The sequence below is a fragment of the Cupressus sempervirens genome, chromosome 1 (genome assembly GCF_028749045.1).
Source record: "Cupressus sempervirens isolate cs-2001-9-10 chromosome 1, ASM2874904v1, whole genome shotgun sequence".
Classification (NCBI taxonomy): Eukaryota; Viridiplantae; Streptophyta; class Pinopsida; order Cupressales; family Cupressaceae; genus Cupressus; species Cupressus sempervirens.
In genome coordinates, this window is record NC_143118.1 from 858,569,106 (window position 1) to 858,812,898 (window position 243,793).

General features: G+C 35.0%; 1 protein-coding gene across 3 annotated transcripts; it reads left to right on the forward strand.

Annotated features, from left to right (window-relative positions):
- Window positions 1-116,816: 116,816 nt before the first annotated feature.
- Window positions 116,817-241,795, forward strand: LOC149580545 (uridine kinase-like protein 3). Of its 3 annotated transcripts, none has more exons than XM_089791796.1 (15): window positions 116,817-117,487; window positions 122,746-122,894; window positions 132,627-132,718; window positions 133,301-133,370; window positions 168,234-168,349; window positions 169,256-169,352; window positions 185,998-186,077; window positions 186,347-186,541; window positions 186,811-186,894; window positions 187,012-187,072; window positions 222,103-222,163; window positions 239,502-239,595; window positions 239,711-239,783; window positions 240,352-240,434; window positions 241,198-241,795. In XM_089791796.1, exons 2-15 carry the CDS (start codon window positions 122,780-122,782, stop codon window positions 241,396-241,398), a joined length of 1,422 nt encoding a protein of 473 aa, XP_089647922.1. In that variant the 5' UTR covers window positions 116,817-117,487; window positions 122,746-122,779; the 3' UTR covers window positions 241,399-241,795. The 3 variants fall into 3 exon arrangements, with proteins under 3 accessions (XP_089647922.1, XP_089647937.1, XP_089647930.1); XM_089791811.1 differs by lacking the exon at window positions 116,817-117,487 and adding an exon at window positions 124,037-124,129 and having other exon boundaries at window positions 122,756-122,894; XM_089791804.1 differs by lacking the exon at window positions 116,817-117,487 and adding an exon at window positions 124,037-124,125 and having other exon boundaries at window positions 122,756-122,894.
- The last annotated feature ends 1,998 nt before the right edge of the window (window positions 241,796-243,793 follow it).

Genomic DNA, 243,793 nt, shown 5'->3' on the forward strand with positions numbered 1-243,793 from the left:
TAAACTTCAATTTTATAAACTTACAAAGAGAACAATAGAATTATAAGAAACTATTGCAGTTTGTACTATTTGAAAATTATAGTTAGAAGTGATAAAGTTATATACCTTTGATTCAAAGAGCACAAATAATGGAAATGAAGTATTGCAGAAGGTGCAAGCTTAACTATCCCCCCCCCCCATGTGGATGGCACTGTTAAGTAGAGAATAGTTACATACATACATACATACATGGTTAAGTTCTACCTAACTATTTCCAAGGCTACCTAACTATGTCCAAGGCATCTGCACACTGGAGGCATACGTTGCCTACCAAGCTGCCTACATACCCATATACACAGGATCAAGAACCTTGAGCTACTCACTCTAATGAATATGTAGTTATGTTTTCTAATTGTTTTGATGTAGTTGTATTCCTATAACCACTGGTGAGATTTACTCACCTAATATAACTCTTCACCATCATACACCCACTCAGGTGAATCAAGCAGTTTTCTATAATTACAATCTTGTAATACTAATGCAGGAGCATCTCACATCACGAAAAAGGAGGTGTGATTAAAAATAAAAATAAAAAACCTAGAGGAGAGAGAAATGACAAAAATTAGAGGAAAAATACATTAAAAATAAAAAATAAAAAAAGACGAGGAAAAGAAAATTCTATTTTCAAGGTGCATATGTGGTGTAAATAGAAAAATAAGAAAATGGTTGTCATTTCATTTATTGAGGTGTGTAGGTGGCATTTCAAAATTTTGTGGAATGTTCCTTAAATCATGCATTTAATATTTGTTGTGATCCACAAAGGAAATGTAATTTTCTAATTGGACACATGGTGGTCCTTATTTGTATTTGGGTGGGAATTTAATTTTTTTTTTAAGGTAGTTGTATTTACCTTTTATCCTACATTGGTTGTGTTTGTAACATCTTTTATGGTAAATGCCTATTTAAGCAAGGCATATGAGCATTTGTAAGCAATTTCTTCAAGTGTAATCTCTTGTAGTGAAACTCTCAAGGTGTGATCTCTTCTTAGTAGAAGCTTTGAAGGTGAAGGATCTTAGTATATAAGATCTTGGGTTGGAGGCTCTTCTTGGTGAAGCTCGTCTTGTAGAAGCTCTTGATGTGCAAGCTAGTTGGAAGCTCTTAGTTTGGAAGCTTTCTTTTTGGAATCTCTCTCATATTGTAAGAATTTGGAGTTCTCTCATTTGGACAATATTGTAATGAATTTCAAGTATCAATGGATGCATTATGAAGCATTTTATCTTCTCTTTGTCTCCATGTTGTATTTTTGGTTGTGAGTTGGTAAGGGTGGTGTGGCCCTTCGTCAAATACCCTAGTGCAACCTTTGTGTTGTAGTTTACAGTTAATGTAAGGTTAACCTATATACATCCTAACTCACTCCTTATATAGTTATGTTTAAAAGCTTGTGATAATAATCAATGGGTCTAAATAGACCTATCAAGTTAATGCTAGTTGGGAGCAGTTGATTATTCATTTTATTGTACCTAATCTAATGACAGTTCTACATGAATTTGTAATCAACCCAGCTAATCAACAACTAGACCAATTGAACTGGGTTATGTCTTGTCACTTAGCATGGGTTGAGTGAGTTTTATTGTTTTATTATTTGGAACCACTTCAACATCCTTTGCATGTTTTAAAGGTAATGTCATTGTTTTATTATTTGGAACCACTTTAAACACCTATGCCAAAGTTACAACACAATGTGAAGTTGATTCTAGATATAAATAAATAAAAGAAAACACAACATAAATCATTCCCAATTTTATGTTCATAACTCAAATGCTCTACCATGGCTTGATTGCTTTGTTGTGTCTAGATCTCTCTATTTATATACATACATACATATACACATATATAAACATATATGCATATGTATATAAATGTGTATACATACATACATACATATACAACAATCACAAGTGCATGGAAATGAAATCCTAGATCTCCACTAATCTCCACAATCCACAAGATCTCTCTCTATATATACATACATACATACATGCATATGCATATGCAATTTTATCACGTTAGAAGGAATTTGATTAGAAATATGGAAAAGTTGCAAAAATTGACAAAAAATTGTCATGCAACAAATATTGTTGTTGAGCAACTTTTTTTGCAAATTTGGAAGGTCAACAGTTAGAGTTTTGTTTTGATCGAACAAGTAGGAATGAATATGTAAGGTCTAGAGATATAGCCTATAACTAAATGTTCTTCAACCTAGGAAAGGGTTGGAGTTGATATGTATAGATTTGAATAAATAAGAAAGCAATTTTGGTGGGAAAATATGTGCAGACAACAAATACAATTTTAAAATCTCCTTGCAGTTTTACAGTAGGTACATGCTTATATTATGAAAAGTTGTGTTATTGCTTCCTAGAAAAGGTGCTAATTAGTTTGAGGCATTTAAGTTAAGCTTGAAGTAATTTTGATTTATTTTGTGTCTGTTGGTTACCCTAATCTGTTCTTAGGGTTTTAATTGAAATGGAGTCTCCTTCGTAATCCCCACCATGGAAAACCCTTTTTTTTTGTGTAGAAGGGGTATAGGATAGAGATGAATATTTACTTTTTATTTTTAGAACACCCACCTATTTAGAGTACCTAGTTTGAGGGCAAGTAAGTAGATATAGTGCAAGAGATGAAGCCAACTAAGATGTTTTAAGATGCCACCTTGCACAGACATATAGCTCCCTGTAGTCAAAATTCTTATGAAATGATGAAATGCAAAACCAATTAGTTACAATGATAGATTCTTTATATAAAAATCAAAAATGAAAACATGTAAAATTATCCTTTTTAGATCTCTTGTAAGTATTTTCTTGCTTGGGAAATAAACAGTTTGGCCTTCTCAACTTTTTGTGACCACCCATACACATATCTTGTGTCCTTTTAACATCTTTGATAGTGTGATGAACAAAATCATGACCTTTATGCCTTGAGTCCACAATATATATCTCATGTGCACCACTATCAACTTGAGTATGAACATAGGAAGACTCAACCATGTTATTGAGTTCGTGTGAAATGGATGCTACCTCATTATCAAAACTATTTTTACAAAAATCAGAATAAATGTCATATATTGGTTACATTTTTTCAACATCTATGATGGGCTAGGCCATGATTTTAGTTTGATCCATTTTGTGATCAATATGAAATCTCAATGGTGTACTATGTGCCTCCTCTTGCTCCAAGGTTTTTTTTCTTCTTTAGGGATACTGCATGATGATTGATTTTTAAATTGATTTTGATGAATTGTAGTTCACAATTTGCAAACAAGGGACCATTTCCTTTCCTTGTTCTTGCATAATTAATTCTTCACTTCTCCCAATGATTTGTTACTATATTTATATTTTTGTTTACTTTTTACATTTGATTTGATACCCAAAAATTGTGTGAATGAAAGCATGTCTTGTATCTTGTGAGGAAGGGAGTGATACTTATCATAACTAGCCATAATTTCTTTATTTGTTGGTAAGGCGATGAGGATTATCTATTTTTGTAGATGGAGATGAAGCATCAGTGTGACTAATTTTCCTTTATTATCCTATTGTCTATTATCCTATATTTACTAGAAGATATAACTTTATAAACCATTTTAATTTTTGTGCTCATAGCATTAAATTGTCATCCTTCAGTACTATTTTATGGTTGAATTTTTTTATTTAGTGCATACTTTGATTAATTTTGTTTACATGGCTAGAATCTTTATAAATATTTGTATAGCCATGACCAAGTCCAATGGAACATGGGACAAAACCATTAGTGAACCACCATACCATATCCCTACACATGTAACCAAACCCATATCAGGACTAACATCTTAGCTAGAAGGTCTTCCATTCATAATTTAGTTGGTGGGTATTCTGACACAACATACACTAAACTTGTTTAGAGAAACCTTTGTCTTCTAAAATAACTCCAAATTTGGATAATTCCATAAAATCATGTGCCATTCCTAATTGCCAATTTTCTAGCCACCTATTGATCTAGTAGACCATATTCGATTAGTAAGATGGAGTTATGGCATGTCAGCAAGCCCCAGACAAATAGCTAAAGAGCTTCATGGCCTTAACAATGTTTTAAGCTTGCTATTGCACTTCCATTGGTTTGAGCTTTAGCAATATATTAAATTTTATTGTTTAAATTTTTGAGAATGGAAAGGTTTACTTAATACTAATTTAATAGTGTGTGCTTGTTGTGACTAACTATTAAAAAATTATGGTTGAAAACATTTATCAGCTTAATAGTTAGTTGTGAAAGTCAAGATTAATTGACTTGCCGATTCATTAAGGGTGTGCAATTTTATCAACTTACTAAGTAAAAGATATTCATGGGTGTGATAGTCTACCAACTAATTGAATGAAAGGAAATAATTAATCATGGGGGTTGTCAAGAAACTATTTTAAAAAAATTGTAGTTATGAATGATTATCAATTTATGGATATATTATTAACTCTTATACATTATAGGAGATAGAAGCATAGAAATCTCAAAAATACCTTATTATCCAGTAACTGTCCCACTAAGAAACTTCTCTAAAGTGTGAGCTAGGGATAATGAGAGCCTCTGGTAATGGTAGAAGGGTATGGACATCAAGCTCATTGCCCACACTTTTATTAACTTTTCTACTCAGTACATTCCAAAGGTTTTTAACACTCATTAAAAATCTATCTGGCTCTGTGAAAAAATATGGTGGAGAATAAACACCAACATCATCTCCTACCTATCCAAAATACTTGCCAAGAAAATTAGAGAGGATTTTTTTCAGTATGGGTTGAGGCAAGGTTAAGAAAGCTTGTGTAGTGACAGACAAAGTATAGTGGAGAGGTAAATCGACATAGAGCTTTGGATCAAAACCTGAGGAGCCTAATGTTTGCAATGTAAATTGGTGCAATTGTTGTAAAAAAGACAAAATAGTAGAGGATTTTTCCACCAAGCCATTTTTTCTCGAGAAACTATCCTTTCCTCCTATCAAGCTAAAAGAAAATGCCAAAATAATGATTATGGTATGGAAAAAATGAAAGTTAATCTAGGAACCCTTACCTTGAAAGAAAGTTCCAAACAAAAGAGGATGAGAATGAAAGTTAATCCATGAATTTCATGTCCCCTTTTCAAATAATTAAAAATAATAATCTTTTCTAAGGCAGGCAGGCCCAAAAAGGTGAAGTTTTGAAAAAAGGGGATAATCTTTGGAAGCTAATGGACTAATAAATGAAAATTATTATTAAAATATGTTTTATTAACCCCTCTTGGATGTGATTTAAGGTTATGCTCTCTTTTAAGGAGTTTGGAGGCATTTTGGGCTGATTCCATAACTTGATTTTTGCGCATTGCTTTGTTGTTCTTCAGAGGCTACCAAACCTGTGAAGAAGGAGACCCAAGAATGGGAGTTTTCAGGTTTCTAGGAAGGCTAAGGATGGGATTTTGAATCCATTCCATGTGCATGCTCATGCAGAGTTTTCCTTTGTGCTGAACAGTGCAGATTTGTGGGTTTTCAAGTGTATTTTTTGTAAGAGTTTGTTGTTTCCGGTTGAGTATTTCATATCAGTTTGGGTTGCTGCTGTATATAAGACTTTTAAATGTTAAATTAGATCTGAAAATATTTATTTGATATGATTATACTTCTGTGATAGATTATTAAGTTTTTGTGGTGATTCTGGGCTATTTTGTGCTATTTTTCGGGAGCCCGATGAGCATTGTTTTTGTCCTCCATTTGGGAGCTATTGTGTGCATGTTATATAGATCTGAAAATTTCATTTTATAGGCTTCTATGCTGCTGAAATTTCTTTAAAAATATCCACTTTCAGATTTATTAATAATAGGTGAAGTTGTGAAGCTTTTGGCACTATTTCTAGCATACCCGATTTGGGGTTTATTGAGAAATTGGTGGATCTTTGAAATATTGGTAGTTTTATTTTAAAGATCTAATTTGACGATTGAAATATCATATAAAATTAGAGAAAGAGACATTTTAGTGGTATCAGAGCTATGATCTTTCCAACCTGAGGGTTTGTAGAAGTTTGCATGTCAGTTTTGACAACTACCCAAATCTTGCATGTCATAATTTATGGTTGCATGTTGCTTCTAATTAGTTGCATGTCAAAATTTATGGTTGCATGCTACTTCTAATCATTGTTATGTTAGTTCTTGGTGAATTTGGTGGTTGCATGTTGCTTCTAATCAGCTGCATGTCAAAATCTATGGTTGCATGCTACTTCTAATCATTTGCATGTTAGTTCTTGGTGTTTGAAGAAGTTATAACCTATTGGGGTTACACTCTACTTTATCCAGAATGGAAAGGTATAGTACAAAGTCTCAGAGGACACGATCTTAGACAATTGATATCCAGAGTTAGAACAGTAGAAAGGATGGTTATTTAGACATTCGAGATAAACTAGGGAAAATAAGCCATGACATGTCTAAACAGTTGGTTGAGCACCACCATATGATGAATGACATGTTGTCCGACCTAGCTAAGGTGGATAAGTTGACCAGATTTCTATTTGGCAGATTTTCTCACAAGGCAGGTGACACATTTACCAAGAACTTGCATGAGGAGTTTGAGAAACTAGCTTATAGCTAGGCAGAGGTCTCAGATTCTACTCTGCCACAGGAGGTAGTGAGAAAGGATATTATGCAGATTGATAGTAATGGTCAACTTGATACTCAAATTGAGACAATTGTATACAGGTCATTAAAGGGTGATATCATAAGTATTTAGGATGGTATAGTTACAATAGGTAGTGACTACAGTGTAGTGGGTTCAGATGATGATTATGAGGATGTTGTTGTGCATGATGGTGAGATACCTAGTAGAGATGAGCAGACATTGAGAATTCATGACTTTGCTGAGAAAGAGTACCAGGCATAGTTAGATGCTTCGTCAAATGAGGTTGAGGCTGGTAGTACTTCACACGATTTTTCTAGCTAGCTGAAAGTGAACAAACACAGTATTGTGACTTCATTATCTCATCATGACAGGTATGTGGAGTTAGTTGATATTGGTCATATTACTCAAGTGAGGATTTTGCTTGAGTTACCAGCTGATTCTAGTTTACAGATATGGACTCGAGATTGTTATATTGGCATTTGGGATTCAGTTGACTAGAGATCTTTAACAATTTTTGGTAGCAGTATTTGTTTGGGTGCTATCATGGATTTGATTAGCAGATTGCACGATGTTGTCTTTTCTTGTGCTAGCAACTTGTCTGATGTTGGTATTAGTTTTTATACACCGGTGTTGGGCTTTGTTCATATATCCATTCGACCATACTTGCTAGAATGTGTTGATGATCTTTCATATTTGGCAATGTGTACAGATGAGTCCCAGGATCATATTGGCATTGATGACATCCAGGAGGATGCAGTGGGCAGTTTTGAAGACTTAGTTTCCTTGGGTACAAAGGAGTTGGACAGCAGTGCTATAGTTTTTGATACTCTGTATGTTGATATGACTTTTAGAGTTGATTCACAGGATATGGATGGTAACACTCTAGAGACTAGTAACTTTGAGGATACTCCTTTAGACAGTGCATCAGAGGAGGTTTTTAGGAAATAGTCAAGCCAGTGCCATCATGTGTCTAATCAATTGAGAGTTAGTGAGAGAGACATTGCTATTGCTTGCCAACATTTCGATGTTGCTCATCAATTGTTAGCAGTTTTTGGATGGGGTTCTCCTACTAGTGATGAGCAGGGAGGCAGTTATCTTTCCTTGAAAGAGTTCCACTCTTTATGGGAGGCTATCCAGATTCTGAGACAGGATTATATGTAGTTGGTAGCCGACAGAGATTATCTTATGGAGTGGGGCAGTATAGCATATGATGCATTGTTGGCCAAGGAAGATGAGGTGAGTGAGCTTACTGAGCAGCTTGAGGTGACTTCTGAGATTCTTGAGAGTACACAGTTGGCTTTCAAGGAGTCATAGTTTCATTTGGCTAAGGTGACCATGGAGTTTGAGCAACTACAGTCTTTACTAGATTCTGTACAGTCACAAGCTGTGGTGTCTGATGATCCGAGGATGTCCATGGTTGAGATTGTCAAAGATAGTGGAGATGGGGATGCATGCATCCTTGATACTAACATTGGCATATCGGGTTCATTCCCACTAGAGTTAGGTTCAGTTGAGTTGGGTGCTGTAGCAGATTGTTGTGGTATGCCTGACATGGTGGTGACCTCTAGCACTAATGGCACAAAGACTAGAGATGTTGTATCAAAGACCATGTGTGATGTTGGTGAGCCGATAGTTGGCATGGTTCCTGCTAGTAATACTACTCCCTTGGCGATGTCTTTAGAGGTAGTAGTCAGTTCCAACTTGGTTAGTGATCGATTGTAGTTAGTTACATCTGGATTGCGGTCTGAGCCACTGACTAAGATTGGCACATTCTATCAGCATTATATTGTGAAGTATGCTCATCAATTTACCTTTGATGACCATGTTGATGAGATGATGATACAGAGATGTACTTTGGTTCCTAGTGCTTATCATCAGTTATGGGACAGTTTGATGCCTCGGGATGAGAGTTGTGATGGGCACGACATGGTGATAGGTTCTGTAGTTGACAGCTTGATAATACATGACTTAGAGCAAGAGTTTCGGAGTGATGCTTCAGTGGGTGTTGTTATTGATTCTACTCCTTTGGCTATGACATCTCCTGACTTAGCTGGTGATCAGTCACAGTGGGTTGTATCACTTGTTCATGGTGAGTTGTTGACTAAGGTTGGTTTTTTTTATCAACATTATATTGCAAGGTATGTACATCAGTTAGAATTTGATCCTTGTGTTGAGGAGTTGATGGCAGGAAAATTTGGTTTGGGTTCCAATTCTTGTTGTTTATCTTGTGATGGCTTTTCACCATTAGGGTGTTGAGATAATGGGTGTTGCACACATTGCATAATATTGTTATTTTATTTTATTATGTAATGTTGTACCTAGATGGACGTGCAACATGTAAAGATTCTCATGGAATATTCTTGACGAGTTGTATTGTAACATTGTGAAAATATTTCATGTAATTATTTAATATTGGGGAAAAGAATTAAATGCCCAATATTAAATGTGGGGTCAGTGGGTTAGGTAGCACATGGTTTTAGCACATGGTTTATGTAATACCACTTGGTGGTTTTGTGGGACTTGCTACTATATAAGCAGCCACAAGGGTAGTTGTTGTAAGAGAGAGAAAAAAAAGTGACAAGGAGAAGACAAAAGGCAAGAGTCGAGCGGGACAAGGCTTGACAGGTTAGCCAAGGGAGCATTTGTGAAGGTTGAAAGCATGGCATGGGATGTGTGGATTCATGCTTGTTCACATAGTTTGCTTGGTTGTGGCTATGGCCATGAAGGCTTCCATGGTTGTATGGAAATGGTATTTTTGCTGAATAATACATGATGATGGATGCTTTTGGAGGCTGGATTTTTCCCTCAATGAGGGTTTCCCAGGGTATATCTTGTGTCACATTTTGTGGGTATGTTGTCTATTCTCTTGCATGTGGATTTTAATTCTGTGTTCAATTTTAGATCTATTATGGGTTATGTGGAAATGGTTATATTCTTTATTGCCAAGTTTCCTTACAAGTGGTATCAGAGCTATGGGTTTATTATTGTAACCCTAGATTGAATCCATGGGAATGCATGAGAGGTTAAAAGAAAAGGGCAAGATATATATGAATGATTTGTTGTAGATCTAAGGGCTTTGGATTTGCTGTTATGATGGGATGTTAAAAGATTTGGGCATGTGAAATTGTTGGACAAAAAGATTTTTTTGGATGTTTCATTTAAATGAGGGTTTTGGCGGGTAGCATGCATAAATGACCTCCTGGGTAAAACCAGACCTCACCATTGGATCCGGGTCAACATTTCCATAAATTTTGATATATAATATGCCCTAGTTTGGCCATGTTCAGAGGAAATGAAAGATTTTTTTGGTTTCAGCCCATAATGGCCGTCAAATTTAATCCCGTCGAAATTTTCGTCACTGAAAAAATAAAAAATAAAAAATCGTACTGAAAATGGTAAAAAGACTATCTTAGTAAAATAGCCATAACTTTCTCTCAGAATATCATATTTCAGAGTTCTTATAGGCATTGGAAAGCTAATTCAGAGCACTACAAGATGGTGTAGGTTTGGTTCTATGATTTTGAAATATTGTTAGGTTTTAAGAGCCCTAAAGTTAGATGTTTTTTTATTTTGAGCACGGATTAGGGCATAACTTGGGCATACGGAGTCGGATTTTGGACTTCGAGTAGTCAACGGAAAGCTCTTGGAGAGCTCTACACATTGGTTCAGATTTGGTGTAGGTTTGGCATGATTTATTTGTTGATATATTGATCTAAAAAATTTATAGGTATATTTTGACTATGGTAATATTGTGAGTTTATGGCATTGGAGATTTAAGTTTTGATGTCATTGTATACTCAGTTCATATTTCAGTTTGGTCTCATGATGATATGGTTATCAGTTTTTGGTTTGGATATGTATGATGACTTGTTGGGTCTACAAGTTGTGCAGTGTTGTAAGTGGTCTATACTTACAGGTTGCATTTATAGCTTGGTTATGGGTTGTCTTTGCCCATTGATCTTTCATTATTGATGCATATTCAGATTGGTGGCTTGGATTTGGGTTGTCTATGCCCTAAGTCACATGATTTTATCTTCATGTAGAAGGGATGAGATGTTGTTACCAGGTACAATCATGGTGGAGGATTGTGGTTGACTATTTTATGCTGACAAGTTGGACATATTGAGAGCCAGATGCTCGGTTCATGGATGTGATCATGGTGTCATGCATTTTGGCATGACATGATTGGATATACAAGTACATCATTGATGTTCATTAGCTTGGATTTTCTGATTTGGTTATGGTGGTATATCTTCTTGGTTGAGGATCATGGTTATTTGGTTTTCTTTTGAGGAGCTCATGATGTGCACTTTGAGTTCTTTGATGGTTTGATGCCTTGGTTGATTCTCATGGTTAGAAGATGGGTTTTCATCATGATGTCATGGATAGCTTGGACACAGTTTAGTGGGAGGTTGTGACAGTGATGGGGTGACAGTGCAGGATTAGTTCCTGGTTTGATTTGGATCTTCATATAGGAGATGGATTTTATGATGCCATAGGTGACTTGGTACCATGGTTGAGTGGGAGTTTTTGGCATTGATTTATTTATTGAGTGTTTGCAGATGTTAGAGGTTTGTCTTAGATCCTGTTGCTGCAAAAGCATCTTTGACATTTGCATGGTGCACTTGTTATCTTCATGGTGTATGAAGATGGTTAGATCTTGAGGACTCATGGATTTATTGGTTATCTTCATTGTTTATGGAGATGGTTCTTCATGGTATGTGGAGATGGTTTTCTTCATGGTGTGTGGAGATGGTTGCATATTGAGGACTCACAGGGTTCTTGGCAAAGGTGTGATTTATATTGTTATTTGGCATGTTATCCTTGGTATGAGGATGGTTTCATTATTATGTCATGGTATACTCTTGATACGTGTTTAGAGTTGTGACATGTTATGGTGTGTTCATATGGAGCATGTTATCTCTTTAGTTGAGATGGTAAGATCATGTTGTCATGTTTATGTTCGTGAGGCCATGGTTGGAACTTTGACATTGATCTTGGATTAGTTTCTTGGTATTGAGTACACTAATCATAAGTTGGATACTTCATGATATTTTTATGTTGCATTTGGAGTTGGCATGGATTGATTGGTTACAGGTGCTCATGGATACTTAGAGATGGTGGTGACGCTGATTTCTCTTGGATTAGAGAAGTATTTGTTGGGACAGTTGATGGTTTCAGCAGGAAGTCCGAGGGGCAGTCACCTGATATGGACTTGAGAGGAGATTGTTCTTAGATGAGTCTTGGTTGGAGACTTGGGTATCTTGATGAGCATTCACATTCCCCACTCTTGGTCTACTCGGCAATTTGCTACTTGAGAGGTATAGCCCATTGTTTCTCTCAGTTGCATTATATTTATGCTTGTCTTTCATGGATATGGATCTTGAGCTATGGTACATGAGTTAGTTCTGGAGGGTTCATTTGAGAGATGGTTTACCATTGGTTATCTCCATGTGCATATGTTGTTATGCTGGTTGAGTTTAGGAGATGGTTTTATATTGGGCATATTCCTTGGATTAGGAATAGTTATTCCTTGGTTTAGGAATGGGTTTATTGAGTTTGATCTTCTTGTGAGAGGCTTACATCCATGATGAGTTATATGGTATGGTTTGGGTGTTGTTGAGGCTTCTTGTTGGGGTTTAATGGAGGGGATCATACTTGCACAGTTTACATCTAGAGGTGTGTGTAGAAGGACATGATACAGGTTATGATTTTCATGATTTCTCTGGTCTTGGTTATCTTCCTGGATGTTCAGTTTTGCTTACATTGGATTTGAGATTGGTTGGAGATTGTGATCACTGGTTTGTGCTCATGTTTGTCATGTGAGAGGTGACATGGTTATTTCTTTCTCTTTCCTTTGTTGGTTGTGGTGAACTTGGGAGAGCATTGGAGACTTGTTAAGAGAGTTGTTCTTGCAGGATATTAGTTTATGTATTGTAGATGTCCTTGATACTACATGGATTCACTTCTTTGAGATGTTGTGAGTGGATTGGTTATAGATTTAACATTATCTTTTGCAGTGGGAGCTTCTTGTTATATATGTGGTAGGTATTGCTCTTGAGGCTTGTGATTGCAGGTTATAGATTGGATATGTCGGTGATATAAGATTCACTTGTTATACCTTAGAGGTATGGATAGTTGGATGGGTTTGGCACTTTGCTGTGGGTGCTATTTCAGCTATGGATATTTTGACAACTACGTATACATGTGATTACCTTTGGATCAAGTTTTTGTACTTGGAATTTCAGTTGGTACAGGATTTTATGATCTTCTAATGCAATAGGTTGGGTGGTTTTCTCTTTGAATGGCTTCTATGTATGTCCAGTGGGAGTGGCATAATAGGAGGTGAGATCATTCATGTTCGAGATGCTGGATACTTTGATTTTGTTGCGGGTACCAGGATGGAGCACTCAGTGTATTTTGATCCATGATGGTGGATGTGCTGGGAGGGATTGTTCCCTTGTTCATTTATGTGGCTATGGATTGACCCTATGCAATGTATACAACAAGTGGGAGATTGTTGAGATAATGGGTGTTGCACACATTGCATAATATTGTTATTTTATTTTATTATGTAATGTTGTACCTAGATGGACATGCAACATGTAAAGATTCTCATGGAATATTCTTGATGAGTTGTATTGTAACATTGTGAAAATATTTCATGTAATTATTTAATATTGGAGAAAAGAATTAAATGCCCAATATTAAATGTGGGTTCAGTGGGTTAGGTAGCACATGGTTTTAGCACATGGTTTATGTAATACCACTTGGTGGTTTTGTGGGACTTGCTACTATATAAGCAGCCACAAGGGTAGTTGTTGTAAGAGAGAGAAAAAAGAGTGACAAGGAGAAGACAAAAGGCAAGAGTCGAGTGGGACAAGGCTTGACAGGTTAGCCAAGGGAGCATTTGTGAAGGTTGAAAGCATGGCATGGGATGTGTGGATTCATGCTTGTTCACATAGTTTGCTCGGTTGTGGCTATGGCCATGAAGGCTTCCATGGTTGTATGGCAATGGTATTTTTTCTGAATAATACATGATGATGGATGCTTTTGGAGGCTAGGTTTTTCCCTCAATGAGGGTTTCCCAGGGTATATCTTGTGTCACATTTTGTGGGTATGTTGTCTATTCTCTTGCATGTGGATTTTAATTCTGTGTTCAATTTTAGATCTATTATGGGTTATGTGGAAACGGTTATATTCTTTATTGCCAAGTTTCCTTACATAGGCGTGCATGGGAGTTATGGTTATGAGATACTGGTCGGTGATCTACAAAGTTGTGTTGACTATAGGAGTTGTATAGTGTGTGGTTTCTCCATACTTGGTACAGTTTCATTCGGGAGCATTCACCATTGTTGCAGAGTTGGATTGTACATTTCGTATAGGCCAGTGGAATGCGTTGATGGTATTTACTGTGTTGGTAGTTTGATTTTTCCACTTTACTTGGATTTTGATTTTCTAAGAGTTTGTGTCTCATGGGTTTCTAACTATGGAAGTTGTGACTTTGGAGTTTGGTTGAGCAGTAATTGTCAGTTTGATTATGGATTCCTCTTGGTTATATTGTAGAGGATATTGCAGGAGCCTGTGTTAATTGACAATAGTATAGTTCATGACTACATTTGGGATCCAGGTGAATTGATTGGTTTATTGTTTATCCATTGCTTGAGGAAAAGCAATATTTGGAAGGGGAGGACTTGTCATTTCCCCTTTTCAAATAATTAAAAATAATAATCTTTTCTAAGGCAAGCAAGCCCAAAAAGGTGAAGTTTCGAAAAAAGGGGATAATCTTTGGAAGCTAATGGACTAATAAATGAAAATTATTATTAAAATATATTTTATTAACCCCTCTTGGACGTGAGTTAGGGTTATGCCCTCTTTTAAGGAGTTTGGAGGCATTTTGGGCTGATTCCAGAACTTGATTTTTGCGCATTGCTTTGTTGTTCTTCAGAGGCTGCCAAACCTGTGAAGAAGGAGACCCAAGAATGGGATTTTGTGGGTTTCTAGGAAGGCTAAGGATTTTATTTTGAAGCCATTCCATGTGCATGCTCATGCAGAGTTTGTCTTTGTGCTAAACAGTGCAGATTTGTGAGTTTTCGGGTGTATTTTTTGTAAGAGTTTGTTGTTTCCGGTTGAGTATTTCATATCAGTTTGGGTTGCTGCTGTATATCAGACTTTTAAATGTTAAAATAGAGTTGAAAATATTTATTTTGATATGATTATACTTCTGTGATAGATTATTAAGTTTTTGTGGTGATTTTGGGCTATTTTGTGCTATTTTCGGGAGCCCAATGAGCATTGTTTTTGTCCTCCGTTTGGGAGCTATTGTGTGCATGTTATACAGATATGGAAATGTCATTTTATAGGCTTTTATGCTGCTCAAATTTTTGTAAAAATTTCCACTTTCAGATTTATTAATAATAGGTGAAGTTGTGAAGCTTTTGGCACTATTTCTGGGTTTATTGAGAAATTGGTGGATCTTTGAAATATTGGTTGTTTGATTTTAAAGATCTTATTTGAGGCTTGAAATATCATATAAAATCAGAGAAAGGGACATTTCAATGAACCCTTACATTGAAAGCAAGTTCCAAATAGAAGATAATGAGAATGAAAGTTAATCCATAAACTCTTACCTTGAATAGCGTTGAAAAGATCTTTGTCACGCTTCTAAAGCCTCCCGCCTGCACTTTGTTGTGTGAATAAATAAAGTTTCACTTTTCTTTTTTTGTTTATTATTGGGATCATTTTTTTTTTTAAATGAATTTGACAAGCCAAATTGGTTTGCCGTCAAAAATTTAGGTTGAAAATGACCCCCAAATGTACTAGTGGGCATTGCCCCTTGAGCCCACACTATATTGTGATAGGGAGGACACCTAGAGCACTATGCAAGGACCCTCCAAGGGGAATTTCCCCTTGACCCCATCTTAGGGGTGCTACCCCCAAACCCTCGTACAAATAATCTGGGGAGAAATTGTGTTGAATAAACCTCCAAGTCTAATTAAACTTCACATCACAACAATCTCCCACTTGGAGCCTGATCAGACTACATAATAATAACCTCCTACTTGGAGATTAATCATAACACCACTAAACCTGTAGCTCCCACTAGAATATCATGTTAGAAATGCTTTAGGATAACTAAGAGGGGGAGTGAATCAGTTATTCAAGGTCCAAATGTCCAATTAAAACTTTTTCATCAAGTAAAGTGGGCCTATAAAACTGTTCATGCATCCAAGCTTAAACTTTCCTACTTAGTAAGTTACTGCAAAATCAGCATGCAAACATAACATATGATAGTTCAACACATAACATAGTAATTTATGTGGAAATCCAATTTGGGAAAAACCACTAGTAACATATTACTCAATTTTCACTCTTCTGAAGTGATGCCCTGTGAAGGGTCTGCCCTATTAAAGGCTACAACACACTATTAGATGTGACCTGGTTAAAGGATTTAAGCACCCTATTAGAAGTGGGCCTGGTTAGAGGACTTTAGAACATTCACTTGGAATGCCACCTTGTTAAAAGATTTACAAATGGTTGTTAAACCAACCTAAGTCCATAGGATTTTACCCTAGCTGACACAATTGTTAGAGAGTAACAACAAGGGCTTTTGACCTAATACAACTCACAAATTAACTTGCAATTTTCAGATCATTGTTCAGCTCATAAAAATTTTCCTGGCTTTTAGTCTCTATAGCTTTGACAACTTGTTCTCCTTTCAATCATTGTCTCCTTGAGTCTTCATGCTTGAAATATTAGTGCAATCTACTATATGGACACTTATCGAAGCAGAGTCTCTATGCTCTATTCTTCCTTCTTAATACCTTCTCCTTGATATCCTTTAGCAACTTTGTATTTTGGCACCCTAGCAACTCTAACTTCTTGGTCTATGACTCCTTAAATAGAAGTCTAGAAAAATGTTTTTCCTGCTCAATTCTTCCCTCCTTTAATTTTAGTTTGAATGGCTTAGGTAGGATTCATTCAATCTAACCCATATCTTGTTTCTTCTAGAAACATCATGAAGAATCCTCTTGAATTTGCCTAAAAATGGTTTACCTAAAATTATGTGCCTCCAGCTCATCATCCTTATCCTCCATTTGGTTCATAAAATTCAAGGTAACAAACTTGTCAGCTCAGATTTGGCAAATCTTTGACTTTTCGCATAATGCAACAGCTCGGCACTATTGAAATTCTGGTGGTTGGCACATATTGTGTTATTCAGCAGCAACTATGTTTTACTGATGCTTGACACCTACTATGGATTCACTGGACATCCACTAAGTTTTTTCTAATGCTAGGCACCTGTTACTTTGCTCGGCACCTAAACACACTCGGCTCCTTCTATATTACTCAGCATACACTAGATTTTGCATTTGCTCAGCACTTACTAATGAACTTAGTTAAGATTTGCAAAAAACCTTGTTATAACTTATTCTTCTAGTGTTTCTAAGTGTGACCAACCTCTATATTTTCAAGTATATTATCAATGCATTATTTTATCATTGTCTTAACTGATCTTTGCACTTCATTACAAAACCATAACTCAACCTTTCCCTTAGGTACTTTTGTTACATCTTGTTGATTAAATCCTCTTCATCAATCAACTAAGTGACAGTGCTTGGATCTTATAAGCAATTGTCACTCCAGCAAATAGCAGGTTTGACATCAGTGACAACATAATGATTGAAAAAATTCTTCATCAACAATCTCTTTCTTTCCAATCAATCTTCTTCATTTTTCAACAATGATCTTTTCAATCAAATTTCCAACAATCTCCCTCTTTGGCATTGATGGAAAACCAAACTAAAACCAAACTGATCAACCAAGTTATCAAAATGCTAACTAGGTTAAAATAGTAAATCAAGTGCCAAAAAAGAAGACTTTATTCAAAACTATTCATTTTATCAGCAACATAAACTAGCTTATGACTCCCTCTGAATTCTTTTGTTGATAAATTTTCTTCTCCATTTTTGTTCTGCTATTCCACCAAGTGATTCTTGTCTGCACTATTTTCTCCCTCTGAGCTACTATTTTCTTTTTGTTTGTTTTTTTCTATTCTCCCTTTACATATTTGAACATTCTTTTTCTTTCTCTTTGTCCTTGTGCTACTTCTGACTCCCTCTTACATTATTTCTCCCTTTGTTCATTTGATCTTGTAGATTTGATCAATTTTTGCTCTTTCTCCCTCTTTGACAACAATGCCAAAGAAACATTGTCTTAGCATCTTAACATGCAAGTAGAGCATTTTCTAGTACTCCAATTTCTCCCTCTATCACCTTGCTTGTGACTTATTTGGAATTTCAATACTTTGATTACTTTAGGAAAAAATTTTAAGTAAGTATCATCTACATCAATTTGCAATATTTCAACAATCAACTCATTTGATGCAGGGAAGTTTTGCTTTTTCTCAAGTAGCCTTGGATAGGGGTATCACCCCTAACTTACCTCTAAGATACTCAAAAGCATCTTTAGGTAGTGCTTTTGTAAAGATGTCAACAATCTGTTCCTTTCAGCTGACATATTCCATCCTTACTTGCTTATCTTCCACCAATTCTCTTACATAGTGATACTTAATTGCAATGTGCTTTGTTTTAGCATGCATCACAGGATTCTTTGATATGTTGATGGCACTTGTGTTGTCACAATAGAGTATCACGGGTTTAGTTACCTCTTCCTTCATACCTTGTAGCAGGTGTTTGATCCATACAATATTAGTGTAGTTGATGGTAGCAGCAACATATTTAGCTTCTACTATGGATTGTGAGGTACAAATTTTCTTTTTTCTGGTCCAAGTGACCAATCTTTTACCTAAAAAAGGTGCTCCTCCACTAGTGCTCTTTTTTGTCATCAATATTTCCTCCCCAGTCTGCATCAATGTAGTCTTTCAACTCAAAATTTTCACTCCTTTTGTATTATAGGCCAAAGTCATTTGTTCCTTTTAGGTACTTCAATATTATTTTTACTACCATCAGATGATTTTCTCTTGGGTTAGTGGAAAATCTTACCACTATTCCAACAGAAAATGCAATGTCTGGTCTAGTATGCACAACATATTGTAACTTTCCAATCATTGATCTATACATTATCTGATTCACTTCAGTTGACTCGTCATTCTTGGATAACTTATGTCCTGTTACCATTGGTGTACTGACTGGTTTTGAATCTTCTAATCCAAATGACTTTAGTATCTTCTTGATGTATTTTGATTGGGTCACAAATATGTTATGCTTCAATTGATGTACTTACAATACAACAACGAACTTAATTTCTCCAAACATTTACATCTCCAACTCATGTTTCATTTGGTCAGAAAAATATTTACATAGGGCATCCTTTCCTCCAAATATTATATCATCAACAAAGATTTCAGATATTAGAATATATTTACCTTTTTTTGCCTTGATATACAAGTTGTTGTTGTCATCTGTTCTCTCAAATCCTATCTTCACAAGATATTTGTGCAGTCTCTCATACCATGCTCTAGGTGCTTACTTTAGACCATAGAGTGCTTTATACAATTTGCAAACCATATCCTTGATGTTGTAATCAACAAATCCCTCTAGTTGTTCTATGTAGACTTCCTCTTCTAGTATACCATTTAGAAAAGTAGACTTTACATCCATTTGGTAGACTTTGAAACTTTTGTAAGTAGCATATGCAAGTAGTGTTCTCACTCCTTCTATTCTTGCAACAAGGGAAAATGTTTTCCCATAATCCAATCCTTCTTCTTGTGCATAGTCTTTGTAGACTAGTCTGGCCTTGTTTCTTATTATCTTACCATTCTCATCAAGTTTATTCCTAAAGACCCATTTGGTACCAATTACATTTTTATCAACTGGTCTAGGAACTAGAGTCCAGGTTTTATTCTTCTCAATTTGATTTATGTCCTCTTCCATAGCTTTATGCCAATTATCATCTTGTAGTGCATCTTTCACTATTTTGGGTTCAATCTTGCTCAGCAGACATGATTCATTCCTTAGTCTATTCCTTGTCATTGGTCTTGCTTCCTTGTATCCATTGATTTTTTCTATAGGGTGATGTCTTCTCACATACTTGGATAGTCTTGGTTCTGTCCTTCTTTCCATGTTTGATTCTCCAGCTTCAGAGTCACTTTGCACATCACTATCTGGTATTTCATAATCTCTTCCATGTGTACTATTTTAGAATTAGAATCTACATTATCTTCATTCTGCAACTCGGCTTCTGAATGCAGCTTAGCATTCACTAGCTGTGACTCGGATAATATTGAAACTTGTTGTTGATTCCCAACTTGATTAGTAGCATCATCTTCAGTAGGCGTTCCTTCATAGAAGTATACAAAAGATCTATAATCTTCTAGTTTCTTGGATTCATCAACTTGGACTTCTACATGCTCATCAAAATTTATATTTGCACTTTCCACAATCTTGTTAGTGTTAGTACTCAAACACTTATATTCTTTACTTCTAGTGGAGTATCCAAGGAATATGTCTTCATCACTCTTTGCATCAAACTTGCCATTTCTAGTATCTTTAAGAATATAGCATTTACAACCAAATATTTTGAAATGTTTTACATTGGGTGAGTGACCATACCATAATTCAAAAGGTGTTGCATTTGTACCTTTCTTGACTTGGACTCGATTCAGGTGTAAACAACAGTACTTATAGCTTCTCCCCAGTACTTCAAAGAAATATTTTTCTCCATCATCAAGGTTCTGGCACAATCTATTATTGATCTATTCCTTCTCTCTGCAATGTCATTATGTGGGGGAGTTCTTGGTGCTAATGTTTGTCTCTTGATTCCTTTATCATTGCAAAATATCTCAAATTCTTTTGATGTAAACTCTCCTCCTCTATCTAATCTTAGGCACTTCAAACTCTTTCCTGTTTCCTTCTCAACCCTGGCCAAATACCACTTAAACATTTGAAATGCATCGTATTTTTGCTTTAAGAACATGGCAGTCATCATCCTAGAATATTCATCCACATCCTAGAATAGTCATCCACAAATAGCATTATGTATCTATCTCCTTGGTAGCTTTGCACTTCTGTTGGGCCACATAATTTTGTATGGACTAGCTCTAATACTTCTTTGGAAGTGTAGACTTTTCTTTTGAAACCTGACATGGTCATCTTGCCTAGTTGACATTGTTTGCACATTGTGTTTTTAGGCTTCTTCAGCTTAGGCAAGCTTCTGACTTTCTTCTTTTTGTTGATGCTAATCAGATTATCAAAGTTAACATGACATAACCTTTTATGTCATAGCCACACATCATCCATTTTTACAATAAGACAGGTTACATCTTCCATATCTAGGTAAAACAGATAACTCCTAGTTTGTTCACCTTTTCCTCTCAGATGTCCATCACTGTCATAGATTTTGGTAGTTTTATTTCCAAATTCTACTTTGCAACCTATATTTCCTAACTATGGTACAATTCAATTCAATTCTTCAACATAGTATGCATTATCACATGAAATTTTCTCTATAATTTTAATAGAATATTTTCCTTTGATTTGACATGGAGCATCATTACCAAATCTAACACTATTTCCATCATACTGAGTAAAGGTAATAAACTTACTTTTGTCTCCTATCATGTGATGTGAGCATCCACTGTCTATAATCCACTTGTCATTTTTGTTCACACAGGTTACTAGTGTTGTTGCCTTGCCTTCATCTGACTCATCCTTCATGGCTACATAGACTACCTCATCATCATTTTCATCAAAATCTTCTTCTTCAACAATGTAGCACTTTTTGCCTTTCTCTTTGTAATCTCTTCCGTCATCTTCTTTTCTATTCTTGTTCTTGTTGCCTTCTCTGTAGTTCTTTTTCTATGTGCATCTTGCAGCATTATGGCCTACTTCATTGCAATTGAAACAAATGATAGGAAGCTTACCTTTGAATTTACCTTTGCCTCTGTGAAATCTTTTGGCTAGTAGTGCTTCCAATTGTTCCATATCTTCTTCATCTGTGCTACTATCACTAGATGCATGTTTTACCTTTTTCTTCTTCTTCTTTGATTTTACCTCCTTAGTGTCTTTCAATGATAGCTTAGCCTTGAAAGCAGATTCAAGGTTCTCAGGTCTGTAGTTATCAAAATTGGGCAACTCAAATGCAGTGACTCTTCCTACTATTCCCTCAAAAGTTAACTGATTTCCTGGGACACACCTTAGTTCTTGGATGGCTAAAACTCTAATAGCATAGATAGGGAGTAGGGTTCTTAAGTATTTTCTATTAATAGTGTCATCTTCCAAATGACCACCCAAACTTCTTAGTGCACTTACCACTTATTTCATCATGGAGGCATATTGAGCAACATTCTCACCTTCCTCCATTTTCATGTCATCAAAATTTCCTCTGAGGCTTTCTCTTTTTTCTCTTTGAACATTCTATTCTCCTCCATAGATATCAGTCAAGGCTCTCCACATCTTGAATACAGAGTCACATCCCTTGATGTCATCAAATTTAGCATAGTTGAGGGCAGAGGCAATCTCCAGCATTGCCTAATTGTGCTCCTTCTTTTTCTTCATATCTTCTGCAGTAGGTATAGCTAGATCAACATGTTCTACTTCAATTGAGGTTTGAGCATGGTCACTTATTGATCCCAGATGTTGTTTCATCAACCTTTGCCATGCAGTGAAGTTGTCTCTATTAAGCTTGGGAACTTCTCTCTTGGACCTCTTGATCTTCTTGCTTCTAGTACCTTTAAACTAAATCAATAGATGGCTCTAATACCAATTGTTAGAAATGCTTTAAAATAATTGAGAGCGGGAGTGAATCAATTATTCAAGGTCCAAATGTCCAATTAAAAAATTTTCATCAAGTAAAGTGGGCCTATAAAATTGTTCATACATCCAAGCTTAAACTTCCTACTTAGTAAGTTACTGCAAAATTAGCATGCAAACATAACACATGAAAGTTCAACACATAACACAATGATTTATGTGGAAACCCAATTAGGGAAAAACTATCAGTAACATGCTACTCAATTTTCACTCTTCTAAAGTAATGCCTTATGAAAGGCATACCCTATTAAAGACTACAACACACTGTTAAATGTGACCTGGTTAAAGGATTTAACAACCCTATTAGAAGTGGGCCTGGTTAGAGGACTTTAGAACATTCACTTGGAATGCCACCCTGTTAAAGGATTTACAAAATGGCTATTAAACCAACCTAAGTCCATAGGATTTTACCCTAGCTAACACAATTATTAGAGAGTAACAACTAGGGCTTTTGACATGATACAACTCACAACTTAACTTGCAGTTTTGAGATCACTATCAGCTCATAACAATTTTCCTAGCTTTCAATCTCTATAGCTCTGACAGCTTGTTCTCCTTTCAAGCATTGTCTCCTTGAGTCTTCATGCTTGATATACTAGTTCAATCTACTATATGGCCACTTATCAAAGTAGAGTCTCTATGCTCTATTCTTCCTTCTTAATACCTTCTCCTTGATATCCTTTAGCAACTTCGCATTTTGGCACCCCAACAACTCTAACTTCTTGGCCTGTGACTCCTTAAATGGAAGTCTAGAAAAAAAAAATTCTCGCTCGATTTTTCCCTCTTTTAATTTTAGTTCAAATGGATTAGGTAGGATTCATTGAATCTAACCCATATCTTGTTTCTTCTAGAAACATCATGAAGAATCCTTCTGAATTTGCCTAAAAATGGTTTACCTAAAATTATGTGCCTCTAGCTCATCATCCTTATCCTCCATCTAGTTCACAAAATTCAAGGTAACAAACTTGTCAGCTCAAATCTGGCAAATCTTTGACTTTTCACATAATGTAGCAACTCGACACTATTGAAATTTTGGTGCTCGGCGCATACTGTGTTATTTGGCACCAACTATGTTTTACTGATGCTCAGCACCTACTGTGGATTCACTTGGCATCCACTAAGTTTTTTTTTATGCTCGGCACCTAAACATGCTTGGCTTCTTCTATATCACTCGGCACACACTAGATTTTGCATTTTCTCAGCACTAACTGAAAATTTGCTTGGCTCGAACTAGCCTACTCGGCACTCACTAATGAACTTAGTTAAGCTTTGCAGACAACCTTGTTATAACTTTTTCTTCTAGTGTTTCTAATTGTGACCAACCTTTGTATCTTCAAGTATATTATCAATACATTATTTTACCATTGTCTTAACTGATCTTTGCAGTTCATTACAAAACCATAACTCAACCTTTCCCTTAGGTACTTTTGTTACATCTTGTTGACTAAATTCTCTTCATCAATCAACTAAGTGATAGTGCTTGGATCTTATAAGCAATTGTCACTCCAAAAAATAGCAAGTTTGACATCAGTGACAAAATAATGATTGAAAACACTCTTCATCAACAATCTCCTTCTTTGCAATCAATATTCTTCATTTTTCAACAATGATCTTTTCAATCAGATTTTCAACATATCAAACCACCCTAGACTCTAATGTTCTTTTATTATATTGTGTCTAGAAGACAAACCAAAGTTGAAGAGGAGTTCAACTTCTCCCTTGTTACTACCTTGGTAAACATATAAGTTGGATTATCATATGTATGTATGTTCTCTAGCTGCAACTGTCCATCATCCAAAATTGACTGAATGAAATAGTACCTCAATTATATGTGTTATTTCTTTGAATGTAGAGCATAATTCTTTGTAAGAAGAATAACACTCTGGCTCTTTGTAAACAAATAATTGTCCCTTTGTGGGTGTCCTAATTCTTTCATGAAGAACTGAAGTCATAGATCATCTCTGTGGCTGCCTCTGTAGTAGTAAGATACTCTTCTTCTATAGTGGATAAAGCATTAACCTTCTATAACCAAGAAACCCAACTCACTATTACCCCACCAATAGTAAATACATAACATGTAGTACTCCATCTGGTATCAATACCCCCTACTAAATCTGAGTCAACATAGCCCTATAAATTAGTAGTAGAGACCCCAAAATGTAAACACTTACTAGATGTTCCTCTTAAATATCTAAGAATCCATTTAACTACATTCCAATGTTCAAGCCCTAGATGACTCATATACCTGCTAACAACTCCCACTACATGTGCAAAATCTAGCCTCGTACATACCATAGCATGCATCAAGCTTCCTACAACTAAATCATAAGGTACCATGGACATTTTATCCTCCTCTTCTAGTTTCCTTTGACACATCTTCTTAGTTAACTTCAAATGACCAAGTAAAGGTGTGTTGACAGCTTTAGCATTCTCCATAAAAAATAATTGCAACACTTTTGCAATATAATCAGCCTCAGATAAAGTCAATTTTTTGTGCTTCCTATCTCTTTAAATTTTCATACCAAGGATTTTTTTTTCTTCCCCCAAATCCTTCATAAAAAATGAATGTGCTAACTTTTCTTTTAACCCCTTAATGTGATCCATGGTAGACCTAGCTACAAGCATATCATCAACATATAAACATAAAATAATGTAGTTGTCATCATCTAACCTCTTAAAATAAATATAATGGTCAGAATGACACTAACTGTAACCATGCTCATGCATAAAATTGTCAAATTTAAGATACCATTGCAGAGGTGCTTGCTTCAAGCCATGTAAACTTTTCTTCAATCTACACACTAAGTTTTCTTTACCTTTGACCTCAAATCCCTATGGTTATGCCTTATATATCTCTTCATCCAAATCACCATGAAGAAATTTTTTTTTAACAACAAGCTACTCCAAATGCAAATCTTCAGTAGCCACAACACTTAAAACAATGCGAATAGAAGTCATTTTAACAATAGGAGAAAATATCTCATCAAAATCAATGCCCTTTTTTTGTGTAAATTCTTTTATGACTAACCTAGCTTTAAATTTTTTCTTACCTCCATCTTTTTCTTTCGACCTTTAAACTCATTTATTTTGCAAAGCCCTTTTACCTACAGGCAACTTGCATAAATTCCAAGTCTTGTTTTTTAGCAAAGAGTCCATTTATTCTTTCATTGTAGACTCTCACTAAATATTTGTATCCACTTACATAGTTTCATCATAACATGTAGGTTCACCAGCATCAGTAAGTAAAATAGAGTGCAAAGAGGGAGAAAATCTTTCTAGAAGTCTACTTAGCCTTGTTGACCATCTAAAATTCACTCGAGTATGTAGTATTTTTTATTGTGCTTGTTTTAGAGTATGAGGAACTATTGAAAAATCTTCCTTTTGAGTATCATCCAACACTATATAATCATTTTCTTTCTTCTTATGCTTCTGCAACAGATCTTTGTACAACACTTTCTCATTGAATATGACATCCATGCTTCTTACAATTTTACAATTTTCAAAATCCCAAAGCCTATAACCAAATTCATCAATTTCATATCTAAAAAATACACATTTCTTTGACTTATCTTCTAGCTTGGTTCGATTTTCATAATCAATATGTGCAAATTCTTCACAACCAAAGGTTTTGAGAAAAGAATAACTCACCTTCTTACTAATCCATGCTTCCTCTAGAATACCACAACCCAAAAGAGTAGAGAGACCTCTATTAATTAAAAAAATAGTATTATTGATAGCCTCTACCCACATGTTTCAGGACAGACTAGCATGCAACCTCATGCTCCTTGCATGCTCTATTATTGTCTTGTTCATACGTTCAACCACTCCATTTTCCTGTGGAGTCCTTGGAATAGTTTTCTAAATACAAATACCATTATAAGAACAATAATCCTCAAATTATTTTTTGAAATACTCACCACCATTATCAGATCTGAGATGTTTTAGCTTTTTACCAGTCTCATTCTCAACCAAGCATTTCCATTTCTTAAAAGTTAAAAATACATCAGATTTCTATCTAAGGAAATAAACCCATATTTTTCTAGTTGCATCATCAATAAATTTAACATAATAATGAGAGACACCAAGAGAAGATATTTGAGTTTCTCCCCATAAATCTATATGCACAAGCTCTATTTTTAATTTTTCTTTTCCTTCCCACTCTTCCCAAAACTCACTCTCTTTTGTTTTCTATATACACAGCTTTCACAAAAATCCATATTGACACATTTTAGACCTGGTAAATCTTTCTTTAGATGAAGTATTTTCATACCTTTCTCATCGATGTGCCCAAGTTTGTAGTGTCATAGCATTGTATTGAAATCTATAACATCTATTTTTTCTCCCTACTCAACTAGAGCAACTATTCCTGAACATTCATTTTTCTCTTAAACAATTAAAGTAGAAGGAAAGGTATGACTTGTACAAAGATATAAGGTGCTTACTTTCACACCTTTTCAAACCTTCCAATTTTTATTATTAAAAGTAACTACGCAACCCTCCCACTAATTTTCCCTACTAAAATTAAATTCATATTCAGCCTTGGAACATGTCTTACCTCGTGTAGTAACCAATGATTCCCATTCTACAACTCAATCTTAATTTTTTCCTTTTCAAAAATCTGACAGGGTTCATTATCCCCCAAATAAACAAGCCCAAAATCTCCTTGGACATAATCAATAAAGTAACCTGTATGGGGTGTAATATGAAATGAAGCCCCAAAATCTAAAACCCAAAAATCATCAAGACTTTCTAAGGAAAGAACCAAAGCATCCTCTTCGGATTTGTTACTTACCACATTTGCCTCCTCGTTTCCATCTTGTTTTTCTCCTTCATTAATCTTTCTAGTACAATAATCTTTCTTCTTATGCCCTGATTTTCCACTGTTTTAACAATCTCTTAGTCCTCTAGATTTATACCTCTTCACCCTTTTATTTTCCTCTTGATTTCTCATGATTTCCATAATTGTTTCCTCTCTCAGTCGTTCTTCCTCTACTTTGTGCATTCAAAGCACTTCCTAATGTAGATCCACCTGAGGTTTTTCTACAAGTTTCCTCACTCAAAATAACACCAATCACATCATCAAATTTTAGGGTATCAGATCTAGAAATAGAATTACTCACAGTCATTACCAAGCCATTCCAGCTTTTAGGAAAAGAGCAGAAAATCAAGAGAGACCTAATTTCTTCATCAAAATTGACATTCACAGAAGATAACTGACTAGTAATTGTATTAAACTCATTTAAATGATGTGAATCAAATCCACCTTCTACCATCTTCATATTAAATAAACACTTCATGAGAAATACCTTGTTTGAAGTGGAGGGTTTTCATACAGTTTTGCTAGAGTTTGGATCAACTCTTATGTCGTCTTCACTTTTGTAATATTAAATTTCACTGATGGCACCAAGCATAATCGAATAGTTCCAAGTGCATTTCTATCTAAAATCTCCCAGTCCTCATCCATCATAGTTCCTTGTTTCTTGGCTTTTCCTTCCAATGGCTTCCATAAATTCTTCTGATAAAGATAGTCCTCCATTTGCATTTTTCATAATTGAAAGTTATGCCCATTAAACTTCTCAATCTTCAACTTACCCTCGTCTACCATCGCTCTCACTCAACTATGAGACTCCCACTCAATCATGAGACCTTCCTCTATAGGATGGCTAAAAAAAATGACAACGGTCTAGGCTAAAAAAAATGATGACAATCTGGCTCTGAAACCACTTGATAGGATTAACCACAAATGGAAATAATAGTTACATGCAAATATAACCAATATTAGAAAATAATAAATCACACAAAAGAGAAGACAAGACACAAGGATTTAATGTGGTTCACCCAATCCTTGGACTAAATCCACTAACAATAATTTGAATAGTATTATTATCCAATGATTATAATTCGTAATCCCTTACAACTCAATACCTTTGCAAGAATCTACAATATCACCATACATTATGAAATCCCTAATCCTAAGCCATTTTATACAAGCTTTTTACCACTTACAAGATTAGGACTAGAATAAGTCATCCAATAGAAAAATAGTAGTCAACACCCTTTACAATAGTAGGGTCATTTTTGGCTTCAAGGACACTGCACATGAACCCCTGTAGAAATAATTTGGGGGAAAACCACACCGAATAAACCTCCAAGCCTGATTAGGCTCCACATCATAACACTATCAAGCTCTCTTGAAATATATCTCCACTATAATTAAGGATGAAAGTCCTTAAAATTATATGGAAATTTCTAATGAGAGCCAAAAATATATATATAAAAACAAAAAATAAACAAATAGCCTCCAAATTTATCCCCCAAAAAATAGTGAATGGTTATTAGTTTTGGGATCATGGTTTAAGTTGTTTGGCTCACAATTATCAAAGCCAAAAGGAGGTTATTTATAGAGTGGAGATTATAATGTAAACCCAAAATTATAAGTGCCATTGTTTTTAAGGATAGTGGTAAATTTGGGATATTTGGGGATATTTTGTTATTTTAAAATGGAAAAATGGTTATTTGATTTTAAGCCATATTAGGCATATTTTATGTATAAAAGGGGGATTATTTTCCCTTAGAAGGGGAATCGGTCCTTAGGAGGAAATTAGACTTAAGAGAATTAGAGAATTTTGAATTCTCTTGGGAAAATAATTCTAAGTGAGTCTTGGAGAGAAAAAATTGTGAGAATTTACAAGGTGCTATTCTACTCCAAAAATTGTAAGGAGAGAGACTATGAATGAGTTCAAAGCTTGGGTGTTGTAAAAAGGTATATTTTGCCTCATGACATTAATAAAGTGTTCCCCCAAATTGAGAAGCAGACCCAGAGACATAGTCCTAATAGGGAAAAGACCATATCAAATTGTTTCTCTTTTATCTCTTTATTATTCTCCTAGTTACTTAAATTTATCTATTTTTCTATTTTATGTATATTAAACACATTATTAAATTAAGAATTTAAGCATGAGTCTTCTTGTAATTTTAATGGTTTTAAAATACATACCACACCTACTTCCTGGATCAAGGAATTGAATTTGTAAGTTGGTGTCATGCCCTAAATTTACACGGCAAAACTCAACCATTGTTTTTTTTTTGTCCTAAGTATTTTTCGATCTTACATTAGGTAACCCTACTCGTTACATTCTATGTTTGGGTATAGTTAATGCTACTTTAAATGGAATGGAATACTGACATCTTCTCCCTTATCAGTTTTTTATTTAATTCAGTTGTCTACCTCCTACGTATTTTAGATCGATCCTTAATTTCTCATCCTCCACCTTACCTTTTTAGTGATACTTTCTAGCACTCATTTTACCCATAATTGACTGCTACCCCCTTTTCCTCTATTTATTTTATTATTATTCTTATATTTTTGTTTTATTTTATATTTTTCATAAATTTATTTAATTTTATTTCAATTATTTATCTATTTATTTATCATTATTAAGATTATCCTTCTAAGCTACAAATCGCCCCCTACAATTCCACTATTCCTTTAATAAGAATTCCATAGATACCCTAATAGTACTAGCTAATGAAATACATTCCCAATCATCCTAATAATTCTATTTAGCAACATATATATAGTTAGTCTAATTAGAATTAATGTAACATGACACAAACAACAAAAGACCTAAAGCCTATCATTACTAACTTGAACATGTATGCATACTTATTTACCTGAGATTTTTATTTCTAGATATTCCCACAAAATACGTGAAGTATAGCTTCTCTAAAAAAAATTCCCAATCCAACCTCCAGTATACAAATGAAGTTTACATTATCCTATACTGATGATTCAAAATGTTTGTTACAACTCATCTTAGGATAGATGTAATTACATTGTCCTAATAACATCAATGTTTAAAGCTTCTAAGAAGGAATTGTTACCTTAAATTAATTAATTTTATTTATTTTGATTTTCCTATTACATAGCTACTTTATAATTTATTTAATTCATCCTAGGAATCCCAATTTATAGCAAACATTCACATTTATTCTTTTTTTTAAAGGCATTCATTATTGTTTAGCAATCCCTTGGTCATAAGATAATCAATCTCCTAAAAATAAAGTAACTTACTTTAAAAATTTACTACCCATCCACTCCTAACACTTATAATCATCTTAAATTGCATTTTTCACTTTCCTAGGAAAATTTTAACATTCAATTTCCTAGACTCACGTGCCCTTATTTCTCCCACCAAGCAATGATGTGTTTGACCTTCCCTGCAAAGAACCTACCTAAAAGGACAATCCACATGGATCCCAAGGTGTACTCAAAATGACATGACCATACTCCTTATACTTTATTTCTTTCCCCATTTTGTTTCCAACGCCTAATTCTCTATTTTTCTTAGGCATGGAGTGGTGGGAGGAGTCAAAATTGCCTTTTTACACACTTTCAAATGGTACCGGCTACAGTGTAACTTATTTGCACCATGTCATTTGTATTTTCGTCAGTCTCCTCACTCCTCTAACGGCTCCTCTGACATGCACATTGCCATCTCTCTCATACGCTATACAAACACAAGATGCAAAAAACTTATTTGGCATGTGGAATCCCAATGATTAACCCCGTGACAACTAATTAACACATTATTGAAAATCAAAATCTAATTTTTACGCAAAGGTCAAAAATAAAATGCTTTGGAAAAAAGTAAAGAAAATCCTCTAATTAAAATTAATGTTAAAAAGCCTCAAGTCAAGTCCAAAATGCATTTCTACCTGGCAATCTGTGTATTCACTCCTATTTCATTAAAATTTATAAACCAATTTAAAGTAATTGTTAAGTAATTTATTCTTGAAGTTTAAATTATCTAGTTAGATTTTTGTTGTTAAATCTATGATTTATATATATATAGAATTTTTATTTTAATAAAGTTATGATTTTTTTATAGCCTATAAGATTGATGCGGGATGTTTTAATTGGAGAGATTAAAATGTAGTAATGAAAAGAAGGCTAAAAGCTTAAAAGACTAAAAGCACAAGGATTAACTGAATTATATTTTCCTATCACAGACCATGGAATGTGGTTCTTAAATTTTATCAAAAAAATCTATATAGACCAATCTCTATATTTTTGGGACCATTTTTCTCTATTTGGTACTCCATTGTCATTTGTATTGCTACAACAACTTTGTAACATCCATTTTTCCAATAAATAATCATTTTTGAGAATATCATAGAGTGTGGTTCTTAAATTTTATGAAATAACCTACATTGACCAATCTTGAGATATACTAAGACTATTTTAATAATAATAATAAATATATAATTTAGAAATTTTAGAATTGTTTAAAAAATTGAACTCATATATTTATAGGAAACTTTATTGAGTCTTGTTTTATTAATAATTCAAAATTGAATACTGTAAAAGATTAATTATTCAAATAAATTATATGTATGTTTCTTATTTCTTTTTCTAGGAAGAGTTTAAGAGTAGACAATTGCATTAAATAAAATTTGTACTATTTTAATAGTGTTGGCTATTAGTATACCAGTTATAGAAACTTGTAGCAATGTCTTACATATAAAATTTCACTCTATAGAAACTTCACTCTATTATCAGTGGGAATATTATTCTTGGAAAAATAATTTCTATATGGTTAGTGAAATTAAATTTACTTTCGTAATTAATTAATTAGATTTAAATAAAGCTTCTTACTCATTTTATATTTCAATATTAATTTTATCTAATTTCTTCAGTCCACCTTTTTCATACTACAACTTGACCACTAAGACAATGATGGAGTCAATAATAAAGAAATCCATAATTTCCTATGTGAAGAGTGGCTCAAAAAAATAAATAGTCTAAGGAATGATCCAAGGGTGTAGTATTAGGGCTCCTTCGTTCTCCTATTTGTTTGAAATATAAGAGGAGTAACTAAGAGGGGGGTGAATCAATTACCACTAAAATAAATCCTAGATCCCTCAGATGTCAACTAAAAAAATTCAGACTGATAAAGCTGGTTACTGCTAATACTTGGTAAACACACACAAAATTATTGTAACTCAGTAAATGCAGAGTGTGAATTACTTTACTAAATCTTAAGATGTTATCAGTAATTACTTGCAAGAATGAAAGAAATAACATGGACACATGAGACACCAGGATTTAACGTGGAAACCCAATTTGGGAAAAAACACCAATGTAACTAGTTATTGTTTTTCACTCTTCTGAAGTGAGCCCTGTTAGGAGCCAACCTTGTTAAAGGTTACAAAACATATTGTTAGGTGTAACTCTATTAAAGGATTTAATCACCTTGTCAGGAGTGGCCTTGCAAAAGGTCTTGAAACAATTCAATGGAATTGCCACCTTGTTAGAGTATTTACAAATGGTTGTTAAACCAACTCTGTTAAGAGATTTTAGATCACTACTATAATGGTTAGAGAGTAACAATGAAATGACTTGATTGTGATACAACTGAATTTCTGATTACAGATCTCTATTCTAGTTTATACTTGATCCTTCCTAATCGAGTAATACTTTTTTGCACCACAAGGATATCTCCTTATCCTTCAAGTTCACTTTCTCTTCTTATCTCTTTCAACTTATTCAACTTACATCTCACACACACCTTGAAATCACAACTTGACCTTTTACTTATACCTTTTAGATTGTCAAGTTGACTCAAATACAAATTATAATAACCAATATTCATCACCTAAATCAGCTAGAATCAATAGGTAAATTAATTGAGCTTTACATGCCAAAACAAGAGAATCCTTTGGTAATCGACCCAACTCAGTGGAAACTAATTCTGAAGCGATTTCCTGTGTTAACCAATAGAAGCTCAGTTAACACTATGAACTTATAGAATTCCTTTGGTAACCAAGTGAACTCAGTTAACACTAACTTTTCTCAACTTTCCCTTGTTAACTGAGTGAGCTTGGTTAACACTCTTTTTTGCTTAACTTCCTTTGATGCCCGAGTGAGCTCGGTAGAAACTGCCTTCTGCACAGAGTAAACTCAGGAATGCTTGGTAGACTAGGAAAACTGACTTCACTGACCAAGTGAGCTCGGCATGCATTGACTATCAACTGATATGACATTTGTGTAACATCAAAGACAACAGACAATTAATCAGTTACATCCAACAATCTCCCTCTTTGGCATTGATGGCAACACAACATGTTATAGCACAATGAAATTTTGAGAAAAAGTTTTTTTTTTCCTTCAATTTATGCAAAAAACTTTTCTAAAAGTGTTCTCCCTCTATGAAGGAACTACTTAACTTCTCCCTCTACAAAATTTTAGAAAGATATGGCAGTAAACTTCTCCCTCTTTGATAACACATGCCAAAGACAATTCTGATTAGTATCAATGTACCTTGAGTACAGATTCATCTGTAATATGTCCTTGTCAATACTGCATCAATTGATTGATCTTCAACTCAGTTCATGTTGATGCATCACTAAAATTTATTTAGTGAGCTTCAGATAGGGGAATGACCTCTAGCTTACCTCTTAGATACAAAAATGCATCCTTAGGTAATGGCTTGGTGTATATATCTGCAATTTGTTCTTTTGTATGCACATATTCTAATCTGATTTCTTTGTCCTGAACTAATTCTCTTACAAAGTGATATTTGATAGCAATGTTCTTTGTTTGGGAATGCATCACTAGATTCTTTGATATATTGATTGCACTGGTGTTTTCAAATACATCACTATTGGTTCTTTGATTTCAACCTTCATTCCATCCAACAACTATTTGAACCAAACAATGTTAGAGAAATTTACTGCTACTACTACATATTTTTCTTTTGCTGTAGATTGAGATGTGCAATTTTGCTTCTTGCTTGTCCAAGATACCAGCCTTTTACCAAGAAAGAATGCTCCACCATTGGTGCTCTTTCTTTCATCAAGATTTCCTACCCAATTAGCATCAGTAAATACTTTTAGGTCAAGGTTGCCTCCAAGTTTGTACCATAGGTCATAGTCTCTAGTGCCTTTCAGATATCTCAAGATTCTTTTTATTGCCATCATGTGGCTTTCTCTAGGTTTAGCTAAGAATCTTGCCACTATCCCAACTGCTAAGGCAATGTCAGGCCTTGTATGTACCACATACTCTAGTTTTCCAATCATGGATCTGTATAAGGTCTGATCTACTTCTTTAGAGTCATCATCTTTGGTAAGTTTAGGTCTAGTACACATGGGGGTTCCAACTAGTTTTGAATCCTCCATTCTAAATTTCTTGAGTATCTCTTTGATATACTTAGATTGAGTGATATAGATACCATTTATGTTGTGTTTTATCTGCAACTCAACAAAGAATTTTATTTCACCAAACATTGACATTTCAAATTCTTTATTCATTTGTTCTAAAATGCTTTGCATAAGTCATCATTTCCTGTCAATAGAGTATCATCAACAAATATTTTTGCCAACACAATCTTCTTATATGGTCCTTCCTTGATGTATAGGTTGTTGTTATCATTTGTTCTTTAAAAACCAATCTGTATCAAATAGTTATGTAGTCTTTCATACCATGCTCTAGGAGCTTGTTTAAGACCATATAGAGCTTTGTGTAATTTGCAAACCATGTCCCTTTTGTCTGGATCAAAAAAACCTTCTAGCTATTCAATGTAGACTTCCTCATCAAGAATTCCATTTAAGAATGCAAATTTAATATCCATCTAATATACTTTGAATCCTTTGTGAGTTGCATAAGCAAGTAAAGTCCTAACACCTTCTAATTTTGTAGCAAGGGCAAAAGTTTCATCGTAATCAATACCTTCTTCTTGAGAATAGCCTTTACATACCAACCTTGCTTTGTTTCTTGACACTTTTCCATCTTCATTCAGCTTATTTCTAAATACCCATTTTGTACCAATTATATTTTTATCTTTGGGCCTAGGTACAAGAGTCCAAGTTTTATTCTTTTCTATATGTTCTATTTCTTCATTCATAGCCTCAATCCAGCTTTCATTTTCCAATGCATCTTTAACACTTCTAGGTTCAAATTCAGCAAGTAAATATGTACCTTTTAGTTTGCTTCTTGTCATTGTTCCATCTAATTTGTCTCCAATAATCTAATCAGGTGCATGATGCCTTCTGACATATCTAGCCAATATAGGTTCTTTGACTTTTGAATGAACTAAATTGTCTTCATTTTGAATTTCAACTTCTAGCTCAGGTCCTTCTATCTATGGCTCGGGTTCTTTAGACTCGGTATGCACTAACTTAGTAGTCTTTGAATGTCACTCGGGTCCCTGTGACTCAGTTCGAACTTCCTGCAACTTGGTAGTTGATGGAGATTTGGAGAGCTCAAGAGATGAAGTCTCTTTTTTGTCAGATTTGTTTGGCAATGTATCAGGTTCATAGTAGATAAATCTTTTATAATCTTCTGGTTCCTTTTTGCTTTCTTCTTCAGTCTTTTCTGCAAACTCGTCAATTCTCACATGTGTACTTTCTATGATTTTGTGATAGACAAATTTAGACATTTGTATGCTTTACTCCTACAAGAATATCCTAGAAATATACCTTCATCACCTTTTACATAAAATTTTCCTTTTCTTGATTCTTTCAAGATATAACATTTATTGTCAAATACTTTCAAGTAACTTACAATGGGTTTATAGCCATACCATAGTTCATAGGGAGTTTTGTTTGAGTCCTTTTTCAACTGAACTCAGTTCAAAGTATGAACTACAGTGCTGATAGCTTCCCTCTAGTATTTGATAGCAACATTCTTCTCAATCATTAGTGTCCTTACACAATCCATGATGGATCTATTTCTTCTTTTAGCTATTCCATTCTGCTTAGGAGTACTAGGGGTTGATACTTGTCTTTTGATTCCTCTTTCAATGTAGAAATTGTTGAATTCATTTGAGATGAATTCACCTCCTCTATTTGATCTTAAACATTTCAATCTTTTTCCAGTTTCTTTTTCTACTCTAGCTAAATACGATTTGCATTTCTCAAAACCTTTTGATTTTTCTCTTAAATACATAATAGTCATCATTCTAGAATAATCATCAGCAAAAAGAATGAAACATTCCTCTCCATTATAAGTTTTATTCCAATGGGTCTACACAAATCAGTATGCACAATTTCCAAGACATCTTCTGACTGATAGTTTTTGCTTTTAAAACTAGTCTTTCCCATTTTATCAATTTGGTAGTTTTTGCATAATCCAACATCAAGTTTCTTCAAATTAGGAAGACCTCTTACTCTTCTGAGTTTGTTGATCTTCACCATATTATCAAAGTTTACATGACATAGTCTTTTGTGCCATAACCAACTTTCTTCTACTTGAGCAATAAAACATAAACAATTACCAAGATCAATATAAAATAGGTTACCTTTTGTTTGCCTACCTGATCCAATCAAATTTCCTCGGTTATCCAATAATCTTGCCTTGCCATTCATGAATTCTACCTTGAATCTAATTTTTTCAGCTATGCCACACTCTGGTAAATTATGTTTTAGTCCTTTAACCCAGTAGGCATTGTCACATACAAGTTCATTGGTTAATGAGATTCGGCCTTTCCCTTTTATGCAACAAGGTTCATTATTTCCAAACCTTACACTACCTCCATCATAGTGTTCAAAATGTTCAAACTTAGTTTTGTCTCTAGTCATATGGTTAGAACATCCATTATCTATGATCCATGTGTCATTCTTGCTAACATGGAAGACAGGTGCCATCTTATCTCCTTCATCATCAGATTCATCTTTTACAACAATATACACTATTTCATCTTCACTGTTATCAGAATCTTTAGCCATAAAATAAGTTTTCTTACCTTTATCTTTGTAGTATTTGTGGCCTTTGAATTCCTTCTTGCCTTTGTACTTGTCACTTTTCTTCTCTTCCTTGCCTTCTTTGTTTGGGCACCTAGTAGTAATATGACCAATTTTTTCACAAGAAAAACATATTAGAGGGATTTTACTTTTGTACTTTCCTTTGCTCCTAGAATATTTCTTTACAAGTAAAGCTTCAACAATTTCAAGATCACTGTCTGAACTTTCTTCAGTTTCTTCCTCACTTTCTAATTGATTGTCTTTTATTTTCTTGCCTTTTTCTTTGAGTGAGAGTTTAGCTTCAAATGCAGATTCAATATTCTTGGAAGTAGGAACATAGTTGTCAAAGTTGTCAATCTTCCTACTAGGGCATCCAAACTTAACTTATGATTTGGATCACGTCTCTTTTCTTGAATAGCAGATACTCTAATTGCATAGATAGGAAGCAAATTTTTGAGTACTTTACTTACAACAATTTCTTCTTTGATTCCTCCTCCAAATGCTCTAATTACACTAACACTAGCCTTGATTCTTTCCATATATTTTGCAACATTTTCATCTTCTCTCATTCTCATTTGATCAAATTATCCTCTAAGGCTTTCTACTTTGGCTCTTCTTACATTGTCATCACCTCCATAGATTTCTTTCAGCTTGTTTGACATATCAAAAGTAGTTTTATAGTCTTTGACTTCATCAAATTCAACATAACTGAGAGTAGATGCAATATCAATCATCATGATCTTATGGTTCTTCTTCTTAGCAATATCATCAACTGATAATGTTCCAGTGGGAGTTTTATATTCTTCATCAAGATATTTTCATCCTAAATCACTAATGGTAGCTAGATGAAGCCTCATAAGTCCTTGCCATGTTGCAAAGTTATCTCTATTTAGCTTTGGAATCTCTCTCTTGTAAGACATCCTGATCTTTAGCTTAGGTCCTTAAAACCTTCTCTGCAAGCACCAAAAGCTCTTATACCAATTGTTGGAAATATAAGAGGAGTAACTGAGAGGCAGGGTGAATCAGTTACCACTTAAATAAATCCCAAATCCCTTACATGTCAACTATAAAAATTTAGAAAAATAAAGTTGGTTCCTATTGATACTCGATAAACAAACAAAAAATTGTTGTAACTCAATAAATGTAGAGTGTGAATTACTTTAATAAATAGATTAAGATGTTATCAGTAATTACTTGCAAGCATGAAAGAAATAACATGAACACATGAGACACCAAGATTTAACGTGGAAACCCAATTCGGGAAAAACCACCAATGTAACTAGTTATTGTTTTTTACTCTTTTGAAGTGAGCCCTATTAGGAGCCAACCTTGTTAAAGGTTACAAAACACACTATTAGGTGTGACTTGTTAAAGGATTTAATCACCTTGCAAGGAGTGGCCTTGCAAAAGGTCTTGAAACAATTCAATGGAATTGCCACCTTGTTAGAGGATTTACAAATGGCTATTAAACCAACTCTATTAAGAGATTTTAGATCATTGCTACAACGGTTAGAGAGTAACAATGAAATGACCTGATTGTGATGCAACTAAATTGTTGATTACAGATCTCTATTCTGGTTTATACTTGATCCTTCCTAATCAAGTAATACATTTTTGCACCACAAGGTTATCTCCTTATCCTTCAAGTTCACTTTCTCTTCTTATCTGTTTCAACTTATTCAACTTGCATCTCACACACACCTTGAAATCACAACTTGACCTTTTACTTATACCTTTTAGATTGTCAACTTGACTCAAATACAAATTAGAATAACCAATATTCATCAGCTAAGTCAGCAAGAATTAGTAGGTAAATTAATTAAGTTTTACATGCCAAAACAAGAGAATCCTTTGGTAGCTGACCCAACTCAATAGAAACTGATTTTGAAGCAATTTCCTTTGTTAACCAACAGAAGCTCGGTTAACACAGTAAACTTACAAAATTCCTTTGGTAACTAAGTGAACTCAGTTAACACTGACTCTACTCAACTTTCCCTTCATTAACTAAGTGAGCTTAGTTAACACTCTTTTTTTCTTAACTTCCTTCGACGCTCGAGTTAGCTCGGTAGAAACTACCTTCTACATAGAGTAAACTCAAGAACACTCGGTAGACTAGGAAAATTGACTTCACTAACCAAGTGAGCTCGGCATGCACTGACTGACAACTGATATGACATTTGTGTGACGTCAAAGACAACACACAATTAATCAATTATATCCAACACTATTGTCTCTCTTTTTTTTTTGTTAGTCCTAACTTCAATGTCTATTTAGTGGTCTTTCTTAGTTTATTTATCTCACTAGGCTACCCAGTTGCACAATTGTTCATATATTGTTTATAAGGGACATCACCCTTACTTTGTAGTTTTCTTTTATTGAAAAACTAAAGAAGCAACTTTTTTTAAGAGATAAGAACTACTATAAATATGGGAATTCACATATTAAAATTATTATTTTTCAGATGAAATTACCATTGTAGAAAACAAAATTCAAAGGAATGGTGTAAACATGAAATTAATCAAAGAAGGACATTCAAATGCAAATCATCAAGTGTGGGTTAAACGAATGAATGGGAACTTTTAATGATGTCCATGTGGCTATGATTTCTATTGGACCTAAATTTGAGAACAACACAATGAGTGATAACTAAATGACCAATCTTGAACTCAAACCAAGAGCAACCACTAGTCCTTGTTGATCAAGATTTTTGTGTTGTAAATTTAGACTATATAATCTATTTTCCTTGCAATTATTGATGGAGGTTCAAAATTCTAAATTTTTTTCATAACCTAAGGAATGCTTCATTATAATCTCTAAAAAGTTTACTTTTAACCTTTTTTTTAAAATAATGCATGGTCATATTTTATAGAAGAGTATAAATATAGAATAATGTTTGACTATTGTTTTGCCATCGCCATTTTTTAATGGAAGAATTCTCCAGACTAGGTTATTTTTAGTCCATCCCCATAGCTTATACTTATTAAATGCTTTTTGTGACATCTATTTATGATCTAGATTTGGTTATTTTAAATTATTTAGTGATTATGTAAGTTAAGGGATAGTGATAATAATTTAAGTTTTTAGTTAAGCTAACAATCTTATGTGTCAAATTAGAATTTTTTGACAAGATAACATAAATTAAGCTAGCATATTATCTAACTAGTCATAACCAGAGTTAACTTTTTGTTAGTGTGCTTCATTTATTTTCATGCATATATTTTACATAGTATAAGCAAGTTTATTTTTCATTTATATCACAAATGATAATTGATGCAAGAGAATCTAGGGAGTAAGAGCAATCTCACATCACCCAAAATATTATCTAGATTTTCAATGAGGCTTTTCTTTGGGAAGAGTTAATATTTTTTGAAATTTTACTATTTTTACAAAACTTTTCATTTGAGAACATATTATTCTAGTTACTTCCCTAGAGGTTCATTTTGGATATACAAGTTTTTTGGTAAAATTTATGTTAGGATTGAGGAACACTAAGAGAGGGAGTGAATCAATGTCATGAACTTTTCAAATTCTTTAAATTGATTACATTACCATAAAATAATAAAAATAAGAAATAAACTACCAAACCACAACGTAAACATCAAAGAACTGATGGCATCATGATTTCAACATACAAACCCAGTCAAGAAAAAAACACAGTGGGGATGAAACCCACAAATATTACTCTACAAAAGAAATTAGTTGTATTAAAAGTTTTAGTACAAAAGAGGTAAATGCATAAGCATTCAAGCATATATCATAAAGCACACTACACAAATATAAAATGAGTGGGATATAACCCAACTGATTATAGAGATAGGAATACAACCCTAGACGGACAACAATCCAAAATCTAAACTAATCAAGACACAATTCCTTATAGAAAAATAATGTCACATAATAAAAAAATTCCATTGTACTAAGGACAGTCAATCATTAGAAAAAGAGAGATAAATAGTGTACAATAAACAATTTCCCCCAAGCAGGAGACAAGAAAAAAATATGGTGGATTATATAACCAAATCTTGAAAGATATAAAGATGAATCATAAGAAACAACCAATAATAATGCACAAAACGTAAACACCCCATATCAGCAAGAATTGTTATATAATAATGCCACACCATAGAGAAATAAAGAAAGCAACATCATAGGATACCCAACTCTAAACAACATTAGATGCTAAAAGAGATATCATGTATGAAGTGAACTATAGATGATTATTAAATGATGAACATTAGAATCTTGTTGTGGTTTCACAACACACACCCCATTTCACCTAGAAATGGGGACCCCCTACTTTATTTTTAGCTTTTCAGATCCCTAGTCTGGGGTCTGAGTCTTTTTTAGGATTTTTCCTAGTGTCTTTAGCTAATCTAGGTCTCTGCCTAAAAACCCAAATTCCTAAAATCATGTTGCTGAGAGAGAAAGTCATTTTTTCATATAAAGATGTGCACTAGCGTACCTAGCACACCTCACCAAGTGCGTTAGTGCGCTAAGTTACCTAAGGAAAGAGCACACCCCTTGGAAATGTGCACCTGCATAGTTGCACACCTGCGCACCTCCAAGGGGTGTGCTAAGCCCTGGGCCAATAAAGCCTAGGACCCCACCACCTTTATTCATCATTTTTTCTTCTTACTTCCTGGCTACTACACTGCCAAGCTTTCGAGGTGCACCACTGTGCCACTCCACTCTCACACCTGCACACAACACTACAAAAACAAATTAAAGCACATCTAAAACAAGGTGTGCACCTTGTACACCTCACAACGTGTGCTAGGTGCACACCTTACCTTTTTTTGCATTCACAAAACAATAAAAAACTTAAAAAGAAAACCTAAACTTTCACCCTTCACCTAGTGAAAGGTGCATAGTTGCACACCTTCACTAAGGCCAAGTATGTTCGTGTAAACAAGGCTGCATACTTAGTGCACCCAACAAGGTGCACTAAGTGTACTTCCCTATTTACACTTCACCTTCTCTTAGCACCATAAGGGTGCACAAGGGTGTGCTAGGTGTGCACCTGCAATATTAAGAGTCTAAGTGTAGGAAAGCACACCTAAAACACCTCTAAGGTGCACTATTTTGTTTTTTAGAGGGTTTTTTTATAAGTTTTAGGTGTTTTTTATCAGTTTGTTTAAAATTAGGGTTTTTGGGTTGTGTTTTTGTCATCATTAGGGTTTATGTAGGTTTAGTTTTTTCTGCTTCCAAACTAATGGATGTTAATTTTGTGCAGATTCAATGGCTTCCTCCTCATCCTCCTACACTGCAAAGATGGTCCTAAAACTAGTAGTTTTCAAGTTTCAAGGTGTTCCAGAAAAATCACACTTCTAGGATGAATATTTAGAGATCTGGAACACTGAGCTCGGCCATATCGACTGGAACACGTTCCTAGTTCTATGCAACAAACCTACTGAGAGGTCTCTAATGATATTTTCTCTTATAAAATCAGGGCTAGTCAATGCACCATCGCATCTGGTATTAGTACAGTCTTCAAAATTGATCATGGTATTGGCAAAAAACTATGTCTCAAAAGAAAGGGTTGTGAAAAGCATAACTGGAGAGATCATGTTAGATCTGAGACCTAAGAAAATAGAGAAGGTATTTCATCTTTTAATAGCATATCAGTGTATCAAATTGACATATCATTAGGTAGAAATATGGCACACAGAACATGAAGAGGAAGCATCTAAAATCATCCAATCCTCATATCTTATTGAGAAGACTCTTCTTGGATGTAAAGCAGGAAAAGCTGACATGACAAGGGGTTATATGAAAGATGATATCAGATATTCTATAATACTTTTGATTAGAGTCATGGGATTACCAGCATGAGGACACCTGAACATATCGATGGTACACTTCATTGAGACCATCATAACAACAAAGATGTCAATTGTTTGGGCTCTGATTCTTAGTGAGAATTTGGATGAGCAACTAGTGGTAGTCAAGAATGATCAAAAGTTCTATATGACATCCTATTTGGTGTACCTATTAGCTGCAAGAGAAATAGACTCTATGGGGTTGTTCAAAATGGGTAGCATGCAAGATGCAAACACATGGCCTTATATAGTATACCCCCAGTTAGTGAAGAAAAATCTTTTAGAGCATAGCAAGGAATACAGAATAGTGAATGATGCCTTTATTTTCACAATTATCTAGTTTATTAAAGGGGATTATGTGAAAAGGATGTTAGATGAGGCAATGACAAAGATTATAGAAATTGACACCTACTACATCCAATTTAAGGTATTCACTTATTTGAGGGTGGCAAGTATAAATATCAATCCAAAGAAGCTCCCTAAGTATTCATCTGACAGGCTTATATTGTTGGAGATCGCATGCCAATTCTTGTCTGCATGTGAGAGAGTAAGAAACAAACACTAGAAAACTTAGGTCTGGCCCATTACTATAGGACCATTTAGTGTGGTCCAGAAATAGGATATTCTGACTTTTGAGTCTAAGTGGGATTAGTATCCCTTGGATTAATATAACTCTTCTTGTCCTTTCTTTGATAACATTAGTAGAATCCAGTACTTGGTAGGCAGACAATTCCAACATGAAGATGTTACTAAGGATCATTGGGTGAGCGTAGTGGACAACTACAAAATCTTTATAAGGGAATATTGTAGGATGACTCTCTATCTGGCAAGCAGTGCCTTGAAGATAAAGGTCCCTTTAAAGATAGTACAACAAGATACTGAAGAGGTCCTAGATCCATTGTATAATAGAGATAAGATTTTTGATTGACCTATCATGAATGCAGAGATTGATAAGGAGGAAAATTTAGATATTAATCAAAGGGCCAGGCATGTCATCCAATTGACCAAATATTGGATCAAAAGACCTTTCAAGCTCGATCCAATTCCTCAAACGTAGTTTTTCAAGGTGCACCCTGCCCAATCAAAGGTAGAGGAGTAAAAGTGATAGTGCCCACTTTCATAGCTCAGTCTCCTGTAAGGCCAAAAATAGTGCACCAACTTGATAGAGAAGTTGGATACTCTAGGGATCAAAAAGGTAAAGGAAAGAGGAAAATATCTTTGCCTCAACAAGCTGAGCTAGAAGAAGGAACAACTCAAGCACTAGAACAACATGAGGTAGAAAATGTACAAGGAGCAGAGAATATAGAAGTCACACATATTGTAGTGCCTTCCCTCATTCACATTTTTCTGGACACATTGTTTCTATTATTATCAGACTATGTTAGACTAGTTTTATGTTGATGGATTATTGGTATTGTTTTGAGACTATCAGACATTATATTATGGATTCAGTTGATATATGATGAGATCATTTAGACTTTACATTTCATGTATGCATGATGATCATTACATTGCTTTCAGTTATTGATGATGATTAGTTAGATGGTTTATTATCTCATGTGTTTTATTATGGATACTTACCCCATACTTGCATGTGTATGGTGTGTGTGTTTGTTCTTATTGTATGGTATTCCTGATGTGGTTAAGGAAGGGAGTCGTAGTCACCTGCTAGTCGGGATCTACACAATGCACCACTTCCTGCCATTGCCTATTTAGCTTAGTATTATATATATTGTATGTACATGCATGGTTTTTATGCAAGTTACAGGTATCGGGTATTGACTTCCCTGAATTGCCAGGATGAGCGTACCCTATTACATTATCTCAATGATAAGAAAAGGGAGATAAATTCTCAAGTCCAAATCCAAAACCCTTAAACCATTTGTCCTAGTGAGGTAGGACAAGTATCTGGATATTTTACCTTATGAATGTGTCAGATGACATATTTCATGATTTTTAACCCTTTGGACTAATTTTGTATGAATTGTTCTATGATGGGTTTTCATATTTTATCTTGGAGGTCTATGGTGAATTTTCTATTTATTAAGTCTTAATTAATAGATTTAATTAATAAATTAATTATTTAGAGAAAATTAATATAATATCATGATCTTTAATATTTTGACTAAAATTAATTAAATGAGAATTAGTTGAGAAAAAGAATAAAATAAAAGAAATTAGAAATTAAAATTAATAATAATTATAAAATAATAATAAAGTAATAAATAAATAATAATAATAAAAGTTATAAAAATTAAAATGAAAGTTATAAAAATTTAAAGTAAAAGTTATAAGCTTGCCTAGGAGTAAATGCACCTTTTTGAATTCTTATATGTCAACAACACAGGAGTTAGTGCACCAATTAAGCATATGGTGTCTACAACCTTATGACTCATCTAGAAGGTTGGAATAGACTCATGCTTAGTTGCCAACACCTTCTAGTTGTTTCTAGAGACATTCTAGGTGCTTCCTGAGAGTTCTTTATATTTAGGCACTCCTAGAGGCCTAGGGAGAGCGTTTGGAGAGCGTTTTGGAGCATTGGAGGACTCGAGAACGTGGGAGAAGGAAGGAGCTTGCTTTCCAATTTTTGAGGAGAAGCGAATTAGCATCAGAATCCGGGTAGACTCTTGTGATTTTACCTATGTTATTTCCACTTCTCGCACTTTCTGTCTTCTTCGTGTCTTCTGAATACTTTCTGAAGATTCTATGTGTGAATGTTCCAATTGTTTTCATGGATATTTAAATTTCTTATGTGAGAAACCCCACAAGCGTAGATCTAAGAATTCTATGGACTAGGGTTGAAAATTCATAGTCAAGTCTATTAGAAGAATTAATGGATAAATTTAGAGAATAAATGTGTTATAAGAAGCCTTTAAAAGATTGTGTGCATGTTTTTATATTTTTCAGATCTGCATATCATGTATATATACATATATATATATACATGTATATATACATACATGTATACATATATATACATGTATACACACACACACACACACACACACATATATATATACATGTATATATATATGTATGTATATATATATATATACATACATATATATATATACATGTATATATATATGTGTGTGTGTGTGTGTGTATACATGTATATATATATATATATGTATACATGTATGTATATATACATGTATATATACATATACATGTATATATATATACATGTATATATATATATACATGTATATATACATACATGTATACATATATTTGTATATATATATACATGTATATATATATGTGTGTGTGTGTGTATATGTGTATATATATATATATATGTGTGTGTATATATATATGTGTGTGTGTGTATATATATATATATGTGTGTGTATATATATATATATATGTGTGTGTATATATATATGTGTGTGTATATATATACACATATATACACACATATATATACACACACATATATACATATATATATATATATACATACATATGTATATATTTATTTATATAATTGAAAGTATGAATGATATATTGCTGTGAGAATTTATAAAATCGCATCGCGATTTGTATTGAAATAGCATTTGAAAAATGTTTTTAAAAAATAACATTATAAATCAAATGTTGGGCGGGGGGGGGTTTACCCACCCCGTCCCTTTCTTATGAATGTGTTGGCAGCCATGCCTGTTGCCGCAGGTACTGCGACTACCGTCGCAAGCCCTGTGACAGTGGCAGGCCGCATGGCTTCCCTTTAAAAGAGGGAGCCGATATTTATAAGGATGTGTAACGATTTAAAATCGTATTAATTTTTTTTTAAACAGTAATGATATGTTATATGGTTCGGATTCATAATTCGATTTTATGAGATAATTTGATATATTATATATTATATTTGTATATATATATGTATATTTATATGTGTATATATTATATTAATAAAAATTTTCATTTTCAAGTTATTTTAAAATTATTAAATAAATAATATAGTTTTAAATTAAATAATTTACTTAATTAGAACTTAATCTAATTAAGGTTAATTGAAAGATATAAGATTTAAGTTATCAAATATTAAGTCCTTTTCAAAATTGTAAATTGAGTTTTTTTGAAAAAATGATAATTCATTATCAAATAAGAATAACGTATAACTCTTAGAACACTTAGAAAATTAAACTCTAAGGGTTAGAGGGAAAAGTTTTAATTCATTAACCTCCATTCAATATCTAAAATTGGAAACAGAAACTGATACCTCCACACTTAATTCAATGATGCAATTTTAGCAAAACCAAAACATGTGCTTGCATTGTGTTTTCTCCATGCTATTTTTTTTGGGTTTTGGGTTGACTAGTGTTGACTAGTTATAGGACGTCTACCAAAGGCTCGGGGGTTATGATTTTGATGTCATGATGATGTCATATTTTATATCTTTATAAACCCAACCATGGTTATGTGATGGAATGCTCTATGAAATGTTTGTAGTTACAAATTGTTATTGTTTTCTAGTCTTCTTGTGAGAAGCAGAGATTCTTATGTATGACACACTTGACCTAATCATTTTTGAGTCATCGATCAGTTATCCTTGGTTTATTTTCTAGTCGCCATGATGGGGCTGAAATATTATTTTATGATGTCATGTTTGACTCGACCATTTTGGAGTCTTTGATCAGTATGATTTTGAGATATATTGTGGTTATTGAGAACCAATGGATACTTTTGATTATCAGTGATACCTTTAGTTTCCAATAGAGAATTGTTGAGGTCATGATTTTCTATGGATGCTTTTCAGTTGCTCATGGAGATTTGATGCTTTTATTATGGATATTTGATGTTCTTATCTCTTGATATTTCTTTCCGATCACTTGTATAGGACTGGGATGATTTATGATTCCATGAGCTTAGGGTAGGTTATCTGCTTGTAGTGTCGGGAAGTGGCTTGCAATGGGGGTCGGGGCCCTAAGAGGCTGCCAGGGTAACTCATTGTAAGTTGTTTTAATAAGTGAAAAAATTCTCACCTAATACTGACTTAATGAACCTAAAAAGATAATTGTTTTGTTCTTCCCCATGCCTTGAGTGCTTGTACAGACTAGGATGGGAGTAGAGAGAATGCTTGGTTGTGAGCTTGCATTCCATAGTATGCCTTGTCAGTATGAGAGGATACTAGTGGCCGCAAGAGGATCGGTAGGGACCCATGGAGTTGTAAGTTATCTGCCAGGGTAACTTCTACATGATATATGTGATGACACTTTCCCGCTTGCATAGTAGGCTTCCTGCATGTCTTTGTGTGCCTTTGGGATTAGATGTCGATTTATGTGTTAGAACCTTTGAGTTAGTATACTTTTACGATTCTTGGATTTATAGAGATTTATGCTATGTGATTTGGATAGCCTTTTTGGAACTTGAGATTATCTCCTCAACGCAGTGGGAGTGGACCACTTAGGTTCCACACAGTCGGGTGGTAGTGCTTTATCACTCTTATCATTTGAGAGCTGTTTGGGACACCATAGTTGATGCATTCATGGATTATGATGGTGGACATGTATCCTTATATTGATGATTTGTATATGTTAGATGATGTTATCTTATGCTTTACTTTGCATGTTAGATTACTTTCTGTATATGATGTAGTATGTATAGGTGTGACATTCCTACTATGTTATTACTGATGATCTCCTCAGTGATTTGGAATGTTACACATGGAGGGATGGCTAGGACCCACGATGGTCTAATGATGCTATTAACGGTTGGGAGGAACCGTGCACTTAGATATTTATGTTGATTACTTATGGATTTATCATGAATGATGATGTATCTTATTTCACATATGTATATTCTTTTAAGCCTTTCATACCCTGTGACATGTACAGTGGATGATTAAGCATTTAGAAATGTAATGTATAAACATTGGACTTATCATTATCATTTCATGCGGTTGATGTATTAGATGGATTCAATAATGTTAGTTGATTTAGATGTAATTCAATGTTAAGGGATCCATGAAGAATGTAACTTGTTATGTATGTTATGTTTACTTTTAAATGGTTATTGTTATTGCTTTCGTTATTGTGTATAAGTTATATGTGGTATTTACTTTCATGTATATAAAAAAAAAATTGCTACCAAACTTAGTGAAATTTTAGGTTAATTCTTTGGATCCCTTGGCGAGGCATTACACATATTCAAGATAATCCTCAACTACCACCACCAAAACAAGAGCAAGGAGAAGCTAAAATAGAAATGCAAGAAGTGTCTCTACCTACGCAAGAGGTAGAAGCATCCCCATCGGCTCCTAAGAGAATAAAGATCAAAACTCTAGTTAAAAGAAGACAAAAGGTAATAAGAAAGTTTATTCCTTTTCCATTAGTTCCAAAAGTTATTCCAAAAGAGGAAGAAGAGGATGATGAAGATGAAGAAGATAACCTTCCCTTGAGTTAGAGGACTCATCTTGCTAGGGCTATGGAGTTAGAATGGAGAAGAAGCTCCACTATTATACTACCATCTATTCTTACATAGCCTATTCAATCTACAACTTCAGAGGATGAGTTGCAATAATGGATTGATGAGCAAGAGGATAAAGGTGCTAATTTTTTTTAGATGTCATATTTTGATTTCATGCCAGTGCGCACTAAGTTGGTAGGGGATAAGATAAGGGATACTCTGACTAATCAACCTCTACAAGAGGATTGGAGTCAATTTCCACCTCAACCACAAGGACCCGAAATAGCTCCACCATCACCAAATCAAGATTCATTTTGCATGGATAAAGGTCCAGCCACTCCTCTCCCTCCAAGTAAAAAAGAATAGGTGCAACCTAAATAAGAAGAAGAACCACAAAAAATACCCACTGATGAAGTGTCAGAGGAAGGACAAATATGTGAGCAACCTCAATAGACTTTCTCATGTTACAGAGGTGAGGACCATATATTCGACAAACATAGAGACTCCTAATGTGGATCTCTCACAAATGGAGAAGACTCTAGAGAGGAGTGATAAAGGAAAAGGCTTAGTAGAAAAAACTCCTTCCTCTTCTAAAGGTAAACCTCTGATGGTAAATACTCTGAGATGGTTGAGGAAAAAAGTGATGATTAGAAACAAAAGGCAGCAATATTCCACTGAGGAAGAAGGAATGAGAGAATTAATTGAAGCTCTTAAGAAGCCTAAATTACCTGTAGGAGATACACAAACACGGGTCTTTCTAATGAGTGATCATAATCGGGACTTGTTCACCCATGTTGCTATCTCTCCTTCGCATGCAAATATTGAAGACTTGACTCCAAAAGATTATCAAATCAAGGAGGTCATGCTTGGAAAACCCACTATGGATACTGCCAAATTAATAGTTACAATAGGAATAAAAGAAGTGTTTAGGCACTTAGAACAAGATGAGATAGAATTGATAACACTTTGAAAGCAGAATGAGATCCTAAGGGGATATCTAAATGAAGAAGTTGGTTCGTTGGATCCCAAAAATCTCAAGGAAACTCTAAATGTGGCACTTGAGAAAAGGGATAATGAGACAATGCAACTAGATCCATTTTTGAAAGCTTGTCAGCAATGGCGAGAATGTTTTGAAGAGAAAGGTGTGCAAATTATAAAAGGAAATATTAAACTACTATACCATATGCAGAATAATGTAGATAAGTTGGTGGCTATATTGAACCATCATTTTGGGTTAATGGACGAAGTGCATACCTAGGGTAAAGACCTACAAGCATTACAATCAATCAAGGATCAAAGGTATCAGATGTTAATGGATGTATATATAGTGGATGAGTTAGATAAAGTGATGATTGGATAGACAAGATTGTGGATGGCAATAAAGTAATGGAAACATTACATTTCGATATTCATAAGCTTAGAGATCAAACCCAAGATCAAATTTTAGAGGCAGAGAGGCATTACAATGATGCTTTCTTAGATATTTTTGAAGATGATTCAAGGGGTAAATTAATGACTATAGAAGTAGTTGTTTAAAAATTTCAAAATACTTTTGAAGAATCTTCCACTGATGAGGATATCAGACAAGCATTTAAGACTGAAGAGGCATTTCTAGATTTGGGTGTGAAATTGGGAGATTTTGTAGAGACTCGCATCACGGTGGGCAACTATAGGCATAAAGTGAAGGAAAAATATGAAGCTTTAGATTTTCTATATGTAACCCAAGTCACAGAGATTATTGAGAAATTCAAGAGCAAATACCCAGACATAGCTTTGGTATAAAGGGGAACAAAACCCAGAAGCTAGCATTTCAGTTTTGACACTTGGTAAAATTTTGCATTTTTTGGACCTACTTCCTAGGTGTGCTAGCTCTGATGTGTGTAGGTATGCCAGGTACGCTGGGTGTACTTCTTCCAAGGTGTACCAAATTTTTTTTTGGGGAATTCAAAGGTGTGCTAACAGTTAACTGCCAATTCTAAATTTAGAGCTTTCCATGCATTGAAAATGCATTCTGATGATAGTTTAACTCCTACAAACATCCAGTGAAGTTTGAGCTTCTATTTTTGGCACCTCCAGAGACTCCCACATTATATAATGACTTTCTTCTTCTTATTTTCTCATGATTTTTTTGTTGTAAGACATGTAAAGGCTCATGCATCCATTAAATAATATAAATAAGGATGGAGTTCTACTTAGCACTAGTTAGAGAGTTAGTTTGTCCATAAATAGATTTGTTTTATTAGTTTAGAAGCATATTTTTGCACAAAGAGATCTCTCACTCTCGACATAAATTAAAGAGAATATTTCTTATAAATTTAGGAATGTAATATGTATTTTGGGCCATTATTTTGATGCAATAATATATGCTTTTGGTGCTCTCATTCAGAGTGTATTATTCTTGACTGAGTGTGTTATATTTTGTGAATGTATGTTCATGGAGTGTAATGGAGCCAATATTTTTATTATATTATTTTGATTGAGTGATCTTTTAATTCTGGTGTTTGCTATGGTTTTAAAAAAAAAATTGACATACTTAGTTGGAGAAGAGATCACCCTATTGTTCCTGCATAGCTTTTTGTCTCGCATAAGCACACTTTTTGTGGCCTTGAGATCTGATGAAAAGTGAAACATCTTATAGTTATTCAATTCCCATCGATGATTGTGTCAATGGAATTAAGAAAGTGTTGCTCCTATTTTCATTGGTTACACTACTGATCTTTTTGAAGGCTTAACTTATAGACATGTTATTTCCATATCTTATTTCTGTTAGGAATTTGTTTTTCAAGTCATTTTCTTAAACTTCTTGTTACCCTATCTTCATTATTTTCTTTTCTAGCCTTTGGTTGAATTAGGAATTCTTATAGTTGTATTATTAGATTTCATTCATTAAAAAAAGAAAATACAAAGATATATTTCTTTTTGTGTGTTTAATTTTGAAATAGCAAGTAGATTCAAAATCTTGTCTAAAATTAGTCAAAACCAGAAAAGGCCTCCTCATGAACACTCACATTTATCTTCTACTGAACGGATTCTAGTAGGTTGCAAGATCACCCAAAACCTTGGAGTTGATCCCAAATAGCTTTTCAAGAGAGGAGTTCAAAAGGATTCCTATCGTTAAGCATCATGCAAAATAATAGCTCAAAAAATCCAAGGTATGAAAAGACATTTGCTAGGCATAGACACATGATCCTACATGTAACAAAGCTTTACATATCCATAGATAATAATGTTCCATAAACATATACAAATCTATAGAGAACTAAAAGAGGAAGATGAAAGGATACCACATTATGGCCCCTTAGTTATCATGAAAGGAACAACAAAGTGATAAGGGATTCTTGAGAGAAGAGAGGAATAAAATCCAATATATTCCCTGAATGAGAGATTCTTTATAATAAAGATGCATTTAAAAGCATAAGATTGCACTCAAGATGCTAATCCCTATGTAACACAATAAATGCATACAAGAGAAAACATCAAATTATAAGAGAATGAAAGTTCATAAAGGATATTGGATGCATTGAAAAAGACAAGAAGAGAAAAAGAAAACATTACACCTCCCTAAGTGGTTTTGATTTATACTAAACATGTTATTTCAAGAAAACATAATATTTCACTTGGGATGTTATTTTGTAAGTAATCAAAATAAATGAGCACTAAAAATATATATAATTATATAAAAGGAAAACAAGTCATCAAAGGGAGAAATTGGATCCTATGATATAAATAGAAAGAGGAAAATAGGGCCCTTGCCCCCCAACTAAGGAGAAAAGAAAAATGACTATTATGTTACTCATAACGTAGGAAAATGAGCCCCTAAAATATAGGCTAACAATTTCACAATATTAGGAGCAACATAATAGAGATGTATATGTATCAAGTAAAATTATCATGAAAAAGATACCATTCAACATTGCAATTCATATTAAACATAACATAAGAAATGAATTGAAAATAAGGATAAAACAAAGAAGAAGATATAATGATATGGAAATGTAAAGAGAAAATATAAATATAAATATATTCATCAAATAAAGGTGTTTGATTCACAAATTCAATAATGTATATTGGTGTGAAATTGAAGGGTGTGGAATCTTCAAGAGTTGAGAAACCACCCATAGGATCAATGTGATTAAGGTCCTTAGAATTTAATTCTAGATTTGTTAAAATAAGGCTATAATGATCATCATTTTCAACAATATAAGAAGAAGCTTCAAGGGTGTGGTCCTCTAAGATTAATTAAGGTACTCTTAGGAGAAGGAGAAACATAAGTTATCAAAGCCTCATATATAGAAGGAACATCAATGAAATTCATAGAAAGTGGTTGATAATTAGGAGAAATAATACTATCATCAAAGTGTGTAAAAGTTTCCTCATAAGGAAAGGAATAATCCATGTCCTTAGCTAAGGGCTTACCCCAAATAGTAGCATTATCATCCATATTGAAGCATCATCATATGCATAAGTGGGATATCTTGAAGATTGTCTAGATAAGTTGAAAATAAAGGTAACAATCCGATTGAAAGGAAATGCAATGAACTAAATGCAATTTGTTTTTTGTATTTTCAAAATGAAAATATATATGCAATGAAATCTCTATGAAAAGAATACAAAAGGATATCTAAGTAGCAGTAATGCAAACAAAGTAGATATAGATACACCAAGAAAAAATCTAAATTTTAAAAGAAGTAAATAAGGGAGATCAAATTATCTAACTCCAAAATCCAAAAGAAGTGGGAAAGATGTAAATAGGCAATGTAAACAATCTAACTCCAATAAGAAAGGGGCATGAGGTCAGGTTCACTAAAATGTTTAGGTGAAACTGATGCCAAATAAGAGAGATCACAAGAGAGAAATACCTAACTCCAAGAAAGAGGGTAAGATGTTGGGTTCACCAAAAGAAGGTAAACACCCAATGTAAATGATCTAACTCCAATAAGAAATGGGGTATGAGGTAAAGTTCACCAAAATGTTTAGGTGTAAAATGGAAATCATTTATTATGATGTAGACCTCCAATTTACACACTAAAGAATTCAAATGTATATATGTATATATCTGTAGTGAAAGGGAAATCTCCAAATATGATTCCTCTTTGAATCCAAATTAGATTAGCAAGGCCCAAAAGGAAGGGATTCCAATACTTAATTTAAATTGTGAAAAGGAATGAAATATAATGAAATACACTCTTTGGTATGTGTATGATAATGTGTATGAAAAATAGAACTAATTTATTAAGTAATGTAGACCTAGATGTCAAGTGTATACAATCATCCCAATTAAGATATAGATTTATGCTAAAATTATGAATAGAAATGAAATATAGAAGACTTGCCTTGAAATGTGTAGTGGAAGTTTTGTTTTAGCTCTAAAAAGTGTGTATCTAAACCTCTAACTATAGATCCTTGAATAGAATGAAAAACCAAGAAGCTAATTTTCCAACCAAGGAGCAGAAAATAGGTTGACTTGATGGTAATTATTTTGGAATGATTCCCATGATCGTGATCACCATGTTCCCAGGGAACTAAAAGAATATTGACCCAGATACATTGAAAAGCTTTCAAGGAGTAATTTCTAGATCTATGATCACAATTTTTCTACTATGCTCCTACAAAAATAAAATTGAGGTTTTTGTTGTTGAGTGGATGAGGATTTTCCTTGGTCAAGTCCTAGATTAAGGAACCAACATTGAACTAAGATATAATGAAAGAGGAAATGCTAATATGTAGTAGGACTTAATAATATCAAATGAAAGATATAAGTACCTTCATAGATGCAACTGAATTTGATATGTGATCAAGTATGTAAATGTAAAGCCTTGACTCAAAGAAACCAAAAGGGAAATCAAAGAAGCCAAAACCTTATGAATAGGAATGTATGTGACATTCCATGATGAATTATAGAATAATTTTAATGGATTGGAGTGATATATCTCATCCTTTAAAGCCAAACTCCACTACCAACTTGAAGGAAGAAGCTTTATGTAAAGAGGAGAATGCTTAGATTTGATAAATTCTTGAAGATGCTTGCTTGCTTTCTTGAAATTCTTTCCTTGATTTCTTGATATCTTTTAGAATTATTGTAGATGTGTAATGCAAAAATGAATCCCCCAAGCCTCCTTATATACTAGTTTTCAAATGGGAAAATAATACAAGTTGACTAGAAGTGGAGAATTAATAATTAGAAATCTAAGGCACTTCAGGACCCGAGCCCCATAATTACTAGGGAAAAGGTTGACATAGTTTGACCTCTTCTAGACTAGGGTGACCTGTGTTTAACTTGACCTTAGAGGGGTAGAAATAGGGCCTCCAGAAGGCTTGGAGGGAATGTAGATGGAATGTAAAGATACATGGTATGCTAGAAGATATGACCAAAAAGGTAGCACAACAACACTTAAAGGAACATATCAAAAGAAAATAGATTATAAGAAGCATGAGATGGATTGAGGAGGAAAAAAGAGAGACCAATACCACACTAAGGAGGGCTAAAAGGTCTCAAAATGAAGTGTATCTATTTTAAGATGGTACATAAGGTATCTCTCATGAAGTATTTATTTAATACAAATATGATAGAAGGTGGCTTTATTGTTGATCATTTAAATGAGATTAATACAATTACCAATCAATTGTCTTCTGTAAATGCCAATTTAGATGTAGAAATAAAGGTCTTTCAATTTTGTGTTCTTTGCCTAAAATTTGAAATCACTTGGTAATGGATATTAGTAACTTTTTTTATGGTTTGAATACCCTAAACTTTAATGAAATTTTTGGTTTTATTTTGAGTGATAAAATTCATAGCAAACACTCAGGTGGATCTACACTAGGCAGTGTTTTGAATGCATAAAGTAGGGGCAGTTTAACATAGAGGGAATAATTCTAGAAATTATTGGAAACCAAGAGGAAAATCAAAGGGAAATAGAAATAAATCCAAAGGACCAAGAGATTGTTGGTAGTGTGAGAAACCATGTCATAAGAAGAAATATTGTTTGTCTTGAAAGAGTAATGAAGGAGATAAATAAGAAGGAAATAAGGAGGCAAATGTGGTAAAACATAAATATGAAGAGGATGTTTTTCTTATTTTATTAGAAAATGCAGATGATTCATGGGTTTTAGATTTAGGGGCTTCATTTCATGTTACACCCTATAGAAGTTATGTTATTAATTATGTCCAATGGGATATTGGGCTAGTCTATTTCAGAGATAATGAACCCTGTCAAATTGTTAGAATAGGAAAAATTAAGATTAAGTTGCAGAATCATAATCATTGGCTACTACAAGAGGTAAGGCATGTTCCAAGGTTGAGTAGTAATTTAATCTTAGCATGGCAACTAGGTGATGAAGGTTGCAAAGTTACTTTTTGTACCATCTAGAAATGGACACACTTCATTTTGAGACCTTTTAGCCCTCCTTAGCATGGTTTGAGTCTCTTTTTATTTTCTCCCCTTCCATATCATTTTTCTTCATCATCTCATGCTTTCTAACATGGTCTTATAGGTGTCACTTTGCTACCCTTTTGATCATATCTCCAAATCAACTTGTTATCTCTCAGTTTCACCCACCCCTCCTTCTAGGCCTTTTTGAGGCCTTCATATCCCCTTCCCCAGGACTATTTCAACCAAGTTGACCTATTTTGGGAATAGGTCAACCTATTTAGGACTAGGTTGACCCAGGTTGACCTAGTCCCTGGTGGTTACGGAGTTCAGGGCCCAAAAGACCATGAGTTTACCAATTAATTTAATTTACTCCTTGCTCATCCTGAGTTGTTTTCCCACCCACAAAATAGTATAAAAGGAGGCTTGGGAGCTTAATTTTCATAACTCATATTCTCAAGTTATCTCATCTTCACAAGCTAAGACATCCACAAGCAAGCAATCAAGACGTTCTTCTTTAAGCATCTTCAAGCATTCAAGTCTTTGAAGCATCTCCTTTGCATCAAGCTTTTTCCTTCAAGTTTTTGGCTACTTTGATTCCCCTTTGGTTTCTTTGAGTCAAGGATATTACATTTGCATACTTGATCACATATCAAACACAATTGCATTTGTGGAGGTAATTGTATCTTTATTTGATATTATTCAGATCTACTACATGCAATAATTTTCCTTATCAATTATATTTCAATTTATGGTTAATTCATTAACCTAGAGCTTGACCAAGGAAAGCCTTCATCCAACCCAAACATAAAAACCCTTCATTTTCTATGTGTAGGAGAAAGATAGTAGAATGTCACATGCAAGATTTGTAAATAAATCCTTGGAAGCTTTCTTGAGAAGTTGGTTTGATTTTGTCACACTACCATCAAACTATGTCAACTTGTGGGAATCATTCCTTCCAAGTTGACCCAAGCCTCTTCCAGGTAGGCCTAGTCCTTCCTACTTTTTTAGATAAACAATTTATGGGTTTTATTCCTTTCATCATTTCATTTGGGAATTCATAGTTGGATATTCAAAAATATGCTCAGATCTAGGACTTTTAGAGATAAAATACATCTTCCTTTACATATTTCAAGGTGAGTCTTTCATATTTTATTTCCTTTCTGATCCATTTCTTATATCTCTATCTTAATTTTACTATTTTTATACACATGGCATCTATACCTACATTATTCAAGAAATGGTTCAATTTGGCATACATATTATTCTATAAGGACCAAAGAGTGTATTTCCTTGTATTGCATTCCTTTTTATAATTAAAATTTGATATTGGCACCCTTCTTCCTTTGGGTTCTAACTAATCTAATTTGGATTATAAAAGGAATCATATTTGGACATTTCTCTCTTTCACTTACATGAATGGCTTAGTGGCCCAAAATAGCAAAGATCTACAATCCTATTAAAGTATCTCCCTTTATCCCCTAAACATTTTGGTGAACCTCACATCTATTAAATAATTGAGAGGAAGGGTGAATCAGTTATGTCTAGTTATCCTATAGCTCGTTTAAACAATTTTAATACCAATAAATAATCATAAACATCATAAGAAATTACTTGGTATACTCATTCAACTTCGTATCTAACTCACTTAATTACTTTACTCCAAAATTATATATCATTGTTCTATTATAATCAACTGACAATAATAAAACTTCGTGGTTACAGATCATTAACGTAGTTGTTATCGAGTTGCAATAAAATGAAAATAACATGAAAATTAACTTCCAAGATAACAACATCCACACATTTGACACCAAGACTTTTAATGTGGAAATATTGTAAAGGGAAAAACCACCTGGGAGTGATAACCCAAATTTTTATTCTTCTGAAGTAAGTTCTGCTAAGATCCAACCTTATTACATGTTATAAACTCATTGTTAATGTGACATTTTTAGAGGATTTACACTAAAAGATCATCTAGATATTGTTACTCCTTGATCTTGAATAAGGAATGACCTACTCTAAAGGACTTATAAACACCACTAATTGATGTTATCTTATAGGATTTCATTGACTTGTTAGGTCCACTTGGTTTATGATATTTTTTTTTACAACGATTAGAAAGTAACAATGTAAATGATCTATTTAGGTATAACACTACCTTTCTTGTTTAGATCTCCTTTTATCTCAACCTCTTTCTAATCTCTCACTAGATGATTCACACTTACACTTTCACCAACTCTACTTCTATCTTTCCTCTAATTTTCTTGGTTCACCTTTCTCTATTCTTCTTTTCAAAGTCCTTCAATAAATTTCATTCACAAAAACTTTATTAGTATTCAACAACTAACCAAAAACTATCTTGCATATCTCCTTAAATAATAGTCTATGTGCTTCCAGATTCTTCCAATTATTGTTGCGCAATCACAATCATTGATCTTAGATTCATTGTATTTAACCACATATAAAATAGAATTTTCATGGAAATTTGTGCTAATCCTCTTCAATATCCATCATTAGATATTCATTGAATTTTCCCACTCGTTGATCTTGTAACAAACTTTGACTCGTGCCTTTCAACTTCTCGAACATTCCATATTTTCATCAAAATTCAACCTCAAATTCCATCTTTACAATCTAGTTCTTCTTGTTATTACTTGGTGAACATAAATTTCACTCAGGTAATATAGCACTCGGTCAATACTAGACTTTCTTGGATAATACTAAACTTCCAACTTAACTTTACCAATTGCTTGATGAGCACTACAGTCACTCGGCAAATATTGTCTTCCTTCTTTAACTTTGTCACCTGGTATAGCTTATGTAGCTCAATACATTACAATATTATATGATTGTAAAACAATAAAACCAACATTACATTATCATTGTCCAACTCATTCAAGTGTCCATTGAATACCATACCTATCAACTCTATCTTCAACATACTTTCTTCAAATCCTCTTCATCAATCAAATGACATGGTACTCTACTAAATTGGCATAATTTTTAGCCAAACTTGACATGAATGAAAACATAACAACTAATATAACTCTATTACTTACATTCATAGCATTATCAATTGGGGCTAACAACATCTTACCGTCTATCTTGGAGTTAGATATTTCTCTCTTGAATATCTCTCTTATTTTGTATTATATCTCTTTGTATGTTAAATTTTGGTGTATCTAGATCTACTTTATATACTATTGTTTTCATTATTTATATTTAGATATCCTTTTGCATTTTCTTCATATAGATTGAATTTCATATACTTGCATTTTGAAAATGCAAAAAAAATTGCATCAGTTCACTCCTAGATTACATTTTCTTTATAGTCATTGCATTTCCTTTAAATAGGGTTGTTATCTTCATGATCTTCAAGATATTCCATTTTATGCATATGATGATGCTTTGATAAGTTCTTTTATTTAGGATCTTTTTTTTTAAAGATAATGTTGATCAACCTTTAGTGATTGATGATGTTTCTAACCTTGATAGTGCTACTATTTGTGATGATCCCTTGGATAGGAATATTGACTACCAAAAAAATCTTCCTCTAATATTTTTTTTCCTCCATCCTTGGATTATTTTTCCTATTTGGGATGATCCATTGGATAAGGACATGTATTATTCCCTTCCTCATGAGATATACTTAGTTGATGACATGGGTATTACTTATTATCAATCTCTTGTATGCGTCCTATTCATATTCCTTCTATAGATGAGGGTTTGATGAGTTTCATTTGTCCTTCTCCTAAAATTACCTTAGTAATAGAGGACCACACATTTGATACTCCTTCTTCTTCTTACAACATGTATCACTTCAATCTAGGCCTTGTTGGAAAAGTTGATGATTCTTATGACCTTATTTTCACCAATTTGAACTTACATCCTAAGGATCCTACTCACATTAACTCCATAAGTGGCTTCTCACCTCTTCAAGATTGGGAAACCTTGTATTTCACACCAACATTATCCATTATTGAATTTGTGATATTAAGACCTTTATTCAATAAGCATATGCATATTGAATGTTTCTCTTTACATTTCCATCTAATTAAACCTAAGAGATATTCTTTATCTATGATTCATCCTTCTTTTTTATTCATTTCTTATGATATGTTTCATATAAGATGAAATTTTGAATGGTTTCTTTTCCATGATCCATTTACTTGATACATCTACATCCCTATTACATTTCTCCTAGTTATGAGACATTGTTAGCATATCTTTTGGGGGTTCTTTGTCCTACATTGTGAGTAAACATAATAGTCATTTCCCTTGTCTCCTCGCTTGGAGGTAAAGGCCCTATTTCCTCCTTTCTATCTATATCATATGAATCATTTTCTCCCTTTGATGATTTGTTTTCCTTATACATGATGACATATTTTCTCAAATTCATTTATTGTGTTTACTTGCAGACTAACATCCCAAGTACAATATTATGTTTGGTTGAAATCACATGTCTAGTATAAATTGAAATCACTTATGGGGGTTATAATGTCATTCTTCTATTCTTCTCTTTTCCAATATCATTTATGAACTTTTAATCTCTTATAATATGATGTTTTCTCTTTCATATAGTTATTGTGTTACATAAGGATTAACATCCTGAATGCAATCTTATGTTTGTAAGTACATATTTATTATAAAAGAATCTCTCATTAAGGATATATTGGATTTTCCTTTTCTTTTTTCTCAAGGATTTTTTATCCCTTTATTATCTCTTTCATGATAACTAAGTGAGAATAATGTGGTATCCTTCATCTCTTTATTTCATTTCTCTATAGATTGCATTAATTTATGGTACATTCTTATATTTGGGTATGAAAAACTTTGTTACATATAGGATCATATATCTATTGCCTAGCAGATATCTTTTTATACCTTTGATAGTAATGTTTATCATTTAAATAATCATTTATAGTTTACTTCATAAGTGATATATTTTCTAACATTTTACGTAGTTTAGAGTTGGGTATATCCTATGATGTTTCTTTCTTTCTTTAATCATCTATGGTGTTGCATTATTATATAATACTTCTTGTTCAATATGGAATGTTTTAATTTTTGCTTCATCTTTATATCTTATGATATGTTGTTATATAATCCTACCATATATTTTCTTCTTGTCTCATGCTTGGGGAGAAAGGTTCCTTCATACATTCTTTATCTTCGTCTTTGTCTAAGGATTAAATTTCCTTAGTATAGTTATATTTGTTTAGTATGTGACATTCTTTTCCTATAAGGAATTGTGTCTTGATCATGACTATCTCTTATCCAAGAGGTTAATGTCCTTGATCATCACTTCTTGTTTATTTAGAAAGTTATGTTCATTATAAACATTTTCCCTTACTATGTTATTTAAAATTTATCATTCTTCTTCCAAGGATCCCTATTTCACCTACACAGGGGACTTAATAGGTGTATTATTGTTCTTCTTCCCCTTTTTTCTTGAAGTTGTATCTTTGTCAATGACACTTCTCTTGAAGGTAGATGTCTTGTACACAATATCTCTTTCTTTCAAGGGTCTGTTCTCATAAGTAACACATTGTTTCATAATTTATCTATTACCTTAGCTTATAAGAGTTGCTTCTCTTTTCTAATTTTTTTGTATTTTTTCTTGATACAAGATATCTCTTTGTTGTTAGAAGTAGTTATCCTTGATTCTCTTCCTTATGGTGTCTATGGCTACATAGTCATCATAAAAAGAGGGGCATATATATGTCCACCTTAGTTTTTGTTGACAACCATGGCATATCAAATACAAATTCTGAGTATGGCCTTGAGTAATTGAGCCTTGAGTGCTTGGTATGATTTCTAGGTCATCCTCATATCTATGCATTGATGCTTCATCTCTTTTCCATACACAATCACATATGCTAACACTCATATACATGGGTAACATGTGGATATTTTCTAAATCCTCAATAGGTATTAGTGATACTTCTCCATCCTGAGGAAACACACCTTTTTTATTTTTTTCCAAATCCCTCCTAGAGTAATGCACACACATTTACACTCCATGGTGGTACAAGGAAATTGATCTACGGGTGGACACAAATACATACACATATATGCATAAGCTACCAACAAGCACATATGGTTGATTACTGGGAACACAAACCCATTAGATCATTTGATCCTTATTTTTTATTTTTTATTTTGGGATCAACTATTAGGCACAGAAACCTATTAGACCATTCAATTCTTCCTTTCTGTAATTCACAGTAAGGCACACAAACCTTATTGGGCTAGATAATCACTCTCTATTTCTCTCTCAGTGCTTCCATGTTGGTGGGATTGAATCATGTAGCATGTAGTCCTTTGTGATGTTCTTTCTTTTCCTATGTGGTCTCTTATTATTTTTAATAGCCTTTTAAATATGATATTAGTGGATGAGGCATTTCTTTAGCTAAGGTCTCTTTCAATAGTTGATTGGGTTTTAGTCTTTTGTTTTATTTTATCTTTCTGTACCATCATAAATTGGAAGTACTCCAATTTAATTAAGGTTTAGCACCTATTTAATGTGAGATAATCAATCTCCTTCTCTCTTTCATCTCTTTTTTCTTTTTTTTGTCCTTTCTCCTAGGGTAAAACCTAATAGATCCTCTTCAGATCTCTTATTTTCATGGTGTTAAGCTCAAGGTAAGATCTATTTTCCCTAGGATTTAATTCATTTATCCACTTGCAAACTACTCCTTGCACCCAAATGGGATTTTCTCATAATTTGGACTTGATTTATGGATCTTGAGACCTGTTTTCGAGCCTCGAGATAGCCCCAAGGTTTGTGCACCTAATCATCAAAGGCATTTTGTGCCCCTCCCAAATAATAGAAATATTCCACCCTTGATGACCAATTAGGAGTGTAGTAAACCCTTTATGAAGACCTATTTTGGCTCCCCTCATTGTCTCCCATGTTTCGGGATGCTTGGGTGTTAACTTCTAGGTTAGTCGGCCTGCAAGAGTTAGTTAATTTTGAGCTCTATATAGACCCTTCAATTTTCTCCATTTTTCATATCCAAGCTTCACAACATCTATAATCCAAGTTCTCAAGGTCTCAAGGTCTCAAGTGTTCTTCAAGCATTCAAGGCATTAAATCTTTCCTCCATTGAAGATCAAGGATTTATGCATTCAAGCCATTGAAGGAGTTTATGCTAGATCTTTTATTACATTTTCAACATTCAAGATCTCCCTTTATACATTCAAGATCCTTCATTGCAACTTCTACATCTACAAAGATGGATTTCAAGCACATAAATTCAAGAAGGTTTTGGTTTTACTTTGATTTCCTTTTTAGGGTTTTTGAAGTTGAGTGAAAGTTATTACATCTACATACTTGATTACATTCCAAACTCGAGAGCACATTCATAGATTTACATTTCTTCATGCTAGATCTATCACTACTACTTTCTAGCATTCCATTTCAATTATTGTAATTAAAGGTCCTAAACTAGGGTTTGATGGAGGCAACACCCCCCCCCCAACAAAATAATAATAATTCCTTTATATTATAGGTTTCAAATCTTGCATTGGAGAAAAAGTTACAAATATAGACCCCCTTTTCAACTTTTTACATAACTGCAAAATCAAAATCAATGTCACAAACCATCATTAGGCATTTCACCCTTGAAGATTCCATTTCACCCTGGAAGATCTAGTTCCCCCTTGATAGATCTCCAAAAGCTTTATGGGTTTTGTCCATCTCTCAAATTTCATCCTAGATCTCAAGTTACAATAACTTTTTACATCATCTAATAGTATATTTTAAGGTTTGTATTCTATAAAGTATTATCTTCTCTTTCTACTTCCATACTTTCTATTTCAACATTGCTTTATCGACATATTTTTACCTAAATCCTCTTAGGATGGGGGTGAGAGGGAGGTAAATATGAGTTATTCATTCCTTTGTCCATTAGGCTTCACATTGGTACTCCTTCTTGTATCAATAAAATCTAATCAAAAGGGATGGATCTTAGTATTTCCCCCTTTTATTTATATAAGGTTGCTTTACTTCTATTTTCCTACCCCAAATTTTGTTTCCCCTTTTTTTTTCCTCTATTTTTATTTTTGCTTTATTTTCATGCTTTTATGCATAGGAATGGATTTAGGATCCTAGATTTAATTGCTTATGTCCTTAAGCTTAGTGATGTTCTACCTTGGTGTGATATTTTCTTTCTTCTCTCCTTCCTTTATTGAGAGTATCGCTTGCCTCATACTGTAGCTAAAGTGGGGGCTAAATGTATAAATCTTAAAATGGACGAACTTCATTTTGAGACCTTTTAGCCCTCCTTAGCATGGTTTTGATATATTTTCTCCTCTTCCCTTCTATCTCATGCTTCTTTATCATCTCTCACTTTTTGACATGGTCTTCTAGGTATCGCTTTGCTACTCTTTTGACTATATTTCCTGATTAACTTGTTATCTCTCAGTTTCACCGACACCTCCTTCTAGGCCTTTCTGATGCATAGTTATCCCCTTCCTTGGAACTATGTTGAATAGGTCAACCTAGTACCTCATGGTTGTGGACCTAGTACCTCATGGTTGTGAAAGGCCTCAATTTTTTTAATTAATTTAATTTACTCCCTGATTGGCCTGAGTTCTTTTCCCACCCAAAAACTAGTGTAAAGGAGGCTTGGGGGCTTCATTTTCATATATCATATTCTCAAAATATCTCCTCTTCACAAGATAAGACATCCACAAACAATAAATTGAGGAATTATTCTTCAAGTATCTTCAAGCATTCAATTCTAAGCATCTCCTTCTTGCATGAAGCTTTTTCCTTCAACGTAAAAGTAGAGTTTGGCTCTAAGAAGAAGATCTATCATTCCAATTCATTCAAATTATTCTATTATTCAACCATGGCTATCACATACATTTCCTATTCATGAGGTTTTGGCTTCTTTGATTTCCCTTTGGTTTCTTTGATTACATACTTGATCACATATCAAACACAATTGCATCTATGGAGGTAATTGTACCTTTCATTTGGTATTATTCAGATCTACTACATGCAACCATTTCCTTTATAAATTATGCTTCAATTTACAATTAATTCCTTAACCTAGGGCTTGACAAAGGTAAGCTCTCATCCAAACAAAACACATAAACCCTTCATTTTCTATGTGTAGGAGAAGGATAGTAGTATTTCGCATGCAAAACTAGAAATAACTCCTTGGAAGGTTTCTGGAGAAGTTGGTACAATTTTTTACATTGCCACCGGACTATGTCAACTTGTAGGAATTAGTCCTTCCAAGTTGACCTAGTCCTTCATACTTTTTTGGACGAACATTTTTTTGGGTTTTATTCCTTTCGTTGTTTTATTCAAGAATATGCAATCATATATTTAGAAATAGGTTCAAATCTATGACTTTTGGAGCTAAAATACATATTCCTTTACATATTTCAATGTGATTCTTTCATATTTTATTTCTATTCATATCCATATCATAGATCTACATCTTAATTGGACTTATTATATACAAAGAGCATCTAGATCTACATTATTTAAGCAATCGGTTCAATTTGGCATACACATTATCCTATAAGGGCCAAAGAGTGTATTTCCTTGTATTGCATTCCCCTTTATAATTTTAATTTAGTATTGGTGCCCTTGTTCCTTTAGGTTCTAGCTAATCTAATTTGGATTATAAGAGGAATCATATTTGGATATTTCTCTCTTTCCCTCACATACATATTTGAATGGTTTAGTGGCTCAAAAAAGTAGAGATCTACAATCTTATTAAAGTGTCTCCCTTTCCCCCCGCAAACACATTTAATAATAAAACTTGGAAGTTCTAAAAAGGTTTCATAGTAGTAGAAAAATGTGTGATATATCTTTGTACATGTCAAATTATTCCTTCTACTTTGATTATTTTATCTAGAAAAATCAATGTTTAAGAACAATTGTTGTAGTTGAGTAGGAAGAACATATAGCAGTTATTGTAGATTATGAAACAACACTATGGCACAAAAGACTTGGGCACATGAGTGAAAAAGTATGAAATTAGTTCACAAGGAAAACTTTACCCTGTATAAAATATGTGTGTGGAAAAAAAATGTGAATTTTCTAGAGAGGGTGAAGGAAATCAAAAATGAGAAATAAGAGCTTGTACATACAAATTTATGAGGACCAACTCAAGTCTCTTCCCTCAGTGGTTCTATGTATTATGTTGTTTACATTTCAATCAAGTTTGTTTATTAGTAACACACACACTTATTCAGATGGTTAGTTCTATCAAGCTTATTGTACAGTTAACAGTGTTAAGAAAGTAATTCAAGCTCTACCAAGTTCTACGGTTGCTACCAAGTTTTAGGAACAATATTCAATTTGTGTCTAGCAGTTTCTACCAGGTTGGTGATTATCAGTGTAAATTGAGCTTCATAGTGTTTACCAAGTTTCTTAGTGCAAATTGAATTCTTCAATGCTTAATGAGTTCGCAGATTCAACAATGTGAATCTAGTGTTGACCGAGCTATGCAGTGTCAACCAAGTGATTCAATTTATATTGAGCTCATAGTGATAGCATTGATCGAGCTATGCAGTGTGAATCAAGTGATTCAATTTATGTCAAGTTTTGCAGTATTCACTAAGTCACTAGTGCAGACCGAGTTCAGACTACTTGGAAGTGATCAGTATGAATTGTGCTTCTACATCTACTGAGTGCATGATGATGTCGAGCATTGACAATGGATGTCGAGTGTCAGAACTTCACTGAGTTTTTCTTTAGAACCTGAGTACCTATAATTGGGCTAACTTTGTGTATTTTGGTGAAACTTGTATCATAGCCAACTTTGATGAATTTTAATTTGGGTTGGTATATATGTAATGTATTGTATCACATCCAAAGGTAAGGAATAAGATTATCAAATGCAACATGTAAAGAGAAAAAGTGAAAAGTAAAAAGGCTACGAAAATAGAAGGAGCAGCAAAGATTTATCTATCATAGCAAGGTGATCATTGCACTCAAAGTAATCTCATTTAGCAAATCAAGTTGTAGATCAGAGATCAGCCACTGGTTCATCCTAACAGGTGGAATAGTTAAATCCTTTCACAAGGTAGACTTAACAGTCTTTTGCAAATCTCTTTATTGAGTACATACTTCATTGTATGTATATAAATCCTTGTGCAAGGTGAACCTAGTAGTCCTTATTGCTCCTAACAGGATAGATCATCAGAAGTGATCATTGTAAGCCTTAATAGTCCAACTTTATACTGCAATACTAAAGCTTGTGCATATCATGCCCACCGTAGTTTTACTTTCTATTTGGAACATTTTTGGGTCACCATATTGTGTGTCAAAGTGTTATGAATGTTTTAATGCGTTCATCTTTCCATGCATGCAATTAGATCAGAATACACATGAAGGATTAATTGGTGAATTAAGATTAAGTTTTATTAGTTACTGATTCACCCCTCCTCTCTTAGTAACTTAGCCTATCATATATTTCCAACAATTGATATCAAAGCTTTGTGGTTCTCAAAAGAAGTTTAATAGCTTGAGCAAAGATCAGAGGTAATGGAGGTATTTAGACTTGATAAGCCTATTGACAATGAAAAGCTAGATTTGGAATTGGCTATCAGGCAACTCAAGAAAGCAAAGGAGCAACTCTCTCAATCCTTGAAAAGAAGAAAAGATCTTGCAATTTAGATGAATGACAAACTCTACATTGAAGAAAGAATTGAAGACATCCATTCAGGAATAAATTTAGATGAAGTTAATGAAGCAATCAAAGAACTATTAGAAATGAATGGTACACTTCAAGAAGAAGTAAGAAAGCTAAAAAGAGAACAAGAAATTTAGTCAGTAAGATTGTGTAAAGTCATTGAAGAGAAAAACAAGATAAAATAAGAGTTAGAAGAAAAGAACAATGAAATTTAGCATCTATCCCTTCAATAGGTAGACTGCATTAATTAGCTTACCAATGCAAATGAAGAAATCATGAATCTAAGATCAGAGAATGAAAGATTTCAGAATGATCTAAACACTGAAAAGTGAACCAATGAAAGGATGATGAAATCTCAAGTAGACATGAATCAATTGAATGATAAAAGCCAATACAAACAGAAATGAAAAGTAGGAATTGGATAGACAGAAGAAGATGAATCATCCAAGCAAGGAGCTCAAAAGAATCAAAGACCTACTTGCAATCACTGTGGTAAGATAGGTCATACATCCAATAAATTTTGAAGCAATGGAAAAGCTAAATTCAATGGAAAATGCTACAATTGTAATCAGCATGGTCATAGAGCTAATGAATGCAAGAGAAACCTAAATTTGAAAGCAAATGTTACAAATGAAAGAAGCATGGGCACAAATCTTCTTAATGTGAAAATAAGATATTGTATCCATTAGAATAGATTGTAAAAGCTATATTTGGTTGGGACTACAACACTTGGTGCAGATTTCACTATTATGGAGAATTTGGACACATTGGAATGAATTGTATAGAACATCACATGGGGACAAGAGACACCACTAAAAGATGTCTTATTTGTATAAAACTTGGACCCCTTGCCAAGAACTATATGAACACTAAAAGAATTCAAGATGAAAAGAAAGCCAAGGCTAACAACAATAGAAAGTAGATGAGACAACAATGGATTCCAAAATCTTCAAAGAATGCAAATCTGAGTGATGAAGCACATGTCACTCAAGAATTGGGTGACTCAAGCATTTCTACTTGATCTCCCACAAGGATAACTGGAACTAGGATTCTAAAGCAGACATCTTACATCAGTTCCAGTCAACTAGAAGGAAATATCCATATCAACATTCAAGATGCAAAGGGATCACTAAGTATCTAAAGAAATTATAGACATTACTAAGCTATGGTGGGTTGTAAGACCCTACCGAGCAAGTTCAGGAGTAACTAAGTCTCTATGTGGATATCGAGTCATGAATGTTCTTAGTGGGAAATTAATTCAAGCCAAGTGGAAGATAGTTTGTCATTGAGAAAGTGATTGTACCAGGCATTTATGGTGATTGGAAAGTGGAATTTGTTAAAAAGGGAAAAATTGAATTCATTTGTCGCCAAGAATTTATAGAGCAAAGTGATTTTACTGCATCTAAGCGATCTATGCAAATTAGTGTTAAAGATTTTTGTATTTTTAGAAACCCTACTAAGCGATAGCAACCTCTAGTAGCAAGAAAAAGAAAGGGTCTGAGATGTTAATTCGTGGAGTTGAATGGAAAGCACCAAATTTCAAGTTGAGTCTGGCTATTGCAAAAACCCTTGATCCAACTGGAGCTCAGTCTCAAATTCCATCCAAGGTACTTCTAGTAAAAGATATTCGCTCACATTTTTTATGTTTGATTGAAGCTATAGGAACCCTAGAAATGGATGAAACTTTAGAGAAATTGTGTGTGAATGGTGTGTTAAAATTGGAGCATCAACACCTAGAAGTGAAGGGTTTGACCCACATTCCACACATGCCCCGAGATTTTCAAACAAAGTGGATAATATATATCCTCATCATGTGCATAACATGAAATTATGGTTAGAGAAACCTATTTTGATAACAAAGAAAATGATTCATCGAATCACAGGGCTTCCAATGTTGGCAAAGGCAAAAAAACACCAAAACCCTAAGTCGAGTGGAATTAGAGAAGAAAAACCTTGTCGAATGGGGTAGAAGGGGTATGAAGATCAGTTGTGTTACTGATACGGAGTTGAATTTTGGAATACATGTAATTGCACACAAGATATATAGCTCTAGCTGTCTCAATAGTGTATCATGTGAAGTTGTGGATCTTGCTTTCAAAGTGGTCAAGAACAATATGCCCTTTGACCTTGCTGAGTTGTTGTTGAACCAATTCAACAAAAATATGGAAAGCATCAGAAATTCAAAGAATAATCCAGATAAGTTCATATCACTCTTAACTTGTTTAGTTTTTCTTTGTGCAAATTTTTTTCCCTCAAAAGGAATAGTTGTATGGAGAAAAGATGTGCTTGTTCTTTATCAAATCAATGAGTATATAGTAGAAATGGGATGAAAATTATGTCAGTATAATGGATAACTATTTTGATGCATTCAAGGAGAGGATGAACAACATATTTAGGATACCTAAGAAACTTGTAGAAGACAACAAAGATGATATTTGTTTTGTGGTTGATTGTGATAAAGTGTATATACAAGCAGTCAGACCGAGAATTGTATGAGTCAAGAAACTAGATTATGAGGTTAATATTGATGAAACCAAGGATATTATTGAAGCATACATACTTTGGAACATATGATGAAGCCAAGACCAGAATAGAACTAGAGATAAAACTCCCTCAGGCGGTTATCAAAGGGAAGAAAAGAAAAGCAAAATTAAAACAAACTAGTTCTACTCTCTTATTAATAGAAAGTAAAGGAGATGATAGAAGAAGATGATGCAAAAGATGAAGAAAAATCAAAAGAAGAAGAGCCAGTCAAGAAGAAAGGTAAGGTCATTATAACCAAACCTACAAATTCATCTCCTGTAGTGTTTACAAGAAGAACATCCAGAAAGAAATAGAAATTGGGTGAAGAAGCAGAGGATGTAATTTTCAAACGACCTCCACCCACATTTTAAGAAAGATAGAAAGAAATTGATTCTAGAGCTGGCATAACAAATTTTAGATCATTAAATTATGAAATCAAAAATGAAAAGGAGAAGCAGCAAGTTGAAGACATGGTTATGTCTAAACTAGGTAAATGGAAATACTCTCCAGACCAACTTGCACAACAGATTCCCAATGAATTAATGGAGAAAATTAAGCTAAGATGGGAACAGGCAAAGAAAATTGCAAAAGATATTTATGAGTAGACTTTGAGGAACCTCATGCTGAGATTAAGTGATAAAGAAGTGAAAGAATCCATCAATAAGAATGAAGAAAAACTTACGTTGAAATTCAACACTTGTCTGATATTGATCAATGACATTGAACATGTGGTGAGGAATGCAACAAATACATGGAAAAATATCTATAATCTTCATAAGAAAAGTGATTTTGTTGTTAATGTTAGTAATAAGGATGATGATGGTGAAAATGACAAGGAAGAGGAAATTGATGATGAAGAAGTAACAAATTATGACAATATAGATGATGAGGAACAAGAACAAGAAGCCACTGAGGAGAATCTCCCTGAGATTTAGAGCATTGAGGAGACTGACCTTGAAAATATTGTAGAAGTGGCTATAGCCTCACTTCCTCACTCTCTAAGTGAAGCATTAAAGACATCAATCTTAGAGAAAGATATTGCCAAGTTGATTGTGTCAAACATTGCAAATCTAAGCACTCAACCAATCTTTGCACTTGTTCAGCTCAGTACTTCATTGACTGGAGTGACCATCACTTCATCTACCAAGTAGTTAGTACTTCCTCCTCCATCAATTTTGATCACTCAACAATAAGGTATTTCTTTAATAAATATCTACTTTTACAGCCAGTCCTTCTATTTCTAGTATTGTTACTATTTCGAGTATGCAAATAATAAGTACAAGGACAATTCAGAGCAAGCCTCAACCGAGTACAAAAATGTCTAGCAAAGGCAAGAATAAGGAAGAAGACATTGATCTTGATGAGGATATAGTTACCCCAAATTGGGATATCTCTAATCTAAGTCTTAATCAAATGCATATAATAGGAGAGCTACTATAGAAGAAAGCTAAGAAACAAAATCTTAGAGAAGAAAGGAATAGAGAATTTCAAGTGCTTAAAGATGCAAAGAATATTCTTGAAGATTCACTAAGCACTAAGGTTGATACTTCTCAACCTATTTTGTCTTAGTTATTAGAATTGGTCCATATATTCAATTAAGACTTGAATGGACAAGAGAAATTGTTGAAAAGAGCATAGCAGAAATTTGAAAACAAAGTATTGTAGCTAGTTGCACAAAAGATTGCAATATACCAAGTAGACTTGTCTACTATTCTAGGGTCGTTGGAAACCTCTACCAAAAATTTCACTTCTCTATTTGGTAAACTCTATGACACATCCATTTTCACACAGGAAATCAAAGATAAACTCTCCAAAACTAATGAAGATATGGAGGCAAGTGCACACTAGTTGTCACTTGATCTGAACTACAATTCTGCTCACTACACAAAGATTAGATTTCTGACTAATATGCAAGAAAAATTACTAAGGGAAGAAGCTAGAGTAAGGGCTACACTTTAGATATACAAGGCATAATTCTTCCTAACATGGATGCATTACAGAAACATATTGCACATGTAAAAACTCTCATCCATGATAACAACTTCTCCATTGCTGATCACATGATAGAATTATCAGTAGAAGTGTAGATTGCATTACATACAAGCAAAATGTTGCAAGAAAACTAGGACAAGATAATGTCACTAATTCTAAAGGTACATTCTGATTTCTTGTCACAATTTGGCATAACTGTATAGAATACACCTTTGGCATTTATGTCAAAAAGGGGAAGAAGATGTAATATAAGATGCAATAAAAATGAGAAGATGAGAAGATATATATATAATGTGTAAAGTATATTGAATATATATGTATGGGGGAGCATCATCATATTATATACACATATAGATATTTAGATAAATATCTCTTACAAAAGAAAATTTGAAAATCTTTAAAACAAAGTATGTCACCGAGTTGAAGACACAAGATGAAGACTTAAGATTGTTTGAAACTTTTTAAGAATTTAGTTTTGATTGATAAGTGTTTTTGTCACTAATGCCAAAGGGGGGGATTGTTGACATTTTAGTCAAGTTTGTTTATTAGTGACACACACACTTATTCAGATGGTTAGTATCTATCAAGCTTATTGTATAGTTAATAGTGTTAACCAAGTAATTTAGGCTCTACTGAGTTCTACAGTTGCTACTGAGCTTCATAATGTTTACTGAGTTTCTTAGTACAAACCAAGTTCTTTAGTGCTTACTGAGTTCATAGATTCAACAATGTGAATCTAGTGTTGATCGAGCTATACAATGTCAACCAAGTGATTCAATTTATACCGAGGTCATAGTGATAGCATTGACTGAGCTATGCAGTGTGAATCAAGTGATTCAATTTATATGCCAAGTTTTGTAGTATTCACCAAGTCATCAGTGTAGACTAAGTTCAGACTACTTGGAAGTGATCACTATGAATCGAGCTTCTACATCTACTGAGTGCATGATGATGCCGAGCATTGATAATGGATGTCGAGTGTTAGAACTTCATTGAGTTTGTCTTTAGAACCTGAGTACCTACAGTTGGGTCAACTTTGTGTATTGTGGTGAAACTTGTATTATAGCTTGCTTTGATGAATTGCAATTTAGATTGGTATATATGTAATGTATTGTATCACATCCAAAGGTAAGGAATAAGATTATCAGATGTGACATACAAAGAGTAAAGTGTGAAGTAAAAAGGCTACAACAATATAAAGAGCAACAAAGATTTATCTATCATAGCAAGGTGATCATTACACTCAAAGGAATCTCATTCAGCAAATCAAGTTGTAGATTAGAGATCAACCACTAGTTCATCCTAATAGGTGGAACACTTAAATCCTTTCACAAGGTAGACTTAATAGTATTTTATAAATCTCTTTACTGAGTGAATACTTCATTGTATGTTTATAAATCCTTTTGCAAGGTGGACCTCTTGGCACTATTGAGGATCTAAAAGAAAATTTAAGAGAATCACTATCAAAAATAAAGAAACTCAGTGTGAGTCATGAAATCACTGAGAAAATGGAAGAATATAGTGGAATGGATGGATATGGAGAAACTATTATATATCTCATGACAATATTTGAGAATCTAAGAGAATCTCTCTCATGAATGAAGAAAGAACTAGAAGATACCTTGGAAAAGCTAAGTCAAGCACAGAAGGAGAAACATAATGTTGCACAAGCAGTAGAAAAAGATGATAATGCATTGAGAGAAGCACTAGGGGAAAAGAGAATGCCTAAGGAGGATGTTGAACAAAAGGATGAATAAATCCACAAATTAGCCGAGGAACTAAATAACACTAATGAAAGAAATGAGAAGTTGAAAAAGTTCAACAACTCTAAGAAGATAAATGAGAAACTCAAGGCTCAAAGAAAGACCAAAAGTACAATCGATCTTGGCTACAAAGGTGGCAACAATACTAAAGGAGGCAAATCTTTTGGAAGCAAGCACCAAAACTAACAAAGATTAGCTAAAACATTGTCTAGAGGTAAAAAGCTTAAGAAACCAACCTATCATTTTTGTGCTAAAATAGGTCACACCTCTAATGTATGTTAGCATAGAAAGGTTTTGTTTGTGACTCAAAATACCTACAATGGGTATTGTAACACATGTCACCGATATGGTCACTCTATTCACAACATAGATCTCATCCAAATGAGAAACAATTTGATGGTTACAAATCTACTTTTTTAATAATTATGGACACGAGGTTAAGGTTTGTATATCCAAGGCAAGGTTAGACCAATCATCCCAAAGAACATCAACTCTTGGATAGAAAAAAAATCAATAAATCAGTATGTTCAACCTGTGGAAATGATATACATGTTGTAGAACACTACAAATTAAAGACAAGTCAGAGGAATCACTCAAGACCATAGAGGGGAACATGAATGACCTGTTACTACTATGAAAAGATAGGCCACCTTGCTAGAAAATAAAGATCACAGAGGAAATCCAAGATGTAGAACCCGAAAAAGAAGGGAAATAATAAGATAGTGGACAAAGAGAAAGCCAAAAAGGAATTCTACAAAATCTTGACAAAGAATACTGAGGGAGTAAAGTTCAAGCCTATTGAAGCTATGAGCTCACTAGTTGAAGGTGAGACTTTAGAAGGAAATTAAGCTAATCCAAGCTTAAAGGGGTTGTCTGGGAAGGCAAATAATCTTAAACTAGTCCCCTAGTCAAAACTGGTAAGTCATGCTCCAACAAAGCCACAATTTTTTTTAATAAATCATAGAATATATGTGACAAGAAAGGAGTATGAAGAAATTATGACCATTATCACACAAGTCATTGGCATTAATTGTAGGTTAATGGTAGGTAAGCATTGTGTTGATCATTGTAGAATAGCATTAACCTAACATTATTTAATGCAACCTCTCAATAGGCCTTAAAGGAGTCATTTACCACTTTTAAAATTTGAACTCTAAAGTTGTGTATTTGCAAAAACCTAGCTTATCATATATGTGTGCCATTTTACAATAAAGGGTGTTGTAACCTTAAAGTGAAGAGGTAAGTGGTGAAGAAAGGTAGCCAACAACTATTGGTACTGATGGCACCCATAATTTTAGAGTCATTTTGTGCTCATGAGTTGTATGTTCATATATATCCAAAACAGATTGAACTAATGATAGCAGTTCCATATTTTATAAGAGGAGTTCCAGCATACAGCATATACCACAAATGTATACTTGACTTTTGGATCCTTATCAAAACAATTCCTACAAGGAAAAATGGTAAAAAAGTAGTACAATGAAGATTGCAAAGGAAACTTTTGAGGTTGATGAGGGTTCTTGTGATTGAGGCTCCTTCTGAAGCTGAGGCAGAGTGTGCATCATTATGTAAATGTGGTAAAAAGGTTTCCATTTTAGCAGGGACCTTGGCTTATCTAGATCATGATGCCCTTCACTACAAGAAGGATGGATTTAATGATTTCAACATATTTTACGTACAGGCAGCTTTTGGGACAAAAGGAGGTTCTAGTAGATCATCAGTAATTGATTGTCAGGGACATACCATTGCATTAAATGCTGGAAGCAAATCATCAAGTTCATCTGCATTTTTCCTTCCACTGGAAAGCACGATAAAATACTAGATCAACATCCAAGCCATAAGGGTATCAGTATTTGGTATTGAAGTGCTTCTCAATGCAGCATACACATTATGAATTGATAAACATCCTTTATGGAGAAAACATTTTAAAGCTTAAGGGCATTGTCAAGATACCAAGCTACATATGGATTAGTTGTTCAACTATAAAAGATAGTTAGCATTTTCCATACTCAGTATCGTTTAGCTAATACATCTTGGTCTCTTCATATGTGATCTTGAAATTTTGTTTAGACTTCACAAAATTGATGTGGAAAGGATGGAAATATCACCATTTAGGTTTCAAGTGGGGACATGACAATCAAATTGGAAATTCAGTTAAATAGATTCAACATTTAAGAAAACATCCCATTCAGTAGTTTGAAGATGCTCATATGTCTTTTATAGGATGAGAGGGTTATGTTAATGGCTTGAGAGTAAGAAACAAACTACTATTATGTTAATTGAGCATGAGCAACAGCTTAAAAATGAGGAATACTTATAGAAAAATAAAGTACATCACTGATTGTAGAAGCAAGAAATTATTTTGAACATTTTCGAGAAGGTACTAGGGAGCTTGTAGAGGATCATGGAGAATTATATTCTCAGAGTAAACCCCAATTGTGTCTTTAAAGTAAATAGAGTAAATGCAACTGTGAGTCTATGATTATTAAAGGTAGAAAAGATTTAGATCTGAAATTGTTTTTGGCTTGGACTGGCTGTGCTATTCAGGGCGTTGTGAATGAATTTCGTATTTCAAAGAGGAGTGTGTGAATTGTGTGAAGTCTGTATGAGTATTGAAGATTTTCGTCAGAACATTTTTGATAGGAGAAAAATAAAGAGTGATCAAATGGATATCAAGTCACAACAATAGTGAAGCCCGAATAGGTAGATGTGCACATATTTCTGTGATTGCAATAATATGTCTGAGGAAATACGGTACCCAGATTTCAAATAGAATTCACGTTATGAGGATGGAACAACCAGACACGGTGCTAAAAAGGTTCACATGTTTATTTAAATATTCCTGATATGAAACAAATTTCATATCCCAATAACCATTATACAAATTTAATATGGCAAATGTATATATAGATATTGAATATATCACAAGGCTTTGTTGGCTGTTCTGCAACATGTGATTGCTTATCTACACGGTGATACGAAGGAACCTAAAATTTGCTTGCCACGTCTTTATAAAGAATCAGTATGGAACAAAAAGGGGATGTCTATTTGCTGTTGCATCCTCATGCTAGCAAAATTAATCTAAAGCCAACACTACAAGCTGTAGATTATCATATTATATATATCTTTGTGCGTGGATAGTAGAATAACATTATATACCTTCATGAATGGATGCACTCAGTCTATGTGGAGTTAAAGATGATTCTAAAGAGCCTCTTGAGCAGGGAATCTCCATCTAATACTTAGGAGTTTGATAAATGTTTTGCACGCTCATTGGTGTTTTGTTTGATTGCAAGTCTGTGCGTTATGTATTGACAGCAGAGAGCTTGCGTGGATTTGAAGAATCAAAAAGCCCAGTACAACATACATGCTAAAATAGAAAGGATGGATGGGCTTGCTGGAAAAGAGCAGTCTCCTGGAGCCCGAATGGGATGGTGTGCGTAGGTATAGAAAAATCCACAATCTCCATCAATTATGTTTGAGTTGGGCAGAAGAGGAAACTCAGATGCATATCACCTTCGTGAGGAAGAGGGAAATTGGCATTAACAGAGAGATGCAAGAAAAAATTAATTTTATCTGACTACAGTCTTGATGGAGTTTGAGAGAAAATTATTTAACCACCGGTTATTTTAGTCAGAATTTTAATTTTTGGTGGTTATTTGTTATGAATGGGTGTGATGTTTTATAAACACCCTTTCAAAACTTATAAATATACGATGTAGAAAACGAGAGATATTATTAAGATTTTCTCTCATATGTTGAGCACACACATTCTTCAAACTCTTCAATAAGAAAGGGTTGAAATATTGAGCAAAGCGGATAAAGGCTGAGACTTATTTGAACTTAATTTTTTAAGATTGGTTGTGGTTGGTTTTTATTGGATAGTACTCCGACAAGTTCTGAGAGTCTTCAATACGAATAACTACTGCATCATATCAGTAAGAAATTTATTTTTCTTTAGAGTTGGAGAGTATGTGATTTGTCCTTTATGATTTTGATGATTGCATATGTCTAATTTGATATTTCAATTAGTGCATTGAATTGTTTGGCTATTCAGATTTGATCAATACAAATATTGTGGGTTATGTAATCTTTCCTCTATTTGTAGTTGTTTTATCCAATTAAGGTGAAATTATTACAGACTAATATGAATATACATGAGTGAATCAATTCATGGCATTGCAATAAACAAGTTATCAACATATATAGTATCATTAATATCATTAAGTTGTATGTAAAGCATGTACATTTGACTCTATTACCCATTAAGATTTGGCACTGATCATTAATCTGTTCTTGAGTTCTTAGACTTATACGCTGGCAATATTTTAACTCTTTTCTTTTGAAGAAAATTAGATCATATTCATAGTAGTAACTTGTTTTAAATCTTTTTCTTTTCAGTAACATATAACATTTTAAGTAAAGTAATTGCAGTTTGAAGATATATAATTCGAAACATTTCCTTAATACTTGCCAATTGAGGAATTCATTTGATTGCCATAGTCTACTACAAATCATCTTGGAATTAAGTTTTGCCATCTAGGATTTAGGTAAATAGGCCTTGGTTTAGCAGAACCTAAAGCACAGAGGATTTAATCCTGTCACGTTGGCCAAAATCAGTTAGATACCTAGCATCGAGCAGGCAAGGCTCGTAGGTTTCTAACCTGTGATTTTGATAACCAACAGATTGGTGACTCCACTAGGGAACGTCGCAAGTAAGGTTTACTTACTTCGGGACCAGTTTAGAGTTTCATTTAGGCAAAAGCTTAGAGGTGAGATTTCTGATTTCGTTTTCTTTCAGTTAGAGATAGATACATTAGTAAGTTTTCTTTTGTTTCCATTTTCAGATTCCAACATTCAGGTTTTTAATCATCATTGTGATAAAATTTACAAATCTTTTTTAAAAATTTCAAAACTGTGCTCAAAAGTCTTAAAGTTTTGGCTTAAATTTTCATTTTATTTAATTCACATAAAATCAGCAACTAAATCGAGATTTATTTTCTTATTTTCATTTAGGCATAAGAAAATTGTTTTTCAAGTTATTGGCATAAAACTCTGTTGGATAAGGAACCCAAATTTTCATTTCTTTTTGTTTAAAGGAAATTGGCAACTCTATTGTATATTTGGATCAGCATTTGTTTAATTTTGCAAGTGTATGTGGGGTAGAAGATCGGTAAACCCCCAGCCTAAAAGACTTGCACAAATCACTTTTGAAAAAAAGCCAAAGAATAAGAAAGGTAAAAATCAAAAAGCAAAGATGCTTTATACAGGACATAGAAATTTTCAGGAAAGAGCTAATAAACAACCTGAAGTTTGTGAATCAAGCCATAATAGTCCAAAAAATAAGAAGAAAACCCATTCTTTCACATTCTTAGAATTGATGAAGAGCCTCAATGTGAAATAACTCGTATAGAAGATGATGATGAACAAGAACAAATAATGCAGTGGGGCATGATAATAAGGAAAATGGCTGAAACTACGAATGAAAATAGCGCAATATTGGAAAAAGCATTAAAAATGCAACCAGATGATATCCTTGCGAAAATAGGAATGTCAAAAGACCTTATTACCTCCCCGCCTAAACCTTCTAATGAACAAAGATCAGATAGGTGGAGGGAAGAAAAATCAGATCAAAATACTTCGCCTAGGTATAACCAACTTCACAGAAAGAATTTGGAGGCACAATATGCTACTAATCATGATAATCCGCTCTATGAGAATAGAAGAGAGAGAAATCAAGATAACAATTTTAATCGATATAATAATCAACGAGCATGGAACAATGGAGAAAATAATAGAGGAATTCAGCAAAATAGTGGGAATACTAGACAGCCTTATGGGGCAAATCAGAATAACAATAATCAAAACATAAAAGGATATGTGGCTCAAAATCAGGGCAATAGAAATCAAGTGATGCGGAAACCAATGGCAATTGAACGCTATAGGCAACTTGATTTCAATGGGATTCAAGGGTATCTGAATCCTATTTCAAATTATTTGAGGAATGCCATCCCAAAATTTTTAGGAAATGGAACTGAATCAGCTGAAAGACATGTTATCAACCTTAAAAATGTGATGAAGATTTTGAAGAAGAACATGAAGATGTGTTCATGAAATTGTTTGTTCAATCCTTAATTGATGACGTTATGGAGTGGTATAGAAGTTTGCCAGATAGATCAATTTCTGGCTGGTGTAATTTCACAAATCAATTTATTGAGCAATTCGGGGATCACACTGATACATCTTTTGCATCACATGAATTGACTAACATTAAGAAGAACTCAAATGAATTAGTGTCAAAGTTCAACAAAAGGTTTAATAAAGTCCTCAACAAAATTCCAAGAGAAACTAGGCCTATAGATTCATTCTTGATTTATTTTTATTTAAGTGCCTTTGATAGCAAAACTCACTATGAAATAAGATTTCATAGACCTTCTTCGCTGCCCCAAGCTTTCAAAGTTGCCATGACCATTGAAAATGATAGGATGGCAGCAGGAAGAGTTAATAAGAGGGATGATCCAAAACTGTATAATCCAAAAAATCCTAAGAAGGACGAACTGAAAGAAATAATGGACATGTTAAAGGAGATAAAAGTCAAACAAAGTAGAAATGAGAGGCCACCCTTTAATAGAAATGACAGAATAAGATTACATGATATGCCTTATAACACAAACTGGAAGGATGGAAAACCAGAGAGACCAACTCATGCTAAAGATACACCTGATCCTTTGAAGAAAGTGAATATTGTTGATGATGGCCCATGGTGTGATGCGTGCAGGTTGCCCCACGATCCCAATCATTGTATTGTTGCACAAGCTATTTTTGAAGAAAGAAATCAGAAAAGTGAGGAACAACCCATAGTCAACACAATATCATCTAAACCAATATGGGGAAGAGATGAAGATGACTCTGGGGATGAAGATTGAAATGCTGACTATTATTACAGCGGCTCTAACCAACAGCAATGTACTCAACAAGTCTTTTAAGATGAAGAGGATAATCCTACTTTTTGTAGATTAACACCAGAAGAAAGAAGAGCTTATACTATTGCAGCAGTTGAGCACACTAAACATACATATCAAAGAAGGAATAAAGAAAATAATGCTGATCAAGGGACTCCTACTGGTATATTTGTTAGGAATCAGTAGCAGATTGAAGCATCTAAGAAGCCTAAAAATCAAGCTCAAACCAAAAAAAAGGAAGGTAATCAAACTTATAAAATTACCAAGAACTAGTTGTGCAAATTAATGGTAAGAAAATATCTGATTGTCATAGTTTTATGAGTCATGCTTTATCTCAATTAAAGATTACTGTGCCTCTAATGGATATGATGAAAATTTTTTATTACAAGCATGAAACTGTGAAGATATTGTCTAGTGTGCAAGATATTAACAATAACGATGATGTTAAAAATAATGAAGAAATGCCTATTGTATATCTAGGAACAACATTAAGTAAGAGGACAAATCAAGTAGATCCATTCTATTTAACATTGTTGATAAACAATAAATTGGTAAAAAATTGTATGATTGATTCTGGCGCAACAGTCAATATTATGTCTGCTGATGTAATGAAGGAAATAGGACTTAAAGTTGATACTCCTTTTGGAAAATGTTATGCCATGGATAACAGATATGTCCCTATTGTAGGAATAATTAAAAATGTAGAATTTTGGTTTCCATCATTTCCACATATATCATACAGAACTGACATTACAGTAGTTGAAATATCAGCAAGTTATGGTATGTTGTTATCTAGGCAATGGTCAAATTTAGTTGGAGGTCATGTGCAGTTAGATATGTCTTATGCTACTATTCCTGTGGGAGGCAAGGAAATACGAACCGAAAGGGAACCTCAGTCATACTATTTGGTTGAAGATTACATTTCGGATCCTGAAGTAAATTTTTGCCATTTGGACATGGACAACTTCCAAGTAAGCATAACCAAACCTACTTCTAAGATTGTTGATCCAATTTCAATTTATGTAAAAGAAAATTGTAATGATATTTGAAAAAAAAATTTTGATGGTGCATGTAGTAAGGAAGGAAATGGGGCTGGCATTATTTTTGTTTCACTGTCAGGTAAAAATTTTAAATTTTCTTTCTTACTAAATTTTGAATGCACTAATAAAATTGCTGAATATGAGGCATTAATCATTGGTCTTGATATTGCAAAAGCATATAGGATTAAAATGCTCACTGTTTTAGGAGATTCAGATCTAATTGTCTCACAAATTAGGCATAAATTTTCAACTAGGAACCTGAGATTAAAACAATATCGGAACTATGTATGGGATTTGATAGAATTCTTTGATGCCTTTTCAATCAAATGGGTTGATAGATCAAATAATTACCTAGCTGATATAATGGCTAATCTAGCTATTAGGCAAATGAATATCCCATTTGATGAAGTTATTCAGGTTGAAGTGAAAAATAGGCCTTCTATACCAGACAATGTTCAAAACTGGCAAGTTTTTGAGGATGATAATGATATCATTAAATTTTTGACTTGCCAAGAAATTTATGAAAATAAATTCATAGATTGGAATGGGTACATAGAAGAGGAAGACGGTAAGGAAACATTGTTTGGAAAGGAAATAATGCAATTAAAAACCAATAAAATACCAAAAGGTCTAGTTGCTTTAGAGAAAATCTTTGACGAAAAGGAAAGTCCAAAAAATAGAAAATCTACCAAGATCCAAAATGAAATTGAGGAAATAAATTTGGGAAGTGAAAGTTCTCCCAAAAAGGTTTACATAGGGAGGAAATTGTCATAAAAAATAAGGGCTGACCTAGTTGCTTTATTAAGAAAATACAGACACGTTTTTGCTTGGAGTTATGATGAGCTTAAAGCATATAGGGAAGATTTGTTTCAGCATGAAATACCTTTGAAACCCAATGCCAAACCATTTAGACAAAGACAACGTCCGATAAATCCAACATTAGCTCCAAAAATGAAAGATGAACTCATCAAATTAAGAGACGCCAGAATTATAAAGCCTATAAGGCATTCTACATGGGTTTCGAATTCAGTCCCAGTTAGAAAGAAGAATGGAGATATACGGTTATGTATAGATTTTAGAAATTTGAATATATCTTCCCTTAAGGACAATTATGCATTACCTAACATGGATATTTTATTACAAAAGGTAATCAGTAATAAATTACTATCTATGATGGATGGATTCTCAGGTTATAATCAAGTCAAAGTGAAAGAATCCGAACAATATAAGACTACTTTTACCACACCTTGGGGTACCTATGTCTATGCTAGGATGCCTTTTGGGTTAACAAATGCAGGGGCTACCTTTCAAAGGGCAATGGATGTTGCTTTCGATGGATTGATTGACTTGATCATGGTTGTCTACCAAGATGACCTTACTACTTATTCAAAGAAAGTAGAAGACCATTGTAAGCATTTAGAAAAGATCTTCATAAGGGCCCTTGAATTTGGAATCTCTTTGAACCCTAAAAAATGTCAATTCGGGGTAACTAAAGGAAAAATTTTAGGTCATATCATCTCCAAGGAAGGGGTTAGAATTGATCCTGAATGGGTAGCAGCCATTGATAACATTCAGATACCTAAAACGACTAAGGGAATCCAATCTTTCTTTGGAAAAATAAATTTTGTGAGAAGGTTCATCTCTAATTTTGCTGAAATTGTTAAACCTATTGCTAAGATGCTTAAGAAGGATGCTAAAATTGCTTGGGATAGTGAGGTTGTAGGGGCATTCTCTAAGATAAAGCAAGCTATAAAAGAAGCCCTGGTTCTAAAATCTCCTGATTTTAAGAAGTCGTTCCAGTTATTTTCATTTGCCTCTTACCATACCATAGCCGCAGTCATGCTACAAAAGAACAATGAAGGCTATGAACAACCAATTGCATTCTTTAGCAAGAGTTTACAAGCCGCTGAATTGAATTATGATATAAATGAGAAACAGGCGTATGCTTTGGTTAAAGCAATTAAATCTTTTCGACCTTACTTAGTAGGGGCTGAAGTTATTGCCTATGTGCCAAATGCTGCCATTAAAGACATATTTAGACAATCTGAAACCACTGGAAGACGATGTCATTGGATAAATCAAATCCAAGAGTTCAAAATAGATATTCAGATTGCTAAATTAGTTAGAGGGTAGGGTCTAGCTAAGCTTAGGGCAGAGTCAAATTTAGAGGTTGTGCAAGTCAACCAAATTAGTGATGAACATGCTAAAGTTAGTATTGGGAGATGCCCTTGGTATGATATAGTGTATTATTTGTAGCATACTAAATGTAGAGATAATTTAAATGAGAATCAGAAAAGGACCATAAAGTTACAAGTCGCAAAATATGTTTTAATTCAAGGTGATTTATATTCGAAAAATCAAGATGGGATTCTATTGTTCTATTTAGATATTGCACAATCAGAAGTTATTCTCAAGGAAATGCATGAAGGGGTTTGTGGGGGTCATTTTTTGGCAAGGACTACAGCACATAAGATATTGCGAGCAGGGTACTATTGGCCTCAACTCTTCAAGGATTGTCATGCCTATATTCAAAAATGCGAAGCTTGTTAGAAATTCTTCGGTAAATTAAAATATGATGGTGCTCTCCCATTAAGGACAATGCAGGCGGAGGAACCATTCCAAATGTGGGGAATTGATTTTATAGTAGAAATCAGTGAAAAGTCAAGTGGCAGACATAGCTGGATTTTAGTAGCCACCGATTACTTTACCAAATGGGTGGCAGATATACCTACTCGATAGTCAACAAGTAAAGTGGTTATTAAATTTCTTATGGAGAATATCTTGACTAAATTTGGAGTCCCGAAAAAATAATAGCAGATAATGGTATGTGCTTTAGGTCTAACGAATTTGTTGAGTTTTCCAAGAAATATGGTATTGCAGTTTCATATTCATCTCCATATCACCCCCAGGGTAATGGACAAGTGGAATCCAGCAACAAAAACATTTTGAAGATCATCAGAAGAATGCTAGATAATAACAAACGCACCTTGGATTCAAAGCTAAATTTGGCATTATGGGCGAACAGAATCACGGTAAAGAAATCAACAAGTTTCTCTCCTTTTAACTTAGTGTATGGAAAAGAGGCCAAGCTTCCCTTAAATAACTTGTTACCTTTTTACAAATTTGTTACCGAAGAGCAATTAGAAGATGTCAATTTTATGGAAAATAGGTTAAATGCTTTGATTGAGCTGGATGAGGTAAGAAGGGTAGCACAAGAGCAAAATATAAATAAGCAACATCAGGTCAAATTTCTCCATGATTAAAAATATTCTAACCGATCTTTTAAGGTAGGAAATTGGGTTTTAAAATGGAATGCTAGGGATCGGGACAAAGGTAAGCATGGCAAGTTTGAAGCCTTATGGCTCGGACCATTTGTTATTTCTGATAAAGCAAGTGAACAATCGTACTTTTTGCAGGATACGGAGGGTCGTATACAAGATTTTCTGGTTCATGGACAATATCTCAAACCATTTTTTCAGTAAGCTTGAAAGGGAAGTTTCTCTACCTTTTCCTTTTTATTATTCCTTCGTTCTTTTATTTTATTTCATTTTCTTGATTTTTATGTACAAATCCACAAACTAGTTTCCTTTAATTTGTCACTAGGTCTACTCTTCCAGAGATAGCTGAGATCTCGCTATGCTCACAAGGAGCATACGTCCCCGGCAAGAGCCACTGATGGCACCCATAATTTTAGAGTCAGTTTGTGCTCATGAGTTGTATGTTCATATATATCCGAAACAGATTGAACTAATGATAGCAGTTCCATATTTTATAAGAGGAGTTCCAGCATACAACATATACCACAAATGTATACCTGACTTTTGGATCCTTATCAAAACAATTCCTGCAAGGAAAAATGGTAACAAAGTAGTACAATGAAGATTTCAAAGGAAACTTTTGAGGTTGATGAGGGTTCCTATGATTGAGGCTCCTTCTGAAGCTGAGGCAGAGTGTACATCATTATGTAAATGTGGCAAAAAGGTTTCCATTTTAGTAGGGACCTTGGCCTGTCTAGATCGTGATGCTTTTCACTATACGAAGGATGGATTTAATGATTTCAACACATTTTATATACAGGTAGCTTCTGGGACAAAAGGAGGTTCTAGTAGAACACCAGTAATTGATTGTCAGGGACAGACCATTGCATTAAATGCTGGAAGCAAATCATCAAGTTCATCTACATTTTTCCTTCCACTGGAAAGCACGATAAAATACTGGATCAACATCCAAGCCATAAGGGTATCAGTATTTGGTATTGAAGTGCTTCTCAATGTAGCATACACATTATGACTTGATAAACATCCTTTATGGAGAAAACATTTTAAAGCTTAAGGGCATCGTCAAGATACCAAGCTACATATGGATTAGTTGTTCAACTATAAAAGATAGTTAGCATTTTCCATACTCAGTATCGTTTAGCTAATACATCTTGGTCTCTTCATATGTGATCTTGCAATTTTGTTTAGACTTCACAAAATTGATGTGGAAAGGATGGAAATATCACCATTCAGGTTTCAAGTGGGGACATGACAATCAAGTTGGAAATTCAGTTAAACAGATTCAACATTTAAGAAAACATCCCATTCAGTAGTTTGAAGATGCTCAGATGTCTTTTATAGGATGAGAGGGTTATGTTAATGGCTTGAGAGTAAGAAACAAACTACTATTATGTTAATTGAGCATGAGCAGCAGCTTAAAAATGAGGAATACTTACAGAAAAATAAAGTACATCACTAATTGCAGAAGCAAGAAATTATTTTGAACATTTCCCAGAAGGTACTAGGGAGCTTGTAGAGGATCATGGAGAATTATATTCTTAGAGTAAACCCCAATTGTGTCTTTAAAGTAAATAGAGTAAATGCAACTGCGAGTCTATGATTATTAAAGGCAGAAAAGATTTAGATCCGAAATTGTTTTTGGCTTGGACTAGCTGCGCTATTCAGGGAGTTGTGAATGAATTCCGTATTTCAAAGAGGAGTGCGTGAACTGCGTGAAGTCTATATGAGTATTGAAGATTTCCATCAGAACATTTTTGACAGGAGAAAAATAAAGAGTGATCAAATGGATATCAAGTCACAGCAATAGTGAAGCCCGAATAGGTGGATGTGCACATATTTCTATGATTGCAATAATATGTCTGAGGAAATACGGCACCCAGATTTCAAATAGAATTCACGTTATGAGGATGGAACAACCAGACACGGTGCTAAAAAGGTTCACATGTTTATTTAAACATTCCTGATATGAAACAAATGTCATATCCCAATAACCATTATACAAATTTAATACGAAAAATGTATATATAGATATTGAATATATCACAAGGCTTTGTTGGCTTTTCTACAACATGTGATTGCTTATCTACATGGTGATACGAAGGAACCTAAAATTTGCTTGCCATGTCTTTATAAAGAATCAGTATGGAACGAAAAGGGGATGTCTATTTTCTGTTGCGTCCTCATGCTAGCGAAATTAATCTGAAGCCAACACTACAAGCTGTAGATTATCATATTATATATATCTTTGTGCGTGGACAGTAGAATAACGTTATATACCTTCATGAATGGATGCACTCAGTCTATGTGGAGTTAAAAATGATTCTAAAGAGCCGCTTGAGCAGGGAATCTCCATCTAATACTTAGGAGTTTGATAAATGTTTTGCATGCTCATTGGTGTTTTGTTTGATTGCAGGTTTGTGCGTTACGTATTGACAACGGAGAGCTTGCCTGGATTTGAAGAATCAAAAAGCATAGTACAACATACACGCTAAAGACAAAAGGATGGATGGGCTTGCTAGAAAAGAGCAGTCTCCTAGAGCCCGGATGGGATGGTGTGCGTAGGTATAGAAAAATCCACAATCTCCGTCAATTATGTTTGAGTTGGGCAGAAGAGGAAACTCAAATGCATATCACCTTTGTGAGGAAGAGGGAAATTGGCATTAACAAAGAGATGCAAGAAAAATTTAATTTTATCTGACTACAGTCTTGAATGGAGTTTGAGAGAAAATTATTTAACCACTGGTTATTTTAGTCAAAATTTTAATTTTTGGTGGTTATTTGTTATGAACGTGTGATGTTTTATAAACACCCTTTCAAAACTTATAAATATATGATGTAGAACACGGGAGATATTATTAAGATTTTCTCTCATACGTTGAGCACACACATTCTTCAAACTCTTCAATAAGAAAAGGTTGAAATATTGAGCAAAGTGGATAAAGGCTAAGACTTATTTGAACTTAATTTTTTAAGATTGGCTGTGGTTGGTTTTTATTGGATAGTAATCCGACAAGTTCTGAGAGTCTTCAATACGAATAACTACTGCATCATATCAGTAAGAAATTTATTTTGCTTTAGAGTTGGAGAGTATATGATTTGTCCTTTATGATTTTGATGATTTCATATGTCTAATTTGATATTTCAATTAGTGCATTGAATTGTTCGGCTATTCAAATTTGATCTATACAAATATTGTGGGTTATGTAACCTTTCCTCTATTTGTAGTTGTTTTATCCAATTAAGGTGAAATTATTACAGACTAATATGAATATACATGAGTGAATCAATTCATGGCATTGCAATAAACAAGTTATCGACATATATAGTATCATTAATATCATTAAGTTGTATGTAAAGCATGTACTTTTGACTCTATTACCCATTAAGATTTGGCATTGATCATTAATTTGTTCTTGAGTTCTTAGACTTATACGCTGGCAATCTTTTAACTCTTTTCTTTTGAAGAAAATTAGATCATATTCATAGTAGTAACTTGTTTTAAATCTTTTTCTTTTCAGTAACATATAACATTTTAAGTAAAGTAATTGCAGTTTGAAGATATATAATTCGAAACATTTCCTTAATACTTGCCAATTGAGGAATTCATTTGATTGTCGTAGTCTACTACAAATCATCTTGGAATTAAGTTTTTCCATCCGAGATTTAGGTAAACAGGCCTTGGTCCAACAAAACCTAAAGCGCAAAGGATTTAATCCTGTCACGTTGGCCAAAATCAGTTAGATACCCAGCATCAAGCAAGTAGGGCTCGTAGGTTTCTAACCTGTGATCTTGATAACCAATAGGTACAACATAAGCTATGACTCACCAATTTAGATAACGTCATGACACAAGAACTTTGGAAGGATGAATTGGTTAGTACCAAAGAGTTTTAGCAACCATACTATATGATCACTCCACTAAAGAGAGATGTAACAAACTAGACTGGAGCACTATCATCGCTACCAACAAACATATTGCTTACAGAAGATGTGAGTGCATACTTAAAGGTAAAATTTATGGAACTGGGAGTCAAGAAAATTAGAGAGGCATTTGAAACATTCCTTGAGAATGGGTGTTTAAAACTAGAATGGAGACATCTAGAAGATACCACCATGCACCATGCATCATGCACCATGTACTAGAAATTCTTGACTTCTTTTAGGGTGATTGGGTGATATTTGTACTGAGTAGGGTACACGACAATTATATGTGGCATGACAAGACTTATAAGATGACCAATGAAGTTATATGAAGGGCATCTATATTTAGCATATTTGGAGCGAAGATGACAATAGGGATGATTTCAATAAGTTTGTCAAAGTTACTAGAGTAAGGAAGGATGGATGAGCATCTGTTATCAAAAACATTCTTTATCTAGAAATAAAGTTTGTTCCAATGGTGATAACATGCAAAATCTATTACTTTAGTATGAAAAATAGTCATCCACAACCATGCCCCACTTGACGTAAGTAGATGGCTACATGAGTAGTTAATGATAAACCTACACAAGACCAAGGAGAACTATAAGATACATCCATTTAGGTATGAAGCTACTACTGTATGTATATATATTTTATTTTAAGAGAGTATTTCTAGGATGCTCGTCGATCAATTGGTCAAAGGAAGTACCTATCACTAAACAAGTCTGAAAAAAGTATATGCAACTAGGAGATATAATAAATGACCTATTTGGGTCATATTTCAACAAATTTTAGAGACATGTGCATCAAAGGGAAAGGATGCATTTTACCCTAGTTGAGGAGTACAAGAATGAGTTATTTATTCTAGCATGCACAGATGAATGCATGGTATAGGTTGTTGATCCAAGAACACACTAGTTAACATTATTTTAGAATGAGATGACATAAGAAGAAGTAAGACCTTCGATTGGATTGTTTTTGTCAATGCCTATAGACCCAAAGTTGCCAAAGCACACAACAAGCATGATGAGAAGAAGTTCCCTCATAAGAATGAATAAATACAAAGAATATGCAAAGAAAAAATGCAAGAAAGACAACAAGAAGAAAGGAAAAAAACAAGTTCAAACTAGTACAAGCAACAAGATCAATAAGGTAGAAGAGTTGGGACTCACCAATGAAGGGTTACCAAGTTTGTGAAGACATGAAAATGTTGAAGTTAACATTGATTTAGGATGAGATTCATCCTCACTTGAACTATAAAGAATTTCAAAGGACACTAACAAGAAAGAAACTTAGACTTCTCAAAAAACAAAGAAGAAAACAATGTCATTTACTGGAGAATTGTCAATGAGGATACCAAAACCTGTAAAGAAAGGTAAGAACCTACCTCCACTTTCAATTGAAGATTTTGTGAATGATATTGTGCACATTGGAAATTATAATAAAATAAGGTATAAATTTTCACTCATGAATGAAAAAGATCAAAACAATGTTATTAGTCTTGTTCTACTTAGCCTAAGAACATATGGTAGAACCCCAACAAAAGTAAATGATCAATTTCCAAAAGAATCAACGCTTATCATTCTAAAAAAATGGTAAGCTAGGTTTACAAAAATCATATTTTTTTTGGAAGATGCACTAATTAAGATTACACCAAATTATGCTCCATCAAAAAGGAAGACATGTGGAAGCTTACATTGACAAATCTTCCACTCAGGAAAAGATTGCACTAGCTATCAGTAGTAGAGATAAAGGTGCATTTGAATGGGCAATAATTTAATTGAAATCCATAGTAGAATAAATGGACGTACTTTTTGCACAAAAAAAGGGAGAGAAATCCAAATATTGAATCTAGATTGATCCAAAAGGAAAGGCCACTCAACAACAAGAAAAGAAAAAGAAAATCAAGCCCATTGGATATAGCAGAATAGTTGAAGAGGAGGGATATATGAAAGAACTACTAGAGACACCTATCAACTACAATCTTCTCACATAACCAAGGAGAACAACACATACTACCACCCATAATGTGGATGCATCTGAAAAGGAGAAATCCCCTAAGATAATTAATCCACAAACAAATTTAGTAGTAGCTGAACAAATAGAGAATATAATAGAAAAAAAGTTGACTAAAAGGGACTGCACTTGAATTGGGGAATAAGAACCTACAAGTATAGAAGAGACAATAGTACCCTCACGAGCTCATTGAAAAAGGATGTTGAAATACCATAGGTAGAAAATTGTGATGAGGTAAATGTAGGATGACTAGTAGTTTCAACCCCTACAAAACAAGTTAAGAAGAATGCACCAAATGTGTTGACATCTCATGGAGACAATTTCTTTATAGATGAGAAAAGTATAGAGAGGGGCATAACCAAAATAAGAGAACATGAACCTATACAAGAAATAACATAATAGGAAGTTGACAATGACCCACCAATCATACATGTCATACAAGACAAGTCTAAAATGACTTTGAATACCACCTAAGGATCCCACAACACAATGCAATCCAAATCCACAAAGAGGAAACTCAGATTAGATAAGGATGATGCAAAACAAGGGAAGAAGAAAAGGAGGAAATGATCAAGATTTCCATCCAGATCCTTTTCATCTTCAAGATCTGAAGATAAAGGAGCATTATTTGAAAGAGACACAAAAGAAGTAGAAGACCTTATGAAGGTCCAAGAAGAAATAGACAAGAGTGCTAGAAGATTAAAGGAAATGAGTGACAAGGAACTCAAATACTACTACAAGTTGGTTCATAGATTCACAGTACTAAGATAATTCAACAAGAGGAAAAAATAAGGTCAAACATTGATAAAATCAAGAGATGATCAAAGGAATAACTACTGACACTCAATATGATGTAGATATAGATCTCACAAGTCAACTAGAATAACTCATTAAGACTATAGATATTGATGAGGCCATCGGTGAAATTGGAATTGGGAAACAAAAGAAGAAGCTCAAACAACTAATAGATCAATGCAGAAAAGAGCTTACATAAGATAAGGACACTACGGTGGAGCTACTAAAGGGTATTTGACCAATTTTGCAGAGAGTGTCAGATCCCAAAAGCTACATGGTATATTTGGAAAGCACCTTGAAGAAATCTCATGAGCAGCTAAAGGTGACATAGAAATCTTTTGACATTATGATGATTTTTGCATTTTTGTATATCGACTAGATACAACAGAAGCTACATTTGATCAACAAGATCAAGGTAGAATAAAACAAGTGCACCTCTACACTCTTGAACTATATTGCTTCATATCCCCACTACTAGAAATTATTCAAGCATACATAAAAGAAGTAGACACACTACTTACCATCGGCGTCATGGATACATGAGATGAAATATAAACTAGGCTTGCATAGATAACATGCATTATCCTAGTTCTTAGAAAAATATATGTCTCGTCGTAGACACAACTAGATAAAGTTAAGGCTCAGTACCCAAACAAGCTATGATCTTTTGTTATTGATGACAAAAAGTGAGAGATGCACAATAAAGGGAGAGATGTATAAGAATAGAAAAGGGGGAGAACATAAAAAACATCCACAGAACAAGAACAACGAAGATGGAATGTGAAGGTGAAGGTAAAGGTAAAAATAAAGGGGGAGCAGATAATCAATGAGAAGAATGAAGGAGAACAAAATAGATACAAGGATGAAATAAAGAGGAGATGAATAGAAAAGTAGAGACCCACCGAAAAAGAGGAGATGAGGAGATGAAAATAATACAAGAAGAGAAGAACAAAGATAGCGGGAGGCTAAGTCTATACATTGGTGAAGATTCTACCATTATCAGCATAGGGAAGGTCAAACAAGGAATATGAACGAATCAAGAATTATCATTAGTTTTTTCCATCAATAAAGGGCAAGATTATTAACCTTACAAGTCAATGACATTAAGAAAGGTAATTGGTGATACTAATACTTTGCACACCAAAGTGTTGTCATTGATTGGCAACTGGTCAGGTAGAAAGTATACCATCTCACAATCACTGATAGACATCTACATTGGTTGGATCAAGTATGGAGATGATGACAATACAAGGTAGTGAGTTACAATTAGAAAAATGAGTCACTGTCGTTATGACATGATAGAGAAAACATGGTCTACATTACAATGTGATTAATGCTTTGAAAAAATGATAAAAAGAACAAAAGATAGATAGGCTATGCCTAGGACTAGAATAGACTGACAAGGCTACTAGTCTAGACCCTATGATGTACATGTCACAACTTCTCCATGAATAGATCAAACTTGCAATTCAAATTTGGAATGCATTATATTTGGGCAAGATGTTTTTAGGGCTTTAAAACCTAGAGAATAAAGGTCACATATATAGTTTGAAAGCTTCATTATTGAAGAGTGTGTGTGTGGACATAAAATGATATGCAAAATGATAGAATAAAACTCCAGAGAAGAGTTCAATAGAAGAAAAGAAATTAGAGGAAACAACAAGTAAACATAGACTATTACATTATAAATAGGGTTAAGCAGAAAAGGAATGTGGTGATACAAAAGATATCACAGTTAACACTAACTCAACAAGAGAATATCAAGACATATTCTTGTTATACAATGGATATAATTAAGGAAGGATGTGCCATATACGTTAGATCAATATTTGATTGCTTTCTAATCATTGTAATCATCTTATAAGCTCTTAATCAGGCATGCTCTAGTAACAAGCATATTATAAATCTTGTAACAAGGTACCTCACAGAAGGACTATTCAAATCCTTTAACAAGGTAGCTTTGAAAATATCGTGTAATCTTTACAGGTTGCACACATTCATAACTAGATGTATTCTCAAAAGGAACAATTTGTAGCTCTTAACTGGGCAATTTTTTTTATCTAGAGTAAAAGGCAATTGGGTATATTATCCCCACCATTGTTTTCATCCTCTCATTGAGGGTTTTAACATTTAAATATCCATGTCACTTGATGTATTCTCTTGTGTGTGAATTTATATGCTTTTATCTTATGATATTTATCATTATCATATCATTCAAGTTGTTACTGTGTAATTTTGTAAGAATAATAGCTCAAAAAACTACTTGGAGTGCACGTACTGATTCACCCCCCTCTCAATACCAATTGGGATGAACATGACTCCCACAATATGTGCAATATTTGGTTTGGTGTATACCATGACACACAATAAACTACCTATATCTGAAGCATAAGGTACCTTGCACATTTTATCCTCCTCTTCTTGTGTCTTTGGACATATATCCTTAGTCAATGTCAAATGACTAGGCAAAGGTGTGCTGACAACTTTGAAATTCTTCATGTAAAGTCTCTACAACAGCTTTTCAACATTATCAACCTAAGATATAGTCACTTTCCTATTCATCCCATATCTACAAATATTCATACCAAGGATTTTTTTTCCTTCTCCCAAATCTTTCACTGCAAAATTATTTTTTAAACTATTGTTTCAATCCCTTAGTGTGATCCATGTTAGATCTCGTGACAAGAAAATCATCAACATATAAACATAAAGTAATATATCTATCATCATACAACCTCTTAAGATAAACACAATGGTCTTAATGACACTGACTGTATCCATGCTTATTCATAAAACTATTAAATTTAATATAGCATTGTCAAGGTTCTTGCTTCTAGCCATATAAGCTTTTCTTCAATTTGCTCACTAAATTCTCCTTACCTTTGACCTCAAATCCTTGTGGTTTTTACATATATATTTATTCTTCTAGATCACCCTAGAGACAATTTAAATCAAGTTCTTTGAGATACAAATCTTCAATGGCCATAATACTTAAAACAATGCAAATAAAAGTCATTTTAACAACTAGAGGAAATATCTTATCAAAATCAATTCCCTTTTCAATGAAAATCATTTTGCAGCTAAGCTGGTTTTAAATATTTTTTTACCTCCATTCTCCTCTTTCATCTCATAAACCCATTTATTTTGTAAAAGCCTTTTACTTGCATCCAACTTACATTATACCTGAGTCTAATTTTTCAACAAGGAGTCATTCTTCTATCATTGTAGACTCCCATTAAATATTTTTATCCACATGCATAACTTTATCGTATCCTTTTGGTTCACTATCATTTTTTATTATAAAATAGAGTACAAAGAGGGAGAGAATATTTCACAAGGTCTATTTATTCTTGATGATTGTATGACTGTATAACATTCATTGAAGTTTGTGGTATTTATTTTTGTTGTTGTTCTTGTTGTTGTTGTGGAGCATGATGGACCAATGAAACATTTTCCTTTGGAGTATCATCTTGCACTACATAATCATTTTCTTTCTTCTCATGCTACTTCAAAACATCTTTGTACAATACTTTCTCATTGAATATGACATCCTCGCTTCTTACAATTTTATGATTTTCAAAATCTTAAAGTCTATATACAAATTCATCAATGCCATATAACAAATATACATTTCTTTGACTTAGATTCTAGCTTGGTCCTATCCTTAGAATCTACATGTGCAAAATCTTCATAACCAAACCTTCTTGCATGTCCATGCTCCCTATGGAATACCATAACCCAAATGAGTAGAGGGTCATCTATTAATTAAATAAGCAGTAGTGCTTACAACCTCTTTCTACATGTTTAAGGGTGTCCTGAGAAGCAACCACATACTTCTAGCATGATCCATTATTGTTCTATTCATGTATTCAACCACTCCATTTTATTGTGGAGTCCTTGGAACAATTTTTGTCATATGAATACCATTAGTGAAAGAATAATATTCAAAATATTTTCTAAAATACTCACCACTATTATCAAATCTAAGATATTTTAGTCTTTTAACGACTTCATTCTCAACCAAGCTTTTCCATTTTGTAAAAGTCTCAAATACATTAGTTTTTTGTCTAAGAAAATAAATCCATACTTTTTTGGTTGTATTATCAATGAATCCATCATATGTTGGAAATATATGATAGGCTATGTTACTAAGAGGGGAGAGGGTGAACTAGTAACCAATAAAACTTAATATTAATCCACCAATTAATCCTTCATGTGTATTCCGATCTAATTGCATGCATGAAAACCTAAAAGCATTAAAGCATTCATAACACTTTGACACACAATATGGTGACCTAGAAACCTTCCAAATAGAAAGGAAAACTAGGGTGGGGATGATACCCAAAAGCTTTAGTATTTCAGTATAAAGTTGGCATGTTAAGGCTTACAATGATCACTTTTGATGATCTACCCTATTAGGAGCAATAAGGACTGCTAGGTCCACCTTGCAAAAGGATTTATAAACATACAATGAAGTATGCACTCAGTAAAGAGATTTAAAAAATACTGTTAAGTGTACCTTGTGAAAGGATTTAAGTGTTCCACCTGTTAGGATAAACTAGTGGTTGATCTCTAATCTACAACTTGATTTGCTAAATGAGATTCCTTTGAGTGTAATGATCACCTTGCTGTGATAGATAAATCTTTGTTGCTCCTTATATTGTTGTAGCTCATTCTATTTATGCTCAACTCTTCTCTTGAGTTTTATTCTATCACTTCTTCTTTTACATATCGCTTTCTGTCCACACACAAAGACACTTCAATAATGAAGCTTTCAAACTATATATGTGTCCTTTCTTCTCTGGGTTTCAAAACTCTACAAACATCCTACACAAATAAAATGCATTCAAAATATAAATCTAATGTCTAATTTATTCTTGAAGAAAATATGACACCTATGTCATAGGGTCTAGATTGCTAACCCTGCCAGTCTATGCTAGGCCTAGGTGTAGCATATCTATCTTTTACTCTTTCCATCATTTCGTCAAATCATCAATCATGTTGTGGTGTAAACCATGTCTTCTTGAATGTGTCACAACCGTGGTGACTCATCATGATGATTGTAACTCGTTGTCTTGCCTTGTCCTCATCTCCATAATTGATATTACTCATGTAGATTTTTATGAGTGATCATGAGATGGTATACCCTCTAATTGATTGGTTTTCAATCAATGACAACACTTTCGTATGCAAAGTATTAGCATTGCCAATTACCTTCTTAATGTTATTGACTTGTAGGGTCAATAAGTCATACGTAGGTATATGAATTATCCTAGAACTAAGATTTTGAATGTATTCAAATAGATTCTCAGGTACCTAAGAGGTACATCCAATAAATGTTTATAATTTTGGGGCTCCACTTATGATTTACAAGGCTATGTTGACTTAGATTTGGCAGGGAATTTATATACTAGACATAGTACTGTATATATTTATTGTTGGTGGGATAATGGAAATTTGGATTTCTTGATTACAAAAAGTGAATGTTTTATATACTATAGAGGTGGAGCATGTTATTTCTGTAGAGAAAGCCAATGAAATGATATGACTACAACCTTTCATGGAAGATTTGGGCCTCTAATAGACTAGGAATTATCAATGTATAGATAACTAGAGTATCATTCATCTTGCCAAGAATTTTGATTTACATTCAAAGAAAAAACATATGCAATTGTGCTACCATTTCATTTGGTCAATTTTGGATGATGGAAATTTAAAGGTAGAAAAGATACATACATATGAAAATCTAGCTTATATGTTTACAAAGATGATGTCAAGGGAGAGGTTGAACCCCTCCTTAGATTTGGTTGGTCTTCTAGACTAAATATAATAAAAGATCAACAAAGTCCAGGGTGCCTCAATCCAATGGGAGCTTTGGGGGTAGTGGTATGACTACATGATTAGTCTCCAAGTGGGAGGTGGCTTAGTGTAGAGCTCAATCACTCCCCAAGTGAGAGGATTTTGACTTGTGGTGGCTAATTAGGCGATTACTATACATTTTTCATGAGGTGTGGGGTTCAAGGGAATGACCCCAAAAAAAATTTAAATTTTTTTTAGAGGGGGTGGGGGTGGGGGTTAAGCCATCAAGCATTTTTGAATTGACTCATCAAACATTAGATAATAATATTGGTATCTCTATTTGGTGGATGTAGCACAAGATTGGGTCAACCATGATAAATCTTTGTTTCTTTTGTCCATTTATGTGTGTTTTGTTTCTTTGTGTTATTGGTTATGTTTCGATGTAACTATTATTTTTTTATCTAAATAATCCTAACAAATGGATAATAAAACTAGACTCCATATTTGGTGGATGTAGCCCATGATTGGATGAACCATGTTAAATACTTGTGTTTTATGTTATACTTATGTGTGCTTTATTCATTTGCATTATTGGTTACATTTCCATGTAACTGTTATATTTTTGTTTTCTAATCCTACCAATAGTTGAAAATGGATTTTATCAACAACACATGGATCAAAGTTTTTAGTATAAAACAAAGAGGTAAAATCTATTTTTTGTAAAAGTAAATGTTGTTTATAAGTAGAGAAGAATTATTGAGGTGAAGGCATAGACACACATCTTCATATCACATAGTCAACATCATATGTATCAAACAATGATTGTACTTAAAATTAACATCTCTACTCCTCGGTATCCCAAACAAGACCACTAAACTAAGTAATTAAACTAACCCAACAATCTACAAACACATCAACAATGAAAAGGTTTATGAGTACAAACATACTCATCCAAGCCATGTATGAAATATGTAAAGTGTAGATTATCTACAAAATTGTATAACTTGTAGACCCAACAATGTAATGTAAAATTCAAACCAAATACTAAAACCTATCAAAATGAGAGCAATATAAGATGCATGATTGATTATACAATGGCATAAGGCCCAAATCACCAAAATGTAACTTTTTATAAACTTATAGAATCACCATAATCACAAGAAATCATAAATATATCAAACAATCTTAACAACAACAAAAAGTCATGTCAAAATAACTCCAAATCTAATCCACCATGTCATGCTATAAATAAGCTTTATGTCAACTATTTGAAGTAAAATATCTAACGATATTTGCACAAGTTATGACCTCTCAAATTTATAAGCAAACATATGACTTCCCAAAAGAATTTCATTATCAAGTCTGGAGTTATGTATGCTACCATAAATTAATTTATATTCCTATGGTGTACCCAATAACATTAATATGACACTTTGAACACACATCACAATGCAAAATTTCATGCAAAATTCTTTTTAGGTTACTTCATGAACTATGTCTTTATCTCTATAATCTTTTTTCAGGATGACTTTCCTAGAACAACACAACTTGCTAGACTCTTGTCTCTCTTTGTACCAATTCTCTACATAATTCATGTAAGAATAACCTTACCATGATAACACAATCATGTTCTTTGTTTCCTATTTCTGCTGTTCATTTTATCTTGATATAAGATAAATAATATCATAAACCCTTGGGACCTTGGTATTTTTTGCCTCTTTAATAAGTTGATGAAAAATATTCAATACTACTTTTTAGTTTACAAGAGTTGTACAAATGTAGGCTCATACTCCCACTAAAGTGGGGGATAAATGTAGCATCATAAATTGTATCCTTATACAATTTCATGCTCACCTAGGCCTCATTTAGCATTCTAGGGCTCCCATCCTTGATCATATTTTATTTTTCTTGCACTTGATCAACTCTAGAAATTTCATCACCTTCTTGGGCTTTGGTCCTTAACACAACCTTGATTGGATGGACAAGGGTGCCTAGGGTTCCTTTGTCCTAAAAAAATAGGCCCAATTTTGGACCTTCTAATGGTTGAATTGGGGGGATAACATTATCCTTCATGTCAACCTAACTTGAAAATTCAAATATGTTTTGTGAAGAGAAGTATAAAATCAAGCCTATACACATCATTTTTAAGATGTCATGATAAACAACTATCAAGTCTCCTATGCAATTCAATTAATCAAGCAAGCAAGCATTGCCAAGACATTGAAGAAAGAAGTAAATTTTTAAATCTCACGCATTGATGATGACATCCATGATCAACCTTTAATGAAATCAACTCTACAAGTCAACATAAATATCTTCACAAAGACTTTGAAACGAGGGAGACTTACAAAGGTATACTATTTTATTCAAGAAATTTAATTTTAGATCTAGCATTAACTCTATTATAACACACTTTCCATTCAATTATACTTCACTTGAATTTCATGGTTACTTCCACAAGTAATATTTGGCCTAAGAAAAGGCCTACATCAACCAAACAATTTCTTTCCCTTATGTGTGTAGGAGGTGAGATTAGAAGACACACATTTAGAGACATGCTAAGTAGACAAAGACCTACAAATTAAGATTTAGTAGATCTTAATAAAAAATCATGGTTGGCACCACTTCACCTAACATTGACCCAAGCACTTTTTGAAAAAAGTTTTTGGGAAGAATTTGAATTGTATTGTGGTCCTAGAAATGCAGTTTTTATCTACATTCGACATACTAGAACAAGAGTGCTTCAAGTGACATTAACCTCCCACTATTAGCTCAAATTCTAGATATAGGTTCATTTAAGTCTCTTCTTTCCATATCTATAACTATTGTTTGCATATATACTCTATGGTTTCATGTGTGTGTGCCAAAAACCATCAAATTCTAACCTTTGGTCATAAATCCAACATTAAGATTAGATATCTTGCATAGTCATTTTTAAATCTAACAAGAGGGAGCTTGAGTCCCGCCTTATGTCATAAAGAAGAAAGATAAATATGAACAATATTCCAATTTATAAACATAAAAAGTATATAGGAGATAAAATGCAAAAATAAAACAAAATTAAATTTATCTTAGAAAATTAAAAAGATTTAGATTTAAATCTAATTAAAAAAAGAAAGAAAGAAAAAATTAAAACAAGAATATTGATATTTTATTAGAGATGGAAAGAGGGAAAAACTTAGAAAGGTAAAATATTATGAGGAAAAAGATTGTTGATGCTCCTAAGGTTCTTGTCTCTGCCACAATTTGATATTATCCAGACTACTGCAGAAGCTAGCAAGGAGGTGGAGAAGAGCATCAAGGAACTGTTGTAGGTGTTGGTCGTTGTCACTGGTATGTTGGTTGTTGGTCTGAGTGGTGTTGTTGGTTCTGTTTTTTATTTTCTAGCTTTCTGTTTAAAACTTTAGGTTCTAGGTCCTTGTAAAACTTGGGTCTGTTTGATTTAAACTTGCAGTTTTAGGTTCTTGTAAAAACTGGTTTTTTGTGTTTTTGCTTTACTCCAGGTTTCAGGTCCTTGTAAAACCTAACTAGTTCTTAATGTTGATTTTTTGCTTTTGTTAAAGGGTTTCAGGTCCCTTCAAAACCTGTTTTTACCTTAATTTAAAACTTAGAAAGATAAAATTAATATTTACGTTAATATTTTAATTTCAAACTATTTTTTGTTTTAAGGAGGTTGTATTTGATATTTTTAAATTTTGAATTTTGATATTTATATAGTTTTGATGTAATTTTTTTGCATTTAATTCTTCGCAAATAAAGTCAAAATTATATTAAAAAGTAACAAAATCTAATTTTACTTCATTAATTATATCTTCCAATATACTAAGTAATTCTTTCAATGAAATGTGTTATATATAAAATTAAAATTAAAATTTAAAGTTAAAAATTTAACAATATTTTTATTATATAATGCATTATAGTATTATATTATAAAAAATAAATATCTACATTTTAATATATAAATTTATTATTTTATAATATGTAAGAAGACTTTGAAAAAGAATAACAATTTTTTTTATTTATAGGTAGTCGATTGAAGCCTACATTATGTATCATTCATTTTTATTATTATTGTTAGATTAATTATTATTATGTGTTAATCTTGAGTAGATTTGAACCTAGGACCTCCCAATGAGAGGCTCGCAATTTACCGATGCATTGTAGGCTCTTGCCTAAAAAGAATAATATTATTATTATAATATATTTAAAATATTTAAATATAATCAATTTCTATTATATATTTTTTTCTTATACAATTAAATTATTATTAAAAAAAATCATACTAAAAACTTTTATCATAATAAAAAAAATTATTACATAAAAATAATATATATTTATATTTTAAAAATGTAACATATAATAAATATAAGGAAAATAATAAAAAAGCGATAACAATAAATAGATGTTAGACATTTTAAATAGATAAATTTTGTAACTAATAAAAATTTACAAATTTAAAATATGTTTGATTGTGTAAAGTCTTAAAACAAATAGAGATTAAAATTGAAACATTGATATTAGATATTCTCTGTTTAAAAATATTTAACTTACAACAATAGGCGCCAACATCTATGCACTAATAGTATTAATGTTGAAATGATGTGTTTGCACTTAGTGACATATTAAAAAGAAACCATATCATTTTGTTAATGTGACCACCATTTGACGTAATTCATTGCACACTCTTATTGGAGGAGAATTAGAACAAAATTGCCTTCCAATACAATCCGAAATTTTGTGTAATGATATTTTTTGTTTCTTTGTAATGATTTTATTGGACCAATTACCCATGCCAAAATCTATTCAAATTGAAGCTGAAAAATTCCTCATAAATTTGTTCAACAACTTCATTAGGGGTGGTGGAAGTTTCCAGATTGAGTTGATTTTTTTGGTAATTTTAGAGTGAGAAAAATAATTAAAACCCCAGTAAAATTGGGATCCACCAATAAGAAAATATAAATACATTTTTAGAAATACATTTTAAAGATAAAGCATTTTAAATCTTTGTATTGTTGAATTATTTTTATTGGAAAAATTAATTGAAGTTGAAAACTGGCAACATTAGTTCCCTGCAGGGACAAACAAGGACTAGTGGATCCACCTTGTGCTCAATCCTTTTTTTATCATATTTGAGTTTGAGATGAGTAGATTCATTCTTCTTTAATGTAAATTTGAAGCCCGGGAAATAGGAATAGTTACTAGTTTTCAATTAGAAGCTAGTAAACACCTCATGTCCTTCTTCACCACTATCTTACACGATATATAAAGCTAACTACACATTTCTAACATACAAATATATATTTGATTTGTTGTGAACTAAATGTGCATGTATCAATTGATAGTTTAAATATTTGAGGATGTATTAATGTAACAAACTATAATGTGCATGTAACAAGTAGGGTTCAGTAAAGATAATGTGAATATCATAAAAACTATGGTGGAAACCACTCAGTTTGAGGTGATGCTTAACAGGACCCCCTAGGGCGACTTTGATACTAGAAGAGGTCTGAGACAAGGTGACCCTTTATCCCCTTACCTTTTCATTTATGGTGGTTGAAGTGTTAGGAAGGTCAGTTACCAGATTGGTTGTTTCAGGCGACTTGAAAGATATCCAATTAGCTACTACATTGACGCCTAAGGTTATTTAGCAATTTGTGGATGACACTCTTCTTTTTGGAGATTCCTCTATCTAGGAAGCTAGAGCTTGGAGGACCCTCCTTGCCAATTATGAGAATTGTTCAAGTCAGCAAATTAACATGTTTAAAAGTAAGATATAATTTTTAATACACCTAAGGTTTTGTAGGTTAAGGTTAAAAATATTCTCGGATGGCAATTGGAGAACCTCTTGGACACCTACCTTGGTCTTCTCCTAACTATCAAGGAGGTCTCTACTGCCTTTTGGAATACTATCCTAGAGAGAATGCAAGAAAAGCTTGTTGGGTGGAAGGATAAATTACTTAGTAATATAGGTAAACTACAACTCCTAATGGTGGCTCTATAGGGAATACCAATCTTCTTCCTCTCAATATTCAAGATTAACAACAATATGACAGACAAACTTGAAAATTTGCAAATGAATTTCCTTTGGTCTGGCACGAAGGAGAGAAACAAATGGAGCCTCATCAATTGGGAGACTGTGCAAACCCAAAGATAAAGGGGGTTGGGAATAAGAAGAATTGTTGATATGAATAAGGAACTGCTCACCAAGGTGGGGTGGAGACTAGTTGAAAATAAGATTGGTTAGGGAAGAATCACAAGGGCTAAATATCTAACCAACACTCACTTTAGATATAACCTCCTTAATAGTGATCTCCCCAGTGGCTCTAAGATCTAGAAAATCATCCTCAAAAGCAAGCCCCTTCTATGAAAGGGTTTGAATTGACTGATTGGGAAAGGTAAAAGGATAAGATTCTGGGAGGACAACTGGATAGGGGGGAAACCACTCATCTACAAAAAAATTCAATGGCCTCTAGGAGCCCTTGAAAAGAAGGGTGGGAACAAAGGTGGAGGACTATATTGATGATCAAAGGAAATGGAAGCGTTTATCCACTTTGGATATTCCTAATAGAGAGGATCCTCTGATTGAAGAATTGGAGGATATGATTTGCCACCACACTCTTCCTATGCATACCCAGTTGGATGAAGTGATTTGGGATAGGACTAATGTTCGGTTCTCAATTAGTTCTACCTACCAACTTATTTTTTAGAAAGATCAAATGTTGATCAGTTGGTGTAAGATATGGAATAGTCAGTTAATACCAAAAATCAATTTCTTCTAGTGGATAGTCATGCACAACAAGATCCATGCCACTAACAACCTCTGAAGGAGAGTTATATCGATTACCAACTGATGCTACCTCTACCAAGAGAGAGAGGAAAGTATTGTTCACCTCTTTTTGGAGTGCCCCTATACCTTAAAGGTCTAGTCCTAAATATGGAATAAATTCCCATTGGTTTGAGTCATAAACAAAGGTATTGAACAATTTGTGGAGAACTAGAGCTACCCCTTCTTCTATCCATGCCTCAGAGTCTTATGGAATCTCCTCCCCCCAAATGTTTGTTGGGGTATTTGGAAGGAGATAAATAACCAGATCTTTTGGGAGGAGGAAAGGGGTGAGGAGGTGGTGGGAGATATATTGGGAAAGCTCATCATGGAGAATGTTATGGTGGCTAAATTCAGAGTGCTATAGGAACCCCCGAGCAGGAAGGAGGTGGATATTGCTGGGAAATGGAATATTCTCCCTGACTTCCAAAATTTTGTAAATTCTAGAATGGTAGCTAGAAAAAATACCTATTGGATTCTCCCCACTGGGGTCCATTGTCAAACTCAACTTTGATGGTGTTTTGTAGGGGGGCAAGCAGTAGCTAGAGGTATGCTGAGAAATGAAACAAGTGATGTGTCAGTTGCCTACTCGAGAAGCTTGGGCCAGGGAACCAATAATGTGGTAGAGGCCACTACTTTACTTTGGGGGCTAAAATTTGATATGGAAATAAAGGTGAGAAGACTAACCATAAATGAGACTCTAAACTCATCATCAACTATGTTCAAGGGTGTACTCAACCAGGTTGGGCCTCACGCCACATATTGGGTGACATATGGCATTACCTCATTACTCTTGATCATAATGACTTACATCACACTTATAGGGAAGACAATGCAGTGGTTGACGCCTTGGTAGGATTGGGGTTTGATTTTGAGAACATAAAAAGCTGGAAGCATGTTGAAATGTTGCCTAACTATATAAATTCCCTCATTAGTAGGGAAAAGACTCCTTTAAATCAAGTTTGATGACATTCCAATTTTGGAGAATGGGTGATTTTGGCAGAATTGCTATCCTTATGATAGTTAAGATCGTCTTGATTTTGACAAGATGTTTTGCAAGGATTAATTATGTGGCTTGCTTCACAAAAGGGCATGGAGAAGGGTATGCAATAAATAATGTTGGCTTTAAAATTAGCGCCATCATTGTTTGACGTTATGGAAGGATTACAGAAAAAATTCACATTATTATTAAGGCTAGATCATTAAGGTGTTACGTGCAGATTTTTTGCACTCCTTGTAATGATATTTTAAACTGGTTAGTACATTTTGGAAGTCACAGTCTCATGAAGCATAAGAAATAAAGCATCTCAACTGCTAGTTACTTCATTTTTAGCCCTACCTTGGTGATTTTGTGGGTGCAAATGAGAATTACTGAGATTGAAGAAGGAGATATTGTTGACGAATTTATTTACATGGGTGGGGACCTTAATATATTGGAGCCTACAAAGATGGAGGATTTCTCCCAAAGGCAGCCACTTGGATTCTGTTGAAGGAAGGAGGGTTAGTCCCCTACATGCAGGCCATGGTGGACTACAACGAGAACTGTTCACAACAATTTGTTGCTAGTTGTAAGGATAGACGGGTGAGTATCAATGACATTATGTTTCAGTTGAATGAGGATTCCATCGCCATGGCAACGGGGCTGGACATTATGGGTAAGAAATGGCAGAAGATCACGAAGGTGGCAGATGAAGCTAGTTTGGCTATTTTCTTCAAAGGTAATGAGGCATCAAACTGGTATCGCGGTAGTTTTAGAAGGGATAAGCTTTCATAGCCCTGGGATGATGTATGTTGATAATTTTGAAATATTTGACGTTGGAAGGCAGACATGGTGTGTATTACTTTTACCATTTCCCTCTACTTAACCATTTTCATAATAGGGAGTTAACCTGGATTCCATTCTTCTTGAGACACGCCCTTGAAGATACTATGATGGACGTTAGAGAGAAAAGGAAGAAAGGGACCAACTTCACTATCCTTCACCAAGGGCTCATGTTTCATTTTTTTTAGTTTCACTTGGCCCTTTCCTCCCCATGTGATTGTCATTGACAATTTCCTCCCCTTTGGCCCCCCCTATGTTTGGAGTTTGCAAGCGACAGCTATGCCCCTATCCCTTAGCGCTCTCCTAGCCAAACTCCTGTTAAGGGCAGGAAGAACAAGACTCCAAACCTAGAGCTGACTACTAATAAAATAATTAAATTAGATAGGAGGGTGGAGGTGGAAATTGGGGATTTAGATGAGGAAATTGGTGGGAGAAGAAGGTTGGGAAGAATTGCTAAGACCTGTGGTAGATATAAACAAATGGCCAATCTCTCTCAGAAGGAGGAGAATGAAGAAGACACTAACTTTAAGGAGAGTGGCAAGATCTTAGGGGATGAACAGGAGAAGGGGAAAGATGAAACAGATAAAGATGTGGAGAAATGGGATGATACTCTAGATGGCACTTGGGACTTTGAGGCAGACAATCCTACCAAGGACCCCTCCCTTGACCCCACCCATGTCTCTTCCACCATCACCCTACTTTCTATTGACAATTAGGAGAACCCCAAAACTGTTAATGACTCCTCTAAAACTATATCCTCCTTGATTAAGAAAGACAGTTTGGAAAATCTAAAGGCCCCCACTAACAATCTCGTGGTGTAGGACAACAATAATTCTTTGGCGAACAACAAGGCTCTTAAGTTGGGAACTGACGAAAAAGGGGTTGTTACTCGCAAGATCTCTAGGAGTTGAAAGACATGTGCAATGTTGTGGAGGAGGGCTTCACCCTCTTCTCAAAGTTCACCCTTAAGGTGACTTATGTGGCTACCATCACTCTCCAACTGCTAGCTAATGCATCGGAGGAGGAGAGCCTGGGGAAGGAGGACTTGCATCTTCTCTATAGCTTCCTTGCTAAAGACTGGGCCAAGGTGCTCCTGGCTGGGAAAGGAAAGAAAAAAGATGCCAATTAGTGGCCTCCTGGTGTCTAGTGTGTTTTGGTACTTTGCTAGTTTTTACTATTCATCCTTTGGTGATGGTTTTGTTTTTTATGTTGAACTTAGTTTTGGGTTATAGGTGGCACAATGCGATGACCACCTACATGCATTTTGATAAACTGTTAAACTTTATTGGTTATAAAGGTAGGATCTCTAATACTTTTAATTACAGTTATTTTGTTACTTATGTTTTTTAATGTAAATCTTTAGGGGAGGTGTGTGTGGTTGTCTGTTAGTTGTTGGCTAGCTTTTTGTTGGTTGTGCTACCACTGTTGTAAAGGGTTGGCCCCTAGTTTTGGTTGCTTTTATATAAAAAACAAACTACTTGATAAACCACTCTTAATTGTGGTTAGGTTTTTCTATTTCGTAGGCTTGCTTGGGACCTAGATGATATCTACCTTATTACATTTTTTGGGGTCACTTATGTTGGTTGACACTTGAGAAACCTACACAAGAATATTTGTACTTTTCCCTATTTTTCATTTATGTAGAATAGAGGATAATGAATATGTAAAACTATACAAGAAGCACGATGGATATCTATATATAATGCTAATCACTCATTCAAAAAATGCAAATACACAATTAATTCATTGTGCTTTCTTGGGACATAGATGATATCCACTTATTGTCACTTATGTTGGACGACACTTGAGAAAGTGATTGTTGAAAAACATAGAAAGACAAGGAATTAATTTCACCATAATTTTGTGTATTTAAAGCATGATCAACCTTTGAATATTTACCTCTTTTCCATTTAAAAAATATGTAGAATAGAAGACAATAAATATGAAAACGTACACACACGACCAAATGAGTACCTCTATACAAAGGTGACCACACATTTTAAAGACACAATTGCATAATTAATTTGTTATTGATTATACTATGTGTGTAATAACTAAGATTTTGAATAAACCACATGTCTTTATGCATAACAATTAACTATTAGATATAACAAGTTACCATGAGGGTATACTTTATTTACTTTTATAACAAATAGTATTGATAAATGATTGTTGAGATTATTACAAATCTTATATGTGTGTATATGCAAATAATTTTTGCTCCATACTTACATTTCTATATACATAATACATTATTACATGTTTCCTTGTGATTTCATGGATTAGTATGTTGACAGAGGATTATATTGAGCTTATATTTCAATTTATCTTTCTATGGTTTCTTACATATAAATATACGAAACTTTCAACACTTTATGTTTTAATTTTGTAGTAATTCTTATTAGAAATGTTTAGATATAAATATAAGAAAATTTCAATGTCTTATATTTTGTTTATTTAACAATCTTAATCTTTAATAGAAAATCATATTTTAAATGTCACTTTTTGATATTAATTAATATAAAAACATAAATTAATTATAAGTCACTCTTTAATATTTTGTTATTACAAAATTTAAGAAATTATTTTTCCTTATTTTATTTTACATCATGACAATGCCAATGTATATAAAGAAAGAAAAATTGATTATCCTAATGAAATTATTCAAAACAATAATACAAACAAAATAAAGATATTTCATTTTTTATATTTTTAAAGCTTCTTTGTTATATTAACATCATTGCTTTAATAAACTCAAATAATTTTTTAATTTATTAATCTAATTCAAAATGACTTTTCTTCTTTTAAAATTCATTATACAATTTTTTTTCCCTTAAAACTTTCCAATCACACTCTCCACATAAGCATGTGCTGTCCAAAACTACTTTAATTACAATATTGCCAAAACATCATCTCACACCAACTTTACTTACACCTATTTATACTACATTTTGGGTATGTCTATATCACATCTTCGAGTACAATTATTTATTCATTTTCAAAAATTCCACATTAAAATTATACCTTAAATAATAAAATAATAAAATCAACCTAATTGAAATATGATTCAACCTTTTATAAACAAACAAACTAGTCCAATTCTAGAGTTGTGTATTAATAAAATATTACATTTATATGACCATATGATACAACTTCTTGTATGGATAAGAAATTGAGGTGGAAAGCTTCAATTTAAGATCGAGTGAGGGACCATGTTGGCCCACTATGATATTAATGCTTATTTGACACCTACCAATTATTTATATGACGTTGGAATTTAACTGTACAATATATAAATGGAGAGGTAAAATTTTAAAAAGTTATGTTTTTAGGTGACGATAATTATTTAACTAATGATATATTCATTTTATATTAATAATATATCAAATGATTTTAATTGTTATTAATTAAATATTGTTTGTTAAGCTCACTATAAATTAATTGCAAAACTTAATAAATAAAAAATATCAAAATTATTAATAAAATAAATATTTTAAATTTGATTCATTAAATATTCATTAATTTTATATTCAATAAATGTTGAATCATATAATATATAAATAAGTCTATTATATATTGGTTATATAATAATTTGTAATTAATTGGTAGTAAAGAGAAAAATATAGTACACAAAAGATATTTATAATATATAAATAAGTCTATTATATATTGGTTATATAATAATTTATAATTAATTGGTAGTACAGAGAAAAATATAGTACACAAAAGATATTTATGTAGATGTTGCTTTTATATATTATTATGTAAGTGTTTTTTTAATCAAGATTCCACATCTCATTCTTGATCTCTTGTCTATCATCAAGATAATAGAAAATAAATTATAATACTAAAAAAAACACGTATTTTACATTTTAAAGAATTTGATCCATCTAACATATTACATTTTAAGGAATTTGGTCCATCTAACATATCAAAATTCAATTCATTAACATATTATAATTGTAACGCACTTGCTTCAACTATGATATTTAATGCATTAGATCATCCACTTATATATATATATATATATATATATATATATATATATATATATATATATATATATATATATATATATATATATATAATGTTGTATCTAATAAACGCAAAGGACATTAACAAATCAAGTCAAACATTGATATTATGTGTTTATTGGAACAAAAAAGTCATTGGTGCCATAAGGGATCAAAATATATATTAACATTTATTTATATTCATTGTTACTCCAAAGAGTCCATTATTGGTCCAAATGGTCTAGTGATTCCAAGAGAGCAATAGAAGATATGTGAAATAAAATTTCTACATCATTTTTATTATTATTGGTAATAAGAAGTGTTTTATTAATCTACATAAGTAAGAACCTAACTTAAACCAAGGAAAGCTACATCCAAGAGAGACAACTCTCGAAAAAATAGGCAATATGTAAAAGACCCATAAACAAATACAAAATAGAAAGCTCAATGAATATAGATAATTATACTTGTCACAATTTTTTCTTGTCTCCACCCTTCACCTAAGATCGAAGAATCATGTCAAAGGATTTCTTTGTTTTTCCCCCTATCTTCCCTTTCATAGTTTCCCACCCTCCTTCCACCTTGGCCTACTCATCTTTTCATGCCAAAAGATTTTCCTTGAGTCTACCACCATCATCCAAGTTGGTATTACCTTGTTGATATAGATTTCCACCTAAAATTTCATCCTCCTTATCTTGGGACCCTCAAGTCTTTTCTTTTATCTTTCTTTTTGCATAGCTACAATCTAATTATGACCAGTCTCAACTATGTCCACCTTAACATTGCACATCAAAAAAGGAGAAACACAACCTATTTGTCCATAATTTTGTTGTGTTACCTTGCCATGCATTGCTTGCGAATAACTCTTATATTGCTTGCCTTTCTTCTCAACTACATAATGATGGTGTGAAACATCTTTCCACCAAGAACCAACCTTGCCCAATCTCTTTTTTGAACATTGTGCTTCAATATATGCTTTGTTAAAAAGTACCTACTACACATGAAAGGAACCCCTTCATATTCCAATAGTTGTCTCCGACAAACCCTTCATAGTTTTGAGTGATGTTTCTTCAAGAAGGCCTTATGAAATATCCATCTCCACCAATATTCGAGTGCAGATAGAGTACAAAAGGTTTGAGGAACCTTCATCAACCATTAAAATGTGTCCTTGAGAGTCTACTATAACTTCAAGGAACAAATCAAACTAGTAATGTAAAGGTAAATTCAATAGTCTTACCCATATTGGGAACACATAAAAAGTTTTAGTGGCAGGGCAAAAATTAAGGTGCCAAGGTTCCAACATCAATGGATTATTTTTTCCCAACTCCAAATGCTTTCACATAAAATCTTTGTTTCATCTTGAGCATTTTCAAATACTACAATAAAAAACCCTCTAGCACATGGATAAATATGAACATAGCGTTCCAAAAGAGGCTCCTATTGCTCTAAAATATATTTGTAGAGCTAACTAAGACTTGATAAAAAATTCCTAAAGTGTCCTATCAAACCTATCGTAGAGAAAATGTTTGCATTGTAATTTATTTCCTCTTCCACTTCATCAGCTATTTCCATTGCAATGGACCTAGTTATACAGGAATTGACTAGACCCATGACTCCAACCCTTTTTTGACAAATTGATCATTTCTATTTGAAATCCCCATCTCCCTTCGAGAACTCACCACTCTACTCGACCTAGTATTTGCCACTCCTATAATGCCCACCTTTCCCCATTTTTGCATTTGGATTCCATTCATTGATCAAGTGTCCTGTTAGGATTAACTATTGATAGAAATAAATTACATGCAAATATAACCAATATCATAAAATAATAAATTTCACAAAAGAGAACACAAGACACAAGGATTTAACATGGTTCACCCAATCCCTAGGCTACGTCCACCAATAGCAAGTCCAATATAATTATTATCCCATGATTACAATCCACAATCCCTTATAGTTCAATACTACTACAAGAAGCTACAATCTCATCATACATTATGAAATCCCTAACCCCAAGTCATTTTATACAAGCTTCTTGCCGCTTACAAAATTAGGGCTAGAACAAGTCATCCAATATAAAATAGTAGTCAATGCCTTTTACAATGATCAAGTAATTTTTGGCTTCGCACGGACCCGTCTTGAGGGCACTACCCCCAAACTCCCATAATAATAATCTAGGGGAAAATTATGCCAGATAAAGAGATAAATTAACCTATGAGTCTGATTAGGCTCCACATCACAACATGTTCTCCTTACCACACCCATCACTAAAGACTCCCTTCAACTTCAAACTAAATGTTAAAAACATCTTCCTCTACCCTAAGTTGGCAACATCACCACCTAGTTGACCGTTATGCTCTCCCATAGTGCATAAAGGTTTTTTTACTAGAGAGGATCCATCCACCATGTCACTATGTAATCATCTTCAAAATATTCTAGAGGCATTTGGATAGGCCCAACATTGACTTGCACCTAATAAACCTTTCAAACAACATCACAATATGAGTCTACTTTCCCTTTATGCCCTCTTAGATCCAATCATCCCGCAACTCTTTCAAAGAAACCAAACATCCATCCTACACCCCTTTCCTTTGTTAAGAGCTCTTGCCACCATGATCTAACCACAAGGATGAAACCCTAGATACCACACCAAAATAAATTGGGAGCAAGTCCATCTACCAATTGTTTGTCCTAAAGAAAACATCAAGCTAAGGATGTGCTCCTTAAGTGGAATGTTCTACATAATTTTTTATGAACAGATATTTTGTATATACAAACCTTAAAGTTTAATGGAATCTAAGATAATTATTGCAACTATAAAACTAAATTTAGATTAAAGTGCTTTGAAATTTCTTCTCATTGTAAAGGAGAATAGAGAGATCAACTATTTAAATTATATAAAATTTCTTGAACATATTTTAAAATAAACCATTTTTTGTTTTCTAAATTTTCCTATATGGTATACATATTGTTTTACTAACTTATGTTTGACTTCATGGTTAATTTTTAATATAATAAACATTAGTATAGATTATACAATATTTAAGCCCTAACCTTAAAAGCCAACCCCCATAATTCCATGACGTAAAACCTGACCCTAACCATAATCCCATTCCTAAACCCTAAACTAAAATTAGATCCTTACTTATAAATTGTAACCCTAATAAAAACCATAATTCTAATGATAATACTAAAGTTGTTGTAAATCACAACCCTAATAAAAATCCTATTTCTAACCCTTATACTAAAATTAATGCGAACCATAACTCTAACAATAATCCTAATCCCAAACCATAAACCTTGATCAAAATTTTATCCATACAAACCCTAACCCTAAGCATAATACTAACCATGATGTAGACCCTAAACCTAACCATAATTATAACCCCAATCCTAGAATGCAACCCTAATGAAAAATCTAATCCAATTGCTAACCCATGTAGAAAATATATCATATAAGACTACATTATTAATCTTGGGTTGTAACCATAACCCTAATTTGATAATTCTAATGTCATACCTTCAAACCTTACCCTAACCATTGCTTATTAAAACCATAATTAGAGCTCTAATCCCAAATCCTAGTTCAAATATTAAATCCTTAAATCATAGTCTTAGTCCTTTAAATTAGATAATAACCCAAACCTTAAACCCAATAGTAACACTGACTGTGACTTAAATCTCAACCCTTTTTCTAATCCTTACCCCAACCTTTTTCAAAACCCTAAACCTAATCATAATTCCAACCTTGATCTAAACCCTATGCCTAAACATATCATTGACCATCCTAATCCTTAACTCTAGACCATGTTCCTAACCCTAAACCCTATTCTAAATCTTAAAAACTAAACCCTCATCCTAACCCTAATCCTTGCAACAATGTTAATTGCAATGTAAAAACTAATCTTAATCATAGCCCTAACTATAATCCTAATCTGAAACATATCCGTAGCACTAATCATAATCCTTACTCTAACCTTAACCTAAATGCCAAACCATGTTCTTTATCAAAATCCTAGCCCAAATGATAATACTAATCGTGATATAACCTTTACCATACCCATAGTCATAACTTTAAACTTTAATTCTAACCCTAACCCTGAACCTTGACTCACACATTTAACTATAACCCTACACATAATCCTTACCCTTACTAAAATACTATCCCTAATCCTAATTCTAATTATATACCCTAATCCTAACTCTTAACCTCAATCCCAACTGTAACCCTATCCCTAAACCCCAATCCTAATCAAAATCACAACTCCAACCATAATACTAACTATGATGAAAACCCTAACCGTAATATTAATCTTATCCTCAACCCTAAGCCCTAGTCCTAATTGACCATACTAAATCCTAACTATAATTGATCTTGTATTAAAAATGATGCAAACCCTTAAACTACCATAATCCTAGCCCTCATCCTAATCCTAACCATAATTTTAAACACCAACCCTAAACCTTAACCCTAATTAGAATCCTAACACTAATAATAATACTAACCATGATGTAAATTTGAACCCTAACCATGACATTAACCTAAACCCTTTTCCTAACCCTAACCTTGGCTCTATTCAAAAACCCAAACCTAACTATAATTCTAACCACAATACTAACCCTAAGCCTAACCATAGCCCTAGTTGTAATTTTAATCGAAAACCTTAAAATCCAACCCTCATCCTATGTCAAAACTATAATGTCAATCCTAAACCCTAATCCAAACATGAAACACTAACCCTAATAATATCCTAATCGTAAGAAATATCATAAGTCATATCCTAAATCCAACCCTAACCCTAAATATGACATAACCTAAACCATTTCCTAACCTCAAGGACTAGTCCTAATTTTAAACCCAAACCTTGACAATAATCCTAATCCTAAATCTTAACCATAATACAAAACCCTAAACCTAATCATAATATTAACCATGATGTAAATTCATACGCTAACAAAAAGTAGAATTGCATCCTAACCATAAAACTAACCATGATATAAGTCCCAACCCTAACCATATTCATAATACATTATAATTATATAATAATTTACTTAATGTCTTTTATGTTGCACCAAGACAGTAGTAGCTTATATATATTATAATCTTAAGAAAGATCTCTCTTAACACACACACACACACAAACAAACACACTCACACACTCACATACACCCATATACACATATAAGCTAGTTTGCTAGTTTATAATTAATTGATAGTAAAGAGAAAAATATTTTATAAAAAAAATAATTATCTAGATGTTACTTTTGAATTTGATTGTATAAATGAATATTTTTAACTAAAAATACACATAATGAAACAAAATAATTACTAATTAAATTCAAACCAATTATATATATATCTATAATATTGAAAAATACAACCTTAGAATAAAATTAAATAGATACTAGATGTTTTAATACATGACAATTTAAATAATCTTATAATTAAATAAAAACATTTCTCAAAATTTGTAGATCACTAGAACTCCACCCTATTTAGAATAGTTATAAAGAATTAATTAATATTTTTGCCAAAATTAAGAGGAAAACTAATAGGTTGAAATACAATTAAAATAATCTATAATAAGATAAAAAAGTTAATTTTATATTTTGCAGACCATTACAACCCCACCGTATTAAAGATAATTTAAAAAAATTAATTTCGAAATCCAGAAGAAAAACTAAAAAGTTGAAATTCAAATTCTTATGTACTTTGGTAGAATCCATGCCCAGAAATCTAGATGTAACACAAATTTCCATTACAACCCTAAAACTCAAAATTTCTTCATTCATTCAGAAGTAACCCATACCGTTGTCAGGTGAAAAAATTTGTCAGCCTAAAACGAAGAACAAATTAGTTGTACAAGACCATCGGCCACCTTGCACCATATGATATCTCTGTTCCGACTAATTTCCTTTACCATACATTTTCAAACTGTACCTCCTAATTGTCAGTAACCAACTTGACGATCACGATAAGTTTTACAGCAATAAAATATAATCTCCCAAACCCAAGGTTTTAATAAGTAAATTTGTTGTCTGCCATCAAAAAATACATCGTCCTGTCTGTACAAAATATTCAAATCTATTCACAATTTCTAGTGCACTTGATTGCCACCAAGGCTTGCTTCCGATTGGCTTATGTGGAATTGAGATAATTCTATAAATTAGTTAGATCCATACCAACTTCAGCCTCTTTCCCCCTACCAATTTTATGTTCCTTCGATTGATTCGTGAGGCATACCAGGGAGAATATTGAAGCAGAGCCTTGTAGCGCATTATCAAAAAAGGATTTTTTTCTTCATAAGTCCCCTTGCAATTTCAGGAATTTCGAGGTATGTTGTTAGTCACAGTTTGATTGATAAATCTTATATTGTTCAAACTTATACGTGTTAAATCCCTTAGGAATTGCAGTTGGTATTTTGTAGGGCATGCTTTGAATCTCGCATCTATGTGTCTGCTGCTCTTAATTAGAGTTGGGTATGGTCTGGATCGAATAAGTGATTGTTTTCTATCTTTTTTTCATTTAAGTAATTACGCTGATACGGGAATCCTTTGGATCTAATATTTGAATTCATGCTTTCCTTGAATCTAGTTGGTTGTGCCCAATGCAGCTAAATAATTTGTGCATGCAGGGATCAGAGGCCTCTATATATCTCTGTACATGCGAATATGTTTGTATATGTATATATTATTTATGCATGAATTACTGATGTATCTATTTCTCTTTATATATGTGGACGCATACACATTTTTGTGTTTAGAGATCTATATGTATATGTATGCATGCATTTTTTTATGTCCATAGAATTTTATAGAAGTGTTTCTATACTCATATTTGATGTATTATATACAAAAACATATCTACAGTGTCTGTTCTCTGTAAATTACTTTATATATGAGTGCCTGTCTGTCTGTATTTGCATGTACATATGCATATTTATATACCAGCTTTGATCCCGTGATACCCAAATAAATTGAAGTACAATCTCATATCTGCACTTTTTCAGAGCATTCTTATGTAGAGCATAGTTTGTATGTTTGCGTCCACATTATTATTTAAGGATTATGTTAAAATTGCTAATTCGAGTATCATTATGCAGTGATGGGACTTGGTCATCAATGGATGACTTAAACATAAATCCCATAAAAATCACTCTGGCATTGTATGTTAAGCAAGTCTCATCATTATCTTTGTGTTGATTTTGGGGTATTTTCATGAATCAATCAGAGGGTTATGGGTAATTGATCTGCAGTACAAGCCCAAATCAAATTAGTTGCAGCAAGTGTTAACATTTTGATATAGCATATTATCCCATTTATAAAAAATCTTTGCGAGGATATGAATTCATGTAGCTCTTTAATATTTGTTGAGTTATGTACAAGGTTTTCTCATGTACATTGGTAATAATCACAAGGGGACTTACAAAACACACACACCGAGCTAATAGATTTTAGTACCATAAAGATAGTGAAAACATTGGATAGACAAAACTTGGTGCACACTATGTCTTATAATCCTAATCTGTCTCAAATTTACTTTTGTTGTCGATAACTATGCACCTAAGATTCATCATGCTTTTTTAGGGACTAGAATTTTCACCATGCAACATTTAAATATTTTCTCACTAATTGTGGTTGAATGTATTTCGCAGATAAGTGCAAAGTATTTTGCCATTTAGAAGTTTATTATTTTAATGAGATTTTTAATCAGGCGCAGCATACTTAATATTAGTACTCGAGTCATCATTTGTTGAGGTATTTCTCATAAGTGGGCATTTCTTCTATAACCGCTCTCTCATGTGGTACAGTTCCATATTTGTGTGTGTTACATAGAGCACTATACAAATCATTCAGATGGTGGTAGGCATTTATTTGCATTGCATGTATTACCTTATATATGAGAACTAAACAGAATGCCCCGACTCAAGTTCACTTATTCAAATTTAACAAGATCTGCACTAATAAAATTACCAGTGTCACTGCATTTGTGACAATGTAGAATGTTTCGCCTTTCCATCTCAATTCATTAGGAATTTACAGAAGAAAGTTTCCAAGTAAGCTTCATTTTTTCTCTGTTCCCACAAGCAGGTCACTTGATTTTCTCCTTTCATCAGGTGTGGCTACCGACATCTTTCTCATAACTAAATGGTGTAACACACATATGAATGCATGTAAATGCTTAACGCTTGTACGTTTAACTACAATCACTTATCTGCATACGTGCAAGTACAAATACATGTATGGCTGTTTACTGTATATGAATTCTAACAACCTTGTGATTGATTTGGGCATCCTCTGAGTACAGCATATTGATACACATAGAATGAGGTAACGATTTAAATGTACACTTTACAAAGCCTCCTGCAGTTAGTTTGAGTTAAGCAGTATAGATGAATACATAAGATCCTTTCTTTGATTTTCCCATGCCTTGAATGTGGCTATACTCAAGTTGATTTGGGCATGCTCTGGACTAAATACATCAATGCCTACTGAGGCTGGTTTGATTTGAGGGAGAAATGCTCTGAATCCAGAAAGTTATGGTTACAATATTAAAAAATGAACACATCTTCTCTACGCTGTTATTCCAAGATCAATGTATAGTGCAATTTTAGAGGGAAAAGACGATTGTCTTTGGCAACTATTAGCATTGAAATGTAGATCATGACAATTGATATCTTAGAATATAGAGCTTATAGGAGGTTTCTTGTATATTATCATGTTTGTCTTGTTTATGAAGTTACTTATACTTTCCCAGGTTCCCTGGTAGAACTTTACACAAGCTCTCACTTTTTCCTATCTCTACTTCTCTTTCTCTTATGTACTCTTCTGCCCTGTGCTTTTTTGTCATAGTCACTTTTTCCTTTTTTAGTGGAAAGTAACTGGAGTCCAGAAACTAGTTGTGTTGGCCTTATATCATTTGTCGCTCAGGTGATTCTGGAAATGCTTGTACTTCTCGTATAGTTTCTCTTATGAACTATGATTCTATTTTACTTTTATGCTATATATACTTGTGTGTAATTACTTTATCTGTGCTAGTTTGATTATTAAGTAATACAAGCCATAAAGTTTTCCATGTATTACAGTTTCTTGTTATAAAACTTGATTGTTTGATATTAACAATGGAGATGAAATCTTTAAAAAAAAAAAAAGTACGAGACAATATTTCTAAATGAAAAAATCATAATTTGAATATAAAAACAGATGCTAACTAGTAAAACTAAACTCACTAAAGATGACCATTATAAACATTGCACCATTATTTTAATACCCTCCCTTAGTGGTCATCTTACTAATTACCTTACAGAAGACAATCTGCAAGTCTTTTGATCATGGATGCTTAGAAAGCTGTCCCTGTCTCATCAGAACACTTGTGACATGAGCCTACTGCTAAGACCCTCCCTGAATCTTACAAAATTTTCAGGAAATGACCATGATAATCTCAAACCATCCAACCTATTGTTGGGAAACAAAAATATCACTCCCTGTAGCCAGAGACACAGAGATGAAACTGAAGCCATGAATTTGAGGAAAAACTGGCAAACCTTTGTGTGCAGAACATCGCCCTAACAAGTCTAGGTGTGATCCAGAACAATTGCACCTTTTTTCCAGACCTATCTTTACTTTTGAACTTGTTCCCACTTTGTCTATTCTTGGAAAACATGGTTGTACATCTTTGTGTTTTTTTATTTGTGAATAAATGAACGAATGCATCAATATTCATTCTTTTCGTCTAGTTGAATGGATCAATATTTATTTTGCATCTTTTCCTTGAGTTCAATCCATTCCTTTAGGATTTTTTAGATTAGTCATCAATAATGGGAAAGCAAATGCAAAGAGTACACCAAAAGGGAAAATCAACACAAAATGCGACACAAAAAATGGGGTGTCAACAGTACGTACACTATTCTTCCCATTTGTTGTGACTAAGCTCTGTATTCTGTAATCCTGCGCATATTCCCCTAGAGTTCGCAACCATTATCCACCCTAAATCATATTGGTATCTCCTAAAGCAACCACATAGATTTCACGCACACCTTATGGCCTCCTAGAGCTATCGAGTTCCTTGGTTTTTCTTGTACATGGAATGGTGAATCTGTTAGCTGCAGTGACATTGAAACATACAAATTCATCTGTCTTCAATCCTTGCTTCATCATGAAACCTTCATCAATGAAGTTTTTGATAGCCCCACTGTCAATAAGAATAGTTGTCCTCTTTCTTGTTAACACTCCATGAACTCTAAAAGGCAAATATTTCGAAGCTCCTGAAAAAGCAACAAGCGTACTCTCTTTTATGATTTCATTCTCTACCTCTTTGGCCATACATTCAACTGAATTCTCAAATGCTTCAGGTTCATCCTCTGACTCTGAATCTTAATCTAACACCACTTCAATGTAATGTATTTGCCTTTCACCTAAGCATCTATGTCCAGGCTTCCTTGACTTTCTACAAGAGAAACATAACTTCTTTCTTCTGAGATTGTTCTTTGTCTCCTCCTCCATCTTCGTTGTCACTTCTGGTGGTATGAACTTCTAATTTGGGATGTGAAAATCTTTCCTTTGGAATCCTCTCTTCTTCTTCCATTAGGTAGATGCCTTGGAATGATGAGAAAAAGTATTCTTCCATATAAGATGGCTTCGAGAAGAAAGCCCTCCTAGTGGCTTCTTGAAATGTTGTAGGGGAAAGGCTTTCATGGTTCTCTTGAAAGGTTCAAAGAAACCCTCAACAAAAAAGTAATGTGATTTTTTTTCGAACATTATTTATGATAAGCACAGCACACTGAAATTCAGATACACATGCTTCCACCATGTCATGTTGTTTAATTGCTGCAATCTCTCTAAAATACAATATGTACTTAGGAAGGACTTAATGTTCTTGGACTCCTATAATAAGCCTATGTGAAATGTAATAAATATTTAACAATTTGTCCAAAAAAGTTAATATAGGAATATATGATACATTTTGATAGCATCAATTAAGTATGTTAAGGACAGTCATGGGAGAAATTGCACAAAATAAGAGGAAGGTTTCTTAGATCAAAGGGAATGAAATGTGATGGAGGCAGTATCATTTCCACCAAGTGGAGTGAAACCACCTAGGAAAAGGGGATTGTTGAATGAAGGATCTATTCATTTCTTTCAAAAATTGATACATTGATGGCTTTATCAAATTTGTTGCAGTGCAGTTGCATCAACGTGCCAAATTTTTTAAAAAAGTTGCTATTATAAATGCCATAATTATTCTTTAGTCCTTGTCCCAACACAATCCAATATCCACAACCATGAAATTCAAAGATTGGTTAGACCTTTGATATTCAAAAAGTAAACTGACCTTTTCATTGTGTGTCCAATAACCAGTCTCAAACTAGTTTGTTGCATTTTCATGTATTATGTTATTGATGTTCATAGACATGGAAGAGGTTTTCTTCTCTTAATGTGTGAATGTTTTTTACATATGCATAATCTAAAGGTAAGATAGGTTGTTTCAGCCTTGTTAAGTATCTGATCACTCTCATCTAATCTATTATGCTTCTAAATTTTTTTAAGTTATTTAAAAAGATTAATGATTTTAATACTGCCTTTTGGTCTTTAGGTATTCCTAAGAGTTACATTATTGGAAAGTTGCAATGGAGGACTTGATGGAGTCAACTACAGTTGCTCATTTTTCAGGCCTGCTTTTAGATGTCCTGCGACCTGCTACTAAAACAGTTAAAGATGCGCAGAAACAACCATTTGTTATAGGTAATGTATCAAACTGCTGTTTCACTCTTGTTAAGCTAGATCTTATATTTATGTAGATTCTTGGAAGTGCAGTTTTAACTAATTAGTGAAGATCTTCCTTCACTTTCTTGCATTCAACTACTTCTTTGGTGGGAATGAAAGAATTGTTAGTGTAAATAGGTAAAAATAGGAAAATTAATTGATAATAGGTGGCGATGACTTCAAATCTCATAGTTATGGTTGTTTTATAATGTTACCTATGGAAAATTTTGGTATGACTTTTATTATTATAATCTGTGTATAGGGCAGGCTTACCAAATTGTTCCAAGAATCGATGGGATGCCATTCAGCTATTTCTAGGAGCAAATAATGGTAAAAACACCTAAGGAACAAACAGTTGTAAAAATAATGGTTAAAATGACTTAGTCATGTTTCATGAACTTCTGTAAAGGGAGTTTCTGTGATGCAGTATTGCATTGGGATGTGCTCCCTGCACTTCTCTAACTCTTCCTGCCTATGGCTAGGACATGTCCTTGGGGGATCTCTGGACATCAAAATGTTCAGGGATGGTATGGAAATGCCAAAAAATGCTAGGGGATGGATGGTTATCCTTCGGACCCTTGGAAAGGCTGGCCATCTCCTACAGTCTCTCCAAGAAAAAAAGAGAATTTGAAAAAATGGAAAAAAAGTAAGAAGCAACAGCATCATAATTTTGTACTGACATTGGCTGTTTTATATTTGGCAAATCAGATATAAAAATGAGCTCAATGTTTCTACAAATACCTGTTATTTTGGTACTCAGTTCTGTCTTCCAGTTCACTATCAGTATAACATTGTTAAGATTATTAGTAATTTGAAACTCTAGATAGTCAATAATCAATTTTAGGTCTGACAAAGATCATTCTAAGTGGGTCCACGAGAGTGCTAATTGAAGAATGACATTCTATTTCTGGCCTTGAATGGAGTGTGTCAAAATGTCTTGAATATCTAAGATTGTCTGATATTTGTTATGCCAGGAAACTGATATTTTTAATATATATATATATATATATATATATATATATATATATATATATATATATATGTTGAAAAAAACCTGAAAGAACAAGGCTGTGACTGATGATAGTGAAATTCTGTCTTTGGCCTTTGAATGGATAGTTCAGATGCAAGTGAAGACATGGTTTGATGGGACATACTTGCTGGAAACATACATCTTGTACTTAATTGAGAAATCCTATGGCAGCACCATGAAGTAGGTCTGATCTATAACTAAATCACTTTCATAGTTATCTTTATGGAAAACCAGATCAAAGTGTAAAACATTAAATCTACTGAGGTTATGCATTTACCTTATAATAGTTGCAACTTTTAGCTTGTTACCTATAGACATTTTGTTGTTGTAGAGATTATAAGCACATTGACAATGAAATCAATGGAATTTTGTTATATTGTGTCCACTTCCATACTGAATTTTTAATTCAGCTTTAGTGTTACTTAATATGGCTCTATCATTTTGTATATGATGAATGTTCTGTTGGTGAATAATTGTAATTTTCAACATTTTAAAAATTTCTGGATATCTTTGTCCTTTATAAATGCCTCCTGTCCCTACAGCCCCATAAATACATTTTTCTGTCTCCTGCTGCTCCCATTCTGGAAATACTGTAGAATGTGCGAGTGAAGATACCTATGTTATCTAGAGTGTAGGCGCATGTGCCATTTTTGAGCTATTCTCTGTTCTGTGAACCATTTTTCAAAAAATTATGTAGTGATGGAACTTTCAAATTCTGACAGAAAAGTGGTGAGCCATATGAGTTGTATTGATCCTATTGCAGTCTCTGGCAACTTTAAAGAGATTAATATGATGACATCAGTGGCAGCTCTAGATTCCTTAGTTGCAGCAGCATTTCAACTCTAATCTGTTAATTTTTTTGAATAGCTTCAAGCATAGATTTTTCTTATGATCTTGGGAAATTCTTGATCTCTAATGCAAAAAAAAAAAGTATGAAGCTATCTATGTCAAGAGACACTCACATTACCTACAATGGTAAGAAGGGCTGGAGTTTAATGGCATGACTGCTAACAAAAAATTTTAAAATCACACAGCTGACAAAAATAGTATTATAAAAAGTTAAAACCTTAGAGAGCTCAACAAATGTGTAGTGAATAAGTTGCAGAGTTATAAAATTTCTTTCTAAATAAAATAAAATAAAATAGTATTTTCTAAAATTGTAATAGACATTATAAATAATATAATAATTAATACTTTTTAAAATAACTTTGTACTTAAATGTATATTTATTTTAGCAATATAAAATGTATTTTGAAAAAGTTAATATTAGGGAAGAAAATGTTTTCAAGGTATTTAGATGAAATGGCATTTAAAACCTCATAATTTTTTTTTATTTAGTAAATAAAACATAGTAAAACTTATGTTGAAGTGCAATAAAATAAAATAGCAATTAAAACTTTAGATGTCTCAAATATATTTTAATACACAGTATAAGTAGACTTTATGTACTTCATAAATAAAATAGGAAGTTACATGCAAATATATAATACTTTGTGCACTTTTCACAATTAAATGAACTTGTCTATATCAAGTACTCATAGTTACTTACAGTTAATTATATTTTTTTGGTATGTAACTACATTCTATTTTTAGCATATGATCAATACCATAATGTGATATTCTCAAACTTAGCAAGTGCGCCATTTTTGCTCATTCTCATTCATAAGTTTTAACTTTTTACCAACATTGGTATCGTTGTGCCTCACATACATACCCTATTTCGCTTTTGTTAAAATGTGGACTGCTCCATTTTTTTTGTTTTCATATTTTTTTTGGCCTTGTTCCCCTCGTAATTATTTTTCCTCCCCTTGGTTGTGGAGAGTGTTCTTTAATGCCAAAATGATGGTTAAGGTTTCATATTGTTTAGGTTGTATGTCTGTAATCAAACGAAGTTTCCCCTCTTTCCCTTTAATGGTATTTGAATTCCCTGTCATTTTGGACACTTAGTGAGATTCTTTGCATCAAATGGCCAGCTTGTAAACAGGCTGTAAAATTTTAACTTTTGGATTGAACTGTTTGTTTTTTATTTGATGTTTCATTTTGGATAAATTGTTGAATGGATTACAATCACAGTTCAATCTAAAAGTTCATAATACATATGGACAGGAAGGCTTAGCAAGATCATAGCTTTTGTACAACTAAAACGTCCCAAACATTGTTTTTCTTTTTTCGAATTTACGGTATTTTGAGAAATGCATAAATGATCGCTTCAGATCACAAAGATTTTGATGTAGGAAAGGTGAGAGCAGAGGATGATTTGGGACAATCATCTTTTGGTAACAAGCTGCACAGATCTAAATGATTGCAATGTTGGAAATGAAAGTGAGTGTTAATGTTGTGCTGGCCATAGACCTATAATAAATAAATCATTAATAGGTCTTATGATATTTCTGACAGTAGGCCGCACAAAAAATTACAAAGAAAGTGGTACTCTAATGAACTAGATGACTGAATGTTAGTAATGGGAATATAATATCAGAATCTGAAAAAAAAAACTCATTTTTAGCCATCATATATCTTGCATGACGAGGCTGATCATATATTTGAAGATCAGCAACAAGGGCTGTAGAAACCTTTGTTATCAACCAAATAACAACATATACTTGGCACCCTTTAGGGAGTAGAATAGCCGTAAGAAATAAGTAAATATCTTTATTTGGGAGTTTTGTTTCTTAAATTCCAATAAGACCTCAAGGATTTTTGTCTTTGGATCTTTCAACCTGAAGGGGTATCACTCTTGGATTGGTTTCTAAGCATGAGTCCACTGAAAATGAGAAAGTTGATGATATCAATTTTATTGAAGAAAGTTGATGATATGAATTTTGCTGACCTCCATTGGAAATTTTCCCTTATTTGACGGATTCATTGACCAGTAATTAGATTTTAATTCTTTCCTCTCTATTAATGCCTTTCTACTACTTTGTATAAATCTCCCCTCTTAATTTTAGATTGTAGCACCCGTGCCAGACGATAGGGAAACAGTAAAGTCTTTCTAGGACACATATGGCCTCATTGTGCCCCATTTAGGAGGCTCATAAAAATAAAATATTTAAATTGGTTCTTTACAATAAATTTTAAATAGGACTAACAAAATTTTAGGAATGCCCCTAGTTCCACTTACCCAATAACACATTGTTAAAACTTAAAACAACTTATAATTAGTCCTAAAAAATATTATAAGGGAACTAGGTCAAGCGTACAGTATTATTAAAATAATTTTTTTCCATCTTACCCATAATCCCACAGTAGCTAAATTAATAGTCTTGGGAGCATTTGATTAACTTGGGTTTGATAAGGGGACATGACACAATTTTAGGAATATTCCAAGATCGAATAACAATTTACTCTAATCATAACATTCTACTTCAATTTAGTTGGAAAGATTGTATTGTTTGTCATGCAAAAGGAGATACAGTGATTGATCAATACATTAAACTCTAGTGCAGGTAGTCTGTACAATGGCTTGTACAAGTTTGGTAACTCTGTTTTGCATGCTACATTGAAGGAACTGTGGTTTGATAGTAAATTCAAGGAGATCAAGGCAAAAGATATTACTATAATTACTATTGATAGATGTACTTTACTGTTCATGGGTTGTTCTGATGCATTAGCCTTTTGGTGGCTCTTTGTGTATCAATGACGCTGAACAATAGTTGTCTCTATTTTGGTTGCGGTTTAGCCCATTAAGAGCTTATCTGCAGTTGTAGTTTTTTCTTTGTAGCATTGCTTTTTATGCCCCAGGGCCTTAGTGGTGCTTTGAAGGTGAGCCTGGTGATATTTTTACCAAATTAAATGTGTCACTTGTAAAAACAAGATAACTGGTTGCTGATCCATGGCAGAGCATGGTCATTTGTTTCCTTCTGCTTATTTTCTCTATTGCTCGTCATCCTGAAGATTACTCATACATAGATTTCAAAAGAGTTACGTGCATGGAAAGAAAGTTTAAGGTGGTGAACATGAGTTACAACCTTGAAATAAAATACAGGGCCAAAATAATGAGTAAAATGAATATGGCCGATGGACTCTAAATAATAATTCATTGACATAAGATGGAAATAATAAAATACTTGTCATGTTTTACTTTAATGATACTTATTTTATTTACATATATTTGTATGTGTTACACACACATACACGTAATATTCCAAATATACGTATTTTTATGCGTATGTTGTATTTTACTCTAAATAATAATTCATTGACATAAGATGGAAATAATAAAATACTTGTCATGTTTTACTCTAATGATACTTATTTTATTTACGTATATTTGTATGTGTTACACACACATACACGTAATATTCCAAATCTACGTATTTTTATGCGTACGCTGTATTTTAAGTATATATATACATACACTTATTTGAATATACACATACATACATATTTCAGTATGTAACATGTACAGATGTATGTAAGTACTATGAGTACCATTATTCTAGAATATGTCTGACATTACAAGAAGGATTTGAGATCGACTCATTTCTCAATGGTAACAATTGTTTTTAATTCACTTTAATGCTCAAGTGGATATTTATGTATCTTATTAAGCTTGTTGACCTAGTTAGCTCATGATGGACACTTGGTGTATGTCTAGTTTGTCCTAGCCCACGTTCCCTGACCATGGTGGTTTAGATTCATACCTGTTACCTTTGGTAGCAGGATGGTGCTCTTGTACCCAATTCTCTCTCTACCAATGTTTCCCCCTGTTGCCGCGCTAGTTGTAAGAAGAATTAGCATGTTGAAAGCATACTTTCACATCGTTCAACTGAAATTAGTTATCATAACTAATAACCAAATTAACTGTAATAGTAGGTAATTTAACTAATGTCTTCCTTTTCATATGAAACATTATGATCAACAAATGTTTCCAGTCATATGAACTTCAAAGTGAGCAATTAATATAACTAACCACTTGAAATATCAATGGTTAAATGAAATTTCCATAATCAACAAAATAGGGGATGTAACACATACTCTTTTCTGCAGACTTTCCTTGTACATGTATCCACGGTGGATGGCATTGCAACATACTTTGAAATCTAAAAGTGTATCCTTTGCCCTTATGGTCTTCTTGATAACTGAGAATGGTCTTTAGACAATGGCTTTGTTCTTTCAATTGTTGTTTGTAGGGTGTGATTCAGAGAATGCATTGTAAGGATGGCAATCTATGTTCCACAACTAGGTGTTGTGATAGGATAGGTCGTTTTCTTCCCATAGGAGCCTGCCGATATGCTCATCGTTGATTAGTGCCTCACATCTGTATTTTCTTGCAATCGTTTTGGCATGAAGCGCGGTGATGGATTATTTCCCCTTTGTTTTATTGTCATAGTTCAGAAGACATGCTATGAGTGCATAGAAGCCCCCCCATGGAGTTTTAGACACTTCAGAAGCTTCCTCATTGTGCTTAGAAATGTGTTGGAAGTTCATACGGGGTCCATGGAAGAATGTTTTTTAGCACAGATCCTTCCTATTACGATATTAGATAGTTTCCATTTTCTCTCTCTTCTGTCATTTTCTAATGGTGACTCTTTTTGTAATGTTTCCATAAACTCCTTCTGTCGTTATGGAAACTTCCTTTTTCATTGTACCAGAATGTTTCTATTTCCTCTCTCTTGTTCATTATAGAAACATTCTCTTGTATCTTATATATATAGATCATTCATGATCTTTGTTTAATAACACATTCATTATTTTACCACAATATGGTATCAGAGCAAATTCCTAGCCTCAATGAATTTTTTTAATTTCATTTTGAAATTATTAGTTCAATTTTTTTGAAATATTTTTGCGAATGTGTTCAAAATTTGCTTCTTTTTTTTCCTCCAAACCCTAATAGGGATTCAATGTCCAATTTTTTTTGCGATTTTCTTTGTGCTACATGTGGTTTAAAATCTGTCTTTTTTTTCAAATCTGCTCTCTGTTCAAGAACTTTGCAAAATTTTTCAAGTTTTTTAATCCGACTACGGTTTTTTTTGAAGTCCCTTGATTCTTGTGTCGGATTAACAATTGTTTTGCATATGTGGGTTTTTGCAGATATCAACTAGGTTAGTCTCACTTTTTTCTGGGTGCATTGTTTTTCGTGCCTTAGTTTTTAAGCTAGCGGATTCAAAATCTAATTTTAGATTCTTTGTGCGTTTCTCGAGCTCTTATCCGGGTGTCTTCAAATTTTTAGGCTCTTCCGTCAATCTATCTCAAAGTTCATGCCATGATAGATTTTTCATGTTTTTTCATTGAAAAAGGTGCAATGGCATTTCTCACCTGTCTCATGCTAGAATGTAGTCAACGTTTCAAGAAATACAACACCTGGAAGTAGAGAATGATGACGACATTTGAGTACCATTGCCTTGAGGTGCTTGTTCTGGGTACCGAGACTCGTCCTACCATAGTTGTTGCTACTCAAGAGAAGTTTGTTGAGTGTAATCGTTTAGCAGTTATGCTTATCAAGCTTTCAGTTACTGATGATCAGCTGCCTCAAGTGCCATTTGGCAAGATAGTTGCAGAGATTTGGATGACACATCTCCATGAGACATCAGATAAAAGTAGAGCCTTCTTTCTGAAGAATCAACTATTCTCTATTATTATGGATGAGCACATGTCCATACAAGAACATCTTGTAAAGATTAAGGACCTCAAAGATCAACTTGAGGCCATTGGCCGTACTATGGAGGAAGAGGATGTGGTGCTCATTACTCTGAAAAGCCTACCACCATCCTATGAGCACTTTATTGAGACACTCAACATTATTGCAACTAATGATGACCTGGAGTTTTCAGATCTGTGCACCAAATCTCTGTAGCAAGATCATTGGAAACAACAGTTTGGTAGTAGTGCTCATTCGTCGTGCTCTGAACAAGCGTTTTTGGTCCAATCCTTTAACAAGGATTAAGGTCCATCTTAGTCATTTGCCCAGTCTCAAAATAGCTCCGAGAAGAAGCAAATCCGGTGCAAGTATTGCCACAAATTTGGTTATGTGATTCAAGATTGTAGGACTCACATTGCTTTTGACCAGCGGAAGCAGTGAGGGTCTCAGCCACAAGCCAACATTGCAGAACATGCAAACCTCTTTGATCAACCCAAGTATGCCTTTTATGCTCTTTGATCACATGCAAATTTCTGTTTTTTGAAGATAGATTGACCATTAAGGGAGGCTAATACGATATTAGATAGTTTCTGTTTCTCTTCCGTCTTTTTCTAATGAACACACTTTTTGTAATGTTTCCATAAACTCCTTCTGTTCAATATGGAAACTTTCTTTTTCACTCTACAAGAATGTTTCTATTTCCTCTCTCTGGTTCGTTATAGAAACATTCTCTTGTATCTTGTATATATAGATCATTCATGATCTTTGTTTAATAACACATTCATTATTGTACCATAATACTTCCAATGGGCTTTTCATTTGCATCTGTCCTTGGTCAATGATAATATGCAACCTGTGCTTGAAGGAGAGTATTTATTGTTTGCAATATGCTAACCTATTTTCATCTGCTTTATTTGAATTCTGTTTCATGCGTTCGTGCACCTGAACAAAAAGCTCTAGAAGAGGGCTTTGAAACTTCAAGCAATTCCATGCAATCTGCAATTTAGAGATCATGGGTGCATGATGAGTACCAGACAGATTTCCAAGAGGCTTGATAAGTTTCTGCATATAGTGACGTTTTTGGGAACTTGCATTTAGATCAGGCTGTATTCATGATCTTTCTGAAATTCCCTTGGTTCTGTCATCTGATCTTGGCTGTGTGTATACTCAACAAAGGTTCTTCACTTTAAAATCAACTGCATTCGAATTTCATGCTTGATTTGGTGCTCTGCAATTTAAAGGCTTAGTAACCTTAGTGAAATTCCCTGGCCAATGGGAATGAGTATTGTTGGATATACTGATTTTTTGGTAGAAAACTCCAACTTTGACATATATCAATGCTCGCTGTCTTTTGTCGTAGTCAAACCTGTGCTGTTCATTTAGATTGGATGTTTTTCCAGACTGCTTCTGTAAGTGTTCACCTGGGTTGCTCAAAACCTGCCTTTCAAAGGATTTAAAATTCAACAATTCACTTAATTTTACTAATTTCAAATAGAAAACACTTTAAAATTGGAATCACGAATGATTGGGAACTAATGTTGACTCGAAACTCAGTCCAATTCATCTCCTTTCAGCTAAAATGGAAGTAATCTGTGGAAAATGGAACTAGAGCTACCAAACAATGGAAAATGAAAAGACCAAGTGTGTGACACAATAGGAGGTCCCACCTTTGATGGACGATGTGTGAATAGGTTACAACAAGACTCCATAGCATATGTTAGGCATGTAATTGCGAAGCTATTTTCATTTGGAAATGCATTCCAACATATTACATGCATGTACACTAACCTTTCAGTTAAATGCCTAATTTTCAAGAGTCTAATTCATGAATCGATATTTACTAATGGCAATGGCAATGGCACAAGATGCATCTGTCAAGTCTGTTGCTTTCGCTTTCGCATACCTTCTAAAGACTATATGTGGTTACCACTTTTAGTTGATTGTTTGAATTCATTTTCAGCAAATTTATAATTATTTCTTTTGGTCTAAAATCTAAACTCTTAAATCATGCATTCAAGTTATATGCTGTATCTGATTTGGATTACTTGGCTTTGACCTCTTTTTTCTGGGACTTAAAGATCATTGTTGAATTTTGCAGGAGTTGCTGGCGGTACAGCTTCCGGAAAGACTACAGTTTGTAACATGATCATTTCACAGCTTCGGGATCAACGTGTTGCTCTTGTGAATCAAGTACTATTCATTATGCATCCCATCATTCTTTGTCACAATTTTGACTATTCAACCTTTGAACATTAGCTTTGAGATTGTTTCCATTTATAAGCTTGTCAAGATTGCCTGTACGGTTATTCTACATACATCTTGAAACCCAAGGCATAAAATTTGGCTTTTTGCTGGTATTTCTAAGATCTTAACTTATTTATTATACTTACATTGGAATTGGGGATATGCATCATATAACTGTTTCAACTTTCAAGCCAAATGTGACACCAGATATGAGGAATTATTTTTGAACAAATGCAAAATTATTCACTTTATTCCCTTGTGAACCTCATTTAATGGATGCAATATTTAGTTTCATCTTTGCATAAAGCCAATTTAGAAAGGCAAAATAGAAAGGTCAGTAGAAATGATTCCTGATCAAGAATTTATAGATGTGGGTGATAATTATTCATATAAATTTTTTCTTGAGGAAGTCATTTTTGTGTGACATTTTCTAAAGGAAAGTTACTTTACATGTTCTGTGGTATATAGAAGTTTAATTTCATTTAGTTGAATTAAATAAGTTTTGATAGTTATTTTATATTTTCACAGGATTCATTTTATCGTGTTTTGAGTGAAGATGATTTGAAGCACGTTTCTGATTATAATTTTGACCACCCAGGTAATAATTTAATTTTTGTTGGCGGCTTGATTGGCTCTAAGAGGATTTTTTTTTTTTCACATTGCAAATTGCATTTCTTTCCCGAGGTTTTGGGTTGGGGCACAAGGGTTTAACTCTGAGTGAAATGCCAACTTTCACAAGGTATGCACCATGCATGCTCATACATTCTGGGAGAATTTGGCCATGGACAAATTTTTTATATGCAGACAGACTGTTATCATCCTTGCTACAACTGAAAGTTGCATGATGGGTTTCACAAAATCCATTGGTACTGATTATTGTAATAATTGTAAATAATTATGTGTGCATTAGTAAATGGCATTTTTTTTTATTGTTACTGATTTCTTCCCCCGATCCCTTGTTTAAAGTACACAATCTTTTGATGGGATATGTCTTTAAACGCATTCACCATTTTACCTTTAGTAAAATAAGTTGAGATTAAGATTATTTATTCTATATTATAAACACTCATACAAATTACTGTATTTCTAAAGTTAAAATATTTAATGTAGTTTAAATTGAATCAACGATTATTTATAATTATCAATGTAACAATGACAAAATAAAGTTCTTGAGAAAAGTGGACTCTGATTAAGAAATAGAGGAAAGACTTAAGCATTGGCTTCGGAAACTGATTGGCACAATGAATGGAACACTGCTTCAAGAATGAGAGTGTCTTATCATGTTAGGCTGATCCAAAGGAGTGTGGGTAACCATAGTGCTGGGAATAGATCATATACACAGACCCAGAATGCCCAAACCCAATTACTAAAACTAGCTCCTTAAATGATAACAAGGAAGTTCAATAGAAGCTAGCTTAGCTTAAGGTATTTGATTTTAAATAACTATAATTTTGGAAACACAAAACCTAGATTTTACCGTTTTATCTCAGAGATTAATTACGTGGAGACAATTGATTGTCATTGGCAGTGGCTTTGACATACACATTTCTTGGAGACATTTTATTTCCATTAGAAATGTGTGATAATTGACAACTTGGACATTGTGATTTCAATTGTTGATAATTGAAGGACGAGCTTGCAATATCTAATAAATTTAACAATGGAGTGAGAGCTTCAACATCATCATCCATCGAAGGCCTGGCTTTAGGGTTTGACTCATGCAATAGTGAACTAGTTGTGCAATCTTCAAGGCACATTTGGTGCAATAGTGACCATGGAAATAAGGATCTACAAGGCACTAAAGATTTCTTTTCTCTGTAAGATAAGTTCGAGCCCATTCGACAAGATTCTGCTCCCAGTTCCCACTTGGCCTATTTTTATCATTAGATCTTCGACCAATAAGTATTTCAAGGAGAACAACACCGAAGTTGTAGATGTCACTCTGTGATGTCAAATGCCCTTTGGATGGTACGTTGGACAAGCATCAATGCATGGAAAATAAATTGATACAAATAAGGAAATTGACTTCGAAACTGTATGGACAGGATCGTAGGCCTCCCCAAGTTCTAAAATGACATCAGTGAATAGGTGCTCCAATTCCATCAGATGTCCCTGAAGAGATATGGAGCATTATATGAAAGGTCTCAACCTTTCTAAATGGGGCGCGTATTTCTTTGGCAGAAGGAGCTAAAGACTATTTACAATTGCTCACAACATAGATATCAAGCATTATGACTCGAACTTAAAGTTCACAATGACTTGGAAAGACATTGAATCTATGTTTAATGTGGAAGTGGTTGGGAAGGTTTTAAAAATTAAAACACAAAAATATTATAAAAGTATATTATAGATCATTGTTATTAAAGAATAGTTCAATATAAGATACCCTTTATGGAACATATGAGTTAATCAGTGCACAATAAGTAATAATAATAATATGCTATTGCTCATTTATAAATTTGAGTATATAAATAAAATTTAATTTATAGTATAGTTTAAATACATTTTATTAAAAGAGATAAGAAAAATTAGAATGTGAGGTTGATATAAGATTTTAAAATGTCAAAAGATTTTTAACATAGGAAGGCTTGATCATTAGGCTTTGATACCAAATGTAATTCACCATTTTACCCCAAGTAAAATAAGTTGAGATAAAGACTATTTATCTTATATTATAAACACTTACACAAATTAATGTATTTCGAAAAGTAAATTGTCTAATGTAGTTAAAGTTGAATATTCCTTCAGGCTTCGGGCTCTCCGAGCTAAGAGGAAGCTTTTTTCTCTACCTTCCAAGATTTTCTTAGATGAAGATCTCACGAAGGCTCAGGTTATAGAGCTGAAACACGTTCGTGGGATAGTCGTGGATGCGAGGAAAGTCGGTAAATGGGCAGTTATCAGGAATCTGAAAGCAGTGATTATAGATTCCCCTCCCAGTGGTTGGGAAGAGAGGTAGGCCCCCAAGGCCAAATGACGGTCCCACCAGTAGTCGGACAAGAGGGAGACCCCCACTTGCTCCCTTCTTGTTAACTGCTGGAATGGCAATGGGTCTCTTTGGTCTATGCGTGGCCTTTAATGTGATGTTGTGGGATCCACAGATATTGTTAAAATTTTGAAGGATCCGCTGCAAATGTACTTGCACTGCCTATGTTGAGGTATGTGTTTTCCATATGCAACATCCTCTTATATTTACATTGAGCATAAGTTATTTAATAGACATGTCTATTCAATTATCAAATAATTAGTTTATATGAACTCAATTATTGTTATATATATATATATATATATATATATATATTTTCCTCACATATAATAAGTTTATATTTCACATAGAATTATATCTCATATATAATTACAGGTATATCCATAGAGTTATCCGACAGAAGCTACCAAACATTAACACTCCCTCTTAGCAAGGGAGGATAAACACAAGACAAATATTACACCATTGGTAATATTAGGAATTGAAGGATATCTCAGAAGTTTTCCACAATTTAATATTGCATACGATATCAGGAGTATTGATCACCAGAATATCAACATATGATATTGATCAATTACTCAAACTAGGGTATGATATCACATTTGATATCAAGAGTCTTGATCTCCTAGAATATTGACATCTGATATTCATCAAGTACTCAAACAAGGTTTAGATATCACATTTGATATCAAGAGTATTGGCCTCCCAAAATATTAATGATATTCACCACTTACTCAAAACGTTTAGATATCACATTTGATATCAAGAGTATTGGCCTCCCAGAATATCAAAGATATTCACCACTTACTCAAAACGTTTGGATATCACATTTGATATCAAGAGTATTGGCCTCCCAAAATATTAATGATATTCACCAAGTACTCTAAGAGTAATGGCCTCCCAGAATGTTGAGATGCAAGACATTCACCATTTACTCAATTTATTAGATCTCATACTACAAGTTGATTGTAAGATTGTCACCTTACAACTACTTCTCTCAAATGCAAGTGATGATCATTTGAAAGTCATCACTTCCTCATGATGTACACAGGGGGTAGGCCCATACATAGTCACAGTCCTCTTGATTGTGACAACTTATTGAACTTTAGAGAAACTATCTCAACATGGTTTACACCCTCTTAATCAATAAGATCGGGTTCACTGAAGGTTAACCAAATAGCATCCTCAGTCTTCTCCCCCTGAATCTTAATCTCCCTCTTTTCCTTTATTAGTTTGGTACTCGGTGAGCCCTCTTTACTCGTGGTTTTTGGACATGAAGAATAGTTGTTTATGTCAATTATTGATTTCCACTAATCCACGGGGGATATCCTTTGATACAAGGTGGAAGTTCATACATATCTCTTGCCCTTGTGGTAGAACTACTTCCCATTTTGATGTATCCACACTGCAGTTTTCCCAATCTCCTCTTTGCGTCTTTCCCAATAATCATCTTTTTGTTATCATTATTGATTCGTTCTCATTTTAGTATTATTTCGGACTATGCATATACTCTTGAAGTTACACTTTGTAATCCCAATCTGAACAATATTATTGTTGCTGGGGAGTTTAATTCTTTACGCTGACCTTTATATGTTTTTGATCTGTACATTTGTATTCACAGTCTCTTTTAATTAACAATCACTATCTTTAAAATCAAACCCATCTATGTAATTCTTCACCAACATATTAATAGACTGTTTGAACACACGTATATGGTTGAATCTCTCTCTCTCTCTCTCTCTCTCTCTCTCTCTCTCTATATATATATATATATATATATATATATATATATATATATATATATATATATATATATATATATATATCACTAACAGGGCTCATATTAATTTTGCACCTCTGCTATCAAATACATTGATCTGATTTTGGTTCTTCGATTCCTCATCTCACCATGTTGGACCATAAATAAGAATACAAATAGTCGTGCTATCTATTATACCTTCTTGTTGTTGCTGCTAAATACGCATAGAATATTCATTTGCCACAAATCACATGGTCTCTTTGCCACATATCGAATACTATATGTATTTACTGTATCTCATAATTCAAAACCGGGCAAGAAAGTAATAATAACAGGTGAACGTCTCTCTGCATTGTATTATAGATTTTACCAGTTTTGGGACTGTCTATCTAGTAATTGAATGTCATCGGATTAGCTTGTTGAACGGGACCGTCAACCTCTAGTTCTTCCTCCTCCTCATGCTGATAATAATGTTCCTTAGATGCCTTAAAACTCAACTCAATGCCTTGCATAGTGGTAATCCACCAAGTTTTTGAAGCTTATACCTAGCGTTGAAGTATATGCCTCCTCTGGACCGCCTTAATAAAACTTGATTGCATCCAACTCTAATTTCCAACATTTGCACAGGCTTTAACATGATATCTTCTTGCAACATACACATCTGATACAATAAAAAGGTGACGGTGAAGAGCTCTCTGGCGGTTCCATTTGTTTACATGTGCACAATGATAAATTGTGAATATAATTCAAAATGGAGTGTCCAAACTCTGGTTACAACCATGATACAGTCAATGCACAATATTCTGGAGCCTCCTCGGTATGCAACGTAGGACTTAATATTTCTTTATTTGTAGATTGACAATATCAAATTGTGCATTTACAACATGGCTTTGATACCATGTTAAAATTTTGAAGGATCCGCTGCAAATGTACTTGCACTGCCTGTGTTGAGGTATGTGTTTTCCATATGCAACATCCTCTTATATTTATATTGAGCATAAGTTATTTAATAGACATGTCTATTCAATTATCAAATAATTAGTTTATATAAACTCAATTATTGTTATATATATATATATATATTTTTCTCACATATAATAAGTTTATATTTCACATAGAATTATATCTCATATATAATTATAGGCATATCCATAGAGTTATCCGACAGAAGCTACAAAACATTAACAGATATCCTTGTCATTATTGAGACTCATGAGAGTCCCGTACGTCCTCTTCCAGGTGTTATTGGCTATTAGTGGTTATCTATATGTAGAGAGGAGGTTCGTGCTTCTGGTGTTGTACGTGGCTTGGGTGGCGTGGCTTGTTTGATCAAGGAGGATATTTTCAGCAGCACTTCTATTGTACACTCGGATACGTTTGCCAGATTTGTGTGGGTCCACATTGACCGTAAGTGTCACCGCCAGAGAGATATTTTTTTGCCTGCTTGCTATTTCCTGCTAGCTTCCTCCCACTATGCTATTCATGGTACCGAGGACGGAGACCCATTTGTCGGTCTTCACGAGACTATTTCTTAGTTTGCTGCTCTTGGTGACATTATTATTCTCGGGGATTTTAATGCAAGAACCAGGGAACTCCAGACTCCGCTTTATGATTGTAGCTCGGACCCCATTTGCTCCACTGAGATTGATCCGACTTCCCTTGGGCTTTAGCGACACTTTGAGGATGCTCTTGGGCTGTTATCTATGTATGGTAGACATTTGTTGCGGCTTTGTGAGTCTTTAGGTCTGGTGATCTTGAATGGCCTTTCCTGTTTCCCTGGTTCAGAGTCCTTCACTTGTTGGCTTCATGGTGGGGGTGCTAGCGTTGTTGATTATGTCCTCGCCTGTCCCTCTTTCGTTTCTTGCATTCGTAGTGTCACCATTATGCGCCTTCCTCTTGTGGACCATGCTCTCCTTAGTATTCACCTTTGCCTCTCCCCTTGTCTCTCGTCCACTCTCTTGGTCTCTCATCTTTCCTCTGTCACTACTCGCTCACCCATTCGCTTCCGTTTTCTCGAAGGTGATTGTGAGCTCATTTTTGCTCATCTTTTGAGGCTCCTCAACCTTTCGTGCTTTTTAGATTCGTGTGAGACCTTTTCCATGCTTGACCTACTTGCAATGACTATTTAGGAGTCTGCCATTCTTTCCATTCCTCATCACCCTCCTTTACCCCTTCGCAGCAAATGTGGTAATACTTGCCCTATGAACCAGTGGTTCGATACAGACTACAAATCTTTCCATTGTTATATGTGATTTGCTTTTGAGGCCCACTCCACTGACTTTGTCCACATTCACTCTTCTTATCTTCGCTTTCTTCGCAGTAAGAAGCATTCCTTTGCCGCTTCCAAGTGCAAATCCCTCTGCTTCACGCTGATTTACAATCCCCAACTTTTCTGGCACACTCTCTTCCCTCGCAGTTCTCCTCCACCCTTCGCCCTCAACTTTCGCTGCCTTACCTTACACACCACAACTCTTTATGACATTCAGGGGCAGCCTTCTATCCATCCCATTTTGCCTCCTTTCGACCGCTTGTTTACCCCTTCCCACATTTTTGAGGCCATCAAATCCATGAAGTGTAGTAGAGCTGTTGATGAGGAAGGCTTTTAGGCTGAGCTTTTTAAGTTCGGTGCTTTAGTTCTAGGCCCCTATCTCTCTATTCTTTTTAGTAGAGTGATTCACATTGGTTTTCCGACTTCTTGGTCCAAGCATCTGATTTATCCTATTCATAAGACTGGTCTAGTCTCTGATCCGAGGAACTACAAAACCATCATGATTGGGCACACATTTGCCAAATTGTATGCGACAACCCGTAATACTATGTTATCGGGTGAGCTGGACATGATAGGTTGCAAGGCCAAAGGGCAGGCTGGTTTCCGAGTAGATTATCAAATTGTGGATCACATCTTCACTCTACTAGCTATTATTGAAGAGGCTAGACACAGATCGAAGAAGGTTTATTGTTGCTTTGTCGATTTTCGCAAAGCTTTTGATTCTGTTCCTAGGGTGGCTTTGTTTGAGAGGCTTAGGGAGATTGGCATCTCTGAGATGTTATGTACCACTATTATGAGATTGTGGTTGGCAGATTCAGGATGTCCTTTTATGCGAAACACTTTTTGGAGATGTCTGATGGTATTATTGTTCATCCTAGCTACCTTTCCTGGAGGTGGTCTCATGCCTTGCATATCTCTTTGGGATCTTTCAGAGTTGGGTCTCACTGTCTTCGGGTCCAGATTGACCATCATATTGATAGTGGAGAGCGGATCTGCAGGCTTTATACTTCGGGTGAGGTGGAGACTAAGACACACTTCATTTTCCGTTGCCCCATTTATTATGAGATCAGAGGGAGTTTTTTCTGTTTGTTTCGAGATTGCTTCTCTCTCTATGATTTTTTTAGCCACTACGATTAGCACTATCTTGCACTTTATCTTCGAGAGACCACCATGCTCCGTGATAACATGATCTAGTCATTGCTTCCGCATTGGCACTCGTCTACTCAGCTCATTACTGCCTTTTTCACACCATTATCTCCTTTGCATGCGGTGAAAAGGCCTTCGAGCTCCACTAGATCTACCAGGCATTCCAAATGCGTCAGGTCTTAGACCGGCTATTTGCAGTAGCGACAATCCTCTATAAGTGGCCACAGACAGAGTAGGGCCTTTACTCATCGACATACATATCATTCAGTGACTGACTTCTTTTCACCTAGAAAGGACTCCTAGTCTCTCTCTTGGCCTCCTTTCTGGTTCTTTGTTTGCTTTCTCTTGTTACTATTTGTATTTATTTTCGAACACCTTTGTGTGCTCCTGCTGCTGTTAGCCTCATTGATGTAATCCTCCAGTCCCATAGACCTTTTGTTGGTCTTTTGTTGGACATTAATATCATTATCTTATCTTATCTTATCAGAACAACATTTAAGCCACGAACATATTAATCAGTGATTATTTATAATTATTAATGTACCAATAACAAAATGAAAGAACCTTTGTAATATTAATCACTACAATATAAAAATGCATTTATACGTATTTGTGAATCACGAAGAAGTTATTGTCCATCGAAGAAGATTGACAGGCAGAGGATCAGTTACAAGTCTTGGTGTCTTTGTTGGCAAGAAGCATTCTCAGGAGGGCATAGTTTTTACTTAGAACCCCACATACCTTAACGGTATGAAAAATAACACAGCCTTGGCCAGGACACTCCTAGGTGTATGTTGTACCCCGAGTTTAACACACGCCGTGTGCCCCTTCCCCAATGCCTAATGCCCAGGCAAAGAACTTAACTATTTTCTCTTGCATGCCCTTTCTAATTATTCATCTTCCTTGTTCTATTCTTCAAATTTCTCTTTTTTTTTCTCCCATGAGTGATTCCCCTTCCAAGCCTTACATAAATGACTTATAAAACTTTAAAAGGAGTGGTTTCCAAACCATCACATCCTTTTGAAAATGTCATCTTTATCTCCATAAATAGGATTATATCTCTATTTAAGAGAGTAACTTTATTTTCTCTGGGAGAAAAAGTCACATAACAAAATCAGGTGATTAGATCTTGGCGAAACTTAATTACAGTTAACGAATTACACGACTCCTTTTCTCCTCAGCAATTGTCTGTACATAGTGATCTGTATAAACTGACAGCTGACGGGGAGCATTGAGAACCTGGGGAGTCAGGCTAGCTGCATGTCTTATCCAACTGACAATCTGTGTAAAATTTTATTATTGAAAATAATGTGCAAAACTGTTGACATTTTAAGATTTCAGAAATATTCTCTTCATCTTAGTAGGGATCAGGTAGCCCAAGCTCTTTACTTTGTTATAGTGAACTGATGGAAAATAGGCAAATGTATATTTAGGAATTTTGTAGCTAGTGTTCATGGAACAATCACAGTGCTTTCTAGTTATAATTGGATTTTTTTAATGTTTTTGTTAAATCTAAAGAAAATAAATAGAAGAAAGGATATTAATGTACAAGCACAAAGTGAACTGAGCCTCAGTCTATAACACCCTGAAACAAAGGGATTAGATTATTTACTCCGTTTCAATGTTGAAAGTAGCAATGGAGATGTTGCATATTTGGTTAAACACATTGTTGCATTTAATTGTCAAGGTTTTATTGGTATTAATCTTTTTCATGAACAAGTTGTAGGAATAAGTTCATATTTTAGTTTTAGAATAGAGAAAAGGAGGCACACATCACATACGTTTTGGGAACAATGTAAGTTTCCATGAGGAAGCTGAAGAAAAGATAACTTACATTTGGGAGAATATATTTCTTGATATCAATGTGTAACTAGTTCAAATATCTTCAAACTAATCTGTTAATTTTGTGAGGTGTCAACCTCAATATACTGATCTTAAATTTGAAATTAATTTGTAGGCTATGCACCCTAAAAATGTCTGCAAGCTATCCTAATTATAAAATAAAATAATTAAGTGAACCTATCTTAAACCATGGGATAGTTATTGGTGGACTATGCAACTTAAATTAAATATATTTTGATTAAATTGACAAATGAAATCTAGAAAGATCTATTTATTGTTTTTGAAGTTTAAAGAGAAGGTCAATAATAAATATTTTAAGTACCAGCTTGTAAGGGCTAAACAATCCCCAATAATGCGGTAAACACATAATACTACAAGATGATGATAGAAATTATTAACAGGAAATGTATTAGACAAGTTCTGACATAAACAGATAAGCCAACAACCAAAAAGTGACCAAGACAAAAGGAGTCTTTTCTTCAGTTGTTTTTGTTGGTAGAGTTGTGGAACAGATTTGTTGTGAGGCTTTGATACCATCGCCAAATTGCAAATGGGGACTCCCTCTTTTTACTTTAGCAGGATTAGTTGTCTTAGGTGCTTCTAGTTGGCAACATTTTAAGTCTCCAAGCCTGACTGCGAGTTTGAGAAACCAGCTGGGAAGTCAAGTCCATCTAGGATGTAAGTGAAATTTGGGCTAAGCTAGTTGTGGAGACGGAGTTGATTTGAAACCAAGAGATTTGCACTACCAGGCCTTTTTCCACTTGAACCAGCAGCACCAGTAGCATCAGAGTTAGAATCATTGGAAAATCCTTTGTCCCGCTTCAATTTGACCTTAGAAAGCTAAGATATGTTGTGAGAGGTTAGAATGCTGAAGGCGTGCTGAATCCTAAATTTGGCTATCTGGATTTTTTTGAAAAGCCCTAAAATCTAGAATCTCTATATAACTCCAATGAAGCTGAAACTTATTTAACATCTTGGCAGTAATTATATAAATATAACTTAAAGTATAATAAATTATGCTTAAAATTTTATATTTATATAAATACTCTAGCCTCTTGAGCTGAATTTTTTTTAATATATATTCTCTCATCTCCTAAGCTGAAAAAATGACTAAGTGTTGATCCTTGCCTACTCCAATATCCTCCTATCTCCAAGGATTCAAAATCCTTGCCTACCCTTAAATTCTGCCCTAGCGAAATTGGAGCGAGCATAGGCACAACCCACTCAAACATGCATTGCCAAGAGAAAACAAGCAAAAAATATGGAGTTTTTTTATGAGTTTTAAGGTGGAACATATTCACAATCCACAGACAGGGGTGGAAACCTCCCACTATCTAGGATCTTTTTCCTCTCAACAAGGAATTTTTTGTCCCTCCAGTATAAAACAACAACATTTCATGGATGTGAGGCAAATTGAGTGATCAAGGGATGAAGCTAGAGGTCACTGTTGGAATCATCGTTGCCGTTGCACCTAAAGCTTGAGCTATCAATGAACGGCACAACAGCCAGAGACAAGGATCCACGGGAGGTGGTTAAGCACATGTCAGAAATCCATTAGTCTATGTAGAACGATACTTTCACCTCAAGGGGATGGAGGCACCAACCTGCCAACAATCCTCCCCTCAGCATGACCCGAGGGATTTGAACTCGTAACCCAACGCTCTAATACCACTTTTTGGAATCATCATTGCCGTTGCACCAAAAGCTTGAGCTATCAATGAACATCACAACAACCAGAGACAAGGATCCACGGGAGGTGGTTAAGCACATGTCACAAATCCATCGGTTTGTGCTGAACTGTACCTTCACCTAGAGGGGACGGAGGCACCAACCTCCCAATAGTCACATGGCAAAGTAATGATGTTTTGATGTGAAGTTTGATTAGGTGAAAATGTAGAACCCAAATCCATGGGTTGGTACCCATGATTTTTATCCTCCAAACATCACAATTTACAATTCAACCTCCTTTTAGTGGTATGATGCGAGCTAAAGATTTAAGAGAATTTTTTTGAAGTGTGATAGTGAATTGAGGGAAAGTAGTGAAATTTGATCATGTGACAATGTTGGAATCCTCGGGTAGAGGTGAAATTCGCCCCCTACCTAGAATTTTATCCTGCTCAATTGAGATTTCCGCCCCTTTGAGTATGACAACTCAACACTTTCTAAGGGGATACAATACAGAACGAGTGATTAGGGGGTGAAATTATAAGTTTGGTAATGAAGCGACATGGGTAAGTAAGTAAAGTAAAATGATAGAATCCTCAAGGATCGTAGATTTCCATCCAGCTTTGTAGTGATTCCTCAAGTACTCACAATCTCTACCACCTTGTAAAGGTTAATACAAGTTTGGACTCCAAGGCAAGGGGGTAGAGGGACTAAAGCGAAGGTGAAATCCTCAAGTAATCTCCAAATACGAAGAAGGAAGAAAGGATGATGAGGGGAGTTGAAATGCTGAAAATACTCTTCACTCATCAATCTCTGCCTTGTCTTGGTGAGGAAGAAAAGATAAATTTGCATAAAGGAGTGATATTAGATTGCAATTGAAATCAAAAGGTGGGCAATTGAAAAAAGGTTTGAACTCAAGGGGGAGCTAGGTGAAAATCAAATGAAGGTAGGATTCCTTGAGGAGTGGCAGATTTTGCCATCCCCCAAGGACAAAATTCTTGAGTATGGTAAAATTCCACCCTCATATTAGAGGCTCAGCTAAACAATAAGGGGTAGCAAAATTTGAAACCATTACTACCCCTCATTAGGTTGGCCTAAAGGCTTGAAAAAAATGAATTAAAACATTTTTGGCCAGGTAAAGCTAAGTCAGCCTACTTGGAATATTGTGCCTTTTCAAAGGCCATATTGCCTGTATAAGGAGGGAATGGAGATTCTTTTTTAAACCTAGCAGATTTATCTTTTCTGTGGCAGCAAAATATTCTCTATTTGGCAATGAACTCCTTCTGAGTCAGTGATCTTTCTATCAGACATAGGGGAGCAAATTCGTCTACATATGGCAGCGAATTGTTTTGTAAGGTAATGGATTGATTGGAGAGGTAGCAGATCAACATAGGAGAAGGATCAAGATCATTTGGAAGGCAGTAATACTGGGCAAAATTGAGCTGATTGCTTTCAAAATCTAAGATGAAAGGGGGAAGAAAGGTCGAATCCAGGTATGATTTATGTTGAAAACTAGTTTTATCTTCCAGATTTCAACAAAAGTCATATCAGGTTGCAAAATCAAAACCACCTTATCAATAAAAATCAAAATTTGGAGAGATTGCAAAGAGATGTGAAGTTTTGATAGCAATTAAAGAGAGTAGGATCTAAAGGAAATTTCACTTCATGAAAACTTTAATATCTCTTTCATTTTGTTCATTTCTTCTCATTAATACTCTTTTTCTCTCTTGTTTTGCAAGGTGATCATTGATGGAGGAGAAGCTGAAGAGAAATACTCTCAAAAAGTGGATGTAACACGGAGATAGCTCAAGCTCGAGGACTCCAAAGGAAAAGGAAGGTTCAAATCAAGTTGCCAAAGTTAAATTGGAGATGAAGATGCAAGTGCTAGTCTAAGTCATAGCAATGAGAAAATAATAAGGATAGAACAGATTTGAGAAGATGAAGCAATTTGGGACTGTTGTTACAATTGAAAGGCTTGGCAATGTTAAGTATCTAGAGATATTTTCCCATCACCAAATTATTGATCAAGTATACAAAATAAAGATGCTGAGGTGGTGCCTAGATGTCGTCTACCAAATAGAAAATTTCAGTTAAGCACATTCAATCAAAACATGGCCAAGTGTACAATTTTCATTGGCTTTCAAAAGCTTTGTAATTTTCTTATTGGCCTACAACGTGGTGCCTTTATGTAACGGGTTGAGGATTTGACAACCCTAATTAGGGTTTGTAGGAATAAATCTTGGCCCTTGATCTTGAATCGATCTTGGCCCTTCATTTAAATTGAACAGCTATAAAAGGCCAAGGCCTCCTCATTTGTGAGGGGTTTAGATTGTATAAGCTTATGAGATTAGACTAAAGAGAGATAAGTAGTAGGTTATCTAAGATAGAGACTTGCTCAAATTGTTGCCATAATGCCTATCAAAGTGATTGATGATAAGTTTTTGCTCTTCATTGTGAATTACTTAATGTTGCTATAAAGTGTTGCATGGTTTCTTCAATCCCTCACTTGGAGTAGATGTCATTTCATGCTGTTAAAATTAATTTAGTTGGATGAAATAAAATCTGGATGTTTACTTGCTTGATTAGACATAAACTAGTCCACTAGCCTCTTGTTGATTGTATGTGTCCCTTGTGTGGTTAACGTTGACACAAAAGTTTGCACCCATGCTTGACGTATTACCTCAGGCAATGTTGTGTAACATGGAAAAAACCTCCAAGTGTGGGACTTGCGCTTTGAGGTTGAATTTTTGGAGAATGTTGGTTTCGTTACAATCAAGATGCACCTAAACTAAAACTTCTGAGGAAAAGGGAGAAGGATTGCATGATAATAAATTGGTGAAATAAAAGGGGATTGATGCACCAAATTGAAACATGGTTACTACCTCTGCCTATATCTGCATTATACATCAATGAAACACCCAAAATACACTAGTCTCAACTCTAATCTACTTTCCAAGAACTTGCGTGCAGGTTATAACTAATCAGATGCCGAAAGGAGATGGATTTTCACTAAGTAGCAACTACCAATAGATTAAATGCAACATACAAATATAGGAAAATGGAAAAAAAAAAATTCAAAATTGATGCAAAGCATTATTTAAAACGAACAAATCAATATGATCCATTCTGATCCCTTCAACATCCATTCAATAATTTCATTATTTAGAGGCATCTCATGAACTAAAACAAAACATGTTTCAGCACAAGTTTATCAATATTTCTCCATTCATACAGTTTGATTTCTATACCAAATTGTGTTATTCACAACTTCTAATCCCAACAACCTTTTGTAAACTCTTCGGTGGATGTTTTCCAAACTAGGCCTTTTAAAACATATCCAAAGCTGAGATCAATCCAACTGTTCATTTACAAGTTATGGTCTCTTCATTGAGACCCATTTTCACTATCATAAACTAGAAAGGATACATGCAACTTTGCATAGGGAATCCAATATCTTTTACAAAAAAAAAACCAAATAATCCCAAACCAATTTCATAGTAAACCCTTATAGTCTAGTTTCCAAATATGTAAGCCATTCAATTTTTCAATCCATAAATCATTATATGAATACAAATCTTTTCTTGTAACTCCATTGAAGATATTGAAAAACCAATTTTCACTAAAAGATCCATAACTTTCAGAAATCTACATAAAAATGATTCAAACCAAAAAGGAAATGAAATATTATTCGCATATGTGTCAGTACCGAACACTGCAACATGATTGTTGTCAGGGAACCTCAAATCTGCAAACAAACACTTTCACTAAAATACTCATAACTTCCTCAAAACTGAATGAAATTAATCCAAATCAAAAAGAGAAGGAAGATAAGTCATCCTACTATCCAAATATATAAAATATATAGGGTTTCTAGGCCGTAAATATCTATACAATGTAATGTCCCCAAACAAAATAGGCCTCTAAACCTTTGATTATTTTTACAAACACTTGACAAACAAACATATATGCAGCTGAAACAACTCGGAAATAACAAAATACTGAATATTGGAAATAACTTGTTAATTCTCAAATATGGAATATTACAAAATTTCATAAACTCGCAGACAGAGATAGCAAATGCAAAAACTAAGTCCTTTGCCAATGCAAATTGAATATTTCTCAACAACTATCTCAATGTTTCAACACTCAAACTTAACTAGTTTAGGGTTTGTCACATGCGTAGGATAATACTGAAAATTTATAACCAACTGGACAAGTAATCATTAAGGAACACAAGACAATAAAGAACCTGAATTTTTGATTCAAACTCCAAACTGTAAGTGGTCTACTCTATCAACCCTTGGATGGAAATTCTGAAGCATGAATTTTGTCTGGAAGAAATGCCTATGAAAACTGGGTGTGTCTGCTGGGCCGTACAGGTCAGCAAAGGCTCTACACTTTTTAAATTTTTTTCCTCCACTGAAAGGTGACAAATTTCATCCAAACTGTGTCGCCCAAAATCCTAAATACCTGCGACTAGGTTGCAGGGTTTTTTTTTTTGAATTTATTTGCTGACGAAAATGCCAGAAAATTGTGGCGCAACACCTGAGATTTTTATTGAATATTTTCTCCCCTGCAAAAGTGACGAAACTGCCCTAGATTGGAGCGCCCAGACTTCAGGGATGCAGCAAACTAACCCTTGCTAAGTTTCAACCTGCTATGGATTAATTTCGAAATAAATACTGCTCCCAGGTTTTGCAATATTTTTGCTTGATGTCTCTGCAAATGCCGAATTTTCTGAAACCCCCCTGCCCGAAAAATACAAAGGAAATCACCTGCGATTTCCAGTCAATAATTGCAGATAGGATACTCCTGCAAGACTGTGCCCTTTGGCCAATACAACTCAAACTATGGCCTGCGAAATTGTTTACCAAAAACCCCTGTGATTTTTGGTAAAATCTTCCTGTACAAATCCAAATCTCTACATAGTACAGGCGTCTTCCAAATACCTGCAATTATATTCTGCTAAGGTGCGATATGAATGTTTATTTAGTGTGCACAAAGAAGCTTCCGATATCTTGCTCAGAATAGGACGAACTCAGTCAACAAATGCACCATAATTAGCTGGGTAGCTACGACTTCTTATATCAAGTTTCTTGAACAACTACAAACTCTCTTCAACTGAAATACTCCTAATAAATGCTGAGTCAAACAAGGACTTCAGAATTTGTAATTAACTCCTTGCAAAACAAATCTTCCTGAAAATCAAATGCTCAAAAAGCTGGCCCTTGGCCATAGTTGATGCTTAGCTTGAGATAGCTGAATACTATCTCCAAAGTGCAACCCTTCAGAGGATATCTCACCCCCTTAGTTATGCGAATCCAAGGGAGACTCCGTTCCCAAAGATCTAGTGACTATCTGAAACCACTTGGCTCCATAATAGACTGTGACTGAATCACAATCTGATGTCAAGGGAGAAAATACAAACTGGATGATCAAATGCAAGACCCATAGGGTCTATTTATTCACTTTTTAGTAGCTTCCTCTAGAAGTCACTTAAACATTCTAGAAGCATCCAAATATTCTTATGAAATAAAGTGCACTTTTATAAAATATTACTTTATAATAAAAAGTGCATCTCAACATCAAATTATAAAACTAGGCCCGAATAAAGTAACTTTACTTTATAACAAACGTAGGCCCAAATCACTAATCAACTGTAAGGACAAAATACTGCCAAATAGTTGCTGGTCAACTCTCTCCACATCACCACCAGTCTACGAGAGCCTATGATAGACTGATCCGGCACGCTAAACGATGTCAGCCAAAATGGGGACATGACATACAAGGCCTGTAAACAGCATTAAAATAGTTAACATCAATCAAAATAGATAGAAATGAATGGAAAAACTTGTACCAAAATGTTCGCCTTCTTCTCATTATCCTTTGGAATGACCAATACATGTTATTTATACAATTTGAGGCATTTAGAAGCCATCCAACTATCCTTATGACCTTTCATCTTCGAATTTGCAATGTTACAACTTTGTAATTTTGCACTTTCTTGACAACTTTTAGGACAATTCTACAACATGACCTCAAACTTAGTAAATACCCTATAGATATGTTCAAATAACCATTTTAGGATATTTTAAATGCTTTCTATCCTTTTCATGGCTTTGTATGCAATTTTGACCCTTTGAGCACTTTAGGTCCTGAATGGACAATATTTACAATTTTGGCTTTCAACCTTAGCTTATTTTTCCAATTGACTCAAATTACTAATACATCATGAATGACAAATGAAATTATATTTATCATATTATAACCTTTGATCTCCTGGTATTCTTGTCTTCATAGGTGCTCCTGCACCAAAAACAAGGCAATAAACATGCACAAATTAATGAATGGCAACAACAGGTAAGAACAAAGATATTTAATTAATGAAATATATTTGCATAGCATACTGCTGTTGTGAAAATTCAAACAGAGAAGAACCTAGAAATTATGTACAAAATTGCTTTTTAAAGAGTTCAAGCATAACTCAAATGAAACTTGAAGTTCAAACCGCAACTATGGTGGAGTTAAAGTTATAGAGAAACAATAAATGAAAAATCAGAAAGAAATCTGATCCTGTATGCAACTTGCCCATGGAAGTGATAGGAAAAACCCAAATAAATGTATCCAACAAATGAAAGAATAAATCCAGAGGATTTGATCCTTATGAGCAATAAAGAGGCATGGAAATATTAAGATAATATCTTATACTTTCTATAATAGTCAACTACTTGTCTGTAGTCCGTCTTTCAGTCTAGATATTAAGATAATATCTTATACTTTCTATAATAGTCAACTACTTGTCTGTAGTCCGTCTTTTAGTCTAGATAGGAATGTTTCCTATCCCATCTTTTTTTTCTTCAGTCCAGATAGGAATGTTTCCTATCCTGTCTCTAGTTTTGTTTCTAATTCCGTCTTCAATCTACGTTGTTTCTAAAAAGAAACAACGTCCTTGTAATTCTTTATAAGGAACACATTTGTTCCTCTGTTAATCAATAAATCATCCGGAAATCCGTTAATCTGCCAACTCTTCTTGAATCTTGTAACATGGTATGAGAGCTATTACTTAAATTTTTTCGAAAAAATTTATAATTTCTTCATGAAATTATTTGTTTAAATTTTTTCAAAATTTTTTCTGTTAAATTTCTCTAAAACCTGCTTAGGGTTTTCGGCCTAGAGAAATTCCCGAACTCGGGTCTGCCTGTGTTTGTTCAGCACACTCTAGCCCCATTCGTCTATGCACATCGATCCTTGAAGAAAAATCTGCCATTTTTTATCAAGAAATCTGAAGTTTTTTCAAGCTTTTTTCAGCTAGGGTCGTTTTTTTCGAAACCCTAATTTTTGGGGTCGAAAAAATATTTTGTTTGCAAATTTTTGATGGGTTTTTTGAGAGCTCAACTGGGTTGTCGTCCGTTTTTTCTGGGTGCCTCGATTTTTGTGCCTTGATTTTCAAGCCAGCGGATCCAGAAAACGACAGCAGATAACTTTTGGGTTTTCCGAGCTCTCTTCTAGGTCATTCTCTGATTCTTCTAGGTCTTTCGTATTTTTCCCTCGAAGAACGTGCCTACACGGATTTTCACAATTTTTCATTGAAAAATGTGCCATGGCATCTCTGACAAATATTCTACTCGAACATAATTCCAAATTCAATGGTCGCAATTATGGAACCTGGAAGCAGCGCATCATTGCAATCTTCGAATATCGAAACACCGATCAACTTGTTTTGGGTGTTACGCAGCGTCCGACTTCTCCGGGTCCTGATCAAGATACATGGGATCTGAATAATCGAGAGGCAGTAATGCTTCTCAAACTATCCGTAGCTGATGACCAGCTTTCTCAGATTCCATCCGACAAGACAGCTGCCGAAATCTGGACACATCTAAAAGGTCTTCATGAGACTTCCGACAAGAGCAGAGCCTTCTTTCTGAAAAACACTCTGTTTTCTATTGTCATGGATGAGCACACTTCGCTCCAGGCACACCTGAATCAGATTCAGGAAATTCGTGATCAGTTACTTGCCATCGGTCGCAAGGTGGAGAAAGAGGATATTGTGGTAATCACTCTTCGGAGTTTACCAAAATCCTATGAGCATTTTATCGAGACTCTCAACATCACATCTATTGGTGTTGATCTAAAGTTCACTGACCTCTGCACCCTGCTGCTTCAGCAAGATCGGTGGAAACAACAGTTTGGTAGCAGCTCCAGTTCCACCTCCACTGAGCAAGCCTTTGCTGCAAAATCTTTTCAACAGAACATTGGCAACCATCAGTCTTCTCAGCCTTCCCAGCATCAACCTTTTTCTCAATCCTTGGATGGCTCTACGAAGCAAAATGTACAGTATAATTACTGTCACAAGTTCGGCCTTATGAAATTCGAGTGTCGAAAACGTTTGGCTGCCCAAGCAAGGCAAAATGCTTCCCAGCCAACAACACAAGTTGTCGAGCTTCCTGATCAAGGCAAAGCTGCATTTTTCGCCTTCTGAATTTGTTTCTGAGATTTTGGGTTTGTTGATTTTCTCCTCAAAAATCATTTCAAGTTGTCTGTAATACGCAAGGTTGCGTGAGATTCTGGGTTTTACCGTTTTTTCTAAAAAAACGAAGTTTTGTAATTGCAACTTATTTTGATTCATAGCACTCTTCTGGCAAAGCTTCTTGGTTTCAACATTCTGTAGATCCAGGGAGGGTCTCAGTTATCACAGAATGTTCCAACATCCGTACGTTGACCATTAAGGGAGGGTATTAAGATAATATCTTATACTTTCTATAATAGTCAACTACTTGTCTGTAGTCCGTATTTCAGTCTAGATAGGAATGTTTCCTATCCCGTCTTTTTTTTCTTCAATCCAGATAGGAATGTTTCCTATCCTGTCTCTAGTTTTGTTTCTAATTCCGTCTTCAATCTACGTTGTTTCTAAAAAGAAACAACGTCCTTGTAATTCTTTATAAGGAACACATTTGTTCCTCTGTTAATCAATAAATCATCCAGAAATCCGTTAATCTGCCAACTCTTCTTGAATCTTGTAACAGGAAATACATTGGCGTCGTCAAACAAGGCCCCAAAGAGTTGCCCAACAATAACAAATTGGCCTTGGAAACGTGTGGTGGCCGCAATAGATCAAATCACGTCACTGTCATAAAATGCGGGAAGAGATAACACAAAGTGAACCCACTTGCGTACACCTGTAGAGTTGATCCACGTGGAAAAGATGATCTTGCACCAAAAAGGGGAACTGTCGATGAAGATCTTTTGATTTAAACTAGACGGCCTAAATGCTGCAAAATATCTTACAATGAATGATTAAAACACAACCATTGATGAAGAAATTTCAAAATCTAGTGGTTGGCACATTTCCAAATGAATTGTGGAAGATATAGCAAAAGATTTTGCTATTTCACAGGTTGCCAACAATGACTCCTGCGAAATAGTGAAATGGGTTGACATTGTTGGGTGGATATTTTGCAACCAACATTTTTAGGTAAAAATCCAGTCGCAAAATAGGATGACCAGCCACAATGTGTGAGACAGAGTCTCTCCTACCTTAAAGGGAAGACTCTGCCTTCTCATCGTTCCTTGGATCAACTCAAGGTAAGCAAAAAGTCGAGAGATTTTGTAAAAGGGGTGTTACCAATATCCTTTCTTCTTAACTTTCAAAAAAGAATTCACTTACTCGTGGAGCGAGTAATGGGTAGGGTGAATCTCTAACTACACTTCTATCAAGAGCTAGAAACAGTGATACTGATAAACTTTCACTAACTGAAAGGCTAGCTGAAAATGTACCGATTTGACTCTAAGTCCGATCGTACTTCTATATGGAAAAACTTTACAATTAGGGCACAAAGACTCCTAAAAGTAAGAATACTTAACTATTATGCGAATTATGAAGAAAATATAATCTACAGGGAAAGCTTCTAGCTATACACTTTCACAATTGCTCCTGGTCAAAGCTCTGGCTTCAATTGCTTCTTAACTCTTTTCTATTCAATTCACGAGATACAATTACCAATAACACAAGATAACAGGAATCAAAGACAACTTGGATGAATTATAGACAAAGCTTACAATTCACATGAATAACAATCTCACTTAATCAAAGTTAAGTCTCAAATGCTCCTTTGTTTTCACTTTCTCTCAAAGTAGTGCTTACACAAACAAAGTTCTGCTGGCACAATTTCTCCAGAGCTCTCTTGCATAAAGATACTAATGATTTTACAATGAGGGGGCACTCCTTTATATAGGCACAAGAGTTGAGAAAAAGGTGGAGGAAAAAGTGGGAGCAACTTAGCCAACTTTGACCTAGTCTAACTACAGAAGAAAATAAAGGGTTACATGCAACTGCACATGCAACTTGCATTACATCCTTTTAGATTCATGTAACTTGCATTACATGCAATTATGCTTTTTCATGTAATGCATTTTTTACTACTAACAAGAAATAAAAACAAAACAACAATCTTAGAGATTGTTTCTCAGTGCCTTGAATTTGACAATGATGTCACACATTGTAGGAAGATCAACAATTTCCATAGTCTTCGCTATGGCTTCAACTCTTACTGCATTTTCATACGTTGATTGCACAACTTTAGAACTTGTTGCCGTAGTATCTAACAAGTGTTTTGTCAAGGATTTATACAAGACAAATTTGTTCATCGTATGTGAACCAAAATCTTTAGAATCTACATCAGCATTGATCTTGTTGGTATATTCTGAATTTATTATCTCTGTTGCAATAAGATTACCAGATTCATTAGTAACATGACATCCCATCTGTTCCAAATCACAAGTAACACTTGTTTTGACTATTTGACAATCTCCAAAGGCCACCTAAAACTTTGTGATCAGTGTCCTTAATGTCTCCTCCTTGTAACCAATGAGCCCTTGAAATCGGAAAAACATTTCATATGACGGAAGAATGTCACATGAAACCAAAGCATCCAAATTGAATTTCACCATTTCATCCCAATCATCAAGGATTTCCTTCAAGTTATCTATTTCTTGAGTCAAAGAAGAAATTAATTTTTGCTCCATTTTATTCATCTCTTTAACACGCCTAAGAACTGAAAATGTCTTTGTGATGGCTTGAACTCCTTCAAAAATGATTTCTTGTATCCAAGAATTGGCGGCTTCAATCTATTACAATAATAGATAAGACGTCTATTATTAGTTAATGGTTATCTTGTAAATATCTTTAGCTTTAGTTTGCTTTTGCTTTTTGCTTTCTCTGGAATAGAATGTTTCTATTCTTTACGATCGTTTCCTAAGGAAACATCGTCTCTTCCTTTTGTATAAATTGACCTTTCGGTCTCTGTTATTAATAAGCAAGTATTTACCAATTACCTTGTAATATGGTATCAGAGCTAAATACTTAAATTTTTTCGGAAAAATTTATAATTTCTTCTTGAAATTATTTGTTTAAATTTTTTCAAAATTATTTCAGCTAATTTCTCGAAAACCCACCTAGGGTTTTTCTGCTTGGAGAAATTCCCGAATTACGGGTCTACAAATCGCGTGGAAATTGTGGCCATTTTTTGAAGACTCGCGTTTTTGGGGTGAAAATCTGCATGTTTCTGTATCAAATCTTAATGCTCTTAGCCGTCTCAGTCTGTTGGGAGGAAGCTCATATTCCTTGATGTGTACTACGTTCCAGGGATGGAACTAAATCTACTCTCGGTCAGTCAGTTGCTGCGACATTCTCCACACTTGGCAGTCACCTTCAGTTCACATCAGTGCACCATCACTGATTGGGCGACTAAGTCTACTATTGCAGTTGGTCTTGAGGATCATGGTCTTTTTAGACTTACTGATTCTGGTGATTCTCAGGACTTAGCTTTGGCTGCTCGGCGATCTTCCATCAGCTCACTTTGGCATCAGTGATATGGGCACTTAAATGTGCATTATCTCTCACAACTTGCTCGGGATGAGCTTGTTCTTGGTTTGCCAGAGATTCAAACCCAACACCTTGGAGTTTGTGACGCATGTCAGGCTGGGAAGCAACATCGCACACCTTTCCCCAGTGGCGATTCTTGGCGAGCTTCTCAAGTACTTTAGCTTGTTCATGCTGATATCTGCGGCCCTATGGCCACTCCTTCTGTTCTTGGGTACAAGTATTTTCTGTTGTTTTTAGATGATTTCAGTAGAAAAATGTGGGTGTATTTCCTTAAAAAGAAATCCGATGCATTTATTGTATTTCAGAAGTTTAAACCCTTAGTTGAAAAAGAGTCTGGGAAATCTATTATTACTCTTAGATCAAACAATGGGGGGGAATTTTGTTCTAATGTTTTCTCCAGCTTCTTGGATACACATGGCATCCAACGCCAGTTCACCACACCCCACACGCCACAACAGAATAGTGTAGTTGAACGTCGGAACAGGACAATCACCGAGATGGCTCGTTCCATGCTCGAACACAGACATGTTCCGAAGCGTTTTTGGGCAGAAGCAGTTAACACTGCAGTTTATCTGTTGAACCAGTCACCCACAGTGGCGGTCAAAGGTAAAACTCTGGAAGAGGCCTGGTCAGGTCGCAAGCCCAGAATCAGTCACCTGAAGGTTTTTGGCTCTCTTGCTTTTGTTTGGATCCCTGATGCTTCACGCACCAAGTTGGATGCCAAGAGTCAGAAACTGATGCTTGCTGGATATAGCAGTCTTCACAAAGCCTACCGCCTTATTGATGTTGAGACATCTCGTCTCATATATAGCCGCGATGTAGTCTTTGATGAGCAGCGAGGACCATTCATGCCTGTTTCTCCTGTTCCTGATCCAGCAGACCAGCCTATGCAGGTTCATGATTTGGGAGTTCGGCTTCCATTAGGTCCACCTGATGGGAGGGCTCCAGTAGCTCCTACAGCTCCAGTCCTGCCAGTGATACCTGTACAGTCACCTCCGGCTTCTCCTGCAGGATCACCTCGTTTTGAAGATGCTTCACCTAAGTTTGATCCAGATTCTTCTGATCAGGATCCTGCTGATCAAGCATCTCCTAGTACTACTGTTGGTCATTCTCCTCTCCGGCCTAAGTGGTGGGCTAAGACACTTGCTGATCTTCATGATGATGAGCTCATTGATGGGAGAACTACTCGGAAAAAGAGCAAAACTATAGATTCTGTTAACTTTGCTCTTATGGCCAACATTCACAGTGTGTTTGAACCTCAAACATATTCCGAGGCTAAAGGAATTCCAGAGTGGGAACAGGCCATGCAATCTGAACACCAGAGCCTGCTGAAGAACAACACTTGGGTCCTTTCTGATCTTTCCCCAGGGAAGAAACCCATTAGCTGCAAATGGGTCTACAAAATCAAATACAAATCAGATGGTACTTTGGATAAGTACAAAGCTCGTTTAGTGGCAAAGGGCTTTTCTCAGCGTCAGGGCATTGATTATGAGGAGACCTTTGCTCCTACTGCAAAGATGAGCACTATCAGATTAGTCTTAGCCATGGCAGCACAGTTTGGCTGGAAGGTCCATCAGATGGACGTAAAGAGTGCTTTCCTGAATGGTGATCTCCATGAAGAGGTCTACATGACGCAGCCTCCTGGTTTCAAGGTTGCTGGTAAAGACCATCAGGTTCTCAGATTGGTAAAAGCTCTCTATGGTTTGAAGCAGGCCCCTCGGGCATGGTACATCAAGATTGATATGTACCTCAGTGATCAAGGCTTCAAGAGGAGTTCTTCAGACTCAAATCTGTACATCAAGACTACTGACAGTGACATCATCCTTCTGGTTATCTATGTGGATGATCTGATCATCACTGGTAGTTCGACATCTTTGATTCAAGGAATCAAACAACACTTATGCCAGTCTTTTGATATGACTGACCTTGGGCTCATGCATTATTGCTTAGGTGTTGAAGTTTGGCAACAGTCTTCTGGTATATTCATCTCTCAGTCCAAATATGCCAGAGCCTTGTTAGACAAATTCCGAATGCAGGATTGCAAACCTGCATCTACACCTATGGAGAAAGGTCTCAAGTTATCAGCCAAGTCTGATTCTCCTTCCGTTGATGATACTACGTATAGGCAACTAGTAGGCAGCCTCATCTACCTATCTGCTACTAGGCCTGATATCAGCTTCGCAGTCAGCTATATTTCACGCTTTATGACAGCTCCTAAGGCTGATCATTGGATGGCAGCAAAGCGTGTGCTTCGTTATGTGAAGGGCACTTCTGATTATGGACTTCTGTATTCTCGGAGTTCTAATCCTAAACTCAGTGGGTTCACAGATTCAGATTGGGCAGGCTCTGTTGATGATAAAAAGTCAACATCTGGATGTGTTCAGTTTGGGATCCGGTGCAGTCACATGGACGAGCAAGAAGCAGCAGGCAGTTTCTCTCTCTTCTACAGAGGCTGAATATAGAGGGACTGTTAAGGCAGGATGTGAAGCTGTCTGGCTTCGTCGGATGCTTGGGGATATGCAGATGTCACCAGCAGGACCGACTACTCTGTTTGTTGATAACGAAGGCGTTATCAAGTTAGCACGGAATCCAGTCTTCCATGAACGAACCAAGCATGTGGATGTTCATTGTCATTACATACGACAGCTGGTTGAAGACGGGACTATAGATCTGCAGTATGTTCCTACCTCAGATCAGACTGCAGACATTCTCATCAAGCCTCTTGGTCCTGATAAGTTTGTCAAATTCAGAGGACAGCTTGGTGTGTTAGATAGATTAACCATTAAGGGAGGGTATTACAATAATAGATAAGACGTCTATTATTAGTTAATGGTTATCTTGTAAATATCTTTAGCTTTAGTTTGCTTTCGTTTTTTGCTTTCTCTGGAATAGAATGTTTCTATTCTTTATGATCGTTTCCTAAGGAAACATCGTCTCTTCCTTTTGTATAAATTGACCTTTCGGTCTCTGTTATTAATAAGCAAGTATTTACCAATTACCTTGTAATACAATCAACCTTCTCTCTTTAGACATTTGAGACATAACAACAACACTCTGTGAAGATTGTTTCTGGATAACTTCATTCAAACGAGAGACCTCCTGTTTCAACTGATTCTTTTTTTCCCAAAGCTCATGATTGCTTTTTGATACATTATCCAATGCATCTTGCAAGCAACTCAAATGTGATTGCTTTCCAATTTCAACCTTAGTAAACTTGTAGTCAGAACGAGGAAGTTCCTCAATAGGTTTATCTACCAAAGGCTCAACAACCTCAACAAATTTGGTTTTATTAGAATCAACCAAAATTCTGGAAACAATTTTATTTTTCAAAGATTTGGATTTAGTCTTCTTAACAGGAAGATTGTCAGGAGGAACAACAATTTTCCTTCTCTTTGTTGTTATTTTACTCAACCATGCAGGCAGGCTGAAACTTTCATCCGAAGAAGCAGGCATAGCGGAGACCATTGGCATTGATCCAGATTGTATATCTGTAGTGACTGAGCAAGATTCAGTTTGTACAATTGAAGGCATAGGAACATGTTGAGAAGATTTCGTCATGAAAAACTCAAATCCTGTCAAAGATGTATCAAGTTGGAAAACTTGACCACTAGTAAGAGTTGAAAAATCTTCAAACCCACTTGCTAAGTGATCATATTGTTCATGTGCGGGGACGCGAGCAGCAGCAGAAGAAATAGGAAGAGCCATGATATTAACTTCCGAGACTGGAATGGAAGGAGTGAAAACAATGGAAAATGAATCCACATCATTATCAACCTCATGCAAAAAGGGCTCTTCATGTATAGAAGACGTACAGGCTTGTGTAGGCTTTGAAGGAGATATGATCATGATTTCCCCTTCTTCCTCTGAATCTCCTTTGTTAGATTCTGTTTCCAATTCTTCTTTTGATTCTTCCACTGATTCTTGAATTGGTTCAGGAACTTGAGATGATTTAGTTCCTTTTCCGCCCTTCAATTTGAATTTGAGAGAACCCTTGGCATCAAAAGATGAGGCACCATCTTTTCCTATAATCTCCAGTTGTGATTTCTTGCCAGGAGGACCAAAACTTCTACAATCCAAACCCATCTTAGGATTTACTCTTTTAAGGCCTTCACTTTTCAACCATTTGTTGGTATTTACTAAGATGGATTGAAATCTGTCCATGATAAATGTACCTTCCTTTTGTTGCCATTGGATAGGAAAACGACACTTCTTATCAAAGTTGGCTTGATGAAACTCTGGATCAAGGATGTCGCCATCATCTTCAACTTGAAAATCTGAAGGGATTTCCAACATGTTAAGATCAATTATCTGCTGCAAGGTTAATCTGCAGTAATCCATCTTCATAATGTCAAGTTCTGTCCTCATATCTATCCAAATGTCTTCGATGCGATGAACATGAGTGTAGGCTCTTTTCATTTGAGAATTCATCTCTCGATAATCAAAATCAAATTTGGCCTTGAACTTCTTCAAGGTAATCAACTGCAACTTTGCTTCCATGTTCTTTGCTTTAGGCACAAAAATGATTGAATAATTGCCAATAGCCAAAGGCTTAGCCGAGGTAATGCCAAAACCAGGCCTATGTGAATCATGTTGATCACTTTGCACATTGATGAGCTGTCTAGCTAGCTCCATCAGGATGATTCGTTCTGTAGCATACCTAGGTAAGGTATACGGCTCTTCTTTGAAATATCCAACTCTCAAGTATGTGAAAGTGGGAAACTGAAGAAAAATACAGCCATATTAGTTCACCATCTCCCATGTTGCATCAGATACTCTTTTGATAGACAACTGCTTATCAAACAAGCACTGGAAATGTCCGAAGAAGGCATCTTGGATTCTTTTGTAGTGAAATTTACTATTCGCCCAAGTGATTTGGTCATAGTAATCCGAAATAGGAACTTGTAAACGATCTCCTTTGGTAGAAAGACCAGAGAAAGATCCCATGGTAGCAGCGACGTAAACTAGATAAGAATTCATGTAGAAGGGTACTAATGTTCCCACATTACATATCTGCTGACAGAGTGCAGTACTGATAAGTTCTGCCCAAAAGATGTGTTCTTAATTCTCCATAATTTGAAACATGAACTTATACATCCATGGCTCAAAATCAGTAGAATCTTTAAGGCCACAAATCTGACTGAGAAGGATGATGAGATCCTTATACTCTTGCTTGAAATTTGACTGATGAACAGTCTTTGGCCATCTGGAAAAATTGCTTCTTTTATTGTCTAACCAGTAAAGGTTAACATATTTCTAATAATTACCTTTTTGCTCATTCCAACAGGCCAATGATGATCCTTTAGTCAAATCAACACATTCTGATTTATGCAGAACTTTGAAGATTTGTTCTATAACCTCAGGATCAAGGCTAATGATAACCTTGCCGTTAGCATCTTTGATAGTCTTCGTCTTGGGAGTAAAATGCCGTGCACATCCATAAATGAAGTCAGGTTCTATAGCCGCCATAGGAAACGTAGATACCAAGTGAATGTTGCTTCTCCTAATGCGCTTCATTTCATGACTAGTCGGAGCTTTAACTCTTTGTAGAAAGTTAGCTACATACACATGACCAATCTTTGTGTCCAACATGTTATCCAAAATCGATGATTGAAGGAGCTGCATGAGCTAATTCTTTATCTTATTGATATTTCATTTTGCTTTTGGATTTGGATGGTGAGGACATATCTTGTGCTTGGGCTGCAACACAAGCATCCCAAAACATAAATACATCATTAGAAGGAATCTCCATACAAGTGAATTCCGGATCAACAGTGAAGATTTGAAAATGGATTGGAGACTTCACAAATTCGTCAAAATGATTTCAAAGAGAAAGCATATGCATATGCAATGAAACAAAAAGCAAAATGAAATGAGCGGAATGTGGAATGAAAAGGTATGAAAGCGAGAAAATGGAAGATGAAATGGAATAAAAATGTGTGAAGGTGAAACGCATGGGAATGCGTGTAAATGAAAATTGCTGATTTCAAAATGACTTAGCATTTTCAAGGCATTATTGCATGAAAAAAGAGTACATGTAATGCAACATGTAATGGTAGGTGGAGGGTGAAATGAGATGTGAATGCAGGTGAAGAATACATTTTACATGTATGTGCGAATGAAGGTTAAGATGGAAAGCATGGAAAGATGTGGAAATGTAAATGCATATGAAGGGATGGAAATGGAAAATGGAAGTGATATAATGAGTTTTATAGTCACTTTTGGTGAAAAGAAGTCAAAGTACATGGGAGGTGAAAATGACATCTTTTTGACTTTTCAAAATGTGACTTTTAATCAAAATGGGACTTTTTTGATGCAATTACACGTAAGACATTTCGCGTGGCCATGTCATGCGAATGGAAACAAAAAGTGAGATGGGTGAAAATGGGATTACATGCATATGCGGATGGCGAATGGGATGAAAAACATGTAATCGCATTTCGTTGAGTGAGAGATGAAGTTTTGTGATATGGAAATAGAATGTGGAATATGATGATGCTTTCGGATGTAATGAAGCAAAAACAAGTTCTTGGGAAAGAACTTGTAATTTCTCCAAGTGGAGAAAACTGGCAAGCAAGCACAAAAGACAAAATACAAAAGAAACAACGTACCTTTGGAAAATGACTCAAACATGCCAAGATGCAATGCACTTCAAAACTCAAATTCGAAATTGGGACTTGGGAAAGAACCAAAAACATGAAGATGAATAAAAACTTCATATTTAAAGGAAAAATGCACTTTCCATGGCATAGATTTTAACAAGTGGCAATCATCAAGCAATTATGTGCTTAAAATCAACAGATAACCACAAATTAAATAGCAAGAAAGAAGAAGTCTACTTACATGAAGATTAAGTGCCAAAAATGAAGGAAAAAGATGCTCCCATGTTGAAAAATTCTTAAAAAATAGTAATACTTTTTCCAACTTTGCAAATTCGAATGGGAGAGGGCAGCAAACAAGGAGTTCTTGTTAGAAGATGCCAAAACGTGCCCTAAAAATACTCCAAGATCCAACATTTTGCATATGGAAACTCATGGGACATTTTTGGTGAAAAATGTGTTTCACCAAGGAGCATGAGCAAATCGATTTGGTGTTTAAACACCAAAATGTTTAATAATATGCAATGTAATCACCAAATAAGACCAAATCGATTTATCCTCATGCAAAAACATTGATAAATAATGAAGGTATTTGGAGTTTTCTTGAAAAACGTACCCTAGGATTGAGCTCCCAAAAACAATTTTCAGCATGTTAAACCCATTCTTAATGCAAGGAAACTCATTGCCAAGTAAAAACGCCTTCAATGGAGAAGATTTCATGCAAATCCACCAAGTAAATCTCTCACAATGAGCAAAATTGGGTTCTTGTAGAGCAAATGCATACATTCTTTCAATTTCAGATTTTTTGGAGAGCACAACACATTTTAAAACATGCTTTTGATCAAAATCGGACCTTTTTGGGTGCATAGCATGTTTTAAAATATGCAACAAGTTAAAATCAGACCTTTTTGGGTTGTATACACATTTTAAAATATGCACCTCTTCAAAATCGCACTTTTTGAGTGCCATTACATATTTTAAAACATGCTTATAGGTAAAATTGGACCTTTTGGAAGAGGAAACATATTTTAAAATGCAACTCACCTTTTAGATGTTTGAACATAAAAACTTCACTTTTCATGCCATAACATCAAAAAGGTCCACTAAAGTAAACTTTATATGCAGTGACATGTAAAAAGTCCACTTTTGATGGATTTTATATGTTATTGTATATAAAATGTCTACTTATGAAAATTTTAAGTCATTTAATTCACTTAAAATTATAAAAATGTTACAAAATGGGTCATAAACAATATTTATCTATCATATTATGAAATATAATATATAAACATCATTTTAAATTAACATTTAAATAAACATTTGATTTTTAAACCAAAAATTAAAATGAAACTATATAGTTATATAGTTACTCAAGAGAAAAATTAAAAAGTAACTCAACTTAAAATTATAACATAAAGTGCACTATAGTCACTTTAAGTTAAAAATTTAAAGTTAAAGTAACTAAAAAACATAACAAAAAGTGAATATAAGTTATATTTTTCAAAAAGTGAATGTCAAATTAAAAATATAACATCATTTTTTTAATTTGTGCTGTTGCACCTAAAATGTCCACTTTTGAGGCACTAAAATGGGCATAACTCTTAATTGACAACTTCGATTAACCTCTAAGTTAGATTGAATTGAAGGGAAAAACGAAGGGCATGACATGAGCAAAACCAAAGGACTAAAAACAAGCAAATGCAAACTCAAAAGCAAAGAACGGACTATGAGGGCTTCAAAAATCAAGCAAAGGCTTGACAGAAAGCAAAACGAAAAAGACTCGACGAAGGCCTTCAGTAAAATGATCTGATATATGAATTGAAATGGATCAATCGATCAACATTAAACAATTAAATATCAAATTCAAGCTTAGAGAAACACGAAACTAGCTTGGGAAAGTTTTGTGCTGTTACCAACATATTGTGATGACAAAATGCAGGACAACAGACATGAAGGTTAACCTTCTGCCACTACCGAGTCACTTGGTAAACCTTAGCAGGAACAATTCACCGAGAATCTCAAACCAAAAAATCGAGCTACATGGTGAAAGAACACATTGAGATAGAAAATCGAGTTACTCGGTGAAATGTTAACAGCAAATCTTGACATGTTAACCCACTGCAAAGAATCCAACCCATTAAAAATCTCTCAGATTGGTTATCTCTAGTGGGCTGAATGGGGGCAAAAATAGCCAATAGTTAACTAGTGAAAACAATTAACTTCAATTAATGTTCAATCTTTAGTTTGAATCTATTGATTGGATTGAAGAGGAGATATTGATTTGAAAATTATGTGAGTATTCTTTAGAAGCTTGCACTAGGTGGGTTGAATCACTTACAAGATTGCATCTAGCAGAGGCCATGTTCATCCATACTTCATCCATACTTCCTCATTCATAGTTAGAAGTAGAAGTATAATATCTTAGGTTGAAACTTCAGAACTTGTAAATAGAAAAAAACAAAAAAACAATATTTTCATTGCACATTGTGAAGACAAATCTATAGTAATAAGTTGATATCCATTGAATGAGTAGCGTAAGTCCCCTTAGTGATCCCAAAAAATCATTTTTTCAAAAAGCAAGTATCCACAATTGAAGAAACCTAAAAGTCATTTCATGATCTAACTTTGTAAGCTTAGCATGAGTAGTGACCTTATTCAAGAGAGGATTGAGCGTTTGATGTTTCTCCTGTAACATTGAGTATTTGAGTTTGTAAGGTGGTGGAACAAAACTCACATCGACAAGATTCCCATTTTAGTACAAAAAAGAAAGCCAGCTATCAGAGTTCCACAACAAGTAACTATGTAATGGTTTTAAGTCTTTTTCCCATAATCTCACATTTTGGCCCTTCTTTTTATTGAATTTCAGTTATGTTTCAATTTTTTGACTTGTCTAATTTCCCACAAGTTTTAATGATTATACATCTCTTGGAATAACACTTTCACAAGCATCATTCCCATTGTTTAATGCCTCCTGTTGTAACTAGAATCATCAACAATAGTTTGGTCTATGTTTGTGAGAATTGAGGCAGCTATTGTTATCTAGTAAGGTACTATTTATAAATTGTTCTATATGATGTGCCAACCATGCAGTATCAAGAGAATCATTGAGCTTTCAAGGTATTGTGAATAGATTTCTAGCTGAGTATTGTGATAAAACTTTGCCATCCACTCCTTGTCTCACATAGGTTCCTTCTTTTATTCATGTGATTACCCTTTGAACCTATGCATATCTCTGCTTTCCTTTGACTGTGCACATCTTGATTGGTATTTGAGTCCCAGAATTGGACATTTTATTTGTTTGATTCTGGTTAGAAATTAATACTTGCAGCATCCCAGTGTTCAAGATCCATTCTTATTATAATATCATTGACTTTTATCACAAAATGTTTCTTACATTTGTATATTTGAATGGATTGCTTCATTTCACATGCTCATCACTCATTGGGTTGCAAGGTTTACTCTTTCAATACAAAACAAATGGGTGTTCCTTGCAGCTTGTGGACAATAATTGCCACATCCATGACAAACAATTGGTTCAATTTAGTCAAATGACGGAGGAAATGACAGATTGAAGTGGAGTCCTCTGTGTTGTTAGATTTATCGTTATCTTGTAATTATCTTCCCAGTTCACTTACATGCATGTATTGATAGATTTATCATTTGAGGTTTATGTTGGGCTTACAACTGAATCTAGTTAAACCTAGTCATAACTTAAGTGTCCCTGTGACAAGCAAGCAACTGGGGTATCCAAATCAAGTTTACTCAATGATAACTAGTTACTTGTTGGTTCTGAAGGGTACACTTTGAACTCATAACAAGTGTGTGACCCATGCAACTTGTGGGCAAGAGTTTCCACATCTAACAATGTGTGGGACAATTTACTTGATTAATGAAGGAAATGATAGGCTCAAGTGAAGGCTCGTGTAAATAGATTTATTGTTGTCTTGGACTTATCTTCCCCGCTTGGCTTTATTGCTCTCATGTATAAAGGTAAGTTAACGGTGGATTCAGACTTAATTTAGTGAAAAAAGGCACAACTTAAGTGTCCAATATGCATCTTGTATGCATGCGTTACAAGAAACCAACATAATTGGATGTGTAAATTATTCATTTACTTTTGATGAAGAGAGAGTAGCACATCTATAATTGCATGAATATCTCTTCTCTCATTCATGCATGTTGCTTTCTCATGGAATTTTCTCTTTGCTCATGGAAATTGCTGCCTTTCTGTATCTGTACAAATACATTTATTAAGAGTAAGCGCTAAAGTTGATCAAGTGCATTAGTTTCACATTCAGAAGAATAGATCTTGAGCTGCAATATTTATGATAACTTCAATGAACCCTATGATTTTCAATGGTCAAAGTCTTAAAGTATATGACAATTGAGATGTTAAGAAACCTTACATATGTACTTGCAACATGTTTGTCTATGACCTGTTGGAGTAGAACTCCATTGCCAGAATCACCACCTGCAATAACACCTTCATAGAGAGACATTTTTTACCAGACGTGAAATTGTATTGAGATACTAATAATGTACAATTGTGCCTTGCTTATAAAGGTAAGGAATGAACTGATATGCAGAAGTAACTGTGCAACTACCAGCAACTAACATTATTAAATAAATATGCAAGTAATCATCTAATAAAATATTATGATGGCTACCTAAGTGAACCTCAAGCATAGGTAAATGGGTAATACCTCATTTACACCAACATGAACAAATTCAGTATTGCAAGATGTAGAAAGATTGTTTGTTCAGTTAATACATCAAGTGCTAAATAAAAAATATCGATGAACTATGTCTTATAAGCACTTCTAACAAGAGGTACAACGGTTATTTTTCGACTCTTATAGTTCTGGATAAGCTGCCTGACTTATTTTCTTCAATGACCTTCATGTAAATGTTCAGAATCTGAAATAGCTTGAACCTTTTAGATGTTGAATATTGTAAAAGCCTAGAGGACAAAGTTTTGTGGTCTTCGGCTAATTCACAAACCTGTGGTTCTTACTAGGTCTTTTCTTTGCAAAATGAATTGGAGTCTGGAGAGACCAGGTTTTTCAATTATTATCATCAATGAAGTGTATTATCCTATTTGTAGTTAATTGAATTTTATTATATCTAAGAGTTGGGGATTTGTCATATTATTATAATATTATTTATAGTGGGAATCTTGAAGAGCTGCGTTTAGTCTTCCCTATTAATGCTCAACATCTTTGAATTTTTTTATGTAGATGTTTATCTCTGATTTCTTTTATAGCTGATGGAAAATTTTATGAATTTAGATTTTTATATGGCTTATGAATTTTGTCCTCAGATGCATTTGACACAGAGCAGCTACTTGATTGCATGATGACGTTAAAGCAGTGGAAGTCAATTGATATTCCTAGCTATGATTTCAAATTTCATCGAAAATGTGTGCCTACCCGAAAGGTATTCTTATTTTAATTGTCCTTTTCAAAACTTTATTATCAGTGGAAGAAGCAAATATTATGATATGCTGAGCTCCAACCAATCAAAATGAATAAATGCCAAGCTCCAACCAATCAAAATGAATAATGTACTTGTAGTTGATAATTCAAGTTTTAAACAATAATTTAAAACAACCAAGTCGAGATAGTCATGTGAAAGGGGAAGTCTCTGATCCTGAACTTAGATTCTTTTCATCCCATCAGTTCATCACTCCAATGGAGTCAAGGCTGATTAATATATACATAAAGGAGTCAAGTACATATTTCTAAAGGACAATTGATGAAACTTGGTATTGTTTGTGATGGTGGAGAAGGAATATTGGTTGGAGGTGAGTTGGGAATGAGGTTTAGGCATAGCAATCAAGAATTTGATTTGTATGGATGTAATCTACAAGATGAAGACCTCTCTGTTATGATGGCCAACATTGAAACGGATGCTATGAACTTTGAAGTAAATTTATGGATATAGTATGATAGTTTTTCCATGTGGACAGAAGCTGACATTGATAATTGAGGGCAATAGGAATTGTAAATCAGAAATAGGATGATAATTTTTCCACGTGGACGGAAGCCGAGATTGATAATTGAGAACAATAGGAATAAGAAATCAGAAATAGGAGACAACTGTTTATTTCCTAGTGTTGTAAGGAGTATCAGCTATCTCTTTATATATTATTTTCAATTACAAAGTGCAAACTTTTACAGATTTTTTTTTAAAATGGCATTATTTTTGATGCGGGTTCAAAATATTTTATCCCGCATGTTCCATTTGATAGTATATATTGAAAACATCAATGCTGTAGTATTTTCTCTGTTGAAATCCAGAACCAATATCCAGATTTCAAGCCTTATTTTGTTTTTCTCGCAGGTGAATCCATCAGATGTTATCATATTAGAGGGATTATTGGTTTTCCATGATTCACGGGTCCGTGAGTTAATGAACATGAAGATTTTTGTTGACACAGGTTTCATTTTTTCCCTTAATATCTTCTAGTTTAAATAGATGGTTGGAACATATTGATCATTAACATGCCAAGCACCTCAATCTTAATTTTGTATTAATTGATATTCTTACCAATTTTACTTTGAAAGGATGTAATCTGTCTTTAAAGGTAACATTTTAAAGTATTAAAAATACAAACTTATATTTGAAGTTTAATGAAAAGTTTCGTATACACTGTAACAGCTGGAAAAATAAAAAATCCAAGTAAGGATTTTCTTATCGAATATAATGGAGTTACATGTGTATTACAGAAAGTATACTTTGGGCTTTTCAGTCAGTTGTAAATTAGAGAGGTTTTTAGTCGGTTGTAAAGTAGTGTCTTAAATTTTATCATTTATGCCATTAAATTTTCACTAATAAACAATAATGTCTTTGCTGTTTCGGGTGCTTGATCTTAATTAGATCTGTGCTAAGTTGCCGGATTAGTCCCTTGTTGCTCGGATTTGGGTCCGGGTTTGCATGGGTCCGGACGGGTCCGCTGCGGGTCCGGGCTGGGTCCTTAGTTTGGACTGTGGGTTCACCTGGGTCCTTGTTGGAGCGAATCCAGACGAACCCACAGCGAACCCAAGAGGACCTGGGGCTAAAACAACTTTAAAGAGTCTGTTTTTTTGTTTTTTTTCTTATGTACCTCTAAAAGGAACTTAATAAAAGATATTTCACTCATCTAATCTCTTACGTTGAGGAGGAGGAGGATGATATAACAGCATATGGGACTAGTGGAACCAGTTTGGGTTCCAATGATGAGGATCTAGATATAGTTGCAGTTGGGGATGAAGCCATTGATCCCTCATTTTATGATGATCCATTCGACCCTTGAAGGGCATTTGATACGATGATTATTGATAAACTACTAAACACTTGTCATCTATCATGATGTTTCAAACTTTATTATTTGATGAACTAGTCTATGTTTTGCAATTTAGTAATTCAATGAATAATTTTCTTTACAATCATGAAGATCGATTAATGAGCAAGTATTTAATGTTTATCGTTGACGTTTGGCATTGATCAATGATCAAGCAACAATTATTCATATTGTGAAATGACTTTGTTTTGCAACTATGCATGTTTCTCTTGTGTGTTTATATATATATATATATATATATATATATATATATATATATATATATATATATATATATATATACTCACGAACCCAAATGGGAAATTTTTTTAAACCCGAAACCACGAACCTGAATCCGTCCTTGAACCCGAATCAGCAACTTAGGATCTGCGTTGTTCCAACTATTTGTTTTGGCATTTTCCTAAGCATCATTTTTTAATACAGCTAGACGTAAGATGCTTTTGTTCACAATAATTGTTGCTTCTACACTTTCCCTTTTTCCCCACTGAATGCCTTTGAGAAGTACAGGCTAGAAATTGAGAAGTATGTGCAGAAGAATCTTTCCATGATCAATATGTTTGGCTTCTCCTTAATATATAATTTATTATTTTAAGTTTGAACAATATGTAGCTACGTTGTTTTTAAATTTGTCTTTTGCCAAGGAATGAGATAAATAATGTTCTAGAATTTTTTAAGATTTTGCAACCATTTCACCTTGAGAGTTTTAGGACAAGCTTGATTTATAATTATCATTATTGCTGTGTACTTCAGTCTGCAGTCTTCGGGGTTTGTGACAATCATAAATTGGTAGTAGCACAACTTTCCATTAGGAGAGGGCAGAAGCTAGAGACTTCAACTCATTCTCCTCCCTTTGTTCTTTCCTTTCTTAGAAGCTATCAGACATAATTCTTGCTTGGCCACATTAGTGTTCTGAATCATAGTTTTTTGTCTGTTATTAAAGCTGGGTAAAAAGGTTTGTTGTTATCAATTATTCATGCCATATAATCAAAATTGTGGTGATTTTCCCCCAACTTCAGGTTTGTTCCTGGTCAGTGCACTCAAAGACAGAAGTAATGATGGTCAAAACAATTCAAAATTTCACAGTAATCATAAATGCAAAAAAAATGAATCTGCTTATATCAACTCGCTGATAGCATTCTTTGCTTGAATTTCTGCCTTTGAAAGTGTGCTGGGATATCGAGGAAGACAAATTTGATTTAATGTTGGCTCAATTTGGTCTTTCTTGGCGTATATATTATATTAAATAACTAATTTGTTGATGTTTGTAGAGCAATGGGGTTTAGGTCTGTGTGTACAACAATTTTTATCTTCGTTGGGTATGGGATTTTGTGTTTTTCCATACATATATACAGACATTGATACATAATCAAAGTATACTTATAATTTATAAATACAAATAGAAGAGTGATACTCATAAAACAATCAATGCCAATAAAGTTATAAGTAAAATACCTCATAAATAATATTCATAATTTGCAAATATGATAATATTCAAGTCTTAAAATGCCATTACGCAAAAAAATTCAAATTACAAATACAGACATTGATACATAATCAAAGTATACTTATAATTTATAAATACAAATAGAAGAGTGATACTCATAAAACAATCAATGCCAATAAAGTTATAAGTAAAATACCTCATAAATAATATTCATAATTTGCAAATATGATAATATTCAAGTCTTAAAATGCCATTACGCAAAAAAATTCAAATTACAAACCATATTTAATATTCCAAGCCATATCCATCTTCATTAGAGGCATGAAGGTCAACAGTTGGTTCAACTTCACTGGAATCATAATCCATTAGATTGCCAATTGCACTAGCTATGTCTGTGTCATATGCAAAAGCTGCCTCATGTTCATCTACAAAGACTTGGGCAAGTTGTGCAACTGTAGCATCTAAATTGGCACATGCAAGCAAAATTTCTATTTGTTTGCACCTGAAAGATAGCACTTGACTGAGTGGATGAAGGTATATGCATTCCAGTTCTGCTTATTTGGAGAACAACTTGCAACCTGTTGTTTGCATACAACATTTAGTATTTAATTTTATAGTTCACTGATCAATAATCAAAACTTATTGTGTTAAAATGTAAGTTATAAAATAAAACTATTCTAATGTGAGCATCATGATCAAATGAAAAATGAAAAAATGAAAAAAATGATGCGTACTTGGGAGAAAATTTTAATTGCAAGAGGCTGCAAGAAAATGAAGCCTCGTCCATATACATACCACCACTCATCTATGTTGATCCTAAATTTGGCATGAAGAGTGGCAGTATCATTATATTTGGATTGGCCAAACCTGGTCAAATCAATAATTGAGTTTCATCATTATGATATATTGATATATCTTTTTAAATGCAGCCTTGTAGCCAGTAGAAACCTCTGCATTGCTATATTCTGCCACCCTCCTTGGCAATGCAAGCATCTCTTCGCTATAAATCCTTGGCAACAAAGCATATGTTGAGAGATGTAAAGGGGTGGCCATTTTGTTCCAATGATCAACAATAAATCTTTTCACAAATTTGAAACCTGCGTCCATCATGTCATGATCCTTGGCCTCTTTTATTGTTCTTACGTTCCCTGCTATGGTGTCCACGCCATCATAAGTTTTACCCAAAAGTGAGTGATCAATATCAGTATACCTAGTAATGTCCATGATGGGCTTGGTGAACCTTAAAACATATTCAGCTTGACCCCACCACTCATCATCAAGGATCCACGTTTTTACCTTTTTGGGTTCTTTTTATGTTTGATTACCTCCATACACTCCACAATCTATTGATGACTATAACATTCAACTATTTAAGGCCTCTTGCATCTTCACAAGTCATCTTAAGACGATTGTGCGAGATGCAAATCATGTTTTGGCAGCCTAACATGGCCTAAAAAATCACACATCATATATCAACTACAAATGTTTTAAAACTAAATTTTTTTAAAAATCGTACATTAACTTCAACAACTCCAAATTGGAGAAGGTCGCGAATATGGCTTGTGACATGTGATGATTAGTCACAAACATTTGAATGTCTTTGGTTTAGTGTAAACTTGTTTGAAGTTTGACCCATTCAATTTGTCTGCCTATCTAGATTATTCACCATTATTCTTATTAAGATAATATCTTATACTTTCTATAATGGTCAACTACTTGTCTATAGTCCATCTATAGTCCGTCTTTCAGTCTAGATAGGAATGTTTCCTATCCTATCTCTTTTGTCTTCAGGCCAAATGACGGTCCCACCAGCAGTCGGACAAGAGGGAGGCCCCCACTTGCTCCCTTCTTGTTAACTGCTGGAATGGTAATGGATCTTTATGGTCCTTACCTGGTCTTCTTCTTGATGCTGTGGGTTCCGCCGATATTCTTGTCATATCTGAGACTCACGAGAGTCCTGTGCGTCCTCTGCCAAGTGTCACAGGTTTCCTGTGGTTATCCGTTTTTAGGGAGAAGGTTCGCGTTTCGGGTGGTGTGCGGGGTTCAGGGGGTGTGGCCTGTTTGATTAAGGATGATATTTTCAGTAGCACTTCTATCGTACACTCAGATTTGTTTGCCAGATTTATGTGGGTCTGTATTGATCGTAAGTGTTATCATCAGAGGGATATCTACTTGGCTGCTTGCTACTTTCCACTGGCTGTATCTCACTATGCTATTCATGGTACCGATGACGGTGATCCTTTTATTGATCTTTGCGAGACTATCTCTCAGTTTACTGCTTTAGGGGACATTATTATTCTTGGGGATTTCAATGCGAGAACCAAAGCACTACAGACTCCACTTTACGATCGTCGCTCTGACCCCTTTTGCTCCACCGAGATTGATCCTACTTCTTTAGGGCTTCATAGACTTTCTGAGGATGCTCTTGGGCCGTTATCCGTGTATGGTAGACATCTGCTGCGGTTTTGTGAGTCTTCTGGTTTGGTGATCCTGAATGGCCTCTCTTGCTTCCCTGGTTCTGAGATCTTCACTTGTTTGCCTCATGGTGGTGGTGCTAGTGTCGTGGATTATGTTCTTTCCTATCCCTCCTTCATCCTGTGTTTTCGCAGTTTCACCATCTTGCGCCTTCCTCTTGCAAATCATTCTCCTCAGCATTCATTGTAGCCTCTCTCCTTTTTCTGCGCCCTCACTCATGTCACCTCATCATTCTTCTATTACCGCTCACTTGCCCATTCGCTTCCATTTCATTGATGGTGACTGTGAGCTCTTCTCCGCTCATCTTTCCAAACTCCTCTGCCCTTCGGGGTTCTCTGACTCGTTCGAGGCCAGCCCCATGTTTGACTTACTCGCATCGGCTATTCTTAAGTTTGCCACCCTTTCCATCCCTCACCGCCCTCCCTTGCTCCTTCGCAGCAAGCGTCGTAATACTTGCCCCATGAACCAGTGGTTTGATTCAGACTGCAAATCCTTTCATCGTGCTATGCGCTCTGCTTTTAAGGCTCACTCCACTGACTTGGCCAGTATTTGCTCGTCTTATCTCCGCTTGCTTCGGAGTAAGAAGCGTAACTTCATTGCCTCAAAGTGTAAGTCACTTTGTTCCACACTGGTTAGCAATCCCCAACTCTTTTGGCGTACTCTTTTCCTCCGTCATCCCCCTCCGCTTTCCACCCTTGACTTTCACTCCCTTGTGTTGCATACCATGGCTCTTTATGATATTCCTGGGCAGCTTTCCATTCACCCCCCCTCGCCTCCTTTCGTTCGCCTTTTCACCCCTTCCCACATTTATGAGGCTATCAGATCCATGAAATGTAGTAGAGCTGCTGATGAGGAAGGTTTTCAGGCTGAGCTTTTCAAGTTCGGTGCCTCAGTTCTGGGTCCCTATCTCTCTATTCTTTTTAATAGAGTGATTCACACTAGGTTTCCGGCTTCCTGGTCTAGGCACTTGATTCATCCCATTCACAAGACCGGGCCTGTCTCTGATCCGGGGAACTACAGAACCATCATGATTGGGCACACTTTTGCCAAACTGTATGCTACTGCTCTTAATACTATGCTATCAGCGGAGCTTGACAGGATTGTTTGTAGGGCTAGAGGACAGGCGGGCTTTCAGACGGATTATCAGACTATGGACCACATCTTCACGCTACGGGCTATTATTGAGGAGGCCAGACACAGATCGAAAAAGGTATACTGTTGCTTTATGGATTTTCGCAAAGCTTTTGATTCTGTTCCTAGGGTGGCTCTGTTTGAGAGACTTAGGGAGATTGGTATTTCCGAGATGATACGTATCGCTATTATGAGATTATATGAGACTGTGGTTGGCAGATTTCGGACTCCTGTTGGCTTCTCAGATTCGATCCATTGTACTATTGGGGTTAAGCAGGGTTGTCCTCTCTCTCCTACTTTATTTGGGTTATATATTGATGAGCTGGAGGACTTCCTCTTGGAGTCTTCGCTCCTGGGTGAAGGTTGTTATCTTCATTAGGCTCTGATCTCGATCCTTCTCTTTGCGGATGATATTGTTCTCCTTGCTTCCTCTCCTGACAGGTTACAGAGACTTCTTGATAGATTGGCTTTATTTTGTGATCAGAGACAGTTGGTGGTTAACTTGGGTAAGACTCGGATCATGGTCTTTAATTGTTTAAAGACCTCTCATCTTCACTTCACATTTCGGGCCCAAGAGATTGAGATTACTTCATCCTATTTGTATCTAGGTGTTATGTTTTCCGGATCGCGTTTTAGCATGAGACCTGCTATTCAGCCCAAAGTGAATAAGGGCATGGGTTCTTTTGCTTTGCTTGAGAAACAATGCTTCAGACATCATTTTCAGGATACCTCGTCTAAGCTATCTCTCCTAGATTCTCTTGTTCGACCGACTGTTCCTTATGGTTCTGTGGTTTGGGGTCCTCTCCTTAGCTCTGATTGGGCCTCGGTTGAGCGGGTCCAAACTTTGTTCTTGCGGCGCATTATCAGATGTCATAGATCTACTCCTCATGGTATCATTCTTGTTGAGTTCGGGGCTCATCCTTTCAGACTTGCGGCCATTTTTGACTTAGTTTGGTTTCTTCATCGCCTTCGTGGGTTTGCTGATGTGGTTGGAGATTGTAATCGTTACTCCTATTTAGCTTATTGGTCTTCGGTTTCCATGGCGGCTGTTGAGTCTGGTGCTTGTGCGTGGTGTTGGTATGCACAAGTCTCTTCTTTGCTGCGTTCGATTGGGATTGATATTGATCGTCTCCCGCCTTTTCAGTTTTCTTTAGATGCCCCTGCTCATCTTCTCCCTTCTCGGAAGGAGTTGAATGAGCATGTTCGTCTTGATATTTATAGATGTTACATTATTGCTACCTGGGTTAACCCTCCTGGTGGATTACGCCCACGGATGTCGTTTTATGCGACACACTTTTTGGAGATCTCAGATGGGATTATTGCCCGACCTAGCTATCTTTCACGGCACTGGTCTCATGCCCTGTGGATCTCTTTAGGTTCTTTCAGAGTTGGTTCCCACCGTCTTCGGGCTCAGTTGGATCATCATATTGACAGGGAGGAGCGGACTTGTTTGTTTTGTTCTATAGGGGAGGTGGAGGATGAGGCTCACTTTCTTTTTCAATGCCCTATTTATTATGAGATCAGAGGGAGGTTTTTTTGTTTGTTCAGAGTGTGCTTCTCTCTCTATGATTTCTTCAGCTATTATGATCAGAGATGCCTTGCACTGTATCTGCGTGAGGCCACTATGCTCCGGGATAACATGATTCAGACTCTACTTCCACACCGGCACTCATCTACTCAGCTCATTACTGCCTTTTTTACACCTTTGCGTGGTGTGAAAAGGCCCTCTAGCTCATTTTGGCCTAGTGATCTTTCTAGATGCGTCAGATCCCGTTCTGCTTATAGGCACCAATGACACTCTTCTGGGACAGGTCGGAGACAGTGTAGTACCTCTACGCATCGACATGTGTATCATTCTATGACTAATTTCTTCTCACCCAAGAAAGACTCCTAGTGCTTTCTGTTGCTTGTATTTGTTTGTTGTTGTTGCTTTTCTTCTGACACCTTTGTGTGCTCCTGCTGGTTTCAGCCTTGCTTTGTTGTAATCTTTCAGTCCCATAGACCTCTTTTTGGTCTTTTGTTGGACATTAATATCATTATCTTATCTTATCTTATCTTATCTATCTTGTCTTCAGTTTTGTTTCTAATTCCGTCTTCAGTCTACGTTGTCTATAATATCCCTTTTCGGATATTTTCCCAAAAACCCGTGATATTAAGTGTAGATTTAAAACCGAACAAAAAACCAACACTTGATACAATTTCCAGAACTTAATAGATTTATAACCAGCAGATTTGAATACAAGAAAACTCAGAAAAGTTTGTTTATTTCCTCCAATATTCAGAAATACATATATGCACAAAGAATAGATAAAACAATCCGCCCAAAATATGTTATTGTATTATACAACAGCAATACAGTAACATACAACAATCCAAGTAATCCAATCTTATACATAGAAATAACAGTCAGATTGGAAATATAAATAAAACTTGTAAGAAGGCTAGGTTTGTGCCAACCTTCAAATGTTTCTTCAAGGGTTTGCATCTTAGAAGAAATAACCAGCAACTGTTTCCAGCTCCCAGATTAAATATTTTGTCTTCAATATTATATCTTCATATATCCTCCCATGTAGAGTGTATTGTATGTTTATCACTTTTCCCAAAGTGATGCACGCATCTTTAAGCAATGTGGGATAAAGCAACTTTTTTGTCCTTTAGTCACTTAAATGAACATAGTACTTTTTAAATAAAGTGACAAGTTAAATGAACTTTTAAAGTCACTTAGCTAGTAAACCATATAATCGTTAGGCATTAAAATAACTGACCAAACGAACTCAGATAAGCACGTGCAATAGCTCGTTGGAAAGCTCTCGGTGAAACGCTTCCAACCCAACATTGAGATATCACGAATACTGAGCTCTGTTTACTTACTAAAAATAGTAAGCATTTGGACAACCTACCAAAACTGCTCTGATGGGTTTCGAACTGAAAATGTCTAGGCCAAATTTCGAACTGAACCCTGTAAAGAACCTTTTCACCCCCGAAACCTAGGCGAAGTGAGCTGGCCATATAGAATTATAATGTCTCAGAAAAATGGGACATTACAAAGCCTCCCCTCTCAAAGATTGCTTGCCCTCAAGCAATCCACTCATGCCTGTAGAAACCAAATGCCAGGATCCCATACTCACCTCGAGAATGCGGTTTTACTCCTCAGTTGATGTACCACAGCATGCACCTTTCCAAGCTCAGAATGGTGAAACAATACATAGGAATCAATGTGTCAAATAACTGAATGCTAGGATCCCAAGTCTCACCATAAAGGAACACCAACTGCCATTTGCTGTTGCCTCGTGTGCCAATACCCTCACTCAGGTTGAAAGCCCCACTCCATGAGTGACATTGTGAGACTGTACTGTCAAGTGAAGATGAGAACTCAACAATATACCAATATCCACCCCAACATGATAGCAACCAAACCCTCCAACAAGCTCCCCGATAAAAAGCAAGACATAGGGATGCTCCACCTGAATCCCAAGTGAGAACTCACACGTTGTCTGAAATATCACTGACTAGTTCTTGTAACATCTGCACCGATGACAATGACAAATCCGATGAATCTAACTCAATCATTATATCGCCCAGGTGAAAATGAAGAAATCTTGATCTTTGGATCTCTGATATGTCAGAAGGCTGAAATACACAGATCATAATCATGTGACTGTGTAGCAACACTGCATAATCCGCCAGATGAAAGATACTATTAACATCTAGATCCCCTACTACCCAATCAACATGATCTTGGGTAAATGAAAGAGTGTTTGGTGAATCACCAACATCATGAGTGCTAACGCTGTCTTCAATACCCTGCTGAATAAAAAATGTAGATGCCTCATGGAGAACGTATGATAATGTGTGTTCTCTCCACTCTCCTGCAAAAAACTCATTGACCCTTGAAGGCCAAATAGAATCAGCGAATGTATTACCGACATACACAGGCAAATCACTGATAACTGGAGTATACCAGCAAGAGAAATTCCCAATCAACAAGTAGGCTGTGGCCATCTCATAAGAGCTAGGTGATAAAACTCTAAGTAAGCTGAAAAATCCCTTCGAGCATGCTAAGGATAAATCTAAACTTCCCACTCCACCATAAGTAGTCTCGCTCATGTCAAGGTCTTCATAAAAGGAAGGTTCACCATTACTTGAAATTTCTGAATTATCCTTACTTGTGGTATCACTAACCATGTGCTCATGTGGAGATGTACAACTGCTGTCATAAAAATTAGAATTTTCAAACTCATCAACTTGCTGATCCATAGAATTTTTCTCACCATAGGAAGTCTCAAATGGGGAACACGTGATTGAATCACATTGTTTGCCTTCACATCTACCCACTTTATGAATTCCTTCAATGATTTGCATGATTTTTTGTGCCCTTGTACCCCGGTTATCTTCTTCATAAGTGGCTGCCCCACTCGTTTGATTTTCAGCATTATGGATAGAATGATGTGTTAAGCTCAATTGAAGGCATAACTCATCTATCTCACTCTCCTTGTCCCTTCCAAATTTTATTGCTAGATCTCTGTCCATTAATAGTTGCAAATACTCATATTTTATCATTTTCAAGGTTTCAAAAATCGTATGTAAGAGAGGACTTGTCACACCACATACACTACCATGTCTCTCTTCTATCACAACCTTCTGCATGAGATCCTCAACTAATTTGGAAGAATCATCCATTCTTGTCAACACTTGGACAATCTTGTCCTCTTTGACCAAAAGCATATCCACTAAGTCAAGGAGTGACAATGGTTTTTGACCATCTCCTTCAAGCACAAGTGGGCTGTTCTCCATAGAATTATCTGATTTTTCATCATTTAAGGGAACAACAATTTCAGATATATCCTCTAACTCAGTGCGTGCTAGATCATCTATCTTGCCAACATCGCGGTCCATTTGCTTCTCCTCAATTTTTGGCATAATTTCCAGCCTGGTATCATCATAAAATTCATCCAAGTTAATTTTCATGTCACCAAATAAGATGCTGGAGTTGCCAACGTTGGCGGTTTGGTCAACTCTACTCCCTGAGCCATCAATGAGCTCATCAAAATGACTAGTGTAAACAGCTCCAAGAGATACTTCTGTCTCCCAATTACCTGTTAGTATACTGGTGCCATTATTATTGTTTTGTGTATTGTCATGCAAAGATTGCTCTTCTTTTTCAGTACTACTATCAAATTGATTAATGCCTTCCTCATGCAAATTCTTGTAATTGTCCTCAGCAAGGATATCCCGAGCCAATTCAAAGTATTTGTTTCTTATCATATCCGGCTTGTCTTGTAGCTCTAGCTGAAAGTCAACATAGTCCATAAAAAGTAATTCTTTTTGAATCTGTGGAGGCAATTTGTGATAATCATCGTATAGTCTCTTTACTTCAGTTTTAATATCGAGTTGAAAATCTCATTCCACTTCCTTTGCCATGTAGCTATTCATGTACCGCATGAACATGAGTACAGATGATTAACCAAAATGCTGAATATACATAGCTAAGAGGAATTTATATCAAACTGATTACGAAAAGATCTCTGGTAGACTGTGAATTATGAACGTGCTTGGCAGGGTTTATGCTTGGTGTAACCCTTTGATTTATCCACAAACCCTGCACTCCACTGGATACTTCCTTAACAATTTGAAGCCTATATCTATACTGCTCTCAGAAGTCGCAGTTGGATTCAGTATACCAGCTCCCCATGCAACAAGGGGTGTATCTGTATTTGTAAGATGACCATCTCCTGTAGATAACTTGGAGTCAGACTCCTTAACAAAATAAAATGGTGCAGCAAAAACACAAAGTCCAATAATTGAAGCCAAATTCTTGACAGCATAACCATCTGCCCTCTGTTGGAGAAATCTTTGTACAGAGAACAGTTGTGAACGCCAAATTAATCTATGCAAATGATCATTCAGAATTTTGCACTCTGTCACTACTTTCGGTGGATCATTAAAAGCTATCTCTTTAGCATGTGCAACAATTCTATAAAATTTTACTGCTTACAACAATTATTCTGTCCAATTTTTTTTATGCAAGCAGCCCACTATATAGGAAATCTTGCCGGACACTTATGCAACAAAATATCAAGCTCAAAACTTGTAACAAACACTTTGAATATCCTCAGCTAGTTCTTACCAACAGTAAAGATCTAAGCTGTAGGAATTTCGTCAAACAATTGCCACTAGAGTTGTTTCTTTTAACACATTAATACTGTTCAATCTATAAGATAGTTTCTATATAAATCAACTAGGGAATGGATATAACAAACAATATTCTCAATACTAATAAGCTGGTTCATCAGAGATTGGTCACAGAACAGATGTTTGGTAATCACTACTCTCCTAGATTGCAAATAAATTTCTAGTACAACTTCTTATCATCTAATGAAAATGCAAAGACAGTACAGAAAACATACCCGTGGATTATGAGGAATTCGACCAGAGCTGGAGATGCCAGTGATTTCACTTCCTGCTCTCGCTCACACTCCTAACTGGTCACGGGGGACTATAGGCCGAGTCAGTATTTGGCATTGATCAGGTCTGCACTCTCATACGTTGCTGAAGGCACAACTTTGATATGGGCGAGTCTACAGTCTTGCCCAAGTTGCTACTGAGGATGGAAAATGAAGTTAACTCCAGACTCTTGTAATCAGGCAACTACCCTTATTCCTTATACTCCTTACGCGCTAGAAAAAAAAAACACCTGTTCACCTATGAAAATGACGACTTCCAACTACCTGACTCACTGCTGAAAACGCATGACCACTTCCATTCGTGTTATATTCAAAGGTATTGACGCTGAGTTTGGCAAATATTCAGGTTGCGACTGCTGTTTTCCTTCCTCACTTCACGTTTCCGCACCAAAACTCATTCCAAATGACATGGCGTTGATATCCCTGGCATGATTGTTCCACTATCTGCCGTCACCAAAACTTTCTATACACTAGTCAATGATCTGTTTACTAGACGTGGAAAGAGACAAGCATGGTTTCAACAAACTTGACCCCGACTGTAACTAGACCTGTGTAGATACATTGCCGTGGTGTGAGGTTAACTTGCTGGTATGTGGCCGCATAGGTATATCTAGCACCCGTTAACATTGCCCGAGTTCTCTTAAAATAATACCCTTGACTTCCTGTAACCTTCTTCCCTCCAATAATGGCAATGTCTGCTGGGAATGGACATATGTCTGTCAGTGTTTGACGCCCAACAATGCTTAATGATGTTGAACAAATTAGTTTATATCAGTCGGGTTCCTTCCAGATGTAATAACACGTGAATACTTTGCTGGTTATGTTTCTCTGAAATGTAGATTGGGAAGAATCCAGTTGTTGCTTTCTCAAACCAATGACAATAATCCTGCTATCATATAAACTTGACTGCCTGTAGCAAATCCAATTGTGTTCAAAAACTCCAAATGTAAAAACGATGAAACTTACTTCCTGCCTGAATTGGAAAGCTCGCTATTTGCCAATTTTGCCCAAAACCATACAACTGCAACTTTGGAAAGAAGCATGGGGTAACGTCCAACTCCATAATGTTTTAGACTTGAGGGTTTTCATCCTCAAAGCCTCAAACCAGTCACATCAAAGGAACCAGAACTTAGAATATTTGTTCTCATAAATTTCTTGTGTATTTCCACAGGATGGCAGGATTCTTGGCTCTGATACCACTGTAATATCCCCTTCTGGATATTTTCTCAAAAACCCATGATATTAAGTGCAGATTTAAAACCGAATAGAAAACCAACACTTGATACAATTTCTAGAACTTAATAGATTTATAACCAACAGATTTCAATACAAGAAAACTCAAAAAAGTTCGTTTATTTCCTCCAATATTTAGAAATACATATATGCACCAGGAATTAATAAAATGATCCGCCCAAAATATGTTACTGTATTATACAACAGCAATACAATAACATGCAACAATCCAAGTAATCCAATCTTATACACAAAAATAACAGTCAGATTGGAAATATAAATAAAACCTGTAAGAAGGCTAGGTTTGCATCCAACCTTCAAATGTTTCTTCAAGGGTTTGCGTCCTAGAAGAAATAACCAGCAACTATTTCGAGCTCCTAGATTAATATTTTGTCTTCAATATTATATCTTCATATATCCTCCCATGTAGAGTCTATTGTACCTTTATCACTTTCCCAAAGTGATGCACGCATTTTTAAGCAATGTGGGATAAAGCAACTTTCCTTTAGTCACTTAAATGAACATAGTAGTTTTAAAATAAAGTGACAAGTTAAATGAACTTTTAAAGTCACTTAGTTAGTAAACCATATAATCGTTAGGCATTAAAATAACTGACCAAACGGACTCAGATAAGCGCGTGCAATAGGTCGTTGGAAAGCTCTCGGCGAGACGTTTCGAACCCAACATTGAGATATCACGAATACTGAGCTTTGTTTACTTACTAAAAATAGTAAGCATCTGGACAACCTGCCAAAACTGCTCTGATGGGTTTGGAACTGGAAATATCTAGGCCAAATCTAGAATTGAACCCTGTAAAGAACCTTTTCGCCCCCGAAACCTAGGCGAAGTGAGTTGGCCATACAAAATTATAATGTCCTAGAAAAAGGGGACATTACAATGTCCTCGTAATTCTTTATAAGGAACACATTCGTTCCTCTGTTAATCAATCAATCATCCGGAAATCTGTTAATCTGCCAATTCTTGAATCTTGTAACATGGTATCAGAGCCAATACTACAATTTTTTTTGAAAAATCTATATTTTCTTTTGAAATTATTTGCTCAAATTTTTCAAATTTATTTCTAAGCTTTTCTCTACAACCGTTTAGGGTTTGCGCTTTTGTGAGAACTTCATTGCTAATCGCACTGCAAATCGTTTTTCTTTATAACCATTCTAGGGTTTTTCGATGAGAATGTTTGCATTGCAAATCGCGACTTCTAAAATCGTACCAATTATTGCTCGTGTTTTCTGCTGGTATGGGGTCTTGGTTTAAGCTACACATTGTGAGTCTTTGGTGATCATGACTCCTCTGTTCATGACCAAACATCAACAAAAATCGCGAGTTTGTTTTAGTGACATTTTTTGCTGAATCGAGTGCCATTTTTTGCAGACATTTTTCTCCAAATGCGCGCCCATTACACCATTCTTTGGTGTTAAGTCTGCCCTCTTCAGTAACATCCGTCCATGTACATCCATTCCTGAAGAGAGCCCGATATTTATTTACTAGAAAACGACTTTTTCCCTACAACTTTGACTGCCATGGTTGCGAACTGGATTTTCTACTCGAAACCCTAATTTTTGGGGTCGGAATTTTCTTTTGGTTGTAGATTCTTGGTAGGTTTTTCAAGAGCTCAACTAGGTTGTCGTCCGTTTTTTCTGGGTGCCTCATTTTTCGTGTCTCAATTTTTGAGCCAACGGATTTAGAAACTGACAGAAAATTCCTTTTGGGTTTTTCGAGCTCTCTTCTGGGTCACTCTCTGATTCTTTTGAGTCTTCTGGAATTTGCCTTGAAATCTGTGCCTATTGAATTTTAGTCTTGAAGTTTGTACTTGAATTCTTCGAAATGGCATCTTTGACTAATTTGATGTTGGAGGCCAGTCTATGATTCAATGGCCACAATTATAACCACTGGAAGCAGCGCATGTTAACCATCTTTGAGTATTGTCATTTGGATGAGCTTGTTCTAGGCACAAAGACTCGTTCGACCTTCTTCCCAGCCAACAACACAAATCTGTTGAGCTTCCTAATTAAGGCGAAGTTGCATTTTTCGCCTTCTGAATCTATTTCTATTTTTTTTGGGTTTGTTGATTTTCTCCTCAAAAATCATTTCATGTTGTTTGTAATACGCAAGGTTGCGTGAGATTCTGGATTTTACCGTTTTTTCCACAAAAACGAAGTTTTGTAATCTATTTTGAGTTAAAGCACTCTTTTGGCAAAGCTTCTTGGTTTCAACATTCTGTAGATCCAGGGAGAGTCTCAGTTATCCTAGAATGTTCCAACATTCGTACGTTGACCATTAAGGGAGGGTATTAAGATAATATCTTATACTTTCTATAATGGTCAACTACTTGTCTATAGTCCGTCTTTCAGTCTAGATAGGAATGTTTCCTATCCTGTCTCTTTTGTCTTTAGTCCAAATAGGAATGTTTCCTATCCCGTTTTCAATTTTGTTTCTAATTCCGTCTTCAGTCTACGTTGTTAACATCCTTGTAATTCTTTATAAGGAACACATTCGTTCCTCTGTTAATCAATCAATCCTCGGGAAATCCGTTAATCTGCCAATTCTTGAATCTTGTAACTATTCTTTTGAGTATTCCATTGAAGCAGTGGTCTGCTTTTATTGGATTAGTTGCACTAGCAAAATTTGTCTATTTTACTTGTTTGTAATCTCAAAATTGGGTAATCTAAGAGAGGCTTCTTATATGAGCTTGCTTGTGTTGAGTTTTGTTCTTCTAATAATACTGTCCTATTTACTTTTAAGGATTGCTTTTCCTTGGATTTTGTTTGAGATTAGTTTAAAGTATTTATATCTTGCTTTATCATCTTTTCTATTTACTAGTGGATGAAATTGAAATTGATATGCATTCTGTAAAAAATGAAAATGAAATCTACATTTAATTTTTTATTCATTTGACTTGTTTAGGTTCTCAATTCATACTTTAGCTGTTAAGCTGTTATTACTCTGATTATCTTCATGAAAACTATTTTCAGTGCAGATGCTGATACACGTCTTGCAAGGAGAATAAGGCGTGATACAGTTGAGAGAAATCGTGATGTAGGATCAGTCCTTGAGCAGGTAAGTATTTCATTTTCCATGGGGTCTTTCTTGTCTTACTACCCCTGTAAAGTTAAAAATCATACCTAATATTCTTATTTTGGTTTTCTACTGGTTATTTATACTTTTCAAACCTTGTTGGGATCCCGAATTGTCATTTACCCTGGAAAATTATTAGTTTTTTCAATTATGCCTTGTGCTTTTGTGGATTTTGTTCTTATTTGTACACACCATAGTGTAAATAAGGGACTACAAGATGCTAAAAGTATCATTCTATTGGTGGTTTACAGTATTCCAAATTTGTGAAGCCAGCATATGATGAGTTTATATTGCCATCGAAGAAGTATGCAGATATTATCATTCCTCGCGGAGGAGATAACCATGTTGCTATTGATTTGATAGTGCAACATATTCGAACAAAGCTTGGTGAACATGATTTGTGTAAAATATATCCCAATCTCTATGTTATTAACTCAACGTTTCAGGTAAACTGTTTAAGTTGCATATCCTTTTCATAGTTATTGTTGTTTGGATGCTATTCACTTTTCAATCGTCTTCAGTATGAAATTTGAAAACATATGAAGTAGTTATAAATTAGTCAAGAAAAATTGAGGATAAAAAATTCGGATTGGTGGTTGTCACATTCTTAAATGTTTTATAATGAGTTAATGTCAAGGACATAACACTATTGCTCTTAGAATATCTCTTAGATTTTGGATATGATGGGATTAATGATTGTATCTTTGATTCACAGATAAAAGGAATGCATACATTGATACGTGATATTAAAACTACCAAGCATGATTTTGTATTCTATGCAGATAGGCTGATTCGTTTGGTAATCCTACTTTCAATATCTTCATTGTTAAAGAAACTCAAAACATTTTTATTCATGTTGGGATTGTGCTTGAAGTTTATAAGATTATCTATCTCATTAATTTAAAATCCCTTGCAGGTTGTTGAACATGGTCTTGGTCATCTTCCATTTACAGAAAAGCAGGTGATCACTCCTACTGGTAAGATCATAACAGCCCATATTGTTTAATTCTCAAATTCTTCAAAAGTATAATGTGATTCTATTTGCACTAAAATCATGTACTTCATTGCTAAAAAATAATATGCTTATTAATGGACCCAAGGTGAGTTGTCAAGGTGTGTTAGAACAAACATCATATCTGATGCTTACAAGAAAAACATAGTAAACATTTGTGTTGTACTTAGCCTTTTTTTTCTTAACCTTATCCAAGGTCATATATGTGGGGCATCATACGGCTTAAACGTGACATTATGTCCACTTCTTATTTTATAAAATGTGTGACTCAACATATTAAATTTGTGTTTTGACAACAAATAGATGGAGTGCAAAAATTTCCACCACCACTATTTTTTTTGTTAGTTGCTTAACCTCCTTAATGAAATTAACAATAAGCATCTCATCAATCTTCCTATTCACTTTCAAGTGGTGAACATATTGAAGGCAGAAATACCGAGGGGGAGGGGATGAATCAGTATTTCAAAATTTTGCTATAGTAGAGACCAAATTGAACTCACACAAAAAGTAAACAACGACACGAGAAATCTTATCACATGGAAGACCCTTAAGGGTAAAAAACCACAGTACACTAAGATAAAAAATGGGCTCCAACTCAGTACAAGAGAGTGCTACAACTCTCACAACATGAATAACTAGAGTTAGGCTTCAACTTGTCTATGAGCTTCAACTTTAGCATTCAAATGGCTACAACCATGAAACAAAAGCTCTTAGTGCGGAATCAATCTAATCATCTCTACTTCACAAGAGTAAAATGAAAGAGGATCTCAGAGACTACAAAACCAGTAAATGCAGATATAACATTCCTCACAGTATGTTCTGAATGCTTCTTCCCGTTCATGCCACTGCCAAACACACCAGTTTAGTTCTGAAGGTTTCTTCCAGTTCGTGATTGTTCCTTGTCAGTTTAATTTGCTAACACGCCACTATATCCGCTGAAGAAAAAAAACCTAAACTCATTTGCAGCATCTCTATCCAGCACAACTGTTAAATATAGATCAGATTTGTATGTAGAAGGAATTTTATTTTAAGCTCAGATCTATGTATGTATCTTCAATGTTGGTGGTATATTTCTTCACAATATCACAATGTTGATTCGTAGAATCTTAAATACTAATCACTATTTAATATCAATTGATTCTAATATTTGTGCAGATATAAATCTGAGAGATCTAATCTCAATATCAATCTCCTATAATTCTATATGTAGACTGATGTAATATGTCTTAATGAATACCAATGTCTGAGTTAATCATACTCAATTAGATTACTCTCAATTTGAATAGTTCTTATTGCTTAGATCAATCTGCTGGTATTGATCTCTTATTGAAACCCAATCTCTTTATTAATGAGGCTATTTGAGATAGTCTGAATCGCTGTAATGATGCTTTTTGCACTTATGTTTTCTGTACACTAACAAGATCTTGAGGAGCCTTCATATTTGTATGTTGTGAGGAGACATGTCTCCCAGAGAGGCACACCTTTACGTGGAACATGTTCCATGTAGAGACGCGTTCTCACCAAATCATGTTCGGCTTGTTTAATGATTTTGTTTCATACTATAATATACAATGATCATTTAGTAATGAGATTGATTGAGTTTGCCATGTTATACGGAATTAATATCGATACTCAATATCAACCTTAATCATGATTAATATTACTAACCATAATCATGTATACATATTTAATAGTATATATATATATATATATATATATATATTATTAAATATATATACATGATCACTAATTTATAATCATGCTTCATTAATTTATGATTAACATAATCAAAGAAAATAATCAGATCAGTATCTTGTGTGGGATAGATATCAAATGCTGAAGGCCGATAAGCCAATCGAGCATTTGATTCATCAGTTAGAATAATCTAACCTAAGCTACAATACATTAGTACTCTCTCTTAGCTAGGGAGGATTAATTCTATTCCAGAAGTGAAACACAATATATCCATTTATTTTGTAGAGCAAAGGTATCACATTACTATGATATTTGGAGTGGTGGCACGTAGATGAATATCAAGTCACATGATATTCACCATGAAAGATTCTTCTATATATTACGATAATAGATATAGTTTCTATTATCTCTGTTTAGTATCTAATGGTTATCTATTGTAATGTTTTGTAAATATTAGAATGTTTCTAATATTTAGTTTCCTGTTTCTAGAATAGAATTTTTCTATTCTTTACGATTGTTTCTTAAGGAATCATCATTCAGTCTCTTGTATAAATTGATATCTTGATCATTGTTAATAACAAACAAATATTTTCCAATTACTTCGTAATATGATATCAGCGCCAATACTCTAAATTTTTTCGAAAATAAATATAAATTCTTGGTTGAAATTATCAGCCTTATATTTTTGAAATCATTTACATGCATATTTGCTTCCAACTCTCTCTATAATCCAACTAGCGTTTCCGTTCTGAGAGATGAATCCGTCGACTTCTGGTTCGGTTCTACAACCCATTTCTGTCCAGATTCGTCTGTTTTTCTGCACATTTTTGTCATTTTTTGTGTTTTTTTTGTAGTAGGGCCATTTTGTTCAAAACTCTAATTTTCGGGTTCAGAAAAAATTTCTAATTTTTGATTCATGGTGGATTTTTTGAGAGCTCAACTGGGTTGTCCTCAGATTTTTCTGGGCGCCTCGATTTTTGTTCCTCGATTTTCAAGCCAGCCAATCCAAAAATTGACAACATATTTTTTTTGGGGTTTTCAAGCTCTCTTCTAGGTCACCCTTTAAATTTTTCGGGTCTCTACTTTTTGAGGGTTGCATGTACATGCATGTTGTTTGCATGCGCTACTTTACCATGCAAAATCTCGTGTTTTGCCTCCCTTAAGAATTCTGGTGGGTTTTCATAATTTTTTCCCTAAATAAAAAATTTTCTGATGGGTTTTCATATTTTTTTCCTGAAGTATTTTATACTAGTTTCTATAAATTTTTCCCTTAAAAATTTCTGATTTTGTAATTCACAAAGTTGTGTGGGATTCCTCTGTTGGGTTTGTAATTTTTTCCTCAAAAATTATCTGTTGGGTTTTACGAATTTTCTTAAAAAAAATGAAGCTTTGTATTGTCAGGTTTCGATTGATTTTTCACCTCAAAAATCATGTTGGGTTTTGATTGATTTTCACCTCAAAAATCATGTTGGGTTTTGATTTATTTTTCACCTCAAAAATTATGTTGGGTTTTGATTGATTTTTCATCTCAAAAATCATGGCTTTTTGTGATTTGCTTTGGAGCATTATGCTCATCTGCAAAGTTTTGGAGCATTATCCAAAGTACTATCAAACAAGTTTGGTCACATGAAGGTTGAATGTTAGAAGCGCTTAGCTGGCCAATCTAAGCAATCAGGTTTGCAACCCAAAGCGAATAGTGCAGAGCCCCTTGAGCAGACAAAATCTGCCTTTTACACCTTTTGACAGCTTCATGCTCCGGATAGATTAACCATTAAGGGAGGGTATTAAGATAATAGCTAGTTTCTATTATCTCTATTTAGTATCTAATGGTTATCTATTGTAATCTTCTATAAGTATTAGAATGTTTTTAATATTTAGTTTTCTGTTTCTAGAATTGAGTGTTTCTATTCTTTACGATTGTTTCTTAAGGAAACATTGTTCTGTCTCTTGTATAAATTGATCTTTTGATCACTGTTAATAACAAACAAATATTTTCCAATTACTTCATAATACCATAACTATGGTATGTGCACTGGCATCACGTCACATGATACCTACCATATGGATATCAGATCATAGCATATCCACGGATATTAAGTCACATAAGTATCTCAATAATGTCATTATGGTTTATCCATATCAAGTCTCATGATATCCATCATAAGGTCTTAAGCGATATTAACTATCATGACATGTCCATAGACATTAAGTCTCATGATATTTATAATTGTAAAGTCGTCACCTTACAATATCAGCAAGGTACAAGTTTTCATTCAAGGATGTTGACAGGGGCCCATGCAGTCATGAAGTCGCACACATAACAATAAAAGAGTTTACACATTAAACATCTTTAGAAATATTAGTACAATGGATTTAAATAATTGAGACTAAATCTCAAATTAAGTTACATTTTCAACCATACTAAGTTTATTCAGAAAGTATTCAATCTGTCTTGGAGAGAGGCTTGGTGAGAATATTTGCTCTCTGTTCACTTGTACTAACACATTTCAACTAAATCACATTCTTTTCTACCATGTCTCTATTATAGTGATAATTGATCTCTATATGCCTTGATTTATCATGGGACAATAGATTCATTGACAACTTTATCCATCTTTGGTTGTCACAATGGATTATAGTAGGATCCAAGGATTGACCAAACAATTCTACAAGAAGTTTCCTTAGCCAAACAACTTCTGTAGCTCCCATGGAGGCTGCAATGCACTCAACCTCTATGAAACTTTGTGCAATTAAGGATTGTTTCTTACTAATCCAGGAGATCATAGCTGATCCTAAATTGAAGAAACACCCTGATGTGCTCTTCCTATCAACCACACTTCTAGCCCAATTTGAATCGGTGTATCCATGTAGACCTAGGTCTTATTGCATTTAAGACCATATACAATAGTGCTACACAAGTATCTTAGAATGTGCTTTGGTGCAACAAGATGTATCTCCTTTGGTTCACACATAAATTGACTAAGTGAATTTACCGCATAACAAATGTCTGGTCTAGTGTTGACCAAATACATCAAGGACCCAATTATCTTCTTGTATAGAGTGGGATTTGCAAATTCTGAGTCTATTGCTACTTTCTTTAACTTGAGCAAGTTTGTTTCAATAATGTACTTTCCTTGATATAATGTGATACCATCAACCCGCTGCCATATTTATAAATTGAGAAAATAATGTAAAGGGCCCAGATCCTTTATTTCGAACTCCAAGTGTAGAACTTGGTTACATTTGGTAATTAGGTGATCCCCTGCAATCAATAAGTCATCAACATGTAGAATAAGAATCAACATTTCACCATTAATTACCTTGAAGTTTAGATTTAGATCTGTAACATTCTTGGAGATATTCATGCCCAAAAGATATCAATCTATCCTTTCATACTAGGCTTGAGGGGCCTGTTTAAGCCCATATAGAGCCTTCTTTAATCCGTAAACATGTGAACTATTTTCAGGTATAACAAATCCTTTGGGTTGCTCTAGGTATATTTTCTCTCCTATTATGCCATTAAGAAAAGCAGTCTTCACAACAATTTGGTGAATCTCCCATCCTTTTTGAAGCGATAATAACAATCATAGCCCTACTAGAGGAGTATCTAGCATTGAAGAAAATGTCTCTTCATAATCAATTCGTTACTTTTGAGAAAAACCTTTGGCAACAAATCTTGCTTTATATTTTTCAGTACTTCATTTGCAACATGTTTGATTTTGGAATAGATTAATATTCATTTGTCATAGTATCTTGCCAAAAATTAGAAGGTTCTGATTTTATAATTTCATTAATAAAGACAACATAGTTGGAGTATCTATGGGGTCTTTTTTTTTCTCGGAAAGTTCCTTTTAGAGCTGTATAATTCTCAGACTTTTGAATCATTTTTGTTGCCCATAGAGGCCTTTTCCAATTCACATAGTGTTTCTAGCTTCATTGGCAAAATCCATGGGTTCACTTTGATTTGTATTTCCGATCACTTTGAGTCTCCCTCTGAATCTCAGGAGCATGATCCTCTTCCCTATTTTGAGGAGTCTCCTGATCTATCTCATGAATTCTTTTGGATCTTCTAAAAGCAACATCTTCTTCAAAGATAACATCCCTAGTTAGTTCAATTAATCTTTGTCTAGGTGTTACTTGTACTTTGCCTTGGATTTTAATTTTTTTTTGTTGAATGCAAAAGACACTCAAAGGAGTCTCGAACCTTGAACTTGAACTTTCTTGGTTCATGGTTCAAAGGTTCAAAGCTGTCGTCAGTAAATATGGTATTAGGATGTATGCCGTTAGTATCAAGATGCATGTCGTCAGTATCAAGATGCATGTCGTCGATATCGGCCAACAAGGTGTGTATTGGGATGTATGTCGTCGATATCAGGAAGGTTCTTATTATGTAGCCGACGTGTTGTATGTGGCTGACGGACCCCTTCGGGAAGGTTCCTCGGGATGTATATATACACCCTCCGGGTAATCATTGTAATCATCATCATGAGCATAATGTAATATCTTTGGCATATGCAAATAATATAAGAAGTTCTGCTATTTTGATCCATTGTCTGTATGCATTGATTTCTTTACCCAGTACGGTAAACATTTGGCGCCGTTGCCCATGAATCTGGAAGGAGGGAGGAATGAAGATTAATGCCAAATCAGCTTAACAAGGATCAAAATAAAATAAAGGGAAAAGATGGAATACGTACTGTGCAAGAACATTTAATCTTGGCACAACAAGCCGAACGCAGAAAGAGGTTCCAGAAGATTGCCGACGGACACAGAAGCGCGGAGGAATTGTTGAGGAGACTCGACAGTGGGTGGAGTTGGTGGAAGAAGCAAGGGAGGAGTTTTTGAATTTGTATTCACCTAGGGAAGGGAATCCAGACGAAAGAGAATTGACTCGCACGGCTCAGAGTGTCGAGGGAGCAAGAGCGTGGAGTGAACTCTTCGTCCATGATACACTTCCAGAATGGACAAATTCGCTTAACGGAGACCCTTCTTCACCAAAAAGCACAGCTGCCGGGATACAAAGCATTGGTGTAGGAGTGCAAACCGTTGGTATCGGGATACCAAGTGTCGGTGTCGGGATACAAAGTGTTCATGCCGGAATGGCAGGATCGAAGGAAAAGTTGCCTAAATTTGATGGTGATGGAGCAACTGATTTGATCCGACATTGTAAAACATGCGAAACGATTTGGAGAGCGAATGGCATAATAGATACAAATGAATGGGTTCAGCAATTTTCGGCCACCCTACGGGGTGTTGCAATTGATTGGTTCGCCGATGCGGATCTCCAAAAATTAACCACTTGGGACAACCTTAAGGAGTTTACTGCCGAATTTCAACTGCTCCGCGACGACAATGAAATCGTAGCTGAAATATACAACACAAAACAGGGGAAGAATGAAACAGTCTGAGTCTATGCCAGGAAGTTGAAGGACTTGATCAACAATCAACAAAATGGAGAATAAGTCGGCTGATGGGTTACAGAAAAGATGGTTCATTGAAGGCCTACACTTGAAGTTGCGAAAGAAGATGAAGATCGTGCCGCCATCGTCATACACTGAAGCGTACAATCGGGCAATGAACCTGGAAAGTGAGCAGAAGACGAAAAAGAAGAAGAGTAGCTCGTCGGATTCAGATGACGACACATCTTCAGCAGAGGAAAGCAGTGATGATGAAAAGGGCAGCAAGAAGGTTCACACCCTCCAAAAGGACATGATTTAGATGATGAAAGAGTTCAAGAACATGCAGAAGGAGACCAAGGGAAACGAGCTATGGTGCGCCGAGTGTAAGAAAGAAGGCCATACGAAGGGATCCTGCCCGAAAGATCAATTTTGGGAGATTTTCCAGATCATGGGACATTCGACAAAGGAATACCCTTTCAACCTAAAAACAAGAGCACCGCAGCAAGTGTTCTTGGCAGAGGAGGCGTCCACGTCAGGAGGGAGCAGGAACACCAGTATGGAGGGTGCCATGTCGGGAGGATACAAAAATAATTGGCACGGTCAAACCAACAACAACGACGACAACAACAATAATGGTAGCAGGAGTCGAATTCAGTATGATGCGAACGACCGGCCGATAGTTCAATGCCATGCATGCAATTTGTGGGGCCACTTCGCCCGTGAGTGTACAAAAACAAACACACCAAAATTATTATGCAGATGGTGCGGACCCGACGATCATGACGATGCTAAGTGCTTGAAGTCGGGAGTAAACTTGATCACCGTGGGGACGGATAAAGAGGAAGTTCAGGTTCAAAATCAGCCGTGTAAGACAAGGAGCTTCCTGCAGAGACAGATAAAGTCTGCCACCTGTCCGCGGAACATAAACATCCGCGGGGAGCTATAAGAGCTTCCATGGAAAAAGCTAAAGTCTGCCACCCGTCTGCAGAACATAGACATCCGCGGAAGAGAGGCACTCGGTGGAGTAACTCCGCGGGGGAAAAGAAGTAGCTCTCGGGGACAACTAAGGATGTCCGCCGAAAAAATAACCGCGGGCACTAAAAAGAGTCTGTGGAAAAGACCCCGTGCCTTCCAATTTTAAGGTTATGGAATTTAAGATGATTCCCATAACGCTTTATTAAATTATTCCTTAATAATTTGTCACAAAAGAATTTGATATGGACTCGAAGACTAAAAATAAAAGAGACAAATAATTATATCTAGGGAGAAATCTTCTTCTTTCAAGCATTCTAAAGTTTACGATGCATAATTTTTTAATTTAATTTAATTTAATTTAATTTTTAATTTTTTTTTGCTCGCATGTGCCAAAGACATTACATTATGCTCATGATGATGATTACAATGATTACTCGGTGGGTGTATATTTACATCCCAAGGAACCTTCCCGAAGGGGTCCGTCGGCCACATACAACATGTGGGCTACATAATAAGAACCTTCTCGATACCGATGAGAACCTTCCTGATACCGACGACATACATCCCAATACACACCTTGTCGGCCGATACTGACGACATACATCCTGATACAGACACCATACATCCTGGTACTGACGGCATGCATCCTGATACTGACTGCATACATCCTAATACTGATGGTATACATCCTGATACCATATTTATTGACGACATCAACCCCCCCAAAAGAAAGTCGTCTTCGAACGACCACACAACAAAACTCAAACAAACAACTAACTACATTTATTCATAAAAACAACATAGACATAGACATCATGAACCAGAAGGCTATGTCTCAGACCGTGAAGACTGGTTGCGCCGAAGCTAATACACTTGTTCTGTCCGAACCTTCAAATCAGCTCTGATTTGAGAGTTCTCCTCCACCACTTCCTTCAACATCAATGCAACCTCCTGGCACTTAACTTCCTTCTGATCATGAGCCCTCTTCGCTGAGTCCTTCTCCTGAAGAGCTTCTGTCAACCGTTGTTCCACTGTTGCTAGTTGTTGTTTTGCCTGCTACCTCCCTTGTGCACTTTCCTTGAGTTGTGCTAACAAGGCTGTCCGCTCTGCTTCCCATGCAAACTGTTGGGTGGCAAGTTGGTCGGCCATTTCCTCTCGACCCTTCTCGGCTGTCTCCTGAGCTTCCTATCCAGCCTCTGGCCATCTTCTCTCTGTAAGCACCAACTCTGCCAGGGACTTGCTCTGCTTTGTGATGACAGCAAGACGAGAATGAACATCCTTATCCTTCTCCTCCGCTACTGGTAGAGGGTCTGTCACCTGCACCCCTTTATCTACTTTCTCTACTGCTGTTGTTGTTGCACTGTGATCCTCCACCCCCAGTACATAGATATTGCATGCCTATAGCAGGTCCAAGTCTCATCAACTAGTCAGACTTCACACGATTGATAACCGCAACGACTGGGGGTCTAGGGGGTAGTGCCCCCGCGGGGTCCTAGGGCAGCGCCCCAGGCGCATTCCCTATCGCGATACAAATGCATCCAATATCCTTCCATAAAATCGCCATACGGATGCATCAGATATCTCTTAATAGAATCCTCGTACGGACGCATCAACAAAAGCCACCCCTTGCTTCATGTTAGGTTGTTCTAGCTTGCTTTAGCTTACGCCAAATGCGAACGTCGAACATGAACCATTGAACCGCTTGGTTCAAGGTTCAAAGTTCAATGGTTCATCCCTGTGTGTCTTTGCATGACCAACATGAATTTTCGTGATCGCTAGTGGACCTTGATGCTCTTTAATGAAGTTGAACTTCATACCTAGTGTCTTTTTGGTTCAAGTTCAAAAGTTCAATTTGGTAAAATTCAGTCAAAGTCATTATGAGTCGGGTCTGTTGAGTGCCATGTCCAAATATGATTGGAGAATTGAACTTGAACTCTGAACCAATTATTTCATACTTCAAAGGTTTGAAGTTCAGAAGCTTATAGCTGGCCGCCCATAGATATGTGGCATTACAAAAATATTCAATCCCTTTCGAAAAAGGTGAAAGGACATGTATTAAATGGTGATTGAAAAATGTGACGATGGAATGAGATTTGGTACTTGTGAAGGTAAACTCACTCATTAAAGATTATGACACCTTGTCAAATTGGTACTTTCCCCTATCATTCAACAAGAATGTTATCCAGACCTGAGCTATCATAAATCCCTTTTCTGTTAAAATTGCCATGGTTGTATGAATGAGGTAAGCTCACTGTGTCTTCTTGGAAAAGGAAGTGGTGAAGTAGTGTTTACATTTGAAGATTTTCGTAGATTTGAACACAATGAGTCTGTTTCTCTTACCCAAATCCTCTGTTTTTTGCTTTCTCCTTTTGTAGTTAGAAATTCGTTTGGTTTCTTTTCCCATACCCCTTATCATTGATGTGAAACTAAAACCTACAATTCCCCCATGGCTGCCTCTTGTCCCAAATTGCCCAAGGACAAAAACCTAAGCCCTTGTTGAGTTTCTTGCTAGAATTAGGGGATACCGCACTGGTTGATGAAGAAATTAAGAAGTAGTGTCTAGGTTTAAGGAAACCCATCCCGGGTCTATAGCTGAAAAGGTATCTGCAAGTGGGTTAGTACAAAATGGTGGGTTTCCTGAAGGTATTCTGTGTCCGAAATTGGTTCTAGAATGTAGGCATAAATATGACGCCATTGGGAGATGTATCCGAACTTTCTGTGATGAGGTTCTGGTGTATGTGAACCGCGTCACTGTCATGGGAGCCTTAAGAATTCTGCCTTAAGAGGTGTATGAGGATTGGACAATAAGCCTATCATTTTCCCAGTTCACTACAAATGTTAAAGACTTCAAAAGTGCCAGAACTACTTGCTAAAGCTAGAAAAAGGTGGCTCTCGCCTGCCACGACCTTTAATCAGAGAGCACATGATTCTAGAAGTCAGGGATATTATGCTTTTCTTGAACAAAGTAAAGGGGAATCAACATGGTTTTCTAGGGGAAAACTGGTTGTATTTCTTCATTCAAACTATTTTGGGGGAGGGTAAGTACATTTACTAGGGAGAGATTATTATAGGCAACCTTCACAAGGGGCTTTCACAGGTATTTGGAATTGGCAGTTTTTACATGTCATCTTATCTATTTTACATTCTAGCCTGTTGTAGAGAGTGGGAGGGCTTACCTCACCAAGTCTTGGTTCATAACATGACTATCTATGATTATTATCCTCTGTTGCAAAGGAAAATAAACCCTGAATATTTTTGGAGGGTACATGACACATTTCTGGCTAGACTAGTTTTCGAACTACAGGGGAAGGAGAATAGAAGGTTATCTGAAGAAGTTGTTTAGCTAATTACAATTTATGACAGTTTCTTCGTCTAGTCCTAAGTTCACATATTTAAGGGTTGGTGGATTTTGGGGGAAACCATTGAAGTTGCCTAGGTACTGTTTAGACAGGTATGTGCTAATTTAGATATGTCGACAAAAATTTTAAAATCAAGAGAGGTTTTGGATTTGTCTTCCCTATTGAATTAATTCACTATCGCTGCAAGGAATGCTTTTAAACTGGATTTTGAATTAAAAACTATGAACTTGAAGCCCTACTTAGCCCACCCTAAGTTTGATAGTAAAGGCATTGCCCAATCTCAATTTGAACTAGATCCCTCACTTGTCCATGAACCTTAGATAGAAGATTATTGGGCAAATTGCGAGGATGACTTCAAAGTAAGAAAGAGGTGGTGGTCTAGATTTACTTTGAAACAAATTATAGAGTTCCAAGTTACCAATGGTGATTTCTGTGATTGAAGAGGTTGAGGATGAAGAAGTGGTGGATCCAAAATTTGTGGAACAGGTTTATTGGGGCAAGCTAGAGGAAGATGACCTCCATGCAAGAACTCTTTCTGTCATTAATAGGACCGAGGAATGATTTAAAGATAAAAGGGAATTGAAATTGAAGGGAACATATTAGACCCCTTGTATAGATTCAACTAGTTCTAGTTCAGCATTACCTCCCTTCCATATTGATGAAATCATAGCATGTCCCTCTGCAGGTAATCAAGAACCTGAACGTGAAGCTGAATCCCCTGTGCAAAAACCAGTTCAGGTTCAAGTTCAACCTTCACCGCAGATTATTTGTTCACGGAGCCAAAGGACGAAGGTGCAAGAAATAGTTATGGTGGACTTGGACAAGGAACAAGGTGAAGGTGAACCAGTAGCAGAATCTATAACCTGCAATTGCAATCCGAAAATAAGAAGATATCTAACAATCTAACAATAAATTTAATTTACATTCACATGGTATCAGAGCCTTGTTAAGGAAGATCTAAATTAAATTTAAGATATCAGATTGCTTACCTTGATATTGCAGTCACATTAAATTCTTCAAAATGTCAAACATGATCAAATTTGAGGACCAACTTGAAGGTGCAAATAACTTCACATCATGGAAGTTAAGAATTACAATGATACTAAAAGAGAATAAGTTAGATTCATTTGTGAAAAATAAGAACACAAAACCTGAGATTGAACCAGAAAAATGTCTCACATTTGAAATAAATAACATTGGCATAACCCTTGCACTAAAGAGGCAAATTAATTGCATAAGCATGAACAAAGGAGAATCCATCAACACATACTTTATGAGAATAACTAAGCTAAGGGATCAATTGTCAACTTTTGGATATGAAATTGATAGCAAGGATTTAACACTAATAGTTTTATGTGGCCTACCATATTCATGGGAGTCATTCGTTCAAGGAACTAGTTCAAGATCAAAACTTTCAAAATTTGATCGGTTAAGATCTGACTGCCTACGAGAAGATGCTCGACAAATATCAGAAGGAAATAATGAAAAACCTATAGATGAGGATATTAATGTCCTAAGCACTAATTCTTATGAGAAAGGTAAGAAGAAGAATTTCAAAAGAAAAATAAATTTTTATGGAAAGGGTTCGTCCAAGTAGAGGAAAGATGTTTCTCAAGTTCAATGTTTTAGATGTGATCAATATGGATACTATGCTCTCGAGTGCCTTGACTAAGAAAAAGAAACAAGCATCATTTGCTAAGGTTGGAAAAACTAATACAAAATACGATTCTGAGAAATTTGTCTTCTACTTAGCATTATCAAATCATGTATCAAATAAATTCAACACTTGGGTGATTGATAGTGGGTGATCAAAGCACATCACAGGATTCAGAGAACACCTAGACACTATGATGGAAGAAATGATGAAGAAGTAACTATTGGTGATGATTCTGCACATCCAGAAAAAGGGGTGGGAACTTGCACCATCAAATTGGAATCAAGTGTCTCTGTCCAACTTACTTATGTACTATTTATACTTGGAATTAAGAGAAATCTAGTATCCGTCTCTGCCCTAGAAGACAATGCATATAGGGTCACATTCATGGATGGGAAATTTTGCCATGGCCAAAAAACTCTACATATGAGAAAGCTAAAACTGTAGGTATAAGGCAAGGTTATCGATACAAATTTTGCACGTAGACAAATCAAGCCCTCATCCATGAGATTTTTGACTCAAATGAGATCCGGCATCGAAGGTTAGGACATTCACTTTCGCACCCTAACCTCCATGGAAAAATTGGTAACAGGACTATCTAAACTAAATCAAACTCATAGTGAGACATGCAAATGGTGTGCCTTAGGGAAAAACACTAAGGGAATTTTAAGAAATAGCTTGAGCAGAACCTAAAATATATTAGAATTAGTCTACTCTGACTTATGTGGACCCATGTCTATTCTCTCCATGGGAGGATTCCTCTATTATGTAATTTTTGTAGATGACTTCTCCAAAAAGACCTGGATCTATTTCCTCAAGTCTAAAGAGTTAGAAGAGATCCTTAAGGTTCAAAGAGTTCAAAGCCCTAATAGAAAACTATTCTGGAAAGAAAATTAAAACACCAAGAACAGACAATGGGAAAGAACACACCTCAAAAGCTTTCAAGGAATTTTGTGTTAATGCTGGGATTAAGAGTGAGTTTACTATATACCCTACAATCCTCAACAAAATGGGGTTGCTAAGAGGAAAAATATAATTATTGTAGAGGCTGCAAAATCAATTATGTGTGGCAAAACATAGATACCTCATTTTGGGCAGAAGTATCTAGAACAACTGTTTACATCCAAAACAAATGTCTCCACTCATACCTTGATAACAAAACTCCTGAAGAGACTCTTACTGGTAGAAAACCCGACATAAGCCACCTAATAATATTTGGTAGTCTTGTTTATATCCATGTGCATAAAGAGAAGAGAACAAAATTAGAGCCTTCTGGAAGGAAATTAATTTTTGTAGGCTATAGTGAAACCTCAAAAGCTTACAGGATATACATTACTTGGACAAAGACAAATAAAACTGAGCAGATTTGTCATTTTTGAGGAAGGCATTGCCTTCAAAAAGAAATGAGCTCTAATGAGTTAGAAATTCAAGATTCACCTAAAATATATGAAGGAGGACCATACTCCCGAGTTCCAGAGGGAATATCCAGAAGAAACCACAATTGAAAACCAAGTTGCTCCTGAGAATCAGAGGGAGTATCACGGGGGAGATCAAAATAACAACAAGAAAAGACCACATTGAGCTAGAAAAATGATTGAAGAAGCTGAAAACTTTGCAACACCCAAAGGAACTTTTAGAGAATGTTATGTTGCCTTAATGAGTGAAATCATGAGTATTACAATAATAGATAAGTCGTCTATTATTAGTTAATGGTTATCTCATATAAATATCTTAAGCTTTAGTTTTCTTTCATTTTTTGCATTCTCTAGAATTGAATGTTTCTATTCTTTACAATTGTTTCCTAAGGAAACATCGTCTCATTCTTTTGTATATATTGACCTTTCGGTCTTTGTTAATATCAAGCAAGTATTTTACCAATTACTTTGTAATATGGTATTAGAGCCAATACTTGAATTTTTTTGAAAAATATATAATTTCATTTGAATTTATTTGCTAAAATTTTTTGAACTAATTTCTAAGGTTTTTCTCAAACAGCCCGTCTAGGGTTATTGTTTTTTTGAGAAATTCATCTGTGAAAAATTGCAGTTTCGGCTAGGTTTTTTCTTCTAAGAATTGCGGGGAGATTTTGGAGTTTTTACATGCAGGGTCTGCAAATTGCGGGTAGTTTCTTGGTGTTTTTTCCACAAACCCTACTGCGGCTTATTCTGTAAATCATGAGCTTTGTTTCAGTTTGTAACTCGCGTCTTCAAATTGATATCAGGGCACGTCTCTGCTGCTTACGTTTTTCTTCCAACTCACGGCACTGCTGCTTGTGTTTTGGCTTTGTGCGACTCGCATCTGCAATACGGGTTGTCTTTTATTGCCGTGTGATCTGTATCCAAAAAATGAAAAATGACTCTGAGTTTTACAAACACCCCTGCTCCAGCCACGTCTATCCTTATTTGGAAGGACCTCAGTGTTTTCCAGCACCATCTCAGTCTGTCATCGTGCTCTGGGAAGCAAATCAAACATTTTGTTTTCAAGAAAACTGCCTTTTTTTTGCAAATTCGACTCTCCAATCCGACGGCTAAGGTTTTGCTTGAAACCCTAATTTTTGGGGTCAGAAATTTTTTTAATTGCAGATTCTTGATGGGTTTTTAGAGAGCTCAACTGGGTTGTCTGTTTTTCTAGGTGCCTCGTTTTTCATGCCTCAATTTTCGAGCCAGCGGATCCAGAAACCGACAATAGATTCCTTTTGTGTTTTTTGAGTTCTCTTGTGGGTCACTCTTTGATTCTTCTGGGTCTTCCGTATTTTTGCCTCGAAGAACGTGTCTTCACAGATTTTCACAAATTTTCATTGAAAAACGTGCCATGGCATATTTGACAAATATTTTGCTCGAGTATAATTCCAAATTCAATGGTCGCAATTATGGAACTTGGAAGCAGCGCATCATCGCAATTTTTGAATATCGAAACACCGATCAACTTGTTCTGGGTGTTACAAAGCGTCTGACTTCTCCGGGTCCTGATCAAGATACATGGGATCTGAATAATCGAGAGGCAGTGATGCTTTTCAAATTATCTGTGGCTGATGACTAGCTTTCTCAGATTCCATTCGACACGACAGCTGCCGAAATCTGGACACATCTCAAAGGTCTTCATGAGACTTCTGACAAGAGTAGAGCCTTCTTTTTGAAAAACACTCTATTTTATGGATGAGCGCACCTTGCTCCAAGCACACCTGAATCAGATTCAGGAAATCCGTGATCAGTTACTTGCCATCAGTCGCAAGATGGAGGAAGAGGATATTGTGGTTATCACTCTTCGGAGTTTACGAAAATCCTATGAGCATTTTATCGAGACTCTCAACATCACATCTACTGGTGTTGATCTGAAGTTCACTGATCTCTGCACACTTCTGCTTCAGCAAGATAGGTGGAAACAACAGTTCTGTAGCAGCTCCAGTTTCACCTCCACAGAGCAAGCCTTTGTTGCGAAATCCTTTTAGAATGATAAGGGCAAGTTTCAGCAACCATCTCAGTAGAAGTCTTCTACTCTAGCTTCAGATGGTTCCTGAAAGTTCAATGCAACTACTGCCACAAGTTTGGTCACATGAAGGTTAAATGTCGGAAATGCTTAGCTGCATAGTCTAAGCAGTCAAGTTCGCAACCTAAAGCGAACAGTGCAGGGCACACTAAGCAGGTAGTATCTACCTTTTAAGTCTTCATGGCTAAAAAACTTGTAGATTATGTGAAGTCATCTGCCTGGTACACTAATTCAGGTGCCTCTCGTCATTTTACTCACTGCTGAGACTGGTTTACTGACTACCAGCCTTATTCAAACTCTGTTATTTTTGGTGGTGGAGAAGAGTACACGGTTGTCGGTAAAGGTAACATTTAGATTCAGTTTGTTGGGAGGAATCTCATATTCCTTGATGTGTACTACGTTCCAAGGATGGAACTAAATCTACTCTCAGTAAGTGAGTTTTTGCAACATTATCCACACTTGGCAGTCACCTTCAGTTCACATCAGTGCACCATCACTAATCGGACGACCAAGTCTACTGTTGCATTAGGTCTTGAGGATCATGGTCTTTTAAGACTTACTGATTCTGGTGATTCTTTGGACTTAGCTATGGCTGCTCGGCGATCTTCTGTCAGCACAATTTGGCATCGGTGATATGGGCACTTAAATGTGCATTATCTCTCATAGCTTGCTCGGGATGAGCTTGTTCTTGGCTTGCCAGAGATTCAAACTCAACACCTTGGAGTTTGTGACGCATGCCAGGCTGGGAAGCAACATTGCGCACTTTTCACCAGTGGCAATTCTTGGTGAGCTTCTCAAGTACTTCAGCTTGTTCACGCTGATATTTGCGGTCCTATGGCCACTCCTCCTATTCTTGGGTCCAGGTATTTTCTGTTGTTTGTTGATGATTTTAGTAGAAAAATATGGGTGTATTTCTTTAAAAAGAAATCATATGCATTTACTGTATTTCAGAAGTTTAAACCCTTAGTTGAAAAAGAGTCTGGAAAATCTATTATTACTCTTAGATCAGACAACGGGGGGGGGGGGGGATTTTGTTCTAATGCTTTCTTCAGCTTCTTGGATACACATGGCATCAAACGCCAGTTAACCACACCCCACACGCCACAACAAAACAATGTAGTTGAACATCGGAACAGGACAATCACCGAGATGGCTTGTTCCATGCTCGAACATAGACATGTTCCAAAGCAATTTTGGGCAGAAGCAATTAACATTGTAGTTTATCTATTGAACCAGTCACCCACTGTGGCGGTCAAAGGTAAAACTCCGAAAGAGGCCTGGTCAGGTCGTAAGCCCAAAATCAGTCACCTGAAGGTTTTTGGCTGCCTTGCTTTTGTTTGGATCCTTGATGCGTCACGCACCAAGTTGGATGCCAAGAGTCAGAAACTCATGCTTGCTGAATATATCAGTTTTTACAAAGCCTACCACTTGATCAATGTTGAGACATCTCGTCTCATCTACAGTCGTGATGTAGTCTTTGATGAGCAGCGAGGACCTTTTATGCCTGTTTCTCCTGTTCTTGATCCAGCAGACTAGCCTATGCAGGCTCATGATTTGGGAGTTTTTTGCTTTCATTAGGTCCTTCTGATGGGAGGGCTCTAGTAGCTCCTGCAGCTCCAGTTATTCCAGTGATACTTGTACAGACACCTCTAGCTTCTCTTGTAGGATAACCTTGCTTTGTAGATGCTTCACCTGAGTTCGATCCAGCTTCTTTCGATGAGGATCCTGCTGATCAAGCATCTCCTAGTACTACTGTTGGTCATTCTCCTATCCAGCCTAAGCGGTGGGCTAAGACACTTGCTGATCTTCGTGACGATGAGCTCATTGATGGGAGAACTGCTCAGGAAAAAAACAAAACTACAGATTCTGTTAACTTTTGTATTATGGCTAACATTCATAGTGTGTTTGAACCTCAAACATATTCCGAGGCTAAAGGAATTCCAGAGTGGGAATAGGCCATGACATTTGAACACCAGAGCCTGCTAAAGAACAACACTTGGGTCCTTTCTGATCTTCCATGAGGGAAGCAACCCATTGGTTGTAAATGGGTCTACAAAATCAAATACAAATCAGATGATACTTTGGACAAGTACAAAGCTCGTTTAGTGGCAAAAGGCTTTTCTCAGCGTTAGGGCATTGATTATGAGGAGACCTTTGCTCCTACTGCAAAGATGAGCACCATCAAATTAGTCCTAAGCGTGGCAGCATAGTTTGGCTGGAAGGTCCATTAGATGGACGTCAAGAGTGCTTTCCTGAATGGTGATCTCCATGAAGAGGTCTACATGACGCAACCTCTTGGTTTAAAGGTTGTTGGTAAAGACCATCAGGTTCTCTGGTTGGTTAAAGCTCTCTATGGCTTGAAGCAGGCGCCTCGGGCATGGTACATCAAGATTGATAAGTACCTCAGTGATCAAGGTTTCAAGAAGAGTTCTTCAGACTCAAATCTGTACATCAAGACTACTGACAGTGACATCATCCTTCTGGTTATCTATGTGGATGATTTGATCATCACTGGTAGTTCGACATCTTTGATTCAGGGAATCAAATAGAACTTATGCCAGTCTTTTGATATGACTAACCTTGGGCTCATGCCTAGGTGTTGAAGTTTGGCAACGGTCTTCTGGTATATTCATCTCTCAGTCCAAATATGCCAGGGCCCTATTAGACAAATTCCGAATGTAGGATTGCAAACCTGTATCTACATCTATGGAGAAAGGTCTCAAGTTATCATCAAAGTCTGATTCTCCTTCCGTTGATGATACTACATATAGGCAACTAGTAGGCAACCTCATCTACCTCTCTGCTACTAGGCCTGATATTAGCTTCGCAGTCAGCTATATTTCACGCTTTATGACAGCTCCTAAGGCTGATCATTGGATGGCAGCAAAGTGTGCTTTGTTATGTAAAGGGCACTTCAGATTATGGACTTCTGTACTCTCGAAGTTCTAATCCTAAACTCAGTGGGTTCACAGATTCAGATTGGGCAAGCTTTGTTGATGATAAAAAGTCAACATCTGGATATGTGTTCAGTTTGGGATCCGGTGCAATCACATGGACCAGCAAGAAGCAGCAGGCAATTTCTCTCTCTTCTACAGAGGCTGAATATAGAGGGACTGTTAAGGCAGGATGTGAAGCTGTTTGGCTTCGTCGGATGCTTAGGGATATGTAGATGTCACCAGCAGGACTGACTACTCTGTTTGTTGATAATGAAGGTAGTTAATAGTTATCTCTTGTAAATATCTTAAGCTTTAGTTTGCTTTCGTTTTTTGCTTTCTCTAGAATAGAATGATTCTATTCTTTATGATCGTTTCCTAAGGAAACATCGTTTCATTCTTTTGTATATATTGACCTTTTGGTCTTTGTTAATATCAAGCAAGTATTTTACCACTTACTTTGTAATAATGAGGCCTAACAGATTCTCAAGTTATGTTGTCTTAATGAGCAAAATCATTAACTCAGAACCAAGTAGTGTAGCAGATTGGCGACTTGTCAAATAATATCTGGTTAAGTAATAACTAACCCAATCAGGGTTATGTTAACCATTTTGTTTATTGTGAAAATACATGTTAACAATATACATACTCATGCCGATAGACCAAGAGAGGCATCAAAATTTATTAATGCTCTCTCATTTGGTGTTTAGTGATTCTAGGCTTACCAAATGCTCAGATTTATATTCATATTCCATTGTTATTAATATACATATTCCTTCAAGAGAAAATTATAATCATAATCTGCAATTGCAATCTAAAAATAAGAAGACATATATCAGTCTGATAATAAACTTAATTTACACTCACATAACCTCATGCATGCAGATTTGATGTTTATGTGAGGTCTCATTTTGAGGAGGTTTGCAATCTGCATTTTGTGCCTGTGTAAATTGAAGAAGCCTACTTTGCAAGTGAATAACTTGTGCCCTGTTATGTTTCTTGAGCCACTGACTTGTGGAAGCGTTCATTGTGTATCAGATAGCTTGTATTTCAAGTTTTAAGTCCCTGCAGCCACTTTTGATTAGTTTTGCACATGCCCATTTTTTCACTTAGTTATGCACTTTGTACTCATTCTGAAATTTGAAGTTGGGTACTTTGAGGTCTTAAATTTTTAGGACCTGTGATTGGTATCAGAGACATGCCCTATGTCAGTTTTGAGGCCATATTGAGTACATTTTCTCACTTTCCTAACCCCATTCCATTTGCAATTTATTTTGTTTTTCTGGTGGTAAGTATGCCAGCATTGAAAGGGTCAACTCACAATTTCATAAAATTTGACCATATTGTCATTATAAGTTCTCAGTTGTGTTGTTTTCTACATATGAAAGAGAACCTAAGTCTCAAATTTGAGGTCTGCACGTGATGATTTGCTATGTTTTCAAGATCAAATCCAAAGCGAGTTCATTCTGATCTGTAGGTGATCAATTTGACAGAATTCCAGGTGACCCTCTCTGTGATGTCATAGCTTGTGATCAGATGAATGCCATGAGAAATGAAGTGTTGCTCTGCATTTTGCATGTCATAAAGATCTGTCATTTGCATTTTGCATTTTACCCAGTTTCCCAACCCATTTCTGTTTGCAACTAATTCAGATTTTTCAGTTGTCAAATGCAAACAGTTTTAGGTGGCCAAGTCCGCATTATTATAACTTTTGACCAGGTGATTGTCAAGAGGTCCCAGTTGTTTTCATTTATTTTCCATTTATTTTCAGGTTGTCAGATGTTCATCTGATATGCTTTCGAAGCCAGTTCTAGATCTAGTTTGTTCAGATTTCATGAGTGTAACTTTGGAAGCTTGCAAAATTTGACTAGTAAAGTTTCATGACGTGCTAGTTGTTTCATTGTATTCTCTGTAGGAGAGTGACCTTATGTTTGAGGTTGCAAGTCACGAAGTGACCATTTGACTTGTTTTCAGAGCCAGATCTGTGAGCATCTTCATTCAGTATCCTGCAATCTCATTGTCTCTCTCTGCAAGTAGCTATTTTGAGAATGTTGCATTTTGTAAAATATGGATTGTTATGAGGTCTCAGTTACTGATTCACAATGTTGATGTCTTCATGTGCTAATGTGCCGAAGGATTAGTCCTCAGGAGTTAATCTGATATTTTTATTGGAACAGTTTAAAGTGCAAGTTATTATTATCTGACATGTTCATTTGCAGAATAGAATGGGAGGCGTGAATTCAGACACTAATATCTCTCAATTTGTGCACTGTCACGATGACCTTTTTTGCAGAATAGATGATTGTATACTGAGGAACACATTTGTCAGATGGCTGGATCCAGTCATGTTTTTTGATAAGTTTTTAAGACTGGTTAAGATGACAATTCCATTCAGGGTGTCAGATTGCAAAATTGTTAAAGGTCATGCTTTGAACGATCTTTGATGATCAAATGTGATCGAATTGAACAAGAAACTTACCCAATGGATCTTCATAGCTCAATTGAATGAAAACAAAATTATCTTCTTAGTCGCATTCACTTGGGGCCTGACTTGCTTTGTCAAGACATTGCTCAGTTGTATTTACATCTTATTGCAATTGTTTTCTACTGCTAGACCTTTGCTCATCCTTATGTTATTGACCTTTATGCAGGGATTTTTGTTTCAGGTGTGGGAATGGCTACAACAGTTTCTAACTCAAGAAAACAAGCCATTCAGATGTTCATAAGCATGCACAAGCCCATACAAATTTTGGTTGTGATCAAATTCAGGGTACCCAAGTTTAAAGAGGAGTAAGTTTGGTTAAAAAATCAGTGCACTGAGTGATGACATGGCATCTACAATACATCAGTGGGAGTCACTGAGTTTGCATCTGGCATGTGCATGGCATGTATGTGGGGGTTAGTGTAACATCCCATTTTCCCGGGTCTTAATTAACAACTAACATACTCAAAGAAATACAGTTATCACTTCATCTTCATAGGAAGTCAGTTAAATCAGTTTCGTTCATATGAAAGGGATTGATAGTTAAAATCAGTTAAACAAAATTTCTTAACGAAGAGCTGAAAACATTATCAATGAAAATTACTATAGAAGTTAAAAACCACATACCATGAAATTTGAGATAGAAATCAAAACTAGGGATGCTTCTGCAACCACCCGGGTTAGTCCACAAATACCACTATAACAATATCACATGACGACTACCATCTAAAAACTACTATCTCAAAATCAAATGATGATTACGATTAAATACCACTATTTTTAAAATTAGGGCATCACATACTACTGTATCAATTAGGGCGTCGATTACCATTAGATCATTTAGGGCTTTCAGTTACCACAGTATCACTTAGGGCTTCCGATACCACTGGTTCAAATAGGGCTTCCGATACCATTGATTCAATTAGAGCTTTTGATACCACTGTATCATTTAAGGTTCTAGTTACCACTGAATCAATTAGGGCTTCAGATTCCTTTCCTTCCGATTACTTAATTGTGGCAGTAACTCAATATTAGAAAATATGCTCATATTCGATATTCATATTAATGAAAAACAATCCATAAATCTCTCTCGCATCTAGATGTAAAAATATCTTAACGATGAAATAACTCAATTAATCTTACCTTCTCATATATAAAAGAGATAATACCTGTTTCAGATAAACGATTGAATGCATAGCTTATTCTGTCCGACGCACATCTGATGACTTGGGGAGAGCCAGGGGCTTAACCACCCAACCACGGACCATAACTTTATCCCCACACAATCTCTAATGAGAAAGGCCCTCCCTACCTAGAATGGACAGGGGTCATCTTATCATCAGTTGAGCATCTTGGTATCTAGACACATCTCTCGACTTGACAGCAGGAAATTACAATAAACGAGATCATGCATGAGCTATTAATTATTCATTATTAAAATGATAAGCATTGATATGTCAAAATTGATTATTGTTTCATGTTATTGCAGATTCCTTTCTCTCATCTCATCACCCATTTCCTTGGCTACACAGATGGGTGAGTCCTAGGTGTTCGGAATTCTCAGAACAACCGGTTTTGCCAATTATACAAGAAGATTACATGCATCCAACATTTCACAATCTGTGATTACATGATTATGTTCTCTAAAGATTCCAGAATTTTGATTGTTTAATTCTAATATCCATCAATAAAATGATTATGGATCCATAGTATGTTTTTCTTGGCTTCAACAAAAGATTCATAATACTTGTCTTTCATAAGAGTACAAAAACATATCATATTCTCAGCTAATGCATTCTGCTCAAATTGGACATATGGCTTCACAAAGGATTCATGTTACTTGTGAATTATTTACTGGTTCTTGTTGAAGGTGTTGTCTCTTATCTTAGAGACGTATGGAAAATGCCTCTGTATAAATTTGCACTGAAAATAATTCTTTCTAAACAAAGTTCTAATAAGAAAAACAATATTCTGATTTGTATTACCCCTCTTCACCAATTCTATGACTTCTTTGCCGGGTGAATTTCTCGGTGTCGAAGTATTCTAAATATGTCCAAAAAGTTTATAAAAACATGTGCATTGATGTGGATTTATGTAATCAATCAAGTCTGATACAACTACCAAGTGAATTCATAGATGATATAAATACTCAAGAATTCTCGTGCATGGTCTCATATACACTTCAGAATACTTCAGCCAGTAATATAAATTGATCTCTATTTATCAAGCTTGGCCGGCTACGGTTGGTTACTCAAATTAGAGAGAAAAAGGATTTGAAAAAGAAATGTATTTGATTTGTTCACAATCCTATCATTATGAATCGGCTGAAGATGGAAATTAAACTCAGTGAACTAAAATCGGTTCATGATATACATTGCATCTATGGTATTCAATCTTAAAAGAAAATAGAAGGATCTGCTTCTAGTCAGCTCATCACGATCACAATTAAAAAGGGAAAATAGGATTCGAAACCTGAACTTGGATTGGGATTCCCGTGCTCTGGCCGGTCTCTTGCCCACCCGCTAACTTTGAGGCTACTTCCTTACTTCAGTTGCCGGCAGTCTTAAAGAAGAAGACATGGATTCGGGGGTGTAATAAAAAAAGATAATCTACTGAGAACTTCCTAACTTGGCTTAATAAGAAAATGCAGCAGTATGGAGTTAAGAGAGAATGTGAGATGGAAAGAGGCATCCTTTGCCAAATTCGATCATGGCTTCAGCAATGATAAGAATGTTTGGCAGACTTGAAGCAGAGTATGGATTTGAAATGGAGCCGCTATAAACAAGGAATTTGGAAAGATAGCGATTTAAAAAGAAATGGGAATGAAAATATATATCCTCCCTGACTCCTCTCACGTCTTCTATATTAAGGAACAAGCCGTGTCTTCTTGGCTCTCATCGGTTTCAAGATAATAAACCGTTCGATTTCCTAACTTTAAATCGATTGGAAAAAGAGAAGGATAGGAAAATAAAAAAGGTTGGAAAGATTATAAGATAACTCAAATTGCCAAATATTAAATCGATTTATCATGCTAAGTGTTAATCGATTAAAAGAAAGAAAATTAAAATGGAAAGAATAGAATTGGAAGATTATAGTTCGAATATTATTAAAATTCAAATGTTATGATATCTTGAATATTATTATTTATATAAGCATATGTAAATATATTAATGAGGTGACAACACTTAATTAAATTATTATAATATAACAGTGCCATTTCATTTTTATATCTATATGCACGTATATAGATATATCTATTATAATAATATGATAAAAGATTATTTAACATCTTTGAGGTATGTTACGTAATTCAATTATTTTAACTAAATTATTTATTTAAATAGTTCATGCGGATCCCACAGATGTATCCTGTCTTCAAGTTGCCAGGTCCTTTACCCATTTGCTCAGTAATGGTAATGCTCCTGCCTAATTCTTTTCTAACAATGCTTCCACCCCTTCGACTTGCTTCCTACAAGGAAATTCTCCATAGTTAAATTATATTATCATAATAAATTATTTAATTATAAATAATCACATTGGTTAACCATCTTCTTGATTCCATGAATTTGTGATTAATGATCAACTAACATGTTATCTTCACTTGACATCATAAGGACTAACTATCTTACCCTTTCTCTATATTATAACAAATTGAACTGCCAATTGACTTCATGTGAACCTCAATGGCTATATTTCAAATTAGGTCAAAAATTGGGATGTAACAATTAGTAGAGGGAGATGTGGTAGACATGTTTGTGCTTGGATCATAGTAGAAAGTTTTTGTGGCACCATTCTCTGTTAAAGATAGTATGGGGAGATCTATGTACGAGGTTTTCCATTTTCATTTTTATATATCATTATTTGTTTAAAGGGGTGTCAAAGACACGAGCCCTTGGCATTGAGCTCATGTACTTGGCATTTCGGGGCTAACTTAGAATGATGAGGAAGATATTTTGGTGGATCCACACAACTAACGAGGTGATCCCGTGGAATGAGATGTGGTACATGGTGCGCAGGCCTAGATAGCGTGGTGGCTGGTTGGAGGAGATACATGAAGATCATCAAACTGTTGGTTTATAGATTGACCATCTAACTCTATTTTCTAACGCCCAAGCAAGATGATAAATGTAACCATGGTTGAACCAATCAAGCGATAACTATCATTGATTGATTCTTTGCTTATTTTCAAAGGTGGCAGCTACCTTCTTATGATTAAAACAAAAGAAATAACTTTAGGGGTTGCTTTTAACCTAAAAGCTTGCAAAGGTATTTAATGCATTCGAAGCAAGAACTAAGAGCTAAAGATTACCACAAACTTAATTGATTCAACAAGAATTCATTCACAGATGAATCTCCCATCTACCACATATAAAAAATAAAGAAAACTTCAATGCGTTCATCAATTACTAACTTCTCACATGAAAAGTATTTACACAATCTAATTTAAAGATCAAAGATGCAGAATTCTAATATGATAATTTCATTCAAGTTTTTCCCCAACCATATTGCATGAGATAAAACATCAATTTGAATAGTTCTAATGTGTCAATCAAAGTTCACCCAAAAGATCTTGAAAATGCTTAGCACGCACATTTAAACAACACAAAGTAACAGTTCTAACCCCCGTATCTTATGACCTTGCGACACTTTCACTATGATTGTTGCAGCTTCCTTTGCCACTTTCGCTTCCGCTTCCCTAACTCTTCAATGATACTCCACGTACCTATTAACATAAAACTTGATTGTATCATAGTCGAGGATGATGGTGACCTGCAATTTGGTTCTCCACCTGGCTAATTCTCTCTCTACATCTCTGACTTCTTCAAAAACAACCGTATTCACAGACTTGAGAGCTTTGAGGATAGTATGCAAGTTACTTGGCCTACCCAATACTTTTGTGTTGCCTTCTTGTATCTTTTCAATCTTCTCGGTCAATAGTTCATTGTACTATTTCATTACCTCTTCCATCTCAACCACTTTCTCCTTGAACTCATCAATTAAGTCCACGTCCAAAGAATTAAAATCACTCTTAATGTCAACCAAACAACGAACATATTGGTCAAGGACTTGATTGATGTAGCGAATAAAATCATTATATAGTGAAATCTTCCACTTGATAGAATATGGCCATGAAGACCGGCTATCAGTGGTATTCTTTGCTATTTTCTCAATTGCCAACACCGTGGGCTTCAATTCCAACATGCTTTCAAGATTTTTAGCTAGAACATACTAGCTGCTTTGTTCTACGCTTGTTTTTTGCAATTCTTGAATTAGAGCTTGCCATTCGCTAGTATTGCTTATGTATAGGCTTCTAAGAGAAGTTAGGCATATTATGCCCTATTGTCGCATTTTTTCTACCCAATGGGTCAAGGCTTGCATTTTACTAACTCTACCCTTGAATTGGTCAAGAAGCTTGTGTCATGAAGAACTTGATTGGCAATAGATGCTCATCCTCTAATAAAACTTATGACAGAGGTCACAAATTCCTTATAAGGCTGAATTTGTGCTAAATGCTCCTGAAACTCACAATTCTTCTTCAATTCATGTGCTTTTTCAGTTAGAGCCTTAACATGAAAATTCACATGATAGGCTTCACTCTCCAGGTTAGCAGTGTAAGGAAACTCCGGAAACAACTTCCTACACTAATCTCATAAGGAAAGTATGATGCAAATCCTATTAAAATCTTCTACACTTACAGATTCAATATCATGTAAACAACAATATTGCAGCCAACCATGCATACAGAAAATAGACAAAGAAAGAAACACATAACACAAAGATTTTCCGGTGGAGAAAAACCCTTCGGTAAAACAACCCCACCCCTTCAAAACCTGCACAATGTATTATCTTCAACAAAAGGTTACAATACACTTGTAGTGCAAGCTCAACATCGACAACAGAAAACTCCAGTAGCAACTCGTAGTACCAACAATACACTCTTTTTCGCATCATCTCTCTTCGCAACCCTAAAAACGCTTATAACATGCGCTTCACTTTAGGGCTACTCCCAAAGGTAAATCGTATTAGGGTTTTACTATTCTCCAAGAAAATAGGAACCCCAAAAAATTTTTCAACCCCACTATTGGGGTAGAGTGTACAGTACTCAAATATCTTAGTTGCCACATGTCTTCACCTGTCATTGAATCTTCCTAACATAGCTCTTACGTGTGATAGGAATCTGTCATAACCATTTTAGCCATGATCTCCTTACACACAATTCAAGATGTCGACACATCAACATTATTTGCAAGAAATACATTTTACAAAACAAATAATAAGAATAGGAATTATACAAGGTTGAGACACCTTATTCCTAACAAGCAGGTCCCATTTAAATGCGTGAGACATTATAGTCGGCTTTTGTGATGGCATCCATATTAGCATCCCTGATAGAGTCATTATTTCCAGGACGTGGTGTCCTCTATTAGCATCAACAACCGCCCTAGACATTTTTTAGGATTCTTTGAACTTTGAAAACGAAGGGCTACAATATCCGCTTTGTTAGCACTTGGAGTGGCTTTTCTTCTCTTCTCTACTTCTTGAGTTTACTAGACAAATGAGGTAATACTAGACCTGACATCACACACTTTTGATGACGATGGGAAGGTTGCAGGGGTAATTGGTGTAGGAGAAGAAGAAATCTCCATTATAGATGTTATGGTGGTATCCTTCATGATTTTCCATCAACCACCTTTTGTTTTGCGGGAGTACTTTCTTCATCTAGCTCACATACATAATCGGGCTGCTCTCCATCTCCACCACTTTGTGCATCTCCCTTAGTCGGGCTAATAGATGTGTTATCGTTGATCACCATAGGAGTGGTAGGGGTCTCACTTTGAGCTGGACGACTAGTAGATGTTTCTTCATTGATGAACCTTCTTTCTCCATTTTCCTTGCAACCAATTCATTGTTCTCTTGATCACAAGAGTTGTTAGGGCTGTCATACAAAAACCTCCGACTTACTCCAATCTATCCTGTGAACACCTTTATCTCTTAGTTCTTGGAACTCAGGATCAACAACAATATCTTCTTCTTGTGCTATGACGAGTATGTTCAAATTGACCCCAAAGGATCGAACTTTTTGCAGAGAGCTTGGCGAAATTCCTTTTAAATGTCTCTATTTCATCAATACAATCCGCCTAGACATCCTCCAATGTGGGCTTGTGGATATAAGTTCAAGGTCTATACAAGTTTTGCTTGGGCTATCGAATTGGGTTCTTTCGGACAGAGAGGGAAAATAGTAATCCTCGAAGATTTTCTCAATAGTCTTAGCAACTACAAAGGTTTTTCATGAATAGAAAGACATAGATACAGGGAAAACAAAACCCCTTTTCGCATGTTAGAGTATTAGACATTCACCACAAATTATTTAATGACAAGCTTCCATAATCACTAGAAGATTAGAGGGGTACCTAGGAAGTCGTAGTGGTTCCTTCTCAAAACTCCCTATCCTCAAATATGTGAATTGTTTGAATTGAGTGAATACACTACCAAACCCTAAGAAAAAATCTATAGCTTCCTAAGATAACTTCATATAGTGTTTTCCCTCCAGCTTTTTGACTAGCTTCATAAGAAAAACACCATTCACTTGGGCGAAGTCTTAGTTACCCTTACTTACAGTGAGTTGAGGGAACAATTTATAGATAGGGGTTTGAACAAAATATATAGGTTGTGCGGTTCCCAAAAGCTTCTATAATTGCGATAAGCTACAACAACATAGAAGAAAAGTGGGACATTACCTTTTGGGAGAAATCCTTCAACTAAGCATGAAGATGCGAACTCATAAGACCACCCCAATGTATATACTCCTTTCTCCCACAAATTAGCACAATAAACTTGAACATCTAGAATTCAAAGCTCTCGGAATTAGGGTTTTCCTCTACTCTATGCAACAAAGTAATCACATTTGCAATGGGTTCTTTAAAATAAAATTTCTAGAGTTTACTAAGCGATGGGGACTTACCTTGCCATTCTGATTTGTGCTAGTTCTTGGTACATTGTTAATATAGAAATCCTTGTGTGCCTTGAAATATTCATGTCCAACCTTGATGAAAAGACTCCATTTCCTGGTCACATGGAATGCCCAGAGCCTATATAATGCTTTCCAAATTGATTTTTGGTAATACTTTCTCGTTGGCCGTCCGAATTTCTCACTCGACAAGATGATAAAACTTTGTGCATGTAGCTACCAACTTAGGTCATTGCATAGCAAAAGGAAAACCAGCTGCATGTACTAGACCACTTTGAAAGAGCAATAATCCCAAGAATTCAAATCCTTGCTGCCTTCATACTTATCCAGAAATTGATTAAAATCTCCATACTCCATCTCAATATCCTTCACTTTGGCCAGATGGTTTTGAATCACAGACTGCATGTTGAGAAAGAAGCCATTGCAAATAGCGTACTGAAGATGTTAAAGAATGATATGTGATAATCCACCACGCAAATGATGTATTAACTTGGATGAAATGTGCATTACTTGAACTATCATTCTTATTTGGAAAATGTGCAACTTCCATGCAATGCTGCAGGCTAAAAGGCGGGAGGGAATTGACGTGGTAAAGGAGGAACACCTAAAGTGGAGATACACTAAGGCTACGGACCCACAAGTTGCTTGGTCGCCTAATACCCTAATTTGATGACTAGTGATCCGGGCATTCAAGTTTGCAAGAACCTTCGATTGAGCGTTCGGGATCACAGGCTGGCGAGGGATCGATAATTTGAGGAAGACCACAACTCCGTGACATCTTTGAAAAGGCTTTGCAAGACCGACATTTGGGAACTAGACTGAGATTGTGGCAGGTCGGGTAGGCTTGCTTCATGAACAAAGACTTTTGATAATGAGTGAAAAAGAATGCCACTAACTCAAACGATTCATGCTAACGAGGTAGTTTAGCTTGCATCAGCAAGACACATGGTATGAACTGGAAATCCATTAATTATCCTGACATTTCATCACTAAAATCAATGTAATGTAGCTATCATTGAAGAATAGAAACCATGTATACAATAAAACACAAGAAAGACACCATACCGTGTCTTGTTCCAAATGCTATTTACAACAATTTCTATTCATGAATCCTTTCTGCTACAAGCCTACAACAACTATTTCTACTAACTTGATCATTAACTACTCCTTTTATAGAGAAGACTTACACGATCAATGGTGTAGATTAACTCAACACTAAGGGCTCGGATTTCTCTTCAACAAACATTAAGAATTTTAAATATAATATCATCTACGTACTCCCACTGGAGGACAAAATAGCTGTATTTGACACCACTACAGGAAAAAATTTGACATGCTTTCTGTTCTGTCACAGGAGAATAAGACAAACTGTAGGTATAGAAGAAGACAAGTTTTACTCATCAATACTACATCTTTTTTTATTTTGAAAATTTCTTCCTCCTCTTACAATGAAGCATATTATATTTCTGCTAGAAATGTTTCATTCTTCCACTATTCTTTTTGTATTCTGAGAATTCTGAAATTGGTCCTTGAGCTTGCTTCATGGTTACATTTACCTATGAGTAGAAATTTTGAGATGCCCTTGGAGTCATATTGCAGTGATGTTTTACCTTTCATCAATCTCGAGAGACTTTGATGAACTGGCAGTCTTCGATCTTTTTGTTGACCCATCTTGCAATAAAGACATCATCCCTTTATCTCATTACTGCATTATACTCCTCTATGCTCACATCCAAATTAAACAAGTCATAATCCAGGATTTCATCGACATGATCAAGAACATTGTAACCCTATCTCATTGAAATTTATCATTGTCATAACTCTAGGTCTTCTCAACAATCGTGTAATAGGAACCTCAAAACTACACATAGATTGGCATCAATGGATCAATAGTTCAACATTTAATAAGAGGATTAGCATTGTTTGGACCTTGGACATAAGTCACTATGATGGGATATTGGATTGAATGAGGTTAGGAGAAATGGATCAGAATTTCAGTGTCTTTGGATCAGTGTTTCCTCATTCTTGTGGATTGGGAATCTGGACTAGTGGAGGATTGGATTTGTGGTCTTGAAAAGAAATGTCAGACTTTTCTTGATACCTTGGTATGGCATTTTCACATTGAAAAGGAGTGGCAGAACATTCAGCTCTCATTGGATTAGCATTTTCACTCTTAAGATGATTGGATTTTATATTTTGGAGAGGAGTGACTGGTTCGGAAGGCAGTCAGGGATTTGGGTATGCAATGGAAAGACGAAAGTTACAGGTGTTCTTGGAATCTTGAGATTTGGAGGTGGTCTTCGAATTTTGGGATTTGGAGGCATTTCTTGGAATTTCAGGCTTTGAAGTTCTTGAAATTTCAGATGTCAAGGATTTTAGAGTGTCAGGCATTTAGTCTTCTTTTGGATTATCCAAAACATAACCTAATCTTGGCCATGAGCTTATATGTGCCACTTTAGTTCTTGCTTTATTTTCTTTATTTTTTTCCCCTTAAGACTGAGGCAAATATGAGGGATATTTTTTAGATTTTGAATGTAATGCTATCGAAAAGATGGGGATATCCCCACCACTAGCTTGGTTCCACCATTCCTTATCCAAATTTCATTCTTCTAAGTGTGAATAGTGGTTCCTTGTGGTTATCCATAAGACAATGATATTCCCATGACAATCAAACTCCTACTTTCTTATCCTTCATGAATTGATTGATTAAACATTCATTCCAAGTTTGCAAAGTACATTCCACACTTTCTTTAACTCATTGAATGATTCTTGACGTGTTGCTTGGTGCAAAGCAAAAATCCTTGTCCAAAACCATATTTTTTCTTGCTTTATTGTTTCCATCTGACATCCTAACGACTTTGTTTAAATTATTTATTCTCTATTCAATCCTAAACAGGTCATATGTTGCAACTAGCTTGTTCTCTGTAATGCAAGATGCTCTCGAATTTTCTGAAGTACAGATATGTAATGCATAATTGCACCAAAATTACTCCAAAACAAAGGAGACAACTAACACAGATATAACCTGAGGGCGCAAAAGAGAGTTTGGGGTCCCCATATATGACAGGGCATGTATGTGCACAAGGCACATCACTTTGTTGCCTCAACCTTCTATGGTTTTCATCTGTATCTTCTCTCGTTTGGATATTTATATTTCTACTTGTATTCAATGGCTAAGATTCACATGCATTGGGTTTAATCTCTCTTATGATGTCTTTTGTGCTCTTTTTTTTGTTTATGCCACTTTATAAGCTCCAAGAGTTCTTTTCTACGAAGATTCTCCATCAGTCCTATGATGGCAGTGAATGATGATGTCAGTGGTTCTCCTTCCACTTTTAGTCTTTAATACAAAATAATGATTGGAAACCTTTCTTTCCTTGACCTTCTTTGATCTTCTCTTGTGTCTTGCTTCATTCTCTTTGAGCTATCAGATATTTTGATTTATACTTGTACTTAATGGCTAAGATTCAAACACTTTTGTCTCTACTTCTTATGCTTTTGCGCTTTAGTGATTTACTTTTATTCTTGCTCACTTTTCTAGCTCCAAGATTTGTTTTTTGTCTTTGTACTTTTAATTATCATTGGATGTACTCTTGAGTTCCCTTGATCTATTTTGGTCACTAGTGAACATTAATTTGATTTTTTTTCTACCTGTATTAACATTCATATTTTCATGATGTTGAGAAGATGCTTATGGAGCTTTTGACTTTTCTAGTTTTCATGTTGTTGGCGATCTCTAGTTAGCTCTCATTACACTTAGTGCTAGCTATGCACATTTCTAGGTTAATCCTCTAGCCTTTTTACTAATAGCATAATCTTTATCATATAACTTAGTTACCCAGCTCTCCCCTTGGCCCTTTGTACCAGGCGAATTTCAAACCAGTTCTTGGTCCTGGTCCTAGTTCTCTTTTGGGTTCCATTTGGGTTTGAACCCAAGTAGGTTGGTTGCTTCTAGTCAAACCTAGGTCAGACCAGGGCAGACCCAGGTAGACTAACTGCGAACCAGGTACACTTTCATCGGGGACATTCTATAATTTAGTGCAGAAAACAATTATTACAGAATTTGAATAAAGATTTTAACATTACAAAACAAAATTTGCTGAAGTTCAAATATTTATTACATCAAATTAAATTAGCCCTCAAGATTTCTTCTAGTGGAATTTTTATATCCAATTGCTGATAATGACCCCTGTTTGAATAATTGGAAGCTCTGTATGGTGATGAATCATATTTGAAACTTTAAATAACATCTTCAATAGGTGAAGGGAGTTGCAAGCTACTTATATAACATTTTTCAAGTAGGATGTTAATTACAAACAAACAAGCTCTTTGCACAATGAAAAAGTAATAAGCATTGGACAACTTGGAAATCAGTAATATTATTGGTGCAGTTGATCCCAATAACATTGGCAATGTTTTTGAACCAACTAATGCCTTTGATGAAGAAGATGAAGATTGAGATAATCCATTAGATGATTGAAACTTAGCATAAAGTTCTAATTCTTGAAAGTCTAAACAATGATACTTGAACTCGATATTATTTTAATAGTTTGGTGTTGATAATGGTTATGATGCTAAGATTACAAGTTTATTGTGTTTTTGTTGTTTCTATGATACAATGTAGCATTCTAATCTTAATTCATTTTTCTAGGCTGCATATATATATATATATATATATATATATATATATAACCTGTTTTTTGTGCTAAAGAACCCACACAAACCCCCACATCCCATTTCAAGATTTTGGCGTACCAACGAACTAGTTCTTCGAACCCGAACTCGGATTGCTAACTTAGTATAACAATGAACCATGGTTTACAAATTAAGAACAAAGAAACAATTTTGTCAAATCATAAATATTATGTAATGAGAAATTCTTATAATTTAATCTCTCCAGCGAAACTAACAATCGAATTAGAAACTTTTTTGTCAGCTAAAAAATGACATGCCTAAGTAACAAACTTTTCATTATCGACATGCTATGGTGCTTATAGCTAGCACCCCTTCATTGTAATTAACATTTCCACTGCTTTAATGCAGGATCAGTCTATATTGGAGTTGACTTTTGTAAGACGCTATGTGGTGTGTCGATAATCCGCAGGTAAATAATACCCATCTTAATGTTTTGTAAGCTTAAACCATAATGTGTTAAATGTCGTAATGATTCAAATAGTTAGTTATATATTAGCGAAAGGCATGATTTTTCTGTCATCAATATTTAGAGTCAGATTTACATTTTTCTTTTCTTTTTATATGCTTATAGCATCAGGCATTGCACGCTTCTTTAGTTACTAACCTATTACCTTAATGGTGTTTTTCTTGCTTTGTAACCTCAAAGATTTGATATCAAAAAAGATTACTTTAGGGCCAAGGGAAGCCATCCCAGTACAGTCATTGTTGTTGGGTATAATGTTATGTGTTGTCTAAAATGTTGTTAATGTTAATCATGTTGTTGTCAGTTAGTGGGCAGAGGGGTAGTTAGTTATGGTACTGACAGTTCATGTCGCACTCCTCAGAGGTTATATGTGCACTCCCTCGGATGGAAGAGGGCAACATCATTAGCATTATCAGTATCATTGGTATCATTGTTGTTGTGCTTATCACTTTATGTAAACATTGATTGATATTAATGGAATACATGGCAGTTCTTTGATGTTGTCTTGCATTTACTTATGTCTGTTATAAATCTTATTCAGTAGCATGCATTTAAATTTCCTTTACCGTAGGTGGTAATATTACGAAGTAATTTGTAAAATACTTGCTTGATATTAACAGAGACTGAGAGGTCAATATATACAAAAGAATAAAATGATGTTTCCTTAGGAAACGATCATAAAGAATAGAAACATTCTATCTAGCTAAAAGAAAGCTAAAGAAAGCTAAAATATAATTACAGACTAACTAATATTAGAAACATTCTAATATTTACAATAGATTACAATAATAGAAGCTTATCTACTATCGTAATACCCTCCTTTAATGGTTAATCTATCCACAACACCAAATTGTCATCTGAATTTAACAAACTTATCAGGACCAAGAGGCTTGGTGACTGTAGTCGGATCCATGGTAGGAACATATTGCAAATCTATTGTCCCGTCTTCAACCAGCGGTCATAGATAGTGACAATGAACATCCACATGCTTGGTTTGTTCATGGCAGATTGGATTTTGTGCTAACTTGATAACACCTTTGTTATCAACAAACAAAGTGTTCGGTCCTGTTGGTGACATCTGCATATCCCCAAGCATCCAATGATGCCAAACAACTTCACAACTTGCCTTGACTATCCCTTTGTATTCAACCTTTGTAGAGGAGAGAGAAACAACCTAGTGCTTCTTATTGGTCCATGCGACGATACTGGATCCCATATTGAACACATATCCAAAAGTTGACTTTTTATCGTCAACAAAGCTTGCCCAATCAGAATTTGTGAACCAAATGAGTGTAGGAGTAGAACTTCAAGAGTAAAGAAGTCCAAAATTTGTAGCACCCTTCACATAACGAAGCACATGCTTTGTTGCCATCCAATGATTCGCTTTAAGAGCTGTCATAAAACATGAGATGTAGTTGACTGCAAAGTTGATATCAAGCCTAGGAGTAGAGAGGTAGATGAGGTTGCCTACTAGTTCCCTGTATGTAGTATCATCAATGGGAGGAGAATCAGACTTGGCAGATAACTTAAGACCTTTCTCCATGGGTGTAGATGCAGGCTTGCAATCTTGCATATGGAATTTGTCTAACAGAGCCCTGACATATTTGGACTGAGAGATGAATATACTAGAAGACTTTTGCCAAACCTCAACACCTAAGCAATAGTGCATGAGCCCAAGGTCAGTCATGTCAAAAATCAAGAACACGACAAACATGCATGAATGGTCCTTGTTGCTCATCAAAAACTACCCCACGAATGTACAAGAGACGAGATGTCTGAGTGTCGATCATGCAATAGGCTTTTTGAATACTATATCCAACAAGCATGAGTTTTTGACTCTTGGCATCCAACTTGGTGCAAGAATGCATCAGGGATCCAAACAAAAGCAAGGGAGCCAAAAACTTTTAGGTGATTGATTTTGGGCTTGCGACTTGACTAGGGCTCTTTCAGAGTCTTACCTTTGACCACCATTGTGGGTGACTGGTTCAAAAGATAAATTGCAGTGTTAAATGATTCTGCCCAAAACTTTTTTGGAACATGTTTGTGTTAAAACATGGATAGAGCCATCTCGATGATTGTTCTGTTCCAAAGTTCAACTACACTGTTCCGTTGTGGTGTGTCGGGTGTGGTTTATTGGCATTTGATGCCATGAGTATCCAAGAAGCTAGAGAATTCATTAGAACAAAGTTCCCCCAGTGTCTGACCTAAGAGTAATAATAGATTTCCCAGACTCTTTTTCAACTAAAGGTTTAAACTTCTGAAAGACATGAAATGCATCTTGTTAGTGAAATAGGATTTGAACTTGTAATAGCACTTGTGGAATTTTATGTGTTTTCCAAGTTACTATATGAATGAATATATAAGAGAAATAAAGAGGCATGTCTCTTAAAGAGACATGTCTCTTTAACATATTAACTTACATTAGTTATAGTTATAACACAAGTAATATACCCTCAACATAATATAATGATTATATAATAAGATATATATATATATATATATATATATATATATCACTCTTAATATAAGTTAATTATTCCATATATAATATTTGTCATATATTATATATCTCATATATATAATATAATTTATCCGACAGAATTATAACATTAACACATCTGATTTCTTTTTAAGAAAATATACCCAATTTTTTCTACTTAAATCATCAAAGAACAATAGAAAATACCTAGACCCAAGAATAGGAGTTGCCATAGGGTTGCAGATATCAGCATGAACAAGCTGAAGTACCTGAGAAGCTCGCCATGAATCACCATTGGTGAAAGGTGTGCGATGTTGCTTTCCATCTTGGTATGCATCACAAACTCCAAGCTGCCGAGTTTGAATCTCTGGCAAACCGAGGACAAGCTCTTCCCAAACAAGGTAAGAGAGATAATGCACATTTAAGTGCCCATATCGTCGATGCCAAAGTGTGCTAACAGAAGACCGCTGAGTAGCCATAGCTAAGTTCCGAGAATCACCAGAATTAGTAAGTTAGAAAAGACCATGATCCTTAAGATACACTGCAACAATAGAGTGAGTCGCCCTCCATAGTTTAAAAATTCGATATCGACAATATCTCGGCCAGCCCAAATTTTTTAAAAAACTCGAAATCGGCAAAAAAATCCACAATAAATCGACACTTTTATCAAACATTTGAAAATATACAATTTCTAGAATATTCTTAAAAATAAATACATATACACCAAATTTGTAGAACATTTAATAATTTGAGATATCCAAGTTGAGTTAAATCGTAATTCATTGCAACTAAAACTTAGCGATAGAATCATAAATCTCAAAAAATTAAAATCTATTAATATATATTATAAATCTTAAAATCTATTAAAATGTATTATAAATATTAAATATATTAGTTAGAAGTTAAAAAACAAAACAAAACAACAGTATTAATTAAATACTATAGTAAATTTAAAATAGTAAATTTGAATTACAGAAAATTACTAAATTAATAAATAGTATTATAGTAAAAATGAAATAGTAATTGTTAAATCATATATATAAATAATAATATAATATTATAGGAAATTTAACAATTAAAATATATCTTTAATTTTTAATAATTTATCAAACCATAATATTTTACTTTTACTTTTACAAAATAATTTTAGTGCCGTTGAATGGCCACTCGAGACTCTAGACAATGTCGTTGAGTCATCGAATGCAAGGGGCTCAAGTGATTCACCGAAGCGATGAGATCCGTTCGCCCCTTGGAGGTAGGCAAAGCAATGCCACGCTAAGTCAAATGCAGGTTTCGAATGTAGAGTGCAGACAAATGGGAGTCAACTAGGTTGCGATGAAGACGAATGAGAGTCAGAATGTCTTTTCAACGATATCTTTGAGCGAGTTTTTGTATTCACGGCGATATATTCTTAAATATCTACTGCGATTTTTTCCCATATTTCGTTGCCGGTTTTTGGTGCGATTTAATTGCCTGGGTTTTTGCTTGGCGAAATATCGCGAGAATGGCGATATCTCACCGAATTTTTAAACTATGGCCCTAGCAATAATGGTACCACTGATGGGAACTAAAGGTGATCCAATTGGGGAGAATGTCGCAACAATTGATTGATTGAAAGTAGGTTTAGTTCCATTCATGGAATGTAGTACACATCGAGAAAATTAATATTCCTCCCAACAAACTGAATTTGAATGTTGCCTTTGCCGACAATAGTGTACTCTTCTCCACCACCAAAAATAACCGAATTTGAGTAAGGTTGGTAGCTAGTGAATCAATCTCGGCAGTGGGTGAAATGATGAGAGGCACCTGAATCTATGTACCAGGCAGATGACTTCACATGATTTGCAGGTCTTTTAGCCATGAAGGCTAAAAGGTAGATTCTATCCGCTTTACTGTGCTCTACATTGTTCGCTTTGGGTTGCGAACTTGATTGCGTAGATTGGGCAGCTAAGTGTTTTCGACATTCAACCTTCATGTGACCAAACTTGTTGTAGTAGTTGCATTTAATGTTCTTCTTGCAGGAGCCTTTTGAATATGGAGCAAAGGATTTTTGCCGAGACTCGCCTTTATCCTTATGAAAGGATAACAACAAAGGCTTTCTTTGAGGAGGTGGAGCTAGAATTGCTATTGAACTATTGTTTCCATTGATCTTGCTGAAGTAGGAGTGTGTAGGGATCTGTGAATTTCACATTAACACCAGAAGAAGTGATGTTGAGAGTCTCGATAAAATGCTCATAGGACTTGGGTAAACTCCAGAGAGTGATGACCACAATGTCCTCTTCCTCCATCTTGTGACCCATGGCAAGCAACTGATCACGAATTTCCTAAATCCTATTCAGGTGAGCTTGGAGCGATGTTTGCTCATTTATGATAATAGAAAACAGAGCGTTCTTCAAAAAGAAAGCTTTACTTTTTTCAGAAGTCTCATGAAGATTTTTGAGATGTGCTTATATCACGACAGCTGTGTTGCTGGATGGAATCTGAGAGAGCTGATTATCAGCTAGGGATAATTTGAGAAGCATCACCGCCTCCCGATTTTTCAGATCCCATGTATCCTGATCAGTACTAGAGGTAGTCGGACGTTGTGCATGACCCTGAACAATCTGATCAGTATTTTGATATTCAAAAATTGCTATTATCTGCCGCTTCGAAGTGCCATAGTTCCAACCATTGAATTTTGAATTGTACTTGAGCAAAATATTAGTCAAAGGTGCCATAGCACTTGTTTCAATGAAAAAGCATGAAAATCTATCAAGTCACGTAGTTCGAGGCAAAAATGAAAGACCTTGAAAATTTGAAGTACTCCGAAGAGAGCTTGAAAAACTCAAAAAGAATATGTTGTCAATTTCTAGATCCACTGGCTTGAAAATTGAGGCACAAAAATCAAGGCACCTAGAAAAAACAAACAACAATCCAATTGAGATCTCGAAAAACCCACCAAGAATTTGTAAAATATTTTTTCATCTGGTATAGGAAATTAGGTTTTTCAAAAAAAAAATCCTGCTGCAAAAAAATCACAAAAAAATGACAAAAATGTGTAGAAAAAACAGACGACAGTTGCAGAAAAATGGTCATAAGGCGCAGATATCACATAAATAATTTTGAAAAATATTGCCCTGATAATTTCGAACAAGAAATTATAATATTTTAAAAAAAATTTCCAAGAATTGGTTGTGATACCACATTACAAAATAATTGGTAAAATACTTGATATTAATAGAGACCGAGAGGTCAATATATACAAAAGAATAAAACAATTCGTAAAGAATAGAAACATTCTATTCTAGCTAAAAGAAAGCTAAAGAAAGCTAAAAAAGAACGACAAACCAACTAATATTAGAAACATTCTAATATTTACAATAGATTACAATATAGATAACCATTAATTAGTAATAGAAGCTTATCTATTATCGTAATAGGTAAATTCATTCTTCTTTTAATTTTGATTTTTATAAGTAGAAATTTCTTCCAACATAATTATGCATGACTTTTGGTTAACATTTATGTTGATGAAAGCCAAAGAAATGAAATTGAGAGGAATTGGCATGTCTATCTTTGGAAGAGATGTTGGCATTAGATGACAATGATTACAATATTTAATAATATTCTATTTTATTATTAATATCTGAATACACCCTCCCCAAAATGACCAAATAGGAATGATCTAGAGGTTTAGTTACTACATTATAAGATGTGTAGAAATGTGAAGAAATGTCTACATGGGTAACCTTATAGACAATAGGAATTGGTGTAAGATATGCAAAAATAACATAGCGAACACACTCTGATGTGGTTATTAATTGGCTTGCCTAGCTTTTGAGGTGATGGGTTTTGATTGGATGAAGTCATCATTTGGGCTCAACTTAAACATAGAAGAGTCTTCAAGGCATAACAAGTTAATGGTGCAGAGAGAGAGTCAAATTGGAGATAAACCCCGTATGGGTTGAATCTCAAACAGAATGGAGGCACCTTCAATTGAGTTTCTTGGAAACAAATGGAAAAGAACTTCTTGAATGTTGACAAATTGGGAATAGAAACAATGTAATCTTCTTTGTGATTGTGAGTTCAAGGAAGAGAACCGTGCTTTGTACTTTTGTGAAAGGCGAGCTTCCATCCATAGTTGGAAAATTCGGACTCGACAACAACTTGCCAAGCCCACTAAAAGTTTATTTGGGAAAAAATCGGCCATTTAAAAAAAAAACTCCGGGAAACTCGGGAACCTAAATAATCCGCTAAAATTTAATTTAAAATACATTTTTTGCAAATTCAATGAGAAGATGCATCTAATGAGTTAATTAAAGAGAACACAAAAGAAACAAGCAGAGTTTATATATATATAAATGCATAGTGTGCACAAAATCGCATTCTCATGTGGAATGCTGATGGCGGGAAGCATAATAGTAAATAGTTTGTGTCAAACTAGAAGTAAATACATCATTACAATGACATCTTCCTCTTCCCAGCTCTACTAGCATACTGTAATTCTCTATTTTACATAATATATAGGCTTTCTGCCTTTTGTTTTTAACAACAAAAATAAATAAAAAATAATTTTTTTTAAAAAAATAAAAGAGTGTTTTTGAAAAACTTGGTGATTTTTTCTCTAGTCGAGTCGCGACTAAATCCTGGAAAAACTTGCCAGTCCCAAAAACTCGGCAATTAGTAGAAACTCGCCGATTTTCTAGCGACTATGCCAACTATGCTTCCATCATCCACTCAGAACCCTTCTCCACCGTATCCTGGGCCTCCAAGAGTAACTTCGCAACTGTTTTTTCACCTTTTGTTTTGTCTTGGACTCACTATCAGGTTTTAATATTTTCTCTCTGTTTAGGTGGTTGGAAGAACGCCTGTCAAGACCATATCATTAGTTGCTACATCTAGATCCTTAAAATCTCCAATGAGCAATTTGCCACTTCTGGACTCAACTTTTTAGATCGGTAACATGTATAGGGAAGACTTTTATAATCAATAAATTGCAACCGTACTCCTTGAGAGGACAGAGTCTTGATGGAGTGGAGAATCAGCTTTGAAATATCCATCATGGCAATATGAAGAGTAGTTTTTTCCCCCAGTTTGTAATATCCCCAATCAGTGATACTAAAAAAGCTACACTAATTTCAAATTTGTATCTATCTTTTGAATGTATGCATTTTTTGTGGCTTTTCTGATTGATAGGGAGGCAGGAAAATAAATGCTGAAAGTAATCACTGGATGGCATGAGAAAACTGTAGATATATAGGTAACCATTAAATATTGTCAAACTCCAACTAAACAAAGTCAGATATTAATTTCAATCTAAATCAGTTATTAATGGAAGTAATAATTGAATGAAGCATTCATCTGTTATTAATGAAACTAATAATTGAATAGAGCATTCAGATCTGATAACATTATAGCAGAAGACTAGCAAAAATGAACTGTCCAGCATAGATGTATATAGCTGACAATGTGAGATAGGAGACTGGAAACACCTTTGTTGTGAGCTATCACAGCCAGATCAGGACTGATAAATTGCTGAAACGACCTGCAAAATTGGCTCCAAAGTTGACTATCAGAGTAGGCCCTAGAATGATCAACAGTCAGGTGTATGGCTGGGGTTGGCAGCTGATTATTAATGAATCCTGCAAGGAAAGACAGTGAACCCACCCTGCAAACAGCAGTGACATTTAAGATTGAATTAGTTACCCAATAGTAAGTTATATAATCCTCAAATCAGGCAATTGGCAAAAGACTATTGCTCCTATTGAAACTCAGACCAGAGCCTGCAATAAGTGCAGTGACTATTGAAGAATGAAAACAGACCTTGTAACATAGGTGATTGGCCCCTTTTCCGTCAGTGCTAGACTTTGGGACATTGGCAGCACCTACAAGATCAATCAACCCTGCAAATAAATGCTGAATAGCCCCACACCAGCAGTGAAATCACACCAAATGCAAGAATTTGAATCATACAATGAATTGATTGCAAATAATAAATGTTTCCAGCTGCATCATTGAGTACAGATGTGATCAGTAGAATGGAATTGCACCAAATGGATATGAAGATTTTTGTTCCTAAATCCTCTAAGATGCCATGAGGGTTTTCATCATCTGGAAAATCGCTACCAAGGGGTTTCGTCCTTTGGAAATTGCAACCATGATGTTTTGTCCTTTTTGTGCTAATTTTTTTGCTTTTCCTTTTCAGGCATTTACAAACTAAGCCCTTTAGAATTGTATTCTCCTTTAAAAATAAATAAATGAAAAAATATTAATTAATAAATGATTACATAGGCAACAAGTTTCTAATTTAGACAGACCCATAAAGCAACGCAGATTTCCCAAATCAAGGAATGATTGGGCCCCAATATGTAACCAAAATCTTCAATCTTTAGAGAGGGACATAATATACTTACTTCTAGAGGAAAACCCCTATAAGAGAGACAGAGGAAGAAATAACTTGGGCATAATAATCATCCCACTTGAGTGGCCTTCATCAGAGGAGAGAAGGACATCATTCTGAGTGTGATATGATTTAGATAAGTTCAGACCATCTTGAGTGGAAAATTGAATTGAAATCTCTTTTCAATCAATCAACAAAGGAGAGAGACTGATTAAAGAAGTGATTAATCAACGGTAAGGAGGAGAGAGGTGATTTTCTGGTTGCAGAAAAGCGTGAAACAACGGAATGAGTTTTAATAGTTCTTTCATTCCTTGTATACCACATCCATCAATGGTGGCTTCCCAATCTGCAATTTTGAAGCTGCAGCTGCAGCCTTTTCTGATAAGGGAGAGGATTTGGCAAACTTTTTCACAAGAGGAGATTTCTTTAGTTGATGCTGGGCCTTTCTAGCAGGCTGGGATTTGGATTATTTCCCATGAGTAGTATTGTATGCCGTCCCTTATGAGCCACCACCTCTATCAAGCACCAAACGCATTTTTCCTCAACATCACCTTGGTTGTTGCCAATGCCAAACTCTAAACAAATGGATTACTCTGCAATCTGCCCTTGTTTGTCTGTGCTACCAGCGTGCACTCGCTCACCTTCCATGGTTCTTGTTTTGTACTTGCATTTCTCTTTTGTCCCTTTCTTGGAGGTTGTAATGTCAACATCAAAATTACGATATTAATATTATTGTCAATAATTATGTAATTGCATTCTTTTAACATTAATTTTTCAAAACTACGAGTTAATAATATTTAATCATATATAATTATATGTATTTTTAATATTCCAAAGTGAAAAAAACTTTTTTCCTTCAAAGTAAACCAATTATGTTTAGAATTTCAGATTTTTTCAGTGGTATATGGGCTTCATTCTCTGATTTTTTAATCTCACTTTACCAAACAGTGCAAATTGAGGAAGTAACTATTTTTTTGCCATGTCTGGATAGGTGGATAACATTTATTTTGATTCAAACTTTGTCATTCAGACCCAAAATTTTCCAAAGTACATTCTTGCAAGCCCTTGCTTTCAATTAAACAATGGTGAAAGAAACTTGGAAAATTTGCAGCAGAAAAACTTCAAACTGCAAAGAAATGTGCTGGAATCATGTCTCTGAGGGGAAAATTATCAAGAAGATTTTTGCAAGTCATTTGCATGCTTTCTACGTTAAAAGAAGGGTTTCACACTTCACTTGTCTACACTAAATTGAAAAACACAAAAATACTGAGAGGGGGAGGGGGTGAATAGTATTTTAAACAAAATTTAAAGCCACACAGAACAGATTCATAAGAAAAGAACCGAGATAAAGATACACAGATTTATCACATGGAAACCCTTTTGGCAAAAACCATGGCTTACTAATCAATCAACAATGGGCCACAGCCCACTACAACAGACATTCGAATTTTCAGGATTCAGGCTCAGGCTCCAACCTGATTATGAGCTCCAACTCAACTCAGCAAGAGAGAGTAGGCATCAACCTTTACAGGCAACTCAAAGGGTTCTGTGGATACCACAATGGCTTTGAACAGACATAACTTTCACATGAGAAAATAGTTAGATTAAAACAGAAGGAACAGCTTTGGTATCTCAATATCCTCAGAACAATTTACTGATCATTCTGAGAGCTCTTATCCCATCACCAACGAGATGACCCATAGTGATTGGAGACGCACTCCTCTCATACTGAAAACTTCACAATTGCTATCTCTTTCTTCACCTTAAACTGTCTGCAAGAAACTTCACATTTATTGTCTTTTTCATCACTCTAAATCTGGTCTGCAAGAACTTTTACCATTGCTGTCTTTTTCTTCTGCAGAAAACTATTACAGGATCTATATGTTCTCCTGCACTATGTCTCTCACATCTATGATGTTAACAGAAATATACATGAAAAATAACCTTACTTACACTTCTGTCTTTCACACTTTTTAACTTGAAGAATGTAACATCAATTTGTCTTCAACTGCTGTCAGATAATGCCGTGATAATATTTCACCAGAAAGACTACTTAGCAAGCATTCAAACTGAAAATATATTACCTTTAAAGAAGGGACTCTGCAGCTCATTGTAAAAATTGGCTACAGGTAACACATTCATTCATTCTGACACAAAAACTTCATACGCACATAGACACTGAAAAATTCCGCCTTTTAGTATCTTCAAAAGATACACCTGAACACCAGTACCAAAAACCCACTCAGTCCCTCAGAGCACAAATACGTCCAAAGTCATAGTCATGACACCACTACCGAACCTTGGCTGTTGCTGTTTCTAAAAAGACACTAAGTCGAGAACATCTCTTCAACAGCCAATCAGATATCACCTTGAGTATGAGTTCTGAAGGAATAGAACACGTGTATCAAAACCATCCAGGTTGTGACCTGTTGAGAAGTCACGCATACCAGTTACAAAGAATAATTAATTAATTAACAGTGGCGATGTATTTTTTGAAAACAATCTAAGCACCGTCTCTGATACACTGCACCTATGAAACATAATTTCATCAACATTTATAACTCCAGTCTTCAACTTCTGACACTTGTAAGTTCAATGCCTGTGAGTTACATACAAAAACAGCACTTCCGACACTGAAAGAAATGACAGCATTTGATACCAAATATGCACAATAAGAATGGCAAGTCGTCATAGTAACCTTGATTCCTTCTGAATACTAAGAGCAACCAGAAATGACAGCAATACCAACCAAAAAGTGATTACCTAGTGCCATGCCAAGGAGTAGTGTAAATTTTGATGTTGGTGAATTATTTCTCTTATTTTGGTGATACGCTGGCATATACAGTGTTTACCAACAGATTTTTGGCAACTCTATTGGGGACTCAGAAACAAAGATCAGTGCCTAACATTCGGTTCCTCAGTTTTTACATTATCTCTATGTGCATGAGATTGGGGACTCTCTGAAATGACTATGCCAAATAGAAAGATCGCACAAAAGATGAAACCTAACCCTACAATTCTGGAGATCATCCAGATGAGTGTTAAAGTGCTGCAAGGTTTCTTGGAGCACGACAAAGAAAGCATCTCTAATGCCATAAAGACCAGCCTCAACATTGAAGATGGTCACGTATCTACCTTGCTATAGAGAAGTTTGTTTTGCAGATTTCACAAGCTGAAAAATCTGGAAGAATAAGAAAGAAGGGTGCAATAGCTTGAACAAGAACTGGAGGTCGATGATGAAGAACCTAGTAGAGGACAACAATTTTCAAACTAGTATGCAACCTGAATATGAAGTTTTTCATTTCATATCTTAGGTCGACAGTTCTTTTTGCCTGAAAGAATGTGATAGTCCTATTCTAGAATATTTTAGTTTTCAAGATGAAGCTGTTCCATGCTCTTCTAACAAGCTTTTGACAAGGGTGAAACAAAATCACGCTCTATGAAAAAGTCCCCGAATTCTGAAAATCCACTTGGAGAAGGAGATTGTGGAGCAAATAAGGAGCAAGACAATGATGACTCAGCGAAAGTAATGCAGTCTTGAAGATCATTGGACAGCCTGGAGAACACTTCTTGCGAAGGCGAGACTACAAAGAAACTCTCCTTTTCCGCTCGGCAAGAAATGGTGCAGCTTTGTCAAGATCAAGCTTTGACAAGAAAGAATGGCCTTAGTGGAAAGGAAAAATCTGAAATCTATGCAGCACTTGATGAGATTGTTGAAATATCGCAGTCCCAGAGATCATTGGCCTATTCGGGTGCTGATTCTTCGCATAAGGTAGAGATCATTAACAGATTCTTATCAGCAATCAAGCAATGAAGATCTCGGAGATAAAGATTCAGGTATTAATCTGTCTGATGCATTTATCTTGGGTAGAGTGTCTTCAAATTTAGTGGCAGCAGAGCACAATGAAGATATTCCTGTGAGTGCTGACCCTATGCTGGATGAAGCCTATTCTTGCTTTCAAGATGTTTCAAGTACTAAGAATTCTTTCAAAAATTGGGGTCTCCTGAATGCTGATCGTGTGAAAGGCGTGACCTTTTTAAGGATGTCTGAGCCTAATCTTTTTTAGCCACCTTTTGGAAATGGTCTTGAGAATTTCATGCTGAAAGCTCAAGAAAAATTTGAGGTCTATGATGAATTGTGGCTCTTCGGGCATGACGTTTGGTTTATAAGATTCTTGCACACATTCACTTTGGTTTGCATCAGTGAGGAATTTATCACATGCAAGTTATATCAGTTTATCTCATTCGGATGCAGCTCACTGTTCAGGAAGGGATCATATTTCTCTTAGCCTGTAAATGAGTTTGTGTAAGCACTTTTTTTTCTAGCTCCTCCTGGTGAGGTCTTCTCACCTGTACATACTTGTATATAAGTTTCTGTCTTGCAAGTTTTGTTGTGCCGTGTCTAGTTTGTTGTTTTGGCTTTCTGGCGCTGTTTAGTTTAGTTGTTTTGGTGTGTTGCCCTGGTCTCCCTCTTGTTTGTGAAGTAACTTTCGGTTCTCCGCGTCACCTTGACTTCATTTCCAAATGGCTAGACACTGGTCTTATACCATAGATTGCTGGATTCTCTATGTCCCTTACGGTCCATATCCCCAGTCTGAGCCAGTTGTTGGCATGCCTTGGCACCCAACATTTAAACTTTGAAAAAATGAGCTCCATAGATATATTCCCCCAATTTTTCTTATCCTTTATGATGATTTGTGCTAATAATGTTTCTATGGAGTTATGCTTTATAAAGTGACAATGTTGCTGGAAGTTATCAACTTGAACCTCGAACTGTGCCGTGAAGTTTTAGGTTCAAAGTGTACGGGTTCGGAAGTACAAATCCAAATTCAGATTCAAGATTCAAGGCTTGAAGCTCTGAAGTACAGATTTGTTGATTCCGAGGTGTAGGTTCGCAATGATCCAAACAAATGCAAAAAGTTCCTAGAGTTCATTCAGATTCCATACTTCTAACTTTAAGTTCAAAAGCACAAACCTTCCAGTTCAAACATGCGAAGTTATAATGATCCAGCCAGGATTGGAGTTTTATTCTAAGCCCGAAGTGCAGACTATATGATTATGGTTACGTGCTCCAAGTTCAAAAGGATTTTGTTTTTTCAAAGTTCAAAGTTCAAAGTCAAGCTCACAGGCCAGAGCTCAAGTCTGAAGGCATGGTTCACCAGCTAAGAAGCACAAGTCCAAATTCAGTGGTTCAATCAAAAGATGCAGTGGGCGTGCACAACTCGAATTCTACATAACCATACAACTCATTAACTCAAAATGGAATTGTAGCACAATCTTAGTCTGCACAGATCTCTTTCTGATTCAAATTGGAAAGCGCTTGACATACATGGTACGAGGAATCAAGCTTTGCTTTGTGCCAAACAGGGTCCATGAGATGCTCAAGAATCTAAAGCATATGTAGAGAGATCAACTCTAAACCCGATATGCATCTTTAAGGAAAATCAGAAGCACCCCAATGACTATTAAACTAAAATGATGGTTAATAAGTTGCTTGAACTATCCCATGATAGAAGGCATGGGTTTGATGAAGATGATTAGAAATGCAGATGTCGGGTTCTAACAGACTTGACAACAGAGCATATCATTCCCGAGTTCAACTTGTAATGATTGGCTATCAAGTGGAAGATTCTGCATTGTTTCAAAGCTCGTATTAGGAAAAGGCTTGTCCCACTTTCATGTGTCAAATGCCTAGTCATGGATCGACAAAGGATACATTCCTGTTTGAGAATTTAGGGTCACTATTAAAGAGTTTGGTTGAATAATGCTGAACTGTAGATGAAATCCGATTGGGAGTCTCTCTGCAAATGCCCAGGAAGGGGCTTTGAGATCACAATATGCCTGATAAGATGCGTTATCATATGAACCCCATTTTAATGGAATTGATAAAAAGGATAGGAGATATATTGTTCATGAAAATCTGCCTGCACTTCAATAAGGAGCCATCTCAAATCACGCTATCATTCCATGTCAAGAGTTGAGCTCATGGAATTATCCTAAAAGGAGCACCCATATTTGGGAAATTGGTCACAAAGACCCCTTAGTGATGATAGCCCAAAAACCAAGGTTGCCCAATCAGTCGCGATGAAATGCAAAGGTGGATTGCAACTTGTTTGGTAACATGCTTAGAGATTGCATGTTGAAATAGTTTAGAGCATAATCGCAAATGTGGAGCACCCAATATTATACCCATGTTCGAGTTTTTATAAAGTATCTTGGTGGGCACATGCAAATTACTTGAGCCGATACTGTGGGGCACAACACCAAGGAGACCTCCTGAATTTATGATTCTAGAGGAGTAATCCTTTCTCTTAAACTTAGGGGTTTCGAGCACCCAAGGCTTAGTCAGATTTTAAGAGAAAAGGAATATGGGTTTCGTATCATAGCACTATTGGAGGGCATATCTTTCCCATTCGAAAGCATCCAAGAAAACATATAGACGCATGCAAATTATTTGATAAAATGCCTGAGCCTAGTAAGTGTTCGAAGAGGATTTTCCAACCATGCTCGCTTGTTACTACCATTCAATTTGCTAACATGTCAAAATCTTATATTTGGATGTCGCACAAAGAGATGAAGGTGTCCAGTTTTGGTATACCCCGGAAATGCATTGATGCAAGGGGATTATGATATACCTAGCTTTTTGTCAACACCCCCTTCAAGCAGGAATAAAGTTGTGTGTCTCTGGCTTATGAAGAATTGTGAGACTTATGAATTCTCTGTGAGTTGAATAGTCTATCACATGTGACCAAAGGTGGTCTAATTGTTTCACTAAATGCACAACCATGGTGGACTTGCGAAACCTGTGGAAATAAGCATTGAGATAAACTGCAAGGATTGGCATGGTTATGGATCATGATTCAATACAGATGACAGTGATTAATAACAACATTTATCATTCGAGACCCCAAGTTTCCAAATTATTTTCATTGCATGTTGACACTTAAAAAGAGCAAATTGAGAAATGCAGGCAATGGTTCTTGTGATATAAAAACACCTGTCAGTTAACTGTATTCCTATACATTAAGGATTATCATTCTTGATGTTTGGTAAAAAATTAGGAGACCAAAAAGTTTCTAACAATTCTTTGAGAATTAGTTATTGGATCCTGCGAATCCTATCAGACATAAAATATGAGATTAAGTACTTCCAAGATTCAGTTACAGAACTGAGTATGGAGTCCGTAAACCTATTTATTCTAAAATTTTGGAGAGGGCACGGGCTCTTCTTCTCTCCATGGGTCCTGTGGCTACAGGAGGAGGAGATAGTTTCTGAGATGTAAATGGTAATAGGGAATAGAGGGGGAGTTAATATATTTTCATTTTCTGAATAGCTTGATGGAATTGCAGGAACAGATTAATCTTGTGGTTTTCTTGTTGTGTTCAAAACAAAGACAAATATATATATACTAGACCTTGTGATCTGAATATATATTTCTCCAATTGAAATTGATCATGTGGTTGTTTATTTTATATTTTGAACATGATCTTGTGTTTTCATATCAAGTAAATCAACCTATCGGTTTGTGCATTCACTTTCTAACAAGTTGAGGTGTTTAAATCCCTTTGATTTCTCTGCAATAGGGAGGATTTAGTGAATGATCTTGTGGTCATTTTGATAGTTTTCCCTCTGATCATCCAGGTCTGAAAACACATTTATTTCACAGTGGTGAATGAATGCCAGCAAGTCTTCGTGTCTTCAGGTTAAAGGCATAATCAGTATCTAATTCTTTCAGTATCTAAGGCTGTACCTCTCAATTCAGAGGAAAGTTATCAATCTCATCATAGCCTTTCCAACTGTTGGTGAGGTTTGTTCTTCATTTTGTGCGATTTGAGTCTGTTCTTTCAATCACTTTTTGAAGGACAAATCTGTTTACCAACATACAGAATGTTGGTAAACAGCTCAAGCAGCTCAAGCACCACAAATGAATTCTCTCAGGTTTACACAATCTTGATCACCGGCCTTGTGACATAAATGATGAAAACGTGCAAGTCTCTGCCTTTGGTTTCCTTGCATGGAAAACTTGATTATGATTTACCTGCTTTGAAACTGTCAGATTGTGCTTCTATTTGAAAATAGATTTGTATAGACCATGTACAATATTCTCTCTATTAATTGTACATTCACATTGTGCTGACAATTGAGATGCTTTGTTTGACTCTTTATATACAGTAAATGTTATTTAGAAGCTTTTCCTCATAGTTTACATGGGGAAATAAAAAAATGTGCTTTTGGTTTTGACAGGAACCGCCAACATAGAAAATTTAGTTAATATTTACTCACTATAGGATTGATTGTAGTAAGGGCTAATATAGTTGTATCTTGTCTGGGAATTGATTAAGGCAGCTTTTGGTGGAGCTGTTAATTTGTGAATGCTTGTTGTAGTTACAGAAACTAAGAAGCTTTTGTGCTATTTTTTCGTTTAGTGGTGAAAGCATGGAGAATGCACTGCGGGCATGTTGCAAAGGAATTAAAATTGGAAAAATTCTCATTCATAGAGATGGAGATAATGGCAAACAGGTTAGTAAATTTTTGGTACTCATGGAAATTACTCTAATTGTATTATAACTACTGTCTATTTGTTATTTAGTACATATATCATAATTCACATTCCATTTTTTGCAATGTTGTGTAGCTGATATATGAAAAGCTGCCAAAAGACATTTCAAATCGTCATGTGTTGCTCTTGGATCCAATTCTTGCAACAGGTATGAAATTCTTTTAGAAAAGAAAATGCCTTATCAATTGCTTTATGTGGAATGTGTCATCTTAATATGCTGGCTGAAAGATATAAAATAATTGTTTGTACTTTCTAGTGCTCTGTATTTTATGTTCGACTCAGTCCAGTACTAGCAAAGTGTCTGGAATCTGTATTTTTGTAAAATTATCCCTTTATATTAGCAGTACTTTGTTTTCCTTATGGAATGATTCAATCCATTGGGGTTCAAGCTACTTGAAGTAAAGATTTGTCTATGTTTAACACATTTTATAATAATTAGTGAGAATGCTGTTTCATGCGAAACCCCTTCGTCATGAAAATCGGCAATAAATAGAATTTGTAATAAATTGTTGTTCAGCATGCATCATTTTAGCTCGCATATTTGCAATACATTATATCCAGTATCTAATTGTAGTGGGAAAGCCTGAAAGTTTCTACAGGTAGACAATTTGTATTTTTCTAGGCTCACAATATTGGAAAAGTATGCATTGCATCTGCTAGAAATTGACTGTTTGTCAAATCTAATTTTCTCAGGTCATTGATTTAATAATTTGCAGGAAATTCAGCTGTGCAAGCTATTCTTTTGCTGCTGGAGAAAGGAGTACAAGAATCAAATATTATTTTTCTTAATCTTATATCTGTAAGATAATCCCCTTTTGCCTTTAACATTGAAAATCTAAACAAAAGGGGCAGCCTCAGCTCTCCATTTGCATCTCCTATGCTGTATTTACAATTCTCTTACAAACTTAATTTCCAGTCTACTGATTGCTCAGATTGAGATGCATGGAATTTGTAGTAGAAATAAATCTTGATGAATTTTGTTTTGTGCTTTAGTTTGTCTGCTGGTCTTAAAAGCATGTTCTCACACAAATAACATGATGGGTTGCAAATGATTGTGCGGACCATGTGTAGATAAGCTTTGCTAACATGTGTGACATGGGTGTGCCAAGATGTACCGCATGATAAACTCTGCTTGCCTTTGGTCTTGACATAATCTATGGACCATAGTGTTGAAGTAGTGTGTTAATGAAGTATACTGCAAAAGGACAAACAAGTCTGCAGATTACTTTATCTTTACAAAGTAACATGTTCAACACATGGTTTAGCTAATTTTGAGTTATCAGGGTGGGAAATTATTATATTGGGATTTGTAGCCAACTATTGCACGCTCCTATTTTCTCTACATATATTTTATATCAGTTAGCTGAGATCACCATTGACTAAATTGCTGTCTATATCAAGAGCTAAATCTGCATATTGCAGATTCTTTTTCTATTCTGATGTGTTCTTATATGATCTGATGATTGCTGTATGAAAGCTCTTTTGATTTAGCATTTTTTGCAAACATTTTAAAATGTAGAAGACTCTAAAATTTGGAACTAAAATGGTGATACATAATGCAGGCTCCTGAAGGAATACAAATGGTCTGCAAAAAGTTTCCAAGGCTTAAAATTGTGACATCAGAAATTGACATGGCATTGAATGAAGAGTTTCGAGTTGTTCCAGGAATGGGAGAATTTGGAGATCGTTACTTTTGTACAGAGGATGATATTCAAACTACTTGCTATGATGGACCCTATGCAAATGGTACCCATACAGTATAAATGACTAGTCAAAATTTCTATACCGAACTGTTTATACAAGACTGCTGTAATGGTCCGTTGTTATCTGGAGTTAATACATTCACCTCTCAGTTGGTTTGAGATTTGACTACCAGCCTGGCTACAAAGTGTCTCATTCTGTAAAGTGAGCTAATCCCTTCTTGATCATTGTTCCTTGTTTGCATTTTCTACCTAGAGAGTCCATCTGGCTCCAGTCATTTGTTAATAATGGAGGGATGCAATTTCTTCCCCTCAAAGCTGAGGATGTGTGATCTTATTTTCATCATTGTTTCATCCAATGAAAGCAGAGTTTACATTTTTTATTCTCTCCGAGAAATTCAGTCAGAATTGAAACTAATGCAATTTTGATATTTATATTAATTATTCTTAGGAATCAAAATTACATTCTGCAATTAAAATTACATGCACGTGGAAAAGTTTATTACAATAAATTGTGAAGACTTAGTAGGTAATTAGATATCCATGTTTGTCGACCTCTTGCAATCTAGATTCAAGCTTGATGTCCTTGTTTTTGGCATTTGGACAGATAACAAACATGCATTGTAAAGTTGGCGTTTGTCATAAAAATTCTTTTCCTCATAAGGTCACATTTGGAATAAATGCACTAACATGGACCAATTGATTCACATGGCTGGTTATATTTCATCAATAATGAAAGCATGCAAGAAATATTTTGATGTTCGTGACACCAAGCACACTTTATGGGATCCTGATGATAACAATTACCAGTTACCAGTTCTGACAAAAAAATGAATTATGTGATCAAATTAGAGCTTTAAATTACTTTATGAAATCATTAACAAGAAAATAGAGGATGCAAAAGATTTTAACATTTTCCCATAACACATGAGAAAATGCTCAGCATTATAAGAGAGCTAACAATTGTTTTTGTTTGTAAAAACAGAGTGCAAACAAAGCACAATTATCACTTATCCTATTGTTCTCAATATGCAGAATACATATTGTACAACCCCAACACACCCTCTTCACTAACAAATGTTATCAATTTTCTCCATCCATGTCATGGCTTCGAAGTAGACAAAGCCATTCCATGGAATACTATGACTTGCATCTTGTAAACACATTATATTATGTCATAAATTGTTGCAAGTAGCAAACTTACATCCATTACAACCACATATAGTGCCGAGAGCCAAGAAGCCAAATCACAATGCTAACTGCACTAGCTTATAGAAAGCTTCTACAAACTTCTCCAAAGAGTTTGATTTAACACCTCATCAAAATGCCAATGAAATTGAGAAATTCCACAACTCAAGAAGGCTGCCACAAACTTCTATGGTGTTCAGATCACTCAAAAACTCTGCACGCATTCTAAACTACTAGATCTCTCTTGCATAACAAAATGCCAAAAATTGGAGAAACCCTACATCTATTCAATACATGGGTAATCTATAAATGCAACTACACTTTGGTAATACTTTGACTCTCATCCTTAAATCACCTAGATCTTGAACGCCCTGTCCAACAATCTCTCTCCATTGGTTTGACAACAAAGGAAGAACAAGGAGATGGTTAACATAGAGAAAAGTCAAATATCAAGCCAAAACCAAACCAAAAGGAAAACTGTGTGAAAAAAAAAGCTAGCTATCCAAATCTTGTGTCCGAGGGAGAATCTTGTATGCATTGTGCTTGTGTTGGTTAACAAATTTGTCCTCGTAAAATAAATAATTTTTGAGTTTTTGTTTTTACTTTTTAAACCACAATTGGAATTGCAAAGATTGAGATTTTAATCATGGCTTGAGCCCAGATGATGTTAATAGGAAACCTCCTCCTTGATCAACATAATAAGCTAACAAGCCACTAATACAACTTAGTAACTACTTACCAACATCAAAGCCACAATAGAAGTCCAAGATCCACTTGGGATACCAACACTAAAAGTCACTTTAGAGGATTTGAACACAAATCTTCTTAGGAGCATCATTGCCTTACCTAGAACACAACCCCATTGATGATCTTTGAATGCCACTTTGGGGTATTTAAATATGAATAACCATTTGGAGAGCATTATTGCCATACCAAGAGCACAACTTGATTGATAGTCTTTGATTCTAATCTTGCCCAATGAATAATAAATGATTGCCAACAAATGGATAAGCTATACATTGATATAATGGAATACAATATATTTTATTGTAGGAGACACAATAAAAATAAACCATGTCCTTCAATTATATATATATTCACAACAAATAAATAGATTGTACTAGAAAAATGTAAAGTTTGGATGTGAGATTTCACCATTCAAGAAAGGAAATGAATGCTATGTATACAACTACCACAATCACAAACAAATGTTAATTGGAAATAAACTAAAGCACACAAACTTACATCTAAATTCAAAACATAAAAAAAA

Bases quoted from the DNA above. Each gene is read 5' to 3' on its own strand.
- LOC149580545 (XM_089791796.1), top strand. From the start codon at position 122,780: ATGGAGGACTTGATGGAGTCAACTACAGTTGCTCATTTTTCAGGCCTG. The intron at 133,371-168,233 runs GTAATAATTTAA...TTTTGTCCTCAG, and splicing joins TTATAATTTTGACCACCCAG to ATGCATTTGACACAGAGCAG. The intron at 168,350-169,255 runs GTATTCTTATTT...TTTTTCTCGCAG, and splicing joins AATGTGTGCCTACCCGAAAG to GTGAATCCATCAGATGTTAT.